This window comes from Schistocerca cancellata, chromosome 7 (genome assembly GCF_023864275.1).
Source record: "Schistocerca cancellata isolate TAMUIC-IGC-003103 chromosome 7, iqSchCanc2.1, whole genome shotgun sequence".
Taxonomy (NCBI): Eukaryota; Metazoa; Arthropoda; class Insecta; order Orthoptera; family Acrididae; genus Schistocerca; species Schistocerca cancellata.
The window spans coordinates 245,421,273-245,668,913 of NC_064632.1; the positions used below are offsets into that span (position 1 = coordinate 245,421,273).

General features: G+C 39.6%; 1 protein-coding gene and 1 non-coding gene across 2 annotated transcripts; one reads left to right on the top strand and one right to left on the bottom strand.

Moving 5' to 3' along the window:
• Positions 1 to 6,690: 6,690 nt before the first annotated feature.
• On the bottom strand, positions 6,691 to 197,214 carry LOC126091940 (ubiquitin carboxyl-terminal hydrolase 20). The gene is made up of 18 exons (XM_049907266.1): positions 196,936 to 197,214; positions 180,522 to 180,603; positions 178,560 to 178,679; positions 170,155 to 170,407; positions 165,168 to 165,421; positions 159,246 to 159,378; positions 140,701 to 140,893; positions 137,502 to 137,718; positions 137,278 to 137,418; positions 116,419 to 116,540; positions 89,243 to 89,421; positions 84,059 to 84,251; positions 83,267 to 83,521; positions 70,843 to 70,969; positions 59,603 to 59,756; positions 45,822 to 46,049; positions 45,462 to 45,644; positions 6,691 to 8,825 (listed from the first exon to the last, which is right to left on the bottom strand). Exons 2-18 carry the CDS (start codon positions 180,597 to 180,599, stop codon positions 8,650 to 8,652), a joined length of 3,006 nt encoding a protein of 1,001 aa, XP_049763223.1. The 5' UTR covers positions 180,600 to 180,603; positions 196,936 to 197,214; the 3' UTR covers positions 6,691 to 8,649.
• Positions 197,215 to 241,748: 44,534 nt separating this feature from the next.
• Positions 241,749 to 241,823, top strand: Trnat-ugu (transfer RNA threonine (anticodon UGU)). Its single transcript has one exon. It is a non-coding gene; the product is annotated as a tRNA-Thr (tRNA).
• The last annotated feature ends 5,818 nt before the right edge of the window (positions 241,824 to 247,641 follow it).

The following is a 247,641-nucleotide window of genomic DNA, read 5'->3' on the forward strand; positions in this document are numbered from 1 at the left end:
CACTTGTATAAAGTATGTTTTAAGTGAATTTGTGTTCAGTTAATTGCAATGGAAAATGTGAATTCATGCACTGCTGGAAAATTACTAAAAACACCTTGTCATTTGATAACCTATACCTTAGTAAAAACTCTACAAAAAGTAGAAGAGCTGAGTGAAGACCAATGAGATTTGATATTGCCGCAATTCGATATAAGCATTCCACAAGACTAAGAAAGTGCTACTATTGTGGACATCACAGATACTATTACTTAAAAGTTTTTGAAAGTCATCAAATAACTTCTTGTGATCCTTTCAAAAAACACAGACAAACAGTTAAAAAATCTTTTGAGGTCAGTTTGCTCGTCTTTGTCCTTAAGTGCTAAAAGGATCTATGTAAAATCAGGCCAAAAACTGCGCACAATGTATCATAAGATTTATGAACAAAAAACTGACATCAGTGATAGAAATGAAAGTGATGTAGATGACCTGGAGGTGACATTTCATGTAGCATTACTAAAAAGTCAAAGTATTGAGGATGCAAATAAAACTTTACATGATTTGGGGTGCTCTCCCTTAAAACTTCACTCCATTCCAAACCACAGCAAGGCTTCATATGGCAAAAAAAGAAGCTAGAAAAAGTGAAGCATGTTTTGGAACAAAAAGCGTGCCAGGTATTAGATTGCAGTGTTGAAGATTCTGACCATAGAGAAGAAAAATTTAATGATGAAATTGTTAAGAAAACCAAAGTTTTTGATTCCATTATACTGTTAATGAAAGAAAAAGTGCCTGTGTAAGAGTATCTGAAAAACTTCAAATTTTAACTTTAGCTTCACCCTCTTTGTCAAAAGAAAACGACGTCAGAATTCAAAGTTAGTGAGTATGTGGTTCAACAAGCAAGGAAACTGAAAACAGAAATGGTTATATTATCAATTTTTAAGCCAAAAGGGGGGAAGTTACTGCTTATGAGGTGGAAAAGATTGTCACTGATTTTTTACCAAAATGATGACTGTATTCGAACATTACCAGAAGCAAAATACAAAGTTAGCGTTCAGAAGAATGGGTATATGCAAAAAAAGACACATCCTTTGAAATGTAAAGAGAACTGTACTCTAGTTTTAAATGGGAGAATCCAAACAGTGACACTGTTCTTTCTAAATTTTGTTCACTGCCAGCACTCATTTAGTGTGCGTGTCTGTGTGGTATCCACCAAAATACTTTTGAATGCGGAACACATTGAAAAAACACACAAAGAACTTATAAAATTACTTGTATGTGACTCTGAGAACTATAACTGCATGAAACTTTCCTGGCAGATTAAAACTGTGTGCCCGACCGAGACTCGAACTCGGGACCTTTGCCTTTCGCGGGCAAGTGCTCTACCATCTGAGCTACCGAAGCACGACTCACGCCCGGTACTCACAGCTTTACTTCTGCCAGTATCCGTCTCCTACCTTCCAAACTTTACAGAAGCTCTCCTGTGAACCTTGCAGAACTAGCACTCCTGAAAGAAAGGATACTGCGGAGACATGGCTTAGCCACAAGCCTGGGGGATGTTTCCAGAATGAGATTTTCACTCTGCAGCGGAGTGTGTGCTGATATGAAACTTTCCTGGCAGATTAAAACTGTGTGCCCGACCGAGACTCGAACTCGGGACCTTTGCCTTTCGTGGGCAAGTGCTCTACCATCTGAGCTACCGAAGCACGACTCACGCCCGGTACTCACAGCTTTACTTCTGCCAGTTTCCGTCTCCTACCTTCCAAACTTTACAGAAGCTCTCCTGCTTCTGGAAATCACACTGAAAAAACACACAAAGAACTTATAAAATTACTTGTATGTGACTCTGAAAACTATGACTGCATGCTTAATCACTGTGATAATTGTCCCAGTGATGACAAACTGTCAAAAATTATTAAAGTACAAATTAGCTTACAAAGATGCTGATGATGAAACTGAGTTCAGCCAGTGGATAAATGCAGATCATTACGCAGAATCAGTAAAGCAGTCTGCAACTGTTGGTGAATGCACAGACTTGTTGGTAAAAAAAATTACACTTAGATATAAATGAGTGTTGTTTAAGTAAAAGCATTATGGAAACCCTTTTGTTCTTTAAATTAAATGTAATAGGCAAGGACCGGAGATGCAAAAGAACTGTGATGTACATGAGCACCAGACAAACCAGAAACTTACATATGACTCAAATCAGCACAGCACTATGCCAAAAAGGTACTTTTCACGTGGGAGTTAAGCTTTATAACAAACTTCCTGAAAACGTAAAAGCTATCACTGAGGTCAATACATTTGGAATATCTCTAAAGTCATATTTACAGCATCACTGCTTTTACTCCATTGAAGAATATTTAAATTTATGAAATGTGTTATATAAATACTTACATGTAAAGTGTATTATTGTAACCTTAAATATGTATGCCTTGTAATGACTTTCAGCCTGTACATTTATAACTTTGACTTGTCCAATGCCTTATGCATAAGCTGCTATGTAGACAACAGGACCAATAAAAAATACAAATACAAATGACACTCATTTATATCTAAGTGTCAGCCAAAATCATTGAAAAAATTGAAAGAAAATCTAATGCCGGATAAAGCAATTCTGTTAATGGACTTTGCTGAAAGCTACAATTTTATATTTCAGAATGAAAATCAGCATTACCACTCGACAAGAAGCATCTGTACAACCCATCCTTTGTGTGTTTATATGGTAAATGAAGAGAGTAAATTGGTAATAATGAACCACTGCTTTATAAGTGATAATATGGAACATGATGTAGGATTAGTAAATGCTGTCCAGAAACATATGGTTAAGTGGCTGACAGAGCATTACCCACAAGTGAAGAAAGTGCATTATTTCACTGATGGATGTGCTGCTCAATATAAAAATAGAAACAGCTTTAAAAATTTGTGTAAGCACAAAAATGATTTTTCTATTGATGCTGAGCATTCTTTTTGCTACTAGCCACGGTAAATCTGTGTGCGATGGTTCGGGAGGAACTATAAAATGTATATTGAGAAGACCAGTCTTCAACTAGCACATGATGCACAAATACTAACTGCATCTGGTGTTTACAATATCTGCAAAGTTAATATTGACAATTGTTTTTCTTCACTTCTTAGAGAAAGTCAATCCCAATTTCCTACACAAGAACCACACGAAGAGATTTTCGACAACCCACACGACACCTGGTACCAGGAATTTTCACCATTACAAACCACTTTCTTCTGATTTTTTACAGATTAGAAGAGTAACTTCTTCTGAAAAGCCTTCCTTGATTTTTTCATTCAATGAAAATGCCCCGCAATGGAGATGCATTCATCCTCAACAAAATGGCAGGTGGTAATTTGCCTTCACCAGAAATGTCTGTGATGGATAAGATGTTGAACTAATTTTTCTCCACCCACCTGGATCAGCAGTGTCATTCTTTTGGCCTGAGATGGAAGACTCTTGTTTTGTGTCTTTGGAAAACATTTTATATGCTGTTGGTGTACCTAAATCAACATCAGCAGCCAGAATGTTTTACTTTAATGAAAAAGATATGAAGTTACCAGAATATAATTTATCACAGTGGATTGAAAACAGACGCTCTTAAAGAAGTTTCATTGACAGTTTCAGGGATCTATCTCGGTTGTATTCAAAACAGGGGCCAGCAATACTGGTATTAGTAGATATCTACTTGCTACATTGATCACCTCAACTGTCACCTGCCAACCAAATGGTTCAATGCATACAGTTAAGACGATATCTAGTTGCAACCATCTCAATCAAAATGAGACAGCCAGGCTACAAATATAGTATCAGATGCTCTCTAGTGATTGGACATTTAATTATCAGTGCTGAAATATGTATAAGTGGGGTTTTATTTTTTTGAAGGCCTTTTCTTAAGCTGACCAAGTATACTTGGAATTTTAAGTTTCTGTCAAAATCATAAAAATGACATAACTTGGTGTTTAAGTTAAGGGGTTAATCTATAATGTGTAAGCAGATGATATAGATGTGTGTGTGTGTGTGTGTGTGGGGGGGGGGGGTGGTTTACACACACACACACACACACACATACATACACACACACACACACAAACACGCGCGCGCACAAAGGGAATCTAAGTGTACTATAAAGTGAGAGGCAGTAACAGTGTTTTGAGAGAGTTGATTGTAAATACTCAACATTTAAAATATTGATTTTAATCAACAAAGCATACATGGAACAAATACTTCAAACAAGAACAATATCAATGCCCTGTTACCCATACATCCAGGATAGCAACCACTTCACCACAATCATTATACATAATAACATAAATTAAATAATGTCTGAATTATAACCATATCATGGAAATATTAACAACTTTGGTAGAATTACTATAAATGATGTACTGACAGAAAATGTGAATCTGGTGGTGTATGATGAGGCCAATACATAACAGATAAAAATTAACAACTGATTATGATAAGAAACATCAGCATTTACCAATAGTGCATAAAAGTTACATAAAAATTGTTTTCTAGTTTTAAGGAATATATTAGTAGAGATACAGAGTTCCTTAAAATGTTACAATTCAAGTGCTTCATAAAATGAGATTTTTCCAACTTCATGAAGCAATCTACAATTTACATGCTGATATTAACAGAATTATTCCGTAACTAGTGACCTCACTCTTAACAGGACATTAAACTGCAATGGTGATAAAGGCAGTGGTGGTGACATAATAATAATAATAATAATAATAATAATAATAATAATAATAATAATAGTCACCCATACTCAGACTAAAAACAATCAGTAGTGTTGCATTATATTTAACATTCTAACATGCACTGTTAGATTTCTTTCACTGACGATTTTCGTGCCTGATAAGTGTTTATTGGATTTGTTACAATACTTGCAGATAGTGCTACAAAATTAACACTTGGATCATTATTCATCTGTTCCTCTCTGTTCATCAGTGAAATATTTTTTTATCAAATATGTAGAAAAATACATTTTTGTTAATCTACAAGGATGAAGGAAATTGCTGATACACAGCTTAAGAGAGATAAACAAAAAGAGTGAACTGCATTTTATTTGTAAGTCAACTCAGGCAAGAAGAAAAATGGGAAAAAGTGGCGTGGGGTGGGGTGGGGGGCAGAGAATATAAAACATGATTATCCTAAACAACAGAAAAGTGCACACACAAACACATGAAATGCAAAAATATACTGAACAGATAATTGCTAACCAATTCTGACTGTAATATGTAACTTAATTTTGTGATGGCCCAAGGACAAGCTGGCTCTTTTCACTCAACATGTGAGGAGCATCTGGATATGACAATTGGTTGTGCACTGCTTGCTTGTGACACTATCACAACTCTTAACCTCCCCCCACCCCACACACAATACCTTTTTCTTTTACAGTTGATGAAATGATAGCTGATCTGAATAATGCAAATATATGGAATAGTTAAACAGTTTTTTATTTTTGATGCTGGTAAATGGATCATAAGAAACAGAACACTGCACTGAGAATTTTGAATAACAGTCTTAATTAGATGGGGGGAAAAGCTTTAATACTTGGATCAAACACTTAATTTAAATTGATGACAAAGATCTACAGAAACTTCTATCTTAAGAGAAAACAATACACTACAGGTTGTAAATCACAAAATAAAAATAAAAAATGGTGGTTGGTATACTTTCAGGATGTCATCCACATCCTTTATATGTTGGTACCTGCAGCGAATCAATTACAACTGACATGACTGAATTCTAAACATGGATGGGGAAAGAAAACATTTATCAAGCCACGAGTCTCTAGTACAAAACGTGCATAAAATATCAGCCTTATTGCAAAATTGCAACCCAGACAATTTTTTCTTTTGATTTATAAAGCTGATCCCAACAAATAAAACTGGAATTGAATTTTACTAGATATTTTATTTATGCTGAGCTCTATTCCTTTCTCCAAAGCACATGGAGGGTAGATGAAATCTTCAATTTTTTTCCCTTCCTGACACGATAGTAGAAATATTAATACAGAACATTCAGAAACAAACATTATGCATGTAACGGTTACAAGAGAAACGTGAGGCAAATCCTCAACAAACAATGCTGTTCCTTCATACCATACCATTTACAAATCAGTGTGATTCACTGAGAAACATCACATCAGTACAAATCGGCCTTTAACCAGCAGATTTGTTTTCAGAATTATTTACTTTGCCGTTTATTAATTTTTTAACTATTGCAAATATTCCATTTTTCCATTTTTGATGCAACAAAAGGAGTAATTGATTTTATAAAGAAAATGTCTTAATGCAGCAAAATTTCTACACATTACATAAACAGAATGTTTGAAATGTAACTACAAAAATAGCTGAAAGATGCATTGGTGATAACAGTCTTCTGCAAAGGCCACATATACCAATATTTTAAACAAATTCTGGAAACAGGTATAGTCAACTTTGTCTTCTGCTTGCCCCTTACTACAATTATTCATTTGTTCAGCTTTTGTAACTGTGTTAACCAAGCACAGTCAGTAGCCACATTTCATAATCCCCAGACCCTCCCCTTTCAAGCACCTATGTTGTCAAAAGATGAATAGTGACTAAAGGTACTTCGTTTCATCATAATAAATAGCTGATGATATAGATTTTCAGAATAAATGTATGAAATATAATTTTTAATACAAATCAATTTTAAAAAACAGTTTCAAAGCAGGTACAGTTAATCTCATGTGGACTACATTTTTAGTTAAGTTTTTTTAATCATTGACAAAAAACTGACACAACCAATTGAAATAAATTATAATGCAAAAACAATGTTATAAATCAGTGTCAAGCACAATAAATGATGAAAAGTGGTCTGCATGCCATTAGTGTTGTTTAAACTATTATTTCTTTACCACAGCTTCAAGATTATAGGCTAGTTACAGTACATCCATGAAATCTATTCTCTTGTTCATTTACAGAACCTCATTTTTCTTTTCAACCAGAGAAATAAAATATAACTGATACATTAAAACAGTCAAATACAAATGTTTAGCAGTTGCAATAACATGATGGGGAGTAAATGCGATCTGCTATAAAAAATAATAATAGTAATAGTATTATCAGCCAGACAATAGCAACAGTGAAAACTGTAACACTGGTGGAGCATATGAAGAAAGTGGGGGTGGAGGGCACCCCCCCCCCCTTCCCCCTTTGTAACAATGTGCTAATGCTCAATAATGGAATGGCATACTTACGAAATACTTGATCTCTACAAAAAATGTTTAACAATTCCCATTCACAGGTAAATTTACAACCACAAAGTCAACATTAACAAAAGACACAAGTTGTATTAAAGGAATGAAACAGTATAACAACTAAATGAGAAAGACCAACATTTACACAACATAAAATACAGTTACTCTCAGGCATAAATAATATTGAGTTTATACACTGGGGCTGTGAGTGAATCCTTGCTATACTTAAATACAGCTTGAAAGACCTAACAGTCTGTAATACTGAAAACAAATATACAGCACACATACATATGAACTAATAAGCACTTTTCATACCAACCATAGAATGCTTTAGACTATAAATAATAATATTATTAATAATTACAAACACAGATGCACTATAATCTTCAGAAACTGATATTTGTGTGTGGTAAAATACATTAGGTCTTTGGTAGATAAATTCAATATATATAACACACATACACACACACACACACACACACACACACACACACACACACACACACACACACACATCATCATCATCATATAAAAGATATAACTAATTGTTATTTCTAATTTTTGTGGAATACTACACATTTTCCATTAGCTTCTGCATGTACAGACATTGTCTATTTCTCATAAAATACTGGCCCTATATTAAGAAAAAGTTTGCCATTTCTTTTCATTCAATAAACAGTCATCAAACTACCATTATTGCTATTAACAATGTTCCAGATAACATAGGAAAAGCTGATAATTGCACCAATAGAAAAAGATTGATATTACACCTGTACTTTTCTCTCAGCTCTGAGTGAAAGACATACATACTGAATAAGTACAGATCTAATAATACCATTGGTATGTTTCATAGCACAGTAATTCTGAAATCATTTAAACCACATGAAAAAGTGCTACATCCATCGCAAATGAAGCAAATATGAGCAATAATGAATGTTTCCACTGAGACTAAAACAGTCAAAATTTTCATGAACAATTTACTAGCACAGGAAGAAAAGAGAAAATAAATCTACACATAGCATATAATTTAGCCCCAACAATAGAGCAGTAAGCATTTTACATAAACTGAGAAATGAACACAATTTCCTTCACAATACTTGTACAAATTCATTACCCTCATTGCTACATTCCCATCTGCAGTTCTTCCTTTCCAATGGAGCAAAATATTGATTAATTTTGCACAGGAAAGTGAAAATTTTGCCAGACGTATATATATATGAGGAACAAGACATATCATAAATGCATATATTTATTTGCAATGGCATTTATCAACAAAAGTCTATAATTACATCTAATAAATTGGTGAAAAAGTCTTTGTCGGTATGTCATATTTTAACTGTAACACAAGTAAGCCCTATTTATACATACTTCACAGAACTACAATGTACAACATGACTAGTGAACTGAAAGCGCATACAAGTTACAATTCTGTTCAAGTGTTCTGCACAATAGTTTCAGTGACAGGGGAATACAATGTGTCGCTGGCTCCTAGTTCCTTACCAAGGATTATTCCAGAGTCTTTTTCTGAGGTCACCGGTGCAGGATGCATCGGGTCATCAGCAGTAATGGTAACACCAAATGATCCAGATGAAAAATCATTGTGCTTGCCTGCAAAATGTTTGAACCAAGTTTATTTCGCTACATACTGCAATGTAACAAATACAAATATGGGTAGTGTTTGTAATAAAGGAGACAATATTTAAATTATGTACTCATATGCCTGAGGCAACTGAAAAGCAATGCAAATTGAGTACATTTTAAATTCTAAAAATAAATGTAAAGCAGCCTGGACTGGTATTAAAAGGGAAATAATAATTTCAATAAAGGAAACAGTATTCCTATTGACTGATAATCTCAATGAACATTTTGGAAGTAGTGTCAGCACCACCACTCCATTCAATAATTCTACCTTACATGCAGAAGCCTTGCTCCTCATGCAAAACTGACTAGTGAGAAATTGATTTGGACTCCCTTTACTTTAAGTGGCATTTACAAACTGATAAACTACACAATTCAGAAATAGAGACTATTATGGACTCAGCAATTTCATCATAGTGTATAGCAAAGGAAATAAAAATGTCACTCCTCACTCTCAAACAGATGACTAGATAAAGGAATCTTCTCCAAATGTCTTAACCTCGAAGTTACATTACCTATGAATAAAAAAGGTGATAAGCTCCCAAATAACTAAAGACCCAATTCAATAATACCAATCACAACCAAGATAAAAGAAAATTACACAAATAAACAAAGATGTAGCTCATCTGAAAGTAACAAAATTTTAAATGAACAACATCTTTGATTCAGATCTCACTTACCTACTGTAAATGCAACAGAAGCTCTGGTAAATAATGTTTGTGAAGGGTATGAAACAAAGCTATTTATTTAAGTCTGCCCTCACCAATGGATAGTAAGAGAAGTTTTCCTGCATTAATACTGAAGAAAGGGGGCTGGGGCGGGGAGTCGGGGGGTGGGGGGGTTGGTCACTGGATAAAACTCCTGTGGCTACCACTGGTGGGCCAACGTCATTGATTAGAAAGGGATCATTGATTAGAAAGGGATTTTTCCCACTGTTAAGTAGTAGAAGAGTTATTGGTTTTACAAATTTCTACTGCTGCTATTTGTGGGGTCACATTAAAGGCTAGAAGCTAACTGGGCAGATCACAAAGGGGGAGAGGTCGTTTGTCCAAAATATTATTGTCCACAGAGGTGGCTTCCATGGCACTGTTTGTATTGTTCACACACCGCAGCCATGTTGTCACTTCCTCGATGGCACGGAGCCATAATGCTGGAAGGCTATAAGCATCCTCTGTGTGTTTCCCAATGTGTTATTTAATAGTCCTTCCAGTTTTGCCTATATACACTTTGCCGGAGCCAAATGTCATTCCATTCACGCTTGCTGTGTGGAGGCAATTGGATGCATCCTTTTTCCATCAAAGAAAGTCTTGTTACATGGCCACACAGTGAAGAAGAGTTTAATGGATTCCACAGTTTCTCAAATAGTATTCACCCCAAAATCAACTCTACCTTGGAGGTTGGGAATGAGGTCAGTCTCTCATTTCTAGATGTGTTGGTATAGACGATCTGGCAACACTCTACAATACAGAGTGTATAGAAAGCTTACTAACACAAACAAGTATTTAGATGCCACTTTGCACTACCACCCAGCACAGAAGCATGCAGTTCTCAACACACTGTCTTCATATGCCTTCCCTATCAGCGATGACAACAACTTGGAATCGGAATTGGGTTTTTAAAAGAAGACAACGAAGGCCAATGGCTATGACAGTTTGTCCATAGAAAGGGCTTTCAAGTAAAATATTAATGATGCTCATAGGTAGGACAAGGAAGGGCCTTCTTGCTCTGTTAAGTTGCTATATGTTTCTGGCGCACTGATCACATACATAGAATTTTAAGGAAACATTGTATTCAGACCACTTTCTTCAGTCAAAACAAAGTAAAAGACTTCTTTCTATGAAAATGGATGCACCTGATTGCCTCCACACTGTGGTATCTATGAAATGACATGTGCCTGTGGCAAAGTGTATATAGGGCGAAATGGGAAGGTCTGTTAAAGAACATATCAAGGAACACAAACGCCATACAGAGCTGACACCAAGTATGAAATCACCAGTAGTTGAACATCACAAGAACTATGCCTTGATGTTGATTTCAATAATGTACATGTGCTGGCTAAGGAAACCAACATTTATAGAAGAAAAGTCTGAGAAATGATTGACATTTCGAAGAACACTTCAACACTGGCGATAGGCTTCCAGCATCGTGGCTCCCCACCATCAAGGAAGCGATTATGTGGCCATGGCGTGTGAGCAATACAAACTACACTGTGGTAGCCAACTCTGTGGACCATAATATCTTGAATAAAAATTCCTTCTCTCATGTTCTACCAGTTTTGTTTCTAGTCAACGATGTGGGCCCACCAATAGCAGCAAGAGGAATTTTAACCAATAACTCTTCCCCAGTAAAAGCGTGGGAAAAATCCTTTTCTAACTGATGACATTGGCCCACCAATGGTAGCCACAGGAGTTTTAGCCAATAAACACCTTCTTCAGCATTAGCACAGGAAAACAACTCTTATTATCTAATGATGATGGCCCACCAATAGTAGCCCAAGGTCTTTTTACCTGATAATCCCCCTTCTCCAGAACAAGTGTAGGAAAACACCCCTTTACAAGAAAAGGCAACAATGGCCCCTGACAGTGCTCAATCTACAGTGGACCCACAAGATCCTGAAGAAGATCCTAGCAGATGAGTCGAAATGTCGATTGAAGGAATATGATGTGGCCTAACAACCCAGAAAATTTTAACTTCAAGGCTATCTATGCCTGAAACAATCATTGATTCAATCAAAGTATCTGACTGAGTGTCACATGACATGATGATCGAAAAGAATACTGTGGTACTGAAGACTGATCACTCCCTTTGAGCAATAGGTTATACAAATAAGCAGAGATCTGCAATACCCCCAATAAAAAAGAGAAATACCCTAAGGCTCTGTTCTTGGAACTTTCCTGTTCACTTTCTACAGTAATAACTTTTTGAATTATATACGATGTAAGAATGCAATGTAAGAATGTACTATATACTGACAATAAAGACAACTATAACTTCAGGGGAGAATTTACAGTGTACTCTATAAAAACGGACAATGAGGCAAATGACCAGCCACAGGTGTCAGGCCAATCACCTTCGCATAAACCAGACAAAAACAGGAGTAGTAATTTTTAATCTTAGGGCAACTAAAAACGAAAATAGTACAATTATTTGGACTCATTACAGACCAAAAACTCTCTTGGGAAGGACTCGTCAATTATCTGTGGAACGAGTTAGCCATGTACCTTTTTAATTCTATAAATCAAGAAACATTATGAGCAAACAGTTATTACTCCTCTTATACTTCACTTTCTTTGATTCCCATCTGCAGTATGGAATACAGCTTTGAGCTGATTCCCCAGGACATACACAACCTGAGAATCAGTGTGAAATGCACAGTAGAGGGCACCTCCCATTGTGGCAGTTATTAAGTCTTCTTTCCATTCTATTCACGCACGAAGCGCAAAAAGGACAATTGCTTAAACAGCTATGTGCATATTGTAATTCATCTAATTTGTCTTCACAATCCCTACACGAGCAAAATGTAAGAGGTGATTGTTTATTGTTAGATTCATCACTTAAAGTCAGTTCTTGAAAATTTCCTAATTAGGCTCTTACAGGACAGCTAAATTGCAAAATTTTATATTTCTGAATATTTAAAGCAACTTGACAATGTTGGCACTATTTGAAATCTTATCAATACCTGACTGAATATTTGTACAGCTGATTAAAGGATTAACTTTATTATGAAACTTCAACACCCGCAAAGACTCTCAATTTACATTTAACATTGTCCAAGATCATTAATATACAACTAAACTGCAAGGATCCCTATGCAATTCCCGGGGCACAGCTGAAGTTGATGATCCCCAAACAAGATTCACTGGGACTTCAGGAAGTAAGTTACCTATGTTGTCTCATGCTAAGACTCCATTCAACAAGAGAGGCACACTGTCAGAAGAGAGTACATGTTCTGGGCTTCCTGAGGAGACAGTTCTGTTGCAGTACAGATAACAGGTACATCAAAGTGTGTGAGTAACATTGTGCACAGAAAGGAAGTATACTCTGAAGCTGAAGTATGCGGACAGTAAAATTCTGTGTGCCAAACACCTAAACTGCACACAAATCCACTGTGAAATTGTTGTGGTATATGGACAAAATGCAACATTGCAACCAAACGTAGTGAAATGGTGCCAACGATTTGACCAAGGCTGCAATGTGATGCTGATAAGGAAGGAAGGTCTTCGACATCGATCACAGATGTTAATGTCCAGGCAATCTTTTCAGCAAGCTGAAAGAACATCTGAGTGGAAGATTTTCCAACAATGAGCCAGTTAACACAGTGATTCTCAAATGGCTCCGTGACTAAGGAGAGGATTTCTACCGTCGAGGAATAGCACGATTGTTTGAATGTTCTGACTGTTGTTTAAAGAAACTTGGTGATTATGCTGAGAATATAGAGACACACATCTATGTCACTTATAACTGTAGTGGAGCATTCAATTAAACTTACTTGGTCTGCCATAATAATGTGTAACTTACTTTTTAAAGTCTCTTGTAAAATGCCACTTCATCCCTACTAACAAATCCTCAATCCAGTCTCGAATTTCACTTGATAGTCCATATGATCTTACTGTCAATAATAGTCATAAGTGTGGAATTGAGTTAAATGCTTTTCGGACGTCAAAGAAACACTGTATCTACCTGACTGCCTTGATCCATAGCTTTCAGGATGTCATGTGAGAAAAACAAGAGTTTTCAGATGACTGATGTTTTTGGAATTCAGACTGGTTGGCATGCTGGAGGTAATTCAGTTTGAGATGCCTTGTTTCATTTGAGTTTAGAATGTGTTCTAAGACTCTATAATAAATGGATGTCAATAATATAGGATAGTAGTTTTGTGGACCACTTCTGCTGCCCCTTCTTAGTGTCGGGAACGATCTGTGGTTTCTACCAGTCAATGGGCACACGTTTTTGTTCAAGGGATCTGTGGTAAGGAGCTCACTGAACCACAAATTCAGTATAGAATCTGACAGGGATTCCATATCAATTGACGAACACACTGATGATGAATTCCTTAAGGTGTTTGAAAACACACCCAGACATTTACCTAAGTTCTAGGAGTTGGAAGCACACAGTGCAGAACAATGTGGTGTCCAACATCCAAGTAAACAGATCTGTAGTCATTTGTGACTGGAAATATCAATTTCCTTTGCAAAACCATCAACGACGATGGCTATCAGTGGGACAAGTAAAATATGGTCTTCCGACAAACAAAAAGAAGAAAGGGAGGGGGAAGGACGATCAGTGTAGTAACACCCCATGGACAACAATGACATTATGAAATTGAGCACAACCAAAGGTAGGGGAAAGTTGGGGAAGGAAATTCGTATGTTCTTTGATAACAACAACCCTACAACTTGCATTCAGCAATTTACGGAAACCATAAAAGCCCTAAATCTGGATTGCCAGATTGGATTTTGAACTTGTATGCTGCCAAATATGAGTTCAGTGTCTTGCCAAAGCACTTGATAGGAGGATGAAGAAGAAAAATACATCAAGCTTATGGCCTCCCTGCTGCATACAGGCTTACCACCATCAAGACTGGCAATACTACAGAGAAAGACCACAACTTGTGAAATTAAAGTTGTATTGGTACCCAGTGGTGATGAACTAGGGCTACGGAAGCCAGGCATATTTGGATAACTCTTACTTCTCACTGGACATACAGTGCTCACAGTTACAACATCTGTAGGGAGCAACATTTTAACATGATTTGGGTGACAATTGTAAATGGAAGTACTTTTGTGGTTGGTGTAGTGATAGGAGCAGATGTTTGTATGAAGGGCATTTAATGGCTGGAGATCAATATCTAGAAAGGCAGATCACTGAGTTGAAAAGGATCAGGTGCAGAAGATTCGAGAATAGGTGTTGAGGCTCTGGAGGAAAGATGAAAGGCTTTCCTTGCCACTGTTTCCGATCATGAAGACGCTGTCAGTGAATCAATACTAGACAAGAAAGACTCCTCTAGATGACCCATAAACATGATCCATGCAGATATGCATGGCAGTTCCATGGATTTGTTTGTAGGTTTGGTCTTTACATGAGAAATAATTTATATAGTTTTTCTTATACCTTATAGATACAATCATTGAAAACCATTTTTAATCATGACTGACTTTGAGCAAACACTACCTAGGTTAAAAAACAATATGTGGTATGACACTGCATATCATGGGCCATTATTCACCATACGCTGTTTCAAACTAAAGGTTTCTGAAGGTCGATGGACAACTTACGACCAAAAGCAGTCACAGTTAGGAATATGTTCTCTGATGGTCTTTACAAGTGGTGAGAGTTACTGTATAACACAATGCGGCAAAAAGAGTCACGACAGCAATATGCCCATCTACAGTTGGCGGTAGTATCATGCACACAAGGTATTAAAGGGCAGTGCACTAGTGGAGCTCTCATCTGTACTCGGTTGACTCATGTGAAAAAGTGTCAGATGTGATTATGGCCCACTAACAGGAATTAACAGACTTTGAATGCAGAATGGTAGTTGAAGCTAGACACATGTGGCATTCCATTTCAGAAATCATTTGGGAATGTACTATTCTGAGATCACAAGTGTCAAAAATACACTCCTGGAAATGGAAAAAAGAACACATTGACACCGGTGTGTCAGACCCACCATACTTGCTCCGGACACTGCGAGAGGGCTGTACAAGCAATGATCACACGCACGGCACAGCGGACACACCAGGAACCGCGGTGTTGGCCGTCGAATGGCGCTAGCTGTGCAGCATTTGTGCACCGCCGCCGTCAGTGTCAGCCAGTTTGCCGTGGCATACGGAGCTCCATCGCAGTCTTCAACACTGGTAGCATGCCGCGACAGCGTGGACGTGAACCGTATGTGCAGTTGACGGACTTTGAGCGAGGGCGTATAGTGGGCATGTGGGAGGCCGGGTGGACGTACCGCTGAATTGCTCAACACGTGGGGCGTGAGGTCTCCACAGAAACATCGATGTTGTCGCCAGTGGTCGGCGGAAGGTGCACGTGCCCGTCGACCTGGGACCGGACCGCAGCGACGCACGGATGCACGCCAAGACCGTAGGATCCTACGCAGTGCCGTAGGGGACCGCACCGCCACTTCCCAGCAAATTAGGGACACTGTTGCTCCTGGGGTATCGGCGAGGATCATTCGCAACCGTCTCCACGAAGCTGGGCTACGGTCCCGCACACCGTTAGGCCGTCTTCCGCTCGCGCCCCAACATCGTGCAGCCCGCCTCCAGTGGTGTCGCGACAGGCGTGAATGGAGGGACGAATGGAGACGTGTCGTCTTCAGCGATGAGAGTCGCTTCTGCCTTGGTGCCAATGATGGTCGTATGCGTGTTTGGCGCCGTGCAGGTGAGCGCCACAATCAGGACTGCATACGACCGAGGCACACAGGGCCAACACCCGGCATCATGGTGTGGGGAGCGATCTCCTACACTGGCCGTACACCACTGGTGATCATCGAGGGGACACTGAATAGTGCACGGTACATCCAAACCGTCATCGAACCCATCGTTCTACCATTCCTAGACCGGCAAGGGAACTTGCTGTTCCAACAGGTCAATGCACGTCCGCATGTATCCCGTGCCACCCAACGTGCTCTAGAAGGTGTAAGTCAACTACCCTGGCCAGCAAGATCTCCGGATCTGTCCCCCATTGAGCATGTTTGGGACTGGATGAAGCGTCGTCTCACGCGGTCTGCACGTCCAGCACGAATGCTGGTCCAACTGAGGCGCCAGGTGGAAATGGCATGGCAAGCCGTTCCACAGGACTACATCCAGCATCTCTACGATCGTCTCCATGGGAGAATAGCAGCCTGCATTGCTGTGAAAGGTGGATATACACTGTACTAGTGCCGACATTGTGCATGCTCTGTTGCCTGTGTCTATGTGCCTGTGGTTCTGTCAGTGTGATCATGTGATGTATCTGACCCCAGGAATGTGTCAATAAAGTTTCCCCTTCCTGGGACAATGAATTCACGGTGTTCTTATTTCAATTTCCAGGAGTGTATGTTGAGAATACCAGATTTCAGGCATTACCTCTCATCATGGACAACGCAGTGGCTGACAGCCCTCATTTAATGACCGTGAGCAGTGGCATTTGCTTGGAGTACATTAAATGTATTTGCAACTGCAAATGTGAACAACCATCAGCTGTAGAATGAAATTACAGCAATGAAAATTTGTACCTGACTGGGACATGACCATGATTTCCTGCTTACTGTGGGCCATCACCTTACCCTTTGGTTATCCGTGTACAACTCATGGCCGGACCCAAACTTCCATATGTCATCAGCCATGTACGTATAATCTGTACTTGTACATCCATTATGTATATTTCCATACAGGTGAGACATTTTACTTGAAAGTCACTTGCCTGGTGTCAGTGGATCAATACGATTGCAGTGCACGGGTTATTTTTATAATTTATTTTACACTTCTAATTCTGTAGGACCAAATTGAGGAGCAAACCTCCAGGGTCGTGGAATGTGACAGTACATGAAATTACAAAAGAAAAGTGATAACAGATAAAATAAAATGTTTATGAATCCTGAAAAGACATCAAGATATAAGTTTATTTAAACATAATCAACAATGTAACACAGGAATCAGCTTAAATTTTCATAGAACTCCTCGACAGAATAGAAAGAATGACCTACGAGGAAACCCTTCAGTTTTGATTTGCAAGTGTGTGGATTACTGCAAAGATTTTTGAATTCTTATGGTAGCTTATTGAAAATGGATGCAGCAGAACACTGCACACCTTTTTGCACAAGAGTCGAGAAAGTGTGATCCTAATGCAGATTGGATTTCTACCTAGTATTAATTGACTAAAAGCTGCTAATCTCAAGATTAAGCTGGACTGTTCAGAAGAAATGACAGTAAAGAATATATAAGTTGAGAGGACAACGTCAGAATACCCAGACTAGTAAACAGGGGTCGACAAGAGTTTCGCTAACTTACACTGCTTGTTGCCCAAACCACCCGTTTCTGAGCCAAAAATACCCTTTGAAAATGGGATGACTTACCCCAAAATATAATACCATATGTCATGAGCCAAAGAAAATAAGCAAAGTAGACTACTTTTGTGTCGAACTACCAATTTTTTCAGATACTGTTCTAATAGAAAAAATGGCAGCATAAGTCTTTGAATAAGGTCCTGAATGTGGGCTTTCCACGACAGTTTACTATCAATCTGAAGAGCTAGAAATTTGAACTGATCAGTTTCACTAATTATATGACCATTCTGTGAAGTTAAAACGTCAACTTCTGTTGAATTATTTATTAAAAAATGTAAAAACTGATTCTTACTGTGATTTAGCATTAGTTTATTTCCTACAGTCCATGGACTTATGTCTTGAACTGCACTATTTGAAACAGTGCCAAAGTTGCACTCACAAGCCTTTGCTACCAAGCTAATGTCATCAGCAAACAGAAATATTTTCGTATCACCTGTAATACAAGACGACATGTCATTTCTAAATATAAGGAACACAAGCGGTCTCAGCACTGATCCCTGGGGCACTACCCATTTAACCATGCCCCACTTGGATCCCATATCACAGCCATTCTCAGTACTATGAGGAATGACCTTTTGCTGTCTGTGAACCAACTGTGAGCCACTCTCCGTATTCCATAAGGGTCCAACTTCTGGAGAAATATTTTGTGACCAGCACAATCAAATCCCTCAGTTACACCAAACAAAAATGCCTAGTGTACAAAATCTTTTGTTTAATCCATCCAATACCTCACAGTGGAAAGAGAATATAAAATTTCCAGTTGTTAAATCAGTTCTGAAACTAAACTGTACATTCTATAGCAATTTATGTGAAATAAAATGATCAATTATCATTACACACACAACTTTAGAAAAACGCTGATGGCATTGCAATAGGTTTAAAACCGTCTACATTATACCTTTAACACTTTTTCTAAAGCAACATTACTAATGAGTACTTCAATTGTTCAGGAAACTGGCAATTCCTAAAGCAAAAAATTACAAATATGGCTAAGTACACGGCTAACATGTGCAGTACAGCACTTTAATATACTTCTAGATACTCCATCACATTCACAAGAGTCTTTAGACTTCAGTGATTTAATTATTGACTCGATCTCTCAGTTGTCAATATCACAGAGTAGTATTTCATGTATCAGTCTGAGAAAGGCAATTTCCAAGAAAGTTATATGATTCCCTGTAGAAACTAAGTTATTATTATATTTCCCCTGCAATGTTAAGAAAATGAATGTTAAATATTGTACATATATCTGACTCATCAATAACATTTTTACTATGTACTGGCTTTATATCCTCGACCTTGTGCTGCTGACCAGACACTTCCTTAATGACTGACCATATGGTTTAGTTTTATCCTGTGAATTAGCTATTCTTTTTGCATACCACATACTCTTTGCCTTCCTAATAACATTTTTAAGCACATTACAATACTGTTTGTAATAGGCTATTGTAGCTTGATTTTGACTTATTTCTAACATCTTGATACATGTCCCACTTGTTCTACATGATATCCTTATCCCACTGGTCAGCCACTCAGGCTGCCTTTTACTGCTAGTACCCCATTTAGAGCATTCTAAAGGAAAGAAACTTTCTAAGAGCATGCGAAATGTGTTAAGGAAAGCATTATATTTGTCATCCATGTTATCGGTACTTTAAACATTCTGCCACACTATTTGCTTAATGAGGTTTAAAAAACTCTCTACTATAGTTGGATTAGCTTTTCTACATAGACTGTAATTATCATTTGTTTGAGTACAAAAATCTTTCAGTGTTAAAATTTGTGCATCATGGTCTGAAGAGTCATTCACCCTTTTACTAACATATGCCCATATAATAACTAAGAATGAATAAAACCTTTGGACACATATGCATGTCCAAAGGAACAGGTACTGCAGTGACTACAGCATTTAGGAAATACATTAAATGTATTCGCAACTGTGAATAAAACAGGCACTGCAGTATTAACATACAAGTAACACAGTGTGAAATCACTGCAGAAATCAATGTGGGATGTATGACAAATATCCGTTAGAACAGAGTGGCAAAATGTAACATTAATGGGCTATGGCAGCAGACAACCGATGCAAGTGCCTTTGTTAACAGCACATCACCTGCAGTGCCTCTCCTGGTCTCATGACCATATCGGTTGGACCCTAGACGACTGGAAAACCATCGCCTGGTCAGATGAGTCCCTATTTCAGTTGGTAAGGGCTGATGGTGGGGTTTGTGTGTGGTGCAGAATCCACAAAGCTATGGGCCCAGGTTGTCAACAAGGCACTGTGCAAGCTGGTTATATAAGGGAGTGGGCTGTGTTAATGTGGAATGGTCTCGGTCCTTTGGTCCAACTAAACAGATCATTTACTGGGAATGGATCTGTTTGGCTACTTGGAGATCATTTGTAGCACACAACAATGGAATTTTTATGGATGACAATGCACCATGTCACCAGGGGCCACAACTGTTTGCGAGTAATTTGAAGAATATTCTGGACAATTTGAGTGAGTGGTTTGGCTACGCAGATTGCCTGACATCAATCCCATCACACATTTATGGGACTTAATCTGAAGGTCAATTCATGCACAAAATCCTGCACTGGCAATGCTTTTGTAATTATGGACAGCTATGGGGGCAGTATGTGACTTGTTAACTCCATGCTATGTTGAGTTGCTGCACTACACCAGGCAAAACAAGGTTTAACATGATATTAGGAGGTATCTCATAACTTCTGTCAACTCAGTATACATGATGATCTCCCTTCTCCATAGTCCCCCACTACCAAGTAATTGTAAATCAGAATATGGTGGTATAGAAGCATTTGGAAGGAAGTGGTGGGGTTGGGTATCACGAGGTTAGTGAGAAAGATATAGTGTTAAGACATTGCATCTACTGTGACAATCAAGGAACAAGGACTGTGGAGAGATTAATATCACAGAAGGAAGTGCAACTGAGAGCAATTAGCTGGAGATGGTGGTCAACAAAGATAGAGGATCTTTCTGTGGAAGCACAGTAACACCTGCCACTATGAGGCAATCACAAGGGACACCAGTAGAGTTGAGTTGCTGAAGTGGGATATAAGTGGTTGACTGGTTTTTGGTCGACTAGATGTTTTGAGGAGCTATTGAAGGTTATATTGTACTTGTGGGCCTGGAATGTAGTGGTCAGTTTTCTAAGCAAGGCGATGGAATGTTGGTGGGGACTCTCAGCCACTCAGCAATTATCATTCATGGTCACAGTCTTTGCCAAAGAAAGAATGATAAAAGTTAGGAATGCCTGAAAGTTCATAATCAGGTGTTTCTTAGCTCTGATATTAGAATTGCTGGGAATGAATTCGGAGGGAGATAAGTTGGAGATGTGGAATTCTTCAAATGTTTATCACAGTGTGGAGGAGTAAGGCTAAATTAAATTCACTGGATGAAATACAAGTCACCACCTTAAAAGAGAACACTGGTCACTTTGGAGTTCTGTAGATGGTGTAGAACTGATACCAGCCAGTGAACTGATCTTCCACTGCTAATATAAGTCGTGTTAGTGAAGTGGTGTGTTCAGTGGAGGAGGAAAATCTGGAAACACCTAAAATGCACAACACATTACCATGCCTAATACAACGTAGGAAACCCCATTGACAATCAAAGCAGCTTCCAGTCATCTCAGAATAGATCAAGTTCAAGCAACGATGATGCAGACCACAAAGGATTAATTATATTGAGATCCAGGGAATGTAGTGGCCAAGGGAGATACAATAATTCAACCTTGTGCTCACGAAATCTGTCCTGGATGATGCTGTTGGGCAACAAACACTGTATTAGGGGCATTCAATAAGTAATGCAACAATTTTTTTCTGAAAGCAGATTAGTTTTTATTCACGATTCCAATACACCATACTATTTGCCCTCTTTTAGCTACAAAATGCTGTTTTTCAACATCACCTCTGTTCAATGCAATGGCCTTACGGCACCTTACCGGGAGGGCCTGTATGCCTGCATGGGGTTATTCTTCTGGTTGATATCAGAGCCAATGTCTCACTGCATCAATAACCTCCCCACCACCTACATACTCCTTCCTGTGGAGTGAATCCGTCATTGAGCCAAGCAATTCCACAGATGGTCCTTCGTCTCTCTTTATGTTGTTCCATTAGACGGCGAGGAACACAGTGGGCAGACACCTCTGAGTACCCCAACTGGTGGATGAGTGTGTCAGCACCATTAACAGAGACATACAGCTGTGCAATCTGGTGTTTGACTTTGATCCATCAAATGAGTGTGTCTGCGCATTCCAATATTACAGGAGTCACAGCTGTGTGCAAACTGGCCGGCACACAGGAGATCAGACAGATTTGCACAATCTTGTTGCAATGATGATGGACACCTCGCCCAATAAACCACTGTGTTTTTGTTCACTGTCAGGTCTCCATAGACATTCTGCAAGCACCTATGAATATCTGCAATGTTCTTGTTTTCCGTCAACAGAAACTCAATGACAGCTCTTTGCTTGGAACACACTGCGGTTACAGACATAATTTTGAAGACTACATATAGTGCCACCATCCATCAGAACCAACCTCACCAAACTATAGGGGCTGAAATATGAATATTCGAAGACGTCCCATAACAAAGTCTGCACTTTTTCATCTGAAATTGGCCAAGAAAATAAAATATGTTGCATTACTTATTGAACACTGTCTGCCTCAATAGCTGAGGGGTCAGCGCGACGGAATGCCGTGCAAAGGGGTCGGGATTCGATTCCTTGCTGGGTCAGAGATTTTCTCCACTCAGGGGCTGGGTGTTGTGTTGTCCTCCTCCTCCTCTTCCTCTTCCTCTTCCTCCTCCTCCACCACCACCACTTCATCCCGATCAACACGCAAGTCACTGAAGTGGCATCAACTCAAAAGACATGCACCAAGCGACCAGTCTACCTGACAGGAGACCCTAGCCACACGACATTTCATTTCATTGAACACTCTTCGCACAATGTGTGAATCTGATCAGCCAAAATGACAACATAATCCTTGGCAGTAATGTGACCATGCAGAATAACAATGGAGCCCATGGAATAAGACAATAAGGCTGCCCAAACCGTCACCGATCCCCTGCTATGTTTTAATCTTGGGGGATAAAGTTGGTTAGAAGCTAAAAACAGTGTGAAATGACACTCACGCAACCAAATGATTTTCTGACATTAGTCCACAGTCCAAGTTTTATGGCTTCGGCATCACATTTTCCTATTATAGGCACTTGCATCACTGGTGGGTGGTGTAGGGATTCCAGCTCACCCTGCTATCCCTGTGTATGGAGCTCCCTTCACATTGTTCTGGCGCCAACAGTTTGCGAGTGTGACGTCCAATTCTGCAATGATTTTGCAGTTGTCATCCAGTTATTTTTCGGCGCAATCATCTTCAATATCTGTCATGATCTCTCACCAGAGATTGTGACTTAGCAGACAATGATTTTCCACTTTCCCTGTATGTTGTATACATCTTCGATGAAGTGCCTCTCTGAACGCCAAACACTTTGGGTATATCGGTTAGGGAAGCACTTACCATATGAGCGCCAGCAATTGGCCCATGCTCAAATTCACTTAGCTCTGATATAATGCACTGACAACTACACAAACACTGCTCTGAGAACAAATGACACTTGTAATGAACTCAGGCCATGCGTAGGTGCCTCTCATGGTCAAATACAACAGCGCAATCTTCAGTCTGCGATAGCATCGCCATTTACGCTCAAGAATGCACCTCTCACAATGTTTTCAACCCTTTTATAGGCTAGTCAACCGTATGGTGGTGCATCAGTTTGTATTGGCCAACATGTCTACAAAGGATGGTGCACCACTCACAGTCACGTAACAAGGCTTAAGAATGGTAGTCATAAACTAACTGACAGGAACCAGAGAAATGCATATCTTTTCAATCACTTACTAACCTGATGAAACTGGTGTTGTCACAAATGCATGCAATGGATATTTGAAGTTGGGTACCTCACAAACGGCCACTGCTCACAGGGGCAAACACAGATGCATGTCTTTAGTGGGCCACGTAACACAGGAACTGGACAACAGATGACTGGAGGCATGCAGCATTGTCTAGCAAGTAACAATTTTGCCTCCTTCCAAATGCTTCAAGGTGTCAAGTAGACCGACATCTCAACAAGACATTTAACCTGCTGCATGTTAAGGGTGTAGATAATGCCGGAAGCAATTCTGTGATATTTTGGGAGTATTTTTCCTCTGGCTTGGATCCAGTCATTGAGGTTACAGTGAACATGAAACAAGATGTTTACTTCAACATTCTCAGTGATCAGGTGTTACCTTTTCTTCCACATATTTGTGACGAGTACGCTGTGAACACTCCAGTCTTCCAAGATGACAACAGCCACCTTCAAAGAGCTGCACACTTGCTTTCTTAGTGCAAAAAAACACTGAAGCACACTACTGCATCACAACTGGCCCATTAAATCATCTAATTCTAATCCTGTAGAAAACATGTGGGACCATTTTGGAACAAGGAGTGCAACATAGTAATCAAAATCCCCAAAATTTGGTAGCTCTAGATCTTATCTTCAAAAAATGGTTTCTAGTGAATAAGGCATAGCTGAAGAAATTCATGCACTCTCTTCCTTGTAAAAAAAGTTGTGTGTTTTCTTACCTGGCTTTCATCATTAGTTGATAAGAAAAAATGATTCCACTGAAGAGAGTGTGTAAATGAAAATAACCTCTATTAGTCCAACATTATCAACACTAGGTGTGGGGTTAAAGAAGTGGCCTTTTCTGAGGACCAGTAGTTCCATAGGAATCACGTTTTGAAAAATATGTTGATCGCACTGAAAGTCTAAAAAGGGACTACAGGAGCAGTGTGTTTCATCAGTGGTGCATGATGTTTCTGTGGATATGGGTATGTCAGCAATTGCAAGTTGTGTGTGGGTGGGGCAGGGAGAGGGGATGAGAGTGATAGATTCTCTGTTGGACACAGGTATGCCCATGCAGAAATAAGGCACACATAGCTGAGAGATTCCTTAGATGCTGTTGGAAATTATGTTGGGGGATTAGCAGTCTCTACCACAGAAATTTGATGCAGGAAATTACTGTCACAGAGAAAAATTGTTTTGTGAAAGGAACAAAGCTGGTAAATTACTTTCTGAGTTTTGTTGATGTGTTTATGAAAGACTAGAATGGAAACTATTAGAATTGAAAAAAAAATAAAGGCCTTTACCAAAAGATGTGTAGAAAAAAGGTCAACCATACAAATTTTAATACCAAGTCCATTAGCAGGAACATTAAGATCCTGACAGGGTTTGGGCAAGAATATACGAGATTGGATTTTTTCTAGGGTGAAAGGAAGTATCCAGAACTGGTGAAGAATTGGCTGGTTGGATTCGTAGGAGGCAAAATCCTGCAACAGAGGAACTGAAAATGAAAAATCAAACATGAAAATAGAAACAGAAATATGATGTTTTATGAAGTTTCTAGAGAACCTCCAGATGTTGGTAACTTCCTGTCATGATATTTTGGTGCAAAATATTTCTGCCACCTTCAGGTTTGTGCTAATAACAGTATGCTCAGCAACTATATTTAAGATACTGCCGGCTTGTCATACTATTAAAAAAAATATGATGGCATTAACTTTTCCTGGAGCTTTTACACATACACAATATCCTGTCCAGCTGGCTACGAGAGATTTCCTGCACCATTACTTCCTAAGAAACAGCGAACTTATTGACACTGCATACCAGTCATTAGCTAAACTTCCTTTACTATCCAGGTATTGAAACATTAAACCTGAGATGGGGTCAACCTAATCAAAATCCTACCATCTCCCAATGCAGGAATCTGTCATTCACTCAACCTGCACAATATCCTACTCTATCCGTATGCCTACACATCTCACAATCCTGTACAACATTTCCTTGTCTTCACAGGCATTTCGTAACCTATAAAAGGTACAGCCATATGTAAAGCAGTCACATTATATATTCACATTATACATCAGCCTTGGCACACATCCCTACCAAACACAAGTCCTGGTTAACTGCATACAGGGTGAAGAAAAAAAATGGTGCAATTATTGGTCAGCAGGCAATTCCGCATCCCAGTTTAAGACAAAATAATATCTAGAAAAACATTGTCCTACCCATAGTTTTACTAGAAATTTGATTTTAAAAATGAGACTCTAGCAATGCTGTAATTGCATGCAGAGCGGCCAAGAACAACGATCATGAATTCTGCGCTGTGCTGGAGCTGGCCCACTAGCTCAGTGAGACGAGGCAATGCCATGGGGAACAGATATGCAGCCTTGCCAATGTTTGAGTAGGTTCGCACTAAACTTTTTTTTTTGTTTGTTTTTTTTTTTTTTTTTTTTTTTTTTTTTTTTTGTTTTGCAGTTAAGGCACCAAATTGTACCCAATTTATACTTCCACAATGCAGTGTCTTGGGCATTTCCTTCTGTTAATGTTACCTTTATTTAAACATTAAGACACAACATTAAATTCTTGCAGATGAAAATGACCACTTTCTTTCATGCATGACACAAATAAATCCAACAGAAAATGTTACTGGATACAGTAACACTGTCTGAATCCAATGAGGAACAAAAAACACAATAGGTAGGCTACATTAGATTGTACATTATGCTAAATACACTAATTCCATTCTGTGCATTTGACATTCAGGCTTATCTTCACAGAGCTGGTACATAACACTCATACAAGCATGTTCACTTTATAGATGATGTTTAAAGTGACCACCTGCTGGGTCACACTTTGCTGGATCCCCTGCAACACATCTGCATCCACCACTGCCGAAGCGCAGCATGTATGCGAGCTATTAGGTGATGCACATCTATTGGTGGAGTACTTTAAACTTGTTCCTTTAAGAGTGCTCACAAACAAACATCTGGGACTGTGAAGGCCAGAACATTTGACCACAATCAGCAATCAATTTCCATTTTAAATAGTTACACACATTCTTTCAAAAGTGTCACAGTTCATCATCACACTAAAACAATAGCTGTCGCTGAACACCAAGTGGAACGCTTTCTAATGCATTAGGCAAAGTATTGCAAAGAAATGTACAATACAAGGGTGCATCAACTTGTCCGGCAAAAGGTAAGGGCCCAAATGCACACCTCCCACTATCCCAGTACACAACTTTATGCCAAAAGTGTGCCTACAAGCTACATTCACAGGTGATGTGAGTTGTGTTCCGACCAATAACGGCTGCTGTGGAGGTTGAAAATATCTTCTCGAGTAAAGCTAGATTCATCAGTCCATATCATGTTATTTAACAATGTTCGTTATGTTCCACTTTGTGCAAAGGTGATTAACAAAATTGTATTCATTGAACGCAGTCTTCTAGCCACTGATTTTGAATGAACATGTAATGATACGGACGCAGTCCTACATCGTGCAACACTTCAACAACCAGTGTTCGAGATATTTGAAACTGCCTTGCAATGTCATAGGTACTTCGCTGAGGTGACTGTTGAAAGAATCATGTCTTATGTTTGTTGATTAAGTCTAGTCCTTGGACGACCTCTGTTGATTACTTGTGGATGAAGATTCCCGGTTTCCTGAAGGTGTTCCTCCAGGCAACGAAAAACATTCTTATCGGGATGGTGCCTTTGAGGGTACACTGCAGCAGCAGCAGCTGCTCGGTTATTGGATGCATCCAGCACCAAAAACATATCAATGTCTTCATTGAGAATACTGGATTTCTTGGCGAATCTCGATAAAATCTTCTCGGATTGGCAGCCAAGTCAATGCGTTGTTCTCCAGCAACCCAGTAACGTTTCAGCAAGTTTCTTACTTGCAATCTCCAGGCGAAGTATCAGGTCCATGTCTCATTTGGGTCTTTATAGCTGCTGGACCACGGTTTTCTCGGCACCAGTCAGGCCAATAAGGCACGAGCGTAATTGATGTGGCAGAGCATGGTGGGCAGGTCCCATGTCTCGTCTTAGTGCGGCCTGTTTATTCCATCAGCTGCCACCGTCCTGCTTCCACTGGTACACTCTCGTTGTATTCTTGCTTAAAACATAGCACCATGCGGGACACAATATTACCAAGAATACGCGCTGATGGAACCAGGACGGTAGCGGCTGATGGAATAAACAGGCCACACCAAGACGAGATGCTGGGACCTGCCGCCCGTTGCGCTCCCTTACCATGTGCCACAGACCCGGTTCTGCTTGCGCCTGATTGCCCCGACCAGCAACGAGGGTACAGAGAATCCCGGGTCAAGCGGCTATAAAGACCCAGACGACACGTGAACCTGACCCTGCACCTGAAGATGGCAAGTAAGAAACTTGCTGAAATGTTGCCGGAGAATGACACATTGACTTGCCTGTCAACCTGAGAAGATTTTATCAATGCTTCATTGTTTGTGTACTCAACGGGAAGCCGCCCTACAAGAACTTGACAGAAATAGTTATTGTTGTGCACTGAACAATTGGTAGACACATATATATAGTTTAATGGATATTACTGTCATATGATAGGCTATTGCCATGTGACAATATGAAGTCATGCTTATAAACAATGAGAACTAGGGAAAATAAGTTTAAAAATTAAAAGAGGAACATGACAAGGATTTGAACAATAGCTCCATGGTGGATGTGGGTTTGGTTTCCCAGCAGTCTACTCAGCAAGCTACAACAGCTGGTATGATAGTGCAGGGTGACACACATTCCTCTGTACATTCCGATGCACTGCACGATGTGACAGTGTTGCCAGCTCCTATTTTCATACATGAGTCTTTAAAATGTAACTGATCTGATTTGATAGAAAAACTTTTGTCTTGAATGTGGATGAGAAACTACACGCGGACTTCCAAGTGCACCATTTTTTCTTCACCCTGTGGATGGGAAGTGTTGTTTCCAGCATATTTTATGTTCTCCGCCATAAACCCACTCTTTTCTTCCACTAAAGTAATCAATATTGGAAAATACAATACAATATGGATAGACTCACCAAGCTGCGGTAGGAGAAAACACATAGAAAAGACTTCGATATGCACAAGTTCTCAGAGCCAGTGGCTCCTCCTCCTGGTAGAAGGGTTGAAGGGAAAGGAAGAGTGATGAAGAAAAAGAAATGGCAAGGTTTAGGAAATGGGGAGTTACAGAAAAGTCATCTAGAATGCCTGATCAGGGGAGACTTAATGGATGAGATGAGACTTACAGACTGATTATTGGTGCCTGATCTCTGACGAGAGCTGAATACTGATAACTTGAATGTGAAAGATATGGTAATAACGAAGACAGCTATTACTGATAAAACATTGTGCAAGAGTCAATAAGAGCAGAAAGCTAAGTGCATTATACATGGTATATTGTGGAAAGTGGTTGGTTGGTTGTGTGTGTGTGTGTGTGTGTGTGTGTGTGTGTGTGTGTGGGGGGGGGGGGGAGACAAGAAAATGAAAAATGATAATAAAAGGAAGCAAAGGAAAAAAAGTAGTTACTGATGCTGAGATCACAGAAATTAATGTAAATTTAGGCCACATCGGTGGTGAGAAAAAGCACATATTATAATGCTAGTTCCCACCAGCGGAGTTCTGAGAAACTGTTATCAGCATGGAGAATCCAGATGGTCAGTGTGGTGATGCAGGTACCTAGATCATGACTGTCATGTTGTAGAGAGTACTCTGCAACAGGATATTGTGTGTTGCCAGTATTCACCTTTTGTCTATGACCATACTAACTGATAACAAGGTGGTAGTTGTACAAATATAAGAGGCTGAGCAGTGTTTACATAACAGACGTGTCATTTCAGAGCTAGCTCTCCTTTTGTTACTATATGTTTTGACAGTTACAGGGCTGTATAAAGTGGTGATAGGAAGGTGCATCAGGCAAGTCTTACAAGGGGGTGGTCACAGGGATATGAGCCATATGGTATGCAGAAGGGAGTGCAGGGTCTGACCTGGATACTGTGGAGATTTGTGGGATGTGGGGGAGAGATGGTGGTGGGTGGGGGTGAAAAGCTATTATAGATGTTGTGGGGCAAAATGTCAGACAGAATGGACCTCATTTCAGGGCATGATTTTAGTAAGTCATAGCGTTGTATAAGTTGCCGATTAATACATCCAAGACCAGAATAGTACTGAGTAACAAGTGGTATACTTCCATATGTTGTTTTTTCAAGGAATCAGCACTACCAGGTTTGGATTTGATGACCCAAGAAATCTCTTTTAAACGAGGCTGGTGGGATAATTAATTACAGTGAAGGCAGAGCTGAGAATGCTGGTTTAGTGCTGCAAATCTGAAGAGTATGCATATGAATAAATGTGTTTGCCTTGAATCCCAAAGCTGTATGGCAGGGAATGCTTGGCATTAAATGGATGGCAACTGTCATGATGTAAGTACCCTTGTTTGTTTGTATATTTAATATGAACAGTAGTGTGTTGCAGACACTCTGTGAGGATGAGATCATCGTCATGGAAAGAGGTATGGGATTTGGCATAGGACCATGTGAAATTTAACTGGGAGAATGTATTTAGAGATTCCAAAAATTCCAACATGTCAGCCTCACCATGAGTCCATAGTGCAAAGAGGTCATCAATGTATCAAATCAAAACAGGATCTCAAGAAAGCCCCCTCAAAGCACAAAGGCTGGCATACGGAGGAGTTGTTCTAGTTGTTCTGGCAGCATCCTATATATATCTGTATGCCTAGCCCTCAAAGATAAAGCAACTGTTCATATGGATAAAGCTGATTAAGGCAAGTAGGAAGGCCGTCATAGGTTCAACATCAGGTGGGCTCCTGGTGGAGGTAATGTTCAGCATACAGACAGACCATGTACATGGGGAATGTTATTATAGAGGGAGGTGGCACCAATGGTGACAAACAACATCTGAAGTCTTTGCCTGTCCCTACCCTAAGGCACAAGCCTCTGTGATCATCCCCATTGTAAGACTTGCCCCCTGCACCTTCCTACCACCATCTGTATCTGCCCTGCAACTGGCAAAACATATAATATCAAATGTGAAATAACACATCATGTAGAAGCCGTTATGAAAACACTGTTCAGCCTTCTACATTTGGATGACTGCCACCCAGTTATCAGTATGAATGGTCATAGACAAGCAGTGTATACTGGCAACACACAATATCCTGTTGTAGAGCATGCTCTGGTCTTTTAATTTCTGTGATCTCAGCATTTCTTTTCAGTAACTATTACTTTCATTTGCTCCCTTTTATTTTCCAACCTCTCTATAACCCTCCCTTTCCCCTCCCCCACCCCTCACTTGGGTACCCCATACAATGCACTTAGGTTTCCGCTCTTTTTGACTTTCGTGTGTCTGGCACATAAGATGCGACCATCACTCTGCGCACTACTGTGGATCATGGCCGCCAGGGGGATACACTGCAGCTGAGTGACTGTACATGACAGCGGTGCAGGCACCAGTCAGCTACAAACTCACCAATGTTCCTACCTTACGACAAGATGACGGAAGAGTGGAAAGCATATGAGAAGTTTGTCTGGCAGCACTTTGCCGTACTCCATATTACGGACCCAGTTACTCTAAAATTGCTTTTCCTGTCAATGCTCTCATCCAATATGTGCCATCTCTTGTACAAAGTGGTTCGCCTCATGGAGGTGGCACACCTGAGCCTTGGCGAAATGTAAGCTCTATTAACAGCCTGCTTTCACTGATACTGCCACATTACTGCATCCAGTATGTAATTTAATCAGTGTTATAAACAATTACACCCATAAAATGGCAAGGACTCTGTAGGAAATGATGTTTTGTGACTCCAGTAGATAGGGAATCATATGCAGAGAGGAGATGATTAGAGATGCGGTCATTTGGACAGTTTCTACAATTTGGTGACCCTATTTTGGAGGACATTTTAAAATGCACTCCATCCTTCAAAGTTACCCAGGCCGTTGTGAGGTACAACACCAACAATCTGTCTTTGCTTCTCGTCCCGTGCAGTAACAATGTCATTTCTGTAACTCTCCCCATTTCCTAAACCTTGCCATTCCTTTTCCTTCAACCCTATTCTTTTCCCTCAAACTCTTCTGCCAGAAGAAGCAGCCCTTGGATGTGAAATGTTGCGTATTTCCATATTTTTTATATGTGTATTCTCCCCTGCCATGGCTTGGTGAGTAGATTTTTCATGTATCCGTATTATTTTTTTTTTGTCTACTGATATATCCCACATTGATCCTGTCTGAACCTTGTATTTACCTCCACACCCCTCTCCTTTATTTCTGTGTGTTATGTTTGTGTCACCATTTTGCTACTGTTCATTTTGCTACTGCCACTGACGCCATCTATCTCCCCCTCTCTCATACCTCCCATAACCTCCATACACACACTCCTTACACAGTGCTTACCTGATTCAAGCTGCCACATGCCTAGTCTACCCTCCTCAACCACTGCCCAAATTTCCATTAGTCGAGCAGGTGTGCGGGGTATTTTATACCCCAGAACATAATCTACAGCACACTATCTCAAACCTTGGAAAATGGTTTTTATTTTGTGAATACTGTTATTGAGCATTTTAATTCTTTATTTTTTTGTGAACCTGATAGATTATTTGAACTTTTTCAGGTAAACTTTAAATATTTCATGAAAAGTTAATACAAAGTGTTTCACTTGAGGTTTACTTGCTATATTTTTCAGTTTAGTCCCCTACATTTTAGGCCTCAGGAACATACGCCATTGCTTGTTATGGTGCCTACATTTTTGATCCATCTCCCTGTAATGACTAAGTTATGATTTATGATTAACATAGTCAGTTAATAGATCATAATCAAATGCAGTTTCACTAAAAGTCTCCCATGAGCACTTTTAAAGGTACAACACTTTGTCTGTCTTACAGCCTTTAAATGATTCTGTCGTCCTGAGTCTTCAAGCATCTTGGAAGCTGTAAGAGATGTGTGACGCTCAGCATCTACAATGCGACGGGCTTGTGACTGTTTCAATGTCTCTGTAGGGCTTAAGGCTTCCTAACATTCGGCACCCAGTACAGACGGACATAAGATTGTTCTGTTTGTTGGAACCATGTGCTAAATCAGAATTACATTTGTGAGGCTTCTAGTAATAGTTTTGAATATGGTTATTGGCTTTGCCATCCGATTTTGTTGTTGTATCTCCACCAAAAATTTCCAGCTATATCAGGTTATGTAGGAGCTCAAAATCATAAGCCACACACACAATAACATTGCATTTGCACTGCCAAGGAATAATCTGTAGGCACAAAGAGTAACCCACCATCGTTCCAGCGTCATCTACATAGCACGTGGGTATACAACAATTAAGAATATTAATAACACTCAAAAAGATATAACTTTCTAAAGTAGCCTATGGTTTTCCTCAGGGTTCAAGCTATCAGCATATCAAATATAATCGGAATTTGTTCAGTAGAGTCTGAAAATGTCAAAGAGTGAGTTATTTTTGCAATTAATAATACTGGTATTAGTACGGAAGTATGGATTAAACATGTTGAGAATTGAATAAGCTTTGTACTGATTATGTTGAATCATATTGCCTAGAACATATCAATCAATAAAAGCATTTTCATAAGTACGATAAGAGTAAAGAAATTTTTCAAAAAACATTTTTCCTTAATTTGCGTGATATTCTTCAAATCAATAAATATCTCATACTACGCACTTTGTAAAGCAGCGTATCTTCTTCATCAGGGTTCAAATAACCTCATGCAAAATTTCACGGATATCGGTTCAGCCGTTTAGTTGTGAAAATGTGATTGCAGTTACTTTCGCATTTATAATATTAGTATGGAAGTATGGACTGGCATGGATTAAACACATTGAGCATTGTATAATCAAACAATATAAGCTTTCCGCCAACATGGCGTTTGTCGAAAACATGCATGCACGCCGGCACACACACAACTTGCACACGACTGCAGCCTCTGGCAGCCTAAGCTGGCTTCAGCTGCCAGAGGCTGTAGTCATGTGGGTGTTAGTTGCGTTTGTGTGTGTGTGTGTGTGTGTGTGTGTTTTTCAACAAAGGCCTTGTTGGTTGAAAACTTATACTGTGTCACTCTTTATGTTGTGCCTATCTGTGACTCAGCATCCCCACTATATGGTGAGTAGCGACTTCCCTTCTCATAATATTAAGCATTGTATTCTAGCTGTTAACCCACAGATGTGTTTGCATATCAGTAAACCGAAATGAAATGAGCTTCATTGGCTGGGAGATGCTGGTTAGGATGTTCAGGAGTTTGGTGCAAGTCTTTATTTGATGCCACTTTGGTGACTTGCATGTCTATGAAGATAAAATGATGATGAGGAAGCCTGACACAGATGGAAATTGTGGAAATTGAACTCAGGAACCCATGAACGTGAAACAGCAATGCTAAATCCATGACCACAACTGTTCACACCAATTTGGATGGAACAAAGAAGTTATAAGGAACACACAATGCTCAGTGGCTAATGGGTCTGTGACTGATATTAATATGGAAATATGGATTAAACACAAAGAGGACTGTATAAACACTGTATTCTCTATGTTGAATTGTATTATATAGAATATATCAAACAATAAAAGCACTTTCACAAGCACGATGAAGGTCAAAAGTCGAAGAGAGAGAGCTTCTTCAAAGAGTAATTGTTGGTCCATATTTCACATTGTTGTTGTTGTTGTGGTCTTCAGTCCTGAGACTGGTTTGATGCAGCTCTCCATGTTACTCTATCCTGTGCAAGCCTCTTCATCTCCCAGTACCTACTGCAGCCTACATCCTTCTGAATCTGCTTAGTGTATTCATCTCTTGGTCTCCCTCTACGATTTTTACCCTCCACACTGCACTCCAGTACTAAATTGGTGATCCCTTGATGCCTCAGAACATGTCCTACCAACCAGTCCCTTCCTCTCGTCAAGTTGTGCCACAAACACCTCTTCTCCCCAAGTCTATTCAATACCTCCTCATTAGTTATGTGATCTACCCATCTAATCTTCAGCATCCTTCTGTAGCACCACATTTCGAAAGCTTCTATTCTCTTCTTGTCTAAACTATTTATCGTCCATGTTTCACTTCCATACATGGCTACACTCCATACAAATACTTTCAGAAACGACTTCCTGACACTTAAATCTATACTCGATGTTAACAAATTTCTCTTCTTTAGAAACGCTTTCCTTGCCATTGCCAGTCTACATTTTATATCCTCTCTAATTCGACCATCATCAGTTATTTTGCTCCCCAAATAGCAAAACTCCTTTACTACTTCAAATGTCTCATTTCCTAATCTAATTCCCGCAGCATCACCCGATTGCACTCCATTATCCTTGTTTTGCTTTTGTTGATGTTCATCTTATACCCTTCTTTCAAGACACTGTCCATTCTGTTCAACTGCTCTTCCAAGTCCTTTGCTGTCTGACAGAATTACAATGTCACAAAGTTTTTATTTCTTCTCCATGGGTTTTAATACCTACTCCGAACTTTTCTTTCATTTCCTTCACTGCTTGCTCAATATACAGATTGAATAGATCGTAGAGAGGCTACAACCCTGTCTCACTCCCTTCCCAACCACTGCTTCCCTTTCATGCCCCTCGACTCTTATAACTGTCATCTTATTTCTGTACAAATTGTAAATAGCCTTTCGCTTCCTGTATTTTACTCTAGCCACATTCAGAATTTGAAAGAGAGTATTCCAGTCAACATTGTCAAAAGCTTTCTCTAAGTCTACAAATGCTAGAAACGTAGGTTTGCCTTTCCTTAATCTTTCTTCTAAGATAAGTCGTAGGGTCAGTATTGCCTCACGTGTTCCAACATTTCTACGGAATCCAAATTGATCTTCCCCGAGGTCGGCTTCTACCAGTTTTTCCATTCGTCTGTAAAGAATTCGTGTTAGTATTTTGCAGCAGTGACTTATTAAACTGATAGTTCAGTAATTCTCACATCTGTCAACACCTGCTTTCTTTGGGATTGGAATTATTATATTCTTCTTGAAGTCTGAGGGAATTTCGCCTGTCTCATACATCTTGCTCACCAGATGGTAGAGTTTTGTCATGACTGGCTCTCCCAAGCCTGTCAGTAGTTCTACTGGAATATTGTCTACTCCCAGGGCCTTGTTTTGACTTAGGTCTTTCAGTGCTCTGTCAAACTCTTCACGCAGTATCATATCTCCCATTTCATCTTTATCTACCTCCTCTTCCATTTCCATAATACTGTCCTCAAGTACATCGCCCTTGTATAGACCCTCTATATACTCCTTCCACCTTTTTGCTTTCCCTTCTTTGCTTAGAACTGGGTTTCCATCTGAGCATACAAGTTGTTCTCTTTTCTCCAAAGGTCTCTTTAATTTTCCTGTAGGCAGTATCTATCTTACCCCTAGTGAGATAAGCCTCTACATCCTTACATTTGTCCTCTAGCCATCCCTGCTTAGCCATTTTGCACTTCCTGTCGATCTCATATTTGAGATGTTTGTATTCCTTTTGTCTGCTTCACTTGCTGCATTTTTGTATTTTCTCCTTTCATCAATTAAATTCAGTATCTCTTCTGTTACCCAAGGATTTCTACTAGCCCTCGTCTTTTTACCTACTTGCTCCTCTGCTGCCTTCACTATTTCATTCCTCAAAGCTACCCATTCTTCCTCTACTGTATTTCTTTCCCCCATTCCTGTCGATTGTTCCCTTATGCTCTCCCTGAAACTCTCTATAACCTCTGGTTCTTTCAGTTTATCCAGGTCCCATCTCCTTAAATTCCCACCTTTTTACAGTTTCTTCAGTTTTAATCTACAGTTCATAACCAATAAATTGTGGTCAGAGTCCACGTCTGCCCCTGGAAATGTCTTACAATTTAAAATCTGGTTCCTAAATCTCTGTCTTATCATTATATAATCTATCTGAAACCTGTCAGTATCTCCAGGGTTCTTCCATGTATACAACCTTCTTTCATGATTCTTGAACCAAGTGTTAGCTATGATTAAGTTATGCTCGGTGCAAAATTCTACCAGGCGGCTTCCTCTTTCATTTCTTACCCCCAATCCATATTCACCTACTACATTTCCTTCTCTTCCTTTTCCTACTCTCGAATTCCAGTCACCCATCACTATTAAATTTTCGTCTCCCTTCACTACCTGAATAATTTCTTCTATCTCATCATACATTTCCTGAACTTCTTCATCATCTGCAGAGCTAGTTGACATATAAACTTGTACTACTGTAGTAGGCGTGGTCTTCGTGTCTATCTTGGCCACAATAATGCGTTCACTATGCTGTTTGTAGTAGCTTACGCGCACTCCTATTTTTTTATTCATTATTAAACCTACTCCTACATTATCCCTATTTGATTTTGTATATATAATCCTGTATTCACCTGACCAAAAGTCTTCTTCCTCCTGCCACCAAACTTCACTAATTCCCACAATATCTGACTTTAACCTATCCATTTCCCTTTTTAAATTTTCTAACCTACCTGCCCGCTTAAGGGATCTGACATTCCACACTCCGATCCGTAGAATGCCAGTTTTCTTTCTTCTGATGACGGTCTCCCCGCCCGGAGATCCCAATGGGGGACTATCTTACCTACGCAATATTTTACCCAAGAGGACGCCATCATCATTTAATCATACAGTAAAGCTGCATGCCCTCAGGAAAAATTACGGCTGTAGTTTCCCCTTGCTTTCAGCCATATTTCACATTATATTCTTTAAATTAATAAACAGGTTGTACATATTTTTTGTTAGTTGGAAGGCCAATTCAAGTTTATTTTTTCTGGGTCCAAAATTACACATTACAAGACAGTTGATTAAGCCAGAAGCACTGTATGCAGCAGAAACACTAAAGATGAATTTCGAAGGCCAAATGGAGAAACTTAAGCTAAAGGAAAGAAAAATTTAAGGAAAATCATAGGACAAAAATTTCAAGACAATAAGAAAATTGAAAGACTTTCAGATACTATGCAAAAAAGGAGGATAAATTTTTATGGTTATCTTCTCAGAATGAATTCCAACAGATTAACTAAACAAATCTTTGACTTTTTCCGTAACCACAAAACGAAACCCAACTGGTTTAAGGAAACTGAGAAAGACATAGTAGAAAAGATTTCAGGAAATTCACTTATTGATTGAAGAGCTAAATTAATTACTAAAGATGAAAACATAAGGTTCCAAGACAAATCTACACAAAAGTCAAACCCTGCATCTCGGAAGAAGAGAGGAAAAGAAGATCAGAAAGAATGAAGAAATACTGGGCCCTAAGAAAAGAACATCATCCAAAGAAATGATTGATCCAGCTTACCCCAAAGAGGGTAAAATGGAAGAAGAAGAAGAAGAAGAAGAAGAAGAAGAAGAAGAATAAAACAGGTTGTACTACATACTCTTTAAAGCAGTCTTTGTTCTTCATCAATGTTCAAGCTATCTCCATATTAAATTTTATCAAAATCAGTTCAGCAGTTTAGCCATCAATTTCTTGTTTGCTGATTCTGGAGAAGTAGACAGACATTATTTTCTTATCTGAGAATTCCTGATACTTAATCAAGAATTCTGAAATGTCGCCAGGCAGACACTTTATTCCGGATCTTTTTGTTAGATGGGGCTTCATCAGTGCCACTGGTAAATTCTTCAAAAATTCTTGCATAATGTGGGCTTTATTGGATTTGAGTTATACAAAATCTATGTATTATTTCCTGCTACATTCATGAAAGAGTAAAAGACACAGAATAGCCATTGCCTCACTACGAACAAAAGGATATATGTATTACATAATTGATCCACAGTGCCAACACCCCCTTTGGTCATGTTGTGGTCCATTATTATTTCAGACTTGTTGTTTTATCATCAAGTTTTGGTAGTTCAAATATTGTGGACAACAGTATCAGGGATTTGTCTTTCTTTGGTACATATGACGTGAGAGTGATGTCTTTTTGAGTTCCGTAACTTGAAGACTCAACTTTTTGATTTTTGCTTGCCTGAAATTCAATAGGTATTTCTCTTTCATACTTTTTCAGTGTGCTGATACAAGTAAGCTGCTTCTTTAGGAGCAATGTTGTCAAAGGGCAACTGGTGTACCAATTGTCAAATTTGATGTTCCTCTTGCTACCTTCAGTGTCAAGAATTGGGAGCATATCATGTTGTTTGGCCTGTTTGAGGTCTGATATGGGCCATCCCCTTGTTTTTCATAATATATTTCCAAGTTACTTGCAAAAAAAGGTTTTTGAGTTGCACATAGCAAAGATCTTGATTTGATATTTTGCAGACTTATAACAAAAACAAATAATTTAAATGCATTTTTACTTATACATACATAGTGCAGTAAGACACTGATCTTTTACTTAAAAACTTTTTATCATAAAATGGATTCTAATGTAACATTGGGATGAAAAGTCAGCTTGTGTTATGAAATTTTGGTGGCAAACAACCAGGTACAGCAAGGAGTATTAGTTTTGAAATGGCTTTATAAATAATTTATTTAAAAAAAAATCAAAACTTCAATGTATTGTTAAAAATTATTCAAGAGATCTATTAGAGGTAAAAATCATTACACACTCAAAAGCTTTCATTTTGCTTCCTTTACTCTTATGCCTCAAGTATGCTTCTCAATTTGCATTCTGGGTGACTTGCCCCAACCCCTTTCCTACCTCCCCCAACTCTGCTGTCTCCTCCCGAAGAAGAATGATTTGAAAGCAAGAAATCCTATTTCTATCAACTGTACAGTGAACTGCCTTTTAGGAAGGTTATTAATTGGCCAGTTCCTCCATCTCTTGGTGAATTTAAAAAAAAAATTTAATGGAAAATCCTATTTACACAAACATTTGTTTTACTTTCAATGAACCAAAGAAACAAGACTTTGTTCCAACAATACGATATTCGTTACATGTCATCACGGTAAGGGGGTGAGCACGAAAGTTGCAAGATTGTAAAGGATGAGGCTCAGCTTTTTACAAACATCAGAGTACAGCAATAGATCTTAATGACAATGACGAAGAGGCTGAGATAATAGAACATGTCGGATGAGACTGTCCACAACCCTCTCCCTCCCCCACACCCTCATCATTTATTTTAATTTATTTATAGAAATGGGAATACAAACTATGAAAAACCTGCTAAAATGGACAAAACAATAAATACATTGTACTGGATTTTTTGTTGCTATTGTAGTCTTTTGCAGTTTCAGAAACTGAGGTGAACTGTGTGATGCACACACTGACTGTGGCCCTTCCAAATAATGACCTGAATATATATAAAAACGAAATCAGAATAACAGTTATAAAGAAACTGGAAAAGCAACTGGGGACAAACATTAAGTATGTAATGTAACTATAGCAAATAAATGAATTATGTTACTTCGATAGTGCACTAACTAAAGTAACCACAAAAGTCTAATGGGTACTGAAAAAAGTATTATGTTCATAAATAAAAGTAATTTAGCAATATACTATAGAAATCAAAAAGAATTTTATCAATATATTTATTGGAGGTATTGGAAGCTATGGCTGAGGAATGGACTGTGCAAAATGGACAGAAAATCCTAAGAAATTTTGGTCTTATGTCAAAGTGGTAGGTGGATCAAAACAAAATGTCCAGACACTCTGTGACCAAAATGGTACTGAAACAGAGGATGACAGACTAAAGGCTGAAATACTAAATGTCTTTTTCCAAAGCTGTTTCACAGAGGAAGACTGCACTGTAGTTCCTTCTCTAGATTGTCGCACAGATGACAAAATAGTAGATATCGAAATAGACGCAGACGGATAGAAAAACAATTAAAATCGCTCAAAAGAGGAAAGGCCTCTGGACCTGATGGGATGCCAGTTCGATTTTACACAGAGTATGTGAAGGAACTTGCCCCCCTTCTTGAAGCAGTGTACCGTAGGTCTCTAGAAGAGCATAGCGTTCCAAAGGATTGGAAAAGGGTACAGGCCATCCCCATTTTCAAGAAGGGACGTCGAACAGATGTGCAGAACTATAGACCTATATCTCTAACGTCGATCAGTTGTAGAATTTTGGAACACGTATTGTGTTAGAGTATAATGACTTTTCTGGAGACTAGAAATCTACTCTGTAGAAATCAGCATGGGTTTCGAAAAAGACGGTCATGTGAAACCCAGCTCGCGCTATTCGTCCACGAGACTCAGAGGGCAATAGACACGGGTTCCCAGGTAGATGCCATGTTTATTGACTTCCGCAAGGCGTTCGATACAGTTCCCCACAGTCGTTTAATGAACAAAGTAAGAGCATATGGACTATCAGACCAATTGTGTGATTGGATTGAACAGTTCCTAGACAACAGAATGCAGCATGTCATTATCAATGGAGAGAAGTCTTCCGAAGTAAGAGTGATTTCAGGTGTGCCGCAGGGGGATGTCGTAGGACCGTTGCTATTCACAATATACATAAATGACGTTGTGGATGACATTGGAAGTTCACTGAGGCTTTTTGCGGATGATTCTGTGGTATATCGAGAGGTTGTAACAATGGAAAATTGTACTGAAATGCAGAAGGATCTGCAGCGAATTGACGCATGGTGCAGGGAATGGCAATTGAATCTCAATGTAGACAAATGTAACGTGCTGCGAATACATAGAAAGATCGATCCCTTATCATTTAGCTACAATATAGCAGGTCAGCAACTGGAAGCAGTTGATTCCATGAATTATCTGGGAGTAGGCATTAGGAGTGATTTAAAATGGAATGATCATATAAAGTTGATCGTTGGTAAAGCAGATGCCAGACTGAGATTCATTGGAAGAATCATAAGGAAATGCAATCTGAAAACAAAGGAAGTAGGTTACAGTACGCTTTTTCGCCCATTGCTTGAATACTGCTCAGCAGTGTGGGATCCGTGCCAGATAGGGTTGATGGAAGAGATAGAGAAGATCCAACGGAGAGCAGCACACTTCGTTACAGGATCATTTAGTAATCGTGAAAGCATTACGGAGATGATAGATAAACTCCAGTGGAAGACTCTGCATGAGAGACGCTCAGTAGCTCGGTATGGGCTTTTGTTGAAGTTTCTAGAACATACCTTCACCAACGAGTCAAGCAGTATATTGCTCCCTCCTACGTATATCTCGCGAAGAGACCATGAGGGTAAAATCAGAGAGGTTAGATCCCACACAGAGGCATACCGACAATCCTTCTTTCCACGAACAATACAGGACTGGAATAGCAGGGAGAACCGATAGAGGTACTCAAGGTACCCTCCGCCACACACCGTCAGGAGGCTTGCGGAGTATGGATGTAGATGTAGATGTAGAAAGGAACCAATTAACAGGTGTAGAGAGATAAATATGGAGAAGTCACAAAAACATCATGTATTGAAAGAAAATGACCAAGTACTGGAAAATGAAAACATAAATACCACATATAAAAGTAAAAATTATATGGACGAGCATTCTCATAACTACTGCATAACATTTTTAAGGGAGAGAGAGAGAGAGAGAGAGAGAGAGAGAGAGAGAGAGAGAGAGAGAGAGAAACAACTTGTAATAAAATCAGGCTCAGAACATCTATCCTGAAAAGTACAAGAACTGTGCTATTACACCAGAAGAAACTGGTTGGCAAGAACAGAAAAGGATGGCTTAACTGGCCAACAACCAACAATTCTAATTTAAATACGCTACTGGCCATTAAAATTGCTACACCACGAAGATGACGTGCTACAGACGCGAAATTTAACCGACAGGAAGAAGATGCTGTGATATGCAAATGATTAAATTTTCAGAGCATTCACACAAGGTTGGAGCTGGTGGCAACACCTAAAACGTGCTGACATGAAGAAAGTTTCCAACCGATTTCTCATACATAAACAGCAGTTGATCGGCTTTGCCTCGTGAAACGTTGTGATGCCTCGTGTAAGGAGGAGAAATCGTACCATCACGTTTCCGACTTTGATAAAGGTCAAAATGGCTCTGAGCACTATGGGACTCAACTGCTGTGGTCATAAGTCCCCTAGAACTTAGAACTACTTAAACCTAACTAACCTAAGGACAGCACACAACACCCAGCCATCACGAGGCAGAGAAAATCCCTGACCCCGCCGGGAATCGAACCCGGGAACCCGGGCGTGGGAAGCGAGAACGCTACCGCACGACCACGAGATGCGGGCTTGATAAAGGTCAGATTGTAGCCTATCGCGATTGCGCTTTATTGTATCGCGACATTGCTGCTCGCATTGGTCGAGATCCAATGGCTGTTAGCAGAATATGGAATCGGTGGGTTCAGGAAGGTAATATGGAACACCGTGCTGGATCCCAACAACCTCGTCTCACTAGTAGTTGAGATGACAGACATCTTATCTGCATGGCTGTAACAGATCGTGCAGCCACGTCTCGATCCTTGAGTCAACAGATGGGGACTTTTGCAAGACGACAACCATCTGCACGAACAGTTCGACGCTGTTTGCAGCAGCATAGACTATCAGCTGTGAGACCAAGGCTGCGGTTACCCTTGACGCTGCAACACAGACAGGAGCGCCTGCGATGCTGTACTCAACAACGAACCTCAGTGAACGAATGGCAAAACGTCATTCTTTCAGATGAATCCAGATTCTGTTTACAGCATCATTCTGTTTACAGCATCATGATGGTCGCATCCGTGTTTGGCAACATCGCGGTGAATGCACATTGGAAGCGTGTATTCATCATCGCCATACTGGCGTATCACCCGGCGTGATGGTATGGGGTGCCATTGGTTACACGTCTCGGTCACCTCTTATTCGCATTGACAGCACTTTGATCAGTGGACGTTACATTTCAGATGTGTTTCGACCCGTGGCTCTACCCTTCATTCAATCCCTGCGAAACCCTACATTTCAGCAGGATAATGCACGAACGCATGTTGCAGGTCCTGTACAGGCCTTTCTGGATACAGAAAATGTTCGACTGCTGCCCTGGCCAGCACATTCTTCAGATTTCTCACCAATTGAAAACGTCCGGTCAATGGTGGCCGAGCAACTGGCTCGTCACAATACGCCAGTCACTACTCTTGATGAACTGTGGTATCGTGTTGAAGCTGCACGGGCAGCTGTACCTGTACACGCCATCCAAGCTCTGTTTGACTCAATGTCCAGGCATATCAAGGCCGTTATTACGGCCAGAGGTGGTTGTCCTGGGTACTGATTTCTCAGGATCTATGCACCCAAATTGTGTGAAAATGTAATCACATGTCAGTTCTAGTATAATATATTTGTCCAATGAACACCCGCGTATCATCTGCAATTCTTCTTGGTGTAGCAATTTTAATAGCCAGTAGAGTATTTGCATATTCGAATGCATATCACTTATTACAACATGTTTAATTTCTAGGTTTCAAACAACAATGTACAGGCTTTCTGTTAAAGCAAACAGAGAAAGAAAGTGCTATGTTCTGAAAATGTGTGGTTTAGTTTTTTTCCTCACAGTCAGTCTTAATTAGATAGAAAGCAATTTAAACCATTAGACAAATTGATTATCCCTATATATATTTTCCCCTCCTTATATATAATTTTAAGCAAAAATTGTAAACACAACAATTTGCCATTTTATTGTCTTTCTCACAGTCGGTTTTAACAGAAAACAGGAAAGTTGTGTTTCTGGCTTATCCGCTAATGATTATAATACTACTATGGAATCTGAATCATCTGAAAACTCTGTAATCCTATCTATTCACAGATTAAAACCGTGTCAAATGCTGGTATTGAAGCTACTACCCTCACAGATAAAGGCATCTGGAGCAATCTCTCTCATACCCCAAATACCAATGATTTCAACAGATTTGCCTATTCATTTTAGGCGACTTCAATTCCGAGTCGTGGTTTCGTTTGCGATAACAATGAATAAAGCTCAAGTTATGACAGAAAGGGAAAGAGATGTGTAGAGAGGAAGGAGAAACAGAGAAGGAGAGGGTGTAGTAGGAGATGGAAATAGAGGGGAATGGGGAGATGGCCTGCCAGGGGAGGGAGAAGGAGATGGGTGAGAGAGAGAGGGGGGTGGAGGTGGGGTGGGGGGGGATTAGTAGAAGATTAAGACATGTATCCCATTCCCATACACATTTAGCAAATGTGAAGCATGGCTGGGTTCGCTAATAAGTACATAAAACACATATTTATATACGTGCTGCAAAAAATGGTTATACTACTAAACTTGTTAATTTTGCTTTTATTTTCTCTAACCATCTGAGCACGATAATTTGCTTAGTTTGCCCTGCATGTTAAATCAATTCCCATTTAAAGAACGTTTATAAGATTTTTATAAAAAAAATATGAGAAATCCTGGGTGGAATATAAATAATGGAAGAAGTAAAGGTAACAATTCATTGTGCAGTGAGGTATTAAGAGGTTGATGAGCATATAAACAAGCCCTAAGATGCTAATAAGCTTACGGACAATGTCCTTCCGCAGAGAAAACTAGTACTGAAGGCATACACTACACCCTTTTTTTTTTTTTTAAAAAAAAACCTTCTATGCAGATTTGGTTGCATTTTTTATGAGATTCTTCTGCAATGAACCAATCATTTTAAATTGTACAGAAGTGAAAATGGTGGGTCTTTACAAGCTTCCTTACATCTTAGAGTTTTGACTGATTTTACTTGCACATTGCACTGCATATTTGCAAGCCATGGTTCTACGCTACATAGAAAGTCACAGTGATTGTATTGTATGAGGCATACATACACAAGAAGTTCTGATAATATGTACCCATATCCACAGTTGTATCTAATGACTGTTGTTGTTGTTGCTGCTTTCTGTGCACTGAAGCATTCCTGGCTGCTGAACGTAGTGCTGTGTTGTCAGAACTGGCACTTTGAGCTCTGGTCTGTCGGCCCATAACAGCTGTATTTGCAGATGAATATAGCCCTAAAATACACAAAATGTGCTACATAACACACAGGTTTTATTAAAATGAATATTCTGGGTAATCACAAAAAGGAGGAAGTTAGAAACATGTAACCAAACCATGGCTAATACAGAAAATGATAGAGAAAAATGAGATAAGATCTACAAAATTGAATCTCCATTAGCAGATGATATTACCAGTATCTATGTTGTCTGTGCTGCGGGCCTTAATGGCAGCTGCCAAACTCCCATCAGGTGTTGCCGACACTGTACCTGGATAACAAGGTCGGCCAATGCCTGAAGCAGTAGTGCAACTCACTGCTGGACCTCCTGCATATGGTGACCGAAACACAACTTCAGGTCCTCCTCCATAAATACGTTTAAAGAAATACCACAGTTCTTCTGATAGTTGAGCATAATCTGAAACTGAAGTGAAGTCAATTTTTAATACTACAGTAATGGAGAGTGCACACTGTTTTGCTGCTGGAACTGATGAAGTGCATTAAATACCTCAAAATTCTGAACTGGTAATACTATGCACATCATAGTCTTACCAGTGTTAGAAAACAAAATGGTTTAACACCTTGATTTACTGTTGATAACAGTTTTGGTCCAAAGATGCATACATAGAGTCAGACTCATGGAAAAAATTGTGGGCCAAAAGTACATACCACAATGAATGGGAATGAAAGTTAGACCAAAGTCAACACCACGAGTCTAACTCAAGAGACAAACACTTTTCAGTGGTAATCTTGGTTTAGTTCTTACCATTAAGCCACAGGAATTAGTCACAATTTGTTAAATTTACATTTTAAAGCAAGAATGTTGGTGGTTATGAAGAAAAATTTAACAACTTTTACATAATGTTAAGAGAGAGGCATTTACATGGAAGTAGTGACAAAGAATCCAGTAATAGCAACATCATTGTACAAAAAAGAAGGCATACAAAGTGACGACAGTTGTGAAAAAAAAAAAAAAAAAAATCAAGTACCTAAATAACTTGTTCCATGTATTTGCAAGAAACACACCAATCATTTGGAAATATACTGAGCTTCATGTCGTAAAATCTTCTTTAAGTAATTTAAGTGAACACCCAGGATTATTAGAATTATTTTCTATTACTCTTGATGACAAATTTTGGGAAATACTTGTTATGGAAACAAATCTCTTAGCAAATCATATAACAGACAATGAATGGAACAAAGGAAAGCGAACAACATTTAATACATTAGTAATTTTGACGAAATGAATGCAAATATGCACTGTGTGGTTTCACTGCCTGAGATTGCAGTCATGTGAGTGAGTTGCATTTGAGTGTGTGTGTGTGTGTGTGTGTGTGTGTGTGTGTGTGTGTGTGTGGCCTTGTTGGCTGAAGGCTTATTTTGTGACAGCCTTTTGTTGTTGTACCTATCTGCGACTCAGTATCTCGGCTATATGGCGAGTAGGAACTATCCTTGTCATAATATTGTTACATTCCGTCCTGGATTTTCCACTGTTTGTATCAGAATGAAGATTGATTTTAGAAATAAAAGTTGGACATTTTTTGAATGGCACTTGTACTAGGTTGCACATACTGTCGCATGCATACCAATTAATATGAAACACGATGAGGTTCATTTGTTGGGCCTGGTACAGAAAGAAAAATTTATTTTAGTGTCTACCTTAAGCGAATTTTATGTGTAAATCATTTTGTTAGTGAAATGTAAGTAAATACATCAATAAAATGATTTGAGCATGCAACTCACTTAAGGTACACACTAAAATAAAAGTATCTTCCTGTACAGTGTTATATATCATTACATAACCTCACTGGCCTACCCATCAAATGATCATCACTTAATGTCATACAAAAGTCACTGTAATGCAGCTGATGACGGCAGCATGCTGCCGAAATGCGTCCTGCTTTTAAACATTAGTAAAAAATCACACAATGGAAAATCCAGAATGGAATAACACAAAACCACTGTCTCTGGCTGCTAAGGCTAGACTGCGAGCAACTGTGCATGATGAGAGAAGCAATCTGGGTGGTGAGGGTAAGATGGAGGCTGGGGTGGCGAGGGGAAGGGATAACAGGGTAGGAGTGGGGATGGTAAAGTGCTGATTCGAGCATACAGGGATGAGGTGGAGAGAGGGTAGGGCAACTAAACGCAGTCTAGAGGTCAGGCGGAAGATGGGGGTGGGGGCAGAAAAGTAAAAAGCTTGTGGGTGTGTTGGTGAATTGGAGGGCTGTGGAGTGCTGGAATGGGAAAAGGGACAGGGATAAATGAGTGCAGTTCAGAAAAACTGATGTTGATAAAAAGGATCCAGATGGTACAGTCTGTGAATCAGTCAGTAAAATGAAGAACACTGTGTTGGGCAGCATGCTCAGCAACTGGATGGTCCAGATGCTTCTTGGTCACAGTTTGTTGGCGGCCATTAATGCGAACATACAGCTTGTTGGTTGTCATATCCATGTAAAATGCAGCACAGTGGTTGCAGTTTAGCTTGTAGATCACGTGACTGGTTTCACAGGTAGCCCTGCCTCTGATGGGATGGGTGATGCTTGTGATCAGACTGGAGTAGGTGGTGGTAGAAGGTTGTGTGGGACAGGTCTTGCATCTAGGTCTATTATAGAGACATGAGGCAAAGAGTTGGGAGCAGGAGTTGTGCAAGGATGGCCGAGAATATTGTGCAGATTCATGCACAGTTGCTTGCAGTCTGGCCCAGGCAGCCAGAGATAGTGGCTGCGTGCGCTCATGTGGGTAGCAATCCATCCTATTCATAATATTATCAAGTATTAGTACAATGTGACTGAAGCAGCAGAAATTATTTCATGAACCATGAACCATGGACCTTGCCGTTGGTGGGGAGGCTTGCGTGCCACAGCGATACAGATAGCCGTACTGTAGGTGCAACCACAACGGAGGGGTATCTGTTCAGAGGCCAGACAAACGTGTGGTTCCTGAAGAGGGGCAGCAGCCTTTTCAGTAGTTGCAGGGGCAACAGTCTGGATGATTGACTGAAATGGCCTTGTAACACTAAACAAAACGGCCTTGCTGTGCTGGTAATGCTGCAAGGGGAAGCTGTGGCCGTAATTTTTCCCGAGGGCATGCAGCTTAACTGTATGGTTAAATGATGATGGCGTCCTCTTGGGTAAAATATTCCGGAGGTAAAATAGTCCCCCATTCGGATCTCCGGGCGGGGATTACTTAAGAGGATGTCATTATCAGGAGAAAGAAAACTGGCGTTCTACGGGTCGGAGCATGGGATGTCAGATCCCTTAATCGGGCAGGTAGGTTAGAAAATTTAAAGAGAGAAATGGATAGGTTAAAGTTAGTGAACGCATTATTGTGGCCAAGACAGATACAAAGCCCACGCCTACTACAGTAGTACAAGTTTATATGCCAACTAGTTCTGCAGATGACGAAAAAATTGAAGAAATGTATGATGAAATAAAAGAAATTATTCAGATAGTGAAGGGAGACGAAAATTTAAGTCGTGGGTGACTGGAATTCGGCAGTAGGAAAAGGGAGAGAAGGAAATGTAGTAGGCGAATATGGATTGGGGGTAAGAAATGAAAGAGGAAGACGCCTGGTAGAATTTTGCACAGAGTACAACTTAATCATAGCTAACACTTGCTTCAAGAATCATAAAAGAAGGTTGTATACATGGAAGAAGCCTGAAGATACTGACAGGTTTCAGATAGATTATATAATGGTAAGACAGAGATTTAGGAACCAGGTTTTAAATTGTAAGACATTTCCAGGGGCAGATGTGGACTCTGACCACAATCTATTAGTTATGACCTGTAGATTAAAACTGAAGAAACTGCAAAAAGGTAGGAATTTAAGGAGATGGGACCTGGATAAACTGACTAAACCGGAGGTTGTTCAGTGTTTCAGGGAGAGCATAAGGGAAAAATTGACAGGAATTGGGGAAAGAAATACAGTAGAAGAAGAATGGGTAGCTTTGAGGGATGAAGTAGTGAAGGCAGCAGAGGATCACATAGGTAAAAAGACAAGGGCTAGTAGAAATCCTTGGGTAACAGAAGAGATACTGAATTTAATTGATGAAAGGAGAAAATACAAAAATGCAGCAAGTGAAGCAGGCAAAAACGAATACAAACGTCTCACAAATGAGAGCGACAGGAAGTGCAAAATGGCTAAGCAGGGATGGCTAGAGGACAAATGTAAGGATGTAGAGGCTGATCTCACTAGGGGTAAGATAGATACTGCCTACAGGAAAATTAAAGAGACCTTTGGGGAAAAGAGAACAATTTGTATGCTCAGATGGGAACCCAGTTCTAAGCAAAGAAGGGAAAGCAGAAAGGTGGAAGGAGTATATAGAGGGTCTATACAAGAGCGATGTACTTGAGGACAATCTTACGGAAATGGAAGAGGATGTAGATGAAGATGAAATGGGAGATATAATACTGCATGAAGAGTTTGACAGAGCACTGAAAGACCTGAGTCAAAACAAGGCCCCAGGAGTAGACAACATTCCATTAGAACTACTGACAGCCTTGGGAGAGCCAGTCATGACAAAACTCTACCATCTGGTGAGCAAGATGTATGAGACAGGCGAAATACCCTCAGACTTCAAGAAGAATATAATAATTCCAATCCCAAAGAAAGCAGATGTTGACAGATGTGAGAATTACTGAACTATCAGTTTAATAAGTCACGGCTGCAAAATACTAACACGAATTCTTTACAGACGAATAGAGAAACTAGTAGAAGCCGACCTCCTGGAAGATCAGTTTGGATTCCGTAGAAATATCGGAACACGTGAGGCAATACTGACCTTACGACTTATCTTAGAAGATAGATTAAGGAAAGGCAAACCTACGTTTCTAGCATTTGTAGACTTAGAGAAAGCTTCTGACAATGTTGACTGGAATACTCTCTTTCAAATTCTGAATGTGGCAGGGGCAAAATACAGGGAGCGAAAGGCTATTTACAATTTGTACAGAAACCAGATGGCAGTTATAAGAGTCGAGGGGCATGAAAGGAAAGCAGTGGTTGGGAAGGGAGTGAGACAGGGTTGTAGTCTCTCCCCGATGTTATTCAATCTGTATATTGAGCAAGCAGTGAAGGAAACAAAAGAAAAATTCGGAGAAGGTATTAAAATCCATGGAGAAGAAATAAAAACTTTGAGGTTCGCCAATGACATTGTAATCCTGTCAGAGACAGCAAAGGACTTGGAAGAGCAGTTGAACGGAATGGATAGTGTCTTGAAAGGAGGATATAAGATGAACATCAACAAAAGCAAAACGAGGATAATGGAATGTAGTCGAATTAAATCGGGTGATGCTGAGGGAATTAGATTAGGAAACGAGACACTTAAAGTAGTAAAGGAGTTTTGCTATTTGGGGAGCAAAATAACTGAAGATGGTCGAAGTAGAGAGGATATAAAATGTAGACTGACAATGGCAAGGAAAGTGTTTCTCAAGAAGAAAAATTTGTTAACATTGAGTATAGATTTAAGTGTCAGAAAGTCATTTCTGAAAGTATTTGTATGGAGTGTAGCTATGTATGGAAGTGAAACCTGGACGATAAATAGTATGAACAAGAAGAGAATAGAAGCTTTCGAAATGTGGTGCTACAGAAGAATGCTGAAGATTAGATGGGTAGATCACGTAACTAATGGTGAAGTATTGAATAGGACTGGGGAGAAGAGAAGTTTGTGGCACAACTTGACTAGAAGAAGGGATCGGTTGGTAGGACGTGTTGAGGCATCAAGGGATCACCAATTTGTTATTGGAGGGCAGCATGGTGGGTAAAAATCATAGAGGGAGACCAAGAGATGAATACACTAAGCAGATTCAGAAGGATGTAGGTTGCGGTAGGTACTGGGGGATGAAGAAGCTTGCACAGGATAGAATAGCATGGAGAGCTGCATCAAACCAGTCTCAGGACTGAAGACCACAACAACAAGAACAACAATACACCTTAGACCTCAAAAATGTCCATACACCACAGATAAATTTAAGTGCCTTGCTATGGCTATGCAGCTCAAAAGGGGTTTTCTCAGGTAGAGTTTGTGAGAGAAGAATGGTTAGGTTGGGTTGTTTGGGAGGAGACCAGACAGCGAGGTCATCAGTCTCTTCGGATTAGGGAAGGAAGTCTGCTGTGCCCTTTCAAAGGAACCATCCCGGCATTTACCTGGAGCGATTTAGGGAAATCACGGAAAACCTAAATCAGGATGCCCGGATGCGGGACTGAACCATTGTCCTACCAAATGCGAGTCCAGTATGCTAGCCATTGCGCCACCTCACTCAGTGAAGAATGGTTAGTGGAGGAAATGGAACGGGTGGAGAGGAGGGAGGTTTGGCAGGGAGAGAGAGGTAGCAAGGATACAGGATAGGATGGTGACACCCCCCCCCCCACCCCCATTTGATGAAGCAGAGGAAGTTGGATGTGGCACATGGAGTGAAACTGATAAAGTGCACTTGTAGGTGGGAGCAAGGATGGGACAGAGGGAAAACAGATATGAAAGTGTGGTAGAGAGAATAGTGTATGAAAACATTATGGATTGAAGGTGGAGGCATGGCGGCAGGGCAGATATGGGTATAGGACAAGGAATAGTGAAGATTCAGGCCAGGAGGACTGTGAGGTCAGAGGGTAAATTCTAAGGACAATTCCCATCTAAGAAATTCAAAGATAATATTGGGGGATTCCAGGTGGAAATGGTTGTGAAATGCAAGCATGAGCATGTTTAAGCTCAGCAGCATATTCTGTTATTGGGTGGTTTACCCTGCTCTAGGCCACCGTCTGCTGGTGGCCACATATTTGTGTGGTCAACTGGTTAGTGTTCATGCTCACATAATAGGCTGTGCAAGTTGATATATGACACGACTGCTTCTACAGATATGACCCATGTGGCACGGGGGTTAGACTGGTTGAGCCGCATAACTGTACTTTCGGAAAGGTGACAAGTGTTATGGGAAGAGTGTTCCTTCATTTCAGGAGAACTGAACCACTTCCGCCACCAGAGTTTTGACTACCTTTCATTGCGCACCCAGCACACACTATTCCAAGTCTTATATCAAGCATAACCTACCGTATTAGAGGCAGCAACACCCGTGGGAACAGTCATGCCACATACAAACTCTGCTTTAATTGTTATATAGTTTATTAAGTGGACACTTGAATGAGTGGACATCACTAAACTGTGGTGAAGGGCAATGTTTACCACCCATCCATTCTGCAATGAAGAGCATATCAGAATGTATTTCCCACTGTACAATTTGTGAGAGTTTCTTCCCATTCTGACAGGCATGTTAAGTATTATAAGCCTAGGCAGGCATACAACGATGAAAACATTGGTCTGGATTCATCATCATATCATTCTCCCTGTTGCAGGAATCCAAATACTGTTGTGAGCAATTTTGAAGAATTTAGTGGAGTATCATATAAGGATGCATGCAATGTGACACATGGAAGATTTCGTCAGTCTGGGGAGCATGCACTAATAACAGAAATGATTAATGCAACCATTCGTGATAAGAGGGAAATCTGGGTTCCAGTCCTGGTCTGACACAAATTTTCATGTGTCACTATCTATACCTAATACAATTAATGTAAAGGAATTTACAGTCGGGAAATAAATTTCATCTTCTTCAATTCAAGTAAGGAGTCCAGAAAGAGTGACTGTTCAAATGCCACTGCACTAGGTGAAATTAGTCTAATCTTATCTTCATGACTTTACGGGAGCAACACGTAGGGGGCTGCAGTTTATTCCCAGATCTGTCAGTTAATTCTGGTTTTTGAAACATAGTACACAGTCTTTCAGATGGTAGCTGACATCCGTCTTCTGCCAGTTCAAGTTTCTCAGCATATCCATGCCACTTTCTTATGCATCAAACAAACCATTCATGCTGCCCTTCACTGTATATATTGAGTTTAGCCCTACTTAGTGCAAGTCCCACACATTTTCGCAACATTCTCAGACGAGTCATGTGTTTTATAAGTAATCTACTTTGTTGAATGATTAGAATGATTGCATTTCCCTAGTATCCTGCTGATTAATGAAAGCCTTCCACCTGCTTTACATGTGATTGAGGTTAAGTAATCACTCCATTTAATATTACCACAAATTTTTACACTCTGATGTTTATACGAGTTAACTGATTCCATTTGTGACACCCTGATATCGTAGTCATGAGATGTGATATTTTTGCATTTTGTAAAGGGCATGACTATGTTTCCGAATATTTTAAGGAAGATGCCACTCTTTGCACCACTTATCAAGATCTGCACGAATAACTGTTTAGCTTCTTTCAGATATTACTTCTGCATCATTTGCAAAAGGTTTGAAATTACTATTAATATTTCTGTATGCTTCCGCTGCCAGAGTCAGTAGACATAATAGTTTCTCAGTAATATACCGCCTCATAATGTAAAAAACTAGTGCCATCACACTGTTGTCTGTGTGTGATATATTTCAGCTTTTGGCTGCAGGCATTATAGCTGAGCAAATACAGGATTTTGTCTTAAGTCTACGATGCAACGCATATACTGCTGACTCCAGATTTTTACTAATGTTTCTGATGAAGTGCATGAGTTTATTACACTGTTAACATTGAATGAAAATGCAACAGGGAATAACAATATTAATGTGCTAATAGTAAACTGCAGGAGCGTCTACAGAAAGGTCCCAGAACTGCTCTCATTAATAAACGGTTACAACGCCCATATAGTACTAGGGATAGAAAGTTGGCTGAAACCAGACGTAAACAGTAATGAAATCCTAAACTCAGATTGGAATGTATACCGCAGAGACAGGCTGGACAGTGAAGGGGGAGGCTTGTTTATAGCGATAAGAAGTGCAATAGTATCGAAGGAAATTGACGGAGATCCGAAATGTGAAATAATTTGGGTGAAGGTCACGGTTAAAGCAGGCTCAGACATGGTAATTGGATGTCTCTATAGGCCCCCTGGCTCAGCAGCTGTTGTGGCTGAGCACCTGAAGGATAATTTGGAAAATATTTCGAGTAGATTTCCCCACCATGTTATAGTTCTGGGTGGAGATTTTAATTTGCCGGATATAGACTGGGAGACTCAGACGTTCATAACGGGTGGCAGGGACAAAGAATCCAGTGAAATTTTTTTAAGTGCTTTATCTGAAAACTACCGTGAGCAGTTAAACAGAGAACCGACTCGTGGTGATAGACCTTCTGGTGACAAACACACCCAAACTATTTGAAACAGTTAACGCAGAACAGGGAATCAGCGATCATAAAGCGGTTACGGCATCGATGATTTCAGCCATAAATAGGAATATTAAAAAGGGTAGGAAGATTTTTCTGTTTAGAAAAAGTGACAAAAAGCAGATTTCAGAGTACCTGTTGGCTCAACACAAAAGTTTTGTCTCAAGTACAGATAGTGTTGAGGATCAGTGGACAAAGTTCAAAACCGTCGTACATAATGCATTAGATGAGTATGTGCCAAGCAAGATCGTAAGAGATGGAAAAGAGCCACCGTGGTACAACAACCAAGTTAGAAAACTTGCTGCGGAAACAAAGGGAACTTCACAGCAAACATAAACATAGCCAAAGCCTTGCAGACAAACAAAAATTACGCGAAGCGAAATGTAGTGTGAGGAGGGCTATGCGAGAGGCGTTCAATGAATTCGAAAGTAAAGTTCTATGTACTGACTTGGCAGAAAATCCTAAGAAATTTTGGTCTTATGTCAAAGCGGTAGGTGGATCAAAACAAAATGTCCAGACACTCTGTGACCAAAATGGTACTGAAACAGAGGATGACAGACTAAAGGCCGAAATACTAAATGTCTTTTTCCAAAGTTGTTTCACAGAGGAAGATTGCACTGTAGTTCCTTCTCTAGATTGTCGCACAGATGACAAAATGGTAGATATCGAAATAGACGACAGAGGGATAGAGAAACAATTAAAATCGCTCAAAAGAGGGAAGGTCTCTGCACCTGATGGGATACCAGTTCAATTTTACACAGAGTACGCGAAGGAACTTGCCCCCCTTCTTGCAGCGGTGTACCGTAGGTCTGTAGAAGAGCATAGCATTCCAAAGGATTGGAAAAGGGCACAGGTCATCCCCGTTTTCAAGAAGGGACGTCGAACAGATGTGCAGAACTATAGACCTATATCTCTAACGTCGATCAGTTGTAGAATTTTGGAACACGTATTGTGTTTGAGTATAATGACTTTTCTGGAGACTAAAAATCTACTTTGTAGGAATCAGCATGGGTTTTGAAAAAGACGGTCATGTGAAACCCAGCTCGCGCTATTCGTCCACGAGACTCAGAGGGCCATAGACACGCGTTCCCAGGTAGATGCTGTGTTTCTTGACTTCCTCAAGGCGTTTGATACAGTTCCCCACAGTCGTTTAATGAACAAAATAAGAGCATATGGACTATCAGACCAATTGTGTGATTGGATTGAAGAGTTCCTAGATAACAGGATGCAGCTTGTCATTCTCAATGGAGAGAAGTCTTCCGAAGTAAGAGTGATTTCAGGTGTGCCGCAGGGGAGTGTCACAGGACCGTTGCTATTCATAATATACATAAATGACGTTGTGGATGACATCGGAAGTTCACTGAGGCTTTTTGCAGATGATGCTGTGGTGTATCGAGAGGTTGTAACAATGGAAAATTGTACTGAAATGCATGAGGATCTGCAGCAAATTGACGCATGGTGCAGGGAATGGCAATCGAATCTCAATGTAGACAAGTGTAATGTGCTGCGAATAAACAGAAAGATAGATCCTTTTATCATTTAGCTACAAAATAGCAGGTCAGCAACTGGAAGCAGTTAATACCATAAATTATCTGGGAGTACGCATTAGAAGTGATTTAAATTGGAATAATCATATAATGTTATCGTCGGTAAAGCAGATGCCAGACTGAGATTCATTGGAAGAATCCTAAGGAAATGCAATCCGAAAACAAAGGAAGTAGGTTACAGTACGCTTGTTCGCCCACTGCTTGAATACTGCTCAGCAGTGTGGGATCCGTACCAGATAGGGTTGATAGAAGATATAGAGAAGATCCAACGGAGAGCAGCGCGCTTCGTTACAGGATCATTTAGTAATCGCGAAAGCGTTACGGAGATGATACATAAACTCCAGTGGAAGACACTGCAGGAGAGACGCTCAGTAGCTCGATACGGGCTTTTGTCAAAGTTTCGAGAACATACCTTCACCGAAGAGTCAAGCAGTATATTGCTCCCTCCTACGTATATCTCGCGAAGAGACCATGAGGATAAAATCAGAGAGATTAGATCCCACACAGAGGCATACCGACATTCCTTCTTTCCACGAACAATGCGAGACTGGAAGAGAAGGGAGAACCGACAGAGGTACTCAAGGTACCCTCCGCCACACACCGTCAGGTGGCTTGCGGAGTATGGATGTAGATGTAGATGTAGATGAATGTTAAGAAAACTGAAAATACTAACTGCAGTGAGGACACTGAAGGGGATAAAATTAAATTAAGATGCAATATGACTTGCAGTGTTAGTCAGTATAATGTTTGCTATGTTGTTATGAAACACAGGAAGCACACATCAGAACTCTACTATTACATTCACTGACTCATGAGAGAAGGGCTACAAATATTTCAGGATTAGTGCCATGCTTTTATATGTGTACTAGTCTAATTAATACTGAAGTTTACAGGACTTTTATTCCTTGAGACAAGAATTAGATGTGTACTACAATTTCACTATCTTGTATATACTTCATTTCTTAATCACTATAACTACTGATATGAATATAATAGAGAGAAACACTCCACGTGGGAAAAATACATTTAAAAACAAAGATGATGAGACTTACCAAACAAAAGCACTGGCAGGTCGATGACACACAAACAAACACAAACATACACACAAAATTCAAGCTTTCGCAACAAACAGTTGCTTCGTCAGGAAAGAGGGAAGGAGAGGGAAAGACGAAAGGATGTGGGTTTTAAGGGAGAGGGTAAGGAGTCATTCCAATCCCGGGAGTGGAAAGACTTACCTTAGGGGGAAAAAAGGACAGGTATACACTCGCGCACACACACACACATATCCATCCGCACATACAGACACAAGCAGACATTTGTAAAGGCAAAGAGTTTGGGCAGAGATGTCAGTCGAGGCAGAAGTACAGAGGCAAAGATGTTGTTGAAAGACAGGTGAGGTATGAGCGGCGGCAAATTGAAATTAGAAATTAGCGGAGATTTGAGGCCTGGCGGATAGCGAGAAGAGAGGATATGCTGAAAGGTAAGTTCCCATCTCCGGAGCTCTGACAGGTTGGTGTTAGTGGGAAGTATCCAGATAACCCGGATGGTGTAACACTGTGCCAAGATGTGCTGGCCGTGCACCAAGGCATGTTTAGCCACAGGGTGATCCTCGTTACCAACAAACACTCTCTGCCTGTGTCCATTCATGCTTATGGACAGTTTGTTGCTGGTCATTCCCACATAGAAGGCTTCACAGTGTAGGCAGGTCAGTTGGTAAATCATGTGGGTGCTTTCACACGTGGCTCTGCCTTTGATCGTGTACGCCTTTCAGGTTACAGGACTGGAGTAGGTGGTGGTGGTGGGAGGGTGCATGGGACAGGTTTTACACCGGGGGCGGTTACAAGGGTAGGAGCCAGAGGGTAGGGAAGGTGGTTTGGGGATTTCATAGGGATGAACTAAGAGGTTACGAAGGTTAGGTGGACGGCGGAAAGACACTCTTGGTGGAGTGGGGAGGATTTCGTGAAGGATGGATCTCATTTCAGGGCAGGATTTGAGGAAGTCATATCCCTGCTGGAGAGCCACATTCAGAGTCTGATCCAGTCCCGGAGAGTATCCTGTCACAAGTGGGGCACTTTTGGGGTTCTTCTGTGAGAGGTTCCGGGTTTGAGGAGATGAGGAAGTGGCTCTGGTTATTTGCTTATGTACCAGGTCGGGAGGGTAGTTGCGGGATGCGAAAGCTGTTTTCAGGTTGTTGGTGTAATGGTTCAAGGATTCCCGACTGGAGCAGATTCGTTTGCCACGAAGACCTAGGCTGTAGGGAAGGGACCGTTTGATGTGGAATGGGTGGCAGCTGTCATAATGGAGGTACTGTTGCTTGTTGGTGGGTTTGATGTGGACGGACGTGTGAAGCTGGCCATTGGACAGGTGGAGGTCAACGTCAAGGAAAGTGGCATGGGATTTAGAGTAGGACCAGGTGAATCTGATGGAACCAAAGGAGTTGACGTTGGAGAGGAAATTCTGGAGTTCTTCTTCACTGTGAGTCCAGATCATGAAAATGTCATCAATAAATCTGTACCAAACTTTGGGTTGGCAGGCCTGGGTAACCAAGAAGGCTTCCTCTAAGCGACCCATGAATAGGTTGGTGTACGAGGGGGCCATCCTGGTACCCATGGCTGTTCCCTTTAATTGTTGGTATGTCTGGCCTTCAAAAGTGAAGAAGTTGTGGGTCAGGATGAAGTTGGCTAAGGTAATGAGGAAAGAGGTTTTAGGTAGGGTGGCAGGTGATGGGCGAGAAAGGAAGTGCTCCATCGCAGCGAGGCCCTGGACATGCGGAATATTTGTGTATAAGGAGGTGGCATCTATGGTTACAAGGATGGTTTCCGGGGGTAACAGACTGGGTAGGGATTCCAGGCGTTCGAGAAAGTGGTTGGTGTCTTTGATGAAGGATGGGAGACTGCATGTAATGGGTTGAAGGTGTTGATCTACGTAGGCAGAGATGCATTCTGTGGGGGCTTGGTAACCAGCTACAATGGGACGGCTGGGTTGATTGGGTTTGTGAATTTTAGGAAGAAGGTAGAAGGTAGGGGTGCGGGGTGTTGGTGGGATTAGGAGATTGATGGAGTCAGGTGAAAGGTTTTGTAGGGGGCCTAAGTTTGTGAGGAATCCTTGACCTGCCAGCGCTTTTGTTTGGTAAGTCTCATCATCTTTGATTTTAGATGTATTTTTCACTATAACTACTGATACATAAAAAAGTTATGCTGTAATGACGTCACATTTAATTTGAAGTGTCAAAGTGTACTTACCCATCTTGACAACAGGCTGTCCATTCTTGGTCGTGACAATTGAACTGTTATCAATGGGACCAGGAGGCTCAGGTTCTTTGCCACGAACAAAATTTTGCCATTGCCGAAACCAGCTCATAGATATGGCATATATCACACTTGGTCCTTCGTCAGCCTATAAATATATCATTGGTAAAAGGTATATAACATTTTGTTTTAATTCATATCTTAACAATTTACACAATTAAAACATTGAATGCAATAATAGGCACGACAGTAAAACATTTGATGGCTTTTGGTAAAATTAATGACTGTGACAGCTTTCCTGCCATGGCAATATACGGTATGCCTATTGGGTTTGCAGCTGGTTCTTAAAATAAGATAGACATGATATTTTACAACAATAATGGAAATTCCTGGATGGAATAATACGTAAAATAATGGAAAGGCATGAAAAGTTCAAGAGGGTAGAGCATAATGAAGATACAGATTGAGAGAGAAGGAGGGAAAGGGAGAGGGAAGGAAAAAAAGAAGAGGAAGTTGGAGATGTGTGTGTGTGTGTGAGAGGGCGCGCGCGCACTAGAGAGAGAGAGAGAGAGAGAGAGAGAGAGAGAGAGAGAGAGAGCCCACATTGGGGGGGGGGGGGGAGATGGAGTTTTGGGAGAAGGCAGTACACAATCTGGATGGGGAATGAGTTGTGTGAACACGAAGAGAGAAGGGGAAAGGTAAGATGATGCACTGGGGGAAAAAAGGTTAGCACAGATTTAGGGAAAGGGCACTGTAAAAGAGCATGGCATATACTGGCGAGAGAATTCCCACCTGCACAGCTCAAAGAAACATATGCTGGAAGGGAGTACCCAAATGGTGCTTAGTGAAGCAGTTGTTGAAGTTGTTTGTGTCATAGTCTGCAGCAAGTTCGACAAGTGGATAGCCAAGTTTGCAGTTCATCACAGTTTGGCAGTGGCCATTCATGTGGACAGACAGTTGATTACGTAAGATGGTTACTCATCACGCCAACGTAGAATGTTGTCTAGTAACTGCTGCATAGCTGATACATGGGATATGGGTAGGAAATGCCTGTAACTATACCGTGGTAGGTGGTGGTGTTGGGTATATGGGACAGATCTTGCACCTGTGGCAACCACAAGGGAAATGACCCATGCTGTGCTGGATTGGTTGCAGGATTGGAATAAGGATGGACAAGGACATTCTGTAGGGTGGGTGGGACACAGAATACTACTCTGGGTGATGTGTGTAGGATACCACTCATCTTAGGGCATGAGGAGAGGTAGTCAAAGTCCTGGCAAAGTATATGGCTGAACTTTTCAAGACCAGGGTGATACTGGGTGCTACGTGATCAGTGGCTGGTTCAAGGACCTGTTGACACTGAGGTCATCAGAGACAGAGCACAACTCAGATTGCTGCTAGGAATGGGAAAGAAATTGGCCATTCCCTTCCAAAAGAATCATCCTGACATTTTCCTGGAACGATCTAGGGAAACCATGAAAACCTACATCTGGATGGCTGGAAGCAAATTTGAACAATCATCCTCCTGAATTCGAGTTTTGTGCTAACCATCTTGCTCGGTGGTGGCTGGTTCACAGGTTTACTGCTGTCAAAGAAAGAGATGGCATGGGAGATCTGTTTATGGATGAGATGTGTAGGATATTGTCTGTGAATAAGGGCTCTGTGTAGGTTACTGTTATATTTTGACAACTCCTGCTTCCCACTGCAGATGCAGCATCCTTGGGTGGCAAGGCTGTAAGGAAGATGCTTTTTGATATGGAATGGGTGACAGCAATCAAAGTGGAGATACTGTTGGTTGCTGGTGCTCTTAATGTGAACTGTCTTATTTATGGAGCTATCTAAGAGTTGGAGACAGGTATCTAGGAATGCGGTCCATTCGGTTGAGAAGGACCATATGAAGCAGAATTGGGACTAGGTGTTGAGGTTATAGAGGAAAAAGCAAAGGTTTTCCTTGGCATGAGTCCAGATCATGAAAATGACAAGGGCTTTTAGGCATTGACTGGATAGGAAGGGGTGCCATGTGAGAACCCATGGCAGTACCATGGATATGTTTTTAGATTTCACCCTCAAAAGTGAAATAACTGTAGGTCAGGGTATGGTTGGCTAGAAGAATTATGAAAGAGGTGATGGGTTCGTTATCAGGAATAATGGGAAAGGGACTGTTTTATGGCCACAAGGCCACTGGCATGGGGGATGTTGATGTATAAGGATGAATTCACGGTGACAAAGAAGGAGTCTAGTGGTAATGGGACAGGAACTGTAGAGAGGAGGTGAAGGAAATGAGCAGTGTCTTGAATGTAGGATGGGAGGTTACAGACTAAAGTTTGTAGGTTTTGGTCAGCAAAGGTAGAAATTCGTTCTGAGGGAGCAATGCACCCAGGCATAAAGGAATGTCAAGCACAGAGAAATGTGGGGTTGGGTTTGTGCAGTAGGTTGTCAACCTTTCTGTCAAAACTCTGCTCACTACATAAGCCACCGTACTTTCTAAAGGCCTCAGCTTTAGCCTAACAACTGGACTTGCAAAGGACCTTCTCTCCTTTACTCATTCTCTGAAGTGGAAACATTTCTTTGCCAAGCACCTCACTAACAACAGCCTTAACAAACTCTCACAAAGAACCAAACAAATAGTTCCAACCTCCCTCCAACCAGGATCCTCCTTCCCTTCTACCCAGTCATCAACTGATAATATTTCAGAAACTCTAACCTGGTCTCACCTTCCTTTCTTAAATTTCTATCAGTGAGTCCAACATCAATACTACAGAACACAGTTTTCTGTATAACCTGAAAACCAATCCAGACCATATCTTCCTTCCGGCAGACATAGTCTCCATCACAGTGATCCTGAATCATAGTGACTATGTGGCTGAGTGTGTCTGCCAACAGTCTGGCATGACCTCCAGCAGCTCTTCAAGACCTTAGGTCTATCCCAAAACCTGATATCTAAATCTCCCATGTCACACTACCAGTTCCCCAAACACCTAACTTTTACCTAAACCGCAAATTCCAGAATCCCAACCCCACAGGCCTCCCTACTGGTCATCCCATTACGGCTGAGAACAATGCACTTGAAGTGGGAGTTATTGAAATATACTGATAACCTTACCATTGCCTTTACTGACAGACAATATACTACCCAGCTCCTCCATAAACAGTTCTCTTGTACGATCTCTTAAAACAGTAAACCTGGCCAGCTGAACAGCACTCCTGGGATCACCAAATATCATCCTGGCCTTGAAAAGTCAACTACACCTTTCAAAAGGGCTTCAACTACCTCTCATTGTGCCCTGAGATGTTCAATGTCCTATCCAATTCTGCCCCCCACCCGACTTACAGGATATCCCTGACCATTCCAACCCTGCATCCCATGGGTAACTCCCTTGTTGTCAGCCAAGGTACAAGACCTGCCAAATAAACTCACCCACAACCTCCTACCACAGTTCAGTCACAGGCATTTCCTACCCAAGGCAGGGCCACATGTGAATGCAGCCATGTCATATATCAGCTACACATCATTTATTGCCTAGCATTCTATATGAGCATGACAAGTAAACAACTGACATAACCAACTGTCTACCCACATGAATGGCCACCGCCAAACTGTGGTGAACTGCGAACCTGACCCTCCAGTTGGCTAACACGCCACACATCACAACACAAAGAAAGTCAACAGCTGCTTCAGTACACAGGCCACTTGGATACTCCCTTCCAGCACAAGTTTCTCTGAATTGGTCAGATGGGAATTGGGAATTTTCCGCTAACCAGTTTCCTCACCGTAACTTTCACCTTGTTTCTTCTGTCCACACCATTCCTTCCCTATCCAGATCATGTACTGCCTTCTCCCAAAACTCTTCCCCCCTCCCTTCCTCCATGGTTGGTCTCTCTCATTTTCCACCTCTTTCCCTGCCTCTCCCACACCCTCTGTCTCCATCTTCATCTACACTTTCTTTTCCTTTTCTCCCTTCCTTCTGGATCTCTTATATGCTCTATCATTTGAAATCATTTCGTCTTGTTGTGCAGCCACTGGGTTATCTCTAAAAAGACATGAAAGACATGCCTCACTCTATTTGACTACCTCCCTCGTGTACTCTTGCCTATCCTGTCCCCACCTCACCTGCTCAGGTAACTGCTCTCAATAATCAGTAGTTAGTATTGCTGCAGCCACAAAAGTGTACGTTTGCATTTCTTTGTATGTGAATGTGTATATTTTTACTAGAAAAGACAACAGCTCAAAAGGTAGTGTGAATACAGTTTTCTGTTATGTTTTTATATCCTTATGCACCAGTACAACGTAGGTGAGTGGATGCCTTTTCCATACTTTATGTATTCTGACACGATATTTTGATGTTCCATCTGGCTGCCATCTCCAGATGCAAAGCTGAATAGCTGAGAAGTCAGAGCAGTTATCCCTATATGGGCAACACAATGCCTGTGGTATGTTTGCCACAAGCCATCAGTGCTGTCCCTTAACAGAGTGTAAATGCAGAACCACTAGTACTGGATGATGATAGGAGCAATATATTGCTATCAAGACAAGTGACAATAAACCTGATACTATAAAATGGGATACCACGTCTTGCTTTAACTTTTTTTAAATCTTCCATTTTTTGAAGGTACACACCTGGCATAAGGAAGAAAGTCAACTATTTTACCCTTGTAAAAAAAACCACACACACACACACACACACACACACACACACATTTAATATAGGCAACTCACATCCTGAAATAACTGATTCACATTCCCTACACTACATGGTTATATTCTCAGCAGTTGGTGTGGTCATTCTGCATCACTGCTTCTCTCCCTGGTCCCTATTCCCAGATTTTTAATGATTTCATGACAATTCAGCTTCAAATGGTACCTACTATATACAGCCTGAATAGTTCAAAGTAGTGAAAATTGGCATTTATACAGGAGGATATAACAAAAGTGAAGATTAAATCAATATAACAAAAGTGAAGATTAAATCAGAGGTCTGCTTAATTTCAAACATAAAATAGTTAAGAAAATGGAACATTGTTGCCTTAATGTAGTTACACTTGATGATTATAATGATGCTACTACCGGAATGTGGATCTTACTGTGCTGATGCCTGGAGTTTACTAGTGTAAGTATTTTGAAAATGTACAGAAAGGACGTGAAAGTAAAATTATTTACTAAGTACCTTTGCTGGATTTATACATCTTTATATGTGTGGAACATTTTGACAACATATAAAAACTAGCTACTTGATTAATGAGTCACAACTTGAGTTACATTTTACAAAAATATATGGTAGTTGCAATTATAGACCTCTGCACCCTGTGAAAAATCACCGGTTGATCAATGATCAACGTTTCATGCATGGCCAACACTACATAAGACTGTGACACTGGTGGAATGTAAATACTGCCTTCTCTTCATGCCATCATCATTTGAGTGCTGGCACTGACCACATAATGAACCAGTGCAATGTTCTATAGGGGGAGTGCAATACACCCTTCACTGCCAGAAGACAACAGCTAGCAATAAGGACTTACCACGACCAGGACGACCTTGTAAAACAACTAAAAGTGATGGTAAATACATAAGAATTACCAGTAAGAGAAATAGATTCAAAACAGCGCCCCAAATTCATGCAGAATTGGTAGAAATGAACATGACAATATCTGTTGCAACAGTAAAAAGGAGTCTGACTGAAGCCAGCTTGAAAGGATGTGTCACAGCAAGAAAACCCCTTCTAAGGCCCATAAATAAACAGAAGAAACTTGAATGGGCTAAAAAACATCGTAATTGGACATCAGAAGAGTGGACAAAGGTGTTATTCACTGATGAATCAAAGTTCGAGACTTTTGGAACCAGAAGGAGAATATTTGTTAGCCAATTTTGTAGGGGAATGGGTAGCCCAGCAGTGTGTCCTACCTACAGTTAACACGGCGGAGGTTCTATTATGGTTTGGGTATGTTTTGCTGGAGATAGAGTTGGCGACATTGTGAAAATAGAAGGATGTATGGATCAGGAGCAGTACCACCGCATACTTCAGTATCATTCGATACGAAGTGGATTTCACTTAATAGGGAAAGGGTTCACCTTACAACAGGATAATGACCCAAAACATTGGCAGCATACTGTACTGTATGAACTACACTGCATCAAAGGAAAAACAGAAAGTACTGAATGATATGGTATGGCCATCCCAAAGCTCCAATTGTAATTCCATTGAAACGGTCTGGGATGAAGTGGAGAGACGTATCAGGGACAATATACCCAAGTAAGGAACGTCTCTGGAATATTGTTCAGGATGTGTGGAGTCATATAGATTCACGTTACCTACAAAAACTGATTGACACATGCCTCGAGGAGGATACTTTGAAAAAAGTAAAATTAAAGATTGTGACTGTATTATACATGTGGAAGTTAATATAATTATATTTTGTGGTAAATAACGTTTGATTTGTGTTGCAAATCTGAAATAACAGGGTGCATTCAATTAATGAGTGGTAATGTATATGTAATAGTGAAATACTGTTTGCAAAAAGGAATTTAGTATTTATAGCTTCTGTGCTTATGATTACAAGACTCAAGATCAGAGAGGAAGGAATAGATCGACAGGGGGTGGGAGGGGATGGACATAGAAAGTGGGATGGAGGAGATGGGTGGAGAGAGGGGGCAAGACGGAACAGACATAGAAAGGGAGGAGGAGGTGACGGACAAAGAAAGGGGGAGAGAGGAGCAGGAGAAGATAGAAGGGGAGAGAGGGGAAGGGAGGAGATGAACAGAGGGAGAGAGGGGAAGGGAAGGGAGGAGGAGATGGAAAGAAGGAGAGAGAGGAAGGGAAGGGGGGAGGAGGATGAGGAGATGGACAGAGATGGGGGTGGGGTAGAGGACAGAGGAAGGGTGAGGAGGAGATAAACATAAACAGGGGTGAGAAGGAGATTAGGACGTACCTCCACATCCCATACACATAAGAAATGTGTGCTTTCTCTGTTCTTTCTTTTCCATTTAACCAGACTGATCGACAGTAACGCATGACCAGGAACAGCTAGTTATTATGTACACACTTAAATGATCATATACTTCCATTTGGCAACATATATTTTTTTTTTAAAAGTCCATTATATTCCAACAGTTTTATGACTGTAGCATCACCTGCTGATACAAGTCTCCTATACTAGCAAACTACATACAATGCCTATGACAATGCACATAAAATGCACTCTGATATAGTAAATATGATGATTCTTGAGACTGATTCAAACAAAAAGCAATTGCAACCTTCCATTAAGGAATCTTAACTTGAAGTTCTGGTGATGGACACTTGCTGTGTGATGAATCCCAAAGGTGAGTCACAACATATACATGCACACTGAAGTGACAAATGAAAATTTGCATCAAGGCCAGCATTCGAACCCAGGTCTATTGCTCAGTAGGCAGAAGCACTAACCACTATGACACCCTGGCACAGTGGCTTTGCACAACTGCACGGACTACCCTAGCACACCTCTATCCTCAATCCAAATTCCCATTCATGTCTCAGCCCACTTGGTATTCCTCCAAAACTGTAACAGAATTGCAGAGGCTCTCCAACTGTATTGCAACAGCACTCAGAACTGAACATAATAGGGGATCCCGCCTAAAACACAGGCATAGGTGCCTTAGTTTCATTTGATTATTTCACAATATCTACATGGCAGTGTGCTTGTAAGTAAGGAAAAATTTAACAGCATGGAGAATGTCTCAAGTGTCGTTTCCCTAGTACACAGCAGTTGCAGGCACTGTCCAGTGTGTTCCTGCTACCAATGCTACCAGTACATGAAACTTCAGCCTATTCTAAGCATTTTCTGCATACTAAAAATTATGCTTGAATTCAGGGACATGTTCCTGATCATCACAACTACATTAACATATAAAATCTGTGTACTGCCTTTCAGGAGACAGAAAGATTGTCCACAAACAACATGAATAGTAACAAGTTTCCTTTATTTTCGTAGTTTATATTACTGACATTCAGAATGTACCCAAATAACCATGTATAAATTATATTACGGTATTCGTTTTTGGAACAATCTTTTTTCATTATTATTAATACTTATGACAGTAACTGTATTCATGCCGTCAATTATACCAATTCCCATGCAATTTGTAGCTATGCTTTTCACACACAGATAAATGTTTACTTTCTTAATTTTCAATTTGAATTATTAACAATAAATGAAAAAATCTTTCTAAAGTTAGAATTACACTTATTATTACTACTAAATGATAAAATATATTTACATTGCTTTTGGATCTAGTTATTACAACAACAACAAGAAATTTTTATTGCTTTTCTTTTCTATTGTTGGAGTATATTCAAAGGAATGGTAAAACAAATGTTGATACACTGACTATGTACAAACATTTCATCATGGATGGTCTGGGACTAGCTTCTAGGTTAGGGATATTTTTATCAGTAGTATCCCATCTTTTTCAGTCATAATATTTTATGTTCCTGTTAACCAGTCGAAAAATAAAATACTGGGACTGAAGATAGCACATTACTAGTCAAAATATCCATAGCTAATATTCTTATCCTTTATTTTTCTATGACATTTTGTTCTCATAAAGCACTACTTAAAGATAGTATGTTTGTATATTGCTTTGCGTAACATTCTGTCTCTAGTACAGAAATCAGCATGTGACAAACTATAGTGTGTAAACTGTAAACATTTATTTGTAAACAATGCTCACAATCAGAAACAAATTTCTGTTTGTGGTGTTGAGATTTACTGCTTGCAGAATTTTCAAAAGATTAGTTAACTAGCCACAGATGCACTACCAATTTAATAACCCCCCCTCCCATTGTAGTAGTCCTCAGAGGGCATTTAGAAATTACTATTAAAATATTTGACTTACTTTTTTTCATAAAATAAAATACCTGATGCACAAATAATAGTGTATAAATCATAAAAATTTTGTTTGTAAATTTTATCAGTTTTATTAGAAATCAAAACATTTTACCCACATCCCTCAAAGCTCAATCAAATCATTAAAACATCCTCACTTGCCCAGTGCAAAAAAATCATTTAATACTAGGAATATGCATGTTTTTAACATGCTACTAGTGAGCCTAGTTTATTAAACAAATCATCCCTTTTTGTTCCTCCAAATGTGATAGAATTTTGGTGACACCAACAGTTTCATTAACCTTCCTACAGCATAACAACTACATGTGGTTCATTGTCAGTGGCTGTCAAGAAGACAGTCATCATATTTCAAACTACTGGAAAATAAGTGGGCCGCAGCCACATTCAGAAGGTGTGCAAGTGAGCCTTCCTGAAGAGCCACAGCTGGTAGCAGTGATCGTCAAATGTCTCCAGAGTGTTGCAGCACGAGGAACCCTGTCCTGTCAGGAAGCTGTGACTGACTGAGCACTCACTATTCCTGCACAGTTTTCCATGGCAGGGATGATGGAATCTACTTCTGCAGGTGTTCAAGTGCCCTATATCGAGTCACAGACAAATGAGCGAGATGCAGGCAGTTATTTTGGCAGAAATGCAGAGCTCTGCTAACAATATGTGAGGGATGTAAATGAAAGAACACTTATATTCAGTGCAAGCTAAAGGCAATGATATTTTGACAAACTTGCAGAATTATCAAGTAAGATAATACCCAAAGCTACACATCTAAACTGGAATCAACACCTTTTGGATTTTACAGTACCAAATACTTATCTACCCCACCTAAGAAAATCAACTAGTTTTCTAACTGCTGATAAAAAGTACCGTAATCCTGAAAGTGAATAGGTTTTCATTAGTCATAATTAGTTATAACTATACTTTACAGAAGTGGACTAAATTGCCTACTTAGATCTGTTAACCCTTTAGTGACCAGTGGGAACTATAGTTCCCACTTATTTGTTTTCACTGTAAGTTCAGTGGTAATCCGTGTTCCCACTTCTAACCTGTGCTACCATCTCTGTTAGTGTGTGCTAACTATGTGTAGATTGTCAACGGTTAGGCGAAAGCTGTTGTATTTCTACCTTATGAATCAATCAATGCAGAAGCGCAGTTCCCACATGAAAACGAGCCACTGTTTTGATCGCTACAGCGTTTTTTGGTTAGTGTGCTTTCCTTTTGCGTGTGAACTGACTTGTTTTGTATTTATCTACTTTTATATTTATTAGGGAGATAGTATTCGTGTATATTTGCTGGATTTGACTGAAAATTACATAAATATTACAAGGTAAGTTAGTGGAAGCAGAAGTGAAGTATTCTGCCCATTGGCTGTGGCAGAGTATTATAAAATAATGGGAGGAGTGGATGGATTCGATCAGCTGCGTGAACGGTATGCTGTAGGCCGTCGTTCATGGAAGTGGTGGCACAAACTGTTTTTCTTTCTTGTGGGTTTGGCAGTTGTCAATTCCTACGTTATGTGGAAGCTACAGAAGACCGAAGCAGACCAGCTAACATTTAGACTGCACTTGACAAGGCAGCTTATCTCTGGCTTCTCAAGCCGCAAGAGAAGAGGAAGGCCTGTTCATTTTCAAACACCAAAAAAAGGTGTGTCTGGAGTAACAGATGAAGTTTGTCTGGAGAAAGTTGGAACTCATTTCCCTACAAAAGGTACAAAAAACAGAAGATGCCGCCAATGTAGCACCAAGAACAAAGAAAAGAGAACAAAAATAATGTGTAGCAACTGTCATGTACCTTTGTGTGTAGCACCACACTTCTCTGAGTTCCATAGTACATCACCTTAGTGAACTCAAAGGACAGTATGAACTAATACAAATATAAATGTAATGTTTAACATGTTTTTCTATTAAAAAATAAAGGAAATACATTTTTTAAATTAGCAAGTGAAGTTACTCCACAGAGTTCGGCAGGAACAATAGTTCCCACTAATTTTCTTATGCTCGTAGGCTAAACTCTCACTTTCAAGATTTAAACTACGATCTTATGAACAGTTTCTTAGCCCAATAAAGTGTTCATAAAAAGTCTACAACTTCCGGAAATAATTTGGTCACTAAAGGGTTAATGTACAACTGATTCATTACATCCTTTCCAGTATGATGGGATTTACAGAAAACCACGTATGAGATGAGTGAGTCAAATGTGCTAGCTAGAACATATTATCATATTCCTGTGAAAATTATTTGATTTCCAACTTTAACTTACAAATATCAAGAACTATTTAAGAAATTTTAATATAATGTTTTGAGGATATAAATCTTGATAAATAATTATTATTGTAGTGATGCCTGACATTGCAGTACCTGAAAATCTTTGATGAGCTGCATGAATTCCTGGAGCTCTTGTTTTATACGCCTCTGTAAAACTTCTTGTTCTTCTTGGCATGTGGCACAAGCACGGAGGAAGTTGCATGCAGGACCACCACCAAACCTGGAATTAAAATATTTAAATTTGCTGAAACCAATAAACACCAAGAAAGTTAAAAAAAATTGTTGCAGCTTTATAACTTACAAGTACTGAGGGAGGCGGGTTGGGCAGACACGACAATTCAAATCTGAGTACACGAACAAACTTTTTTAAAATAACCATATGCAGGATGCACCGTTATGGAACTATAGACATAAAATGGCACCCAGATGAAAGTGTGGGCATTTAAACTAACTTGATACTCCTAATACCTGATGTGCTAAGAGCACAATTACTATAGTGTATGACATGTCAGACGGTGGCCCAATTTTGAGTCTCTTTCATGTATCTCTCTCTATAATCCCCTACTAGCCCATAGGATTTGGTCTTCTCCTGCCTCTTGCAGCGATTAGCTCTGGAAGTAAGTAAATGATTTCCACCAGACTGTAACATGGACATAAACCAGTGGCAATGTAATTGTATTGATTGTTTTTCACAAAAACATATTGTAAGGCCTGACAAGATAGAAAGTTTGTCTGTCTTCCTCTCTGCGCCATCACAAGTAGACAATAAGGCAAATCCCCCAACCCTTTGTTCATTTTCTCTTTGTTTGTTTGTGTTTGTGTGTGTGTGTGTGTGTGTATGTAGGAAGGGGCTTCCAAAATGACACAAGAGTACTGTCAAATTAGTTCAAGATAGTTGTTTCAGCTGAACAGTCAAACTTGGAAAACCTTTGAATTCCTTTCCACTGCTGTCTCCATTAGAAGCAGTTTTTCTGTAATTTTTAACAATAATATAGAGAGTATGGACTGCAACTCACCCCATAGAGGAGGCACTGAGTCACAGACAGGTGCAACGAAAAAGACTGCCAAAAAATTTAACATTTTAGCACACTTTTTCATTGTGCTTGTCTGCAACTAAGTGCCTCCTCTATATGGTGGGTGGTAATCTATCTTTTCCATACTGTTGTTGTTATTCCAACCTGTACTTTCCTGCAATTTTTACAGTATAAGGTCAATAATTAAATTTCCTACACTAGAAGTACAATAGCAATATTGATTTATCAAAGTAATGAACTACATTACAAAAGTACAATGGGTATTCAGAAAGTAGGGAACATTTCCATCTGATGCCGCTAGGTGCACGCCGATCGCATATATTTTGGTATCTGCATGTTTGGCAGCTCAGTCAGCATCCATCCGTGACAGCGGGAACATCCCTGCGTGTCTGGTTTTTTCGCTACTTGAATTTGAAATGTGCATTGCAATCGAAAATCCCACCAGTTGTGAGGTGCAGTCTGTGATACAGTTTTTGCTGACAAAAAATCTAAAACCTACAGAAATTTATCGTGAACTGTGTGAAGTGTATGGAAACAACGTAATGAGTGAATGTTCCGTCCAGAAATGGTACATTTGGTTTAAAAATGGCCGAACCAACATTCATGATGAAGAGAAGAGTGGACACCCGAGCATTGTGACTGACGATCTTGTCACTAAAGTTGATGAAATGATTCATGAAAACCATCGCTTCACAATAACGGAGCGTCTGCTTTTTTTCCACGTTTCCTGGACTTTGTTGTTTGAAATTGTCACTTGAGAGCTAGGCTACCACAAATTTTGTGCATGATGGGTGCTTACAGAGAACCATAAAGAACAGTGAATGGGGGCAAAGTTGACATTTCTGGAGACCTACCACAAACATGGTGATTCATTACTAAATCATATCGTAACCGGTGATGAGACTTGGGTGAAACATGTCATTTGCAAGACAAAATTACAGTCCATGGAGTGGGGGCACACATGGTCCCCCCAAAAACCAAGAAAATGTTTGTAAACCTTGTCAGCAAGGAAGTTGATGGCGACAGTGTTTTGGGGTAGGCAAGGTGTGCTGCTATTTGATTTTCTCAAATGTTGAGCAATCATAAATTCTGCCTGGTACTGTCAAACTTTGCACAGCCTTAGAAGAGCAGTTCAAAACAAACGCTGAGGAAAGTCAGTCATTCTTTCAGATGTATACAATAACATGTATTTCTTGTACTTCAGGTTGTTGTTGTTGTTTTTTTTAAATGCCATAACGTACCCAGCTTCCTGAATAGCCCTCGTAGCAGTACAAGATAGCTGAAATGTAATACTGTAAGGCACAATTTCATTATTGTACAGTTAGCAAGAATGAACTTTTATTACTTAAAATACACCTAACCTTCTTTTGTGTGGAATGTTATGAAAGTATCATTTATTAAAACCAGTTACCTGTGAAGTGTTGTGAAAGACCCATTTCCCTCACAACAGTCAACATCCTTGAAAAGCTGGTTGCAAGAATTTTTGAGGCAATTACAATCTTTTGCATCATACCAGGAATTACTGAGAGGGTGTTCCAATCATTTCTTTGGAAATATCAACTGTGTGGCAACATTGGAGGCAAAATTTTGAGTATTTACTGTTAAAATTTGAATTGAGAAAACAAGAATGTGTAAAATTTAATTTAAATATTCTTTTTCTTTCATCAGTATATTAATTTACAGTTGCTGTGTACCTGATATGTTAGAATAAAAGCTTAAAAATGTAAGGAAATGATATACTGCTACTTACAATAAAGGTGGTATGTTAAGTTGCCATTCCAGCCCAAGCTATCGGAGATGGTGATCTTGTATGTTTAAGGTGTGCTTGTTTTTGTGAATGAATGTGTGTCTGTTGCTTTTTCTGACAAAGGCTGTGGCCGGAAGCTAATGTGTAAGTGTCTTTTAGTTGTGTGTCTGCAACTTAACATATCATCTTTATGGTAGGTAGCAATCTATCTTTCCTTTACCTTGTTGACATTTCAAGCTGAAGTTTCCATTGCTAGAATAACTCTACACATTTGCAAATATTACAACATCTGAGCGTTAGATTTTATTATTAAAAATAACATTGTACATCCAAGAACCACATGTCAACTAGGTTATTGCAGGGATGTTGTATAGGACAATTTATTACAAAATTAATGGCATTATAGTACTTCTACCATAGTCAATTTAACAGTCAGTCTAAACCCAGTAAATATCATGCCTAATGTAATCTGCCAGGATAGGCATTTAAAATTCACCCAGACTTGATTGTTCAGTTTAAAGAATTATCTTTAACTAATTTAAACAGCAACTGTATTCTTTAGCGTAACAGGCATTAGCTAGGGTAAGACAGGTTACATGCAACAACTGCTATGCACTCACTGCTGACTGGCATGTTACTGACACAACTACAAAACAATGCCTGTCTAGACAATGGCAACCTGACAAGGTTTGCGTGATTCCATATCCCCTATCTTATTTTAACTCAGATAACTTTTTCCTCCTTTCTGCACTCTGTATATTATTGGCAATTTGCACATAACTATTTTAAATTTTCATACGAATGAAAAGGCACGTGTTGCATGCACACTACTGAGAAGATTTTACTGCTCTAGCCATCTGAAATTATTGTCTTAAATTTCCATTACCTTTTTAGGATAACAGAGAAAAACTGAACTGCCAGTTATGTGGCATGTTGGGCAGAGATACAAGACTTTTTTTAAATTTCCAATTGCACAGCATAAACACCAGCCATGCAGCAGGTGAATGGTATGCACAGTAAGTGACAGCAAATTTCCCGCATCACACACACTGTCACTGCTGAGTTCAAAAGGTCAGTGTATGCTGAGCTGCAGTCGCATAAACCTGGTCACCTAAGTTTATTCTCCTGCCAAGTGTGAATTTTGAAGCATTGTTTGCAGAAGGGAATACTCCAGCAGAAATTTGTTGAGGAACAAACCAAGTGTACAGATAAAATTAATGATAATATAAATAACTTTTGGTAATACATTTTTATACATGCTGTTTTATTTATAGCTCATCCAAGGTTAACATTGTTATACCTGGGCCGCTGAAACATGTCACTTCAAGGTCACTCCCCAAGTGCCGTAGAGTTGGTAGTATAACTAACAAACAAGTGAGGAACGGGAGGTGCTGCGTCTTCTGAACCAATAACAGCACCGAACAAAAGCCAGTTCCGGTGTCAATGCTACCACATTGCCGGCTTCCATGTAAACATTGTATGTCAGTGCACGAACGCCTGCTGTTGTGTTGTGTTACCGCCTCGACTACAGTTTTTGTTTGTTAAACAATGTCACCAAAATGATGTTGTTCACCAAGCGACAATCTGTTGCACCGTGAAGTGCCATTAAATAGTCAGGATTTTGAATTGCTACGGAGGATGCGTGAGTTTTACAAGCAGAAAAAGAATTTGTTTCTGTTCATGGGCATGCATCGATCCCCACCGATAAAGTTTAAGAGCATACCTCGAAAACTCTAGGCCTCAGTGAACGAAAATTTATAAGGAAACAGGTGCTACTTCAAGACTTACAAGACAGTGAAGTAAACAGTGTGGAAGGAACAGTGTGTTTTTAAGTACTCCAGGCAAGAAAAAAAAGCAGCCTTGTCCTGTTACAGATATTGATTCTTTCCAATCCAATGTAATTTGTCGGCACATATAGGGATACTATACAAGGAAAGAATACCCCACAATAGTGAAGTTGCTAATTTCTTTAAAAGAAAGTGAACTTTTCTCAGGGCAGAAAACTTCACTTAAGATGATATTAAAAAGTATGGGCTCCTGTTTTAAAAAGTTAGATGGATGAAAACTGTTACTAGAAAAAGCTCACGTCGTTGCAGCTCGTACCATTTTCTTACACAAAATTGTAGGAAAGGACATACACTCAGTCATATGGTTAGATGAAACCTGGCTCAACACTGGAGAATCAATTGAGAAATGCTGGGCAGATGATACTTCGAATAGCAGCACTCATCAGCCAACAGGAAGAGGATCACGACATCAGCCAACAGGAAGAGGATCACGATTAATTGTGGCCCATGCAGGATCTTCAAACGGCTTTGTGCCTGAAGGACTTCTAGTTTTTCGATCGTAAAAAACTGGCAACTATCATGAGGATATGGGCCACCCACAGCTTCTACAGTGGTTTAAAAATTTGTTGCTCCAGTTTAGTGCTCAGACAGTTTTTGTGATGGACAATGCACCATACCATTCCGTGATTTTAGATAAAACTCCCACCACAAGTGACCGTAAAGAAACTATGGTGCTGTGGTTGCAGGCGACAGACATTGCTGTGGACATGAACATGACAAAGCTGCTGTTATACTCGCTCGTGAAACAAAATAAGACTGTGATGCCTAAATACGTTTAGATGAAATTGCAAATGAACAGGGTCACTTGGTAATTAGGCTACTGCATTATCACTGTCATTTTAATCCAACTGAATTGGTTTGGAGTGAAGTCAAGGCACACATCAGAAGTAACAACAAGACTTTTACTATAACAAAAGTGGAAAGGCTGCTACGTGAAGGTCTTGCTACTGTAGACTCTGCGTCATGGAGGAAAAAAGTAGACCATGTTGCTAGACTAATAAGAGAAGCACAGACTATAGATGGAATTATAAATGAAAACAAACAATTAACGATTTCTCGTAATGATGATGATGATGACGACGACGAAGACAATGGTTTTGGCGCCAATTCCAATGACAGTGAAGGAGAACTGGATGGAATTGCACCACTGACATCGTAAATTGGCGAGTGTAAATGTATATAGAATTAATTCTTTTTCTCTCTGCAATCATGTAGGCTATGCATATTTTGCTTTATTTCTTTCTACGAGTGTGGATAGCGTGTTATTTGGGATGCTTAGATTACATTATTATATGACATTTTACATGCAACTATTACTGTAACAATTTGGAACGACTTTTTGTAGATACTGTCATTAACTTTGGGTGTTTTTATTTCCTGGTTTAATATACTATCAAACGCTTAGTCTCCATCTTCTCTCCATTGTTACAAAAACGTACTTTGTTGCACTTACGTATAAATGTTGATTGTAGCTTACATTTACAAAATGTACTTCGGAGTTGTGGGCGTGTGCGGTGGCAGGTATTGCAACCTCGCAATTGCAGTGTAGCCAACCACACACAAGCTGTCAAGTACATGTTTCACCAGCCCGGGTATAGATACATTGGATTATATTACATTTTGCCTGCTGTCCTTTAGGGGCATAAGAAATTTAAATCAGGAAAAACTGAACCCAGCTCTTCTTAATTACTGTTTCGCCATGTGGGATCTTCTACATTTTGACCTTTTAAGTTTTGTAATTTTGTAACAAGTAAGAATCCTGCAAGTTGCATTTTAGAGGTGCAAAACCATCAATTCATTAAGTACCATGCTCCCTGATCAGCTACGAACACTGCTTGATCTCATTATTCAATGCCTTTTTTTCCTTCTTCTTTTGCATCATCTTTCCTTTCCCTCCAGGGACAATTTTGAACACTTCTCATGTTATTCCTCTAGTCTAAAATAGGTTCTCATTTTTCAATCACTTGTTGATTCAAGAGTTCACAAAAATCTTGATTTTCTGGCTGCTAGGATTTGAAACAGAATATGCTAATTATGAACAAATAGCAGAAATTCTGCCAAACATGAAAATGTAAATACCGTATTTACTCGAATCTAAGCCGCACTTTTTTTCCGGTTTTCGTAATCCACAAAACCATCTGCGGCTTAGAGTCGAGTGCAAAGGGAGCGGAAATTATGAAAAATGTTGGTACGTGCCGCCACAACTAACTTCTGCCATCGAATATATGTAGCGCTACGCAGGCATGCTTTGTAGGCACAAAGATAAATATTGGCGCCAAAACCTCTGCGTCAGTAAATAAATAAATAAATAAATAAATAAATAAAAAAAAAAATAAAAATAAAAAATAAAAAAAAAAGGTGGAAGACCACGAGTTTCGACCACTGCATTTTCATACATAATCCAACGAAGTAAATACAAATTCCGTATTGTTCATTTTCGAATGTAGCACAATTTCAGTGTACTACGAAAATCTGACTGGCAAGACTGTTTGGGATGTTTGTCAATATGGCCAACTCTACGTTCTGAATTTTTATTTGAATCACATACAGTATTTTCTTCACCATAAGAATAATACGAATATACACATTTTGCCATGTATTCTTTCGTGTTTGCTGCTATCTCATTTAAATCCTATCTGCCTAATAAACTACGAAACTAGAGTGAGACAACAGCAAACGCGGAAGAATATACGTATCGTGTCATGTTTATATTCGTATTATTCTTATGCCTAATAGTGATACAGTCAGAAATGAAGCACGGCAAGTGACTAGATTTTTAAATCTAAGATGACTAATTTCTGTGCAGAATTTGATGTAATAAAGAAGCGGCCGCAAAGATTTTCAAACGGAGAAAAATTTTCGCCTAACTCTCGTTCAGAACATGTTCTATCACACGCAGTCTATTATTTGATTCTTGTTGATCATTATCAAAGAAAGCAGCAGTGTAAGTAACAACAAATAGCAGTCTCTTGCCATTGTTTCGCTAATGTGACGATTCCTCTCTCTTTTTTTTTTTTTAATTGTACGCGGCGGTAGCGCGCACAAAAACAAGCCATGCCGTGAGCCGCGACAGGCCGTAAACACGCACTATCAGAATGCGACAAACAATGCATGACACAATGCAGTAATGCATTTTCAGCTTAGAGTGACACGCAAACACCTATAACAAAGAAAACGACACTTATCAGATCAAAGCAAAATAAGCAATCGACTCAAACCAGACGAAGCACGTGAAAAAGGAAGGGTACCCGTATAAATACGGACGGAGCGCCTGACGCATGGCAATGGCTACGTGGTAAAGCTTAACTGCTAAGCTTACGACTCGAACTCAACTACTGTAGCTGTATCGTCATTCATTTGACCTAAATTGTGTCTCATATTACAATGGACCAACTTTGTTTCGATTTGGAGGTGCGGCTTAAAACTTTTCTCTCCCCTTGAATTTAGAGTCTCATATTTCAGGTGCGGCTTAGATTCGGGAATTTTTTTTTTTCCTTTATTTCGAGTCTCATTTTTCAGGTGCGGCTTAGATTCGAGTAAATACGGTAGCATCATTAACATAGTCATGGAAAATCTTGAATGGAACATAACTTTCTATACACTTCCCAAAAATCATAATTTTAATAAGCCTGTAGCCAGTTGCATGTGAATGGTTACTGTGTAAATTTCACCGAAATGACTTCCTTTCTCATTTACCAACAGTGACACCCTACTCCTCTTAACCAATCTGCCTGCTTTAAAGATGCGTGCCCCCTCCTCTGTGTCAGTGCTATGCCCCTTGTACTTACCTATACAAGTCCCTTAAAATCCAAGTGGCTTAACTCCACTTTCTCTTATTTTTGTAATAGGGTCGGAGCCTGGCCCAGCAAGTGGCAGTCTGTTAACAGTGTAGTGTAATTTGTTACTCACATACCAACTGCGCTGGTAGCAGTACAAGTCTCGTCTGTAAGTAGACACATCTATCTGTTGACTCCTGAAGTGGTGTATGTGGGAGTTACCTCAATGTGCCCACCATTGTTCTTTAATTTTTTTGCACCGTGTTCAGTGTAATTCATCCTGTGTTACACTGATAAAAACAACATCAGGGAAGTAATTATGTGGGATGACAACGGATCTCACGATGAATATTTTCTATAACATTCAGTCTTACAGTGTTGGTCAGTATTTTTTTTATTTTCTCATTATCTTGTGACTTTAAATAAAAATCAACAGTTTCTTGTGTGTGCATGCTTTTACCAATATAAAGTACAACATATTACATGTAACAGCTGACAACACAGAGGGAGAGGCAGCAAACAGACAGGTTAGGAAAGTGGAATCTCAGTTAACTCAGTCTGGTCCAGATAGTAGCATTAAGTGTCATACAATGGTATTTGACTGTGAGGGGGAGATAGAACAGAAGGAAAGAAAGTGACAGTAAAAGGAGAGAAGTGGTGGGAAGAGGTAAGTGAGGGACAAAGGCTAGTAGAGACAGACTAGGAGAACTGTGGGACTGCAGGATGTATTGTACAGACAATTCCCATTTATGTAGTTCAGAACAGCTGGTATTGCGGGTAACAATGCAAGGGGCACGGGTAATGAAACAGCCATTGAAATAAATCATTTTGTGTTTCGAAGAACATTCTGCCACTTGGTGGTCAACACTGCCCTTGGGTACATTTTGACAATGGTCATTCACCTGGGTGGACACCTAGTTGATGGCCATGCCCACAGAAAAGGCTGCACAAAGGTACAGCAGGAACTGGTGTAAGACATGACTGCTTTCACAGGACTGGAATATGATGTGCTGGATAGGTGCATAGAACATGTCTTGCACCTGGGTGTTCCACAGGGGTACAACCCATGTGGCAAGGGGTTGGGTGTAGGTGTGGCATATGGAACAGATGGGAAAGGTAGGAAGGAGGAAAACTTGGGAAAAGGTAGGAAGGAGGAAAACTTGGGAAAAGGTAGGAAGGAGGAAAACTTGGGGAAAGGTTGGAAGGATTGTGTGTGCAATGTTCCTCATTTCTGGGCGTGATTATAGATTGTCTCAGCCCTAGGAACATAGCCGGGTTGTTCCTGTTGTGGGTGATAGTAGGCGATGAAGGGAAGAAGGGTTCTCCTCTGTATTTTCATTCCCCAAACTCTGAAACTGTTTTCAACAGATCGGTTTACAGCTATTTCATGTGTATATTTTTCTATATTCATAGTTTATTTTCAATATCCAGTTTGCATATTTTCTTTTAATGTATACCTTCCACTGCCACACCCAATACTCTCTTACAGTGATTACCCATGCTTAAAACTCTCTGACATCATTTACATTCCTTTTCTGATATCTGCAGTGGCAGTGTCCCAAATAGACCACTGCCCCATCTACCTATATCATTTCATAAAAGCATTCCTATTCCTAGCTGCAGCTCAGTTATGCATCCCATTTCTACAGTTCTGCTGAACTCAGAATATCTCCCAATGGCCTAACCTCTAAAATTCCCTCTCTCTACAAATGCAGCCCTCCTTACACAATGACCTCCCAATCTTCAGATTTCTTCCATCCCTATCTCTCTCATACATTGTATGAGAGAAACCAATTTCCATGCCACAGGCATCCATGACACTTCTGTTCCCTTCATGACATGGAGTTACTGTACAAACCCTAGATACATACTCCCCACCTCCCAAATTACAATTCTTGGGCTCCAAGATTCGGAAGAGTGCGCCAGACATCAACTTTAAAAGTATGCCAGTTTAAAGATGTACTCCTGGGTTAGGGCATCACTGTCCAAAAACACACTCAAAACTCCTCTCCAACATCCCATCACAAAACCCAAATCCAAACAAACCCAAAACAATGTTGTCAACTTGTCTGCCAAAATCCTCAATCACATGGTACTTTCAGTCTTGTTGAAAGGCCGCACCTTCAGTCTCACATCCTAATTCAATCACACTGGTCTCAACATAGTTCTACTTTCCGTCTTCTAACCCCTGTAGTTGAAACAATTTTTGCCTCCAAACCCTCCAGCTAAAAGCCATCATCAACCCTTTCCTCTTCCAGCTCATACTTCTGCCCAAACATGACCCTCCCCAATCCATGATTTCTTTCCAGGAATTACTTGCCTTGAATCTGGCCATACTCTCCTTTCCTAGTTCCCCTTCCAAAAACACCATCCTCTTGATGGGAGAAAGAACAGACACTTATGGCCAAATATAGACCCTGATTTGACAATCCTTCCTATGGACAAACGATCCACCACTGTCATGATGAACCATAGTTATCACCCAACAGAAGGTATTTGCCACCTGTCGGGCTCTTCCTCCTGCAAGTCCTGATAAAGTGATACCATCCCAACAGTCCAGCATGTCTTCCAATCCCTAGTAAAATCCTTAGGCCCATACCAGAACCTTTCCCCTGAACCCTTCTCTTACTTCCTCTAATGCACCATCTGTAGGCCAGCCAAAATTCATAAGCCTAACCACCTCAATGCACCATTGCAGCTGGTATCTGTGTTCTTACAACCCAGCATGCCCCCTCTCTGATGGCTCCATCGAAATCTCTGTCCATATCAAGCCTGCTAATCATCAACAATACATCCACTTTGATATCTGTCAACTAGAAAGTCTCCCATACAATCTAGCCGCTTATGGACAATGCGTCAGCAGTAATTAACTTGCAAACCTAGATCTCCCATGTCATAACCATTACTGTTCATAGTCCTTCAACCACTCCTGCAAATCAATTGCAACAGAGAAACCCCATCATTACCCTGAATCACTCCAAATTCAAACAAATTAACCACTTCCTTCACCATGGCTTGGGCTACCTATGATCTTCCCGAAAATGAGGGACACCCAACCCACAATCCTTTCCATCTCTCCTAGAGTGGTAATAGAAGGGCGTGATTTATTTAGTAATATTTTGGGTGTGCCATGTTCATTGTTGAAGCAGGGATGAAAACTTTGCAAAACAATGGGTCTAGTTTGACATAATATATACAAAAATTATGACAGGCAAGCACTCAATATTAGGTAAATAGCAGGTGTTATGTACACACACTCAGGTTCACATTTTTGCCTATTTTCAACAGCTTGTAAGACAACATTCAAAAGATGAACATTTCAGAAATTTTGTCCATAAATGTTGTGAATTCACCAAGATAATTAATTTAGTATGAGGATCAGTGGCCACAAAGTTATCGACACAAAAATTATTATGGAATTGAAGAAATGTGGAAGAAATTTAAGCAGTTTCAATATTGTGAAAAGGAAAGTTGCCACTCACCATATAGCAGAGATGCTGAATCGACTCAGTATCTCCGCTATAAGGTGAGTGGCAACTTTCCTTTTCACAATATTGTTACATTCCATCCTGGTTTTTCCACTCTTTGAAATTTAAGTAGTTTGTTTGAAATAACTGCTGAAGAGTAAATAATGCATTACTTTCATTTTCATATCCAAACCTTCACTGTGGCATAGGAGATCTTTGTGGAACACTTTTAAATATTATTGAACCACTTGAAACATGAGTACTGACAGAACTAGTAATGTCTCATAAAAGTTAGTCGTGGTTTAGTAACAAAATTCAAGAAGCAGAAAGTATTACACAACAAGAGCAAAGGAGATCCTAAGATGGTGGATAAGCTAAGCCTAACTGGAATTACGCACATTATATTACCTGCATGCATTAAATAAAAAAAAAAAAAAAAAACATGTGTACCAATATATAAAAATATTAAGCCATATAAAAATAAAATAGAGACATTCATCAACTCTGACTGAAAGTACCTTATCTGTGGAACCATAATCTTTTCTAGGAACCACATTTCGTGTGTACTGAAATGTGGACACCTCATTCCATCAAAGACAACATCATCAACCATATATGAAATAACTTATTAGTGTAATAAACTCACGTCTCATACAGGTACTCCCATACTGGCTGTGATAATATGGTACACAGCTGGTGCATATCCGCAGCTTTGGAAGGCTGCACTCTGCCATGAGCACAAAGAAAGTCAGAGTTGTCAATAGGGCCTGGCTCTGAAAATGTGTTAAATTTGTTGACCCATTGCTTGGAGACATAGAAATCTAGAGATGGTTCATTGGATGAGAGTTCAATGAGTTCAACAGCTCGCTGGCGTTTCTTTCCAATCTCATCACATGATTTCCTATTTATGAAAGGAAAAAAGAAAAAAAAGGAAGTAGTAAAACTGCTTTTAATTTAATCTTCAAATAGCCTTAAAATGTACGTACAAAATGGAAAAAGTAAAACTAGTTTTAATTTAATCATTTAATTGCTTTAAATTGTATGCAAAAAATAAATAAATAAAAGCTGTTTATAAAGCCATAAGGTGGTAACACCATTTAACAGAAACTGTTTCGAAGCTTCGAGTTCCACACTGATTAATATTCACTAATATCCCATTCTTGGTAAATCCTACAAATGGCATAGTATTATATTTGCTTATGAGAAACTAACCTCCTGGTTGTTATAAGTATATAAGTCCTGGGGCTAACCCAAATAGAAACACCCTCGAGAGTAAAAATATGATTCTAATGATGAACAACTAACAAATGTAAATGCATGAAAGAATTACCCGAAGAAATTGTTAGGAATTAATTCTTGCACTTAGGGCAGGAAAGAACTATTTTATGGGTGAAAAATTTAGTGCCAAAACCAAACATCAGTTTTAGGGCAGACTTACTTGTAGAAGAGAACATATGCCTCACAGTTCTGGACTGTTTCAGGAGACACTTGTGTAACATACTGGTCATCAAATTCAAACCACTGCTCACTGATACAGTTCAGGGAGTAACAGGTGTAGTGACCACCACCAGCTGTTCCATGGTGGCAAATCACGGACATCAAGTCGTAACTAGTGACTTGTGAGACACAATCTGGAACACGAAAGAAATATGTCAGATCACTAATTTATATTATAAGCCATTATGTATGAACAGTAAAGTTATTTTCACCGGTTTCCAGTCACGACGACACAAATCTACTAATGCACTAACAAATACACATTAATCAATTTTGTTTCTTAATCAGTAAGTTGACTTCTTCAAATCTAAACACAATGGTAACAAAAATGGTGATGGTGAAGGGTAATAAATAATTTAACCCCATTACACTAAAGTGTTTGTGTTTCTATATACAAACCAGCAAAATTCAATTAACAGGTCACTAAATAATCTTTTCCCCACCTCATCAATAATAACTCACCACGACAGCATGCACACAATTTACTGAATGATGTGTACAAACTGTGCAGCTTTCTACAATGGCTTTATCATGGAAAAACTGTATGTAAGATAACCAAAATTATTATTATTATTTTTTTGGTTCCTTATACTGCCCATCCAACTCAGAAGATACAGTTGCTGAAAGGTTCAAGGAAAATTTAAGTGTCATTTCGAACAGATACCCTAATCTTAAATTATAGCTGGTGGTGACTGCAGTCCACTACAGACAAGCTGGTGAGAATACAGATTTAAAGCCAAGCCAGTGGTATGCAGAAAAAAATCATCCAAAATTGTACCCAGAAAATTATTTTGAGCATTTAGTTCATAAGCCCACATGAATTGTAAATGGTTGTGATAACATACTAGACCTCTTAGTCATAAAAAATCATGAGAAAATAGAGCTCATCATGAGGTTCCAGAGGTTAGTGACTACAAGGCTGTTGTAGTGAGACTGAATACTGTAACATCCAAATCTGCCAAACAACTCAAAATACAATTATTTCAAATAGGAAATAAAAATTTGCTTGACCACTTTCTAAGGGTCAGTCTCCACCTCTTCCAAACTATGTAAGTTTAGACCAGATGTGCCTTAAACTCAAAGAAATACACCACCTGACAAAAAAAGTAAAGCACGGATAAGGGGAGGAGAAAATGAGATGAAACTGTACTGGTTTAGAGGGTACGTGTTGTTATTTCAGCAATAACAATATTGATTTAAGTTTATAGAGAACTCTGCAATATAGAGCCCACTTATCAGTATGATGTTGCACCTCCTTGGCCTACACGGAAGCACCGATGCAGTTGGGAAGGGTGTCAGAAAGCCGTTGTTTCTTCTTGAGGCAAACTTGCCCACAACTGTTGTAACTGGTCCTCGACAGCCTGGCTGCTAGGACTTGGACAAAGTTGGTGACTGAGCTGGTACCACAAATGTTTTATTGGGGAGAGGTCTGTGGGTCTTACTGGCCACAGGGTACGTATAACATCACGCCGACAGTTCATAGGGATAAGTGCTTTTTGAAAAGAATGGCACCATGAACAGTTGTACAGGAGATAACACATGAGAATGCAGGATATTTGCGACATACTGTTGTACTGTCAGAAGTCTCTCAATCACTAACAGTTGTGAGCTGAAGTTATATTCGATGGCTCTGCACATCGTGACACCAAAAGCATCAATGCTGTGCCTTACCAAAACATTGGAATAACGCGACCTCTCCCAGTGTCACCAGATACTCGCTGATGATTGTTATCCAGGATAGTGCAGAACTGCAACTCATCACTCAGCATCATGTGAAGCCATTCATCAGCTTCCAAGTCGTGGCACCTCTCCAAACACGGCCATTTGTGTTGTGATTTTAATGGCAGTCAACACATGGGACAGTAACTCCCTAGTCCAGCAACTGCTAGGCTCTCACCAATGGCGCAGGATGACAAGAAATGGTCAGGGAGTTTTTTGTTTGATGTCTGATGCAAGACTTACAAAAAATCAAAAGACATTCATAGCACTTGTCGACCTAGAAAAAGCATCCGACGCTGTAAAATGATGCAAGATATTTGAAATTGTCACGAAAAAAGAAGTAAGCTGCAGGCAAAGACTGACCAGATGAATCCATAATAGGGACATGTAAGACACTGACTCATTGATGTTACATTATTGATATGATTTTCATAAAAATACATTAAATTTAAGGAAGTTGTAGTTGTTGGAGATATGTTAATACAAGCATTTAGCCTGGTTCTCATAGGCTAATGTCAAAACCCATCGTAAATAGCAAAAAGTGTTGAAATACGTTAATAAAATTTTCTCTGACTTCCAGCCGTGTCAGGTGGTTAAAATCCCACGAGCTTTCAACCGAGCTGATTTTAACCACCTGAAGCGGCTGGAAGCCCGAGAAACTTTTATTAATTCATATCGCTGCGAAACCATGCATTCATACTTGAAATATGTTAGATACAAAAATTCTAATATGCCAACAAAAAAAAAAAAAAAAAAAAAAAAAAAAAAAAAAGGAAAAGCCATTGAGAAAAAGTCATCATTGTAATCATATTAATTTAAAATGTTATGTAAATTTTAACACAAATCTTCAAGTAAAATCATTCATATTATGAAACTGTAATTACATCTTACGCCTTAACAGCAGAGTAAACAGTTTGTGTAATGTTAAAAAGATTAAAAAGTCTGAGCGTAGGAATGCAGCTGAGTTGAGTTTGGTTTGAGGTGAGTAAATGAAGATCTTTAATCATTGAAACCACATCAGAATGTGAAAACGTTTCATAATCCCCTCAGGACTTCTACAGTGAACATTATATTTAACCTTTAGGTGATGAGGTGTTTTTTCCCATGTAAGTATGATACACATGTCACCATGTACTTTTTGGGAATAGAAATGAATAAACTTCTCAAATTATTCATACAATTCAGAGTTTCTCGGCCAGCATTTGCAATATTGTTGCTATTTGATTTGTGGGCATAATGCCGTGGTCCTAGAACTATGCATTGGACCAAGGCCTTATGACCACAAATCAAATATCAGCAACATTGCTCAATTTATTATTTATTTCTACATCTGTATTTAGGTATCGCGTGGTAAATATCCATACCAGTGAATCAAGAGGAAAACAATTACACGGGGTAGATACACAGTAGAACATATATTTACCAGTGTTACTTAAAGGATTAACATCTTCATCACCACCAATTCATCCAGATGAGTAAGTAATATATCTAAAAACAAAGATGATTTGACTTACCAAACGAAAGCGCTGGCACGTCGATAGAGACACAAACAAACACAAACATACACACAAAATTCTAGCTTTCGCAACCAACAGTGGCCTCGTTAGGAAAGAGGGAAGGAGAGGGAAAGACGAAAGGATTTGGGTTTTAAGGGAGAGGGTAAGGAGTCACTCCAATCCCGGGAGCAGAAAGACTTACCTTAGGGGGAAAAACGGACGGTTGTACACTCGCGCGCACACACACACATATCCATCTACACATATACAGGCACAAGCAGACATATACAGAGGCAAAGAGTTTGGGCAGAGATGTGAGTTGACGCAGAAGTGCAGAGGCAAAGATGTTGTTGAATGACAGGTGAGGTATGAGTGGCGGCAACTTGAAATTAGCGGAGATTGAGGCCTGGTGGATAACGGTTGAAGAGCAAGTTCCCATCTCCGGAGTTCGGATAGGTTGGTGTTAGTGGGAAGTATCCAGATAACCCGGATGGTGTAACACTGTGCCAAGATGTGCTGGCCGTGCACCAAGGCATGTTTAGCCACAGTGTGATCCTCATTACCAACATACATTGTCTGCCTGTGTCCATTCATGCGAATGGACAGTTTGTTGCTGGTCATTCCCACATAGAATGCGTCACAGTGTAGGCAGGTCAGTTGGTAGATCATGTGGGTGCTTTCACACGTGGCTCTGCCTTTGATCGTGTACACCTTCCGGGTTACAGGACTGGAGTAGGTGGTGGTGGGAGGGTGCATGGGACAGGTTTTACACCGGGGGCGGTTACAAGGGTAGGAGCCAGAGGGTAGGGAAGGTGGTCTGGTACCCATGGCTGTTCCCTTTAATTGATGTTAATATTGTATCTATGTAAACTACACTTAGCATAGAGAAAGTAAAATAGTGTTTACAACATTTTGAGCAGATATTTAAATGAACTATCTGAAGATTTAGAAACATTACTTTTTGAGATAAGTATTTTGTGTATTTTTATTAGCACAGTTATGTGGAAAGAACTGCAGAGAAAAACAAGGTATGTGTGAAACCGTCACATAGTCTATAAACAGATGAAATTCTGTTTGAAGGAATTAAGAGAATACAGCTGATTTGTATTAACAAGCTTTACATTATTTGTATGAAAATGTATGACAGGACTATTTCAAACATCACAGATTACCACAATGGTAACGAGTTTTGCCTTCAAATATCCTAAACAGCAGCATCACTCCAGTGCCAAGCAAACACAACAACCTGCAATGAACTCCAATACTTCAATCAGGGTTGAGAACTATGCACCTCATTCATGAAGACAAAGCCGACAATCAAGTTTTCTTACATGGAGTAAACTGTATCTAAAGCTGATGTTTACTGACTAGACTATACAGGGTGGGGCAAATAAAAGTGACCTTAACAACTACAAGTGGAGCATTTGCCCACACAACTGTCTTGATATGCTGCTCTCTTGTGACAGGTGTTGGGTTGATTTTGCAGGACTCTGAAGCATTTTCTGGTGTGTGCGCATGTTTTGGAATGCTCTTCGTTGGCACTTTGACACCATTAAACTTCTCGGCAAATAACTGGCCACACCGTTTACAAGACTTTGATGTCACATAGGTTTCCATAACGAACACCTGCTGCTTCACTGTGAGTACTATCATCCCTTTTGCACTGCTCACACACAATGACACAGCCCGCACTACACTCTGAACAAGTGTGGATCAGAGGATCACATGGTGGCCATACACATGGTGTACACACACACACACACACACACACACACACACACACACACACACACACACACACACACACACAAAAATCATATCCACTCTTCGAGGCAACTTTTATTCGCCCCACGTCATATATGTAGAACATCAATTACATTTAATTATTATAAATATAAAAAAAGATATACCTTTATGTAGGTAGGGTCTCATGTCAAGTCCTTCCAGAGGGAAAGATACATAACTTCCAATTTTGGAGCTGTACATTAACTCGTGCCGAAATCGCTTCAGATGGATGCAGAGAACTTCTGGCAACTCCAGAACTTTGGAGTATTTGACACCATTTCGAAGTAAATTGCACTTTTCACAGCTGGTAAAACAAAACAAAAACATAAAAAGAATATCCTGCTAATACTTCTACAACAGCTTTCATTTTACATTTTAATGAAATTTCTGCACAATTCTTTTTTTTAGTGTACTGCATATTTTGTTGTCCTTTTCTTTTGTTGTTATCATTAGATACCCTACCACTTAGCACTACTTTTTGTACAACTGTGATCAAACTCACAGAAACCAGGCAAATGTCGCAAGAGGACTTTTTCAGCTTTATCTGTATTTTCTACATGACTTTCCATGGCAGTAGCATAACATTACCAACATTCTGAATTGACCTTTCTTTATCCAGTACTAATGAATCCAATTATTATCATATTTCAGAGTCAAAGAATTACAGAAAACTTCTCTTCATGCCACATCATATATTTTCTGAAATCTGATGTCTATTGTAACAAAGAAAGAAAACTTCAATATATTTCAAACACTTAGCGATACTTGCTTAAGCCTGCAATTACATCACTAATATATTACACCAAAATACAAATATACATTTATTTTTTGAGAAGAAAACAATATCAATTTACAGTATATGAGAGATATAATTCTTTTAATACTCATGGTCCACCTTTACTTGGCCTCTGCGAGATAGTTGGAAGTAACCTGTCTTCGTGCCACTCCGAAATGTTTACCTTCATTGCCAACCTTAGTTATGTAGCAGTATTTCACCAAAACAATAAGTAGCTGTTGTCAATACAGCACTGACATGTGTGTGGCATTGTCCTTAATGACAGTCAATATTATGTACAGAAATTGTCCTTAGTGACTGTCAATATTATTTACAGAAATCAGTGAAGAGACTGTACTTTATCTTTCTAGTGAAGTGACTCACCGTTGTCTTTTGTGTCACTTCTGTGACGTTACATCTGCATTTATTTTATATGCTATAATCTGGCTGCTGCGGAAGCAGGAGGCAGGGCTAGAGTCAGTAGCCAATAAGCTACGAGATGACTGCAGTCTTCTGCTCCTGGCATCCTTCACCTAGGACCCGACTAAAAGTGTGCGATCAGTACAAATCTTTTGGGACCTTGTGAGGATACAGAATTTCCACGTGGTTAAATTTGGGATTTTTCCCTTCAAACTCAGAAGTGCAAAGTTTTCTGTATACTTATCATTGTATATACAAGGGCGTGCTGAAAAGTAATACCTCCGAAATTTTTATACTTTCCTCAATAATGGATCAGGCATTAATTGTCAGTCAACTTTATTGCTTTGCTGATGCAGGTTGCAGCCCTCTGTTGCTAAAGGTTCCAAACTGTACATTGTAATGTTGCCATGTGTAACTTAACTAAGCTGGTGTGCAAGAGTCCCTCAGAAAACTGACAGCATGAATTCGAGGAGTTCGGTCACACACGGAATACCCTCCCCTTCAGAATGACAATGCCAGACTACATGTGAGCACTGTGACATTTGCAACAATTGAACGCCTTGGGTTCACTATCATGGATCACTCTCCATACAGTCCTGCCTTGGCTCCTTCCAATTTTCATCCGTTTCCAAAACTTAAAGAACACTTTTGACAGGTTTGAGTGATGAAGTGCTGCAAGGAGAGGTGAGTTTGTGGCTCTGTCAACAAAGTCAAACATTCTACAGTGATGGTATCAACAAACTGGTCTCTCGCTGGGAAAAACATGTTCATCGCCAGGTTGACTATGTTGAGAAATAATCAGGCAGACATGAAGAATAAAGGTGTAGAATGTTAACGAAATGTGTTACATTTAAAAAACTTTAAGAGTTTTCACATAAGAGATAAAGAGGAATTACTTTCCAGTACAACCTCATAATAAGTAATTGTGACATTTTTCAATGTTGTACTAAAGCATATGTATTAAATAGCACACAAGTCTACATTTTTTGTTCATGGTATGCTATGTCAGATAAAGATATTTGCTTGTGGTTTATTGTTATTGTTTTGATGTACTCCTTGGGCAGTGCACATCAGTTTGAGATCATTAGCAGACGTCAGAAGTATGCCATGGACTTTCCAACACTTTATGGACACTGAAGGGGCTCCTTGGAAAAGGTGACAACGACAATTGCCGAGCAAGGAGAAAACTATAAGCAAGTTGAAAAGAAAAGTAAGTTCATTTTAATCTGAAATATCGATACAAAAAGCATGTTGTATATGGTCTAGCAATAAATGTACACTGTTGTACTATCCAGTGGAAATTTGTTTGGAGTAACTGAATGAAAAGTAAAAAATACACTGAAAAGGAACACACCTCAATAATAATATTTTTTACAATTCAGTCACCCAGAACCTTCTAATGTGGCAACCCTGGTGGGAAAAACTAATCTGGAATGAAAGAAAATCAAACTGAGAATTATAGTAGGAGACAAAAAAGTTTAGTACAAGGATTTACAATACTTTTGCATCTGGACTTCGATAAGTTCACCAAGGCTAAATATGTTTGGAGGACAATTAGCGAGAACAGTCAAATTCACAGAGTGTGGGTGCACTTTAATAAAGTGAGCAATGATAGGCAACTGCACACAATAAAAGAAACTCTGCCAACTTCAAGTGGGGAGAAAAAGAGACAACCCACTGTTGAACTTTATGTCTCACTTGAAGTGAATTAAATGATTTTTAAATAATTATTATTATCTACAAAGAAGAAATATAAGTCTATCATTCCTGACAACATAAGTCAACAAGTTGTCATCAGGTGAATCAACAAGAAGCCAAATGAGCCATTAAATGTCATTTGACACCTTTTGACAGCAAATATTACATGTAGAAATGATTTCAACATACTGAAGAAAATTAAAATTTTCTCAAGCTAAAATTCAACCAAAATTTTCCATGATGTAAGTAATTATACAGATTCACATATATTAAAATTCTATCAGGCACAAGCTCAACCTATAAAGAGAACAGTTCAAGAATGAGACAGTAGAATGCACCACTGCCGTGCTCTGTTACATTAATATCAGCTAGCAACATGCATTCTATTATGGGCCACTCCTGCAGAACACAGCCACGTGGCACAGTAAGCAGACAACACAATATCTACGTGTGATGAGATGAGGCACACAACATCAGAAACTGCAACCACAGGCATGACGCAATAGCAGATCGCAGACACAGTCGGTGGTTTGCAGAGTACATCTCAACAGAAGGCAAACAGAAAAGTCCAGTGGGTCCTGTTCTTTTAGGATTTCATATACTGTGAAGTGAGTTTTTAATTACAATTGATTTTGTCAGATAATTAAGTGAACTGGTTCAGGGAATGTTTAATTATGAAGCCAGTTGTCAAAAACTGTTCAATGAAGAAAGAAAACTGACTAAGGGAAGTTACTTCATAACAAGAATAAAATGAAATAGTTTATTAAAAACTGAATGCTGTGGTTGGGTGTCTATAATTTTTAATGGGATGTTAATTTCACATAGTGTAAGTAGGAAAAGTAACTGCTTAACCTGACCTAGCAAAAGAACTCAGTATTAAGCAAGAGATGTAACAGACTAATTAGCCCTCTTTGTAGTTTAGTGCTGTGGTGTACCATGTTGATCCTGTGGAATGACATGTTGCACTTCTAACCATTTAGGTCATCAAATGACATTTGTGAAACTGGAAACATTGTTTAGGTAGTTAAGTGTGAAACATACTTCTGTGCATATTCTAGTTTGTCGTAAGTGCCGATGTATGTAGAAGATGATGGTTCAGAACATCAACAAGGTGTGATGGCCAGTGAGCATCTCCACATGCTGGGGATGGGTGCTTATGCTTTGGCATTTCGGCTTGGTGGCACCTTGGAAGTTGCAGACCAAAGAGCACGGGAGATAATGTCATTGCCAGAACAAATGAAGGTTACATATTTGTGAAAACTACCTTACTGTAAAGTGAAATCAGCGTGTCAAAACAAGACACGACCTAAGAGAGATCTGTTTCATTCACATTTGTAAATGAAGTTGTACAGTGCAAAAACAATGCACTTATAATACAGAAGAGTTATTGTAAACATGAGTATTTCATTTCAGTAGCTTGAATAGATCGGAGCTCTTTCAGCACAAACACCTGCGAAAAGCTGAAGAAGTCCGTTGTCAAGAAGGCATGACATGGTCTAATGGCACTGCACAGCAAGTCCAGTACAGCAAATAATATCAAGAAGGGTGACCTCAAGATATTTGTAAGGTGCAAGTTGATACACAGATCAGCTGGGTGGCAGAAATGTGTATGGAATGGAATACCACATACTAAAACCCCATTAATACAAATTTATTTGGCCCCCTAATGTAGAATGCAAATTGGAGGTGATAAAGGAACAGAGCTTTAATAGTAAGAAAAATTATTTTCACGATTTTTGACGAAAATAAGAGAAGAAGATACACTGCTTGGGGTAATCAAAGTCAATAACTGAGAAGGTATTAGCAGGCACATGTAGTATTGTTGTCTGAATTAATTTGAATATGTAGGAAGAAATAATTTTCCTTTGGTTAAAACCAAAGGAGGGTTAATTGTTTATAAAGATTTGGAGAAAGATGTTAGTTGACCATAGCAGTGAGGTGCTTAAGTAACTTTGGCAAATAAATCACTCCATCAACAGGCCATGAGTGGCCTACCGGGACCATCTGTCCGCCGTATCATCCTCAGTGGAGGATGCAGATAGGAGGGGCGTGGGGTCAGCACACTGCTCTCCCGGTCTTCATGATGGCATTCTTGACCGAAGCCGCTACTATTCGGTCGAGTAGCTTCTCAATTGGCATCATGAGGCTGAGCGCACCCCGAAAAATGACAACAGCACATGGCGGCCTGGATGGTCATCCATCCAAGTGCCGACCACGCCCGACAGCGCTTAACTTCAATGATCACACGGGAACCAGTGTATCCACTGCGGCAAGGCCATTGCCCTTGGCAAATAAATAGAGAAGAATTTCATCAGTGACCAGGAAGAGTTCTGTGTTGTTGTTGTTTTTTTGAGACCACAATTGTAGCAGAGATTTCCAATGGCATCCCTATGACAACCAACAAACACAACAGCACAGCTTCACTTTGCAGTGCAGTGGCCATTCAGCAACAACTATGCAGCAGCACATTTCTACATTACTTAGCCCACATGTGGGGCAAAGGCAGCACCTTGCAGCTAGCTGTTGCCTAATTGGGTGAGCTGTAAACAGCACTGACACTAAATTCTTTTTTATTAGCAATTTATTCTGTGAAGAGTATAAAAGTGTGATGTTTTGTGGGTGCGCGCGTGTGTGTGTTTCTGTTTGTGCGTGCGCGCGCACCCCACCTCGCAACTACACACACACACACACACACACACACACACACACACACACAAAGTTATCTAATAGTGTTGAAGACTAATGGGAAGCATTGTCAAATGATGAAACAGAAATCCAAGGGGAAGCGCTAAATTTTACGAACAACCATCACATTATCTCTACACAAGAAGTTACAAATGAAGATAATACCACCAATTCCTTGGACAATCTAACAACAGCAGGAATTTCATAAGTTATGGGAGGCACGAGAAAACACCCAGTGAGAACTTAATAAGAAAATGACTATCAATATTCGAGTGCTTTAATATAGGAAAACTAGGTAATAACATGAACTTATCAAACAATTTCCAAACTTCAAATCTGATGGGGAGGTATACCCAACTTATTTTTTGCGAATATTTTCAATATCATTGCCTATAAAACGACAAGATTACATGAAAACAGATTCTGCATTTAGTTACTTGGTGGAAATGCTTATGAGTGGAAGTACTAAAGAATATAGTTGTTTTAGATTTTATGGAAATGGGAATATGAGGCTAAGTGAATATTTGAAAGAAGCATTGCACTATGAATATATTTTGCATAAGCTATTATGCAGATTGCTGTTCATCATAAGAAGAAAATTGTTTAGTGGTGTCCTACATTTAGTGTCAAGTACACAACATTATGTGGACAAAACGTATTTGCTAACAATAAGTGTACCATTTAATGCAACGGTAAGAGGTAAAGACATAAGATTTATTAATTGTCCAGACCAAAGTAGTGGCTTGCAGATTTCATCTTGGAGGCATCATGAATAATTGCAAATTTGGCGTATCTCACACACACCAAAAATAGAGCTGGAAGGACTTTTAACTATTTCAAAGTTATTTAGTAAAAGTTATACTACTATGAATGAGAAGTTTGGAAGGTAGGAGACGAGGTACTGGCAGAATTGAAGCTGTGAGGACAGGTCGTGGGTCGTTCTTGGGTAGCTCAGATGGTAGAGCACTTGCCCACGAAAGAAAAAGGTCCCGAGTTCAAGTCTTGGTCTGGCACACAGTTTTAATCTGCCAGGAAGTTTTTTATACAATTATATTTATGTTAATTAGTTAAATGAGGTAACATTAGCCGTACTTTCTTAATCATTTGTTGGTAAATGAAAAGGTTGCAGTTAAAAAGTTAAGCTGTTTATGGGGTGTGGTGTGGTGTATGGGATTCTGTTTGTAGGACATGTAATTAAGCAGTAATGTTACCAAGAACATTACAAAAAAATTTAATATGTGTCACTTTCCAATTTCCAGAAAAAGTACAGACACATTGAAAAATGCTTATATCACATTGCTCCATCCTGGTGAGAACTTATAATTGGTCTTAAGTAATTCCCACGACAGTATGCATTGTAATAAAATAAAATTGTTAATGGGTTTTCTATGAATGGGCACACAAATAAATCTGAAATCACAATACTCTTTTACAATTTTATTTTTTACAAACGTAAATGCTGCAACTGAAGGTTGTCATTTGGATTGCATTACTTTAGAGAAAAATAACAATAACAATAATAACAGAAAGTATCTTATTTTCAACACATCACTGTCATATTCCCCTAGATGTCACAGAAAGGATGTATCTTTATTGGGAAAAAATTAATAACTGTTCTTGACTTATGGGAATATACGAAATCAACTTAAGCTGTTGTGGCACAAACAATGATATTTAAATATTTAAAATACTTTCTGACAGCTGATACAATTTTTTTTATCAAAACTTTGAAATTATTTTAAAAAAAGAAGAAGCACCCTGAGTTTTGATAGATACTGGATGTTCATTTAGCATATATCACATCACTGTTCAGAAGATCATTCAAATCAGACTATGTCAACTGACAACCTGCAGTAAGGCTGCCTCGTGAAAGTGCAGAACCAAAAGTTATGGATTTAACTGAAACATTTCCGTTACATGGGTTAACTTTATTTAGGGTCTCAAATTAGCATATCTAAACAACAGTTATCCTAGCCACACTAATGTTAATTTAGAATGTACACGTTCAGCAGTGATGATCCCTGAAACTATTAATGAAACTTCTTAAGAACGTCTCTGATTTTAATCCACTGTGACAAATTATATGTTAACTTAACATCTTTTTCATTAAAGTAATACATTCTGCCTAATGATGTTGATTTAGGTCCACCAACAGCACATAAAATGTGACTCTTCAAGCTTTCCCGGCGGATATGTCGTAAATAGTCTTCACGGGTTTGCCGCGGGGGCAAACCTGTGAAGACTATTTGCAGCACATAGAATGTTTTCTAAAGGCACGAAAGTAGCATCTTCCCTCTCATTCCAGAAGACTGACATTGCTGGTCCAGGTGGGTGGTGAAAAAGTAGTTCAACATCTCCTCCTTCATCAGACACATTTCTGATGAAGGCAAAGTACTACCTGTCACCATAAACAACTGCTACAAAGAATTTTGTTGAGGACGTTGTGGGGCATTTTCATTGAATGAAAAAATCAAGGTAGGCTTTTCAGAAGAAGTTACTCTTCTAATCTCTAAAGAATCACAAGAAAGTGGTCTGTAATGGTGAAAATTCCTGGTAGCAGTTATTGTGCGGGTTGTCAAAGTTCTCTTCTCGAGGTTCTTTTCTAGTAAGTCTACACTGACTTTCTCTAAAAAGTGGAAAAAAATATGTCAATATTAACTTTGCAGATATTGTAAACACCAGATGCAGTTAGTATTTGTGCATCATGTGCTAGTTGAAGACTGGTCTTCTCAATATACATTTTATAGTTCATCCCGAACCATCGCACACGGATTTACTGCGGCTAGTAGCAAAACTGAATGCTCAGCATTAATAGAAAAATCGTTTTTGTGCTTACACAATTTTTAAAGCTTTTTCTTTCTATTCTTATATTGATCAAAACATCCATCAGTGAAATAATGCACTTTCTTCACCTGTGGGTAATGCTCTGCCAGCCACCTAACCATATCTTTCTGGACAGCATTTACTAATCCTACATCATGTTCCATATCATCACTTGTTCACTATTACCAATTTACGTTCTTCATTTACCACATGAACATACACAGGATGGATTGTACAGCTGCTTCTTGTCCAGTGGTAACCCTGAATTTCATCCTGAATTACAAAACTGTAGCTTTCAGCAAAGTCCCTTTTGATTTTCTTTCCATTTTTACAATGATTTTCACTGGCACTTCGATATAAATGAGTGTGGTTTATGTGCCTGTAATTTTGTTACCAACAAGTCTGTGCATTCACCAACAATTGCAGGCTGCTTTACTGTTTCTGCCCAATGATCTGTGTTTATCCACTGGCTGAACTCAATTTCATAATCGGCATCTCTGTAAGCTAATTTCTACTTTAATAATTTTGACAGTTTGTCACCACTGGGACAATTATCACAGTGATTAAGTATGCAGTCGTAGTTTTCAGAGTCACATACAAGAAATTTTATAAGTTCTTTGTGTGTTTCACACACACACAGAATGAGTGCTGGTAGCGAACAAAATTTAGATTCTCCCATTTAAAACATGAGTACAGTTCTCTTAAGTTGCGAAGGATGAGTCTTTTTTTTGCATATATCCATTCTTCTGAATCCTAACTTTGTCTTTTGCTCCTGGTAATGCTCGAGTATATTCATCATTTTGGTAAAAATCAGTGATAATCTTTACCACCTCGTCTGCAATAATTTCCCCCTTTTTGGTTTAAGATCAAATACCCATTTCTGTTTTCAGTTCCCTTGCTTGTCGAACAACATACTCATCAACTTTGAGTTCTGACATTGCTTTCTTTTGACAAAGAGGGTGGAACTAAAGTTAAAATTTGATTTTTTTCAGGTACTCTTACACTAGGAACTTTTTCTTTAATTAACAATATAATGGAATCCAAATTTTTGGCTTTCTTAAAAATTTCATCATCAATTTTTTTTTCTTTTTTTTTTTTTTTCCTATGGTCAGTATCTTCCAATACTGCAATCTAATGCCTGGTGCACACTTCTTTCCAAAACATGCTTCACTTTTTCTAGCTTCTTTTTGCCATATGAAGCCTTGCTGTAATTCAGAATGGAGTGAAGTTTTCAGGAAGAGCACACCAAACTATGTAGGCTAAAGTTTTACTTGCATCCTCAATACTTTGACTTTTTGGTACTGATTCGTGACATGTCACCTCCGTGTTATCTGCATCATCTCAACTTCTGTCACTGATGTTAGTTGTATGTTCACAAATCTTGTGACACTCTGCGCACAGTTTTTGGCATTGTTTTACATAGATTCTTTTAGTACTTTTTTAGACAAAGACAAGCCAACTGACTTCAAAAATTTTTATCCGTTTGTCTGTGTTTTTTGAAAGGATCACAACCTGTTCTTTAATGGCTTTCAAAAACTTTTAAGTAATACGAGGGTTGAATGAAAAATAATGCCTTCACCTTCGTTAATTGGGTTTGGATGGGAATATTTTAATAAATCAAATGCAATCCTTAGAATGTGATCTTTAATTACCAATATTTACTTTTCCACATAATCACCAGGCAGTTTGATACATTTCTGCCAACGATGAACAAGTTTTCTGAAGCCATCACTGAAGAAGTCGACACACTGCTTCCGCCACCACAATCTCGCAGTTCTCTCAACGTCTTCATCAGAAGCATAATTATGTCCCCACAGATCATCTTTCATTATCGGGAACAGATGGAAGTCAGACAGTGCTAAATCTGGACTGTATGGAGGATGCCGTACAGTGATGAGATTCAGTCTCTGCTGAAGTTCTGTTGTGGTGGCACATGAAGTGTATGGTTTAGCATTGTCATGCTGCACGAAAACATTTCCATTTTCCTTTCAGATCCTTGTTAGCCGTTGTTTTAGAGTTCACAGTGTTGTGATGTAACGCTCTGAATTTATTGCTGTTCCACAACCAAGGAAATCAACATAGATAACACAATCTGCGTCGCAGAACACTGTGGCCATGATTTTTCCAGCTGAGGCATGCATCTTGAATTTCTTTTCCTCAGCAAGTCTTTGTATCGATATTCCATACACTGAACCCACTGCACCCACGCTTTCGTCCCCATCACAATTGAATGGAGAATGGCTTCACCTTCATTCTCGAAATGCAAGAGGAGTTCCTGTCAAATTTCCAGTCTGTGCACTTTCATTTCAGGAGTCAGCATCTGGGGTACCCATCATGCACAGATCTTCTGATAGCCAAGCAAAGCAATAATGTGACCCACACGTTCTTGTGAAATGCCGATTGTGCTTGCAATTTCTCTACTGAGTGATATGATGATTGTCCTGAATCAATCCATCAACATTTTGCTTGTGAAACTTGGTGGTTGCTGTCACAGGACGTCCAACTCTTAGTTTGTTACGCTGGTCAGATGTTCCCACCTCAACATCTTTAAATTTACACACCCAACAACGCACAGTACTCACATCAACACAATCACCATAAACTGCTTTCATTCTCTGATGAATCTCTTTAGGGGTGATACCTTCTGCTGTCAAGAATTCAATGACTGCACATTGCTTAAATCGCGTTCGCCGACCGCACAAGGACTCACATCAGGTGAATAGAGGGACTGTGGAACAACAGGGTCATCTTTTGATTCCCTGAAGTGGTCACGTGATGTGGGACACAGTCACCATTCAGCATCCACTTGTCTGCAATGTTTGGTCTCCTGAGCCTTTCAAGGACATCTTTGAAAAATACTTGGTTGACAATCTGTCCTAAAGAAACAATTCTTTATGCATGATGAAGCAAATCAGCATTTTTCTGATTTTTCATTTTCTCATTCAAGCTATTCTTCACCTTCTTGCCAAGAATTCATTCCTGTATTCACAAGAATAAACAATTCGTGGCCATTGGCAATCCTCTCAGGATCAACACACACATTTCTTCGATTCTCCTTCTGCTCAGTTGTGTGGTTTTTCAGTGTCGTTTTGGCACAGCCAAAATTTTGATGTACGGTGAAACTTTTTAAGTTAAACAGGTCACCCACCATCCTTATTGTTAAATGTTGGTCTCATATAACAAGAGCACTAACACATTCAATGTGTTCACAGACTTTTGAAGCTGAAGTTCTCTTGAGCGAGGCTCACCTTCAGTGTTTTCTCGGCCATCCAAAAGTGATTTGTGAAAGCTAAAAACTTGTGATCTTGATAAGAAATGTTCTCCATAGGGTTGTTTCAACTTTTCAAAGGTTACACTTGCACATTCCCACAATTTAACACAAAACTTGGTGACATAACATTGCTGTTAACTGTTCATAACACACTACAAGAATATAACTTCAATGATGGCACTCTCAAAAATAACATGATTGCTGTACAGACCCAAAACTTGGACTGAGCATTTGGAAGGGACAAACACACTGATCTACACAAGTAGAGCAACACAGTGTTGCCAGATCACTTGCAGTGTTTGTTTGTTTGTTTTATTGTAGGGTGCAAAAATAACTAGGATCATATGCGCCATGTCAAAACAATAGAAAACAAAGACAGAGACAGAGACGAGTTAAAAATGACAACATCAATCCCAATCAACATAAGAGAAGACAGCTAAAAACAGAAACTTGGAGAAAGGTCTATAAAATACACCACAAAGAAATGGAGGTCCAGAATTAAAATTTAAATGGCCTTTGCCATATTGTTACGATGGATAAAAAGTAAAACGCGGTCGACAGCCCACGTGTAGTTTGCTAAAATGGCCGAGAACTCTGACAACAAACCCAACCGGGAACGTAAACGGTTAAAAAATGGGCATTCTGTCCAAAAATGGCAGACAGTTTTAACTTGGGCGCAATGTATACAAAGTGGTGAGTGCCACTTAACAAATGACGGCTAAAATGGCTATGTCCAAAATGCAACCCAGTTAAAAATGACTTCCTCACGGTGGGAGGGCCGAGAGGAGGTCGTCCAAACCGCTGGGAGAGGTTTAATAACCTGGAGCTTATTCCCATGAAGGGAGGACCAGTGGCGATGTCGAAGTGAGACCACCTCCTAACAGACGGCAACACAGAGATCATTGGAGGGAATATAAAAATTGTGGGATGAGGTACGAGAACTGCAGCCTTGGCAGCAGCCTCGTTTCCTGTCAGATCGACATGACTAGGAACCCACATAAACTGCACAGTGGCTCCATCAAGAGCGAGCAAGTGACAGTTTTCCCGGACCCGCTGCATTAAGGGATTGGCAGTGTACAGTGCACAGAGGCTTTGAAGGGTGTTGAGAGAGCCTGAGCAGATGACACAATTGAAAAGCCTGTGGTGCCGGATGTACTCCACGCCTGATACAGGGCAAAGAGCACTGCTATAAATACTTGGCAGTGTGTCGGAAGCTGATCCGAAAAACGTTGGCCCCAATGAAGGGGGTACACCCGACACCACGGTCAGTCTGAGAGCCATAAGTGTACACAAAGGTAGAGACATGAAGTTCCATGAGAAGGTCGTGAAACTGAAGTTGATGAAGCGAAGTCGGAGTAGTGTCCTTAGGAAGCAAATGGAGGCCAAGGTGAACACGGGCTGCCACAGAGAAGCCAAGGTGGTGAAGGGTTCACACCCACTGGGAAAGTTGCAGGGAGCGAGAAGTTAAGCTGCTCGATTAAGAGCAGGAGCTAACCGAGAAGAGGGACAAAGCCCCATACTGGAAATCATAGGTGTCATCGAAGAAGAAGGCATAGGACGGATGGCCACGCATGGCAGACAAACGGCATGCATACCTGCTGAGGAGAAAGTCACGGCAGTAGGACAGAGGTAGTTCAGCAGCTTCTGCATACAGACTCTCAACCAGGCTAGTGTAAAAGGTGCCAGTGGCCAAACAGATGCCACAATGAGGGATAATTCTGAGATGGCGTAAAAGAGACGGACATACAGATGCATAAAAAAAGCACCCAAAGTCTAGTTTCGAACGGACAAGGGATCAGTACAAACAGAGGAGGTAAGACGTGGGAGGACCAAGAGTGTTTCCTATTGAGCATGAGCCCCAGCAATTTCATAGTTTCAACAAATGGACGAGGAACAGGTCCATGATGTAAAGATGGTGGGAGAAACCAACTGCACCGCCAAAAATCCATACAAATGATTTTGTCAGTGGAAAAACAAAAGCCATTGTTGATGCTCCAGGAGTAAAGAGGATCGAGACATCACTGAAGACACTGCTCAATGAGAGAGGTCCATGAAGAACTGTAATAGATGGCAAAATCGTCAAAAAAAAGGGAGCAGGAGATGCCCAGTGGGAGACGGCCATTATAGGATCAATGGTGATAGCAAAGAGGACAATGCTCAGGACAGAACCATGAGGCACACAATTTTCCTTGATAAAGGTGCCCGACAAAGCAACACCCACATAGACCTTGCAAACTCGGTCTGTTAAAAGTTGCTCATGTAAACATGGCAAGCAGCCATGGAAACCCCACGTGTAAAGAGTATGGAGGATACAAGTCCTCCAACAGGTGTCATAGGCTTTCTCCAAATCGAAAAACACAGCCAGAGTCTGTGATTTCCGCAGAAAACCATTCATGATACAGGTGAACAAAGTGATGAGACGGTCAACTGGAGGACGGTGTGCTCAAAATCCACTGTGTGCAGGGGTTAGTAAACTGCAAGACTTGAGCCACCATACCAGTCGGGCATGGATCACATGTTCCATCACCTGGCAAACACAGCTGGTGAGAGAGATCGGGAAGTAGCCAGAAGTACGGTGTTTGTCCTTACCGGGCTTTGGTTTCGGTATGAGAGAGGCTTCATGCCAGCGTCTGGAAAACAAGCCCTCTGCCCAGATGTGATTGTATGTATTAAGCAGAAAGTGCTTGTCTGCAAGAGAAAGGTGCTGCAGCTCCTGAATGTGAACAGCATCTGGTCCTGGGGTGGAGGATAGGGATGAACTGAGAGCAAGATCTAGCTCCCTCATAGTAAAGGTAGTATTGTAGCACTCATAATTCTGAGAAGAGAAGGATACTGTCCAAGCCTCCTCTGCTCATTTCGGATGGAGGAAAGCAGAGCGATAGTAGAAAGAGCTCAAAATTTCCACAAAATGATGGCCCAAGGTGTTGGAGATTGCAGTAGGGTCCAGAATGCTACTGTCAGGCCGAAAATTGGGGAATGGATCTTGGTCCCAGAGAGCCAATGGAGGTTTGCCCACACAACAGAGGAAGGAGCGGAACTGATAAAAGAACTAGTGAATCAAATCCAACTAGCTTTTTCGCTAACCCAAATAAAGCAACGACACTGTGCACGCATCCATTTATGATGAATGCAGTTTGCCATCGTAGGATGATGGTTAAGAAACGCGGAGAGCGCGTCTCTACGTGCAATAGCGTCACGGCATTCTTTGGACCACCATGGGACCGGGACATTGCGTGGTGAAGAGGAAGTGCGGGGAATGGAACGTTCTGTACTGGTAAGGATAATGTTTGTAATATAGTCCATCTGGTCATACAACTGGGGAAATCGTGTTCATCAAAGGTCGCCCGGGAGGCGTAAAGCTGCCAGTCAGCCTTAGTAAGCTGCCATTTGGGTGTGCACACAGCTGGGGTAGGAGTCAGCAAAGAGAGAGCACATGGGAAATAGTCACTCAAGTACATGTCAGAAAGAACAGACCACGCGAGACAATGGGCAAGCTGGGCTGTGCAAAAGGAGGGTCCAAATGGGAATAGATGTGGGAAGAGACGGGAAGGAATGTGGGTGGTCCTGTGTTAAGGCAGAAGAGGTTAAGTTGATTAAGGTCAGCCAAGATGGCACCTCTCTGATAGGTTCTGGGAGAACCTCAAAGGAGATGGCGCACGTTGAAGTCACCGAGAAGCAGAAATGTGAGAGGCAGCTGCCCAATAAGCTGGAGGAAGTCTGCCCTGGTAACACTGAATGATGGAGGGATATAAATGGTACAAAGGGAAAATGTCAGGTGAGGAAGGAAAAGGTGAACTGCAACAGCTTGACAATGGGTAGTCATGGAGATGGGTTGACTATGAACATCATCCTGTATAAGCAGCATGACTCCCCCATGAGATGGAATGCCAACCACAGGGAAAGGTCAAAATGGATCGGGAAGAAAAGCAAAAGCTCGAAGCAGTCATGATGATGCAATTTTGTTTCCTGAAGGCAGAGTACAAGGGGATGTCATTCTAAAAGCAGCTGTAAATCCTCTTTGTTGGATTGAAGGCTGTGAGCGATCCACTGGAGCAGGGTCATGATGAGGAAAAAATGAAGTGGTGTCACCTCAGCGGTTGCTGAGTGCCAGCCTGTGAAGACTTGCTGCTACAGGGCACAGAGGCAGGAGGATCCTGCTCCATGAGGTCCACAGAAGCATTGGCTTTCTTGAGCGGTTGGTCTGTGGAGTCAAAAAAGTCAAAAAAAGGTTGGTGGTGCCTACTGGTGACAAAGATGCCAGCTGGGTGAAGGTATCACGTGGTAACACCATTGAAGAAGATCTCTGAGTCGGTGAAGGAGAAGACTGTTTGCCTTTGTTGGATTTCTTTGGGCCTTTTCGGTTAGCTGAGAAAGACACAGGTGCTGATTGGCTGGAAGGATGTAAGAAGTCTTCACGGGAGTGCTCCTTCTGTCCTTTCCAGCCTGCCAGTTGTGTAGCTGGTGACTTAGCCCCTTGAGGTGAGAGTGTGATGGCTTGTTGCACAGCTGGACTAGGGGATGGAAATGCTACCTTGACACTGGGTGATTTCAAAACCTCAGAGCTGAATTTGAAGTTGCATGTCTGCGTGGCCGTGTTCTTCGTGGAGCGAGACGTAACAATTACAATACTATAAGTGCCAGATGGCAGAAAGCAGGGTTTGCAACTAGCCAATAACTTGCAAGTGAGCTGGTAAGGAGCTTTTTCTTTTACCCAGATCTCCTGGACAGCCCGCTCATCAAGATACACAGCACAATTTCGAGAGGAGGTGGCGTGGTCGCCACTGCAGTTGATACAGCAGGGAGAAGGGGTGGACAGTTGCCCTCGTGCGCATCCCTACCACAGGTTACACATGATAAATCCCAATATCTTCTTCATATGTCAATGGGAAGGTGCGAATCCATCATCTTCCAAACAGCTCCCTGACACCTGAATTATGAAACAAGGACAAGCTGATGGCGGCTTTATTATGCTCTGGGGAAAATCCACGTGGGCATCTTTGGGTCCAGTGGAGCACATGCAAGGCACCATGATGGCTAAGGGGTATTGTACATTGGTTGCAGACTACCTACAGCCCTTCATTATGACCATGTTTCCCTAAAACAGTGACATTTTTCATCATGATAATGCGCCAGGTCACAAGGCCAGAGTGTGATGTAATGGTTCAAGGAACACTGCAGTGAGTTCCAATTGATGTGCTGCCCCCCCCCCCCCCCCCCAACTTGCTGTATCTGGGTCTGAAAAAAAAAAATCTGGGATGTGACTGAATGTGGTGTCAGCGAAATTTATAGGAATGAGGTGACTTGTGAGTGCAGATGTGGTGTAGGCTCCCTCCACAGACCTACCATGACCTCTTTGCTTCCATGCCACAATGCGTCGTCTTGTTATCTGTGCCAAAGGTGGACATACCAGTTATTATGTAGGTAGTCATAATGTTCCGGCTGATCAGTATAAAAAACTAGAGTCATCATTTAACCCTGCTGTTATCTTTGGGTCAATAAGATCCAAAAAGGAATTCATTTTTCCATAACTTTTTAATATTTAAATGGTATTGTTCTAAACTTTATGACTGTTTTTCTAAACATTCTAAATACCATAAAGCTCAAATTTAAAAAAAAAAAGTTATTTTTCTCCCCCGGCTAAAATTTAATTTATTACATTTGTGTTCCTCGGGTCAGTATGACCCACGGGGCTTCAAAATTCACAGAATGTACAAATATCATAATCAAGTTTTAATTCTACATGTCTAAAGTCAGGGTGTATACGTGGACGAGGGAAAAAAAAGTCTCGCATTTTTCCCGGAATTCCCAGTTAACAGTGCACTTCCTCCCAGATGAAAATACACTTTTTCCATGTTAAGTGAGAGTATACTTTTCCTCAGAACTGTAAAACTTATCAGTATTTTGAATGGTTATTGTTTTATACACTGGCGTAGAATCTCCCGGCACTTTCGAAAACGAAACTCAGGGAACAAAACACATTTTGGGAAGATGTCTGATGTGCAGCAACATGTACACTGCTTAAGGAAATTTACTTTGAAAGTAATGCTTTTCAAACTGCCATTCGCAATATTTTCCAGCGACCTGTTAGAAATAAGATGGTTTCAGCAGTTGCCAGAGAGCACCAGATAACAAGCATCTTACATAATGTCATAAAAGAACCAAGACATTAGAGGATACTCCAAGAGCATGAAAATTTTGTGAACCATACAAAAATGCATAATTTGGCTTAAAGTGCACATTCATATGTCCAGATGTGGATGTAAATATTCTTGAAGTACCAGTACTGTATTATCTCGTTTGGTTCTTTATTATGGCACAAAGTGTATGGTACTTTATTATGGCACAATGCCATACGTTCTAGAAGAACATGCACCTGAAATGCAGCGAATAGTTGAAACTAGCCAGTAGTGTGGAATTAAACACTCCATTTCAAATAAATTGGCTGGTTCAGCGGAAAAGATTAATAAAAGCCAAATTTCTTTAGCAAATCAACAAAAATAACTTCATTGTCATGCAATGCAATTAATGCTTGACTGTCAGAAAGGGGAAATAAAATAAAATCTGAAACCAATAACATATTTTAGCCTTCCATAATTATGTAATTCACTTGATAGCTCCCGGTCACAGAAATTTGTTTTTTCATTTGATATGAAAGAGCAATAAACGAAAAGGAAACAGCAAAATCACTAAACGTAAACACGGGTCACGTGAGAGTACCCACCACCCCATTACAACTTAAGATTGCTCTGTAGATCTGCCCCGGATCTACGATATTTCTGAACTGGGGCAATACTAGATAGTGGCGCCCTCCCTCCCCCTCGAGCATTTGAGGTAGGATGCCAAAAATTTAAAAAAATAGACTTTTCAAAAAATATGTCCATTTTGTAGTGCACATCTTTCTGAAGAGTCCGATACACAAAATATGTGTGTCTGAGGAAATGTAAGACATTCGGTCTTAAATATGCCAAAGTGCAGTGCGACGCCTCTTCACACAGCATTCTTCTATCGCACGTCACTGTATTTCGTTCTGTGAAACTCAGACGTGTAACATTTTGTAAAGGGTGCCATCAAACTATATTCAGGGCAGTGAAATTAAAATTTCCTGTGGTGCCTCTCCTGCTCCCAGTCGGCTTGTCTGACAACCTGCCCCTGTTTAAAAAAAAAAAAAAAAACTCACAATAAATACTGGGTGGGATTATTTGTAACCAGGAGAACAGGAACTCTTCAGGAAATTTGCACTCTTTATTGCCTGTTGGCTAATAACTTGATGTTTTGTGTGACTTAAACTTAAATGTAGGATACATAAAACCAGTAAAGAAAATAGACAAGCAGGACAGTACACATTTCTTCATTTCTTAAGTCCTTGCATTGCTTTTCTCACTAAGCTTAGTACAGCTTTACATGGCGTGCTTTCCTTTTGGGAAAGAATCTATTAGCTCATCAAAGTTCGTCAAACATTTTGCCACATGGAAAACCCAAATGTTGTCGTCTAATACTGAAAAAGCTATTAAATACGAATAGTACCCAAGACTGGCATGGTTTCTCGATCTGATTACATGTATTTTGTCACTGTCTGCTAGATACCATGAAAAAGGTCTACCTAATATTGCAGCAATTGCAACACACACCGAATAAACAACACTGTTTTGGCACAAATGGTCATTTTTATAACAGGACAGAATATAATAACGAAGTACCAACATCAAATACCTATTAGGCCTACTACAAGCAAAAAGATTCATGTTAGGAAATAGTTTCACATTTCATTCATACGTACTAGCTTCTGAACCATGATATCGAAAAGAAGTAGTACGAAATTTTTATATAAATTTGGAATTGTAATATTCTTCCATAATTTGTGTGATGTCCCCATTTTGTCTCCTTCCTAGTTCTAACAAACAATATTGTCGTTACTAATTCTGTAACTATTCCTGCTAAGGTTAAAACTTATTCTCCGTTTAGTTTTACTAACCCTGCCACAATCACCATTTTAGTTATCCTCCATTTATTCTCCGATTAGGCGTTATTACGCGTTCGTACAACACGTTTTCCGCACTACTCCCAGAACAGAACTTGAGCAGCTGCTAGCCGGGGACTGTACAACTAGCCCTTACCAGTGTAGCATTCTGGCAAAAAATTTTATGCCAAAATTTCATTTTCTTGGATACACTGAGAAGATAATACATAATCTTTCTTACCTGTTATTCAACAGGGATGCATTTCAAAATCATATGACTAATTAATAGACCAACGTGCGCTGGATGCTAGGAGGTTTCTGAAACAAAGCCCCCCCCCCCCCCCCCCCGCCCCAGAAATTGCCAGCCAGGGCAGATACCCTGGTTTGCCCCCCGCCCTTATATCCAGGCCTGTTGCGCCATTCACGATTCTGAGAAGAGAAGAATATAAACTGAACCTCCTCCACGTGTTTCTGATGGAGGAAGGCAGAGTATTAGTGTGCAGAGCTCGAAATCTCCGCAAAATAGCAGCACAAGATGTTGGAGTTAACAACAAGGTCCACAATGACATCATATGCTAAGTTCAGGCTGGAAATTTGGGAATGGACCATGGTCCCAGACAGCAGTCGAAGGTTGGCCCACACGACAGAAGAGGAAGTGGAACTGTTAAAGGAACTTGTAAATAAAATCCAGCTACCTTCTTTGCTATCCCGAAGACTGCGATGACACTTCGCACGCAACTGTTTATAATGACAGGAGTTACGGTAAAGGTGAAGCGCGAGAAATGGAATGTTCTGCGGCAGTAAGAATAACTTTTAAGGTATTCTACCTGCTCATCACAACTGGGGAAATTTGGTTGTTGAAGGTTGCCAGGGAGGAATTCATAGCCTTCTTTGGTCTTTGGTGGAAGCACTACTCTATCAAATGTGAGAAAAATAGTGCGTATAGGAACTGAGGATGCATCAACCTTTTTCATCACCTGATGGACTGCAGTGACACACTGATCACAGTAGTAAGTTTGGATTTCTCCCTCAGTCAGACCATCAAGTAGCCTAGTGTAAATAACGCCACATTAAGATACCAGTGTTCGATAGGCCTCAACACAAACTGGACAGCCATGGAGAAGCGTCGCTGCGAGCAGTTGTTGGGCTTGAGGGTCACAATTAGTCTCCAAAAGCAAAGTGCTGTTGCATAAAAGAGAGCAGGATTTCACAGCACCTGCAATTGCATCAACACCTTTCTGAATAATAAACAGATTAATTAGTAAAGCACTGACCGTCTTTAGTACATGATATCATGAGGAACCAACGTGCAGCTGGCAGTCTTTTAAATCTTTAGCCTCATTCCATTTATGTTTGGTAGACGTAGACTGAGATGCAAGTCAATTCCCGGGGGTGGGGAGTGAGGGGTGGGAGATGGGGGGTGGAGGCAGTGGCCGAGGGCCAACAAAAATGGCGGGTGTGGGGTAGGAGGACGGGCCAATGGACCGCCGGGAAGAGCAGTGAGGGTGGGCAAACAAGGAGGGGATGCAGGCTAACGAGGACAAACGGCGAGGGGACGAACCGAACGGCGAGGGGACGAACAAAGAGTGGGGTGGGGGAGGACGAACAGGGAGTGGGGCAGGAGAATACAAACAGGGAGGGGGAAGGCAACAGGGTGGGGGCGGGAGAAGAAAAACCAGGAGGGGAGGGGGAAGGCAACAGGGTGGGGGCGGGAGAAGAAAAACCAGGAGGGGAGAGGGAAAGACAACCAGCGAGGGGGCAGGAGAAAACAAACAGGGAGTGGGCGTGGAGGAGATGGGCAGATACAGGAAGAGTAAGAGGCAGACGGGTGGGGGGGGGGGGGGGGGGGGACTAGAGATCGGAGGTGATGGAGATTTGCGCACTGTGTGTCAAGCACATTACAATAGTTTAGTTGAACTTTGTAGCTAGTTTTCAGTTTCACATTAGATTGACTGTGTCAGATGAATGTAATGAGTGAGTAACAGACCGGATGCTAATTTGGGCTCAGTTGTGTGTTCATAAAATTGAAGCTTTCCTGATCAGAGCACTGGAGGTCACAGAGGTGGTTCAGTCTTGGTACTATGTAGCCAGACAGCACACAGTTATGACGGTACGAACGAACACCCAAGAACATGTTGAGCGAGTGTGGTGAAAAAAATTGCATGAAAATTTGAAGCAATTTGTGAATTTCTGTTATGAATTAAATACTTAAAACTTTTTGCTAACATTATTTCACCAAGAACTTACTCACGAAATTTATTTATCTGGGATGGAATATTTATTCCCCTTACAACTGTTTTGAAGACTAAACATTAAGTGATAAATATGTAAATGGAAATCTACAGAAAAAAGATTATTTAATTGGTATTCTACAGAACTCAAATATTTTTCATCAGAAATGATTTCACATCTTTCCATTTACTACACTCTTTAAATGTTAGGTTTGTTGGATAGCATAATTAATGCTGTAAACTAAAATTATTGGTATGAAAGTAATGTTAACCAGATTATCAGACAGGTACTTTTCATGATTTTTTTGTAAATAGTTATAAATGAATTTTTACATTTATTTTGGCTTTGGTAGTTTAATAGTTTCTTATTATTATTTCTTTCCTTTCTCAGACGTTATGTCTGGTTAAAAATGGAAAGTGACACGGACCTCGATCAAGCGTGACTTCCTTTTAACTGTACGGTATGTGTTACATTGCATTTAGGAACTTTCGGGTAATTGAACATGTATCAATAATTACAGATTTCTGTAGTTGAATATATACGCTTGGATGTAGCTGTATTGCGTTGATGTACTGGTGGATATTGTGTGGTATGACTCCTGTAGTTGATAGTATAATTGGTATAATGTCAACTTTATCCTGATGCCACATGTTGTTGACTTCCTCAGCCAGTTGGATGTATTTTTCAATTTTTTCTCCTGTTATCTTCTGTATATTTGTTGTATTGGGTATGGATATTTCGATTAGTTGTGTTAATTTCTTCTTTTTATTGGTGAGTATGATGTCAGGTTTGTTATGTGGTGTTATTTTATCTGTTATAATGGTTCTGTTCCAGTATAATTTGTATTCATCATTCTCCAGTACATTTTGTGGTGCATACTTGTATGTGGGAATGTGTTGTTGTATTAGTTTATGTTGTATGGCAAGTTGTTGATGTATTATTTTTGCTGCATTGTCATGTCTTCTGGTGTATTCTATATTTGCTAGTATTGTTCATCCACTTGTGATGTGATCTATTGTTTCTATTTGTTGTTTGTAAAGTCTGCATTTATCTGTTGTGGTATTGGGATCTTTAATAATATGCTTGCTGTAATATCTGGTGTTTATGGTTTGATCCTGTATTGCAATCATGAATCCTTCCGTCTCACTGTATATATTGCCTTTTCTTAGCCATGTGTTGGATGCGTCTTGATCAATGTGCAGCTGTGTTACATGATACGGGTGTTTTCTTTTTCCAATTTACTTTCTTCGTATCTGTTGATATTATGTGATCTAAAGGGTTGTAGAAGTGGTTATGAAATTGCAATGGTGTAGCCAATGGATTTATATGAGTGATTGCTTGTGTATTTTGCTAGTTTCTGCTCATTCTATAAAGAATTTTCTTAAACTGTCTACCTGTCCATAGTGTAGGTTTTTTATTTTGTTAACTCCCCTTCCTCCTTCCTTTCTGCTTAATGTGAATCTTTCTGTTGCTGAATGTATGTGATGTATTCTATATTTGTGGCATTGTGATCGTGTAAGTGTATTGAGTGCTTCTAGGTCTATGTTACTCCATTTCATTACTCCAAATGAGTAGGTCAATATTGGTATAGCATAAGTATTTATAGCTTTTGTCTTGTTTCTTGCTGTCAATTCTGTTTTCAGTATTTTTGTTAGTCTTTGTCTATATTTTTCTTTTAGTTCTTCTTTAATATTTGTATTATCTATTCCTATTTTTTGTCTGTATCCTAGAAATTTATAAGCATCTGTTTTTTCCATCACTTCTATGCAGTCGCTGTGGTTACCCAATATGTAATCTTTTTGTTTAGTGTGTTTTCCCTTGACTATGCTATTTTTCTTATATTTGTCTGTTCCAAAATCCATATTTATATCACTGCTGAATACTTCTGTTATCTTTAGTAATTGGTTGAGTTGTTGATTTGTTGCTGCCAGTAGTTTTAGATCATCCATGTATAGCAAATGTGTGATTTTGTGTGGGTATGTTCCAGTAATATTGTATCCATAATTTGTATTATTTAGCATGTTGGATAGTGGGTTCAGAGCAAGGCAGAACCAGAAAGGACTTAATGAGTCTCCTTGGTATATTCCACGCTTAATCTGTATTGGCTGTGATGTGATATCATTTGAATTTGTTTGGATATTAAGTGTGGTTTTCCAATTTTTCATTACTATGTTTAGGAACTGTATCAATTTAGGATCTACTCTGTATATTTCCAATATTTGTAGTAACTATGAGTGGGGTACACTATCAAAAGCTTTTTGGTAATCAATGTATGCGTAGTGTAGCGACCTTCGTTTAGTTTTAGCTTGATATGTCTCCTCTGCATCTACTATCAGTTGCTCTTTACATCCTCTTGCTCCTCTGCAGCAGCCTTTTTGTTATTCATTTACAATTTTGTTCTGTGTTGTATGTGTCATTAATTTCTGTGTAATGATTGAAGTTAATATTTTGTATATTGCTGGTAGGCATGTTATGGGGCGATATTTAGCTGGGTTTGCTGTGTCTGCTTGATCTTTAGGTTTCAGATAAGCTGTTCCTTGTGTAAGTGTATCAGGGACTGTGTATGGGTCTGCAATGTAACTGTTAAATAATTTGGTTAGATGTGAATGTGTTGAGGTGAACTTCTTTAGCCAGAAATTTGCTATTTTATCTCTTCCAGATGCTTTCCAATTGTGTGTAGAATTAATTGCTCGGGTGACTTCATGTTGCAAAATTATAACTTCAGGCATTTGTGGTACCATCTTGTATGTGTCTGTTTCTGCTTGTATCCACCATGCATGTCTAATATGTTGTACTGGGTTTGACCATATGTTGCTCCAGAAGTGTTCCATGTCTGTTATGTTTGGTGGATTATCTATTTTAAAGTGTGTGTTATCTATTGTCTGATAAAATTTCTTTTGGTTTGTGCTGAATGTTTGGTTTTGTTTCCTTCTATTTTCACTTTTTTTGTATCTTCTAAGTCATTTGGCCAATGCTTGTAATTTCTGCTTCTTTTCATCTAATTGCTTTATCGCTTCTTGTTGTGAGATTTTACCTAACCTTTTTCATTTTTTGTCTGATATTTCATTTCTTATAAATTTTGTTAGCTGTCTGATGTCTTTTCTCAGTTTTTCTATTCTGATCTGTAGCCTGTGTTGCCATGCTGGTTTTGTGGGTTTCATCTGTGTGTTGGTTGGTTCTGATCTCCGCCTACTGTGTATATTTAGTGTAGTGTGTGCTCCTATATAAACCAGTAGTTGTAACTCTTCCATAGTTGTATTTTCATTTACTTTGTTGTGTATGATTGTGTTGATAGTTGTTATTATTGTTTCGACTTGTGGGTTATTTGGTGGTCGGTGCAAGAATGGTCTAATGTCTGTATTTGTGTCTTTGTATTCTACATATGTCAGCTGAAATTTTTCTTCTGTATCTAACATGTGTGTCACTTCGTGTTCTATTTGTGCTTGTTCTGGTGGCTGTCTTAAGATTTCGTTTTCCTCTGATTGTTTAACTGATGCGTGTTTTTCTTTGTTTGTGTGCTCTGGGATGTTTGAGTCCATTACTGTATTTTCTTCTTCTTCTGATTGCACATTATTTTGCTCCAGTATCTGTTGTACTTGTTGTTTGATCTTTTCTAATTCTGACTGGGGTATCCTGTTATTTTTTATTATTACACGGATCTGATCAGCTAGTTATCGTTCTGTTAAAAATTTTAATTCTGGGTATCTAGTAATAAATGTTGTGTATACTTGTGATTTGTATCCAGTTGTGTTGGTTACTAAGTTTGTTGCTTGGTGATAACAGAACATGAGGTGTCGGTTAACTTCATCTGACCATTTCATCCTCTGTCTTTGTTTTCCTTCTAGGGTGGTTGCAGGAAGCATATCCTGCAAAACACCTCTATTTGGATTTAAATCATTTTCCAGTTGGCTAGCAGTGTTGTTACCATTGTGGACAGACATGGCGTTCAAGCGTCGTCCCCAACCATGACAGCACTTGTCCGAGGCTTCATTAGTTCTGTCCTGAACCAACTAATCACACTAAAAGGGGGGTTAGCCCTATTAGTGGTTTGTTCTTTTCGTCGCCTTTTACGACTGGCAGAAAATACCGGAGGCCTATTCTTTTCCTGGGTTATTATTATTATTATTATTATTATTATTGTCATTTGTTCCTTCTAAACACTACAGACTTTTTTCACTTATTTATTTATTTTTATTTCAATGTTCTTATCTGCCAGGCAGCTGTGTCCTGTTTAAAAATTTTGCTATCGGTTTCATTCATACAATAATTTGGTAGGGGGTGACAGCAGTCCCTTAAACATAATAAATTGTTACACATGTGATTGAAGATATATTTTAAGCTGCAATTGTAACAGGCCGATGTTACATCAGGCAAGGGATGCAAAAAGGTGTTCTGAGAGCCTGGTCAATTCACTCTATGTTTGGTAGTCACGAGAGCAACATCTCTTGTACATAATTGTAACAAAAGTGCGCAGTGCACATGGAACTTTTACTTCAATCACAGCTATTACTTCAGATATTTAACAGTTCTTATTTTTAAAAACACAGGAGAATGTAATAAGTTGACAATGATAACAGTGAAAACAACAATTAATCTTGTTCATTAGATGTGCCAATTTGTAGATTTATACAGTAGGCAATTTAGTGTCTCTCTAGCCCTAATACAGGCGCATGCTACATAGCTAAAATTTTAGCAGTTAGTTTACCATCCAACACAACCAAACTTTTGCTCTGGATTACATCAAAGAACCAAATTGTCCCGCAAACTATTAGGTATAGATTCTCATCAGATCACTTTGGCAAAAATAAATAATAATCTACAATACGTAGAATTGAAGCAATCAGATAATATACATAAATCACTCGCATGCTACCCTCTTTTGAAATTATCATAAAGTAGGTGGTAGAAGCTACATGATTTTAAATCAACAAAACTAAAAGCACAATGTTAGATTTGGTAAGTTGCTGCTTTAATAGTTCGGAAGTGAAGCATTATTTAATACTACTTCTACAATATAAAAATCCAAATACACTGAAATTTAGCTTGCTGAATAATACTACTTGGTACACTGAGATATAAAAAACAATGAACTTACTAAAATGCTTTGACATTTGCTATATTGTCAGCAAAATTCAGCGTCCGCAGTAGTTTGCAAAAACATACAGCAGAAAACTACTATCTTAGGGCAGATGACACTATCAACTGTCTATCCAGGGTCCAACAACAACATATTATTCAAACAAAATCAAGTGAAGGGGAATAACAAAAAAATGTAAAATGTGACATGTTGACTTGCAGCATCAACAATTAAATGGAGAAGATTAATAATATCTGTCAGTTGCAAATATTAAGTAAATTTTACTAGCAAAAACATTACTCTGAAGTGACTTTTTGTACGAGTGTGAATTCTATATATAAATGGGAATAAACTTTGACGTACCTGTACATATTATCTCCTTTAAGTTCATCTGCACTGAAGAATGCAGCAAGACAGTCATGCAAACTGATTGTGGGACCCCAAAACCAGCTTCGTACCCATTCCCAGATCCAGGATACCCAACCCTTTGAGGAAAAAAAGAAATCACAACTTTACATATGATGCCAATGTGGAACAGTGCCACTGAATTCATTAAACTCTGCAACCACCATTCTACTTACATTATTAATTCTTTAAATTCTATTTTCTTTAGGAATTACAATGATATATAGAAATACACGTCCCTCTTCTTAACTTACACACAAACATGTATTTCATACCAGTGTTCACAAGTCACATATTGACAGAAAATATGAGGCAGAAATACAAGCTGTATTGAAACATAAAATAAAGAAAGGTAGAAAGAAAAGACTGGTGATAAATACTGTGCAGAGCCTGTTAAAATTCCAGAATCAGGAAGTTTCCTGTTAAAATTACCAATATTCTTGAAAAACAGCACTGTACCTCAAACTCGCTTTTTTGTAACCTTAAAAATTCCCTACTATAACATTTTAGAATCACTCTCTTCTAGAAACAGTGCTAAACCATACTGGATCAACTGGATGAAGTATTTCACCAGGGATTCAACTATCTGTTGGCATGAACACACTACCTACCACCGTCTAATGCTCAACCACTCTCCGAAACACTGTCTGTCTCCACCTGCATAGCAACACCGATAACCTTTCCTCTTTCCTATCATATAGTTAATAACAGAGAAGCTGACCTCAATGAAAATCCTGCTGTACGAGCAAGGCAATCAATAATGGCAAGACCTACAACATTATAAGGAGAAAAATCAGTGCCTTATTTCACTCAGTATAAATCTGGTTGTCCTTTTCTCCAATGTTTTCACCACATGTATTTAACTTTTCCTTTCCCCTCATTTCTAGATTTTAAGAAACACCGGTACATTATTTATTATTTTATAACTTCACATGTTTTATATTTCTTCCTGCTGATTACTTTATTGGCACTTAATTCATTTTAAAGATCACCACCACATTTCACATTTTGTCTTGTGATACTATTCCTTCACAGGAAGTTGTCCTCCCGTTTGGTAGAGAGATTCTATATTTCTTAGTCCTTTTGGCTTAAAACCCATTCACTTGAGACATAATGGGATGCACCAGCAGGTGACATCACCATTAAACAGTAGTGTTTTCAAAATTAATGGCATGTCGAATTACATCACTTCTGTCATCCCAGTACTGCACTGAGACAGTGAGGTTGTGAGATATCAACTGTGTTATAAAAGGTTTGAATATACATTCAGAATTAAGGAACTGGCAATGCAAGTTTATAAATCGACAAAGCAAACTTCATAATGGTTGTTCTTGAAAAGTTTTGCACAGTAACTTCCTGAAAACTGAAATAACATGGAAAGTTCCATCCAAACATTTACAGACATCGACATTTATTTGTTAGCAAAAATATATACAAACAAAAAAAGTAGCAAATATTTATAAGGCAATACACTTAGAGGCTGCTTACTATATTCACTGTTTTTTTCTTTTGAAGTACCAATTAACTATTTTTCTCCTTCAATAGAGGTGAACTGCGCTGTTGAAATAGGTCATTTAATGAAGACTGTTTCATCAATTCATGTTCTTATTTATACACAGTTAGACTTTTTCTCCTATTGTAAAACTGAAATCATTTTACCCATTTAGATATTTGGCCCCCATTGGGGAATAACAATCAAGGGGGAAACAAATATCCAAGTCATCTTGTAACATTGGCATTGCTCACAGAAATGCAAAGTCACAATATTCACTATGATGAGTGACCACAATGAAAATAGGTTAACTTCCAATGTCAGCAGACAATGACACCATCAATGTGAATGTCTAAACTTACCTCCTGAAAAACCTTGGCCTAGATGTTCTGTTTTGTACCATCAAGTGTGAATTACCTTTATACTGTAACAAGATCTTTGGAATTCTGTTGTCCATTCATTCAATAGCTTCTTTTCATTTTACTTGTACTGTTCTGTTTTTTCACATACTACTATTTATTTTTCATCAAATAACCTTCCACAGACTTTAAAAATCTCATATTACCAGCTACTAATTTTCTCTTGTCTGATCAGATAGGTGGTAACTGACATTTCTAAGGATAGCTGATAAAACTAAAAGTACTTCCAAATGTTTAAGAAAATTACTTTTGCCAGCATAAGTAGTTATGGGTCCATAATCATCTTCAGGTAACAATATTCATGTTTATGTCACTCTTCCGTGAGATTCGAAATATTTTCAGCCATTTTCAACATGCAGCATATAGCACTCAAATGCACCATATAAGCACAGACCTCATCATTGTCATTAATGTCACCTGTCATCATGGCAAATGTGAATTAAGTGTAAACAGTGTGGCAAGGGAATGAAATCAATAAAGGTTTGAAAACCAAATGCACATGATGGGAAGAATAAACTCGGTCCTCACTGAACCACATATTTCAAAGCTATATTCTGTATGCAAACATTGCCATTTATACTAAAAATGTTTTAGAAAAACCACGTCTATATGAATAAAGTCATTAAATCATGGGCCATGGCATCAAACTAGGTACAACTGAAAAAGCTTTTCCACATAATTTGTAACAGGCTGCAGATTTTTCAGCTATCTTTAAAAGGAAATAAGTGTCATGCAAAATAAGCAATGAGACATTATTTTAATGTAGGTGTATAAGATAAGGTGCAAAGGCATTTCTGGAAAGTAGTCATGTTTGTGACAAGAAACAAACTGACATTTCTTGTTGAAAATGGGTATCACATAAAATGTGTGATGAGCAGTAGATGATTAAATCTATATGTAGCAAACAAATGATTTGGAAACTTCTGCTTATCCTCACGCTCCTTACAACTCTCAGAAGAAACATGTGATTGTACAATCCAGCAATTACAATGCCACTTCTCAGTCACATCGTGGAACCCAAGAAGTTAATAATTTTGTTGCAGTTTTGTCTCAATAATCTTTTGTTCTATCTTGCTAAGCTTTTGTGTTCAATACCCAGTCGTTCCAGCCAGCTACACACGCCATCATACGTGTACCGAACTGACTGAAGTCCAAGATGTTGCATAGTCCAGCATAAATTGAATAACCAATCAGGACATGTGGGAGAGAAGTCATGCAAATGCCTCTTGCATCTATTTACAGAGAGATGCTTCTGAAGCTGCCTCTCCTGTGCTGTAGCTCTCCTCCCGGGCAGATGGCTTAGGCTATTTAACCCTGCAACAACTATAACATGTGCCTGTTCCTGCCTCAGTCTCTTTCTATTATTCTGCAGTAGCCCTGAAATACCACAGTTCTTTTTGACATCCTGTAACTTCCAGCCAGCCACCTCATTGCCCTTGCAACTGGTACATGGGATATTCTTCCTTGAGGATCCTTTGTAACCCATATTTGAAACAACAACCAGGCATTTTCTTGGATTTTATGAGGTTCACTAATCCTGAAAATCCACTTCTTCCACTCTGTCCACACCCCACTCAAGTTGTCCTGTACATGATCCTAGTCTTCATAAAAGATGCGTTGTTCTCCTGCCGGCATGCTTAGTGACCGGCTCATTCTTCCAAACCTCCCCCCCCCCCCCCCCAAAAAAAAAAAAAAAACGAGGAACAAACCTTTCTGAAAGCTAAGAATAATTTTTTTTTTTTACTGTGAATTTAGCTTCCTGAATCTAAATGTTCAGCAGCCATTCTGTTTTGAGGTAAAATATAAGACTCATTTTAAATTCATCTGAAAATTTTAAAATTTCCACAGCTATAGTGGTGTGCAGGTAAGAAGGTGGGTGGTGGGACAGCGCAAAGTAACAAAAAATGGTGGATCAGGTCAAATTCTCACCAATAGTGTCATTTCCCTGTTTCACATGTTGCTGAATGAACTCTGAAGTGTTCTTTATGGCTGATCGATCACAAAAGCACCAAGTGTTACACTAAGAGGCAAGACCTATAGTGGTCTGAGAGCATGTAATTTCTCCAAAAGAGTCCACAGCAGACTACTTGTCACATGGTGCTTGCCAATGGCCAGGTGAAAATAGCTGAGGCCTGTGGTGTGAAACAGAGAACTGTGTAGTGTATATTTAGTGAAGCAAACACATGTATCAAAACCTATGGGTCTGCATCTTTTAAATCCTGGGGAAGCGACACTGTCTTAGAAAAAAGCGTGTGAGATGGATGATTTCCGTAAGCACGATGTTTTAAGAACATTTTACAATGTACATCTTTCGATAGGCAAATAGCGAACAAAGAACTAATTTTAGTAGTAGTCAACGAACAGGTTTAAGAATATTAAAGGACATGGTCGTGTGAGAGCCATAGGAAAAAAATGCGTTTTTCAGTTTTGTTAACATATGTCCTCACAGTAATCAGGTCCTTGTTGTGTGAAAATGGCGTATATCTTTTCTCATTGCAAGAATAAGCTGCTGCATATCTCCAAGTTGTGAGCTTAATTTAAAGACAGATAAATGTATTGGCTCTTACGTTCTTCTGTCTCGAGTCAGTGCATCTCTATTTTCGGATCAGCAAAACGTATGGGCACTTACGTTCTTCTGACTGCTTACTTCATGAAGTAAATTTGGAAATACGTTTTTATTCAGCAGATACCATTATCTGCTTGTTTTATATAATACAATTTTGCTGCATCTGTACACTATTTTCCTGTGTGCTGAAAGAGTATTACATGTTGTCTACCAGATAATAACGAAGCTTGCGACGCCAAGTAGAAACTTAGCATCACGCCTCCCTCCTGAATCATTCGTCTGCTCATCAGTTCTCGAAACACTTTAAATACGAGGTTTCAAGCCATTGTATTTCCCTTGCAAGAATCAATAAGCGGAGAAACACTAAACAATGAGTGCCCTTTGTGAACATTGTCAACGCAGTCACGTTGCTGTCATTGTCATGTCAAATTTTGTTTAGTTTCATGTGGTATTCACTGTGAAGAGGTTGTTGTTAGTGTGCGTTCTCTGTTACATAAAAAATGACTTCACGAGGAAGGAAAATGGTTGAGCTAGTGATGCAAAATTACCGCAGTGAAAGTAATTCTACATCCTATGAAGGTAAGATGAATTACTATTAATTTTATCTATGAGATAATTATCCACGGAGATACAGATTGTTAGTTTGATTGACTTGATTCCCATTCATTGTTTGTATACCATATTGTAGAAATTACAGAAGCACAAGAAAAGAATGGTGAAACCTCATCTGCAATACAAAACTGTTCCGAAGTGAAACGACTGCAAGAGTTAACTGAAGAAGATTGCAATGATTTCAAAGTGCTTAGTTCGGGATCATCAGATGATTATATACCCGAAAACAGCACGGATTCATCATCATCATCATCATCATCATCATTACCACCACCACCACCACCACCACCACCACCATTACCATCACCATCTCAGAGGCCAAAGAAAAGGAGAGCTGCAGTTCAACAGAAACTGCAACTATCTTTAGAAAACCTCGGTAAGCAAAATGATAATCCGTGGATCTTGTTTAACATTTCAAATACTAATTTCTTAGTCACAAATTATTTGACAAACAAAACACATATACTGAGACTTTCGTTTGAATATGATTGTGTGTACGCATTTTCTTAGTGGTCCTTAATTACATTCTGATTTATTTCTTCTCCTAACTGTGATGTTACTAAAATAATAACACATGTGCATTTCAACAGAGCTAGGGCCAAATTTATTGTCTTTGGGCGAAGTGGTACATTTTGTCGTAGTTATCGCATGTCATAATTTTTAAAATACAATGGAACTGTAAGATTCATAGTTGATTAATTTGGTATATTATTCTAGATAAGGCACTAACATCAGTAATATCATTTTCTCCTTTCCAGGCAATGTCACAAAGGAGATACAATACGGAAATCCACGTTCACCGACAAATCAGCTATTCAGTCCTGATTGTTCAATTTGTGTGAGCAAAGGTTTTGTAATGTTAATGAACATGCAACAGGAAGAAGTTAATACAGTGACCGTTGAGTTTTATGATCAAGAACATGGGCAATCTGACAGAGGAAATGAAGTTGGTAAGGAAAATAAAGCGAGAAAAAGAAGCAAGACACTGGCAAGTGGAAAAAGAACATAAGAAAAATGAATAGGCAGTCAGGAAAGGCGTACAAATCAACTGTTAATAAAGAAGTACCAGCCAGAACATTTAAGTACAAGGATTGTTCCAAATGCCCGAGAAAGTGTAGCGAGAACATCAGTGAGACTGAAGGGAGACAGATGTTCCAAGGATTCTGGATGATGAAAGATTTAGAAAAGCAGGAACAGTATTTAGCTCCACTTAATAAGGTGGTACCTAAAGCAAGGTCACGTTCTGCAGGTGCGCAGTCTCGAAGAAATGTCACAAAGAAGTACATTCTCCTGAAAAATGGTAGTGAAGTTCAAGTGTGTCTAGGGTTTTTCCTTAGCATTTTTAATACATCAGAAACATTTGTGCGATATATAAAGAAGAAAAGCAACAGCAGCAACATGATTCTGTCTGCTGACAAGAGGGGTCATCATCATCCAGGTATCACGAGATCCGACGAGGCAAGGGAGAGAATAAGGAACCATATAAAATCATTTCCTACCATTCCATCACATTACTGCCGACAGAGCACTGTGCAACAGTTCTTACCAGGAGATTTGAATATACGAGGTGCATTCAAGTTCTAAGGCCTCCGATTTTTTTTCTCCAGACTGGAAAGAGATAGAAACATGTGCATTGTTTTAAAATGAGGCCGCGTTCATTGTCAATATGTCCCAGAGATGGCAGCACCGTACATCAGATGGAATTTTACTGTCAGTGGCGAGAATGAGAACTGTTTTAAATACTTAAAATGGCGACGCTTTCCTTACTTGAACAGCGTGCAATCATTCGTTTTCTGAATTTGCGTGGTGTGAAACCAATTGAAATCATCGACAGTTTAAGGAGACATGTGGTGATGGAGTTCTGGATGTGTTGAAAGTGCGTTCGTGGGTGCGACAGTTTAATGAAGGCAGAACATCGTGTGACAACAAACCGAAACAACCTCGGGCTCGCACAAGCCGGTCTGACGACATGATCGAGAAAGTGGAGAGAATTGTTTTGGGGGATCGCCGAATGACTGTTGAACAGATCGCCTCCAGAGTTGGCATTTCTGTGGGTTCTGTGCACACAATCCTGCATGACGACCTGAAGATGCGAAAAGTGTCATCCAGGTGGGTGCCACGAATGCTGACGGACGACCACATGGCTGCCCGTGTGGCATGTTGCCAAGCAATGTTGATGCGCAACGACAGCATGAATGGGACTTTCTTTTCGTCGGTTGTGCCAATGGATGAGACGTGAATGCCATTTTTCAATCCAGAAACAAAGCGCCAGTCAGCTCAATGGAAGCACACAGATTCACCGCCACCAAAAAAATTTCGGGTAACTGCCAGTGCTGAAAAAATGATGGTGTCCATGTTCTGGGACAGCGAGGGCGTAATCCTTACCCATTGCGTTCCAAAGGGCACTACGGTAACAGGTGCATCCTACGAAAATGTTTTGAAGAACACATTCCTTCCTGCACTGCAACAAAAAAGTCGGGGAAGGGCTGCACATGTGCTGTTTCACCAAGACAACGCACCCGCACATCGAGCTAACGTTACGCAACAGTTTCTTCGTGATAACAACTTTGAAGTGATTCCTCATGCTCCCTACTCAACTGACCTGGCTCCTAGTGACTTTTGGCTTTTTCCAACAATGAAAGACACTCTCCGTGGCCGCACATTCACCAGCCGTGCTGCTATTGCCTCAGCGATTTTCCAGTGGTCAAAACAGACTCCTAAAGAAACCTTCGCCGCTGCCATGGAATCATGGCATCAGCGTTGTGAAAAATGTGTACGTCTGCAGGGCGATTACGTCAAGAAGTAATGCCAGTCTCATCGATTTCGGGTGAGTAGTTAATTAGAAAAAAAAATCGGAGGCCTTAGAACTTGAATGCACCTCGTACAAATAATGCACAAACTATATAAGAAACATTGCGAAGAGGAACAGGTTACTGCTGAAAAATATTGGCTTTACAGAGAAATATTCAATACAGAGTTTAACTTAGGCTTTCATCTACCAAGAAAAGATGTATGTGACCACTGCTATCACTTTCAAAATCTCTCTGAAGAAAATCAAGAGGCAGAGAAAGACCAGTACTCTCAACACCTAAAGAGAAAGGAGGCTGCTAGGATACTAAAAAATGAATTGAAAGAGTGGGCCAAAGCAGGAAAATGTCATTTACTGGAGTTTGACCTAGAAGCTGTGACATACTATCCACACATAGCAGCTAAAGTCATTTTTTACAAAAGAAGACTGGCGGTATACAACCTCACAGTATACAATACTGTTACCAGGAAAGCTAGAAATTACATGTGGCATGAAGGTGTGGCTAAACGTGGCTCAATTAAAGTAGCATCATGTGTATTTCAAGAACTCCAGAGGATTGCAGATGGATGTCCAGTTGTTTTGTTCTCAGACACTTGGGTGGACAGAACCGAAATGTCAACATGAGTACCATGTTCCTTCATGCTTGTCCAAACACTGAACATCCTGGTGATACAGCAGTGCTTCTTTTAGCCTGGCCACTCTTTAATGGAGTGTGATTCAGTCCATGCCTGTAAAGAGAGGGCTGCAAAAAATGTTAATGTTTATGACCCTTTGGGGTGGTATACTGTTGTTAAAACTGCTACAAAACAAAGACTGTATGAAGTCATTGAGATGGACCAGAAGGACTTTTTGGATTTTGGTGCTATGCAGAAGGAAAAGTTTAAGAATACTAAAATTGACAGTGAAGGAAACCAACTACAATGGCTTAAAGTGACACAACTTCAATATCGCAAAAGTGATGTTAATCACATCTTTTTCAAGCATTCTCATAATCAACCATTCAGAAGTTTGCTGGTTTCCAGAAAATCCCGAAATTCCGATACAATCTTTCAGTTGGAACCGAAATACCATGGAGCGCTGAAACTTCAGGAAGAGAAGGTAAAAGACCTCCTGGATCTATGCCGCAGTGGCATTATCAGGGAACAGTACCATGCATTTTACAAAAGTCTTCAAGAAGAAATAGCTGGAGATTCATACCGTGGTGGCAACAGTTGTGATGAAGTTAGCTAGAAAGTCAAAATTCATTACTGATGTAGGCACAAATTCCGTTCAAACGTTTTTATTTTTACTGTATCCTATCTGTTTTAATGAGTAAATTACCTTTGTAAGTTATATTTTGGCAAACCAAATGCATATCTCCAAAGTGTAAAACCTCTATGTAGATTTATTCGCTTAGGATCATAAAGACATATCTCCTTAGCACCATATTAAAAATTAATAGTGGTAGTCCACTAAGAACCATTTTTATAAATATATTATCATCTGACAGATTTTTAAGTGTATGTATGTGTAGTGTAGAAATTTTTCAATAAAGTTTGTATTAGTCACTGAAAAACAAAATGTCCTCCTTAAAATAACGATATTTTAAGAAGTACATTTCGTTTTTCAGTGTAAAGTAGCTAAAATGGAGTTACATTCCTCTGATCCTCACACGACAACATGGTCTTCCGATATCATAAGATGAATACTGGAAGAAAATTCCTCAGGGAGAGGAATTATACTGCAGCTCCAAGATCAAAGTGCTGGAAAATGGACAGTGGTCTGAAAGTTCTACTAGCAAAGTCACATTATTATCATACATGCAGGGTCAACAGACACTGGGTTTACTCCTCCAAGTAAACTAATATTTAAAGGCTTCACAGTTGATTTATGAGGATTACCACAGTGAGATAACATACAGTGTATTTCTTAAGAGTTAAACAAGTGGACGAGAGCTCCTTTATTTATTCCATTTTGTGACATGATTGGATTATCTTCGATGTTTAAAAATAAAACTGAACCCTCTGTTCCAGTAAAAAAGAAATTTTGTTTAAAATTTTGTTTATCTGTGATTCTTTTCGATTAATAAATATTAATGTATGTAATACGACCATTTTATTCTACATTGATTATGGGCCCAGAAATGCTAAAAAAAAGAAAACAGAAAAGTGAGTTAGTATCAATGATCCAATCTAAAACTCACAAACATAGCAAAGGCGAGATATTTGGCTAAAACAACTGAATATTTTTGCACAACACATTTGGAAAACTTAATTGGTGCCGATCGGTGTTTGTGAATTTCATGGGAAAGAAAATGTTTTCTTTTAAAAATGTTCAGACATTTGTAAAATATAAGAGAGAATGATGAATAGACACAGCATTGAGAAACTAAATGGAGTTAATTATGCATCCTGGTTGCATCAAATGAAAATGATTCTGATAAGATTCTAATTTGTAGGCTGTAACTGAACATGCCAAGACAGAACCTGGTGAAGCTGCTTTAGTTGTTGTTGAAGAGGCATATATAACACGTCAACGAAAAGCGCTAGCAGAAACTGTAGTTTCCGTATAGGACAAGCAGCAAATGCATACACAAAATTTGAGAAATCCAAAAACAGTGTGGGAAGAACCTCAAAAATGATATGCCCCAGAGGATAGCAAATTCTGCACTGTGCAACTAAGACAAAAATTATATTCACCACAAATGAAGAACTGAATCTATGGAAAATTATCTAGGACAGAAACAAAACTGTGGTAGATATAGTGAAAATTGGTGATGAATCTGAGGATCACGATTGTAACATTCTTCTTATTTTGGATGGCATTTTATTTTCTAAATTTTACATTTTATTGGGATGCAGCAGCTTAATCACTCCCTTAATCAGCACTGCAGAATGCAACAGCATCAAATGAGATGCTGTTTCCCATGGAGATTTCAGTAACAGATGGACCATATGGTGCAGTAGTGGATCACTGGAATGAGAAGAGGTAGTTAGCGATGAGAAGGAATCGTGCCTCGTGATCCATATGTGGGGGAACCGCATACATTCACACTCGTAACTGAGGATTTACTTTATTAAATAATAGTTATCATAGTCCACTCTTTTGACACATCAAATACTTGGAGGAGCCTATGTGTCATCAGAGTTTTAATAAGACACTCATACTCTGCAGTAAACTAGTTAAATCAATAATGAAACTAATATTATTAAACTACCAATAACGAACAAATAATTATGAAGCATGCAAAAGATTCGGCTGCATGCCAATCTCACCAGTCGGTGACAGGATGTACTCAGAGCCAGCTCATTTGTGATAGTTTATGAGTGGGTGTAATTCAAGTCTGTTCTCTGTACTAGTCGTCTAAGCCATGCTCTCGGCTGTCAGCAACTTTATGTGAAAAATTGTTTCAGTTACTTCACTGTAACCTGTTTTATGATGTTCGCTAATAAATGCCTCTTTTTGGTATCATGGAACATATTTCAAGTTGATTAGCTACCAACACTTCCACTTATCACAGGTTGCCTGCTTTCATCTTCTAAAGAATTCAATCTGCTACAAGAACTGATTCGATGGACATCAAAAATGAGAGATTTACAGAAAAGGAGTAGCAGGTAATCCTACATGTCAATTAATTAAGGTAGTCTAGGAAAGGATTAACGTAACTTGCGTAGTCTCGAGAGGGAAGCCGTGATCAGTGGTACCGTATTTTGCCTATACTGCTTTCTACAGACTCAGGCCTAAATTGAAAAACTTTCATGGAGGTATAATTTTGTAGGAAAATTCTGGTAGAAAGTAAATACTTTCTGAGTAAAGGAGACCTTTAATAACTAGGCAACCTTTCTTTCTTTCTGTTTTGTGCATGCCTGTCAACGACTCAATGCTTCTGGTCTTTGGTGAGTCATCTCCTTTACTACAAAAGTATTTATAAACTTTTATGGAGGTTTGGTGCAACAATGGCATCTTGCAGAATCTAGTAATGACTATTTTACGAGGACTTCCAGATGAATGGGAAGCTTTAGTTACAGTTTTGTTTAATTGTGATATTAAGGTACTGAAAATGCCATTTACAGAATAAGATGACATAGAAAAGGAACAAATGAAGAAAGAAACAACATGGGAAGGTACTTCTGTTTGCTGCCGCAAAGCTGATCACGTATTCAGAAATCATCCTGAGAAGGTGAAATTTGAACGAGAGCGAAGATATGAGGTACTGTTAGTATGAGTGCTTCCTGTGTCACAGTTACGCTGAATAGTGACAGCAGGATAGTGGGTTCCGGGGCAATTCATAACATGGTTCTCAATGAAAATTATTTTTGAGCTGTTGATAAAAATATTTTAGTTGAAATCATAATTTCAGCTGATGGCATAAAAGCAGAAACCATGGGGAAAGGTGCAGTAAGTGCAAAGATAATTAACAATAAAGGTTTGGCTAAGGAATTTTAAGCTTAAAATAAAGTGTAAATGTGGAACTGATTTTTGCTGGAAAAAAAAATTAGTTTTAATTTTGGCAATCACATGCAAATCTGGTGCTGTGAATGCAAGAAAGATGAACAGAAATGTTCTAACACAATTTGTTCAACCCAAGCACTGGAGATGTCAAAAAGATGATGCATCTGTAAAACAACGTGATCAACAGTTGCTCGCAGCAGTTCAGATCAGGTAAGGATGAACATGTCCCTGGCAAATGCATTCTTCTAGATACCCTCCAGAGCCAAAAGTCGCATGGATTCAGATCAGTTGATGTTGCAGGCCATGCATGTGGAAGTACTTCTGGAGATTTGAAGTATGCATTAAGCAGATCTTTCACTAGGTGAATGATGTGGTGTCACCGCCAGACACCACACTTGCTAGGTGGTAGCTTTAAATCGGCCGCGGTCCATTAGTACATGTCGGACCCGCGTGTCACCACTGTCAGTAATTGCAGACCGAGCGCCACCACACGGCAGGTCTAGAGAGATGTACTAGGACTCGTCCCAGTTGTACGACGACTTTGCTAGCTACTACACTGACAAAGCCTTTCTCTCATTTGCCGAGAGATAGTTAGAATAGCCTTCAGCTAAGTCCATGGCTACGACCTAGCAAGGTGCCATTAACCATTTCTAGAGAGAGTCTCACTTGCATCATCAAGAATGCTGTATACAAATGATGGATTAAAGTTAAGTATTCCAGCAGCTACATACTTTTCTTATAGCATTCATTACGTATCCTGTTTCAGACCTAAAGCAAGCCTGTGTGTGTAAACGCGTGCCTTTCGGTTACCCGTCACTGTGGACTGGCTGTCTTGTCAGTCCACAACAAATGACACGAGATGTTGCCCCATCTTTCGAAAACAGTAGTTTCCACACAGTTGCGCTATTCCAGAGCAGGAATCGCATGCTGTACAAGGGTGTTTTGATAACATGCAAATGTTGTGATACACCTAACAGGCACTCTGGGTGCATTCTCTTCAAAGAAGAGCAGACCGAGAATGAAGGTGCTTGTGAATCCAATCGCACAGTCACATACAACAATTGCAATGGCTCTTTATACATAACATGCAGTTTGACAATACATAAAATTTGTTAGTTCTGTGTATTCAGTGCACCTTGTAGTATTAAATGTGCCTCATGAGTCCACAGAACATTGTCCAGCTGCACCTCGTCAACTTCAATGCGTGCCAGAAACCAAAGAGAAAATTCAGAACACCGCTACGCATCATGAGGTTTCAGTTGGTGCACCATCGGGATCTTGTATACTGTACTTACTCGAATCTAAGCTGCACACTTTTTCCGGTTTTTGTAATCCAAAAAAAACGGCCTGCAGCTTAGAATCGAGTGCAAAGTAAGCGGAAGTTCTGAAAAATGTTGGTAGGTGCCGCCACAACTAACTTCTGCCATCGAATATATGTAGCGCTACGCAGGCATGCTTTGCAGGCACAAAGATAAATACTGGCGCCAAAACCTCTGCTTCAGTATATAAATTAAAAAAGGTGGAAGACGAGCTTTTTTTCTCCGCCCTGAGTTTCGACCACTGCATTTTCATACACTATCCAACGAAGTAAATACAAATTCCGTATTGTTCATCATCAAATGTAGTAGCATTTCAATGTACTACAAAAATCCGATTGGCAAGACTGTTTGGAATGTTTGTTAATATGGCCAACTGTACGATTCTCTTCACCATAAGAATAATACAGGGTGTCTACGTGGACAAGGAAAAAAAATTCCCGGATTTTTCCCGGATAAAAACACACTTTCTCCCGGATGACAGTATATTTTCCCCTATCACTCCTTTGATTGGTTATGGTTTTGTACATGGGTGTACAATTTCCCGGCATTTTAGAAAACGAAACTCACAGAAAAAGACACGTTTTGGAAATATCTTTGATGTGCAGCAACATGTATGCTGCGTATTTTCGTATTACGAAAACATACATTAGAAAATCCACCAAACACCGCATGTTACTTTCCGAACCATTGAAACCGAGATTCGATGCGCTTTTGTAAGCCGTTCGTAACTCATGTCACGTGACCTCGCCAGCCGATGACAGAGGATATTCAGAGCATAGGACACGTGATGTAGTCAGCCAATAGCAACATCAGTGTTAAGTAGCGAGCCAAACAGGGAAAGTTAATAGTTTAAATTAATATACATAGTGTTGTTACAAGAAAAGCAAAGCTTTCACATAAAATATTGGTCTCAAGCTGCAAGAGAAGCTAAGCTTTCGCATATACTGTTGATCTTTTTTGCGCGTGTTACACTTTAAGAGATATCATACAAATGTGCCTGTAAAATTTTTAATAATGACATAAATGTCTGATCTTCAGGGTTCGAGGGTTCGAAATGTTTCTAAAATGGCTCGTCATCAGACACCTGATTTTTAAATGAGAGTCAAACGCTTTGTGATTTAATAAATTCACGGTCCATTCTTGTACGTAGCTCAACTTACGTAAAAGGATATTTACTTTGAAAGTAACGCTTTTCAAACTACCAATCGTAATATTTTCTGCGACCTGTTACAAATAGGTTCGTTTCAGCAGTTGCCAGAGAGCTCAGGTAACAGGCGACACCGCGCTTGGGTAGGTATCATGATGTAGGAAGCCCGTATGTACGTACGTGTAAAAGATCATCAATGAAAGATGATACTGCAAGAGCATCGGAATTTCGTGAACCATATTAAAATGTGCACATTTAAAGTGCATACTTAAAGGCACACTCGTATGTCCAGATTCCCAATGAAGTACCGTAGACCCCGACCTGATATTAAGCTTTTAAGTGTGGTTTCCAGGATAAATTTTCTTGGAGCACCAGTACTGTATTATATCATGTTTGGTTCTTTATTATGGCATAATGCCATACATGCTAGAAAATGAAAACGTGCACTTGAAATGCAGCAAACAGTTGAAACTACCCTGTACTGTGGAATTAAACATTTCGTTTCAGATACATTCACTGCCTCTGCGGAAAAGATTAGCAAAAGTCAAATTTCTTTAGCAAACAGACAAAAATAACTTCACTGTTCCGCAAGGCGATTAATGCTTGACTGTCAGAAAGGTGGAAATAAAATAAAATCTGAAACTAATGACATATTTCGGCCTTTAGTAATTATGTGAATGTGTTTTAATTCACTTGATAACTCCCGGGCACGGATACCCGTTTTGTTTTCATTTGACGTGAGAGTAAACGAAGGGGAAACAGCAAAATCACTGAACGTAAACACGGGTCACGTGGAGACTACCCACTATAGCTCAGATTGCTCTGCGCATCAGCCCCGGATCTACGACATTTGCGAACCGGGTCAATACTAAAAAAAAAATCGAATTTTCAAAATATGTTCATCTTGTAGCGCACATCTTTCTGAAAAGTCTGAAACATAAAACGTATGTATTTGAGGAAATGTAAGACATATTATTTGGTCTTAAGTATGCCCAAGTGCAGTTCCATGCCTCTTCATAAAGCATTTTTCTACTGCACTTCCAAACTATATTCAGGAGAGTGGAAACTGAAATGTCCTGTGGTGCCTCTCCTGCTCCCAGTCGGCCGGTTTGGCAGCCTGCCTCTCTTAAAAAAAAAATCTCGCAATTAATAGCAGGCCGGATTATTTGTAATCGAGAGAACAAGAACTCTTCGGAAAATCTGAACTCTTCATTGCCCATTAGTTAATAACTTGCTTTTTTGTGTGTCCTAAAATTAAATATAGGATATATAAAATCAGTACTGACAAGAGATAAGCAAGAAATTACACATTTCTTCAAACCTTAGATCCTAGCATTTTTTTCTCTCTAATCTTGCTACAGCTTTACATGGCGTGTTTTCCTTTCTGTGAAAGAATCTTTTACCTCATCAAAGTTTGTCAAACGTTTTGCTACATGGAAAATCGAAATGTAGTTATCTAATACTGAAAAAGCTGTTAATACAAATAATACCCAAGACTGGTGTGGTTTCTTGATCTGATTACGTCTATTTTGTCACTGTCTGCTAGATAAAACAAAATAGGCCTTTCTAATACGGCAGTACTTTTATAACACACCAAATAAACGAGACTGTTTTGGCACAAATGGTCATTTTTATAACACGACAGAATATAATCCAATAAGTATCAATATCAAATGCCTATTAGGCCTACTACAAGCAAAAAGCTTTATGTTAGGAAGTAGTTTCACGTTTCATTCATATGCACCAGCTTCTCTAGCATGACATCGAAAACTAGTATTACGAAATTTTTATATAAATTTGTAATCGTCTTATTCTTCCATAATTTGTGTGATGTCCTCGTTTCTTCTCCGTCCTCGTTCTAACAAACAATCCTGTCATCACCAATTCTGTAGCTATTGCTGCCACTGTCAAAATTTGTTCGCCGATTAACTTCACTAACCCTGCCAGAATCACTGGTTTAGTTCCCCCGCAAGTATTCTCCAGTTAGGCGTTCTTACGTGTTCGTACAACACGTTTTCCGCGTTACTTCCATAATAGAACTTAAGCGACTGGTAGCCGGGGACTGTACTACTGGTCCTTACTAGTGTAGCGATCTGGCCAAACATTTTCTGTCAAAACTTCATTTTCTTGGACACACCGAGAAGATAATACATAATCTTTCTCACCTGTTATTCCTGTCAGTCGTTTATTTCCATTCTGATAGTATGAATCTATTGATTTCGCTAGCAATTATAACAACGCTGATCATTCCCACACCCAATCAGCCACATAATCAGACAGCGATTGCCATTCATCCATTCGGCTTTACTCCACTCAGCTTGTATAGCCCCGTCCCCCTTTGCCTATGGAAAGTTTATGTCTAGATGCGACCAGGATTCTCCTGACAGAGACATCACGTACACTATGCATGCATTCAAAAGTCAGCTTATGATTCATTCAGAAATCAACTTAAAATGTGTTCAAATACCAACAGAGAAGCGTTTCAAAATCATATGACTAATTGATAGGCAAATGTGCGCTGGATGCTAGGTGCTTTGTGAAACAAGTTTTTTTTCCCCTCAATAATATGAATTAAGCGCCCCCTTTTCCCAGAAGTATCTAGCTGCTTGCTACGACTGCTTGCACAGCCAACAGCCACATTCCTGTTGACAGAAGCGGGAGAATCTACTACTCAAACGTGACTCTACTGCGCATGCGCATGAGCCCGCGCGTTAACTGCTAAAACAAATCGAATGTAAACAGTTGCGACTTCACGCTCATTGGGGGCAATTTGTTGTTATGAAGCACTGCATAGTCTTCCTAAAGCCTTTGACACATTTTCAGTCGGCAGACGCTTGCATGAGCACTTGTGTCGTCGTCGTATATGGCGCATTTCCTTTGCAATTTAAGTTATTTTCGTTTTTTTCTCTCGTTTATGTTTTATTGTTGAAGTATTATTCTGCAGTAGCGGGATACAGTAATATCCTTTGTTAGCGTGTCGGTTCTTACTAGTCAAAATTACAAAAATTTAACTGAAAACTAAAACAATGAAAAATTCCCGGAATTCTAAAAATATCCCGGGTTTTTCCCGGTTTTCTCCCGGATGAAAAAAATCCCGGGTTTTTCCCGGATCTCCCGGTTGTCCCGGGTCGTAGACACCCTGTAATATGAATATAAACATTTTGTCATGTATTCTTTTATGTTTGCTGCTATCTAATTTAAATCCTGTCTGCCTAATAAACTATGAAACTAGAGTGAGACAACAGCAAACGTGGAAGAATACACATATCATGTCATGTTTATATTCATATTATTCTTATGCCTAATAGTGATACAGTCAGAAATGAAGCACGGCAATTGACTAGATTTTTAAATCTAAGTTGACAAATTTCTGTGCAGAATGTAACGTACTAAAGAGGCGTCTGCAAAGATTTTCAAACGGAGAAAAATTTTCGCTAAACTCTTGTTCAGAACATCTATCATACGCAATCTATTATTTGGTTCTTGTTGATCATTATCAAAGAAAGCAGCAGTGTGAGTAACAACAAATAGCAGTCTCTAGCCATTGCTTCGCCAATAAGACTATTCCTCTTTTTTTTTTTTTTTTTTTTTTTTTTTTTTAAATTGTAAGCGGCGGTAGCGCGCACAAAAGCAAGCCATGCCGCAAGCGGCGAAAGGTCGTAAACACTCATTATCGGAGTGCAACAAACAATGCATGACACAGTACAGCAATGCATTTTCAGCTTAGAGTGATGTAAACACCTATAACAAAGAGAACGGCACTTATCTGATCAAAGAAAAATAAGCAATCAATTCAAACCAGACGAAGCATGTGAAAAAGGAAGGGTACCCGTATAAATATGGACGGAGCACCTGACGCATAGCAATGGCTACCTGGTAAAGCTTAACTGCTAAGCTTACGACTCGAACGAAACTACTGTAGCTGTATCGTAATTCATTTGACCTAAATTATGTCTCATATTACAATGGACCAACATTGTTTTGATTTGGAGATGCGGCCTAAAACTTTTCTCTCCCCTTGAATTTCGAGTCTCAAATTTCAGGTGCGGCTTAGATTCGGGAAATTTTTTTTCCTTGATTTCGCGTCTCATTTTTCAGGTGCGGCTAAGATTCGAGTGCGGCTTAGATTCGAGTAAATACGGTAGGTAGCAGTTTAATGTAGACTGCAAACTTTACATGCTGTTGACCATGGGATGGACAATTCTTGACACACTGCACGAGCACTAGCACTAGTGCTATCCAGGGCACTTGCTGCTTTGTCAGTTACAGCAACATCAACCTTGTTAATTATTTCCACCGGGATAGGATGCCTCCCTCTACCAGATGCCACACCCAGCTCACCAGCATTTTCAAATTTCATTACCATCATCATTAAACCATGTAATGACATCAGGTCTCTCTTCAGACCTTTCAGTCAGTGACACTATTAATGCAGCACTGTAATTACTGCAGTTCACATAAAACAGTTTCATTAACAGCAAACTGTCTCTCTTCTCAATAGCCATACTGTTTTTTCCACAATATGGCTTGTCAAATGACAGCATGGATGTCATACCATCACAAAAATAGTGTACAGCACCAGATTTGCACCTTCTGGCCAAAACTTGAACAATTTTTTCCTCCAATCTAAACCAAATCAGTTTTGCATTAATGCATTAGCATATCTACCAAGTTTCGCCACAGTATGATAATTACATCCCACACTAGACCTCTGTAACAGCTGTGGGTTAATTATACCCCAACCGAGTATATGATCAACAGACAGCATTATTTCAAAATACATTAATGTCACTGTAGGGCAACATGAATACATTGTTTATATTTTCACTTAGACATATTTGAGTGTTATTACTTACTGATCAATGGGAGTTTTCCTGCATAGTTCCACATATATTCTTTATGTACCTGGTTTGGCTGGTCCAGGTACACTTTTGCAAAGAGAGTGTCATTTGTAATTTTTGTAGAGTCATGTTGCTATTAAAATCCATTCACATTGCTGTCATCTTCGCTTGGGCACAAAATTTTCACTAGCACAGTCTAAATGATTTCAGTGTGTGTGTATGCGTGTGTCGTTGCTGTCTGGTTCGGAAGTGGTGGCAGACAATTCTGCTGTCTATAAAATCGGGAGGGTATTGTACATTTAAGTGGCTACAGTATTGCAGTTGCTTTCTATACAGTTTTACACAGAGAACACCACCACTGATGCAGTTTCATCTCATAAAGAGGAGTTGCTTGTAAGGATGAAAACCACATTATTTCTGTAGTTGCACACACATTATTAAAATCAGGAAAACAAAAACAGTTTGGAACCATGAAAATAGCAAGACATTGGCTGGCTAAAATGTCAAATTAAAGTGTAAGTAGAATATTCTTGACCAGGTGCACAGCCTATCCACTGGAATGGGCAAACTTATTAACATTATTACTAGGCGTGCTCAACTGCTTGCGGCCCAGTCAGCTGACAGCACTGCGGACATCGCAAAGTGTTTTCCCTCTCTGCCCATGCAGAACGCTTCACTCAGTGGCCTTCTTATGTGCGCCCCGCTATACTTCGTGGGCAATTTTCCCGAGGTAACATGCAAGAGAAAGCCTAACAGAGCACTGGCTAAAACACACAGAATTTTATTAGTCTACTATGTAATTAAAAAAGAACAACTTGCACAGTTTTTTTAAAGTTATCTGATTCCTATATAAAACAAAGCTACATGTTCCTGAAATCTTGGAATATTTTCTCATGATGAGCAACAAAAAGGTCTGTGATCCAATACAGAAGGAAGGACAGCATCAGCCACAAATTTTAAGGTTTCTATTGCAGATCAATTTTTGCTACTGTGTATCCATCTTCAATGCAATTACATCCAAGTCATGATGAATCATCATAAATAAAGTCGCACATGGTACCACTTGACATTACAGAGTACAAACAATTAAATTCAGACACAACCAATGCTGCCCATCCTCCTGTCTTGAATCTCATTAATACAGTCATGCAGCATGCTGTTACTGACAGGCATGACCTCACCTGGTCTCCTGTGTAGACATCAGAACAAGCTGAGAGTCCTCCTTTCTGTGGAGTTAAGGAGCCTTGATGTAACATGTGAATGTGGTCTCTGCTTGGAATCGGCAATGATAGGTCTTGGAAAGTCTCAACACGTGTTGATATCTGTCAGAAACCCAGGTCACACCATTATACACACAGACAAAAACACTAAGTACACAAATGACATACCACCTTCATGTACCAACCCTATCGCATGTAAGGCACTGCACAGAACTCAGCAGCTTTCCATCAAATACATCAGAAATGATACTCCGGTGCTTAACGGGGTGTTTCTTGCGTGACGCTCCAGGCCCGGGAGCAGAAGACGGCAAACAGGAAGGTCCACGATTGCAAGCTGCTGAAGTAGGTTTGCACAGACGAGACCCACGTTCAGAAGGAGATGGAGATCTGGATCTGTGAATACTGTAGAGCCTTGAATTAAAAAACAAATACTACTTCACAACTACTCTTTGAACAAAGTGCAAGTTTCTTTTAAAAAAATGAATATATGCTCCCTTCACGCTTCAATTATGTTATATCAAAGTACGAGCTTTCTATCACTATCATGTTATGAGATGCACAAATTATACACTACTCTTAATAAGTTTTGAAACATCATGCTGCCTATTACAATGTAGAAGGTGGGAGTGTCCACTCAAGTTATTGGTTAGAATACAGAATAGTATGCTCAAATAACGATTAATTATGTCACTTTCAATATTGTACAGATAATTATTGTATAAATAAATACACAATGATACGGCACAGTTTTATATAAACTGACTTTACCTGTCCAAGCTTTCCATTAGACATGCCTGGTGGTGCCAGCAGCCAGCACGACTGTGTGTGGGTAAGTAGTTTACAGTTCTGTTCAGTTGCAGTTCAACATGCCATGAAAGGATGTGGTACATATAGCGAAAGTAACTGAAAATGGCTGCAAACTGCCAGATTCCTAATGATTTACAGGTAAAGATAATCACTCTGCACCAAGAAGGCAATACTGCCCAATAAATATCAAAGAGATTAAAGATTTTCATCAGTGGAGTTGTTAAGACCGTACACTGGTATCGAGATATAGGCACCTATGATGATCGTCAATTTTCAGGAGCATCCAGGAAAATATCAAACACCAGGAAAAGTATTTGGTAGTGACCAATAAACATAATAGATTCGAAACTGCCCAAGAATTGACTGCTGAACTAAACACAACTTGGGATACACCAGTGAGTGAGTCAACAGTGAAACTGCAATTGGCAGCATCCAGGGTTATCTAGCAGCAAGGAAACCATCATTGTGCCCTCTTAACAAGAAAAAAAAAAGGATTCAATGGGCTACAGCACATCCGATAGCAGTGAATTGGGAAACAGCCTTATTCACTGATGAACCCAAGTTTGAAATATCTGGAAGCAAACACCGACAATTCATATGCCATTTACTCCATGGATGCTTGAACCCTCAGTGCATGATTCTAAGTGTGAAGCATGGAAGAGGTTCTGCGATTGTAAGGGGATCTTTCAGATGCAATAAAATTGATTTGGTTGAAGTAGATGGAAAAATGAACAAAAAGGATTATTACGCCATTCTACAGAAATGAGCCACGACATCTGGCTTGCGTCTGATTGAAAAAAGGTTCGTTTTGCAGCAAGATGACAACCCAAAACATACATCCCATTTTGTCAAAACTGTGTGAAGTCTACAGAGGTTCGGAAAATTTTAAAAAATGTGGAATGGCCTCCCCTGTCCCCTGATTGTGATCCAATTGAGTTATTGTGGGACAAGGTGCACAGGAAGATTTGAAAATGGGGAATCATGAATGTGACACACCTGTGAGAGGAGCAGTAGCAAGAAGAGAGACTAATTCCAACTGAAACCTGGCAAACTTGACCTGTCACATGCCGAGAATATGCAAGGCAGTGATTAAAACAAAGGCTGGCTATTTTGAGGAATCTTAATATTTTATAGCTGCATTTACCCTAGTATGGTTTGTGCTTAATAAACATTTACAAGATAATAAAATGCAATTTTATAATATATTCCCTTTCCATTGTCCATAATCGCTTTGTGTTTCCAAGCTATGGTGGGGTAGTGTACATACACTGACAAAAAAGAACTTACATTCCTCATTTTATTAAGGAACTATCAGCTATGGCATTTTATGACACAACAATTTCGATACACCAGGAGCATCTGGGTATCATCCAGCTTTGAGCTCACTCAAAGCTGCCAAAAATTCATGAAGGCAGGTCAAAACAGGATCCAAGATACTCTGACTCACCCAGTATTACTAGGATTAAAGTCAGGTGACCTGGGGAACTAAACATACCTCCGTAATAAGATCCTGAAAAAATGTATTCAGAAAGCAACAGTATTGACAGTGTCAATGAAACAGAATGTACCAGCCAGAATTTTAATCATATAAACAAAGCAATTTTCTGACTACTGAGGACTGGTGCTGGAGATAAAATGTGAGTAACAAGTTTTATACGCTCAGAAGCACAAATTGCTATATTATTGTGGGTCTTTTAGTATCACACAGATAACTGATACATATTATCCAAAATACTTAGGTCCATAAATGCTTTCTCTTAGTGAAATGTCAAGCAATCAGCAAGAAATTGAAGGTAAAATCCTTTTGAATTACTTCATTGAAAGATGTTGGATTAGTCTATAATATATTCCTAAAAAATCTTCCGAAGAAGACACATTATGTACCATTCTGTAGGAGCTTTGAAACAATCCATAGACCTTGAGAGAAAGTAATTTGATATCACATGAAGATAAGTTTTAGGAACAGTCAGAACTGAAATTTTCTCAAAATCTTGAGTGACCGTTACAAAAACTAACATGCCGAATTACTGGTTAAATTGAAGACAAAGTGGCCCTGAGGACCAGAAGGTGTAAATTTTTATTATAACAACCACAGTAGTTGCTATTAATCAGCATAAATGCGTGGGGTAATGGACAGTAATGCAAGTTTGTTTTGAATGATTAAAGATAACAGTCGCATACAAAGTTTTTATTTGGTTTTAATAATGTACCTCACAGGAGGTTATTCTGTCATCAACAAAAGAAACATTTAACAATCAAGCACCGCTATCCGGTGATTGATGATATTGGTCAAAGGGTAACTAACTTTACTAGAGAGTGATTTCTATACACTCAGTGACCAGTCTTACATATTCTGAGATACCTGTTGAAACCCATACCCAAGAACAACCAGATTACTATAAAGATTAATTTAACTTTATAAAACAAATACAGATATGAAATAACAAACTTTCTCATAAAAACGTGAAATTTCATTCAGCAGGGCATTTATTGGAATTTTTCTGGATGTCTAGCACCAAATACTTATAAATGAGATATAATACATCACACGCAAAAACTGCTGATAGAAAGTCATACCTGTTTTTGCTTGATGATCTTTCCCCTTCGTCACTTAATGAAGACCTCTCACTCACACCTGAATCACATGTTTCATATTCAGCTTCAGATTGGCTAGAGTTTCCACCGCCTCCACTTCCTCTACCGCCAGTATGTTCATCATCCTCATCAGAAATGTCTTCAAAGGAATTTCGCCTAATGTGCTGATTGTCATCTGTTTCAAACAAAACAGTAATTAGCACCTGGAAAAATTATTCTGCATCTATGACACACAAACACCATTTTAAATGTTGAACAGTAGCTACCAATTTAAGACTGGTTTAATACTGGCACTCATGGATAATAATAATAAAAAGAAGATAATACTCTAACAAAGAATTTAAGAGTTGCTGTTGACTTTTACAAAGTATTGCTACAGGAGGAGTTGGTTGCTTGGTTGGGAGTTAAGGGGCTAAACAATAAGGGCATCAGTCCCTAGATTATGGATTACTCCCTTTGAAGTTAGTAAAACAGCTAGAAATCTGATTGAAATATGATAATATTCAGTAGGGGTAAAAATGAGGCACCGAGAACAATATTCATGCCAGAGATGGGAAATAATTGCACAGCTGACAAAGTTACACAGTCCAATCACATTAATGTGAACACCGACTATATTTGATGTCAACATGAAATAACCATTCACAGACAGCACATGGAAACACAAGTGTGGAGGGTATATAAAGTATGTCTGGGGGTGGGGGGGGACACAAGACAGTGTTGTTGTCATTGTGGTGTGGAAATGGAGTGATTTATTTGATGTTCAAAAAGCATGATCATTGGCTTTTGGACCAAGGACAGAAACACACATTTCTGAGAATTTTCAGAAGCTATCATTGTCCTTTGCATAATCTACAAGCAACTTGTAGAAAATCAACAGCTGTGATTTAGTCACTGTAGCAAATTTTCTACCTAACATACTGTGTTACATCTAGTTTTCCTTAAAAAGGAGTAGCCATATACACTCCTGGAAATGGAAAAAAGAACACATTGACACCGGTGTGTCAGACCCACCATACTTGCTCCGGACACTGCGAGAGGGCTGTACAAGCAATGATCACACGCACGGCACAGCGGACACACCAGGAACCGCGGTGTTGGCCGTCGAATGGCGCTAGCTGCGCAGCATTTGTGCACCGCCGCCATCAGTGTCAGCCAGTTTGCCGTGGCATACGGAGCTCCATCGCAGTCTTTAACACTGGTAGCATGCCGCGACAGCGTGGACGTGAACCGTATGTGCAGTTGACGGACTTTGAGCGAGGGCGTATAGTGGGCATGCGGGAGGCCAGGTGGCCGTACCGCCAAAATGCTCAACACGTGGGGCGTGAGGTCTCCACAGTACATCGATGCTGTCGCCAGTGGTCGGCGGAAGGTGCACGTGCCCGTCGACCTGGGACCGGACCGCAGCGACGCACGGATGCACGCCAAGACCGTAGGATCCTACGCAGTGCCGTAGGGGACCGCACCGCCACTTCCCAGCAAATTAGGGACACTGTTGCTCCTGGGGTATCGGCGAGGACCATTCGCAACCGTCTCCATGAAGCTGGGCTACGGTCCCGCACACCGTTAGGCCGTCTTCCGCTCACGCCCCAACATTGTGCAGCCCGCCTCCAGTGGTGTCGCGACAGGCGTGAATGGAGGGACGAATGGAGACGTGTCGTCTTCAGCGATGAGAGTCGCTTCTGCCTTGGTGCCAATGATGGTCGTATGCGTGTTTGGCGCCATGCAGGTGAGCGCCACAATCAGGACTGCATACGACCGAGGCACACAGGGCCAACACCCGGCATCATGGTGTGGGGAGCGATCTCCTACACTGGCCGTACACCACTGGTGATCGTCGAGGGGACACTGAATAGTGCACGGTACATCCAAACCGTCATCGAACCCATCGTTCTACCATTCCTAGACCGGCAAGGGAACTTGCTGTTCCAACAGGACAATGCACGTCCGCATGTATCCCGTGCCACCCAACGTGCTCTAGAAGGTGTAAGTCAACTACCCTGGCCAGCAAGATCTCCGGATCTGTCCCCCATTGAGCATGTTTGGGACTGGATGAAGCGTCGTCTCACGCGGTCTGCACGTCCAGCACGAACGCTGGTCCAACTGAGGCGCCAGGTGGAAATGGCATGGCAAGCCGTTCCACAGGACTACATCCAGCATTGCTGCGAAAGGTGGATATACACTGTACTAGTGCCGACATTGTGCATGCTCTGTTGCCTGTGTCTATGTGCCTGTGGTTCTGTCAGTGTGATCATGTGATGTAACTGACCCCAGGAATGTGTCAATAAAGTTTCCCCTTCCTGGGACAATGAATTCACGGTGTTCTTATTTCAATTTCTAGGAGTGTATATTATCTGCATTTATCATAAATTAACTCTGTTTTCAAGTTTACTAAAAACTACATTCCTGGAAATTGAAATAAGAACACCGTGAATTCATTGTCCCAGGAAGGGGAAACTTTATTGACACATTCCTGGGGTCAGATACATCACATGATCACACTGACAGAACCACAGGCACATAGACACAGGCAACAGAGCATGCACAATGTCGGCACTAGTACAGTGTATATCCACCTTTCGCAGCAATGCAGGCTGCTATTCTCCCATGGAGACGATCGTAGAGATGCTGGATGTAGTCCTGTGGAACGGCTTGCCATGCCATTTCCACCTGGTGCCTCAGTTGGACCAGCGTTCGTGCTGGACGTGCAGACCGCGTGAGACGACGCTTCATCCAGTCCCAAACATGCTCAATGGGGGACAGATCCGGAGATCTTGCTGGCCAGGGTAGTTGACTTACACCTTCTAGAGCACGTTGGGTGGCACGGGATACATGCGGACGTGCATTGTCCTGTTGGAACAGCAAGTTCCCTTGCCGGTCTAGGAATGGTAGAACGATGGGTTCGATGATGGTTTGGATGTACCGTGCACTATTCAGTGTCCCCTCGATGATCACCAGTGGTGTACGGCCAGTGTAGGAGATCGCTCCCCACACCATGATGCCGGGTGTTGGCCCTGTGTGCCTCGGTCGTATGCAGTCCTGATTGTGGAGCTCACCTGCACGGCGCCAAACACACATACGACCATCATTGGCACCAAGGCAGAAGCGACTCTCATCGCTGAAGACGACACGTCTCCATTCGTCCCTCCATTCACGCCTGTCGCGACACCACTGGAGGCGGGCTGCACAATGTTGGGGCGTGAGCGGAAGACGGCCTAACGGTGTGCGGGACCGTAGCCCAGCTTCATGGAGACAGTTGCGAATGGTCCTCGCCGATACCCCAGGAGCAACAGCGTCCCTAATTTGCTGGGAAGTGGCGGTGCGGTCCCCTACGGCACTGCGTAGGATCCTACGGTCTTGGCGTGCATCCGTGCGTCGCTGCGGTCCGGTCCCAGGTCGACGGGCACGTGCACCTTCCGCCGACCACTGGCGACAACATCGATGTACTGTGGAGACCTCACGCCCCACGTGTTGAGCAATTCGGCGGTACGTCCACCCGGCCTCCCGCATGCCCACTATACGCCCTCGCTCAAAGTCCGTCAACTGCACATACGGTTCACGTCCACGCTGTCGCGGCATGCTACCAGTGTTAAAGACTGCGCTGGAGCTCCGTATGCCACGGCAAACTGGCTGACACTGACGGAGGCGGTGCACAAATGCTGCGCAGCTAGCGCCATTCGACGGCCAACACCGCGGTTCCTGGTGTGTCCGCTGTGCCGTGCGTGTGATCATTGCTTGTACAGCCCTCTCGCAGTGTCCGGAGCAAGTATGGTGGGTCTGACACACCGGTGTCAATGTGTTCTTTTTTCCATTTCCAGGAGTGTATAATGAACATCAAAACATTTTAGGAAACTAGCAGTTCTTACCACAGGTTTGTGTGTTGACTTAACGGAAATCTCATTTTGTGTATTTGCTTCAATTCTTATAGTGAATTAGCAACGTTTTAGCTCATTAAATTAAAAGATAATCAGTAGGATTAATTTAAATTTATTTGTTCAAAGCACCAACCAAAATGCAGCTCCACTGTGAATGCTGTTCTCTAAAACAGGATGAGTTGGTTGATGTAAGCAGCTAGAAATTGCCCTGACTACTGTCAACGATTGGCAGCTAATGCAAATCGGTGTGCTGGAAGAGCTCTGGAGAGTTGTGTACCTATGATACCTGTAGCAGAGGCACCTCAAGCACTATCCTCTCCCGTGGATCCTGTCTCCTCTGCAGAAAGTACACGATCTGTCATTACTAACCTACATGTACAGGGTGGACGTGGATCATGGAAGACTCAGCATGTGGTACCGATCCTGCTAACCATCAAGTTTGAGGTACTGTCTTTCAGTGAAATTGAAACAGTCCGTGGGATTCACTTCACCTATTTTCAGGACATCTGTTTTGTCCAGTGTCAGGAAGAGGCAAACATAAAAGGGTAGGGGTCTATTAAACTTCGGCAATTCAAACATGTGGAGAATGATGGTTCCCCTTAGAGAAATGGCAGCAAGGGACAGGAAAGGACACCACGTGCACTCAGTGTGTATGTCTGGGGGCCTCATTTAACAAGTTGAAGAAGATATTCCAGCAGATATTAAGGGGACACGGTACAACCAACTGCAGATTGTGGCGCAGGTTGGAACAAATAGTGCCTGTCGTCTGGGCTCTGGTGTCATTCTTGGGTCATTCCAGTGACTAGCAGAGAAAGTTGAGAAGACCAGCATTGCACATGAAGTTTCAATGAAACTTAAAATTTGCAGCACTGTCCCCAGAACTGATTATAGCCCTTTGGTTCTGAGTCGAGTGGAAGAACTGAACTAGACATTTTGAAGGTTCTGTGCAAGACAGGCTGCGGCTTCCTGGACTTGCGCCACAGGTCTGAAATAGGTCAGGTATGCACTGCATACCAGAGGCTGCCACTCAGATAGCTGACTGTGTGTAAAATGCACACAAGTGTTTTAAATGCCTCTCACAGGTGGCAGTATTAAAATCCTTATGGTAAACTACCCAAGCATTCATAACAAGGTGCCACAGTTTGAAGCGTTCATGAAAAGCAGTGAAGATCACATAATACTATGTACAGAAAGCCGGTTGAAACCTGAAACAGATAGCAGTGAGAGTTTTGGAAGAAATTTAAATGTATATCGAAAGGTTGGGTAAATGGGAAATGGTAAAGGTGTACTTGTCACAGTAGACAAGAAACTCAAATCCACCGAGGTAGAAATTGGAGTTGCATGTGAGAGTGCGTGGGCAAGACTCAGGGGTGGGGATAAAATGATAATGGGATCCTTCTATCGCCCACCATACTCATCTCCTGAAGTGACTGACAACTTTAGGGAAAACCTCAGTTCACTTGCATGAGTTCCTCAATCACACTATAATCATACTAACTAACTTTGTGTTCTGCCTTACAGCAGATCTCGTCATGGGGGAAGCCTCATCAGAGAGATCCACCGTATGATTGTCTAGGGAAGTGATTCCAGTGGTGGTTTCCCATTGCCTTCCACTGATGATGATGAAATGATAATGAGGACAACACAACACCCAGTCCCTGAGCGGAGAAAATCTCTGACACAGCCGGGATCGAACCCGGACCCCTTGGCATGACAGACCGCCGCACTGACCACTCAGCTATCGGTGCGGACCTATAATCACAGGTGGAGACTTAAATCATCCTACAATTAATTGAGAAAATTACAGTTTTATTAGTGGTGGGCATGACAAGACATCCTGTGAACCTTTACTAAATGATTTCTCTGAAAACTACCTTGAGTAGATAGATAGGAACCCCACTCATGATGGAAATATATTGGATCTAATGGAACGAATAGACCTGACCTCTTTGAGGACGTCCACATCAAAACTGGTATCAGTGACCACGAAGCAGTTGACGTAACAATGATTACAAAGGACAACTAAAACAAGCAGGAAGACATGTGGGTTCAGCAAACTAGATAAAAAATCTGTAGTGTCATAACTCAATGTGGAACTTGAAACTTTCAGCACAGGGCAGGGGCATGTAGTGGAACTACTGCGCAAGTATGCGTGGACATACTGAGTGGCAACAGGATGACTTTTTAGATGAGTCAAGTTTTATGCTCCATTGGACAGATGGCTGTTGGTGTGTAAGGTGTGAAATATCTGACAGCAAACACCCTGCAACAATAGTCGAAAGTGTACAGGCCGGAGGGCACTCGCTAGGTGATCTTGCCATTCTGGACAGCACCGTTGATCAACGAAAGTATACATCTATCCTTAGTTACCACGTCCAGCCTTAAATGCAGTTCGTTTTTCCTCGGTATGATGACATCTACCAGCAGTAAAATGCATTGTGTCACATACCCAGTGTACGTGTGTGGTTTCAAAAGCACCAGGATGAGTTTACTGTACTCCTCAGGCCACCCCCACCTGATGGTGTGTGGGGTACTTTAAGTATCACTGACTTATTCATTCTTACCTGCTTCCAGTAATTTGTCATAAACAGTGTAGTTGTACAGCAATGGATTTCTTTTCCCAGGTATGTGTAGTATGTTACAGTTATTTAGGTTGAGGGTCAACTGCCAGAACACGTACCATTCATAAGTCCTCTGTAGTTCATTCTGCAAATCGATACTGTCTTCTGGTATTGCTACTTTCTTGAAGACAACCAATGCGTCTGTGGACTGTCTTAAAGAGTTTCTGAAATTTTCTACAAGATGTAAACAACAAAGGTCCATCACAATTCCTTAGGGTAGTCTGGAAATTACCCTTAACATCTATCAAGTTTTTCCTGTTAAGAGCAACTTGTCGAGTTCTATCTGCAATGAAGTCTTTCATCTGGTCATCCGGTACAATACTCAATAAGCTCGTTTGTTTTTCAGTAAATGGCAGAGCCAGGTGGTGTCAAACGCTTTCCTGAAGTCCGGGAATAAGGCATTGACCTGAGTGCCATTGTCTACAGTGCTATGGATCTCGTGGAGGAACACAGTGAGCCACGTTTCGTAAGATCTCTGTCTGTGGAATCTTTGCTGATTTTTATAGACGAGATTTCCGTCCTGCACAACTGATATAATTCTTGAGCATAAAAAATGTTCTATAATTCCACAACAGATTGATATCAACAACATACGCCAATGATTATGTGCATTTGTCCAACGAACCTTCTTGAAAATGGGAATGACCTCTGCTTTTTTCCAGTCACTAGGTAACATTCACTGCTCTAGCAAACTACAATCAATAACTTGGAGACTGCTTGTTGAGCCAATATAAATTGTATTGGATTTGAAGGATGCTTGATTAATCAAAATTAGGGCTCTGTTAATGGATATCAGCTCCAGTGTAAAGACATTACACTTTCCTGACAACAAATGTTACTGAGCAGCTGGAGATGCAAACGAATATCCCATCCTCTGGACAGTTTTAGAGCTGCAAGTGTAAGTGATCTTTGCATTATTATATTCTCGAAGAACACAGAGAAATAGATACCTACGGTTCCTTGAAATAATCAGTACTAACTCATGGCTACTAACAAAGTAGGAATCACACTGGAGGGGGTGAGAGGCAGAGGGAGGAGAGAGAGGGAGGAAGAGGGGTGAGGGGAGAGGGATGAGGGGAGAGGGGAGAGGAGGGAGAGGGGTGAGGAGGGAGAGGGGTGAGGAGGGAGAGGGGTGAGGAGGGAGAGGGGTGAGGAGGGAGAGGGGTGAGGAGGGAGAGGGGTGAGGAGGGAGAGGGGTGAGGAGGGAGAGGGGTGAGGAGGGAGAGGGGTGAGGAGGGAGAGGGGTGAGGAGGGAGAGGGGTGAGGAGGGAGAGGGGTGAGGAGGGAGAGGGGTGAGGAGGGAGAGGGGTGAGGAGGGAGAGGGGTGAGGAGGGAGAGGGGTGAGGAGGGAGAGGGGTGAGGAGGGAGAGGGGAGAGGAGGGAGAGGGGAGAGGAGGGAGAGGGGTGAGGAGGGAGAGGGGTGAGGAGGGAGAGGGGTGAGGGGAGAGGAGGGAGAGGGGTGAGGGGAGAGGAGGGAGAGGGGTGAGGGGTGAGGAGGGAGAGGGGTGAGGGGAGAGGAGGGAGAGGGGTGAGGGGAGAGGAGGGAGAGGAGTGAGGGGAGGGGAGAGGAGTGAGGGGAGGGGAGAGGAGGGAGAGGGGTGAGGGGAGGGGAGAGGAGTGAGGGGAGGGGAGAGGAGTGAGGGGAGGGGAGAGGAGTGAGGGGAGGGGAGAGGAGTGAGGGGAGGGGAGAGGAGTGAGGGGAGGGGAGAGGAGTGAGGGGAGGGGAGAGGAGTGAGAGGGGAGAGAGGGGTGAGGGGAGAGAGGGGTGAGGGGAGAGAGGGGTGAGGGGAGAGAGGGGTGAGGGGAGAGAGGGGTGAGGGGAGAGAGGGGTGAGGGGAGAGAGGGGTGAGGGGAGAGAGGGGTGAGGGGAGAGAGGGGTGAGGGGAGAGAGGGGTGAGGGGAGAGAGGGGTGAGGGGAGAGAGGGGTGAGGGGAGAGAGTGGTGAGGGGAGAGAGTGGTGAGGGGAGAGAGGGGTGAGGGGAGAGAGTGGTGAGGGGAGAGAGGGGTGAGGGGAGAGAGGGGTGAGGGGAGAGAGGGGTGAGGGGAGAGAGGGGTGAGGGGAGAGAGGGGTGAGGGGAGAGAGGGGTGAGGGGAGAGAGGGGTGAGGGGAGAGTGGGGTGAGGGGAGAGTGGGGTGAGGGGAGAGGGGATGGTGCAGGGGGAGAAGGGGGGGTGAGGGGGAAGGAAGGGGAGTGGGGGAAGGAAGGGGAGTGGGGGAAGGGGAAGAAGGTGGAGTGGGGAGAGGGGGAAGGGAAGAGATGGGAGTGGGAGGGGAGGAGAGATGAGGGGGAGGGAGAGGGAGGGAGCATGGGGTTAATGTCCCCTGTAAGAAAAATAAATTCTGTAAGACATATGATTTGGAAATTATCCTATAGTGATTGTACAAGCGAGCAAGTGTTTGTACCACCAGAACTGAGGAGATAAGATTCTCACTTCGGTAAGGAGACTGTCTACTGGCCTAGTCTGGACGGCTCCAGGGTCCACTCTTACTCCACAAAGATGCACCATCTCCAGTAATTTCATAGCTGATGCTGTCACTGATCTGTAAACCTAGCAATCACAGTTCAGAGCCTGGTCAATATGGAGTACAGTAACATGATTTCATCCCAAGAGGTGAGTGAGAGAAAGCAGAGAGTGTGAAGTTTTCACATGCGGCTAGTCTTTATTGACTAAGATGGGGTAATCATATCAGCCTTTCCTCAAAGACAAATCCTAAAAATTGAGACTATCCAACTACGTCCAAGTGCTGGGTACCTAAGTACAGTTCTGGGTTGGGGTGAACCTTAGTACAATGACAGAAATGCACAAGCCACATTTTCGCAAGAGAAAATTGTAAGCCAATGCAAAAGTCTTTGACATACAGCACAGGGATAACCAACGGTCCAACCGAGGTCACTAGCCCATTGATGGAAATAAGGAAGAGTGAAACAACTCCCATTGAGAGTTGAGCAACATAAGTATCGCTACAGAAAAGGGCATGGTATGTTATAGTCTAACATCCAATTGGTATCATGGATTTCAGAAAGATAATTAGCTTGTACTGGAAAAGGAAGTTAATCAATCAGCTGTGGCTTCGTTGAGGAACCCTTTCTGCAAGTCACTTTACTTGATTTAGAAAAACCTTGAAACACTAACATCATACTAGGGATCTGAGCCCTGCAAATCTTGCTTGGTGTTAGCATTACAATGACCACAACTGGGAAACATGGACAATGAATAAAAGGGAACACTAACATTATATAATCCATAAAAAATTACCGATTTAAACCTCCAAGGCTGGGTTCCTTGGAATGAAACCACGTGACCACCTCCGATTTTCCTGGGGTTGCAAGGTGTGGAATTGTGCGCACTCAACTCCACAAGGGCAAAGAGAAGCCACTTACTGTGATGTGACTAAATCCAAAAGTTTCCACAACGAGCCCTAATCTAATAGCTTCCACCAGGGCGGGTGGCTTACAGGATTTATCATAATAATGTGTGAAGATGGGCTCTCAAATCTACTGCCAAGAATTTTATAAAAGGCAGAAGCACAAATGATGCACCACTAATGAATGAGCCAGATGGGGCAGTAAGGGGTAGATGTCCATAAAGCTACAAACATTCTCAATTGGGTGACAAATCCAGCGGCCTTGCACGCCAAGGTAAGGTTTGGCAAGTACAAATACAAGCATTAGAAATTCTCATTGTGTGTGTGTGTGTGTGTGTGTGTGTGTGTGTGTGTGTGTGTGTGTGGTGGGGGGGGGGGGGGGAATTACCTTGCTGAAATGTTAAGCCCGGGATGACTTGCCACGAAGAGCAACAAAATTGGGTGCAGAATGCTGTGAATTTACCACTATTCTGTAGGGTTGTGTGGATGACAACCAAAAGGATCCTGTTATGAAAAGAAACAGCACCCCAAACAATCACTCCTGGTTGTCAGACCATATGGCCCAACAGTCAGGTTGGTATCCCACCACTGCCCCAGGTGTCACCTGTGTCTAGGGGTAGCAAATCTTGGTGCCAATCGGGTGAGCCAATTGGAGCTGCTCTCTGGTGGCAGACAGTGAAAGCTTGCATTCTCCTTTAGGACAAGGAACTGTGATTCATTCAGCACAAAATTTAAAATTGTTAATTATGAAGTTTTTAATCTCGTGTAAGTTGTCGCAATGTGTCTAAGTGCCTAAGCCACTTCTGAGTTTTTAGGACCTATAGCTTACTTTACAAAAAAGCCCTCAAAAATATACCCCACAACTTAAAACAAACTTAAGTTTATATTCCTCCCAAACCAACAGTCCTTATCATCTTAGCTGACTAATTCTAAACGTTTCTGGCTGTAGAGGACAGCACAGATACATTGGTCTGAACCCTGTGTTTATCGCTGATGTCTGCCCAAACATCATGGACACTGGTTACCTTCAATAACCTGGAGCTGAATTTGATCTTTAAGTAGTGGAGATTTACATACTTCTCTCCAGAAGTTCAACGAGCAGCTATATGTTTTCTATGTGACATCCATTTCAGCAGATTGAATCTTCCAATAGCACGAAGACTGTTGTAACTATATTTCACAATCCTCAAGATGGAGGAGTATACATTAATGTACTGGACTGGAATGGAGAATCAGTTAACAGCTGTCGGCCTTTGTGGCATAAGCTAGTTAGCTTGATGACCTATTATTAGAGCAAGATATACACAATACCAAAGTTTATGTATTTTTTACAAGTGTTTAAAATATTTTGAAAATAGTAGTCCACAGTCTCAGTAGTAGTGAAGCAAAAAAGTTTTTTGTTAAAGATGTTTCGCATGATGGAATAGCCTATGCTGTGTGCAGGAATTCGTATTATTGATGTTAGGACTAATTTGGTACAATGGTATGGTGGCCAAGTAAGTGGTCCTGACAGTCGGGATACCAGTTACTTTGGAATAAGGCTGGGCATCTCGAACATATTCTGAGTCGTGGTCACCTTTACGCTCATACGGCAAAGACTACCAAATCCACCGGTTAGTCCCTCAGCCGTTAGGGGTAAAACCCAATGGGACTCGGGGCAAGTAAGGCTAGCAACCTGCTTCCCTGGTACTTTAAATATGATGCTGGCAACAATCAGAGCAAAATGCCTCGGACCTTTGGAGGTGACGGAGTCCCACCTCTAACTGACAAATCAGGGACTCCTAAGATACGACTTGGCAAACAAATGGTAATGAGATGGGGAGCTATTAATATCAATGGGGGCTACTCTGGGAAGAAGGTAGAGCTGGCAGAGGCTGCAAGTAAGATGGGGCTGGACGTTTTAGCTGTTAGTGACATTCGGGTAAGGGGTGAGAAAGAAGAGGAAGTGGGAGAATACAAGGTCTACCTGTCAGGTGTCAAAGCAGGAATAGCACAATGAGGTGTAGGGCTTTACATCAGGAAAGAAATGGAACCCAGCGTAGTTGCAATAAGGTATGTAAACGAACGACTGATGTGGATAGATTTGACAGTGTCTAGCAAGAAAATTAGGATTGTGTCAGTATATTCGCTTTGTGAAGGGACAGATCAAGATAAGATGGATAGTTTTTATGAGGCACTCAGTGATGTAGTTGTTAGAGTAAAGGACAAGGACAGTGTTCTGCTCATGGGTGATTTTAACGCCAGGATTGGAAATCGAACAGAACGGTATGAAAACGTTATGGGTAAATTTGGAGAGGATATGGAGGCCAACAGGAACGGGAAACAACTCTTGGATTTCTGTGCCAGTATGGGCTTAGTAATCACAAACTCCTTTTTTAAACATAAGAACATTCACCGGTATACTTGGGAAGGCAGGGGAACCAGATCTGTCATTGACTATATAATAACAGATCAGGAATTCAGGAAGGCTGTGAGGGACACACGTGTATTCAGGGGATTCTTTGATGACACTGATCATTATTTAATCTGCAGTGAAATTGGGATTGCGAGGCCGAAAGTGCAGGAGGTCAGGTCCATATGTAGGAGGATAAGAGTGGAGAAACTTCAGGATAAGGAAATCAGGCACAAGTACATAACAGCGATCTCAGAAAGGTACCAGTTAGTTGAATGTAGTCAACTACAGTCATTGGAAAAGGAATGGACAAGGTACAGGGACACAGTACTAGAAGTGGCTAAAGAATGTCTTGGAACAGTAGTGTGTAAAAGTAGGATGAAGCAAACAGCTTGGTGGAATGATACAGTCAAGGCAGCCTGTACAGGAAAAAGAAGGCGTATCAAAAATGGCTACATACCAGAACCCAGGTAGACAGAGAAAGTTATGTTGAAGAAAGAAACAAAGCCAAACAGATAATTGCAGCATCCAAGAAGAAATCGTGGGAAGACTTTGGAAACAGGTTGGAGACTATGGGTCAAGCTGCTGGAAAACCATTCTGGAGTGTAATTAGCAGTCTTCGAAAGGGAGGTAAGAAGGAAATGACAAGTATTTTGGACAGGTCAGGAAAACTGATGGTGAATCCTGTGGATGCCTTGGCCAGATGGAGGGAATATTTTGAAGAGTTGCTCAATGTAGGTGAAAATGCGATCAGTAATGTTTCAGATTTCGAGGTAGAATGGGATAGGAATGATGATGGAAATAGGATCACATTTGAGGAAGTGGAAAAAATGGTCAGTAGATTGCAGTGCAATAAAGCGGCTGGGGTGGATGAAATTAAGTCGGAACTCATCAAATACAGTGGAATGTCAGGCCTTAAATGGCTACACAGGATAATTGAAATGGCCTGGGAGTCGGGACAGGTTCCATCAGACTGGACAAAAGCAGTAATCACACCAATCTTTAAACATGGAAACAGAAAAGATTGTAACAACTACAGAGGTATCTCTTTAATCAGCGTTGTGGGTAAAATCTTCTCAGGTATTGTTGAAAGGAAAGTGCGAGTATTAGTTGAGGAGCAATTGGATGAAAATCAGTGTGGGTTTAGGCCTCTTAGAGGTTGTCAGGACCAGATCTTTAGCTTACGGCAAATAATGGAGAAGTGTTATGAGTGGAACAGGGAATTGTATCTATGCTTTATAGATCTAGAAAAGGCATATGACCGGGTTCCTAGGAGGAAGTTATTGTCTATTCTACGAGATTATGGAATAGGAGGCAAACTTTTGCAAGCAATTAAAGGTCTTTACATGGATAGTCAGGCAGCAGTTAGAGTTGACGGTAAATTGAGTTCATGGTTCAGAGTAGTTTCAGGGGTAAGACAAGGCTGCAACCTGTCTCCACTGTTGTTCATATTATTTATGGATCATATGTTGAAAACAATAGTCTGGCTGGGTGAGATTAAGATATGTGAACACAAAATAAGCAGTCTTGCATATGCGGATGACTTAGTTGTGATGGCAGATTCGATTGAAAGTTTGCAAAGTAATATTTCAGAGCTAGATCAGAAATGTAAGGACTATGGTATGAAGATTAGCATCTCCAAAACGAAAGTAATGTCAGTGGGAAAAAAATATAAATGGATTGAGTGCCCAAATAGGAAGAACAAAGTTAGAACAGGTGGACGGTTTTAAGTACTTAGGATGCATATTCTCACAGGATGGCAACATAGTGAAAGAACTGGAAGCGAGGTGTAGCAAAGCTAATGCAGTGAGCGCTCAGCTACGATCTACTCTTTTCTGCAAGAAGGAAGTCAGTACCGAGACTAAGTTATCTGTGCACCGTTCAATCTTTCGACCAACTTTGTTGTATGGGAGCGAAAGCTGGGTGGATTCAGGTTACCTTATCAACAAGGTTGAGGTTACGGATATGAAAGTAGCTAGGATGATTGCAGGTACTAGTAGATGGGAACAAGGGCAGGAGGGTGTCCACAATGAGGAAATCAAAGAAAAACTGGGAATGAACTCTATAGATGTAGCAGTCAGGGCAAACAGGCTTAGATGGAGGGGTCATGTTACACGCATGGGAGAAGCAAGGTTACCCAAGAGACTCATGGATTCAGCAGTAGAGGGTAGGAGGAGTCGGGGCAGACCGAGGAGAAGGTACCTGGATTCGGTTAAGATTGATTTTGAAGTAATAGGTTTAACATCAGACGAGGCACCAATGTTAGCACTGAATAGGGGATCATGGAGGAACTGTATAAGGGGGGCTATGCTCCAGACTGAACACTGAAAGGCATAATCAGTCTTAAATGATGATGATGATGATGATGATGATGATGATGATGATGATGAATGGTATGAGTTCATAATAAAAATCATTGGTGTTATCTGATTGCCATTAGTGTTTTGCCGATAAATAAGAAACAAATGAGAATTGTCACTCCCAATGACTGTGAGAGTAAAAAGTAAAGTAAATTGTCAAAGCACATTTTTAATGCAGAAAACTATGATAAAATAGGTGATAGTATGTTTCTTTGATACAGTTTGTAAACTAGAAATGAGATATTTAAATTACACTTGGGGGAAATGAGTAATTCTATTGTCAGATTCTTCAAATAATTTTTTTTTTAATTTTATTATTTTGGTTTTTGGGAAAAATAATGTTGTGACAACATAATTCTTTGCATGATTTTCTGGGATAGCAAGGTTTGAGACATTCGTAATTATAAGTCAGGGAGAATGATCTTGAAATGCAGTCTCTAGTGAGGCCAAGCAGGTTAAAGAGAAACCTGTATTTCTCACTTCCCAAATGATTTTCACTCTCCTATAGTAAAGAAAAAAAGTGTTGAAGTATTGTCAATTTTTACAAAAATTTTGGTTATCATTCCTGTATTTTAGACAACTTAGCGATATTAAGCTTTTATTACTGTCCTATGTTGCAATGCACAAACTGCAACTACAATTTTTCAATTTTCAAATTTAAGTTTTATTAACGTAAACAAATGCTCTATAATCAAAACACACAAACAATACACAGAGGTCTTCTGTACGTTTTCGCTACCTGCCACCAGAAAGTGCTAAGAGCTACAAAACCGAGTCCAACCGAGCGTAGTCGATCAGCTCACCCGATCGGCACCAAGATTTGCTGTCCCTAGACACAAGTCCCGGGACTTTCCAGACATGTCTTTGCTGATCAGTTCAAAGTGGAACTCATCACTGAAGACAGTTCTACTCCAGTCAACGAGACCCCAGGCCGAAGACGTGTATAGAGGCACCATGTGTAGCTGTGGGATACCAACCAGAGTATCACCAACCGTATGGCCCCAAAAACCAACAGGGATGGTCTGGGGTGCCATTTTTTTTTTTATAGCAGAACTCCTTTAGTTATCGTCTGTGACACGCTTACAGCACAGCGGTACATTGACAATATTCGACACCACTTTTGTTGCCCTCCATAGGAAGCCATCCTGGGCTTACATTTCAGCAAGGTAATGCCCACCTGCACACAGCGAGAGTTTCTACTGCTTGTCTTCGTGCTTGCCAAACCCCTAACCTGGCCAGCAAGATCGCTGGATCTCTTCCCAATTGAGCACTGGAGCATTAAGGGCGCCGCGCTCCAAGCTCAATTTGTGAAGCTCTTTTTCTTAAATAGATCATGCAAGGGATCTAAAACTGGTATAATTTGTTTGTCTGTACATGTACATCTCGTCTTCCCGTGTCCATCCCATTTCAATAACTTCTTACTGGCGCAGATACCGCAACTACTTCCAACACCTTGATGCAGAGGACCCAGATGCAACACCTGCCCTATGCACAACCTATTCCAGTCATGTCCGAGCATATCATATAGCAATACTGCTGTAATTTCTGCACGGCCTTTTATGTGGATATGACCAGGAATCAGCTGTCTACCCCAATGAAAGGCAACCACCAAACTGTGGGTTGGAGCAGAGTTGATGACCTGCTGCTGAGCACAATATGCTTGATTTTAATGCCTGCTTCACAGACCATGCTGTCTGGATACCTCCCCAACTGTGTAGATATGATTTATGCTCTCAACACATCCTTCAATCCCGTAATCCACTTGGGGCCTCAATCTCTGCTATTCCTTGTCCCACATCCCCCTCCATCTCTGCCTCCACCCATCCCATTTGTTCTACACTCTCACTCTACTCTCTAGTCTCCCTCCTCCTCTGTTCTATCCGAAAATTATTGTATAAGTAATTGATACGGGGCAGTTTATTTGTTATGTAAAACTTCGCAATTCCTCAGTGAGGATCTGTGTAGTATAAAAATTACCAGCATTATTTTCCAGTATTAAACTACAAGTGCTTGCTATATATAAATATTCTTATTTTTTATGTATTTTTAAATTGACACTCACTTTTAATGAATGTGACAATTATGACTTTGGAAAATGGAGATTTATGACGACTTACATTTAGATTACCTGCACCTACACGCTTACTCCAAAAACCATTATATGATGCATGGGAGAATTTACCTTGTACAACTAACAGCCATACCCCTTCCTGTTTCACTTGCAAATCAAATAGGTGAAAAATGACTGTTTGCACACCTCCGTACAAGACCTAATTTCTCTTATCTTTTCTTCATGGTCCTTACGAGAAAAGTAGACTGGTGGCAGCACAACAGTTCTGCAATCAGCCACAAATTCCAGTTCTCTAAATATTCTCAATAGTGTATCACAAAAAGATCACCTTTCCTCCAGGGATTCCCATTTGAGTTCACAAAACATTTCTGTAACATCCATGTGTTTATCAAGCCTACTGGTAACAAATCTAGCAGCATACCACCAGTGTTTGAAGTCTTCCTTTAATCCGGCCTGGTGGGGTTCCCAAACACTCTAGCAGTACTCAAGAATGGGTCACACAAGTGTTGTACACATGGCCGCATTTACAGATGAGCTAATCTTGTCTAGAATTCCCACCATACAGTGAAGTTCACCATTCAGCTTCTCTACTACAAGCCTTAGATGCTCGTTCCACCTCCACTCTGCAATATTACACTCCGATATTAAATTGATGTGACTGTGTTGAGCAGCACACCAATAATACTGTATTTGAAAATTACAGGATTGTTTTTCCTACTCATCTGCATTAACTTACATTCTTCTACATTCAGAGCAAGCTGTCATTCATTACATCAAATAGAAATGCTGTGTAAGTTATGCCATATCATCCTAAAGGCACTTATCGACGACGCTTTCCCATGCACTACAGCGTCATCAGTAAACAGTCCCAGATTGTTGTTCACCCAATCCGTCAGATCGTTTACGCATATAGACAATACGAGCAGTAATTTCACACTTTCTTGCAGCATTCTTGATGATACCCTTGTCTCTGACAAACACTCGCCATGCAGGACACTATACAGGAGTCTCTTACTTAAGAAATCTTCAAGCTACTCCCATATCTGAGAAACTTCTATATTCTTTGACCTTTGTTAACAGTCTGCTATGGGACACTGTGTCAAACACTTTTCGTGTGTGTGTTAGCAAGCACAGTTTACAACCCCATAGAGGCAATTAAGAGCAGAATCAACAAAAAATGATAAACTAGAGCAAAATACCAGCTGTACTGCAAACATCACACAGCCACATAAATATTAGTATGTGATAAAAAGAAAATAAATGAACCCTCTGATGGTGGTGGAACTTTACTAAAACATTTATGAGTGTTAAAACAGGAATTAGTGTTTGCTCAAGGTAGAACCATAGCTGACACAATATCCACAAGTGTAAGAGTGAGTGTGAGTGTGTGTGTGTGTGTGTGTGTGTGTGTGTGAGAGAGAGAGAGAGAGAGAGAGAGAGAGAGAGAGAGAGAGAGAGAGAGAGAGAGAGAGAGAGGGAGGGAGGGAGGGAGGGAGGGAGGGAGGGAGGGAGGGGAGGGAGGGGGGGGAGCAGTACCTCTATCTCTAGACTGAAAAAGTTTTCTGCCATCTTAACCAATGGTGTGTATGTCTAGTGTAAGCAAGTGATGTTTTAAGTCTTATTGATATTTTAACTCCTTCAATTACTTTTACTCCTTAAACTTAACAATTTCATACCACACATCAGTGCCAAAATCCCAAGGTAAAATTTATTGCTCAACAAGTGCTGGAGACTACACCACTGTCTACAACACTCATTCTGAAGTTTCAAATGGTATTATCGTTACAAGCAAACCCAATGTTTAAAGGTTTTTTTTTTTTTTTTTTAAGAATATTTGCTTACCATGTGGGGGAACTGGTTTCTCAGGATAAATATCCACTACTGGCTCCTTCAATTCTTCATGCAGCTGGTCCATGAAACATCGCAAGAATTCCTGGGTATCATGTTGCTGATAGCCACGAAACATTGGGTGTACCTGAATATGGCAAATTCAAAATGTAAGTTTGTAACTTTTAGATTCTTTGAAGCAATTTTTTATTACTTATAAAAAACATAAATAAACTCGAACTGGAGTAATAAGTTCTCTAAACAGTGATATTTGAAGGGTACTTCATTCTCCCGTGAGGAAATAAAATTTTTTGCAATAATTTTGAGCAAGCAACTTTCTTTATATATAAATTTTTTCCTTCTTTTCTATAACTTTATATCAGAAAAACATCATTTCCTCACGTCTGCTTTCTTCTTGCCACAAATAGCTCTATATGCCTTGACCAGTATTACCTCTGGAATATTATTATCCGCTACCTGTGTTTCTGATCATCTCATGCCCTATAGAGACAGTTACATAAATATTCTACTGCTTGAAGAATTTTCTCTCTGCTTGCATTACTGTACCGCCTGTCACCTTAACCTACTGAGTAAGTGTCTAGCCAATGCAAGCTCTTTTTTGAACAAGTCTGTAGCTGCTCAAGTGTTTTATTGACACAAATTTTCTACGTCAATGGAAAGGAGATAGTCAAGACAGAAAGACACTATCCATCCTGCTACATCTTCTCCATAACTTAGAAGGCATACGTTACATGTATCACCAACAGCATTGTAGGGAGGCAGTGGCAATGATTTTCATCAGGCAAAGACTAAACAAGCTTCAAAAGCGGATATAATACAACTGATAATTTTCTGTTGATGTAGTTACAGAACAGAGCAACAAGCATAAATTGTCATGTTACCTGGTAGTTATGGACTCTGAGAAAATATTTGTCCCAGTTATAATTGAAACTGTATAAACAGCTTTTGAGAAACAAGGCAATGACTAAATCTGGACAGTTAAAGTCAATGCTTGAATTAATATTAAACCAAATAAACAAAAGAACAGAAATAACCAGGAGTGCTTTTGGTAAAATAAACAGTTTTCAAAATGAAGGATCCAATGTGTCTAAAATAAGCAAGCAATTGAGACATTCATTGGGATTTCATAGGGAACACAGGTAACAAAAATGCACCAGAGAACAGACTGGAAGATAAGAAGTAATTACAACTCTAATGAAACAGAAATCAAAATGAGTGGGACATGTGGCCAGATGAATGGATGGTACATGGACAAAGTGGGCTCTTTGCTGGATTTCAAGAGATAACAAAAGATGATAAGCAAACAGAAGGTACATTGATGACATCTGGAAAGTGCAAGAGTAACGTGGATGTGTACAGATGCAGACTATTACGTATTATGAATTGTGGAGCAGACCTTTTTCCAGCTGTGGATGCCAAGTAACAGATGATTATCTGTCACAATTTTTGCTGATATGTTTCAGACTGTCCTAAGAGGAGGCAAGCAGTTAGCTGTATGGTATACAGGGTCCTTGCTAATTAACATAACACGAGACTACAGTGCTGGCTTTAGACCTTATATCAGAAAAAAAATGAGAGTTGGAACTTAAATAGTGGCAACTGTTTATTCACAACCAATACAAAAGAGTTACATGTTTGCACCTGTTACTGTCCTTCAAAGTAGTCACCAGTGTTGTGTAGAACCCCGTTGCCAGCGATGTGGAAGGCGTAGTATACCATTAGAAGAGCCTGTCCTGTTGAAGGTGCGAATGGAGCAGTCTACTTCCTGTCGAATCTCTGGAACAGTTCTGAAGTGAATGCCACGAAGTTGTTACTTCATCTTCAGAATCAAATCAAAGTCACAAGGACTTCAGTTCAGGGAGTACGGTGGATGGTACAGTATTTCCCAGTCCATTGACTGAACAGAGGAGCCACAGCCTTGCGCTGTATTCACCCGCGCATTGTCATGCAAAATGATAGGTGGGTTGAGCAGAAAGTGTCGCCGCTTCTTTCGCAAAGCATTACGGGTTGCCGCAAAAGTCGAAAGTGCTTCAGTGCCCCAGTATGGTGAAAGTTATGGTGATTCTCGTGTACAACTTTGATGGTGTTATTCTAATGCATTACGTTCCTCCATGGCAGACCGTGAATGCACAGTATTACTGTTCGTTTTTGGAGCATCACCTGTGACCAGCTTTGCAAAAGCAGCAGCAACACTTTCTGCACTGGCAACGGGTTCTACACAACGCTGGTGACTACTTTGAAGGACAGTAACAAGTGCAAACACGTAACTCTTTTGTATTGGTTGTAAATAAATAGTTGCCACTATTTAAGTTCCATCCCTCGTACAATTTAACTGTTGTGGGCCTTCATGACCTGTTTAGGCGGAGTTTAGTTTAGTTTATCAGAAAAAATACAAAAACATACTCTTCTTTGAATCAATACTGAATCTGCTTATTGTATAAAATATAAAGAACAAAACAGCTGCTGAGAAGTAACAGTGACACAAGGTTATGGGAACATCCTGCAAGTAATACTGTGTTTAAGAAACTATATGGTGCATTATCTGTGGACTAAGCAATTTTGTGTTACCATCAGTAGCTTGAAGAAAATTCTCCATAGAAATGAAATGGATGTCATATGGTTCACGATATTCTGAAAACACAACTGTTCATCACGTTCATTGATTACCAACAGAATGAAATATTCTGAAAACACAACTGTTCATCACGTTCATTGATTACCAACAGAATGAAAAGAGTCCCAAAACAGAATTTTGACAGAAAACAGTCAGTGAAAGCTATACACATCAAAAAAAGTTTTGCATCACCCCGTTCCCAGAACTCCTGAAGACAGACGTTGAATGTGGATATTGTATCACAGACACAGTCCCTTTGACTGTTCAGAGATGTCACTAAACCTGCCCAAAGATGCAGACAACCATGCATGAGCAGCACCTATTAGATGGAGGGGGTCTGACAGCCGATCACTTCCAGTCATTCCGCCAGGAAGAAGGTACACGACTCGTATTGTCTGTCATTCAAGCATGCCTAGATGGTCAATACCACGGTTTGTTGTGTCTGCATTGTTACTTTGTGCCAGGAAGAACTCTCGACAAGGGAAGTGTCCAGGCGTCTCGGAGTGAACCAAAGTGATGTTGTTCAGACATGGAGGAGATACAGAGAGACAGGAACTGTCAATGACGACTCGCTCAGGCCACCCAAGGGTTACTACTGCAATGGATGACCGCTACCTATGGATTATGACACGGAGGAACCCTGACAGCAACACCATCATGTTGAATAATGCTTTTCATGCAGCCACAGGAAGTCGTGTTACGACTCAAACTGTGCGCAAGAGGCTGCATGATGCACAACATCACTCTCGACGTCCATGATGAGGTCCATCTTTGCAACAAGGACACCATGCAGCGTGGTACAGATGGGCCCAACAACATGCTGAATGGACCGCTCAGCGTTGACATCATGTTCTCTTCACGGAAGAGTGTCGCATATGCGTTCAACCATGTAATCGTTGGAGAAGTGTTTGGAGGCAACCCAGTCAGTTTGAACACCTTACACACACAGTCCAGCAAGTGCAGCAAGGTTGAGGTTCCCTGTTGTTTTGTGGTGGCATTATGTAGGGCCGACGTACACTGTTGGTGGTCATGGAAGGTGCCGTAACAGTTGTACGACACGTGAATGCCATCCTCTGGTGGTCATGGAAGGTGCCGTAACAGTTGTACGACACGTGAATGCCATCCTCCAACCATATTGGCAGTATACTGGCGAGGCATTCGTCTTCATGGGTGACAATTCGCGCCTCCATCGTGCACTTCTTGTGAATGACTTCCTTCAGGATAACAACGTCGCCCAACTAGAGTGGGAAGCATGTTCTCCAAACCTACCCTATCAAATGTGCCTGGAATAGATTGAAAAGGGCTGTTTATGGACGATGTGACCCACCAACCACTCTGATGGATCTACACTGAATCGCTGTTGAGGAGTGGGACATTCAGGACCAACAGTGCCTTGATGAACTTGTGGATAGTATGCCACAGCGAATACAGGCATGCATCAACGCAAGAGGACGTTCTACTGGGTATTAGAGGTACCGGTGTGTACAGCAATCTGGACCACCATTTCTGAAGGTCGTGCTGTATGGTGGTACAACATGCAATGTGTGGTTTTCGTGGGCAATGAAAAGGGCAGAAACGATGTTTATGTTGATCTCTATTCCAATTTTCTGCACAGGTTCCAAAACTCTCAGAACCGAGGTGATGGAAAACCTTTTCTGAAGCCTGTATATAAGTTTAAAATCTGCAGTGGGCCACTGCAGAAGTCTTCCATCACTTGACTTGCAAAGAAATGAACAGAAATACAAAACAATTAACCAGAGAGAGGAAAACTATAATTTGAACAATAATTTTTGGCAAAAATTAAGCTTGCCATAGGATAAACACAAAAAAAATTAGGATCAAAGTGAAAGAAAAAGTTAATCCGCTATAGAAGGAATAATATCATCTACACTGCATAACGTGAGATTCTCTGCCTCCACAACTGAGTGGTCAGTGCAGCGGAATGACACATAAGGGGAATAGATTTGCGTCCCAGCTGGGTCGGAGATTTTCTCCACTTGGGGACTGGGTGCTGTGTTGTCTCCATTATCATTCTATCCTCATCAACACACAAGTTGCCAAAGTGGCATCAGTTAAAAGGAGTTGTAACCACACGGGTGTGGTATGTAGCCTAGCCACGTGCATCAGTATCAATAAGAGATTAACAAAAAAGAGGCACACTGATGTATTTTGTTCACTAGTTGAACAAGCTGAGAAAATACTAAATTCTGAATAGGAAATGGGCATTCAACACTAATTTTCAAAGTGCAAATCTGAACTGCAATTGCAGGTGGCTGTGTAGGCAGTTTAATTTGTTGATGCAACATAGCAGAAGGTTCAGATGTTTTGTGCAACACAGGTAACTATTTTGTATAAATCAAATAGGACAAAGGAACAGGTACAGATTTCAAATCGTAACTGACAGGAGAGGAAGCTAAGTGCCAAATAGTCCTATTAATGACCACTACTCAAGTGAGAAGGAGAACGCCAACGCTGCAACATGGAACCTAAACAGATGTATGTAGAGGCAACAGTTCCCAGCCTTGTCCTGTCAGTATAAATTAAAATCTTCAAATTACTCCAATTAAAATTATGACGGAAAACACGTTACCTTATTAGTTAGGGTAATTTTCTATTCAATGTTAATTTGAGAATGCTCTTAACTACCAAAGACTGTCTTGAAATGGTCCCAGGTGCAATAAAAATAGGAGAACAGGCGTGATTGGTGTTGTAAACAGGGAACTATCTACACTCCTTTGGTAACTGATAAATCAATTACTTCTCAAAATCAGAGGACATCGTCAAAAGATTGTAGTTTAAGGTTTTGCCTTACTTTTCATCTGTTTCCCCCCTATCCTTTTCATTTCTATTTCTTTCCATTGCAATTTATGTAATTTATATCTATTTGCATAATCTAAGCTCTGTTGTCAATTTACTGGTCTATAATAATATTCCAAACATTTCTTCTGAATTAGAATCTCACCCACTGATATCTGATATTTGATTTCGATTCTCTTGTGTTTCTTATATGGCTCTTTCACCATGCCATTAATATTTTTTTACCTGCTTCTGTTTTAGATTGTGCACCCTTCTAGTCTCAAGTGGGAACAAAGTCAGTAACTACAAAAGTGTGAACTCTTGATTTCACTTAGGCATCCTACCTTTTTGTTCCAATGGAAATTTTAAGCAAGCACGAAATGCTCAACATTTCTATTGATATGACTCAGCATTTAAAGAGAGATCTCATAAATACACCTTGAAGAACAGAATAAAATTGAATGAATCTCCAACTGAATTTCAATCAGTAATAAATGAATACTAACGTTTCTGATCCCATACAGAATGGCAGAAGGTACAACATATCCTGGACGGCGAGAATGCCACATCTCCTGGATTAACCTGTGGTACGATCGTGAAAGACCAGGCTTCTTATCACCAGAACCTGTCGTGCCTGTGCGACTTGTCACAAAGGCCCCACAGTCCAAGAAGAACTGTGTCAGCGGTGGTGTGTTCGACAGAGCTTGCAATGCAGCATTCATGTAACATGTGTTGCCGATATTCTGCAGGCCTGTGAGTCCTGTGGAATCCACAATTTCAATATTAGCAATGATGTAGAAGTTTTCTTGATAACTGAATGCAACCAAAACTTTGGCATTTTGCTTTAAAACTGGCTGCATATAGCTTCAATGATTATGAAAAGGCTACATTGTTAATCACCATAAACATGACACACTAAGTTGCAGACAGCTACAATCGTGCGCACGCACGCGCACACACATTCACACACGCGTGCCCCCCCCCCCCCCCCCCCCAAACAAAAAACCACTATTTCCGTCAGCTTGAGGTAAAGCTGCAGGAATAACGGTCGTTTTTTGTGTGTGTGTGTGTGTGTGTGTGTGTGTGTGTGTTTTCCTTTGTTTTCTGAAGAAGGCTTTGGCTGGGAGCTTAGTGTGTAACAGCCTTTTTGTTTCGACTGTTTGTAGGTCATCGTGTCATCTTTTAGGTGAGTAGCAATTAATCCTTTTCATAATTGTTGATATTCCAATCAGGACTTTCCAGTGTTTGATTGCATATAGTTTTAATAATTGAAGAACATGTTACCGAAATCATATTTTCAAACATGAGGTTATTTACTGGAGCATTTTGGTGTCATATGACAAACTGATAAGTACTATCATCAGTTTCATATTAATCGAAAAGCTAATGACATTAATTTGCAGACATTAAACAAACCAAAGAGTACAGGGTTATTACAAATGATTGAAGCGATTTCACAGCTCTACAATAACTTTATTATTTGAGATATTTTCACAATGCTTTGCACACACATACAAAAACTCAAAAAGTTTTTTTAGGCATTCACAAATGTTCGATATGTGCCCCTTTAGTGATTCGGCAGACATCAAGCCGATAATCAAGTTCCTCCCACACTCGGCGCAGCATGTCCCCATCAATGAGTTCGAAAGCATCGTTGATGCGAGCTCGCAGTTCTGGCACGTTTCTTGGTAAAGGAGGTTTAAACACTGAATCTTTCACATAACCCCACAGAAAGAAATCGCATGGGGTTAAGTCGGGAGAGTGTGGAGGCCATGACATGAATTGCTGATCATGATCTCCACCACGACCGATCCATTGGTTTTCCAATCTCCTGTTTAAGAAATGCCGAACATCATGATGGAAATGCGGTGGAGCACCATCCTGTTGAAAGATGAAGTCGGCGCTGTCGGTCTCCAGTTGTGGCATGAGCCAATTTTCCAGCATGTCCAGATACCCGTGTCCTGTAACGTTTTTTTCGCAGAAGAAAAAGGGGCCGTAAACTTTAAACCGTGAGATTGCACAAAACACGTTAACTTTTGGTGAATTGCGAATTTGCTGCACGAATGCGTGAGGATTCTCTACCGCCCAGATTCGCACACTGTATCTGTTCACTTCACCATTAACAAAAAATGTTGCTTCATTACTGAAAACAAGTTTCGCACTGAACGCATCTTCTTCCATGAGCTGTTGCAACCGCGCCGAAAATTCAAAGCGTTTGACTTTGTCATCGGGTGTCAGGGCTTGTAGCAATTGTAAACAGTAAGGCTTCTGCTTTAGCCTTTTCCGTAAGATTTTCCAAACCGTCGGCTGTGGTACGTTTAGCTCCCTGCTTGCTTTATTCGTTGACTTCCGCGGGCTACGCGTGAAACTTGCCCGCACGCGTTCAACCGTTTCTTCGCTCACTGCAGGCCGACCCATTGATTTCCCCTTACAGAGGCATCCAGAAGCTTTAAACTGCGCATACCATCACCGAATGGAGTTAGCAGTTGGTGGATCTTTGTTGAACTTCGTCCTGAAGTGTCGTTGCACTGTTATGACTGACTGATGTGAGTGCATTTCAAGCACGACATACGCTTTCTCGGCTCCTGTCGCCATTTTGTCTCACTGCGCTCTCGAGCGCTCTGGCAGCAGAAACCTGGAGTGCGGCTTCAGTCGAACAAAACTTTATGAGTTTTTTTACGTATCTGTAGTGTGTCGTGACCATATGTCAATGAATGGAGCTACAGTGAATTTATGAAATCGCTTCAATCATTTGTAATAGCCCTGTATATTCTTTACAAATCATACACAATGAAAACTAAAACTACACCAAATGATAAAATGCAATATAATGCTCGTAAGAAGGCTATGCGGAGCCCATCGTGTCCCAGGTCACCACTCTGGATAAGAAGAAATTACTCACAAATGAAATGGAAAACAAAATTGAGAATGTAAAGGAAAAGTAAGCATTACTATCTGCTGGCATTACCTGTCTTTAACCCAAGATCATAGCCAACTGTTTTTGCTTTAGAAGCACTATAAATGGTAACTACTGAAAGACACAACTAGCCAGCAGTGATGTAAAAGACACAGAAATGGAATTTTGCTTTCTTGCCATGGTAACTTGTATAACATAAAGTAGCAATTGTTAGTCATACAAGCTCAGATATAAGTAGCAAAGAAATAACACATTAGTACTTTGAATTTATTTTGTTGCAATAATAAAAGTTGGTCTCGTGGCAAAGCATGTGCCTGAAAACTGAAAGGTCACGGGATCAAATACCGGGCAGACTACAGATTTTTTTCACTTCCCAATGATGAGATTAGCCAGATTCCATGTTAAACTATAGGTCCCATTTCTCCAGTTGTATAACTGTAGGTTGTGATATGAAAAAGTGGCATTCAAATAAAAGACTTGCACTGTGGCATTGAGCATTACAAAATTATTATATTATTACGTTTTTTGTAAAATCAAGTATCACTGCTGAAGAACTATTTTCATATCATGTAAGACCAATCACTGCAGTCCATGGACAAAGATATGATTGTGTTTTATAGCAACATATACAGTGTAACCCTGCTTTTATGTTCCCAAAATTAACGTTTTCCCGCCATTTATGTCATTTTTTTTATCGGTCCCAACAATGTTCCTATGCCCACAATGTTAATTTGCACCCAATTTTGCATCAACATATTTTTCATTTTCCTACAATTTATGTATTACGAAAAAATGTTTGTGGAGAAAAAATGACACTGGTATGATGTTGGCCGTCCAGTAGTATTTACAAATATTATGTGGTTATGTTTCTTGACACCACAGCACTCTACTTAGTGGATTTGAACTGGTAAACATGTAAAATATGGAACAATTCATGCCATATCTCCTGCTGCTGCCAAGCTCTACTTGGTGTGGTGGGTGATGGGAGTAACTAGGTTCGTTCGAATGAAGATATCGTGGCCAATCACAATCATTTCCAAACTGCCTCTCCTGCGCAAACGCAGTTTCGTGATTGTGGTGATCATCGTGACACCTTTGTCGAACCATATTTAGTGTTTTTTGGTGTATGGCCACTAGGTGCACTAGTTTACATCGTCATTCACTTTGCAATGCTCAATTTTTTTTAGTTTAAACACAGTGCAGGTTATGTATTTCATTCATGCTGAGGAAAACTTGTTTCGAGAATTTATTCCCTTGTCAAGTGCCGTATTTACGTATGTATTTTTTGTGATGTTACACAAACAAACAAACGATGCGAGTGACAGTTAGCGTGTATGTGTGGTTTTCTGCATAACTGATGAGGCACAGTGCACACACACATATCCATCCACACATATACAGACACAAGCAGACAATGTGCACGAGTGTATACCTGTCCTTTTGCCCCCTAAGGTAAGTCTTTCCACTCCCGGGATTGGAGTGACTCCTTACCCTCTCCCTTAAAACCCACATCCTTTCGTCTTTCCCTCTCCTTCCCTCTTTCCTGATGAAGCAACTGTTGGTTACGAAAGCTTGAATTTTGTGTTTGTTTGTGTGTCTATCAACATACCAACACTTTCGTTTGGTAAGTTACATCATCTTTGTTTTTAGATATATTTTTCCCACGTGGAATGTTTCCCTCTATTATATTCACTACAGTATAAGAGACACAGAACAACACACATTGAAACACCACACAAAATGCTTATGTACATATTTGCACTTGACAACAGGAAAAATTTCTTGAAACATGTCCTGCTAAGCATGAAGAAATACGTAACTAGTGCAGTATTTGGTTATTTAAATAATGAATGACAGTTGCTGGCTTTCAAAAACATCGATTATGACATATGAAATTGAGTCAAACGTTCCTACTTCCCAGACAGTTAACAGTTCCAGTTACATCAGCAGCTTTTATTAGATGATAAACCTTCATTAGATAATAAATAAGTCCCTGACAAGTCATTTGATGCCTGTTATGTACCTATATCATACATAATGTGCAAGGGGGTATCCTATACGCAACTTTTACAGCATAAAACGTTATTTCCCAAATTTTAGATTTTCCTGAGTTTTATTCCTTTAAGTCCCTTGAACAGTGTAAAAGCAGGGTTTCACTGTATGTAAAACAAGGGAAAGGAACCACTCACCTACAGCAGGTCAATGCATGGAGCACAGAAACACGTATCAGAAAACAGCATTCACACACACAACCACACAGACTCCCAAATGTACACTCCCTGCAATGGCTACAGGAGTGTACGTTTGGGTGTCTGTGTGGTTGTGTCTGTGAATGTGTGCACTTTTTTTGCTAGAAAAAGGGCTATTGCTTGAAAGCTAGTGTGAATGCTGTTCTCTGTTAGGTGTTTCTGTGCTCCATGCATCAATCCGCTACAGATAAGTAGTGCCCTTTCCCTTATTTTACATACTGCTCCATCCAGACATTTCCGCTGCTGTTATACAGAAACATATATGTAGCATATATCACTCTTTATAAAGCATTTACTATCATCTGTGTAGAGTTACATGTATCTCACCCCTGGGTTTGCCTTCATCCTCCTGGTTGCTGATATCACTATCACTGCTCTCAGCCGACTCTCCTCCGCCAAAGTGACCTCCTGTTATCGATCCAGCAGGTGAAGGAACTGATGGTGCATTGTACACCTGAGGAACTTTGCAATTCAGTGCTGACCCTGTATCTGGCAGTTCAAGTAACACTTCTGTTTCACACAGGTAGCACCATACACGCAACGTTGATAAATTAAGGTGTACACAGTGGCTACGATTGCTCTGAAACCAATTACATAATGTAATAAACAAAAAGATACTTTCATTTTCAAACTGTAGTGCTCATAGAACACAATGATGTTTACCTAGCATGATGTTGCAACAGCAGAACTATTTACACACAACACACTAAGAATATTACACAAGACTTCTTATGAATTATAGAGAATCTTATGAAGGGAAAGCAAAATTGTTAACAATATTACAAAAACAGATGTGACAACAAATTCAATATGTTGCAAAGGAAATAGTTATGTGACAACGTAAAGACAACAAAGTAAGAATTGAGCGAAATACATAGAACTCAAATGACAAAAATTTTATATGTTAATGGAAGGGGGATCACTCCTGTCAGTTGCAGTGCGATGTTAAGCGAAATCAATGGTGATGAGTGAAAATGTGTACCAGACCAGGATTTGAACCCGGAATCTCCTGCTTACTAGGCAGGTGCGGTAACCACTGAGCCACCCGGGACACAGTGTTATTGCAACTACACGGACTATCTCAGTACATCTCATGGCTGATCCACACTCCCACTGAGCACCACCTATCCGCAGTCCCTGTCCATTATGCTCCCATTCGCTACTCAGAGATTGCCACAGGTGGTCGAGCGTCTTTCGAGCATTTGCAATGAAGAAAGCGCACCCATTGCCCAGCCAGGCTTATCAATTATATGAATGTGTGGTATCTGTTTCTTCGAAAGAACACACACCACACAGATACCGCAGCTATCAAACACGATATGTAAAGGCTGTGTCCCAGATGGCGCAATGGTTGCTGCACCTGCATACAAGCAGGAGGTCCCAGTTCGAATCCCGATCTGGTGCGCATTTTCTTTCATCATCACCGATTCCACTTAATGTCTCACTGCAGCTGACAGCAGTGAGCCCCCTTCCATTTACACATAGTGTTTCACAGCTATCAGATCTACGTTTTACCACCTTGGAAAAGGCAAGCTGTAACCATGAAAGTGTGATGATGTTAGTCCTTGACATGTGATTTTATGTTTCCCCGGAGTAGGAAAACCTAGAATATTTCTTGGGTATTCAGTCAGAAATGAGAACAAGAAGTCAGTTTGCCGAAATCAGTGAATGATATTTTATATTGGATAAACTTATGTTGCTAATTTCTTGTGTCCAAAGTTTTATGTTTATCATGCCTTTAATCAACGAAATATAAGACTTCAAAGTTAAAACTTCATTTGCTGTGTGATTTTTAAGATAGTTTTCTTCAATTTATGTAGCATTTTTAGCCCATGTTAGAAATTTTAACGGCTGTTCGGGGAGGGGGGGGGGGGGCACTTGAAACACATTGTTTTGAAGCTTTAAAAGAAAATGGTATTTGTAAATCAGGTGTTGAATAAATACTATTTTCACTTTCTGACAAATTTGTAGATTACTGGAAAATAGTAGGTGAAGGAAATTTTGTATTCCACATGCTTGTGCAACTGAGCTATTGCATTTCAAGTTTTGTGTTCAGCATGTGTTTACGAGATATAAAAATCCAAAGTTTACATGTTTTTCATGCTACAATTTTCGTGCCCAACTATGATACAAATTAACTAGCACTGTTGGTCCACATTGGATAACCAAATACACTTTTTTCGGTGAACTTTCTAACGGGCCTAGTTTGGAGAATTTTATAGAACACAGTTCTTTGCAAAATCAGTATTGAAAAGTGGTAAATAAACAAGACTTTACATTTGAGAACCTCGTGTTGTTATGTTACTACATGTCAGGTTTCACATTCATCATACCTTTAGTTCCTGAAATATAAGAAGCCAAACTTTGAAATATTTTGGGCAATTTTGTCCAAAATTTTCTGCCTGAATGTGGCTTGTAAAAAATTTTCATTATTATTCTTAAGAGAAAGCTTACAGTTCTAGAAGATGGCCAAATTTTATTTCTTTCAATAAAATATCGCCCAAGATATAACAGCTCAAAGTCACCTGAAATTCACACTTGTTCTGTGCAAAGTCACACATATAGTGTGGCTATACCTCAAACAGTATTGCTTCGATTAGCGTTTAATGTTACCAATGTTCATTGGGGACGTGTGCAAATGTTCACACAAAATTTTGTTGAAATCCATGATGCTCGAGCAGGAAGTTAACATGGAATGACCCCAGTTTCAGCTGAAGAGGCACAGGGGAGCTTTCGACCGAAATGGCGCCCGGTCTCAAAAACAGCTCAAGAAAACAGATAAAATACATACAGTGCCCTCAAACGTTTAGAAAGCTGTTCCTGGAATTCTTTCAATGCTACAACGGACTGTTAAAAATCCTCGTTTCCCTTAACGCTAGTGAGCTTAGCGAAATGGATGGTGTTCCTTGTCACAAGTTCTCTTTTCCACAATGCAATTTTCTTTGTACACACATATAATTTTGCTATGAAATCAGAAATAAGTGGCATCTTACCCCTGCAATGTCTTACTGACAGAATCTGCAGTCAACTCTGTTTAAAATGCGAGGCCTGCAATTCAGTCCAGATCTAATTTTCGCTCCTCCTCTTCTTTTTCCTTCAGAAATTCTACAATAGTGGATCTTAAATTGAAAACTCATTCCAGGGATAACCTCTGACTTGAACGAAAAAATTCTGCAGTGATACGTAATGTCTCCGTACTCTTTGTTCAATTCCATCAAAAACTGTTGCAACTGAAGATGTAATTGTGTGCATGACTTCGGGAAATGGAATGGGTTATTCACATCAATTCCATCTTATTTTCCATGCCTGTATATTTAGTACCAAGTTCTCTTTGATTTACAGAACTTTGAATCCCATACAAATAGTCTGTTGAACGTTGTAATTTTGAACTCTTTACATTGCCAACTAAATCTGCACGGTGTTGTAATGTCACTCCATAACAAATATGTAGTATCCACCAATTATGCGACTAGACTACATAACATATACTGAGATTTCTTGCTAAATGAAATGTATTATATAAAGAAGAACTGAGCAATGCCGAGATGCATCGAGCAGTGCCAAGACAGGCCGGATCTCAGCTCATATACATACAGCACATTATACACACATGAAGGTTTGTGCACCGTAGCTGACTGTTTCGACCCTTCTCCATCGATTTATTTGTTTCTTCCCTTTCTTTAGGTTGAAAACTACCATTTATTTTGTATATAACTATAGTTAATTTTCCATAATCCAAGCTCCACCACTTATTCATGAACTTCCAAAAGCAATATTCATGTCGACAGCTAAAGGATCAGTCAGTTATGTTCTTTCTAGGAATTCAGTTTCATAACTTATATGAGTAACAATTATCATTCCTACAATACTACTTGTCCCCATTCAAGTTCCTGGAGGTACCTCTCTCTTAGTTGATCACACAGTTTTAATTCACCAATTAGTTTTAAAAGAACACACACTATACTGCAGAGAAAGAATTTCACTCTAGAAACACTCCTCTGTTTGAGGCTAAGGCTTTCTTAACAATATCCACTCTCACTCCCTAATAATTTTCACCCACTGAGGTATGAATCATATAAGTACGATTTTGACAGAACTGAAGCATGGAGGCAGGTCTTTCTAATTCAGCCTGTAACAGAAATGCCTGTTAAAGGTATGGGTTCAGGTTCAAAGCCCAGTCTGCCAGAATTTTTAACTTTTCACATATATTTAACAGTGCATATTTCGCTGCAAAGTGAAACCGTCAATTCACATCATTACCAAAATATGTACATCATTATACACAAACAAAAGATAAAATATCAAGCTTAAAATTGTCATATTCTTGAAACTAACAGATTTATACCTATAAGATACCACTTAGTAATACACTATTCAATTTTAAATAGGAAGTTATGAAAAAAACTAAAAATGCTAACGGTTATGATTATTTATATTTTCAAATGATGATGAGAACCACAAACACATTAGAGGGTATAATTCAAGGTAATCACACCAAGACAAATTTAAACACTCATTATAAGTCATGATGGGTAATTAATATAAAACAGCAAATATATTGGTGGGGGAGGGAAAAATTAAGTACATGTGAAAAGTCAATGTCGATTTTGATCCAATGATGGAATACCCCACCTGGGGGATAGTAGATGTCCTGATAATGGTTTCAACATTGTGCACCAAGAGAAAGCATAGTGGCACAGCTAACAGATCATCCACCGTGTCTACCATTCATAAGAAATGCTCACAGCCAAAAGAATCAGCGAGTAGAATATGTGTGATGCAAGCAAGAAACCCTGCCAAGGAGACGAACTCATGCTTCCTACAGCCAACTGAACAAGTTTGAAAGGGTTCAAATAATGGCCTTTCGAGTGGTGGGATGATCCATTCACAGAATTGCCACACAAGTTGGATGTGCTGCATCAGTTGTGCAACAATGCTGCTATCAGCGGTCATGTCAAAATTTTCACACCCATACATTATGTTCTAGACATTCACGCACCACAAACGCCTCCTAGGATTGTGATACAGTAAGGGCAGCAGTGGCAGATCGTACAGCAACCACAGTACAGAGAAGAGCACTTGTTAGCGTAGATGTGTCAATACGAACTGTTGCGAACCGGTTATTACCAGTGGGACTATGCGCGCACACACCTCTAGCCTGTCTTCCACTCAGGTCACAGCATTGACTTGCACAGCTTCACTGGTGCTGTCAGAAGATCACCTGTAAGATGGAATAACACACTATGTTCTTCAGCAATGAAAGCAGATTCTGGCTGCATGCAGGTGATGGTTGTTTGCACATACAATGTGGACCTGGAGAGTGCTGTCTCATAGAGTGCATTCGTCCAAGAGACACTGGCCCCATCACAGGCACTATGGATGGCGTGCAATAAGCTACAACTCTTGCTCACCTCTGGCAGTCCTGAAGGGGACACTAACCAGTGGTTGGTATGTGCAAAATATTTTTACACCCATTATTTTGCCATTCTTGCAACAGGAAGACAATGTCTTGTTCCGACGGATAATGCTCACTCACACACTACCCGTGAAACACAATATGTTCTGGATGACATACAGCAACTTCAATGGGCAGCACAATCCCCACATTTGGCTTCAATCGAGCACACGTTGGATTTGATGGGATGAGAAGTGACGTGTGTGACCTGACAACCAACAACACTTACAGAGCTACGTGAACAGGTCGAGCAGGCATGGTGTAACATATCCCACGACAGTATTAGCCATCAGTACGATCGACTGGATGCCAGTGTCAGTGCCTGTACTGCAACCCATTGAGGCTACACCACGTACTAATTTGGGTGTTTCAGTGTAGGTCAATACCTGGTACCTAAGAACCGCCTTTCATGTACTCCATACACGCTGCTGCAACAATAAATCTTGAGAGAATTGGAACTTCTAAAAGGGTGCACCCATTTTTTTCCGGCAGTGTATAATTACCACGTGCAGATATTAATAGTGACCACAACTTACTTATGGCAGAAATAGAAACAAGAATGAAAAAACTGAAAAAGGTGACAATGGTGAAGAAGTGGGATCTAGAGAAGATAAGGTCCAACAAAGAACAAATTACAGAAATGCTGTCTCGGGACTTTCTAAACACATTACGAGACAAAGAAGCACCTGATAATGCCAACGAGTACTGGAATATGCTGAAAGAAGGAATCATTAAAGCAGGACAGCAAAATATAGGATATGTAAAAGGGAAAAGGTCAAAAAAACCATGGTCACACAAGAAATGATTTCCAAGATGGAGGAGAGAAGAAAATTGAAAAACAAGAACACTGAAGATGCAAGAAAGATATACCGAAGGTTAAATAACGAACTGCGAAGAGAAACAGAGCAGGCTAGGAAAAAATGGCTAAAAGAGGAATGTGATGAAATTGAAGAACTGGACAGGAAGGGAAGATACGACTTACTATACAACAGAGTAAAGACTATGACATGGGAACAAAACAGAGCAGGAAGTGCTACTATGGAAATTTTGAGTAAAGACGAAGAGGTAGTGTACAAAGATCATGACGATGTCCTCCAGAGATGGGAAGAATATATAAAAGAGCTATATGACACAAATAGCAAACCAGAAACTCTGGAACTTGAATCACACAACAGTGTAAGTGATGAAGAGAAAGGACCGACCATCATAATGGAAGAAGTAAAGTCTGCCATTGCTGCAATGAAAAATGGCAAAGCAGTAGGTACAGATACAATACCGGGAGAAATACTAAAATGCTTGAACCACAATGGAATAAGAGAAATATTGAGGTTATGTAATAAAATATATGACAGTGGTGAATGGCCTGAGGACTTTTTGACAACAGTAATGATTCCATTACCGAAAAAACAAGGAACCAAGAAATGCAGCGAGCACAGGACAATCAGCATCATTTCACATGCAGCCAAAGTGATGTTAAGAATAATTAATAAAAGACTTGAAAAAGTAATAGAGGAGAATCTCGGCGAGGAGCAGTTTGGCTTTAGACGGAATACTGGCACCAGAGATGCAATAGGGCTCCTACGAATCTTGGGAGAAAGGTTTATTGAAAAAGGAAGAGACCTATATATATGTGCTTCATCGATTTAGAAAAGGCATTTGACAATGTGGTTTGGGACAAGCTGGCAACTATTATGAGGGAAAAGAGAGTGGACTGGAAAACCAGAAGACTTATAAACTCATTATACCTTAAAAAGTTTCAGTTACAGTGAGAGGAGAAAGTACAAACTGGATCAGACTAGGGAAAGGAGTAAGGCAAGGATGCTGTTTATCACCTACTCTTTTCAACCTGTACTTGGAAAATATGATTGACCAATGCTCATTAGATGACAAAGGAGTAGAAATTGGAGGAAGAAGAGTAGGGTGCTTGAGATTTGCTGATGACATGGTCCTTCTAGCCACAGGGGAAAAAGAATTACAGGATTTGGTGGACACCATTGCAAGTAACGGAAAAAAATATGGAATGAAAATTAACACAAATAAAACAAAAGTATTGGCAATAAGAGGAAATAAGGAAATAAAAATTGTGCTGAATGGAGAAACACTAGAACAGGTGCAAAATTTTAAGTATCTTGGAAGCAGAACGTACAGAAATTAAAACAAGGATAGCAATGGCAAAAGAGGCGTTTTATAAGAAAAGGAGAATCTTCTGCAGCGGTCTGGACAGAGAACTCAGAAAGAGACTCATAAAATGTCTTGTATGGAGTGTTCTTCTATATGGCGCTGAAACATGGACTATGAGGAAAAAAGACAGAGAAAGGCTGGAGGCTTTGGAGATCTGGACATGGCGGAAGATGGAAAGAATAAGTTGGATGGACAGAGTAAAAAATGAAGAGGTACTGAGAAGAGTGGGAGAGAAAAGACAGTTACTAGATGTAATAAAGAGAAGAAAAAGAAATTGGATTGGGCATATATTAAGAAAGAATGACGGACTGATAAAAACAGTTTTAGAAGGTTATGTAGAAGGGAAAAGGAAGCGAGGAAGGAAGAGATTCCAGATACTGGATGACATGATGGATGGTACAACATACAGCAGCCTTAATAAGGAAGCAATGGATCGCAGAAAATGGAGAGGCAAAGGACCTGCTAATATAGCAGATAACTGATGATGAACTGATGATGATGATACACTGGAAAATTAGTTGTAGTTCAAAAAGAAAAGAGTGCTAGCTGAACAATGTACAGAAAAGAAAGAAGATGCATGAGGGCAACACTACACCCGCAATATTGTATGCAATGCATCTGATACAGAGGACTGTTTGATATGAGTTGTCGACTTGGACCAGTGACATAGTAAACACGTGACAAGTGCTGTAAACAATATGGTGACTATATGTCACGGAAATTTTTTTTTAAATTGGGCAGAGTACAGATTAATTTGTCACCACAACCAGGTTTTTATTTGTATCACATTCATTGCCTTCACCAACCCACAAATAAACTGTTGCCTAACTTAGATCTCTGACAAAGCTACATATCAGTTGTGTCATCATAACCATTTTTTTTTAATTCGTTGGCATCATCAACTACTAACAAAACTATGAACATATGCAGTGGAATGACACAACAGCAGCCATTAACATTACGTCACTAAAGCCGTTGACTCGTATCGAACATCTCTCTTGACCCCAATGAATCAAGTTTATACCCTCTGTAAGTTCCAACAATGATAAAGTTGTTCCCATGTACATACATACAGCAGAGTTGGTACAATACTCACTTTGTTATGCGCAGTACTGTGATCATTATGTACTTCTCCGCAGCCAATCTGTAAGCAGCCTCGGTGGACACAAAGCCACAGGTTTGGTCCACGAGACTCACAAAGTGAACATTTGCTGATCTGTGAACAATCAAGAGTGAACACTAAATTATATAAAGAAATTTTAAATAAAACAACCAGAATACTGTGATCACTCCTTGTTTCAACAGAATGTTTACTATCAGTCACAATCATATGTACAGGATCTCAGCATAAAACTGCGAGTACTCATTGCAGTATTTAATTTCTGTGTAGTAATCATCAGGGAGGGCAGTGTAGAAATATGACAGTAACTAACAAGGATGTAATGGAGATCAGGAGGGCAATGAAAGATGGCCCTGTTACCTCACAAATTGCTATTTCCATACAATTTCTGGGTTGTATTTTCTACAATTCTGTCAATACAGAAAATTCTACTTTGACTTATTAGCATCACTCTCTACCTGAAAACCTGAAAATCATCCCCACCAATTACAACACTAACATGAGTTCTTTTTTATTTCTGTATCACTGTTTTGGTCCTAGATGAATAAACACTAAGACTATTAATTCTGTTGTTAACTTCTCATTATTTAGTTCTTTTTTCTTCCTGTCTTTGGCTGGTTTTTCCTAACTTTCACTATGACGACGCAGTGATCTCCACAACATTATTCCCCCCCCCCCTTTTTTCGTGAGTCCTCTAAAAATTTTCTAGAGGGAAACATTATCTGTAGTAGGCTGTAATGTTCTTTATTAATTGTGTGATCAGCAAAATCAGCTGACAGCACAATTAATAAAGAATATTACAGATTACTAAGTAGCATGCTTTTCTTTACAAAATTACTCCCTTTGTTTGTTGAAAAGCACCCAGAGTCTTAATACTTTAAAACAGATTTTTTTTAATTCCATATCTCTCTTTCAACGAGAAAGTTACAATGTGAAATTTATTTTCATTACTACCAGAGGCAGATCATAAAGTATTTATTAGCTCACAGTTGATCAAATTTCAGAATTCATGAAGAATCTCCACTGATAGTTTGACTGAAATCAACTGAAAAGCAATTAGTATCATTATATTAAGCAATAAGAAGCTTTTAAATACAAAATTCTTTTATGTACCAAAAACAGACTAACTTATAATTTGCATTTTCCCCTAAAACAAAATTTTCCATTCAGACACTCCATTTGGTTTAATGAGAGTTCAGCACACATCACAAAATCCAGTTAATCAGATATGAATACTGCTGAAGGGTACAGATGCTGGCCATTGTTTAAAAACAAAAAACAATGGTACAAATAATAAAAGCGAAGTGTAAATTGTTATAAATAGAGTTAAATGAAAATGTTAAACCTATAGTCTCATAATAAAGAAGAATGGTCAATATTTACACTGAAATAAAATGATCTGCTTCTGCATCTTATTACTGCCTTACTTCTGTCCAACTTAACATGTTACAATAGTGTACTGATGATATCATCTGCACAGTCACATCAAAGAGCCTAGAGTAATTACTGATACACATAAAGAAACCTTGTTAAAGAAGCAATGTTATGCTACCAGGAAATATACATTTATAAGGTGTGGAGATGGGGTGGGAGCAACGTGTAGAATTTAAGTAGTCTCTTTATGCATGAGCTACATATGCCATTTGTAAGCAACAGAATAACATTAATTCGCCAAACATTTGAGAAAATTTTGGCATTTCAAATATTTTCTTTCATAAAATAGATATTCAAAAATCATGACAGCAAAGTGATTACTGGTACAACAATGTATTTTCATTAAGCAAAGTAAAGCTTTCATACCAACAGCAAAAAATATATTTATCAGTAAATCAGGAGAACAAACACAATTTCCTTAGTTTAAGGTAGTCACTGTTTATAATACAAATAAATAAATAAATAAATGAAAACATACACTGTGGTCCCTTACGGGCTTCTTACCTCCTTCGCTTTCTCAATATCTGCGTGAGTAACATCGACGCTGGCCAAGTGAGGGCACTTCAGTGGTCGTCCAGACATTGCACTGTAAAAATAAGAACTTCTTTATTTAAAAATGAAATTTCATTCCGGAAATCTGACACCTCAAAAACCAACTATGTATAAAACATTCTTTCTTTTTTTGCCACATCAAATCTGCATAAAATTTTGAGTTTTGCACAAAATCTCCCATTGTATTTGTCAGAAACAACTGACTGCTATAGCTGCTGTTGTATTGACCATGTATAGCCTACAAACAGCTTGTGACAGGTCACCATACATCATCCACAACTGAGAATACTGTGGCTGCAGCTTCTCATGCTGACAAACCTCGCACACAATTTTGCCCCATAGAGGAAAGTGAAATGAGCCTGAAGTTTGCCTCCACATCATCTTTGGTTCACTTGCCACGCCAAGACAATGGGATATTGCAAGTCCAGATTTTATACATACACACTCTAAAATATTTTGGGCAAATGCCAGAATAGTTCCTTCAACATGGGCACAGTTGACTACATGTCTTATCCTTGTTAAACACATATGTATCCATTATGTAAATTGAAGGTGGAGGAGGGGAAAGGAACTATTGAGGCCAGCTGACATTGGGATTTTATGCAGAATCAGAGGCGATGAGTGCAAAAGTGTGCTGGACCAGGATTCGAACCCAGGATCCCCTGCTTACTAGGCAGTTGCATTAACCACTGCACCATTCAGACAGAGTGTTTATCCCAAATGCATGGACTATCTCGGCACCTCTCTTGGCCGACCCACATCCCCACCCATTGGCATGTATCCAAGACACCACACATTCATATAACTGATTTGCCTCAATGGGCAATGAATCCACCTACCTCAGTGTGGACGCACAAGTACATTCAATCTCCTGTGAGAATCTCAAAGAAGTGAGCATAATGAACACGGGCGTTGACTGCGATAGGTGGTGCTGGGTGGGAATGTGGGTCAGCCGAGAGGCGCTTAACGCAACTGACTAGTAAGCAGGTTTGAATCCCGACCCTACACATATTTTCCCTCATTACCACTGATTCCACATAAGTCCCAATGCAGCCGACATCAATAGTTGCTTCTCTTTTATTTCTCCTCCCCTCCACTTTCAATTTACATAATGTGTGTCACAACTATAGTATATGTATATATTTATATCCCTGACGTGATTTTCCCTCGCATAAAGCAGACAAATCTAATATCAAACTTACTGGAAGATTAAAACTGTGTGCAGGACCTAGACTCGAACTTGGGGCCTTTGCCTTTCGCGGGCAAGTGCTCTACCATTTGAGCTACCCAAGCATGACTCAAGACCCGTCCTCACAGCTTTACTTCCGCCAGTATCTTGTCTCCTACCTCCCAAACCTCACAGAAGCTCTCCTGCATGGTAGAGCACTTGCCCACAAAAGGCAGAGGTCCCAAGTTCGAGTCTCAGTCCAGCACACAGTTTTAATCTTCCAGGAAGTTTCCTATCAGCTGTAGAGTGAAAATTTCATTCTGGAAAATCTAATACCATTTAAAAACGATTTAGCAAATATATTACCATCCTAAAGTAGTATAAATTTTAAAATATTCACAACTTTTAGGGATTGTGCTTTCTCCATCCATCTTTCCAGCCTTCTAATTGTTTGCAGTGACATTACATTTGTGCAGCGCATTTGGAATGCATTATGTTTGGAGATGGCTTTTTATCACCTGTGGTGGTGCTCTCTAAGGTTGAATTTCTATGTTTAGGAGTTTTATTTGAGTGATTTTGTGAGGCATCTGACATAGTGCTGTTTTATTATTATTTTATTATTTATTTTATGGCCTTCATTGGACCACTCTAGTCAAAAATACAAAGTTGTAAACAAGTTGTTACACAGGGATACAATTTGGCTCAACAATAACTTAATATGATATTTAGGTAATATAATTATTAGAGTCTATTCTTATATGAAAGGTGTTTTGCTCTTCTGTCTGCCCAATATTTCTTCATTCTTTCAGATATTTTCTTTCTTTCTTCATCTGAGACCACTCTTCCTGTACTCCTTTTATTGATTTTCATTTGTAGTCTGGTTTGCGGGTCTTGCAGTATTCTGGTTTTCTCTGTCTTGTTTTTTAGGTCATCTACTGTAATTTGGAGTTCTTTTATATCTTCCTTAATTTCACTGACCCATTTAATGTCGCTCTTGCTATTCCAAAATTTTTTATTATTTTTTTACTAATTCTGTTTTGTGGAGTTCTCATCACATGTCCAAAGAATGAGATGCGTTGGTGGATCAGTTAGCATAATATCTGTTTTTTCAAATGATATTCTATTTCTCTGCTATTTCTTGTAGTGATTTCACTTGTTGCCTGGCTTCTTGAACGGTTTTGGCTAGGAGAGCAAGATCATCAGCGAATCCCAAGCAGTTTAAGCTAATATCATCTTTTGCACTTCCAATTCTTATCATCTTTGGATTGTCCTTGTACCATTCTCTCATTATGTATTCCACTGCACAGTTGAACAGTAATGGTGATAGGCAGTCACCTTGTCTTAAGCCTGTTTTTATGAGGAATGGTTCCGAAATTTCTCCTCTAAACTTCACTTTTAATTTGGTGTTGGTTAGAGTGAGTTGTATTATTTTAATTAGTTTTGGACGGAGCCCTAGATTTCTTAAGATTTTTAATACTGAAGGTCTGTGGAGACAGTCATATGCCTTCTTAAAATCTACAAATGTTATTGCCAGAGGTTTGTTCCGTTTCTTGTAGTATGCCATAATCAATTTTAAACGATATTATCTGCTCTGCACAGCTTCTCCATGGTCTGAAACCTCCCTGATAGTCCCCTAACTCCTGTTCTAATTGCTTCTTGATTCTTCCATATAGGATCTTAGATAGAATTTTGTATGTGCAATCTAGGAGAGAGATTCCTCTGTAGTTGTCTGGGTTGCTCTTATCTCCTTTTTTGTGTAGTGGGTGGATGATAGCTTTGGTCCAATGTTCAGGGAATCATTCTGTTACCCACATCTTTGTTAGAGCCATGTCTTGACTGTGTCACTTGCATATTTCCACATTTCAACAAAAACCTGATCTTCTCCACATGCCTTATAATTTTTTTGTTCTTTAAGAATTCTTTCTACTTCTTGGAAAGTTGGAGGGTCTAGTTTGTTAGGTTTGGTTTTTATTGGGGTATTTATGTTGATTTGTAACGGTTCTTTGGGTTCCTCGCAATTCAGAAGTTTGTTAAATGCTTTTGCCATGATTTCTGCATTTTCCTTGTTACTGTGTGTCATTCTTCCATCTTCATCTTTCAGTATTAGTGTAGGGGCCTCATATTGTTGTAGTTGTTTCCCAAAGATTTTATAGTAGTTCCTGGAGTTGGTTTTATGATAATTACCTTCTACAGAGTTTATAATATCTTTATGGAATCCTCTCTTGATTCTTCTAATATTTTGTGTGAATTTTTTCTTTCATTTTTTAGGCTGATGGCATTTTCTTCAGTTTTATGTGTTTGAAACTTTAACCATGCTTGGTGTCTATCTTCGTGGAATTTGTCACATTCTGATGTCCACCATGCATGTTTCCCTTGTGGGTTCAGGGGAGCTAGATTCTCTGCTTCTTTTTTAAGATTAGGCACTAGTTGTTCTAGATCATCTGTTAACTTGATGGTTTGTGTTATTTGTTGGTATTTATTATTTGTAATTAGCTGATTTGAGTCAAACCTCCTTTTTATTTTATTAGTTTTTCCAGTCCTCTTCTTTAACGGAGTGAATTTGATTTTAATTTTAACTATATAAGAGTCTGAGCCTGTGTCTACTCCTCTCAGTACTTTAACATTGTGGATCTCCTTAAGAAAATTTTTCTCCATACAAACATGGTCCAGCTGCCACTCCCCCTTCCTCCAGTCTGGATGTTTCCATGTTTTAAGTTTACTTGGCTTCCTCTTAAAGTATGTTGATTTAGATATAAGGTTGTGTTTTCTGCACAGTTCTACAAGTCTTTGACCGTTTTTGTTCGTAAATGTATGTGGACTCCATTTTTCAATTATATCTTTATATTTCCTTTCTTTTCCCAACTGAGCATTGAACCCTCCCAATAAGATTTTTACATTCTTTTTATTTACTCTGCTCACAGTTTGTTCTAGAAGGTCCCAAAATTTATCTACCTCGTCCTTCGTTTTTGCTAGACAATTTTTTTCATTTGCTGGGGCATGAGCATTTATTATTGTGTAGGTTTTATTCATTGTTTTAAAGCTTAGAGTCGCAATTCTTGGTGATACTGAATCTATTATTTTTATGTTTAGGGTCATTCCATATCAAATCACCCAATAAAAAATAAATTTTACACCCACCTCCTTAGATTTTCATGAAATTTGGCTCAAATGGTTCTAATACCATCCTGACAACACCTGCAATTTTTTTTTGCTGTATCTCTTACAGTTTTTTTTAAATAAATTTTTAAAGTTTTTATGTTTTGCGTTTTCTGAACCTTCGTAAATGGTCAGTTTAATTTGTATTCAAAACTTTAAATTTGCTTATCTTAAAAACTCTTTTAGATAACATGATGAATTTTTGCAGCAAGTTTATTTATTATACATATTTGAAGATAAAAATGATGCTATTAAAATATATTAATATTTTCTATGAAAAAAAATATATATATATATATGTATTTTTTTCTTTTTTTTTTTTTACGGATGTTTTGTTTTATAAGAATTGCAATATCTCAAGTCTCAGACCTGATAGAATGCTCAAATTTGTTTTAATTTACTCTTAAACATATAGGCTACTTGATAAAACAAAAATAATGATGGCTTTTTAACATGTTTATTAATTATAGTAGATTACATTAGAATTATGTACAAAGATAGTTTACTTACGACACTTATGTATAACCCAACTGATTGCTTGAAACATTGAATTTTTTGAGTAATTTTGTCTTTTTAATAGACATTAATGCTGATTCAAACTGTTTTTCCACTTCATCCGAGAGCTTTCAGTTCTTTTGATACAGTCTTTTTTGAAGTAATACATTCTCCCAGTGCCGCTTGATTGAGGTGCGTCTACTACACAGACTATGTGCTCCAAAGGCACTATGCAGGAATCTTCTCTTTCAGGCCAATAAAATGATGCAGCGGGTCCTGAAGGATGTAGAAATAGAATTTCTGCATCTTCTTCATCATTGAATATTGTTTTTACCAGTCCAAAGTACCAGTTACCATCATAATTTGCAGCCACATAGCAATTTATGGATGGTTCAACACGAACCCAATCAGAAGAAGAATGGAAAGAAAAGACTAAGGAGGGTTTTACACTATCTGTAGTCCTTCTAATTTCAAGGTTGTTTGTTGGAAGTGGTTTGAAGTTATGAAAACTTCTAGTTCCAGGAATGGTTCGGGTTGCTGAAAAACGTTTTTCTAGTTTTAACCGTAGCAAATCAGCTTCTTTTTTGTCAATAAAGTGAAAATGAATGTTTTCAATATTTTTTTCACAAAACTTATACACATCGATTGCTGTCATTATTTGTTCTTTGTCTGAAAGCTGTAGACTGGCTTTCCTTAAAATTCTTTTAATAGTTCCTCCTAGGCCATCACAAATTGACTTCCCATGACTTGTTGCAAAAAAAGAGTGTTGGGCCTTCAAATTAAAGTCTCTCAAGTGTTCAGTCAAATTTTTAAAATTGTTTCTGTTTTTGTACTGCCCAGCACAACCATCTGTAAAGTAGTGAACTGAGTCAATGTCAGTATGATGTAATGACAGCCACTTTGTAATTTCTTTTTGTACAAAGTTAACAAAACCAGTGTCATGTTCTTGGTCATCACTAATAAAACAGTGGTTGGAAACAAAAACATTGTTTTCCTCATTTCTTAGAAAAACTCCAACTGGGTGTAGAGTACAACCACCTCTATTCCAGTGGTAACTTTGGATCTCGTTCTGTATAACAAAGGAATAATTTTCACTGAAATCCATCACAATAATTGCTGTCTTGGGTGGTGGGTCTTCTTTCAATCTTTTAAACGCTGCTGATTGGGATTTTGCTATAAAAGAGTGTGGGGTGAGCTTTTCCAATGACCTAACCAATAAAGAAATGTAGTCTTCAACACTGATAGACTGTTTGATAATTTCTGCCCTGTCTGTGTTAACCCACTGACTGATTACAATTTCTTCTTCTAAATCATAATCTTTACTTAGTTTTTCAGTTAAGCACTCTGTTAGCGCAGTATTTGCAGGACAGCTGTTGCAATGATGTAGCATGCAGTTTTGGTTTTCTGTGTTGCACACAAGCATCTTAATTAGGTCTTTATAAGATTCTTCAATTTTCACAGCATCCAGTAATAGTTTAACATTCTGGTGGATACTGCATACACATACAGTGTGTGTGCCTGCAGCACCAGCAAGGATACACCATTTAGGTCTCAAGAAACAAAATTTTGAAAATCCTACTTCTACCTCGGGATTCTCCCATTTGAAAGAATAATAGAGTTCTCTCAAGTTACACAAAATGGGTCTTTTTTGCATGTACACATTTTTTTGAACACTTACTTTGTCTTTTGTTCCAGGTAGCACTCTGGAACTTTCATCCTTTTCATAAAAATCTGTTACAAGTCTTACTGTATTTTCAGAAAGAGTTTTATCTTTTTTTGGACCAGGAGTTTCCAAAATACCCTTTTCAGATTTTAGTTTTCTAGCTTGTCGCACCATGTACTCACATTAAATTCTTTCATCACTTTATTTCGTGTCCAAGAATCTGGAGTCAAGGTCAGAATCTGGATTTTTCTAGACCTCCCAACAGATGAAATCTTCTCTTTCATAAGAGAAATCATTACATCAAAATCCTTTGCTTTCTCAACCACACTTTTATCTTCTTAGTCATCATCAGAACTTGGTGCATCATATTTTAATGCTTTTGAAACCGCCTTTTTTGCAGTCTTTTCAATACTGCTAACCTTCCTTTTAAAATAAGACCCTTTACTTTGTTCTGACAAGCCATGAAGCTTTATCGGTGTTAAACCTAAATAATCAAGAGCAATGTTTGTTTGTACGAGGGATTCATTTCTGGATTCCAATGATTCTAATTCAACCATGACTTCATCATCTGTTTCACTTTCATTGACTTCAACTCTTAATTTTTCCTCACAAAAGTTACGGCATGTTGAGCAAAGCTTTTGTCCAGGTTTTATGCTAATATTTTTTGTCAGTAATTGTTTAGAAAGATCCAAGCCTACACTTCTCAACGATTTTTTGATGGGCTTTTTGTGTTTTTTTAGTGGGTCTACATATGTTGTTTGATACTTTTCAAAAACATTTAAAAAGTAGTAGCTGTGGTGTGAACATATATTCTTAAATTCACACAGATTAATTCCAGATCGTAAGTGGATAAAATCTTTTTCTTCCTCACTCAATTCTGATACCGGTTGTAACTTTTTTGAAGGTGTGTAGGTTGTTTGGAAACAGTCAGATTTTTTAAATAACCCTACACTACAGGTTTGAATATCTGGCATACTGATTTCACTTTTGGTCTGATTACTGTTCTGGTTACTTTTACAGGATATTGGAAAAGAATCTCTGTAAACTAAGCAACCGTACTTACTGAGAGTTCGAATAAACTTAATAAAATACTATCCAAGCACTATTTAACACTGTAATAATTTTTTACTTCAAAACACAGGAGTAACAATACAAAATCCAAGTGTACATTGTTACTCCAAGAAGACAAAAACTTATTTTCGGTGTCTAAGTCACTTGGCATTTTTTATTTTTAAAATATAATTAATATTATTTTAAAAATTAGATAACTATTAAACAGGTTAAAAAGCCAACATAATTTTTCTTTTATCTAATAGCCTATACAATTAAGAGTATTTTAAAACAAATTTGAGCTTTCTATCAGGTCTGAGACTCTAGATATTGCAGTTTTTGTAAAACTAAACATCCGTTAGCTAAAAAAATAAAATAAAAAACTTATAAATTTTTTTTCATTTGGAAGAATTTAATATATCTTTATGGTAATTTTTTTTAACATTTAGATATAATATACAAACTTATTTCAAAATTTCATACTGATATCTTGAGTATTCTTTAATATACAAATTTTTTTAGTTGTGAGGACACGTTTAAGTTACAATTTCCGACTGCTGAAACAAAGCCAAATCTAAAAACTTTAAAAATTTATAAAAAAAAAACTATAAGAGATAGAGCAAAAAATTTTTACAAGTGCTTTCAGGATGATAAAAGAAGTAATTGTACCAAGTTTCATCAAAATCTGACATGGTTGGTGTCAAGGCCTGGGTGACTTGACATGGAATGACCCTTTACTAAAAACCCTGTTCCAAACTGGGGACATTGTTTCATTGCCCTCGGTCCTGGTTTCCCATTATAAATTCTGTATCCTTGTGATTCGGATGGGTCCTCTGTGGTGTTTCTCATTTCTTGGATCCCTGTTATTAAAATTCTTTGTTTATTTAGTTCATCTGTGAGCTCCTTGAGTTTTCCGGTCTGAAGTAGTGAGTTTATGTTGTGTGTTGCTATATAATTTATTTGCTCGTGTTTAATCTTCTTTTTGTGTTTTAGTGTGCATTTTGATGGTTGCAAACGCTCCGATTCGTTGCTTTCTTCTGGTTGACTACCCACCGAATCCGATGAAGCCTTTTCCTGCCTTTTTGAGCAAGACAGTGGAATTCTTTTCCTTAAAGACCTTTCCATTTTTGACTTTCGAAGGCTGTCAACCTTAGTTGGAGCAAGCTCCAATTTACAACTACAGTTGTTAACTGCAGAGGGTGTGTTTGGTCCGCGAGAGCTATTTTATTTCACTCAAGTCCGCCGGTAAACCGGTGAGGACTTCCCTATCCGCCACCTGGGACGTGCCACGTAGGAGTATTGCCTCTCCTTCTACTATGACAGCATAGTAGGTTCATGTAGTGCTGTATGTTACTTTGTGCTCTGGGAGTTTTTGTGAGTTATTTTAATGCCTTTAGTTACTGGCAACTGATTTTTTTTCAGCTTTGGATTTGTTAGTTCATCCTGTTGTTAGCAGCAGGAAATTAATTTTTTTGTATTTCATTTGTTACAAGTTATGGTTTTTATGATGAAATTAAGACCGATGCATTAGTTGCCGCTATGGGTGACTATATAGCCATTATAATCAAATTTCAGCTGTGACAAGGAATGTGTGAAGTGTAAATAGTGAGGTGAATTAATGAAATTGAGCAAAGTTGCTTTGTTATAAATGTGGTGTCGTGACAGTATCTCGAGGTCGATTAAGAGGGATTCCTTGCTTGAGAAACCTAGGCCAGTCATATGGGATAGTGTTTCTTTACTTATTATTGGTGCTTTCACTTGCTGATTGTGTTTTGTGCCCACGGGATCGGCATATGCAATAGGTCTGTGTTAGACTGGTTTCTTGTAGGAAGGTCTGTTCCGAGTTTATAAAGTATAGTGGATCATTGGGTGAGGGAGGAGGGAGGGGGAGGAGGTGGGGGTAGTCTGAAAACTGACAAATCTGCACATGGTGTCTGTTGATCCACTGTGGACGCAGGACAGTGGCTGATGAAATATTTAACAAAGAAATTCGCCAAACAGCTATGCAAACTGAGAAGTTATTTTACGTAATTTTCACTACGAGTTTCGGAAATTCAATATGTCATCTTCAGGTCCCGTACACGCCTCTCAAAAATATCAATATTGGCATACTAGGGCCATCTGTTTCTGGGTATTACGAATTCTCAAGCACTTACTTTGAAGACTTGACTACAATAATATTATAGCTTTGTGACCACTACGGACATGACAGTCATTACCTGTCACCGTAATGAGCACCTGTGGATTGGCAACAATATGTGAACTGTTGAATACATGCACTTCTCACCAATATGATCTTACAACATTCTCTCATAGATGTGTTTGCATTCATTAGAGATGCCAGATACAGCTAACTAACACTGTGTTATGTTAAATACAGAAACAGCTACGTCTTTCTGTGTTGAAGTATTATTATCATGAAAATTGGGTCTTTTCCTTGTCTACAAAACCAAGCAAATTTTTTACCTTCACAGTGAAAGGAGAAGCCTGTAATCTAAAGTATCAACTAATAGATTTGCAACTGTTTCACATAATAATCCTACAGCTCCAACTGAAGTCTCAGATGTTCCCTTCACTTCCATCACAACTGCAATTCACATGATGCTCATCATTAATGAGCATCTTTTAATTTTGTATCTACAGTTTCACAGAAAACAGTTCCTTTTATGGTCTCCACATAAACCAGGGCATCTGATACCACCCATTGGCTTCAACCAATGACATATCAAGTTCCAAGACGCAACACAAACACGATTTCAAGATGGCAACAATTAACCTCAAACACTTCCACAGTGCAAAAATATAATCATCAAGTAAAAAAATTGTAAAAATTCTTTATAACAAATATTCAAGCAACAGAACTACAACATGAAAGTAGGGGTTTTGGGTGGGACAAACTAAAATCTAATACAACAACTGTGAAGCCACACAAACAGTAAAATACACAAAACTCTCAACAACAGAAACATGATACAGGGCTGGCAAACATCAGTATAGAAGTCCTAAAAATAATTTCAGTACACACCAAGCCAAAAATCACGAACACTAACAAAACTGGGTATCAGCAACCGGAGTTGAGCTATACAGCACAATGTGAAACACTGACACCAATATAGAAAGCCTAAAAGAAACTGCACTACACACCAAGTGAAAAAAACAGGGAAAGTAACAAGACACAATAACAACACAATGAGTTGAGCTTTATAGCTTGACTTGAAGGACCAATATCACCACAAAAATCCTAAACCACACCACACGACAAAATGATGAAAGCAAGACAGTTACACATAGTGAAAAATCACAAAAACCTAAAGGTTATATCAGGTACTACATGATTTGAACCATGACCTCTCAGATTTGGATGCATTTTTTTTTTTCAGGTAATGTACCCACTAACACTAGTTTAAATTTGAAATTTCAAATTTTTCTGATCTCTGGTTTTTGAGTTTCAAGGGTTTAAAAATAAAAAAACCTCTGTTTTTGATCAATCGATGATTGTTTTAAAATGCTGTAGCTCAAATACTATACAACCTAGAGAGCTCAAAATTGCACCATTGTTTTCCTCTAAAAATTCCCTTCAATTTGATATGTAACATGACTATGCTACCTAAGTCTGAAAATTTTAAACTATTCCAAAAAAACATTTTTTGAAATTTCCAAAATACGTAACCTCGCATTTCTTTATAAAAATTATATGTGTTGTCCAGTCTAACAGACTACATGCATGCAAAATTTCGAGATGGGATCTCAATGAGTTCTTGTATAAAATAATATTTTACTACCGCAATACACAATAGTGACGTGAAAAGCAGACTATTTCTAGGCTATGAATACTAAGGTAGGCCTATGTAATTCTAACAAATTATTTTGTTAGCCTTTTTATGCAACATTACCCTCTTATTGTTTGTTAATTCATTAAATGATATAGGGTCATTCCATCTCAAATCAACTAACAGTCTGAACCTTGATATCTCAGATTTGGATGAATTTATTTCAGGTAATGTACCTACTAACACTAGTAAACTAGTGTAAGTGGGTACATTACCTGAAATTTGAATTTCAAATTTTTCTGACCTTTGGTTTTTGAGTTCTAAGGGTTTAAAAAAAAAAACAAAAAAAAAAAAACACCATTTTTGATCAGTCGATGATTGTTTTAAAATGCTGTAGCTCAAAAACTATACAACCTAGAGAGCTCAAACTTGCACCATTGTTTTCCTATATAAATTCCCTTCTTCTTCTTCTTTCGATTTCGGCCATCTTTGGACCACGTTCAACAATTCACTTGCCCGGCTTTTTGATTTTTTTTTCTCTCTTCCCAATATTTCCTCATCATTTTCGAGTGGTTCCTCCTCCGCTCTTCCGACCATTTCCTGTTATTATTCTTTAGTTTCGTTTCTTCTGGAAAACACTTAATTTCATTCACTATTTGTCTAAACTTTTCCCTGTCCCTGATTGACTCACGGGTGACATTAAAATAGGCCAAATCCTTTTTCACCATCTGTATCCATTTATTGTTGGTTTTTTCGTTCCTGTTACTATGTTCAAACACTTTTCTTGTTAGTCTGTTTCCATCCATCCTCGACAGGTGACCATAAAACGTTAGTCTGCGTTTACGCATTGCCTCACTCACTTTCTCAATAGTTTTGTATATTTCCTTATTACTCTTTAGCTTGTACTCTTCTCCAATCTTTCTCGGTCCTAATATTTTTCTCAAAATTTTCCTTTCTTTCTTTTCCATGTTTTCTATTTCCCCCTTTTTGTTAAGAGTTAGGCACTCCGATGCATACAGGCATTCTGGTCTAATGACAGTTTTATAGTGTCTTAATTTAGCTTGAATCGAAATGTTTTTTTTTTTGTTATATTCAATTTGATATGTAACATGAATATGCTACCTAAATTTGAAAATTTTAAACTATTCCAAAAAAACACTTTTTGAAATCTCCAAAATACGTACCCTCGGATTTTTTTTATAAAAAATTGTATGTGTTGTCCAGTCTAACTGACTACATGCATGCAAAATTTAAAGATGGGGTCTCAATGGGTTCTTGTATAAAATAATATTTTACTACCACAATACACACTAGTGAGGTGAACAGCAGACTATTTCTATGCTATGAATACTAAAATAGGCCTATGTAATTCTAACAAACTTAAATTATTATGTTAGCCTTTTTATGCAACACTACCCTCTTCTTGTTTGTTAATTCATTAAATGATATTTTAATGCAAGATAAAATATATAAAAAAATAATAACTTAAGAATCTTACGATTTTGTATGACATTCACTTTTTATTATAAAAAAAAGTGAGATTTTCATATAGGGTCAAGGCTCTAGTTTTGGCCACTACCCCACTTATGGCCACCGTGATGTAACGGGGAAGCTACACTGCTTCCTTTCATTATATATTATAAATGGGAGGGAAAACTAAAACATCTGCAGTATGTCTTCATATCAGATTGCCTGAAACATAATGCAGTCACTTTCTATGTATTCCAGAAAAAACGGCTAGAAATCATGAACCAAAACTTGCCTTCTGCACTTAAAATGATTACTTACTTTTCTGATGGCAGCGCAGCACAATATAAAAATAAGAAAAACTTCCTTAGCATGTGTTTGCATAAAACTGATTTTGAAGTTGAGGCAGAGTGGAAGTTCTGTGCAATATCCCATGGCAAGAACGCATGCGATGGCCTTGGCGGAACTGTTAAGTGGCTAGCTGCTAAAGCCAGCATGCAAAGGCAATATGACCAACAAATCTTAACACCCAAATCACTTCATGTATTTGCCATGGAAAACATAAAAAACTTTGACTTTGATTATTGCACAACAGAGGACTATGAACTGACCAAGGCATACTTACTTCCTCAGTTTAGTGACTCAAAAGCAATTGTGGGAACACAAAAGTTTCACTCATATAAACCCTGCACAGAGAGTAAAATTACTATCAAGCCTTATGATTTTAGTCTGGACGTGTCTCTTGAATATGTGACAACACTGAACCAAATAAAACCGTCACATATGGAAAATATTACTGCTGGTTTTTTGACAGTAGCATATGACGACTCTTGGTGGCTAGGATGCACTGAAGAAAAATACCATGACATGTACCGAATAAATTTTTTACACCCAAAGGGTCCAGCCCAGTCTTTTTACTATCCACAACCAATAGATATATTAGATGTCCCAGGAAATACTCTTTTACAAACAGTGAATCCAACAATAGCTACGGGAAGAACCTACACTTTAAGTGCTAAAGAAATGAAGTTGTCTTCTCTTGCTTTCGAAAAATATCTTAAAAGATCATAAAAGAAGCACGTTTAAATTATGTTACACCTACCCTCACGAAACACTAAGTAGTATAGATACCATGTGTATTAACTTTGTAAATACCAATTGGTATTAGAAATACAGTTCTATCCATGCAGATATCAACACGTTAATCTTTTTCCCAAATGAAATTACTTATATGCCAATTTCTAACATAAGGAACTTGTTGTAAATGATTAAAAATAACACTGGAAAACCAAGAAAAAGTAAATCTCTACCATTTACAACTAAGGATGAAGGTGAGTGGCTTTATTCAAAATTTTAACTTGCAACACGTATATTACCAATTAAAATGTGTTCACTTCCTTCTGATGCATAGTTAAAAGAATCATGAACATTAAATTAAAACAACACTATCAATGACATCAGTCGAACTGTTCATTAAGTAAAAATGTACATTGTAGGCCTACCAATCACTTACAATCCAACACAATTACCAACATCTAACATCATAATGAGAAATTAATACAAATTTCAATATACAAGAAACACACAATTATGCACACAAAACTACACACCAAAATACTACAATTAAAAACCATACTTACCAATACAAGTCAGCCAAAACATAAATCTCAATCTAGAAAAACAATTTGTCATCAACACAATCTCTCACACAGCAAGACAAGACTTCTCAAACCGGGAACCATCCACATAGAATACCACACATCGTCCAGTGACAACGCCACATATACTGGTCTCTGGTTCAAGACCTAGCAGCTGTGGTCAATCTTACACATTCTCCACAAACTCAACATTTCAATGTAGGAATTTAATCATGCTCAGAATGTCATTCCCCACTGTGAAATGCAGGGATGTGAATTTTGTTGTCACATCCGTATCAACAGCAGAAGTATAAAACTAAATCTCCAACCATAAACAACACCTTGCACCTGTAATCCCAGAGCCAAAAATCTATTGCCTATAACTGCAAACACCAAAACAGTTCACTAACAAGGTGAAATAAACTCTGCCTAATGTATTCTCATAAACAACACTCAAGGATTCCAATAGCACTAACACCACTCTCAAACAATTTAGTAACAAATATCCCACACTAATGCGCACCATTACACATACTCTAACATGCTCTCTGCAAAAAAGATATTTTATAAATGTAATATAGGGTCGACAGAAGCGTCCGATACTATGCCTTGGCTTTGACCTGTGACGTACACAGCGACATCACAAGTAAAAGCAGATGAATGGTACTGAACACCCGCGAGTTCTGCTAAAAAGAGAACTGAGGCCTGTCACAGGCTCATGATACAGAAAGATGTAATATGCTTTCCAATCTTCAATCTAATCTAAACCAGCAAGGGATTCATCAGCAGCATTTCGAGCAGTGAATACAACAGGTGAGGAATCTGCATAACACAGCAACGACAGTTGTGTTTCTTATTTTACTGCAGCATTGGCTGATCAGAGAGAAAAAGGAAAAAACTTCTGAATTTGTCTATATTAAGAGTAATCAGAGCCAATAGACTACACGTGGGACAGAAACTCTTCACCGAGGCAAGGAGAACCTAAACAGTTTACGAGGAAGCAATGGAAATTAAGAAAGTAGCATATTTCAGTAAAGACTTGGGTGAAAGTACAACCTAATATGTGCCAATAGAGAAAGTGAGACTATTATGATTTTAATGCCTAATGTGTACTATTCCCTTCCAATAGTATAGCTTCTCATGCAAAAAATATTGTGACAAAATTAGATGTTTTACCTATTTACAACATATGAGGTACACACATTCATTTGTACACCTCAAAAAGGGTGAGTGGAGGAGCGGAAAGGAATTAAAATTTCTTTCTGAATACCATAAAACATTGAAATTCACCATAGGCTACATGTCACTCAATCATGATCACAATAAAACTAAAAACATACTTCCCGTATTGGTATATGGACATGTGTGTGTGTTTTGATCTATGGGTTGTGTGAGTTACCAATTAGTCTTGCACCAAGAATAATAAATCAGTTTCTGCTATGGTCCATAAACCAGAGAGAGAGAGAGAGAGAGAGAGACTAATATTACAGTACAAACAAGTACGCTACTGCGCAATGTCATGACCACTAACAACACCAAAAATACGGTAAACGTTGAAAATTATAATTGATCTGCGCTTTCGAACAAACTAGGTAGGAGCTATGAACCTGAAATCACGAATCAACCTACCAGGGATCCGCTGAAACTGTATCGTCAATGGGAAGCTAAATTCTCCCTAGCCTTGTCAAGCTACTACTCAGCTGTTCACATATTTTATATGTTTCATTAACACTAACCTACTTTATGGCAAGACAACTTATAGAGTCCGTTGTTTTGATTTTTTTTGGCAATCGTTACAAGAAGCAAAGAAAAACGATTAACTGTTTATATATGTGACAATTGCATATTGGTTACGAAGCTCACACATTTCAAGCCTAATAAACAAATTCTATGTTCTGTATCACCGCAATAACGGCTACTAAATGTATTCGAATAACTGTTAAGTCATTGCCGTGTATACCTTCAGTTTTTCGTAACTCGCCTAGACACAATTTTTAAACGATTAAAGACGGTATTCGGTTGGTGCTACAGCAGCAATATACCACATCACTGCAATACACATCTCACATTTAGATCAGTCAATAGTTTTTCCTCTTCGCTGTCATCATCTCATTACTGTTACGAAGCACGCACGATTTTACCACAAACTATGTGAGACCACAAATCAATGCCCATCGACGAATAACGTTTGACACATTCACTACACACAACAATTAATTTCAATACTGTATCATCACAAAACCACAGGCAACAAATATGACAAAGAGTACAAACGGAAGATAAAATAAATGTCAGGGCTGCAAGGAATAATTCATATCTTTAATTGAGACATATATTAAACTCATCGAAAAGCTGCAAGAGAACATATTTTCTTATTTTAAACCACTTCGAACATTTTCTAAGTAAGCAATCCCTACCCATGAAGATGCTACTATGACATCCATACTAAATTCAAATCTTTATTAGCATTTCAGCATTTTTGATACAATGGCTTCCCAAATTATAGAGTGAAATCAAGTTTTGACATTTGAATTTTTTATTTATTTTTATTCAATTATTTATCCATCTTTAAGCATTTACATGCAATCGATGTCGTCATGAGTAATGTACAATTTACATATTAAGAAATATAACTATTGTGAGGTATCACACAAAGCTAAAGTATACATTTTAAAAGATCATAAATAATAAAGGAATACATTTGATACATAAAGATATCCCAGATAACGGATTGTGCATTTTAAAGAATGTGCATAATAAAAGAATACATTTGTTACATAAGGATTTCTCCACATGTTTAACAGTTAAATGTGGAACTACAGTGACAAAAAAAGCTAGGAAGAGGTACAAACAGAGTTGCAAGTTGTTTAGTAAGTCAGGTCTATTTTTGAAGAGTTTTCAAATTCTTTAACACTGTAAAAAGCTTTGTCTTTCAGCCATTTTTTAGTCTTACTTTTAAATATATTAAGAGAGACACAATGTGCCTGCACAGGGTTGCGAAAAAGACAGTCGTGTGAAACCCAGCTCGCGCTATTCGTCCACGAGACTCAGAGGGCCATATACACGGGTTCACAGGTAGATGCTGTGTTTCTTGAATTCCGCAAGGCGTTCGATACAGTTCCCCACAGTCATATAATGAACAAAGGAAGAGCATATGGACTATCAGACCAATTGTGTGACTGGATTGAAGAGTTCCTAGATAACAGAACGCAACATGTCATTCTCAATGGAGAGAAGTCTTCCGAAGTAAGAGTGATTTCAGATGTGCCGCAGGGGAGTGTCATAGGACCGTTGCTATTCACAATATACATAAATGACCTTGTGGATGACATCGGAAGTTCACTGAGGCTTTTTGCAGATGATGCCGTGGTGTATCGAGAGGTTGTAACAATGGAAAACTGTACTGAAATAGCGGCGAATTGACGCATGGTGCAGGGAATGGCAATTCTATCTCAATGTAGAAAAGTGTAATGTGCTGCGAATACATAGAAAGATAGATCCCTTATCATTTAGCTACAAAATAGCAGGTCAGCAACTGGAAGCAGTTAATTCCATAAATTATCTGGGAGTATGCATTAGGAGTGATTTACAATAGAATGACCATATAAAATTAATCGTTGGTAAAGCAGATGCCAGACTGAGATTCATTGGAAGAATCCTAAGGAAATGCAATCCGAAAACAAAGGAAGTAGGTTACAGTACGCTTGTTCGCCCACTGCTTGAATACTGCTCAGCAGTGTGGGATCCGTGCCAGATAGGGTTGATAGAGGAGATGGAGAGGAACCAACGGAGAGCAGCGCGCTTCGTTACAGGATCATTTAGTAATCGCGAAAGCGTTACGGAGATGATAGATAAACTTCAGTGGAAGACTGCAGGAGAGACGCTCAGTAGCTCGGTACGGGCTTTTGTTAAAGTTTCGAGAACATACCTTCACCGAAGAGTCAAGCAGTATATTGCTCCCTCCTACGTATATCTCGAGAAGAGACTAAGAGGATAAAATCAGAGAGATTAGAGCCCACACAGAGGCATACCAACAATCCTTCTTTCGACGAACAATACGAGACTGGAATAGAAGGGAGATCCGATAGAGGTCCTCAGGGTACCATCCGCCACACACCGTCAGGTGGCTTGCAGAGTATGGATGTAGATGTAAATGTAGATGTAATGTGTTGAAGAGCCTTATTCCCATGTATTCATAACTGTCTTGTGTTTTCTTGAGTCGAGTTGTTGGTATGAATGGACTGCCTAAGGTTGTAACTGTTAAAGTTTTCTGTTATGTACAAAAGGCAGCTGTATATAAAAAGAGAAGGGACTGTCATTATCTGTAATTCTTTGAAGTATGACCTACATGATATGTTATTTTTGGTAATCCCAGAGATGCTCCTGATGACTTTCTTCTGCCAAATAAAAATTTTCCTGGACCATGGAGAAATACCCCATAAAAGAATACCACAGCTAATATGGCAATGAAAGAATGCATAATAGGAATTAATCAGCAGGATTTCAGAAACAAAGGTGCATAATTTTTTTATGTAGATAGATAACTCGCGAAAGCTTTCGAGATATGTTGTCTATGTGACCCTGCCAGGTTAATTTCGTATCTAAGTATATGCCAAGAAGTTTGGTAGAAGTGTACTCAATATCAGCATTGGATAAGCTAAAGGATATATTTACAGTTTTTTCATCATTAATAGCTAACTTATTGGCTTAATGTCAGTGTTAATTCGACAGATGGAATGTCTCTAAAAACGATTATCCTGATCATTATGAAGAAGCCAATTGTATCATTTAGCCCTTATACTGAATTTGGTCCACTGGTAATTTTTGAACCACATTATTCCAAATTGTCATAAAATTCTGGATTTAGAAATAATATAAATGATGAAAATGATATGATTCTTGAGTTTCTCCCGGCGTATTTGGTAATCAAAATATCCACGGGTGTGCTGCAGGTCTATAGTGTCCAACGGGCACAATATTTCGGCGATCATACATGTCGCCATCATCAGGTGAACTGACGGACTGAGCTCCTGTGAACGTGCCGGCACGGAGATCCGTACGCTATGGCTGCTCAGAGGGAACTGGGTTCGGTCGCGGCGGCGGCAGATTTAAATACCATTCGCCCGCGGCGCGCTCCCTCCGCCGTCCGCGCCCCGCGCCACGGTCGCGCGGTGGAACAGATTGCGACGTCGTCTGAGATGACGTCGGTGTGATGGCTCTGTCCGCCGTGGTCGTCACAGCTATACGTTTGCTAGATTTACTCATGATTAACCCAATCGCTGGTTCCCAAGCCTTGCTAAGATTATAGCCACAGTCACGGTTTATGAGGTCGTCATTGGTGCGAATTTCGATGGCCTCTCTAACAACACTGTCCCAGTATCTCGACGTCTGTACCAGAATCCTCGTGCGGTCATACTCCATGGCGTGATTTTCCGACAAACAATGTTCAGCGACCGCCGACTTGCTCGGATACATCGGTCGAGTGCGCCTCTGGTGTTCACGGCATCGATCCTCGACGGTACGCATCGTCTGACCAATATACGACTTGCCACATTGACACGGAATCTGGTACACGCCGGCCTTCCTCAAACCGAGGTCATCTTTGGCGCTCCCCACCAGTGCACGAGTTTTATTTGGAGGACAAAACACAGTTCCGACCTGGTGTTTCTTCAGAATGCGGGCGATTTTCCCCGAGAGTGCGCCTGTGTATGGAATAAATGCAGTGCCTACCTCCTCCCTCGTGACTTCATCCATCTCAACAGGTTGTGCTGCAGTGGTTGGGCGGAGAGCACGTTGAATCTGCCACTCTGAGTACCCATTTTTTCGAAATACAGTTCTCAGGTGTTCCAATTCCTGGGGTAGACTCTCTGCGTCAGAGATAGTGCGCGCCCTATGTACTAGAGTTTTAAGTACCCCTTTCCTCTGTGAAGGGTGGTGGCAGCTGTCTGCGTGCAAATACAGATCAGTGTGGTCTTCTCGTCAAACTTCTGACTAATCAATTCTAGTGAATCTCGAAGGGGTACCCTCGTAAACAAGGAAACGACGTCAAAACTCACCATAATATCTGACTCATCCAACCTGAAGCTATCAAGGCGTTTAACAAAATCCACGGAATTACGGATGTGATGAGGGCATTTACCCACATAAGGACTTAATATTCCCGTCATGAGGGTGACGCTAAGAAATTGTTACCCCAAGGTCCGGTACTGCCTAGACTATATGGACTCCCAAAGGTTCACAAACAGGGGGTACCATTACGCCCCTTTGTCAGCAACATCAGGGCACCTACATACTGTATTTGTTGGCCAAATACCTGACAGGAATATTAAGTCCTTATGTGGGTAAATGCCCTCATCACATCCGTAATTCCGTGGATTTTGTTAAACGCCTTGATAGCTTCAGGTTGGATGAGTCAGATATCATGGTGAGTTTTGACGTCGTTTCCTTGTTTACGAGGGTACCCCTTCGAGAGTCACTAGAATTGATTAGTCAGAAGTTTGACGAGAAGACCACTGAACTTTTTAGGCATGTCTTGACTTCCGCGTATTCTCCTTTTAATGGAGAATACTACGAACAAACGGAGGGAGTCGCCATGGGTAGCCCACTCTCACCAGTGGTAGAGAATTTGTACATGGAGAACTTCGAGGAGGAAGCCCTGTCATCTATATGGAAACCTACTTGCTTTTTCCGTTACGTGGACGACACGTTCGTCATCTGGCCACATGGTATCGATAAACTCCTTGACTTCCTTACACATCTAAACTCCATACACCCCAACATCAAATTCACTATGAAACGGAGGGGAAATCACCTTTCCTTGACGTCTTGGTCAAGAGAAGGGCTGACGGCACCCTAGGTCATGGCGTGTATCAGAAGACAACGCACACTGATCTGTATTTGCACGCAGACAGCTGCCACCACCCTTCACAGAGGAACGGGGTACTTAAAACTCTAGTACATAGGGCGCGCACTATCTCTGACGCAGAGAGTCTACCCCAGGAATTGGAACACCTGAGAACTGTATTTCGAAAAAATGGGTACTCAGAGTGGCAGATTCAACGTGCTCTCCGCCCAACCACTGCAGCACAACCTGTTGAGATGGATGAAGTCACGAGGGAGGAGGTAGGCACTGCATTTATTCCATACACGGGCGCACTCTCGGGGAAAATCGCCCGCATTCTGAAGAAACACCCGGTCGGAACTGTGTTTTGTCCTCCAAATAAAACTCGTGCACTGGTGGGGAGCGCCAAAGATGACCTCGGTTTGAGGAAGGCCGGCGTGTACCAGATTCCGTGTCAATGTGACAAGTCGTATATTGGTCAGACGATGCGTACCGTCGAGGATCGATGCCGTGAACACCAGAGGCACACTCGACCGATGTATCCGAGCAAGTCGGCGGTCGCTGAACATTGTTTGTCGGAAAATCACGCCATGGAGTATGACCGCACGAGGATTCTGGTACAGACGTCGAGATACTGGGACAGCGTTGTTAGAGAGGCCATCGAAATTCGCACCAATGACGACCTCATAAACCGTGACTGTGGCTATAATCTTAGCAAGGTTTGGGAACCAGCGATTGGGTTAATCAAGAGTAAATCTAGCAAACGTATAGTTGTGACGACCACGGCGGACAGAGCCATCACACCGACGTCATCTCAGACGCCGTCACAATCTGTTCCACCGCGCGACCGTGGCGCGGGGCGCGGACGGCGGAGGGAGCGCGCCGCGGGCGGAGTGTATTTAAATCGGCCGCCGCCGCGACCGAACCCAGTTCCCTCTGAGCAGCCATAGCGTACGGATCTCCGTGCCGGCACGTTCACAGGAGCTCAGTCCGTCAGTTCACCTGATGATGGCGACATGTATGATCGCCGAAATATTGTGCCCGTTGGACACTATAGACCGGCAGCACACCTGTGGATATTTTGATGAAAATGATAGTTTAATTGATTTCATTGGTGATACTGTAACAGGTATTTTAGAAACGAATTAATAAATTTTAATTTTTGTAAGTGAACAAGACTGAGAGCTTTCAGGTATATTCTTTTCCAGTGATGAGAAACGTAAAAATAATTTAAATATTCCCAATAAACATGTAGAAATTAACATTGATACTGATGATGGCTGACTACATGCAAATAATAATCAAGTGTGCATAAATTTTAATATAATTACAACTAATGGAACATATGATGGGACACCTAATAAAAAATTAATTGATAAAAATGTGGGAAAACTATTTTATTTTTAATCATACACAAAGGAAATAATATTTTATACAGAAGAGGACATCCTATTATTTGATCGCAAGTTTTATTATATTTAACTTCGTCCCATGCTGACAAAATTTCATGGACACTTAACAAGGAGTAAAACGATGGAAGTACTATACCCACTTAATATTTTGGTGTATTACAAAGAAGTAATGTGGAAAGGAGATTTAACTGTAACTCTGACTTGGAGTTCGAGTTCAAATGACGTTTGTTTTGATGTGACGATTATAAAGATTCTGGAGCTGGAATAAAAGGTACTTTACCAAAAGAAGGTAAAATCGTAGTTGATAATATAAAAATTCGAATGGCAGTAGTTAAATGTGAACAAAACTATGGGTTTGAACAACGAGGAATTACGTTACAGACTAATGAGGTAGCAGGAATAACTGGAAAGAAATTTTTCTAAATAGATATTATAAATTCCCCCCCCCCCATGAACCATAGATCTTGGCATTGGTGGGGAAGCTTGCGTGCCTCACCAATACAGATATCCATACTGTAGGTGCAACCACAAGGAGGGGTATCTGTTGAGAGGCCAGCCAAACATGTGATTCCTGAAAAGGGGCAGCAGCCTTTCCAGTAATTGCAGGGGCAACAGTCTGGATGATTGACTGATCTGGCCTTGTAACACTAACCAAAACGGCCTTGTTATGCTGGTACTGCAAACGGCTGAAAGCAAGGGGAAACTATAGCCATAATTTTTCCCGAGGACATGCAGCTTTACTGTATGGTTAACAGATGATGGCGTCCTCTTGAGTAAAATATTCTGGAGGTAAAATAGTCCCCCATTCGGATCTCCAGGCAGAGACTACTGAAGAGGATGTCATTATCAGGAGAAAGAAAACTGGCGTTCTATGGATCGGAGTGTGGAATTTCAGATTCCTTAATTGGGCAGGTAGGTTAGAAAATTTACAAAAGGAAACGGATAGGTTAAAGTTAGATATAGTGGGAATTAGCGAAGTTCAGTGGCAGGAGGAACAAGACTTTTGGTCAGGTGAATACAGGGTTATAAATACAAAATCAAATAGGGGTAATACAGGAGTAGGTTTAATAATGAATAAAAAATAGGAGTACGGTTAGGCTACTACAAACAGCATAGTGAACGCATTATTGTGGCCAAAATAGACACGAAGCCCATGCCTACTACAGTAGTACAAGTTTATATGCCAACTAACTCTGCAGATGACGAAGAAATTGATGAAATGTATAATGAGATAAATGAAATTATTCAGGTAGTGTAGGGAGACGAAAATTTAATAGTCATGGGTGACTGGAATTCAAGAGTAGGAAAAGGGAGAGAAGGAAACACAGTAGGTGAATATGGCTTGGGGCTAATAAATGAAAGAGGAAGCCGCGTGATAGAATTTTGCGCAGAGCATAACTTAATCATAGCTAACACTTGGTTTAAGAATCATGAAAGAAGGTTGTATAGATGGAAGAACCCTGGAGATATTAGTAGGTATCAGATAGATTATATAGTGGTAAGACAGAGATTTAGGAACCAGGTTTTAAATTGTAAGACATTTCCAGGGGCAGATGTGGACTCTAACCACAATCTATTGGTTATGAACTGTAGATTAAAACTGAAGAAACTGCGAAAAGGTGGGAATTTAAGGGGGCGGGACCAGGATAAACTGACTAAACCAGAGGTTGTACAAAGTTTCAGGGAGAGCATAGGGGAACAATTGACAAGAATGGGGGAAAGAAATACAGTAGAAGAAGAATGGGTAGCTTTGAGAAATGAAGTAGTGAAGGCAGCTGAGGATCAAGTAGGTAAAAAGACGAAAGCTAGTAGAAATCTAGGGTGACAGAAGAAATATTGAATGTAATTGATGAAAGGAGAAAATATAAATATGCAGTAACTGAAGCAGGCAAAAAGAAATACAAACGTCTCAAAAATGAGATCGATAGGAAATGCAAAACGGCTAAGCAGAAATGGCTAGAGAACAAATGTAAGGATGTAGAGGCTTATCTCACTAGGGGTAAGACAGATACTGCCTACAGGAAAATTAAAGAGACCTTTGGAGAAAAGAGAGCCACTTGTGTGAATATCAAGAGCTCAAATGGAAACCCAGTTCTAAGCAAAGAAGGGAAAGCAGAAAGGTGGAAGGAGTATATAGAGGGTGTATACAAGGGTGATGTTCTTGATGACAATATTATGGAAATGGAAGAGGATGTAGATGCAGATGAAATGGGAGATATGATACTGCGTGAAGAGTTTGACAGAGCACTGAAAAACCTAAGTCGAAACAAGGCCCTGAGAGTAAGCAACATTCCATTAGAACTACTGACAGCCTTGGGAGAGCCAGTCCTAACAAAACTCTACCATCTGATGAGCAAAATGTATGAGACAGGCGAAATACCCTCAGACTTCAAGAAGAATATAATAATTCCAATCCCAAAGAAAGCAGGTGTTGACAGATGTGAAAATTACCGAACTATCAGTTTAATAAGTCACAGCTGCAAAATACTAAAGCGAATTCTTTACAGACAAATGGAAAAACTGGTAGAAGTCGACCTCAGGGAAGATCAGCTTGGATTTCGTAGAAATATTGGAACACATGAGGCAATAATGACCCTACAGCTTATCTTAGAAGCTAGATTTAGAAAAGGCAAACCAACGTTTCTAGCATCTGTAGACTTAGATAAAGCTTTTGACAATGTTGACTGGAATACACTCTTTCAAATTCTGAAGGTGGCAGGGGTAAAATACAGGGAGCGAAAGGCTATTTACAATTTGTACAGAAACCAGATGGCAGTTACAAGAGTCGAGGGACATGAAAGGGAAGCAGTGGTTGGGAAGGGAGTGAGAATGGGTTGTAACCTCTCCCTGAGGTTATTCAATCTCTATATTGAACAAGCAATAAATGAAACAAAAGAAAAATTCGGAGTAGGTAAAAATCTATGGAGAAGAAATAAAAACTTTAAGGTTTGCCGATGACATTGTAATTCTGTCAGAGACAGCAACGGACTTGGAAGAGCAGTTGAACAGAATGGATGGTGTCTTGAAAGGAGGATATAAATGAACACCAACAAAAGCAAAACGAGGATAGTGAAATGTAGTCGAGTTAACCCGGGTGATGCTGAGGGAATTAGATTAGGAAATGAGACACTTAAAGTAGTAAAGGAGTTTTGCTATTTGGGGAGGAAAACAACTGCTGATGGTCGAAGTAGAGAGGATATAAAATGTAGATTGGCAATGGCAAGGAAAGCGTTTCTAAAGAAGAGAAATTTGTTAACATCGAGTATAGATTTAAATGTCAGGAAGTCGTTTCTAAGAGTATTGGTATGGAGTGTAGCCATGTATGGAAGTGAAACAAGCAATAAATGAAAGAGATTAGAAGCTTTCGAAATGTGGTGCTACAGAAGAATGCTGAAGATTAGATGGGTAGATCACATAACTAATGATGAGGTATTGAATAGAGTTGGGGAGAAGATGAGTTTGTGGCACAACTTGACTAGAAGAAGGGATTGGTTGGTAGGACATGTTCTGAGGTATCAAGGTATCACCAATTTAGTATTGGAGGGCAGCATGGAGAGTAAAAATCGTACAGGGAGACCAAGAGATGAATACACTAAACAGATTCAGAAGGATGTAGGCTGCAGTACGTACTGAGAGATTAAGCAGGTTGCAGAGGGTAGAGTAGCATGGGGAGCTGCATCAAACCAGTCTCAGGACTGAAGACTACAAAAACAACAAAGTAATTGTAAATTAATCAGTTCAGCATTATGTGATCACCTTAAACTATCTACACTATATTTGAAAAGTGGCAGAAATGAAATATTTATAAAGAAATGTGGATATAGAGCTACCAGATAATTATTAGGAAGCTTATGATTCATTGTGTGTATTCAAATTAATTACATAATTAAGTGGAGATGTTTGTAAAAGCATACAATTTTATAACAAATTATCGTACTTATGTCACAAAAATGACACATAAAAATATTATATAGTGAAGTTATATCCTAGTTTTCATGCTAATATACCAGCTCATAGGCTAGTGTCCATAACTGCATGTGGAAAAGGAATATCATATATGATGCACAACACAAAGTACTACCTCAGAATTTTTAATTTTTTGTAACATTCAACATTTTGAAAATTACCATCTTTTATTAGTTTTTTATTATATTTTTCAACTTGATTGTCAAAAAATGGACTTTTTAAATTTTTATAAACCAGTCAATATCCAGATTATTAAAAAGATCTACAGTCTCTTCAACTGTATAAATTTTTAGTTTTTGAGTCCATTTATAACAGAAAAACTGAATTAGAAAAAATATTTTTTATGTTTCCCTAATGAATAAATTTACATTATTATATCAGAGCTTCTTTCTACCTTTCTGTAATCAATAAATTTAAATTATTGTAACTAGTAATTTTTTCTATGTAAAAAGCTTGACAGCATAAACAATACAAAATTGTTTAAGAAAATTAATGAGCTGGAAGTAAATGTTTTCTATAACATGATTGCAGGTGACTTTTTGAAAACTAGAAATGAAAAAAGTTATATAGAGGTCAATAATGATTTAAAATTATTTTGCCAAAAAAGATATTAGTATTTGATTCAGTACCTCAGTTCACAGTACTGAGTTTTTAATTTGAAAATTTTCGATCTTTATACATTCTTTTTATTTTTTACTTGTAATTTTAGTGATTTTTCTTTGGAAAGTGTTTTGAAAAATGACTTGAACATTTGAAATTGATAGTGAAAACGCTTGGGAAATAGTAAAAGTACATGACATATGATGACAATTTTTGAAACCCGGTGAAAAATTCGAAAATTGAATAAAATGCTTAAAAAACGTTGATTGCTCGTTGTTCATACCGAGTTCAGTTTTTTGTTATTAAACTATGACTTTTTTGGCAAAAACATGGTTTCTAGTGATATTTTGATAATTTTTGACTGTCTTTGTGGTTTTCCTTTGATTTTTAAAAATTACCTTAATTATGCTAGAAGTAGCAATATAAATCTACTCTCCTAGCAAATAAAAGTTTGATAGACTGAAAAAATAACAATCTTCATAAGTGCAATACTACATCTGCTACTTAACACATACCCTCAAGCTATATTTTGCTATGGTGTAAAACTGAGTAAAGTAAATCAAGTTTAATGACACTGTAGATTCTGACCCTAACATGTGAAATGCTTGTTCTGTAGCAGCTAGTAGCTATAAAGTACGCAAGAGGAACATACAAGTCTGTTTCAGAGTCTTTCACCTGGTGTTCATTGGTACACGTAGCACTACAAGTAAATCTTTCAAGCCAGCTCTGTAATACACTGAGATTACCTCTAAGGGACTGTATATTGATATGAATGTTGGTGGTCAAAGGTAGTTTAATTAAAGTGTTTTAATGATGGTATTTTAGTTTGTATGTCCATTTATTTTCACTAGACATTCTTCACTATGACTTGTTCCATAACTAAGTCCTTCCAATGTATAAAGAAAAGAGCAATAACACGAAAAGATGAGTATGTAATTAGACACGCCAAAGCTACAGAAACCAATAGCACAATAGCTGAGACATTACTGGGATCCAACTCAACTGGACTTCGAGTGCAGTGTTTTAAGCAAGTGAAATCTCATTCTGAAGTTGTTGTAATCAACCGGCACCAACATAACAGCTACAAGCTAAGTATACATTATGAAATATCAGCATGGACTAACTTAGGAAACAGAAATAGATTATATACATCTATTATCAGGATCAGGTACAAACAAATGGAGTTCAAGATGGCGTCTACTTTACACACAGTGTGCAAAAGAACAAAAAGCCATATGCAGAAGATGTGTTCTTTATTCAATTAAATCAAAATTCACAAGCTCGATCACTAAGGATCGGATGCTAAATGGGATTTGAATAGGTATATGTGGAGAGATAATGGTAATTCATTAATAATTCCTTGAATGATTGGAAAAATTGATTGGAAAGAAAAGTTGAAAGGAATTATAAGGTAATTTATGAATCTACACATAATGCTGAACCAATATCAACAGACCTTCAATGACAATACATTCAAGGTCAATAAAAATAATTTGTATTACACATGGTTTCACATTAATTCCATTGTGTTTAGTCATGATTGTGACAGTGTTGATGCGGGATCACTCCTCTGGATATCATGTGAATTCTCCTAGTCTGCTCTGAACCTCTTGATGCAGGATCTCGGTGTCAAGAGAAATGATGAGCAGATAGGAATGGACGTCTTAAATGTGCAAATAAATTTTGCGTTTCTAAAAACTCTTTATAACACTTTTTATTGTACAGTTGAAATACACGTTTTTTAAAAATCCAAGCACACATCCATATGCTACCACTTGTTGAAACAAAAGGGTGAAGGTACAGGAATTAATAAACTGAAGAGCGTACTTCTTATTTTGTTTCATAGAGATCAGAACATTATCCTCGCCACAAAACAACTCGTTAATTTGTCTTATCCATTCAGTTTACATATAGCTTATATATAAAATAATATGATTCAACAAAATTGTCCCCCACTGTGCTCTGACGTTTTACAGAGGTGCACAGTGTCTGAGCTTATTTCCCTTTTTGAGGATTCATGATCCTAGCCAGTATGGGTGCAGCCTTTATTTTCAGCCACTGGAGTTATCCTGAATGGTTATAAATTTATATGGGCACATCAGCTTCTTTTAACACATACAAAGTGCTTGGTGTAACAGCATAGTCCCATTGTTGTCAGCAACTACACAGTGGTTAGCTTGCAAAGCATGCATGTGCAGTGCAACGTCCTTTATCATTCCAGTTCGCAGTCACGTGTTCAATACGAGGCCAGAGCGCCTGTGTCGTGCGTTTACAGTAGCTTTCACTGCACAAATTCGTGAAGCTCGTGTTTACCGGTGTGATCCTTCATGAAATCTTCGATGCGGTGACAATTGGTTTCCATAGCAGTTTCCCGAGGAATTTATTTCACTCTCGCTTATTCAGTGGTGAGACCAGCCGTTAATCTGATATCTGTCGACCAGGTAAGTTCCTTGCCGCTTTTATGACATTGCCGAGCACAGAAAATTCATGTTACACCAAGTGTTGCCATTTTTAGTTTGTCACTTGCACACCCACGTATTGTTTTAACACACATACACTTAACACATTGCAGTGAGGTGTCGTATGTTTTTACGCTTTGTTTTTGAATGTCTTTCATACAGTAGCATTATATAAAGTTTCAGTAGTGTCCTTTCCACATACTTTAGATATAAAATAATAAAATAGAAATAGAATTACAAAATACACTTATCCTATTCATTTGCTGACATGCCATTATAGTCGCTCATATACATTATAGTCTGTAAAATATTCTCTGCCCTCTTTATACATAGTGTCATTCCTTGTGATTTTTTTTCATTTTCGTTACATTATTGATACACAATTATATGAGTATACATTTTACGCGCATTTGGTTATATATTCTTCATATAACATTCATTCAATAATATATTCTGTTTTCATTTATGGTATAAATAGATATACATTTCATTTCAATTTACAGCAACTTGTGGGAGCACATTTATCAATTCAAAATAATTCAAGAAGTAAACAATGGTGGCTACAATAGATATGACGCGCCGCTCAGATAACTACACATGGCCTTGCCTCTCTGGCATTCTCCAGGACGGATCTACACTCTACAGGGTTGAGAAATTCCACGGAAAGGTATTTATGTGCTCAGTTGCTTCTCATTAATAGACTTCACTCTGATCCCAAGAACAAAATAGTTTGCTGTTTATAAACACAACTCCAATTTGATGATACCAGTTGTATGAAATATGTATTCAGTGTTTAAAAGTGCAGCTCAGTATTTACTTGTTATGTTCATTGTATAAAGGATAACCATTTCAAGTGCTGAGGTTTGCAGAGCTGTATCGTCAATATGATATATTACGTCTAATGATCGTAAAACAATGTTTACATAAGCAACAAAAGTGCTTAAAAATTTCAATGTAATTCAGGTGTTTGACGATTTCATGGGTAGTCAACGCTCACAGTAGTTAGGTTTCTACCCCCTGATTAATTGGTAGTACTCAGCCTTAGCTTAGCATTGTGGTATGTGACATACAGCAACTGCTTTCTTCTTCGCATACTTTAACACTATCACATTCATAGGTATCGTAAACTTGTAATTACATTTACTTGCGGTGCGATCCTTTCTTATGTTTATATGGTACCTAACACTCTGCAAGCATTTATCTTTCATCACTCATCTCAATGCATAATTCCCCGGTTGAAACAACTTGATACTAACTTAGATGGTGTATAGCGGCTCAATGGCTACAAATACCCTTTTCGTATATTCAGCCACGGAGTCATTCACTTCAGTGTGCAGTCGTGCTATCACAAAACTTACTTTATGTCATGTGTGCGCCTCTACTAACCTTGTAAATCTGAAAGATAAAGTGTATTAGAGGCGTGGTGCGACCTCTTATTCAGTTTGCCACTTATACTGAACTTGCTTGTTTACCTGCAGCAAGACTTTTTCTGTCCATCAAGTATAATTAGTGCATGCACTTTCAACTCTTAAATTTGTAAATATTGTGCATATATAGATATAATGTGCATAGTAGCTTAAGTAAATATCTTGTAGTTCAGCGCCCTTTCCTGTGTATATAATCCCGTAACTTATCTTTGTGTGTGTGTGTGTGTGTGTGTGTGTGTGGCATATGAAGATAGTCGTAATTATAGTATAGACTCTTTCTTAATTTTCTATGTCCCTGTTTATTCAGTAAGCTTTATAAATGCTAATGAGGGCCGTAGCTCATCAGTTTTTTTTTGTTTTGGCCGTTCCAATACTTCCAGCTGTGCCTGTCTGCTGTGGTGTGCACGCACTTGCGGTTTGTTGAATAGCTTGCTCCCAAATGCAAATGTGCTGCGTCACTCTGATCCCACTGGCGTCATGGAGACTCGTGTTTTGCTCTGCATGCAACTGTGTATTTCACAAATTCATTTATTTGTTTACAGCTGGGCTACACGCAAGGTGAAGCATTGTATTTAGAGCATCATTGTCTCTAGACACCACTCATCTTATCGTTCACACATTTGACATATAAGAAAAAAACACAAACAAAAATTTTCCTTAACAACTAACAATGTAAATAGTAGAATGTGACTTTCCAGCATCCTGAATCTAATATTATTATACATATATACAACGTCTGGGGTATACAGCCCTTCCTCAATATATAAAAATTCTCAAGTTTTTGTGTGGGTAAAGGCCCTTGTCTTTATCCATGTTCATGTGTACTAATCTGTATGCTCCATGGTAGGCGATCTTAGTAATTATGTATGGTCTGGTACATAGTAGTTGCTACTTATGGTTCAGCTTTCCAATTCTTGTGGATTTGGGATGTGTCCTAAGTTTTCTGTTCTTGAAGTTAGTGACCTATGCATTAAAGGTGTTTTTGAAGCAGCTGCTTTTATTATACCTAGTATACAGCTCATAACTGTGTCTTTATATCACACTCCTGAAAGTAATGTAGAACAATTTATAGAACGTTTAGAAAAACTTGTGATCAGTGTACAAAAATATACTAAATACAAAATTTTAATCTTTGGGGATCTAAACATAGACATTAGGAAAATGACAGCCAGAAATGTTAATTTAGTAAACATGTTAAGATCCTATAATCTCTTTTGTGCTAATGAAAGTCCTACAAGGCACTCCTCCTGTCTTGACAATCTAATAACAAATGTATACAAATGTGATTTTGAGCTAGGCTTATTTAATGTCGATTACCTGTCAGACCATAGAGGTATATGGGTGAAACTAATTACTAAAAAACCAAAAGAAGACGAGGAACAAACTCAGTGTGTCAGACTATCTACAGATACAAATATTAGCAAGTATAGAGAAGAACTTAAGTCTATAGATTGGAATACTGTTATACATTGCTCCAGAAATGTTGATGAAGCCTTCAGCACATTCCTCAAAATCATTTCTGAAATCTTCCACACATGCTGTCCACTGGTTAAAAAACAAAAAAACAAAAAAGTTAGGAAACCTAGCCACTCAACTTTACAGAAGTGGTTTTCACCCCAATTACAAAAACTGAGGCTATTGGTAATTACTTGTCATGATAAGGTCAAAAAGGGAGCAGTAGATAAAGAAACTTACAAAAACCTGAAAAGAAAATATAGATCTGAAATTAAAATAGCCAAGTGTAAGGCAAATGGTGATTTCATTAAAAAATCACACAATAAATGTAAGGCTGCATGGAAAGTAATAAAAGCAGAGCTAGGTATGGATATAAACTACAAAGATAACACAAATGCTGCTAACGTCACTGCTGATGATTTCAATCACTTTTTTGTCAACTCTGCCAATCTCAGCCTTCCAACCCACAGCAACCAGAATTCCAATTCAACACATACACCTATTTCTCACCCCATATCTGGCAGAAATTTTCAACAAAACATTACAAACATAGTGTCAGCTTGTAAATGGAGAGAAGTACAAGTAACTGATATAATTAAAGCAACCTCTAAATTAGGATACTCTAGATCTGAAGATGTGTATGGCCTGTCAAACTATGTAATGAAAAAAGTTGTAGATCTCATAATATACCCTCTTTGCATACTGATAAACTGGATGCTCTCGAGTGGACACTTTCCAGAATGTCTCAAAAAAACAGTTGTCATACCATTATACAAAAAGGGTGACAAGTCCTGTATCAATAATTATAGACCAATTTCACTTGTGCCTATTCTCTCAAAAATAATAGAACATTGCATAATGCAGCAAATATGCATACACCTATCAGACAATAATATATTAAATGATTCTCAGTATGGATTCAGGTCAAACTTATCAACAGTCAAAGCAGTTGAAAACCTTATCTCTTTTGTACTAAGTGCATTTGAGTCAGAATTATCTGCTGAAGCCATTCTAATTGACTTGAGTAAGGCTTTCGACTCAGTTAACCACAAATTATTATTAGATAAACTGTGTTGCTATGGAATCAAACGCTTGGAACTCTCACTAATTGCATCATACCTCAGCAATAGAAAACAAATAGTAAAGCATAATGACCAACAGTCACAGACTTTAAGTATAAAACGAGGTGTTCCTCAGGGCTCAGTGCTTGGCCCTCTACTATTTATATTGTTTGTAAATGACTTTCCGAACAACTTACCCTGTAAATCTATCCTCTATGCTGATGACACAACATTAGCTAATTCTGGAAAGGATATAAACATATTGAAGGAGGAAAGTGAAGAGTGTCTCAAAATATCTAATATCTAGTTTAAAGATAATGACTTATCTATGAACCATGAAAAGACTGTCAAGATAATCTTCAGTTTATCAAACAGTAACATGGAGTTATCATCTGTTAAACTACTAGGAATACACATTGACTCAAAATTAACTTGGGACACACATACAGATTATGTATGTCGAAAGCTATCACGAGTTATCTACCTACTAGCCAAAGTACACACATGTGTTACACAAGATTTATTGCTTCAGTCATACTATGCCTTCTTTCATTGCCATCTACAATATGGCATTCTTTTATGGGGTAACTCTCCAGGAGCCAAAAAAATTTTCACTTGGCAGAAGAAAGCAATTAGACGTTTGTACAGAATCACTGACAACAAGACCTCATGTAGACCTTATTTTAGAGACTTAAAAATTTTCACAGTCCCATCTCTTTACATATATTGTTGCCTATTAAACGTAAAAGAAAACTTAAACCACTACACTATAAGGAAATTAGTTCATCAACACAATACTCGACAAACAAATATGATTGATATACCCACAACCAGGCTTAAGAAAACCCAATCTAGCTATGAATACATAGGCATAAAATTATTCACCACTTTACCCATACAGGCTCAATTGGTTTCAATGGATATTTTCAAAAGTAAAACCAAAGTGTGGATGAAGAAAAATACTTTCTACAGTGTAGAAGAATTTCAGAATAGTTGTAAAGATGATCTAATTTATTGATAAACTAAGGCTTACTGTTATGTATAGTTATGGATGTAGAGGCAGCTAGCTATAAGCTAATAGGGTACAACAATATTTTTTTTTTTCATGTAATATTTTTGTTATATGAAACATAATGTACAAATAGCTATAATACTTCTGACAATATTGATTGCATGTTAATGCTGATAAATTATGGCTTACTGTTATGTATGGATCTAGGTGTTGAGGCTGTTGTAAGCTAATAGTTTACAACATTGCTATATTTTTACTATGTAATATTTTGGTATGTAAAACACAATGTACAAATAGCTGTAACTCTTCTGACGACATCGATTGCATGTTAGTGCTGAAAGATGTATAAAATAAATAAATAAATAAATAAAAGTAACCCCTTTTGTCCTACATAAAATTGTGTTGTGCATTTCAGTTTTCTGTCATAAACTCCTTTCCTATATTTAGCCAAGGTATCAAGGTTGATTACTGCTTGTCATCCTCCAGTGATTATTCAGGTATCAGTATCTTCGGCAAAGGTTTCTCCCACTTGTTTGCAATTGAATATCTTCTCATTTGGTGTAAATCCAGTTTATGGATGGGGAAGGTGGTTAACAACTTATAAGAAAGGAGTGACATATTCAATCCACTTGGTATGTTTATGAAGTATATAGGATCTCACAAACCTGTTGGATTCCTTAAACACCATTTCTATGGGGGATGCTTCAGGATGGAATTTGGATACTAAAATATGTTGGATTTGGTAGGAATCTACAACTCTTTCCATTTACATTCAACAAAATATGAGGCATTATCTGTTAACATGACTTCTGGTTTTCCTACTCTTGCAAAATAATCCTCTTTGATTCATCTTATAATTGAACTGGCTGTAATGTTCTGTACAGCATACAGTTTTACATATTTTGTGAATATATCATACACACCTACTATATACTTTACTCCTCCCTTACCTCTGGGATAGGGTCCAGCCACATCCAATGATGCCTTTTCTAGAGGTTTTTTTTAGCGACAATGGGATGTAGTTCAATCTGTTTGGAGATGTTTGATTGTTTTGCTTTCTGGCAGACAATAGGCTTTCTTACCACCCGTAGTAATCTTCGTCTAAGGTTGGGGAGATAACAATGTTTACCTATTTAGTCAGTACATTTTGCAGTTCCATAATGACCCCAAGAATTGTGTCTGTATAAGATAAAATCATCTAAATAGTCCTCTGACAAACACATGTGCCATTGTTCTTGTTTGGGACGGATCCTATGGAACAGAACACCTTTGTGAATGGTGAAAAACCTTCTTAACTTTTCATTGCCATTTTGCATAAGTTTCGCTCTTACCTTAACCAGTCTGACTCCAATGTGTGTCTTCCAGCTGTAATTGCTCCATGTGTTTACACATGTGGACATAGTATGGTTGGAGTGTTTTGTCTTCTGTCAACATAGCTCTTATTTCACCATCCTGCTCTGAAAGATCGTTAAATTCCTCTAAGCTTTGTAGTAATCGAGAAAGAGCATCAGCTATTATGTTTTGGTTTTCCTTCATATACACTATTTCAAAATCGAATGCTTAAAGATACATACACCACCTGGCTAGCTGTCGCTATAGCAATTTACAAGTTAACAAAAGCGATACGGACTGACGGTCATAGTATATTTTTGTGTGTTTACCCCAAAGCAAATATTCAAACTTTTTAAAGGACTAAATTACAGACAAACCCTCCAACTCCGTAACTGAATATGAAAGTTCAGTTTCAGGTAAGGTGTGGCTGGTGAAGCTAATTAATTTAGTGATGAGTTTTGCCTCTTCTTCTGCCATTTGAAAAAGGCATGCACCCAGACCTTGAGAAGACACATTGGTACTTCAACAAAAATCCTTCTTCATGTCTGGTTGAGATAATATATTAGCATTTAATAAGGCATGCTTGATGTTCTCTAAATCGGTTTGACATTGCTTGTCCCATAACCAAGGTCTGTGTTTCTCGAGAAGATTGAGTAAAGCATCACTGTTCATAAGTTGATTAGGGATGAATTTCCTGAAAAATGACAGTAGGCCTGAATATGCCATTAAATGCCTATTGTTTTGAGAAACACGACAGTTCTTAATGACTTCATGTTTTTTATTATCTGGCAGTATGCCTTTTGTAGAGTTTACGTGTTCTAAAAATTTTACTTTTCCTTGTCCGAAATTAGATTTCTTGAGATCTGCTGTTACTTCCTGTTCAGAAGTGCGGCTCAATACTTCTTCAATTAATCTTAAGTGTTCTACCCAATTGGGCATGGTGACTAAAAGGTCGTCCATGTATACTGTTACCTTACTCAAAAGTTTGAGCACTAGCACATTGTCCAGTGCATAGATAATTACACCTGCACTTACGTTCAATCCAAACTGTAATACTTGAAATTCGAAGCACCTGCCCCCACATCTAAAGGTGCGATACTTCCGACTTTCTTCATGTAGTTTTATTTGCCAATATGAAGACCAGAGATCGATTATAGTAAGAAATTTAGGATCATGGAATTTCATAAGCTGTTCTTCTAAATTACATGCACGTGTTTGGACTGGTACAATTATCTTATTAATGTTATGTGCATCGAGGACTAAGCACACTTTGCCGTTTGGCTTACTCATCGCCAAAACAGGACTACAATAAGGGAAAAAATGATGGTTGTATTATGCCCCACTCAAGATACTGTTAATCTCTTTTCTTACTGCCTCCCTTTTAGTCCAAGGTACAGGGTATAAAATAGAACAAAAAGTTTGGTGAGGATATCCTTCCATTTTGTACACAAAATCCTTATTGATACCTGGTCTTTTTTCAAATATATGTGCACTATGTGCTCAAAAGTATCTGAACACCTAGCTGAAAATGACTTACAAGTTCGTGGCGCCCTCCATCGGTAATGCTGGAATTCAGTATGGTGTTGGACCACCCTTAGCCTCGATGACAACTTCCACTCTCGCATGCATACATTCAGTTCAGGTGCTGGAAGGTTTCTTGGGGAATGGCAGACTACTCATCAAGGAGTGTTGCAATGAGGAGAGATATCGATATTAGTCGGTGAGGCCTGGCACGAGGACGGCGTTCCAAAACACCCCAAAGGTGTTCTTTAGGATTCAGGACAGGACTCGGTGCAGGCCAGTGCATTACAGAGAAGTTATTGTCGTGTAATCACTCCACCTCAGGTCGTGCGTTCTGAACAGGTTCTCGATCGTGTTGAAAGATGCAATCGCCATCCCCAAATTGCTCTCCAACAGTGAGAAGCAAGAAGGTGCTTAAAATATCAGTGTAGGCCTGTGCTGTGTTAGCGCCACGCAAAACAACAAGGCGTGCAAGCCCCCTCCATGAAAAAGACCACCACACCATAACACCACCGCCTCCGAATTTTACTGTTGGCACTACACACGCTGGCAGATGACGTTCAATGGGCGTTCGCCATACCTACACCCTGCCATCGGATCGCCACATTGTGTACCGTGATTCGTCAGTCCACACAAATTTTTCCACTGTTCAATCGTCCAATGTTTATGCTCCTTACACCAAGCGCAGCGTCGTTCGGCATTTACTGGCGTGATGTGTGGCTTATGAGCAGTCGCTTGACCATGAAATCCAAGTTTCCTCACCTCCCGTCTAACTGTCATAAAACTTACAGTGGATCGTGATGCAGTTTGGAATTCCTGTGTTATAGTCTGGATAGATGTAAGCCTATTACACATTAAGACCCTCTTCAACTGTCAGCAGTGTCTGTCAGTCAACAGACGTGGTCAGCTTACACGCTTTTGTGCTCTATGTGTCCCTTCACGTTTCCACTTCACTATCACATCGGAAAGAGTGAACATTGGGATGTTTAGGTATGTGTAACTCTTGCATACAGGTCTACGACCCGAGTGACACCCAGTCACGTGACCACATTCGAAGTCCGTGAGTTCCGCAGAGTGCCCCATTCTGCTCTCTCATGATGTCTATGACTACTGAGGTCGCTGATATCGAGTACCTGACAGTAGGTGGCAGCACAATTCACGTAATATGAAAAATTGTATATAAGTAAGTATTAGTTCCCTACAATCTGCTAGCTGTTCTTGAGACAAGCACTTTGATTCACTTACCTTTGTGTTTATTGTGTCCACGTTTACCTCTTCTGTTGTCAACTGTTCATTATTGTATGTGTTGACAAACATAACTATGGGAATTACCAATTGAACCTCAAAGTCGTAAGTTCAGTTCTACATCTGTCCCTGATTTGGTCTATTGCAAATTGGTTATTTACAGTGAAATGACATTAGCCAATGCCTACATCGATTTACACTTGGTAAGTCCTAAACGTACCCACACCAATTAAACAATCAACTATTAATTTCGCTAATATCAAAAAATTGCATCGTACAGAAAACTGTCCTAATTGGATGGGAATTAAAGCTTGCATTTTGACTCCTTTCTATTTTTGACCAGTTGCAGTTTGTACCTTGCAATTTTGCACTGACAGTGTGTGTATAAGCACGCTTCCTCAGTTCTTGAAAGAATCCCTGTGGCATCAACTTAGTCATAGCACCTGTGTCAAGCACAATGAGTATATCAAGGTCGAATATTTCGCCTTTAATGGTAATCTGTACGTTGCCCATTGTCAAGTTTTCCTGTATACCGTCGTTGTTTTGATACAGATCATCTTTCACATCACCATCTTGATCGTATCTGGTAAAGCAAGTGTTAATCAAGCTCCTGCCCCCACTCTCCTCCCAGGTCACAGAACGGGGGCCTACCATGAACGGTTCAAGTTTTCTGGCGTCGCTGTGGCATCGTTCTCTGGGTTAGAAGAAACTTCTGCTATATGGACTGTTGGTGTTTGATTACGTCAATTGGTATCATGTGACGCTCTCGACTGAAATTATTTTGCCTTTGCATGTTATTTGGTATATGTGCGTTACTTTTCTGGCCGAATTCCGCTGTCTGTGGATTTTTCGGCTGTCTGATATTGTTTGTATATGCCAAGCGATCGGCTGTTTATTCAAAATGGTTCAAATGGCTCTGAGCAGTATGGGACTTAACTGCTGAGCTCATCAGTCCCCTAGAACTTAGAACTACTTAAACCTAACTAACCTAAGGACATCACACACACCCATGCCCGAGGCAGGATGCGAACCTACGACCGTAGCGGTCGCGCGGTTCCGGACTGTAGCGCCTAGAACCGCACGGTCACTAGGGTCGGCGGCTGATTATTTCCAGTAGCTTGTGTTTGTACATATTGTACAGGCTGGCCATACTCTACTTGCCCATTGTAGCTGTTTTTGTTAAACTTTTGCCCATTTCTTTTATACCCGCCCTTGAATTTATGGCTTTTGCCATTGTCATTGTGATTACTGTTACCATTCCCATAGGTCTGTGTGGAGTAAGATTGCCATCCGTGTTGTATTGCAAATCCGTTGTTCACTTGTTGTTCGATAAATCTCTGTGGCGCTATCTGCGAATTAACAGGCTTGGGTTGTACTGGACTCTCTTCGTATATCAAATCTATTGAGTCCAGTACATATAGAAAGCATTCAGAGTCATGTTCTGGGATGGTAATGAGTTTTTCCCTAATGTGAGCAGGAAAATAGCTCTTTAAAATTTTCAGCACGCCTCATTGAAATACCAGGTCGTCCAGTATCTGGTTTTATTCAAATATTTTTCAAAATAACTCCTTAAACCTCTATCTTTGCTATTGAATGGAGCTGGGTTGAATACTTCACGTCGGAGTAAGACCACAGACCAATATTTATCCAGAAAGGCTCTCTTAAATTTTTCATAGAAGTGGCAACGTTCCGCCATGTCCATAGCCCATACTTCGCTATTTTCCTATGGCGGGCTAGCCACGCATTCTGCGTAACCAGTGAAACTATGTAACTTCTGTAAAATCATGGGTTTGTTTCTTGTGAAATGTTGTTTTGGATTGTCAGTAGTTTTAGCAATACTGCCTCGTAACCTTTCCTCTGCTTCCTTTAAACCTGAATCTATTTTAGCAGAAACTGACTTCCTTTCTCCTTTAGAGCTTCTTCTACTGTATCTACTTAAATTTTACACTCTGACACTACTTTTTCAGGAAGGGCGCAGCCTTTATCCAGCATCCCAGCTTCAGCTTTTTCCGTTATTTTCTTTGCATCTGCTCATATCTTATCTCTCTGTTTTTTGGCAAATTTTGACTCTAAACTTTACTGCTCTACTCTGAGACTTTGGTACGTTTTTGCACACGTCTTGCAGCTCGCTGACTGTGTTCGTCACATTTCTTACCGACGCATCCACTTGGGATTGCGTCTCCTGAATTTGAGAATATGGTTCACTAAGTTTTTGTAACTCACCTGCAAGTTGTTCCTGTTTGCCAACTACAGATGATACTTTTTCTGTTAATGTATTTATATTGCGGGATGAGTCGGTAATTATTTCTTGTTTTTGTTGTTTACCTAGCTCTGTCAATTTCTGGACAATTCGTCAGATCAATGTGTATAGTTTTGCTCACCTCACTGAACTGTTGACTAATATTATTCTTGAAATTGTTAAATGCCTGATTTTGCTTTGTAAACTGTTGTCCTATATTTTCCTGATGTTTTGTGAACTGTTGTGTCATAACTTTAACCCGAACGCAGCGCAAGTGTTGTCGTTTCCGCAAATCAGCGCTACACGCTTGTTGCGTCACAGATAATCGCATCGGAATTTCATTGTTGGAAACTCGCGCAGGCGTCTGGTACAACCTTGGGTCGGTTGTTGCTTTACCTTCAGCGAGAGAAGATTTGGAAGGTCAGCACAATGTTGGAGAAAGATGATCCCTCGTATATGACAAGGTAAACGTTACTTTTGAATTATTTACCTATGCAGTGCAGTAATGATAACCTATTAGAGATTCTCGTTGAAGTATGTATCTTTATCTTAGTATTGTAGTTTACCAAATAAATTGTATTTTAAAAATAGTTAAATGGTATATTGTATTTTTGTTGCCATATAGCAACGCTAGGTCATAAAGGGCTTTTCCCTGTTGTTGACTTTTTGGTACGCTATTACATATTTTACGGTGTTTTGAATAGTTTTATTTAGAACTGAAGCTTGATTACAATAGATGAATAACTTTCTCTCTGTTTTCACGTTATTTTAGTCCTAGTTAACTGAAAAAAGCCTCTGATTACTTAGAGGAAATTATGGATGAAGATGACGAACCAACAGCATTGTATTGATAACCCCCTGACACCAAAGATGGAGCTGTTAGTGGAGAAGATGACGAGCAAGATGAATAAGGTGGGTTACCACATAATGTGTGCCATGGACAGTTAAAAGGCAATTGTGAAATAGTTATGAAAAGTGGCAGTCGTATTGAGAATATTGAAGAAGCAGAAACTGGAATAGATGACAAAATTTTGGCTGAAGTTTTAGAATGTTCTCAACAAACTGTGACTAATAACGAAGATATTATGAACAAACGATCATGCAAGCCTTTAGTGAAGTTACAACATGTTCAGTCAGTGAGGTCTACATGTACAATTCCATCATTCAACAAAAACACAGACTTAAAATGGGTGAAAGACGAATCTTAACCATTTACTGCAGTATTTCCTCCTGCTAATTATCAGGATTGGTTTGGAATGCCACCCAACGAACAGTTTGAGAAATTTTTCGATGACTCTCTGTTACAACATATTTGTGATGAGTCAGGAAAGTATGCAATATTTCTTGGGAAGCCTAATCCAAACATTAATGTGGAAGAGTTGAAAGTCTTCATTGGCATTTTACTTGTAACTGGATACAACTATCACCCACGTGTACGATCATTTTGGAGCAATGATGGTGATCTAAAGAATGAAATGGTCAAAAAACTATGTGAAGAAACCGCTTTCAACAGATACTGCAGGTTCTTCACTTTGAGGACAGTCAGAAAAAAGAAAGTGAGGGGAATAAATAAAATGTGGAAATTACGTGCCATTACAGACCACCTGAAAGCAAATATGCGAAAACATTTCCATTCCGAGCAGAATCTTTCATATAATGAAAGTATGGTAGCGTACTTCGGACGTCATGGCTGTAAGCAGTTTATAAAGGGAAAACCACTGCGATTTGGATACAATGTTTGGTCTTTATGTACACAAGCAGGTTACCTAATAAATTTCTAAATATATCAGGGTAAAAATCCATGACCAGTTCAATAGTACGAAGAAAGATTTGGAAAATCGGCAGCTCCACTTATGACTATGATTGATGAGTTTGAAATAGATGTCCAGCAGCTCCCTTTCCCATTCTATTTTGATAATTTCTTTACTGGATTTCCATTGTTAGCGGACCTGAAATCTCGTGGGTTCTCTGGAACAGGAACTATCTGTTAGAACAGATTTCCGAAAAACTGCCCACTTGAAAGCAAAGCAGTCCTAAAGAAAAGGTCAAGAGGATATGTTACCTCTATCAAAATGGAGGATACTAATATAATTGTCACCAAATGTTTATATAATGCTGTTGTAAATGTTGCATCGACATCATGTGGAAAGAACCCCATTTCATTGGTGCAGAGTTATTCCAGAGAACACAAAAAGAAAATCAGTGATAGCTGGTCCTGTGTTATCAAAGAATACAACAGAGGCATGGACCGAATGGAGCTGAATGTAAACCTTTATCGAATCGGGAATAGTGGTAAAAAATTGTGGAGTTGCATCTTTACATGGTTGGTTTATAAGTGCCTGCATATTGCATGGCAGCTACATAAAATTGCCCATCCTACCATCTACTACTGCAATCACTATGTCGAAAAATCCAAAGGCCCAGCATGCATGCGTGCATTACAAGATACACCTTATGAAAATCTACGTTATGATGGACTTAACCATTGGCCAGTTACAATTAAAAAGAAAAGGAGATGTGCTGGTGAAAACTGGTCCACAATCGGTCAAACTGCATGCATGCTCGAAGTGTGAAACTGACAATGCATAAATGTTTTCAAAATTACTATTTAAAAATGTACTAAACACGTGTAAAATAATACTATTGTATTGTCATATTTCATGCAAATAATGAAATTTATCATGTCTGTACCCAATAAATGCTAGTATGGAATGAAAAATGAGTTTGAGTATTAATTTCCTCTGTATGACCCAGCAATGCCATATGGCATTGTTGGGAGAAAGTGAGAAGTGCGAAAAAAAAAGTATTGATAGTTTTTGGTTACAGGCATCTCTCTAGTTATGGTTACGAACATTTTTCGTATTTTTTTTGAAAAAATTAATTTGGGACATAATGGGTTAAGCTGTTTTGTTACACTTCCCTGAAATTTATGTTTTATGTAAACTGTTGAGTTATTTGTTTCATGAATTGTATCAAATTGTGTGTCTCACTAGTATTTACATTGCTTTTACGAACTGTTTCTTGTTCTTGCGGTCGCAATGTCGTAAGCAAGTAATCAAAAGATTTTTCGCTCTTGCACCATTCAATTTCACTAATTGAAAATATGTTTCCTGGTGATAACTGAACAACTGTCTCATCGACAGTCATAAAAGTGAAATCCTGATTAGTTATATAACCCGTGTCGTCGGTTATTGATTGTTATTTTGGTTGCCATCAGCCGGTTCATGAGTTGCCGCATAACTTCAACTGTTGCTCGGTTTTCCGACATCTTGGCATATTGGATTTTGTAATGGATTTCAACAATGGCAATTTCCTTTGACTCCTTTGTGAACAGTTTTTAACAAAATTTTGTATAATTTTTTTTGCAAAAATGAAATTTTTGTATGTATCGGTACTCCTCAATTAAAGTAGGTTTAGCTGCATAGTCACAAATGAGGCTGATTATTATCTGACACAGTCTTACAGAATTTAAATGACTTATCTTGCACTTTAATGATGAATTTGTAAAATTTCCGTCTTTTCTGTAGAAATGCACTTTCTGTATAGGATATTAATTGGAAGGAGAAGAGATTATCTATCGTCAGAGAGATGGTGCCAAGTGGGGCCATATAAGCATACAGCGTAGCAGTTTTCTACCTTTACTGCTGAAATCAGCCAGCATTTGCGTCTCGTCTCTTTTGATGGCAGAATTTAATTTTAATTTGCTTCTTCAGTGTTTTATGATTCCCCATCTCGCAGACATGTAACAGATACAATGAAAGTTTCATTAGTTCTTTACAACAGTAATATGAATAATTTGTCTCAAAAATTTTTATCTCAACAATTGAAAGGTTTGTTCACATTTCGCTTGGCACCGTTCTTTAAACAGTCGCCATTGAGTAGGTATATGTGGGGAGGTAATGGAAGCTGATTAATAATTGCTTGAATATTTGGAAAAGTTGATCGGAAAGAATAGTTGAAAGAAATTTGAAGGTATTTTATGAATCTATACACAATCATGGCTGACCTTTAACTGATACCAATATCAACAGACCTTCAATATCAATACATTCAAGGTCAATAAATATAATTTGTATTACATGTGGCTTCACATTAATTCCATTGTGTTTAGTCATTATTGTGACAGTGTCGATGCAGGATTGCTCTTCTGGATTTCATTTGGATTCTTTTTATCTGCTCCGAGCCTCTTGATGTAGGATCTCAGTGTAGAGTCAAATGATGAACAGATAGGATTGGATGTCTTAAATGTCCAAATAAATGTTGCTTTCCTAATAACTCTTTATAACACTTTTAATGTAGAGTTGAAATGCAAATTTTTAACAATGATGGTATAATGGATCTAAGCATACACCTATATGCTACCACTTGTCAAAACAAAAGGGTGATGATACAGGAATTAATAAATTGAAGAGTGTATTTCTTATTTTGTTTCATACAGATCAAAACATTATCCTTGCCACAAAATACGTCATTAATTATCTTTGTCGGTGTCTATAATCCATTTAGTTTACATATAGCTTACATATAAGAAAAGAAAAAAACGAAAAACTAATGTGATTCAACACAGATTCCACTATGATATTTTGATAAGGAGTGACTTTGTGAAATGCACGAATCAATATTGATAATTTGAATAACATTAAGGTACAAGATAACAGACTAGAGAAGCTAAATGTAATGTTTTATATAAAAAACTAATAAGACAAGTAGGAGTCCACTTTTTTTGCAATTTAAACCTACAACAATGATCAAAGCTAAGACACCACACAAACATTTAAACAAATTTTGAAGCACTTATGCTGACAACATGAAAAGAAACACTCTGTTTAAAGTTTAATATAAGAGAAAACATGAAAAAATGTTTGTTTTGTTTTGCTTTAGGGCACAAAAACGACTTGAGTCACACACGCCCAAGTCAAAACTATAGACCATGAAGACAGAGAGAAGTTAAAAAACAACTATACATCAATCCCAAGTGACGTTAGAGAAGAAAACAGGGGCATGGAGAAAGGGCTAAAAAAGACTCGAAAGAAGTGAATAAATAAGTGAACTTTTATGACTGTATGATGTATGCATGAGTGACCTATATATATAACAAATTTACAATGCATAGATTTACATTTTCCAAATCAGTTGACAGAATTGTTAATATCCTTCCTCTGAAGACTTCTGATAATTGGTGATTGATTACTGTAGTGGGTTATAATAGTGGGAAGAGCTTAGAAAAAAATGGAGTGGATATTGTATTACATTACTTGTATTCCACGCATTCCACAGAGAGTGATCTCTGAGATGTGAAAAAAAGTGAAAGACGTTCACTGAAATTCATTTAAGAGCAAAGTAATGAAAGGCTCTATCATTAAAAAGGACTGCAGCGGCAAGCATAATTTAAAAATATCCTCAAACAATAAATTTGAGAGTTTCTCTCATGATACTCTTCAATGGAGTAGAAGGCATTGCCCAACAAAATGTTCTAGAATTCAGTCTAAGGTGTGCCACATTATGTACATGACATTTAATGAGTTCTGGTAGATTTTCTTTCCTAAGTCTAAACACTTGATGTCTTTGTGGATGTTGATTTTGGACCTATTCTTACATTCAAGTTTCTTATTATTATTTTGGAGAAAAAATATTGGCAACAACACTGGATATTAATGAATAGAAGTATATCTTGTGAAGCAGTTCTCAAAAGGCTAGGTGCTTTGAAGATGTCTGCAGAGTGTTCTAGAAATGACTCCACGTATAATTCTGTATTCTGAAAATTCTCTGTAAGTTGAATTTCACCAAAAAGATTATGCTGTAATTATCTCATTAGTAAATTAAAATATGGCGAACAAACTTGTTTCATTATTTTTAAATTACCTATAGAATAATAATATAAACTGCATATGTAGCTGAACTAAAGCAATCCTTCAATTCTAGGCAGTAGATTTTCCAGCTACGATTATCATGTATCTGTAGAGTAAAAAATTTAACACTTTTTTGTATTTCATTGTTTGAGAAATCCATTTTTGTTTCTTAGTTTTGACCATGAGGAGTGTTGAACAGTACATACTGACTCTTCTATAATATGATGATAAAGTATTTTCCTTGAACCAAATCGTTGAAATATTGTGACAACATGATGCCATGACTCAGGTGATAACTTGAGAAGATTTCATCAATGCATGTGCTTCGATTATTTGATTTCTGAATCATATGATGTGATTGTATATTTGAAAATTTCCTTTTTAATGTAAATATTTGTAATTATAAGAGAGAAAACCTTTCAAAACTTTGTTTTAAATAAAGGCAGAAAGAAATAGTATATTTCAAGAGGTTAGCAGGCTACTTTAATCCTACAGAGTATTAGAGATTTTGAAAGACGTTTTTTCAAGCAGGATGCACACAGAATTGGTGTATGGATATATTAAGATATAAGAAGATGACAGAAATCGACTGATACTAAAGATGTAAATCACCAAGAGGGACGTATTAGAGAAGTACATGGAACAGCAGTGTGAACATATGAACATACATCATGACACGAAGGACAGTATAACCAATGATCATGTCCTCATCACCACGTTATGTGCAGAAGGTTTGTCAATCAGAGAAGTTTCTCAGACATGAGCAGCAGAGTCAAAGTGATGTGGTGCGACATAGAACTGGTTCCAGTTGTCAGGTAATGCTGAGGACTTACGTGACACCTGTTGTCCACATTCTACAGGTGCACAAAATGATCGATAACTACGACTTTCGAGTGAGAGGTTCAGAGGACTGAGAGCACCAGAACTGAATTCGGCTTTGGAGGAGGGTACAGGTTAGCGTACATCACATCAAACTGTTAGGAGATGATAGCAAGATGCGTATCTCCATTCATGATGAACATTGAGGGCCTCATGTTGTGCACAACAACATCATATTAGAGATGGGCAAAAAAATCATGTAGAATGGATGCCCCATGATTGGTATTGGGTGCTCTTTATGGACGAAACTCGGATCTCTTTGTATCCCGGTAATCACAGACATGTCTGAAGACAACTCAGTAATACTGTCACAGAAGAAACTCTGTCACATTGGCACTGTGGTGTAGCAGTTGTTATACTAGACTGTTGCATCAAGAGTTGTGAGTTCAAAAATCACCTCAACTAAAAAATTTTAATTTCTATATTCGGTTCGAGGACATTCTAAAAGTATCCACAAATACCAAGAATCATGGTACTGGAACACTCTGTAACTGTATGTGCTCTGGCCAGAGGCAGTTCGCTCTGCGCTCTTGTATGGGCAAGTGCTGAATAAACCTTCGTTAAGTGAAGTTAGTGTTTGTCATTCATCTAATTACACCTTCTTCTATGTGACATTATTCTGGTGGAGGCACCGGGTCTAGGAGCTTATGATAAAGCATATTAAAAATGGTTCAAATGGCTCTGAGCACTATGGGACTTAACATCTGAGGTCATCAGTCCCCTAGACTTAGAACTGCTTAAACCTAACTAACCTAAGGACATCACACATATCCATGCCCGAGGCACAATTCGAACCTGTGACCGTAGCAGCATCGCGGTTCCGGACTGAAGCGCCTAGAACCGCTCGAGCGCACATTATCGACGACACAGTGGCCCCCATCAGGCCACGACAGAGCCACCGTTTACGTGGCGAGAAACCCAAGTTCGAGCCATATCCAACAGGATGACTTGCCAAGTGGGCACTACGTCTTCAAGAGTATGACATTACCATAGTGTACAAAAGTGGAAGAAAACACAAAGATGCCGACAGTCTCTCAAGAAACCCTGTGGAAGACCATCAAGACTTTGATGTAGATAATGACTGTCTCACTGCACTCCAGGATCTCTCTGTTGAGCAGAAGGACGCCAAGATATCTCAAATTATGCTTGCCTTAAATCAGTCATAGAATGTGAAAGGACAATTTAAGGTAGATAATGGATTACTTTGCAAGAGAAACTTTGATCCGTTTGGAAAGAGGTGCCTATCAGTGATTCCTAAACACATGCATTTAGATCTTCTACAGAGATTCCATGACACACCTGAGGCCAGACATTTAGGATTTATTAAGACATACGATAGGATCCGCAAGGGATTTTTCTGGCCAGGTTTATTTAGGAATGTCCGTTGCACTGTCGAGAGTGTCAGAGGGGAAAGGCAGTTCTTCAGAAACCATCTGCCCGACTCATAGCAATTCCACCAGCCAAAATGTGTTTCCAGCATGTTGGGATTGGCCTCCTCGGATGATTACCAACTTCTGCTAGTGGCAAAAGATGGACTATTGTTTGCACTGATTATCTGACACGCTTTGCTATTACAAAAGCCGTCAAAACAGTCGAAGCACTCGAGGTAGCTAAATTCATCGTGGAAGACATTGTATTAAAACACGGTGACCCAAGATCGTTAATTACAGATCGAGGGAAAGTTTTTCAATCGAAAATTGTGACCGAGATACACCATCGGTGCAACATTACTGATCACGGATGACTGCCTAACATTCACAAACTAACGGGCTTACTGAACGCCTTAATAAGACCTCGGCCGACATGCTATCAAGTTCATCAACATTGAGCAGAGCAACTGGGATAAGGTGCTACCTTTCGTGATGTTTGCCTACAACACTGCCAAATAAGACACCATAGGATTTACGCCATTTTTCCTGGTGCATTGGCGTGAAGTGACTACGACTATGGACACTGTGTTCCCGTTACATCCTGATGATGTGGACGACGAGTACATCGGCCAGGTGTTAACCAGAGCTGAGGAAGCTCTGCAGTTAGCTCGAGTCCACACGCTGCAGGCTCAAGAAAACGATCGCCGAAGGTATGACGCGAGCCACCACTCTGTTGTCTACCAGCCTGGTGACCTCGTCTGCATCTTCACTCCTGTTCAGAAGGTTGGACTCTCTGAGAAGCTCCTCAGGCGCTACTTTGGACCTTATAAGTTTGTCAGACAGTTGTCTGATGTTGAAAATTTCGACCCTGACACAAGACGATGAAAGATCAGAGATACGGTCCACATCCTTCAAATTAAGCCCCATAAGGATCCTGCAACCCAGGGTAAATTCGAAGCCCCATCGACATGGCAACAAGCGGAAAGGTGACAAAGAACGTAGCGACAAAGGAAGTTCTAAGAAGATCACCGCCAGGGCGAACATCAGTCATCGGGAGTCGGAGTATGCAGGACCGATGACCCGTTCCCGGAGTAGGAGAACGCAACACCGAGACGCTGTTCTCTTAAGGAGGGACAGTCAGATGACAGTGTGTAAGGATATGGCACATCAACATGCGACACCACTCCTACATGCTTCTTTCACTACTGTGTTGGCTGTTTCATTTCCCTGTATCCCGACACATCCAGGTACCCAGCAAAATATCATCTCCTTACCTCGGTGTGGGATCTGCTATACGCTGTCATCGAGGATCTAAATCAACTGGTTTACTGGATACTGAGTAAATCACAACAGACAAGAAACTTTGTACTGTGATGCCTTTGAATCCACTGCAGTTCAATCATAATGCTGTTTAAATTTGCACCATAATTTGTAAATTGTTTCAGAAGCCATACTTTGATTGATTGATTGATTGATTTTTATTGTTGTAGAGACCTCAGTGATCATCTGAGGCATTACAAAAGTCAATATTACATAGTATAAATGTTACACAAATAATTACAAATGCAAGAAAAATATTACACAATATAAATATTACACAAATAGTTATGGTACCTTCACACAAAAACAAAACAGAGAAACTTCTGCTACAAATTGATATTGCATAGTAAATTTAGCCAATTACAGACTTACTCATATATAGAGGCATATAAAAACTGATCACAAAAACCCTATCTGAGAAAACAGCTGAGCAACTGGGTGCAGCCGGCCGGTGTGGCCGAGCAGTTTTAGGCGCTTCAGTCTGGAACAGTGCGAGCGCTATGGTTGCAGGTTCGAATCCTGCCTTGGGCATGGATGTGTGTGATGTCCTTAGGTTAGTTAGATTTAAGTAGTTCTAAGTTCTAGGGGACTTATGAACTCAGATGTTAAGTCCCATAGTAATCAGAGCCATTTGAACCAATTTTGAACTGGGTGCATACTCTTGCTGGCCTCCATTTATACAATAAAACCTTGGCACATACTTAAAATTGAAGAAACTAATTTTTTTAAAAAATGTAATGTGCAGTACAAATTTTCTTGTTCTGCACCAAACATAAAATCACTTTGGGATTAAGAAGATGCCAAGGCAGCAATTTGTTCCATTCCAGACTGCGTATTTGGAGGTCTGATATATATGATGGTTATAATTAAACTTTTAGTAGTTGAGAGGGCCCCCACAACAAGTGAGCGATATTGGGACCATGATACTTTGTGGAAACGTGTAAGGACACACAGAAGAGAAATAATGAATAAATCATTGAAAGACACACATTTTAATTTCCACACAGTAGGGTAACATTTACTAATTGTGTACCACATTAATGTTCCAGATTACAAACGTTGCTCAATGTGATGATCATGTGCTTTTGCAACAGTCTGGAATTGCACTAGAGATTGCTCTACTTCTGCCTGAAACAACTATGGAACACGGAATGTTCAGCTGTCATGACACAGCTCGTGCAGTGCTTTAAGATTGAACATTGTGCACAGTGTACTCAGCCATGGCAGCAATAGTGACTTCTCCAACAATTTGTGGTGGAATGGGCCAACAGCATGTCCCAGAAGCAATTCTCAAATTGCCAGTCAAGTCAAACTACCGAACTGTGTTCTTCAACTCTGGTGTGGAAAGAGGGCCTCTCTGTATATCTTTAATGCATTGATACTCACAAAGAGCAGCAGCTCTACTGCTGTTGTTTTTACAAAACAGATTTATGAGTGAAGCCCTGCTTACCTTGTCCAGACCCTTGTTGACTGTCTGCAACTGCAATGCATACTGATGCTCATGTTTCAACCCTACGTCACCGTTTCAGTACCAGTGCCTAATGGCAAGTCATGACACTAAAACTACTAACAATGCAAATCCTGCGGTGCACAGTCTGAACATCATTCCTATACAGCTGGGTACCCGTCAGGTAAGTAGTTTTCCATCTACACTTGTTCAAGTACAAAAAGTTTAATTATAACCACCCTGTATCCAGACCTGTGATGTAGTTGGTAGCGCAGATGCCAAAGGGCTTGACCGCATGGGGCCAATTCCTTAACAGCTGTTCAAAGCTGGGATGAACCGCTGCATTAAATGCCAGTCACTGAGGCAATGCTAAGATTTCCAGGGCCTGTAAAGTCAGGAGGAGGTTTCACTGAATTGTTAGTAGTTGTTCACATGGACTGAACTGGGCTGGACAGATAGACTCCAGCTGATTTCTGAATTACCTCACGTCAGACAGTGTCTAACATCTTGAGGTAGGAAACATGTGCTGATCCATAAACCACAGCATTGTAATCTAACCGTGATCTGACGTATGCCCTATAACACTGTGGAATCGGTACCTGTCACCTCCATATGTCTTTCTGCTAAGCCATTTCAAAATATTCAATAATTTGATGCTATCTGTACACAGCTTTTTGAGGTCTAGGGGCCAGGTTAATTTTGCAACAAATAGTGGTCTCATAAAGTTCAAACTGTCCTTAAAATTTAAAATACTGTCCCCCGTCGTGAGCTCTGGTTGGTCGAAACTTTGATGAGCATGATTAAAACTGACCCAGGTAGTTTTCTCTAGTGAAAATCTAAAACCAGATTTATTGGCCCTGGTTACCAGCCTCCTTATGGTCAGCTGTAGTTTCCTCATTGTCACTGTAAAATCAGAGGAAAAGTAGAAGATCTCAAAGTCATCCAGAAACAGAGGACTTTTGGGAGAGATTCTTACTGTAGAGGAAATATTAATATCTATGACAAACAGAGTGACAGTGAGTACGCTGCCTTGGGGGTTCCCATTCTCCTGAACAAAGCAATCATATAAGGTCTCAGAATTGAGATGGCAAAAGTGCCTATCCCCAATGAAGGCTCCAATAAGAACCGTCCCCATTCATGAAGTTGGCAATGGATGTTGTACCTCCCAAGTGGTGGTGTGTGCCTTTTCAAGGTCAAAAAAATGCATCAACTAACATCTGAATCACCAACTACTGTAGAAATAACTTGACAAGGTTGGAACGGTAGTACCTGAAACCGCACTGGGAACAGTACGGATGACCTCGGGATCCGAAGGGTCAGACAAAGCAGTGGTTGACCATGTGCTAGAGGATCTTACCCATGCAGATAGTAAGGGCTACACACTGTTAACTCTTATGATTGGTACAATCCTTACCTGGTTTCCTTAAGGAAATAATATTGCCCCCTTCTGAGTGGTGGGATACTGTCCATCACATCAGATCTGACTGAAATAAAACAGGAGCTTGTCTTGGGTTTCACAGCACATGCAACAGAGCCTGGCATAATGAATCTGATCTAGTCGTGATATGGAAAAGCTGATTCCAATTACCACATAGAGAATGTATGTGTGTAGGTCTCCTAATTGCATGAGAAGAAGTGTAGTCATCTCCACAGGGCTATGAAATGTCAAACTCAGGAGTTTGTCCAGATAATGCAGTGGCAGTAAAGTGTTCAGGTACAACCTCAGCCACATCTCTGGGCTCGTCCACCAAGATCCCATTACTCAACAACGTCATATGGGGAGGTGTACCACTCTTGCCTGAATTATCCTCATTGATTCCCAAACCTGTGTAGTGTTATTGGACCAATTAACTGAAGATTCAAATTCCTTCCATAAGTTTCTCTTCCATTCTTTTACCACTCACCTTAATTGTGATCTTGGAATCCTCAAGGTACAAATATTTTCTGCAGCTGGATGGTGTTTGAAGTTCCTTAAAGCTGTGCACCTGGCTCCAATTGCCAAGTGCCGTTCTTTGTTCCACTGATGAACAGACCATTGTCTGAGGTGGCTCTTGGACTGGGGAATAGTATTGGTGGCAACTCAATGGATCACACAAGTGATATGATCCACCATCTCCATGGCAACCAATTTGCCCTTTGGAGCAGCCATCTTTGTGGTCTCCTGTTGATCACCAACCTAGTCAGCAGGTGGATCCATACTGGAATGTGGCCACAGGAATGTGTGTCTGTGGCCAGTTCCCACTGAACAGACTGTAAAAACTACAGATCATAAAAAAGGTCAATTGCTGCAGGTGAACCTGTAGCTGTAGTTAAGTGTGTCACCCAACCAATTAAAGGTAGGTTCTCCCTGAATGGTCGAGGCCTCCAATAATTTGACCCCCAGGGCATGTGACAGGCGAGCCTCGTAGCACATTGTGTGCAGTGAAATCACCGAGGGAGAATGGGCAGGGAAGTGCCTTTAAAAGCTCTGTCAGTGGATCTGTATTCAGCGGATCTTAGGGGGAAGGTATAAAGAACATACTGATCTTAGCAGGCAAGAGAAATTCCACTGCAACTGCTTTTATAGCCATGGTAAGAGGGACAGGAGAGGAGTGGTATCTGTCATCAATGAAAACAGTCACTCCACAGACTGTTTCACCATAGCAGCCATTCATTCCATCAGCGCATAGCACACCTTGAGGCTACAGTTATTCTAATTTTTTTCATCAATAAAAAATAGAGGCATGTGCCTTCCTTGCTGTCCACGCTGTGAAGTCAAGGCCCTACTTGCAGTAATATTGTCCTTCGTTTAGGGATGGCAGACTGTTAATGCAGGTGTGTCAATGACTTTAAAATGAGTTCTTTACAAGCAAATGCAGAACAGTCTCTCCTGGACCAGAAGCTGCATTTCTTCCACATGTGATAAGTAGTCATTTAAGTTCCACTGCAATAGAGATGTCCCTGTAGGATTCATTGATCAGTAATGTTTGTCCTTGCCCTTCTGTCTTGTACTCAAGTCAGTGAAGGATTTTTTTTTATAGTGATAGGAGACTGTGTCATGAACGACATACTAAAAATGCCTACCTGTGGGGTATGAGAATTGGGACGGGGGGGGGGGGGGGGGGGGGGGCATTTATATGTCACTTTTTTATGTTTTTCTTGAATAGCTCAAAAACCGTAGCTTCTATCGAAAATGTTTCACAGTACAAAATTAAAGTACATTAAATTTTCTACAAAAAAGGTACATTTCATCTTTTCTCTAGAACTAATAGTTTCCACATTACAGGGGATGGAAAAATCGCAAATTATTAATAGTAGTTTTTTAATGTTATAAAATTTATTTTTAATGACCACTAAACTTAGGAAAACAGAAAATTTACATTAGTTATTACAAAATAACATCTTATATTTAAAGGGTATATTTCAAAAATCAACATTTGTATCATCATCATCTTGCTGTTTGAGTAAGGGTGCATCATTCGTACACATTCCATGGCACATGCCACAAACCGTGGAATGTGTGATGTCCTCTTTTCAGCATTCACATTGTGTGCTGACAACAACACAGTCCCCAGACTTTTCTGTCAATCTGTCCTTCACTGCCTTTATATGAGATAATGTCCTTGAAACTTATTCCTCAGGGCATCCACCTTTTCTAGGTATAGGTGCTGAGCCTGTAAAGAACTTTTTTTAACAATCCTGTTGATATCTTGCATCTGCAGTGTGTCGATCTCCAGCAGAGTACACTGGCCTTTGGGTGGTATCTCCCCATTCATCCTTCCTCTCCTCTGCATGTACTGTTATTGCATAATCGTAACTGAGGATCAAACACTGTAAACATTTCACCATAATTTTTGGGGTGGCTTCCACACAAAACAGAAAGCTAGTTTTAAAATCAAATTTCACTCCAGTTGAATGCAAATGTTTGACTCTAGCTGATGTTGAAGGTTGTTCCTCCGAAATAGCTTCTCTTAGAAATCTTTTAATTGACTTGGCTCCGGTACACTCTTTTCTGTAAAATGCATGAACAAAATGTTTTTTTTGTTCATGAAACTATCAGCTTTCCTATCTTTTCTCAAATAAATGGCATTTAGCGATCCACGTATTCCTTTCTCACCGACATTGCATGGGTCACTTGAGGGGTGGCAGGTAAATATCCAACGGTTCATACTTCGTTATGTCATTATGAAAAGACACTTAAATTTTCTGTGTGTTCTTTCATACCTTCGCCATTTACAAGAGCCGGAAAATTATTTTTTGCGGTCAGCCAGAAAGCAATGGAGAACATACTGACCATAATTTCCAGTCTGCAAATCCACATTCCTCTTTGTGCTCACTGATAGAAAATGTTCTTACTTGCTATTTATTCAGCAGGATCAGGAACTATGACGATAAATAAAAGCTTTTGGGTTTTAACTGTTTGATGTATTGTGTAAAAGTTCAACGCACAAAGTTTAATACTATTCGTATTGGAAACAGCACTATTAACAGTTCAGAGGTAACCTCTGTAGGCAGTACCAAGTAAAATGGTCTATCGATCTGATTCCTAATCACCAAAAGTTAATTGCTAGCATTAAAAATGGAAAATAATCTTGCCACTTGCCACATGGTTTCACCAACATAACAAGTGGCACATAAAAGGTTACTTCCATGAAATCTAAGTGATCCAGGATGGTGTACAGCTCTTGTGAGTTCACTTCCTACTTTAACTGCAAGTCGGCCTGTCTCCAGCTCATGGTCGTGTTCTCGCTTCCCGAGCATGGGTCCCGGGTTCGATTCCCGGCAGGGTCAGGGATTTTCACCTGCCTAGAGATGACTGGGTGTTTGTGTTGTCATCATCATTTCATCATCCTTCATGAAAGTGGCAAGACTGAGCTGAGCAAAGGTTGGGAATTTGTACGGGTGCTGATAACAATGCAGTTGAGTGCCCCACAAACCAAATATCATCATCAAGTCTGCCTAGCTCTGACATCATCCAAGTCACTATGCACACAGACATTTGACTGATATGAAGATTGATCTCTCTTCCCAACTGCCTCTCTTGCCACATTTATATATGGACGCAGTGGTCTGCCAAGCAGAACATCTGCTATCAACCATCCTTGGCAGAGGTAGCAGGATCTACATGGTGCCTTTCTTGGACACACATTAATTAATAGCTCTGTTGTTTAAAAATTTACAGTCTTCTTAATTTTTATATACACAGAGTTAAGTTTGCTTTAGTTATTGAAAAACTTTTAGCTCTACTGCATTTAAACTTTGCCGGCTAGACTTCTTGAACAAAACTGACTGTAGAAAATGACCAGTAAACTGATTCTTTATTACTGCTTGTAACCCCTGTTATTTACAATAGTCTTTAAACTCTGTACAGCTGTATTACTGCTTGAATGTAATCCAAGTGCCATAATTAGAACTTTCTATTAAAAATACAAATGGTACTTAATGTATAATGAATAAGGACTTTTTTATACCAAATTTGGTTTTTAGTAAATAACTTGAAAACTAATAGAGGTAGCTTATTGGTGTCACATATTTAATGTTTTTACATCAAACTGAGTCTAAATACCAATTCATCTTTTTTAGTGTAATATTTAATGCCTTCAGTTTTAAAAATGCCACTTTTGAGCAAAATATTGTTCTTATCAATTTGAGACTTGTAACTTCTAATTGTGATATACATTTGCATATGCCGAATAATTTTTAGCTTTGTAGTCATGTTATTCAGTACCACTTATTTTTTTCTTAAAATCATACATTTTGCCTAACGTATTCACTTTATCATTCTGAGACTTTACGATGTTAGCATTTATATAGCTAGGCATACACTGACGAAGTTTGGAAAAGTTATTTTAATTTCACTCTTTGATTATGGTGCAATCCTTTGTTTGTTAAGCACAGGCATGTTATGACAACATGGCACTGGTAGTAGTGGACTGGGGTAAGCCCCGGCACACTCGTTCACTTCTGTACATCTTACAACGATATAGCACTGGTTTCACTTCACACTGAGAACATCTCTCATACAGATTAAACATTTCTCAGTGACTATTTATTCATATTTTACATAAAAATTCTCTTAATTGTGGCAAATAAGTGCTCACTTCATAAACTGGAAGTCGCTCCACTATTTAAACATGAGCACAGTGAAGTTACTTTGCCTGCTCACATACGAGAACTGGACAGGAAATGCTGGATAGTGTGTAGTCAACTATTCTGTGTGTAAACTGAAGAGTGAGTAGTTCTCGTGGTTGGGAACTGACCTCTGTGACAACAGTAATAGAGGATGACTAACAATCAATTTTCCTACTAGCAGTGTAAGGCAGTGTGCAGAGATTTATGTAGATTCTCTTTGTATGTGTAGCTTTATTATTAGCTAATACCTGTATTCCACCTGGCATTAAAGCATTTTGTGGAAAATAAACACTCTCCAGGTGTGTTTGTGCACTTTGTCATCAATAATTTGCAAAATGTGCTACGAAAGGGTCAGTATGATTGTGGAACAGTGTGCAGTTGTTTCCAGTGACATAGCGTGTAGAGAGAGAGAGTGGGGACTCACTTGCTCGACCTTCGTTTCACACACACACAAAAACGAGTCAAGTAAGTGACCTCAAGCGGGTGACCTGCCTTCCTTCACACTTCTACCTTCCACCCCACTCCCTCCCACTGCCACCAATCAGTTCACTAGAACACAATTTATCCCTCAATATGGCTCTGCTGTACTTAGATATGGCACAACAATTTAATATTTGGTCTTAACCCACTTCATTTAACAAACATTATTTTTATACCACAGCAGAATATCGTCAAATGATCTTTCACACAACCCAAATGAATTCATATGTAAAAGCCATTAGTGGCATCACAGTTAGTGCCCAGTCTCGTGAATAAGACAGTAATTAAAACTGAGGGTAGCAAAGCATGTTCCTTCACTAAGGAAAACACGGAGGAATTACCTCAGTTTAATTCTCTTGCCACTTGACAGATGAATGAAATGGATGTTAGTGTTGTATCACATATTGATTCCACCCCACTCGTGTCACACAGTTGGTAAAGGAAACACAAGTTTCCATCAGATACCGATAATGATCATATGGAATCTGGTAGACCCAATGGAGCATGCCCACTCAGCCTTGCCTCCAGCAGCTCCGTACCACAAGCAGCTTCTGTTGTCGTGATGTAGGACAGCCAGTGGCAGCCATACAGCCACTCACACTTGGACCCTCTTCACTACATGAAGCTACACAGATGCTGCCTAGCTGCGGCTCTGACACCATTGTTCGTTCTTTGGTTCCAAGAGCTTCGTCCTTTTTGCTATTGTATTAACTGGACTCTATTTCTTGCTGCATTATTTGTAATGAGTTTTTGTACATTTGGAAAGATACAAGTTACGTAAATCTTCTGTTAACTGTATTAACTTGTTTGCTAATTATTTCTGCTCCTGTCCAGTTTTCCTATGGCAACAGTTGCCACACCACTCTGTAGGCCTCCTCTCCTTACTGTTGTGTGTAAAGTTGAACATGACATACCTGGTGACGAGCAGTCATTCTTGTGTGTAGCAGCCTTCAAGTTGACTGCTTCCTGTTCTGTCACCTTTTTGATTGGTTTTTGCTGTTACCGATTGTCTTCTGTGACCTCAGTATTTGCCTTGCTTTTGCTCTTTATGTTATAGGTTCCATGGTTGCTGCTTTTGCACCCCTTCCCTGTGTTTGTCTTGTAATTTTGTGCTATGCTTAGTCACTACGGTTACTAAGCCACACTCACTCAGTTTCAGAGTCAACAAATGGCGCAACTGATTGCAATGACGAATCGCTTCTTAGTGATGCAAATGAATTCACACAAGATGCCGGACACAATGGCAGCTCCACCACCTGCATATGTACTGCCATTTCTTGAGATCGACAAGGCGAAGGAAGACTGGACAAAGTACCTTGCACAGTTCAACACATACATCACAGTGCATCACACACAAAGTACTGACAAGCATTCTTATTTCCTGGGCATGGCGGGAGTGACTGTGTATTGCTTGTGTGTGAAATTTTTTCCCTCCACTTTGTGCCCTGAGCTGGTACAATACGAGAACCTACTGAAGGCGCTCACAAAGTGTTATAAGGACAGAATATTAGTGGTTGATGTCCTTTACAAGTTCTTTAGGTAGCATAAGCAAGAAGGACAGACATACTGCCCGTGGGTGACTGAATTGCAAGGTCTTATAGACAGTGTAGATTCAAATTTGACTGTGGCAAAAACAACAGCAATGCACTAATTTGTGATGCCATCAAGCACAATGTCAGTGACTCTCAAATTCAGGAACAGATTCTTAAATACTCAGACCCTTCCCTGCAATTGATTCTACAGATCCCAAACTATCGAGATTCCTGCAAAAGCACAGCAGACAGGTTTGAGGTAGTGCCTGTTTTTTCAGTAGACAGACACAGCAAACAGGCCTCGCAGTCAGCTCGCAAACAGCGGCCCGGTTGGCCACAGCCACAGTGCTAATGTAAACATGTGTTGTTTCCAGCAGAAGGTGTGAAGTCGTGCCCTCGCTGTGTTACGGCACACAATTGTTGATCTTGCTCCCTCGTGTGAAGCGGCTTGCTTTTTTTGTGGCGGATGTGGACAAGTACAGTCTGTGTGCTTACAGAAGCAAAAGGCACCCTTTCCTGTTACTCCTTCATGCAGATCTAAGTACAAACAGTGTGCAGTGCGATTCCAAAGTCCCACAGTGACATTGGTGCAAAACAACAGCATAGTAGCCATTCAGGAAAGGCTCCCACCACATTTGCAGTGCTGCACGAAGATTACAAACTTTTTGTCTCTCTTACTATTTCTGGACAATGGTCTGTTAGTGACTTGAAATTGTTGCTTCAATGACATTGCTCAAATGAAGCATTTATTTGGAAAACCTAAGTTTTGCACAAAGCACAATACTGATGGCATATATGCCAAGACGTTCATGTCTCTGGCACTTGTAGCCCTCCTGCAACTTTCCGAAGTTTGACAAAAACAGTGGCATTTATAATGCTTACCTCCTGAGACAGTGTAATATTTTTGGCCGACGCTTTGTTTGGGTTAAGCTTTCAGGGTAATGTACTTTCTGTTCCTTGGGTCAGTATTCCTAAGTTATGTGCAGACTTTCAGGATCTGTTTTCTAAGGGTTTTGGCAAAGCCAATAATTTTGTTGCCCATGTCACAATGAAGGACAATGGACAGTCAAGTTTTATTGTCCTGTCCCTTAGGCTCTTCGAGAACAGGTGGCTCAGGAGTTTACTGCTCGAATGTAGTGGTGTGGACATGTTGGGAATGTGGATCTCACGGGGAGCGTGCAAGGGATAAGTCCCTGCAGACGCACTATCCTCTGTGCCCACGGTGGCTCAGATGGATAGAGCGTCTGCCATGTAAGCAGGAGATCCCGGGTTCAAGTCCCGGTCGGGGCACACATTTTCAACATGTCCCCAATGAAGTACATCAACGCCTGTTTACAGCTAGGGTGTCCATTTAATTATCATTTCATTTCTAGCAAAGCTGCATGGTCATCCACGGTAACTGTTCTTTCGGGAACAGATACTACCGTCATATATACTTAGGAAATGTCATTAATAGATATGGTGTTAACCCATTGCAATCACATTTGCCTGCTATCTGTGACCTACCACCCCATGCAATGTGCAGGAATTAGTCTGTGTTAGGGAAGCTCACGTACATCCAATGTATTCCTAGTACCAATCAAACTGCAGCTGCCTTGCATCACTTGCACAAGAAGAATGTTCCTTTTGTTTGGTCACAAGAGAACTGCGTCAGTCTGCTTTCCACAAGTCGGAAGATGCCTTGCTTAGTGATTGATGATTTATTCATTTTGATCCACCCAAACCTGTGGTCTTGGCTGTGGCTGCTTCATCTTAAAGCATCAGTGCAGTTATGTCACACACATTTGGTGGTGTTGGTAGGCCAATTGCCTTTACTTCGAAGCTGTTGAACAAAGGTCAATGTAATTATTTGCAAATTGGGAAGGAGGCTTTCACTATTGCCTTGAAGTGTCACCAAGTTTCAGCAGTATCTTTTTGGCAGAAACCTTTACTTGGTGACTAACCAATCTACAATCTTTGTTTAGCCCTTCTCATTCAGTCCCAACTTGCGCAGCGGAGAATCTGCAGTGGTGGGCTCTTCTTTTGTCAAATTACCTCTGTGAATTGTGTATTGGCTAACTTGTAAGCATACCAACAAAGATGCTCTTTCTCATCCCCTGGTGGCTCAGATTCTGGATTTGATGAGGCTCTGCTTCTTGTAGCTGAACTGATGCACAAGACACTGATGCTTTGCATTGCTTTCTGCTTACTTGCTGGAATACTTGCCCAGGCCACAGCAGCTGATCCTGATTTGCAGATTCTGTTGCCCTACATCTGCACTGGTGGGCCACATTCAACCATCGCCACATCACTGCAGTTCACCAGCATTGTCGTTTTGCTTCACACCAATAATGACCACTCATATGTTGTGGCTGTCCACCCTGAAGTGCTTCGTTTACTACACCAAGGTCACTGCAGACTCGTTCGCACCAAGCAGTTGGCGCGAAATCAGATGGTCTAGAAGTGCAAATTGAACAGTTGAATATCAGTGTCAAGCCTATGCTGAACATCAGTCAGCCCTGCCATATCAATTCTTTGTATGGCCCAAACCTCAGGCACGTTTGCATTTTGATTTGAAATGTCCTTACTGGTACATACATTGGCTTGTTGTTGATGCTTTCAGCAAATTTCCCTTCACATTTCCTGTGCACTCTACTATGGCTCATTCACAATACAGTCCTTGTTGTTGATCTTTTGCCTTGAGGGATTGCCTGACGTGATTGTGACTGACAATGGACCTCAATTTGTTGCCACCGAGTAACAGTTTGCGCTGTCTTGGCTCTTGTCCAGGTTAACCATTTCTGTTCCTATCCAGATTTCCTACAATCACAGTTGCCACACCACTCTGTAGTCCACCTCTGTTTATCATTGTGTACAAAGTTGCACAAAGCAATTAGTGTCTTTGGCACTGAGAAACAGCTGAAATATTTACAACTGAACAATGCTATATGGCCCAATGGAAACCCTATCAGATTATATACTGAGTTTGTAGTTGAGCTAGTCCCTCTTCTAACTGTAATCTATTGTAGAGCACTATCAAAATACTGCACCCAGTAGTTTGAAGACAGCACAGGTCACACGTGTCTACAAGAAGAATAGAAGTGATCCACAAAACTACTGTCCAATATCCTTTACATCAATTTGTTCTGGAATCTTTGAACATATTCTGAGCTCCAGCATAATGCCAACCAGCCATGCCAACCAGCATGGATTAAAAAAAAAATTCAATCATGTGAAACTCATACTTTTCTCACATGACGTACTGAAAGCTTTGGATCAGGGCAGACAGGTAAATGATGTATGTCTTCATTTACAAAAAGGATTTGACTCAGTACCACATCTATATTTTCAAAAGTATGATCATATGGGTATCAAGTAAAATTTGTGGCTGAGTTTAGGATTTTTTGATAGGGAGGATGCAGCATGCTATCTTGGAGGGAGAGTCATTGTCAAGACTTAGAAGTAAATTTGGGTATGCCCCAAGAAAGTGTGTTGGGACCCTTGCTGTTCATGTCTGTTTATGAGTTTGCAGACAATATTAATAATAAGCTCAAGACTTTTTGGAGATGATGCAGTTATCCGTAATGAAGTACTGCCTGAAAGAAGCTGCATAAATATTCAGTCTGATCTTGATAAGATTCCAAAATGGTGCAAAGATTGGCAACTTGATATAAATGTTCAGAAATGTAAAGTTGTGCACTTGTGCAATGAAACACTGTAGCAGCCTGTAACTATAATATCAATGAGTCACAGCTGGAATCAGCCAAGTCGCACACATAACTGGGTGTAACGCTCTGTAGGGATCTGAAATGGAATTATCACAATAGCTCAATTGTGGGTAAAGCAAGTGGGGTAGACATCAGTTTATTGGATGATTACTAGAATACTGGGGAAATACAATCAGTCTACAAAGGAGATTGCTTACAAATCACCCTTGTGTCCCATTCTAGAATATTGTTCAACTGCATGGGATCCATACCAAATAGCACTAACAGGGGACACTTAACGCACACAAAAAAAGGGCAGCACAAATGGTCATAGGTTTGTTTGACCCATGGTAGAGTGTCACACATATGCTGAAGAGACGGAATTTTCAGGCTATTGAAGATGGGTATAAATTATTCTGAGAAAGCCTACTTATGAAGTTTCAAGAACCAGCTTTAAACAATGACTCTCAGAATATACTACCATCCCCTACACATCGCTTACATAGAAATCAGAATGGCAGGATAACATTAATTACAGCTGGCACAGAGACATTTAAAAAATCATTCTTCCCATGTGTGAATGGAAGGGGAGAAACCCTAATAAATGGTGCAATGGAACATACCCTTTGCCATGAACTTCACAGTGGTTTGCAGAATATAGCTGTAGGTGTAAAATTAGTCTTGTGTGTTTCTTCCACTTTAAATCATTCTGTACATGTACCCCAAGATATTTAATGAATGTGACTGCTTTCAGTGCTTGTTCAGCAATTGTGTACTCATAATAACGGATTTTTTTACCTATTTATGTGGAATACATTCCAATTGTTTATATTTGGGGTCAACTGCCAATCCCTGCACCAAAAATCCACCCTCTGGATATCTTTCTGCACGTTGGGCAACCATTCTCCAGTATAACACCATCCACCGACAGCCTTATGTAGATTCCAACGTTATCCACTATGTCGTTTACATATACTGTGAACAGTAGAAGTCTTATAGTACTCCCTTGGAGTGTGCCTGAAATTAATTTTACATCTAAAGATTTCTCTCCCATATGATGTACTGTGTCCTAGTGGCAGGAACTCTTCAATCCTATCACAAAGCTGATCTGATACTATGTACAGCTGTCTTCTTCATTAGGCGGCAGTGTGAAACTGTTTTGAACTTTTGAACACCTTGTGTTCTCTGCCTTGTGGCTCTCCACCCTGAAGTGCTTCATTTACTACACCAAGGTCACTGCAGAGTCATTCGCACCAAGCAGTTGGCATGATGTCAGATGGTCTAGAAGCACAAATTGAACAGGTGAATCTCAGTGTCAAGCCTATGCTTGCTGAATGTGTGTGTGTGTGTGTGTGTGTGTGTGTGTGTGTGTGTGTGTGTGTGTGTGAGAGAGAGAGAGAGAGAGAGAGAGAGAGAGAGAGAGAGAGAGAGAGAGAGAGAGAGAGAGAGAGAGAGAGAGGGGGGGGGGGGGGGTTTGTTGGACAAAAGCCAACATTCCGACAGTCTTTTCGTTGTGCCTTTCTGCAACTCAGCACCTCTGCTATATTGTGAGTAGTTACATCACCAAAATCCACACACACTGCTCTAGAGTCTTAGTATATTTTCAGCTTCCATTTCGCCGCTGCGTTATCCAAATGTTACCTTTATAAAAGGTAACATTTTGGATGACTTGTCTTGGCACTTATTTTTTCCAAATCACTTTTCTTTCCCATCGGAAAAATCTTGGTGAAATTTTCCACAATACACATGTTCCAGCAGATGGTGCCACAGCTATGATATGTATTATTATGTGACACTGCTGCCTATTATGTTTCAATGCCTGTCAATTTGTGGACACTTCTTGTGCTCAGAGGATGACCTTGTCTAATGATTACATAATGGTTCAATGGCTACAGTCTCAATAACTTACAATGGAGGTTATTGATCATGTGTCTGCACCACTCCCCTTGTCCTAAGTAGAGTGTACCCTTCATACAAGTGAATATAGTGTTCTAGAGCAAAGACATCTGTGTTCATATCTCTATGTTTGATTGTCTTCAATTATAGAGTTGCCTGTCACAACTTTGTATACATAAAGATACATGCAAACACTACAAAGGAATGTACACAGTTGTATGTAAACAAATATGTATGGCAATTTTTATGGATCGTATGACCATGGGCCAATGGAGTTACATGGTAGGAGTAACTATACATTTTACTTTTGTTATAGTTTTTTTCTGTGTTTGGCTGTAGAAGTCTGGTTAAAGATTTTGTTATTTGTGGGTGCGCAAAGTAAAAAGCTAACACTTTATAGTTGGAATATGTAAACATTGTAGTTATTTTGTTTTTTAATGTAAGAGACAACAGAACATCCTTTTTCTCACAAATGACTACAATTTAGTATCCCAGATACCTATATCAAATATTGTTGTGGATAAAATACAGGGTGTACATAAAGTCTGGGAACACTTTCAATTATTTATTGCACAAGAACCAAACATTATACAGATATCATACATGAATCACTTTGAAGAGAAACTCTTAAAGTTGTTTTTCATGTATACCGCCACTGTGTAATTTGCTGATAGTCAGCACTAGTCGCAAACATGGCTAGTTCAGGTGCGGAGTGAGCTTTCTGTCTGTTGGAGTTCGACAAAAACAAGTGTACTACAGCTGTTCAACAGATGTTTAGAACCAAGTGCAGTAAGAAGCCACCAACAAGGAAGGCCATTTACCAATGGCACAACAAATTTGTTATGACGGGTTGCTTGTGCCCGACAAAGAGAAGTGGATGTCCCAGTGTGAGTGAAGTGAATGTGGAGCACATATGAGAGACATTGCAGCAATGGCTGATGCCTCAAATACAATCGGACTCCCCATCTTTCGGTAGGATGGGGCTCCACTCCATTTTCATCGTGAAGTTCATGGATACTTGAACATGGAGCTGCCACATTGATGGATCGGTCATGCTACAGAAGGAGACAGCTGTTTCATGAAATAGCCTCCCCCATCACCAGATCTCACTCCGTGTGACTTTTTTCTGTGGGGACACATTAAAGCTCTGGTGTATGTACCGCCTCTACCACATGATATAGCAGAGCTCTGGGAGGGAATACGGGAAGCGATTGCCATAATCGATGATGTCATGCTGGGATGGGTATGGCAAGAATTCGATTACCGTATTGACACCTGCCGAGTCACTCATGGTTCACATATCGAATATTTGTACGTAAAAACTTTCAGAGTTTCTCTTCAAAATGCAGTTTGTATGACATCTGTACAATGTTTAGTTCTTGAGCAATAATTGAAAGTGTTCCCGGACTTTATGTACACCCTGTATTATGAAAAAGCCTGCCAAAAAGAATTGCCTGCCCGAACATTCCTGAGATTGAACAAATTAAGATCATCAAGAAAAGGTACATACATACGTACATGTACAC

Bases quoted from the DNA above. Each gene is read 5' to 3' on its own strand.
- LOC126091940 (XM_049907266.1), bottom strand. From the start codon at position 180,599: ATGTCTGGACGACCACTGAAGTGCCCTCACTTGGCCAGCGTCGATGTT. The intron at 116,541-137,277 runs GTGAGGTCATGC...TTTTCCTCAAAG, and splicing joins ATGTCTACACAGGAGACCAG to GGTTGGGTATCCTGGATCTG. The intron at 8,826-45,461 runs GTATGTATGCCT...AACATTTTGCAG, and splicing joins ATATTATCAGAACTTCTTGT to GCAAGCACAATGATTTTTCA.